Consider the following 227,838-nt stretch of genomic DNA (forward strand, 5'->3'; position numbering starts at 1 on the left):
GCTCGAAAAATGTTTTATTACTAGTGTTACTAATCTGTAAGAGTCAAAACATGGTTACTAGTACATTATCAGTCTAGGAATTTATTCAGTGAACTTCCAGAGAGTCACGCTGTGGAGTTCTTTAAAGGGTTGCGTGATGAGAATTGGCAGAATATTCAGGAGAGTGCGTCATTCATGGGACAAATCAGCTCAACAGTAAAAACAAAGTGCTTATCTTATATCTTGTTTAAAAATAAGTCATGCCAGAGGAGGCAACGTTCTACATCATGCTGAGTGAAAGAACTCAAATGCTCACACTCTGTTTCTGATATCAGTGTTTTATCATGCAAGCGTGTGTTTCCCGTTTTATTTTTAAAGTACTTAGTTTTTGTGAAATTCCACTTCCTGGTCTTGTCTCCAGCTTTGCTGCCCGTCTCCCACCTCCTGCCAGCCCTGTGCCTCCTCCTGCCCCTGGCATCTGCCCCTGTCAGCCCCGTGCGCTCCTCAGTTCTCCTCGGGCCTTTGTCATGTTGTCTTTGGCTTCCTTGTGTGTTCAAAGCTTTCTTGTGCAGGGCAATAAAAACCTTGAATTCTTGAGCATCATTATATATCCAGTGTCTGCATAGAAATCCTTTTGAGAAACATTGCAACATGTTTCAATGGTACTTCAAAACTAACCAGTGCTAGGGTTCCAAAGGATTCTGCAAAACTTACTGCGTTTACAGTACTTTTAGTTTTCTAAAGGTTCTTGGATGTTGATGCAAGAAACTAAAAAGACTGGTCCCATAAAAGTCCCGTGACATCATTAATGGTTCTCTAAATGTGGTAAAAACATATTGAAGAAACTAGTGTAGTGTAGAGGGAACATCCTGTACTGATGGTCACCAAAGCCGTAAAAGTCCTCTGAATGTCACCAAATAACGACCTACCACAACCTGGATGCCTGAGAACCTACACAGACACATCTGAAATATCACCTACATTCACCAGCCACTTTGTTAGGTACACATGTTTAACTGACAATGCAGTTACTTGGCAACAACTCAGTGCATTCAGGCATCTAGACATGATCAAGATGATCTGATGAAGTTTAAACCGAGCATCGGAATGACAAAGAAAGGTGATTAAAGTGACTTTGAATGTGGCATGGTTGTTGGGTTCTGAGTATTTCAGAAACTGCTCAACTTCTCGGCTCTTTGTGTACAATTACATTTAGAGATTACAGAGAATCGTCAAAGAAAGAGAAAATATCCAGTGAGGGTCAGTTCTCTGGGTAAAAAATTTCTTGTTGATGCCAGAGATCAAAGGTGAATTCTCTTCTGCTTATTCTTATTGGGGCCATGGGGGGGTGGAGCATATCCCAGCTACAATAGGGGGAGAGATGGGGTCTGATGCAGGGCTAACACAGAGACACGGATGACCATTCGCACTCACATTCACACCTATAGGAAAATTTTGAATCACCAATCAACCTGATCCCACTAACTGGATGTCTTTGGACTGTGGGAGGAAGCCCGAGTACTCGGAGAGAACTTACACGAGCACGGGGAGAACATGCAAACTCTACACAGAAAGGACCCGGCCAGATGGCGGCTTTGCTCGCAGCCTTGCTGTGAAGCAACAGTGCTAACCACCATGCCACTGTGCTGCCCTTTAGCATTCAGTTTTATTTATATAGCGCCACTTCACAGCGACAGTCACATCAATGTGCTTTATATTGTAAGTTAGAGACCCTACAATCTTACAAAGAAACCCTAACTATCAGTCGTACCTGTGAGAAAGCTGATAGGAAGGCCACTTTAACTCAAATAATCACTCGTTATAACCAAAGTATACAGAAAAATGGTTGAAACCTTGAAGCATATGGGCTACAGCAGCAGAAAAATACACCACCTGTCACCTAAAAACAGGAAACTGAGGTCACAGTTCACACAGGAACTCACCAAAAGGAACTCACCAAAATCGCGCAATAAAAGATCAGAAAAACTTTGCCTGGTCTGATGAGTCTTAGTTTCTCTGCTGTGACATCTTCTGATGGCTGCTTCCAGCATCATAACAGACTATGTCACAAAACCTAAATCATCCTGAACATGACCGTGATGTCACTGCCAACAGATCTCAATCCGACCTGGTACTAACAAGGTGAATCTAATGAAATTGGTACTGAGGGTAGATCTCATTAAACACTGACAGTGCTGCACACATGACCAGGTTATGAAACCATCGCCTTTGAGTCAGCCAAATGAGTGTCTTCAAAACTACCGTGGGCTCTTTAACCAAAAGCCAAGTGACATTAAAAAATGTTAAAAAGTAACATTGTTACTGCCAGAAGGACTGCTGGCAAACTAAAGAGTTTAAAAAGAAAAGCTGGACTTTTATCCAAATGCACCAGTGTGTTCATATGCTTCACCAGTAAATTTCAAAATAAAGCAAACACTACACATGTAGCGTAAGCATAAAACATGTCAAGTCACTACGAGTTACCACTGCATCAGAATTAGCAGGCAGTAAATATAGTACTATGGTCCATATATTTACAGTGTGTGTGTGTTGTTCCATTCCTTCTCCAAAGCGGTAGAGTCTGAGTCGTGATCTGGCCCCAGGGAGATGTGAAGCTGATTTGTGGTTGTTTCACTTTTCAGGGAAAATAAAAGACGGGCTTGTGTGTTGCTGTCTTTTTTTCCAGCCTCCATCTATTCTGAACTTAACCACTCTCCGCCTCCAGAACCCAGTCTGTCAGCCACTGTGATTAAGTGTGAGAGACTCGAGATTATGCCTCAGGCATTCGAGTGGCAAAAGTGGACGCAGGTCACATGAGGCGAGCGTATAGTTTGTATACTGTGTATGCAGGTCTGACTCACTCTCAAATATAGTCGGTTTCCAGGGAGGGACAACAATAAGCTTTTATGCCGTCCTAGATGTGCTGATTGTTTGCCTGCTTAACGTTGAGCACACTCTCAGTGAAAATGACAAGGTTTGGAATTTTTTTAAGAATGGAAAATACAAAAGTATAATTAAGGAAGAGATAAAGCACAAAGGAAGCCATTTAACTGTCAGGATTCCTCAGCAGCTTTTTCCACCCCTCACTCTCTCGCTCCCATTGTGTGTCTGTGTGTTTTTTGGTGAGCTAATTGTTGCTGCATAACTGGCTGGTGAATCTCCGCTGCTAAGCATCCAGGGTACTAACAAGTTATAAGCTGTTTATAGGAATATTACTGCCGCCCTCAAACCTCAACCATGTTATGATTTATGGAAAGCTGTGGTCTCACCAGAGATTTAGGCAATTACCAAAGTCTAGTTTCATACAGATTTATGTCTTGGAGAGAGTCTCTGGAGCCTTTTAAGTTGTATAAACTGGAACGCTGCGACTCTGATAATAATACTTAGCCATTTGGCGCTCTTAGAAGGAGCAGGAGAAAGCAAGTCAGTTTCTCATTTGTTCGGCGAGCCTCTTCCAATTTCACCCAAAACTTTTCAAACAAAGAACGACCCTTTCATGGCTCGAAGTGAAAAACAGTGCTACCTAAACTCTCAGACGTTTAAGGGTGCTACTAATTGTCTCCAGATGATGTCTTCATAACATCCTTGACGAGCATACTCCCCAATGTCCTATTAAAGGGCAAAACATATGGCATATACTCATCGACGAGTGCCACTAGTCTGCTTGTTTTTATCAAGTCGCTCTACATGTTCAGGATTCGTCCTTGGATGCAGTTATTTTGTATCATAGTCAACAAGAACCCTCTCTTTCTATTTCCTTAAAAGGACAGCTTCTTCTTCTATGAGCAGCTTTCTTTAAGGATCATCTACCTGCATCTTGCACTATACCCAGCATCCTCCTCTGTCGCACCAGCCCTCTGCTTGTCCTCCTTTCTGTGGTCTTCCTTCTTTTCCTCCTGCCTGGCAGCTCCATCTTCAACATGCACGGTCCAATATGTTTGCACTATGCCTCTCAATATAGTCACTAATCAGTCTAATGCACTCATTTCTAATCCTGTCACTCCTGGTTACTCCCTTTGAACATCGTAGCATCTTCAGCTCTGCAACCTCTACGTCCTGCCTTTTTATTAGTGCCACTGTCTAGAGGTGGGTGGATCGATAGCATCAATACAAACTCTGGCATTGGTATCGGATCAGTGACTGGATCAATACTTTGTTTCTATCATTTAGATCAGTATGTATCCCACATACATACCTCAAACATGCACTGTAAAAAATGTTTGAGCCTTTTCGCATCTATTTTATTTACAGCCTATAGCACATAAAGAACAGAAGTTGGCCCAAAGTGCTTTAGAGACAGCTACATTTAGATTCCAGATTTCCACAAAACCCAGTTTCAAAATACACGAAAAGCTGAAAGGCGTGTTTTGTCATGTTAACTAATTATTGTGGAAAATAAAAAGTGATTCATTGGTCATTAAAATGTGTTCAGAATTCGCAAATTGAATGTGATTCATCTCATAAGTCATGCCACACTCCTCTCTTCTGCATAAACTACCTTAATGAGTTACAAATATTGGCACGGATATCGGCAATTCAGGCGCTGTATTTACTGGGTATTGGATCGATACCAAAATTTGCAGCACCACCACTGCCTCCAAACCACACATCATCATCATCATCGTCGGCGGGTTTCACTGCTGTTATAAACCTTCCAAGATGGTAGTGAGACCTGCCATAGCCTGTGGGGGACAAGAAGTCAGTGTACTCCGAGTGCCGATCCCAAGCCTGAAAGAGATGGGGGAGGGTTGCCTTTGGCATAAAGTCTTTGCCAAATTAAATATGTGAATCATCAAGAATGGCATTTTCTTCAAGACAGATCATGTAAGAACGTTTTTCACATAAAGCTCGACTTAAATAGCCTCAATAATTGCTTGACTCAGCTGCGACTTGGTTGTTAGGTGTTCGTGGTTACTTCTTATTTAAGCTGCAGGCAATTTGTACAACACAAAGGAGTTTCAAAGAAAACTCTCAGAATACGAGCGGCTGGATTATCCCGCTTATCCCGACACGTTTTAAGAAAAACATTATCTGTTATTCTTCAGTTATTTGATCATCATGGAAGTGTTACCTTAAATCCCAAAGAGCTGATCTGCAAATGCTAAAGTCCGATGTTTTCAGAGTTTAGATGTGTACCACAGTGCAACTCATACATTTCCAGCTGATTAAGTGAACGTATGTGAACTAATTCATTATGATGTTTTAACCAACAAGCACAGATATGCACAATGTAAGTACAGTGGTAGTTGAAGTTACTTATTCCACATAAAAGATCATATTATTAAACACAAAAACAGGAAAATGAAGTTCAGTTATGTAATTTTTAAAAATGATTTTCAGCATTTGGGAGTCAATGTTAAGTATATTGCAAAACTTCAGCAGATAAAATCACAACTATCTGCATGGCTGTGCACCATAGAGGTATTTATAAAACACAACTCAACATCTCGCTATTAAATCAATAGCTTATTATTAAATACGCTCAAAAGAAAACTGGTTACTCAGAGTGAGCAGGTTATGCGGGTAATCGGAAATTGTCTCAGTTACGGATGAACTTGCTTTGAGACCGGTGAGAAAATAGTTTGTAGGACTGAGAAAATCTTCCCAGGAACATGTTTGGGCTGGTAATACAAAAGACAAAACTATGCAGCTCAAAAATGCAGCCATTACAAAGCTTATTTTCTCTTTTATTCCCCATCTCACGCCCATCGCGCTTTCTATGTGGCCTCCTCGGCCTCACAGGTCCATGGAAAGATTTCCTGTGGTATTTGGTGTTTGTTGAAAGAGATCAACAAGCAAGGACAAGCTCTCTGCGAAGCAGTCCTGACAGCCCGACATCATTCCAGGAACAGCTGTCACACTCGTTGTCTCCAGCACCACCTTCACCCTGTTCGGCCAGCGCCAACGGCACCCCATCAGCGCTGATGCACACTCGCTGTCAAATATGGCAAAGAAGTAAAAAGGCACAGATTGCACCTGCATGTGTACAAGCACACACTGTGCATTCCCACACTTGAATCTGTAGATGTGACAGCTGCAGGGAGTGCTGTCCAAACACAGCCACTTCTGACAGCACTTCATGTGAAAGTGAGCATGTGGAGGTTTGTAGTAATTTGCCATCTGGAGGGTCACTTTTGGTGTGTTTAAGGTGGAGAAAGGTTAAAAGACTGGAAGTTTCAGTCATCTGCGACGAAGGTAACAGTCGGCTAAGAGACACGAGCTCCTCTCTATACAAGAAAGCAAAGTGATACCATCTCCAGTGATTTGGCATTTTTGATCTGCCCACACACATACATGCCTCGCCTTGCATTATTATGTCATTGCAGCCCACCTCCTTCTGTAATTCCTATTGGCACACCTGGGTGTGGCAGCTTATGAGGATTCATGTTTGGGTACTTTCAAAAATTACTTCCAGACATTTTGTCCCGGCATTGTTAGGTTTCGTAAGACTTTCATCTCTGAAATGGAAATTAAACAAAATCACTAATGTTAAGTATTTACCTCGGGAATTTGCAAAGTGGAAAATTAAAGAGTAGAAAGAAAGACCTTTTCATTTAAACCAAAGATACTGTTGCAGCCACTATCGTGATTACTGTTGCTGCTGCGATTAACTCCACAAGTGCTGGAGTGGCAGCGAAACACACATGTGAAAGCTGATCATATAGTTTAATGCCAAGATGGAAGAAGAAGAAATGTGAGTGCTAAGGGTTTAAAAGCAGCAACACTGCTCGGTGTGTACGGTGGGCCTGTAAGGTTCCATAATTTATCAAAAATAAGTCTGTAATGATCTGTCAATGCAAGGAAATTTGGTTGGGTGACGACTTAACTAAGGGGTTAGTTAACTACATTTGTTAATATGTAATTTGTACTGTCTGACAGTTTGCTCACATAACACAGTGCTGACAGTCAGTGATTTACACTGCTGCCAGGACACTGACAGCCTTTCACAGATACAAATGCATGTGTAAACGGGTTCATAGAGACATTCTTCTAAATCAAATAATGACTCATCCTTTAAATGCAGCTGATGTAGCCTCCTCTGTCAAAAGAGAATTACTTCCACCAAGGCGGTTGTGTTTGCACGCATGTGTGTCATTCTGTCTTCAAACATGGTAGCTCAAAAGGTTTTGAATGAAATGTGATAAAACTTTGTAGGGGTGTAGAGTGGGCTCATTTTAACAATCTAGCTCACAGGTGTCGAACTCCAGGCCTCGAGGGCCGGAGCCCTGCAGGTTTTAGATGTGTCCTCGATCCAACACAGCTGATTTAAATGGCTAAATACATACAGGGCAAACAGGTCGACAGAGGACGCCATAATAACAGCTCTTCACACAGCCCTCACACACCTGGACTGTAGTAACACCTATGTGAGAATGCTGTTTGTGGACTTCAGCTCTGCCTTCAATACAGTTCAACCCCACAAACTGGTTAATAAACTAAGCAACTTAGGACTCAGCAGCTCACTGTGCAGCTGGATACTGGACTTCCTGAGCAACAGACCCCAGAACGTAAGAATGGGAGAGCACACCTCCTCCACCCTCATTCTGAATGTGGGTGTCCCACAGGGGTGTGTCCTCAGTCCCCTCCTATACTCACTTTTCACCCATGACTGTTCACCTATCCACACCAGTAACACCATTATAAAATTTGCTGATGACACCACTGTCATAGGACTGATCGACAACAACAATGATTCAGCGTACAGAGAGGAGGTTCAGCATCTGAAGCAATGGTGTGACGACAACAACCTGCATCTGAACACAGCCAAGACCAAGGAGATGGTAATCGACTTCAGAAGAACAAAGCGATCTGAGCACTCTACCCTCTACATTGATGGGGAGGAGGTAGAAAGGGTAGAAAGCTTCAAGTTTCTCGGAGTCCACATCTCGGCCGACCTTACCTGGTCCACAAACATCTCCCACCAGGTAGGGAAAGCACAACAAAGGCTGTACTTCCTCAGGAAACTACGTCAGGCTCAATTACCCCAAAGACTGCTAGTAAACTTCTACCGCTCCACCATTGAGAGCCTTCTGACTTACTGCTGCACACTCTGGTTCAACTGCTGCACTGCGGAGGACAAGAGGAAACTGCAGCGGGTGGTGAGGGCAGCAGAGCGGGCAATCGGCACCTCACTAACTCCCCTCAGAGACATCTATACTGGCAGACTTCAGCAGAAAGCCAGCATCATCATTAAAGACCCCTCACACCCTGGACACTCACTTTTTTCCCCCCTTCCCTCTGGTAAACGCTACAGGTCCATCAGGTCGAAGACAAACAGACTCAACAGAAGTTTTTACCCACAGGCTGTCAAACATGCCCTACCTCCACCCTGATTGGAGGATAACTGCACTGCCAACACTCATGGACATTACACCTTATTTATAAATCGTATTTCTGTTTATACTTCAATGCAAACAACACCCCTACCTCTTTAAACTGTATTTATTATAACATTATTTAGTATAGTTCCAACAGCACCCCCCACCCCACTCAATGTGCAATATCACTGATCACACTGCACCTCTCAATGCACCTGCTAGTTAGATGGCATGTATGTGTATGTATATAGATGTAAGTGTGTATGTGGAAATATGTGTGTGTATGCATGTACGGATGCAAATATGTATATATACATATATGTATGTATGTGCGTGTATGTTTGCAGGTGTATGTATAACTTGTACATATCTTTCTTGTGTAAATGTAAATTTGTCATTGTGTAAATACTTACGCTATTGTGTACTTCACACACATGGAGAGATGCCAAACTGCCTTTCACTGTTCTTGTAACAGTGACAATAAAAAGCTATTCTATTCTATTCTATTCTAAATTATCTCCTCAACATGTCATGAAGTTCTCCAGAGGCCTGATAATGAACTAATCATGTGATTCAGGTGTGCTGACCCAGGGTGAGATCTAAAACCTGCAGGACACCGGCCCTCGAGGCCTGGAGTTGCCCAACCCCTGATCTAGCTTAACTGGTTAAAAATTGACCAAAAGTCTCACAACTTAGAAACTATGATTCTTACAAGTGTGGTTTATAGAGCCAACATAAAGAAAGTAACGTATAAAGATTTTAAAAAAGTCACATGTGACCTTTGACCTCTCCTTCAAAGTCAGTCTGAAGGTCAAAGTGATAATAATGCTACATAGAGCTGCTTAAAACTGTGTTTCTTACTACTATTATTTATATTGACAACAAAAAGGCATGTAGGGGAATGATATAAATATCATGTGATTTTGATATCAAATACAAACATTACAGTAACAGGTTCTAATCATTTAAGTATGAATACATGTACAGTGTTTCTGAAGAAGTATAATGTTTTGATAAAATTTAAACCAATAACCTATTTATAAATGTTCTTTTTATATCCAATACCTGTCCAATAACATCACTAAAGTAAAGCACATTTATTTTAACCGACTGGCTTTATTGGCAGCTTTCTCAAACAGCTTGTTTATTATTTTTATTTTTTAAGTGCAATCTAATTATTGTGGAAGTTTTAATAAAACACTGGATATTTTAAAAATGAACACCTTAAGTAAATGTGTACGTGCCGGTATCTGATGCTCAGTTTTTGTAGAAGCATTATGAACAATTAAGAGGCACAAGTCATGTTTTAGCTAACCCTACTTTTATTTTTTTATTTTTTCTAATGTTACAACACAATAATTTGCTGAGGTTCTCTTATTTCATGTCCAATTTCAGAACAAGTGTGCCAAACTCCTGTTTCATTGCTGTGTATTTTAAGAATGTCTTAAACCTCCCAAATACACGTCCAGTCTGTGCTTCATATTCTGGGTATGAGGAAGCTCACACCCAGCTGTCCCAACACTTTCACTGCCATAACAGCCCTTTATTACTTGGAGTCAGAGTTGGACATGCCTGACGTGCCTACCTCAGCAAACCAAAAACCACATGGGGAGGTGGGATCCAACCGCAAGGACAGGTGCTACTGAGGTGACATCACTGCCAATTGTGGGTCCTGCTGAAAAAGCTCTCACACATCCAGGACCAAGAAGTGATGACGGATACTAATGTGAAAAAATAGAGCTACAAGAATCTAGAATGGCCAACATAAGGTCCTAGCAATGCTGTAGTCATTTGTTTTTAGAGATCAGATTTAATGTTTTCAGCAGCAGTGGAGATAAACAGAGATTTATGAGTAAGGCTGGCTCATTGGATCAGAAAAAAAGAGAAGAAGACGTCAACCGAAACCTTCTTTGGTTTCATCTCCGAAATTATTCATGACTGCTGAGCTGTACAAATAATCAAGCCTGAGACTTATACCTAGAATTAAAGTTTTTGTGGGTAGATTTCACAAGTTGATGTTTTATGAGTTCGGCACAAGTAATTTCCATGTTGTGTGAACATAAATAAATTGTTTGATATGTCAGAATCTTGGCAGAATTGAGAGTCCTCTGTTTGCTTTGAAAGTAAATTGTGAAGCTTGGGCATGTGACCAACTGAGATCAACAGTGAAGCATGAAAGTAGCGTTCTGTGCAGTTGTCAATCACCTGTTGCTAATTGCTACTGGCAGGGCGGGTGGTGGGAGGAAGGGAACGGAAACTGCAAAACTGTTTATCTTAGTGTTGATCTTTAAACTTACCTACCACAGCTTCGACATCTGGGGCACCTTTTTAGGCAAGTTTATGCTTAACAGGACTGAGTGAGCAATTTTAGTTTGACATACATCCAACTGAGAGTGCTCTCACGTAAACTGTTAACATATCTGGGTTTGCTGGGCTTTTAGTGTCTGTAACTGTTCGACTGGCAGAGCCTCTGTTGCACCATGCTGCTGTGCTGAATTAGGAGCCAAGACAAAAGAAAAAGCTTTCAGAGAACCAGTCGAATCACCGGCTAATTCCTGGGTGAAAGAATGAGATTATGTTACAAATTAGTCTCCTTCATAGCGGTGGCATGCACTGACATATGACTGTAGCTCAAACTACTCAAAAATATATAATCAAGTAAAACAATCATACATAAAACAGGGGCTGGGAGAGAGTTTGGAGAATGGCTGTGGCAATGTATTTCACAAAGGGGACGTTGTAAGATAGAAATATGAGATGAGTAGCGCCCCGAGCTACCATGCACTGTATGTGCATGTTTCCTAATATGAGGACTGTTTTTAAAATGAAGTTAAATGCTTTGTTCTTTGAAAGCACAATATCTTAGAAAACCATCCACTAACTTTACACAGTGACAAACTGATCAAGACTAATTTGCTGCACAAACACTGTTACTTCCTGGTAAAACCACTGATGATCAGATAACAAGCTTCTCATGAATTACACAAACACCTATCAAGTGGTTCTGCGTTGGCTGTTAAGAAAACCACATTCACAAAATATCTTTAAGATCAGAACATATTCACAAGCAAAGCAAAGCAAAGGCTTTACGTCATCAACTAAAAACACTCACACATGCTGACTGTGTGATGGCAGAGCATTCAAAAACTTTTTTTCAGTGCTGAAAAAAAAGTATGTTTGTTGTTTTCAGGATTTACTCTGAGATGTTTCATTGTGTCAATAATAACAGTTGCTAGTTTAAAACACATTAGCCTTCTGCTGCCTCATCAGCAAAGAAATGGTAACATACTCAGGCCGTCATTATTACTAGTCTAATGTATGAACAACTTATTGATTCTGCCAAGTTTGGCCACTTTCAAGGATCCATTACAAAAATCCAAAGTTCACATTTACGTAGCCATTTTTATTCAAATTTTCATGTTGCTCACCTGTTTACAACTTTGTGACCACCCTTTAGAAATGGACACCTCAGTTAGCTAAGATCTACTACAGCCACTATTAAAATCCTTCTGTCAGTTTCAGTCATAACAAGAAACCTCTGCATGACTGTATTTTTTCTCTCATTCGTACGGTGGCCCTGAGAGATCAGATGCACTGCAACTCAAAACACTACAAAAGTTCACAAGAAATTAAAATAAATGAATAAAATCCCCAAAACACAATGGAAGAGACAATGAAGTAAGCTAACAGTAAACGGCTAACAATAAACATGTATCTGCACCATTACATGAAGCTAACAGACGTTAGCTTACATCTTTTGCTTCCCAGCAACACCAACGAATCCTCTGCTTCTCTTAAGCGTGTTTCAGTGCAAATCCTTTGCATGTTTTGGTTTCTGACACTTCTGCAACTCTTCTGTCACTTTATCGTCTCCCCAAAAACACTTCTGTTGTGTTTTGTGAGATTTTTTTAATAGTTCCATTATGTTTTCTGTGCTTTTGCAGCATTTTTCTATTTGCTGATGTTTTCTTAAGTTGCAGTGCATTTGACCTCTGAGAGCCACCATACATTTGCACCCATTTTGCCTTTTATTTCGACCAATGGTAAAGGGTGCGTGACCCGGACCAAACATGCATGGATAAACACATTTCCACACACTTCCAATCACTTCCTGCCTCTCTCCATTCCATCTGATATCACTTAGCCCAGTAAGTTCATCTGGAACCAGATCAACAGATGGATTTCAATGGAGGCTCTCAGCAGCCCAGGGGCCTCTTGTCAGAGCCCACGGGACATCCCTCCTTCTCTGACCCTCCAGGAATCCCCCTCAACTATTCTAAGCACTGTCTCCTTTTGCTCTTTCCTCTGCGCCTCCTTAAACGTCCACAAAGGCCTTCAGGTTAGCAGTCACTCGATATGGCAGCAGGAGAGGAAGGAGGCGCCTGAAGGAGCAGGTCATTCTACTTGGGTGAGCAAATGGGAACATCTGCCACTTCATTTTGGTCCGTGTCTCTAATAAAAAAACACAGGAGGCGTCGTCTGAGAAAATGAGCGCGTTCCAGCTCAGGGCATCGGAATGCTGAGTTAATGTTGTGATAAGGACTTCAATGAATTATATGCTATAACTATTCTGCCGTTCCACCCGCAGGCTAGGCCAGTATTTTCCAAGGACAGTTAGCTGGAATGGGTAGAATGGGAGGGAGAGGAAGTTTGGCAGGATAGCTGTTTGATTGATTCATGACTTGATTCACAGGTTAGGTAAGCTGCTAAACCAGGATGATACTGTAAATTAAATAAGTTTTGAATTTGAATGAAAAGAACATGGAAAGGTTTTATGGAAATAATGCTCTAATAAAGTCTTTAGTTAATGCTTAATCTGACAAATTCCTTCAAAGATAATGACTAACAGAAACATTTGTATGTAAATACATTAGCGTTTCAGTGTGAACAAAAACCACTTCCAGACTTTAATGAGCTTTTATAAGGCCAGAGTTCTCTTTACTTAAAGTCAATGAATGAAGATTTGGTAAAATCGTTTAATCATTATTTTTTTGTTATTATGTCGGTTTATTTTCTCACATGTTACAGTTCAAGTCTTACATTTAAACTCGGGTACTGTGGTCAAGAAAAACATTTAATAAATAAATGGATCAACTTCAGTCATAAACCACATTCAAAATCCCACTGTGGACAAAAACTGTGGGGGACTTTGTTGGAGATGGAGTATATTTTGTCTTGGGATACAAGAATTTCAAGTCTTTCAAGTCACAAAAGCCTGCTGCAATTGCATATTTTGTCATTTCCCTTGGATGACTCAGTGGTCTGATGCTGGGTTCATGCCATGTATTTGGAGAACTTTGTGGTTTGATTCCATGTTGGCTTGGGAACATTCCTGCATTATTTCAAGACGGATACCCCGGTTTCTGGCCGTGTATCACACCATACAAAGATAAATTACGCTCAAATAATTGTGTTTCACATCTGAGGTATAGTCATCTAAAAAAAATATAAAGTTTTCACACGGCTCTATGAAGTCTGTTAAAAACTAAGTACGTCCTTGGTGCTTCCACAGGAATTTAGAGCACCAGGTGTTGCTAATCAAATGCACTTGATTAACTGACTATAAACGAGTGTGACCACCTCTAGAAAAGCAGAGAATTCAGGTGTGTGTTTACACAATGCAACAATCTTCACAGGAGTGGACGTCCCAGCAAATTCGCCCCTTGGTCAGACTGTGCAACGCTCAGAGAAACTGCAAAAAAAAAAAAAAATCCAAGATATTTAAGATCATGACAGTGGAATCAAAAAAAGACTGACAAAGCATGGCTTGTGTGGAAGGGCAGCATAGTTTCCAAACATTCATCCTTTGAAACAACTTTTTCCTTATGACAGACAAGTACAGATATTTGGTTATAAGGCACAGTGACTTGTTTGACAAAGAAAATCTAACACCCTGTGTCAACTTTCAGGCACGGTGGTGGAGGGGTAATGATTTAGATCTTGTTTGGACTCCTTGCAGGCATTTAATCAACCATGAACTCCCGAGGCCTGACCAACAACTAAAGCTTGTACCAAACTGCGTCATGCAACAGGACAACTATCAAAGCACAGGAACAAATCTACAACAAAAAAATGTCTTTTACAAATCAAGGAGTTACAGTGACCCAGTCAAAATGCAGGTTTAAACTCAACAAAAAGGTGTCCAAAAGCTGTCGAATCATCCGATATACTTGATTTTTCAGAGGATTGTAGATGCCAGCCTAGATGTAAGCCAGCTATAAAACTGTGTGCTGCTCCTTTAATATCAGAGTTGACGTTGATGCAGTGACTTTGCAGCTATTTTTGTACAGAACTTTATTTTTTGCAAAGCAAGCAATTAGAGTCTTGTCATTATGGTCTCTATGATGTGAATTCAGTACAAGAGGAAGATGCTACTGGATGCACTGTGGCACTGTAATAATGTGTGTGTGTGTGTGTGGGTGTGTGTGTGTTTAAAATTAACCCATACTAAAGAGCAGTATCAGGGTGCCTGGCTTTGACTCCTTTATTTTGAAGTAATCCCTTGTAAGTTCCCCCACCTTTAAGAAACTCAGCAGAGGGCCCCTTTAATCAGCAACATTCAATCTGAGCAGTTTTAGTGCATGACTAGCAAACATACACAAACCCAAAAAAGAAAAACAAAATGGGAAAAGTAGACGATAAAAGCAATCACAGACTAAACTCTGAAAGAACGGGAGATTAATCTGAGCATCAGCTGTCCCTGAACGTTTCCCCGCAGCAGTGGCCTCTTTAGCTGTTTGAAATACAAATGACCACAGTGAAGCCAGCCACACATGGGTGGTTTACATTACACATCAACACATATCGGTCACACATGCCCCCGGGCCTCCCAGCTTCTCACCTCAATACACGCATCAAGTGGACATTACCACCAACATTTACCCATTACTGCATACTCACATTTGTATGTGTAATGTATACAGCTCTTACAGATGTCTGCCTTGTATGTTGATGTGTAAAAATCCAGCTGCCATGTGTTTGGCATTTACAGTGACTGATGACAGCTATTAGTGCTGAGTGCTTTCAGGCTGTTGCGCATTGTTTGGGGTTGTATAGCTAAAAATTCGTAGTGATCATTGTCTTTCCTTAACATCCAAACTATCCATGCAAAGCCCAGGTACAAACGAATTGACGTTTCTTCTTCACACATTTTTTCTCTGTCTCTCTGCGACCCTGGTGCTGACAGAGGTTTATTCCTGTTAAAAATGAGTTTTTCTTTCCCACTGTCGCCAAGTGCTTGCTCATAACGAGTCGTCTAATAGTTGGGGTTTGCTGTGTTATTGTACGGTCTTTGCACCTTGAGGTGATTCGGTTCCATTTGGTGCTTTATAAATACAACTGAATTCAAATGAAAGTAGCCACAAATGTGACAAGTTACATGGAACTATTTCTCAAGCCAGCTCCTGAATATAGAGAAAACCAAAGGGATCAGGTGCTGTGGCTGAGGTGGGTGGGGGAGGGAGCTATTTGGAGGAGATGGAAGTTCTGGGCTGTGCAGCTTATAAGACAAACAGACGAGCCAATGTCCTGTTTTCACATATGCTGGCCTGAGCCACACTTGTTTCCCTGTATGTGTGTATGTGGAAACAATGCCCCTGCTGTTTGCCCCCCACCACCTCTGCCACTGCTGCTGTAGTTGCTCCACCTGTGCTTGGCAGAGCTCCCAGCATTTCCACCCCCTCCAAGAACACACGTTACCTCAATCTAATCTACCCGCCACCCCCGCCTCCACAGACCTCAACCGCACACCCCAAATCCACTTTAGTTCTCAGTTTACACCCTGCACTAACTTTCAGCGCTGCAGTACAAAGAACAATACATATTCAAGAGCTGCGCCAGGTCAGATAGTGCACATGTGGCCCCTCTGGGATGTCTTATCATTTCAAGATGGAAAAGGGGACAAAATCAAAGGTTTCTTCTAGCTACTTGCATCCCATCATGAGCCTCAAACCATAACCTCCCCTGTGCTTGCAGCTTGAGGATGAGGCGTGAGTAAGGGGTGCGAGAAGGCAGCTGTGGAGGAGAGGCGGGCAAGTGGTACGTTTTTTAGGGGGTTCATAAGCTCACCAGAGCCATGATGTTCTTGTGGTTTTGGAGTGGGGGAGCTTTGTGAAACCGGAGTCCCCTGAAGGCATAAAGAGGAGGGTGAGGGGAGGGTGACTGGGACACAGCCTTGACCAGCAGAAGCCCACCTCTTTTCCCGCAGTGTCAGCGTCACAGGTGTGTGAACAACAATGCATGTGTGTGTTTGAAGGAGGCCCATGTCTAATCAATGACACACTGTATTGTAATCGTCTATTGTGGGGACACAACTGGTGCTCAAATGTAAACACAATTGGGAATAAACTCTTGGGAATCAGGTACAGCCCTCTGGCTGGACCGGGATATGCAAGATGGAGTGGGAAGCAAGATGTAAAGCGCGGCAGCGACTTATCGTTTCTATAGCCGGTTCTCAACATTTTGCCATAGAAACAGTGCGCAACAAACAATGAAAGCAGGTCAGATAAAGCTCGACAGTGAATTCCACTCTGCAGTAGTTGCTAGGTAAAGGACTTTTCCTAATTCCCCATATTCATACTGGACTCCCTCACTCCCACTCCCACATACCCTCCTGAGACTGAAAACAAAGATTAAACCTTTTTTTTCCTTCATAACTTGACCACTGTCTATCTCCAGGGTTGGCAGGGTGCTGCATTTTTGGAATATTTCCCATAAATTATGATGGGTATCAGTAGGCCAGCTGTACTTTTGAATTCTGGTATTCTGAGTTGCTATTATGCTGATATGAATACATCTCTCTCCGCCTGTCACAATGATTCTGCTGCTGTATGTGGCAATGCACAGAACAAAGGTGGCCAAGTTAAGCGGTTCCCACTCCTCCTCGCGCCCATTCAGTGTGGCAAATAATTCTAAATCAATATTTCCATGCAAATGGTGCCATGCAGGCTGCTTAGGTAAAACTATAACTAACCCTATGATGCCTTCAAGTGGCCCCGGTAAAATGAACTTCTTTCACATGAAAACTGGTTGGCTGGTTAACTGATGGTTCATAATTTACTACAATGCAAATGAAGAATTCTTTGGTCTACAAATGAGGAGATTTAAAGTTTAAAGTGCTTTTGTGTGTGTGTGTGTGTTTTTTTTAACACAGCAAAAGATTTTCAACACAGCATTTCTTAACACTACCTAAAGAATTGTTGATGCTCACAAACCAGGAGATGAATATACAAAGTAGTCAAAGCTTTCCAGAGTGTCAAGAACTGGAGAGCAAAGTATCATTAAGAAATTTAAAGAGAGCCACACAGCACAGAACAAGCCTGGCTGAGGTAGGAAGGGAAAGATTTCAAAGACTCTGGAAAGAAAACTAGTGAGATGTTTCTAAAGACCAGGAACTAAAGAACAGCTGCAGAGACACGAGTGAATGACTTTGCCAAGTCAGGCAAAGTAATACTCTCAAAGATGATCACTAGAACCCTGCACAGGAATGGACTTCGAGGTTGTAGACCAAGAAAACTGAAGTATGACTGAAGTATGCTAAGGACTATTAGGATTATGTATACTGGGTATACTGGAAGTACATCGTTTGGTAAGATGAAACTAAACTAGAGCTCTTTGGCCACAGAGATGCTGTTAATGCTTGGAGAAAGAAGGAAGAGGTGTACAACACCACCCTCACAGTGAAACACGATGGCGGGGGTATTACGTTGTGGGGACACGTCAGTGCATATGGAACTGGGAATCTTGGTCATGACTGGTAAGGACTGGTCAGGAATCTTAGTGAAGACTCATGGAGATTTTGAATTTGAAAGAAAACCTCGAGCAGGCAGCAACAACCCTCATCACTTTGTTTTCACACACAGTGACCCAAAACATACATTGCTCCTTGTGAAAAACTACCTCCAGAAGACCAAAGTGAACATTGCTGACTGGCCTGCAGAAAGCCCTGACTCGAATCCCTTTGGAAATCTGTGAGATGAACTGAAGATCAAGATCCGTGCCTGAAGACCATCAAATCTGGAGAAGCTTGAGAGATTTATCAAAGGAGCTGGAATTGCTCTGCAGACATGTGTTTAAAAAAAGCTGACCATTAGCATCAATTTTGACCCTGGTAGGTTTGGGGAGTTTGTGATTTATTTATTTATTTTTGTGCAAAGTAAAATAATGTAACTTTTCAAAATGCAAACTTGGATGTTTATATAAAAATCTGCATTTAAAAAAAAACATATCCTTGCTCTGTTTTTTAACACCATTGGGAAATACTTCTAAAATACTAAATACTAAAATTATTAGTAATGTAATTTTCATTGGAGGATAATAGTTCTGTCCTCTAACCCTCCTCTCTCCCACAGGCTAACGGTGCTTTGCCTGTTAGCGCAGTTTGGGGTTGATTGCACACAGAAATATTTCAGGTTTTCTCTGCAAACTTGCACCAGGCTGTACTAACTATGATAAGCTCTTTGAGACGTTCGTGATGGTTCGTTTGTAATTATGAAATGTCCAACAGTCCCTAAGTGCCTCACCACCCCACTGCCTTTCACTCCCACCTCTGGAAACGCTAAACACACCATGCACACGCACTCACCCACTCACACACATTCCAGCAGGCGGAGTCCGTGACGTGCCGTGCTGTGCTGTTTGTGAATGAGCTGCAGCGAGCTGTGCTCACCTCTCAGAGTCCCAGCCAAGCCCAGGAGCGGAGAGAGGAAGGAAAAGTTTTCTAAATGGATTTCTTTGGTGGAATCAGACGTTATTTGTTTTCATACGTACTTCTCAATGGCATATTTATTACAATACAAACTAAAGAAGGTGAGTGACTTTTAAAAAAAAGCTAATTATTTAAAAACCTGGTTGCATTAAATTTTTCTGGGAGATTTTTGCTTAAGGGAAGCACGCGTGCCATGCGGGACACCAACTTAAAAGTTTATTTTTTTTAACAAACAGGAAATATTCTTCATGCTTTATGACAGTCCTGCACTGCTCTGTCTCTTTCTTTATTTCAATGTTTTATTTGGATAAAAAAAGAACTTCCCGGAGTTTGGTTTGATTATTAACCATCAGCAATGCTGAGCCTTCGTGTGCGCTGCAGTAAACCACGGCGCACCAGCAGGTGAAATCTGCCACAATTTGAGTGATCGTCTGTGATTTTTTTTCCTTCCACTCCTTCTCTGTATTAAAGAAGGGAAAAAAATATAAATATATTTTTATTCCCATTATTTCAACACGCTGACTCGAGTATATCAAAGTTTGCTGGCATGTGGCAAATGAAACGTGTAATATTCATGCAGCAAGCTGCCGCTCTTATTTAACTAAAATCTGATCGCTTCTTTAGTCAAAGACCAAAACTCCAACTTATTCGTGGCTTCTTATTTGCAGATATCTCTTCTGAAGAATCACAAGTCAAATATTTGAACTTAAACCAAACCAAATGTTTCTGGATAAATATATATTTTAAAATAGGTGTATTCTCACTTACTGAAATTGTTCTCGTGTCTCCACAGAAGTGCTTTTGGACATGAGGGCGTCAGGAGATGAACTGGGCTGGCTGACTTGGCCCTTAGATCAGGGAGAGAAGACCGGGGTGAGTAAAGCTCTGCTTTCTGGTTTCTCCTCCAGCTCCCACGTTTCCTGTTGGAATTTGCCTTAAGGACAAATCAGCATGGAGAAAATGCACGGAAAGGCTCCAGCTGAATGTAGACCCTCCAATTTGATGACATCTGACTATTTGACTCCTGTGGTTAGATGTGGAGTGGCTGCTGTGTGTGTGTGTGTGTGTTTAGGTTTGTTTTTTTTTTTAATGAAAATCAGTTAACCTTATATTCGATAGAGTAGCAGGATCCTATCAGGAACTGCATCCAAAGCATGTCTGGGCTACACCAAAAGCTTAGGCAGACAGAATAGCTGCTAGCGCTCAACTGGGAATACTTGTGGCTTCTTGTGGTTTGAAGGCTTCAGCTCCAGAATTGTATGTCAGAGAGCAATTAACTTTTAAAGTTTGCAGCATGTGGTGCCTCTCTATTTTTTTGGAGAGGATGGGTTTAGGATGGAGGGGAAAACGTAAACGTCTACATTTAGTGCAGTGCCCAGTGTACTAGAAACATATGCCTTCCGACTGGGCTGCAGTTTCACAGTAATTGACCAGTCAGGCTCATGCAAATTCACAGCAAATGGCTTCATCTCGTGTGCTGATGAGTCAAAGGCATGTGCAGGCGTGTTCGTGATGGCTCACTCAACTTTCTTGAAGAGAAAAAAAAAAAAGAAAAGAAAGAAAACCTTTAAATAAGTTTCACTTTTTCATTAATAAGCCTCAGGTGTTTTAAAGGCCCCTCGTAAAAATTGTGAAAAATGTTCACCAGCTGTTTTATAGATGTGTCGGTTCTGCTGCTGCACATCAAGTTTATATGCACAGCCACACAATCGGCCAGCTAAGCACATTTTTTTTATTTTTTTAATTAATAGGACAGGGGCTACATGCAGAGAGCAAACCACAGCCTCCGTGGGGCCAGTTGTTTCTCAGGAGCCAAGGTTTTGTTAAAACTTGCTGTCACTTTTTTTTTCACCAGAAATATTTGTGGCACCATTGAGTATGCAAGAAGCAAAGCTATTTGGGGAACATGCCAACAAGTAGCCAGAGGGAAAAAAAAAGACCTGGAATTGGAAATAATTTGGTGTCTTTGCAATGTCAGAAATGCTCATGTTCATCAGCCAGGTTTGCAATATTGTAATGCTGCTCGTAAAGTGCACTTTTCCATGTCCCAGAAATGTGTTATTGATGTGAAGCTGTAAAAATATTCACAGGGAGTAATTAGCAATTTGTGGAGCATGGCTTCCCTGACACACACTCATACTGTTCATACAGTAGTACGATAGCTGAACCCTTATGAGGAGTGCAATGGAGCCTTTTTCCTTTGCCGTCCTGGTAGTTTTGGTTTGCACGTGCTCAGTGTTCGTACCTCTTAACCTTTTTCGCTTGTGTGTGTGTTTGTTCTTATTCTTCAGTGGGAGGTTGTCCAGAGGACTCTAAATGGCTCTCAGTTCTACACGTACTCCATCTGCAACGTGGAGGAGCGCGAGCAGGACAACTGGCTGCGCACCACCTTCATCCAGCGGCATCCATTGGCCTCGCGGGTTTTTGTGGAACTTAAGTTTATTGTACGCGACTGCAACTCTTTCGATGGAGCCTCGTTAATCTGCAAGGAAACCTTCAACCTCTACACGTCCGAGTCGGATGCAGATGTGGGCACCACCTTCCGCAAGAGCCAGTTTAAGAAGGTGGCCACCATAGCTCCGGATGAGATCACCGGCAAAAATGAAATGCACATCAACACAGAGACGCGAGTGGTGGACGGGCTGTCTCGAAAAGGTTTCTACTTGGCCTTTCAAGACATCGGAGCCTGCATCGCTCTTCTCTCCGTCAGGGTCTTCTACAAAACCTGCCCGGGCACCGTACAGAATCTCGCCACGTTCCCCGAGACGGTGGCCGGAGCTGAGAACCAGCCACTTACGGAAGTGAGCGGGGTATGCGTGGATAACGCAGCCAGTGAGGAGTTACCTCGCATCTACTGCACCGAGGAAGGGAAGTGGGCGGTGCAGGTCGGACAGTGCCAGTGCAAACCGGGCTACGAAGAGGTCAAAGACACATGTCAAGGTGAGCACATGCGATTGAGTCTCTGGAATTTTCAAAGTCTTTATGTCTACAGGCGCTTCATCTGGGTGTAAACCAGGATTCGCTTCCCAGGAGAGTGTGCTTTTTTTAAGCACACTCCAGCATTAGTCACTATTTACCTTTATTTTAATTGCCACGGGGTGTAAAACAGGCCTGGATGGCAGAGTGTGGAGCTTCATGATGGGTATTATTATTGTAATTCAGTGGAATTCTGCCTTTGGCTAACATGGTTCTTTTGCAATGGAAGGAATGTTGAGGCCTACTTGTACATGCCCTGGCATTATCCCTGACCTTGAACTGATACCTGTAAAATTAGGAAAAGCGCTTTTGGGTTTCACTATGACTAAGATGTACGGTTCTGAGGAAGGAATTATGTGAAGCACTTTAAAGCCTTTGTGATATGGAGGCTTAAGTTGGGAGAAGAGGATTCGAGTCAGGTTGTGTTTGACGTATTCATTTTTCATCGCCAGTGAATCTCATTTGGTAACAAAGAATATTTGAAAACGTATCTTTTAAATAAAGAAACCTTTTGGTTGGAGTCACGCTCAGCTTTCAAATCACATATTTTACAGTCTTGCTCAAGCACATGGCCTTTCATGGCTCAGGGCTTACAGCATGTTGCGTCAGGCTGATTTCCTGCCACCTCATTATCACCTGTTCTCGTTATCTTTTGAGTGTGATATGTCGTCCAGTGATACATCTGTCCCTTTGCCTTTGTAGTTGTGGTGCAGTTGTGCCTAAAGTCCTGCAAAAGAAGGGTTTTATTATTGCGGTGAGGGCTGTCAGAGTGACTGAAAGTGATCAAAGAAGCCGGGAGGCTACTGTACTGTGATGGATTAGCATCTTTAAAGATGGTTTGGGGAGGGGGGGGAGTGGGAGGCGGCAGGAGGAAGCTTTTTGAGCCCCACTCACTTTGTTCATATCAAGCGTCACAGAGTGCAGAAGCCCTCCTCTTGTGTGTGAACGGGCAAGTTGGCTGCATGTCCCCCCCGTCTGCATCCATGTCTTGATCCTCCTCCCTCTGTTGTCACAGATTTACTGAGCTTCCACTGTGGGGTGTGTGTGTCTGACTTTAGCAGTGTATATGAACATATTGCACACCCTGGCATGCAAGGACCTGTTAAGATCCGTTTCCATAACTGAACACCTGAAGACTGAGGAGCCTCATTCTCTGCTGCTCGTAACACTTGCTCGTACCCACCCACATGCCTGACCCGAATCACTCGTATACGGGTATGAATACCTCTAATCGTCACCTGAAAGACATTTGGGGCCAGCAGTTGTAAATCCACCCGTGGCTCTGTAACAGATCTACTTTCCCATTTAGTTTCCCCACCAGTGGCAAAGTGCTGTTTTAAAAGCGATGACGTTTTCTGTCAGTAGATCATTTTTAGCTGCAGGAAAGTGGCAGGTAAGATGATTAGGGAGGAGAAGCAGGAAGGAATGACAGAGAGAGAGAGAGAGAGAGAGAGGGGTCATGCAAAAGCGAGAAGCTGTGTTTAGAGGAGGGGGCGTGATTTTTTTTTTTTTTTTTTTTTTTTTTTTTAAATGGCGAGAGGTGAGGAGAGGAATGTAAAGGTAGGAGAACAATGGAGTGCTGTGTTTCCCACTGCATGGCCGGTGGAGCACACCTCCACCTCCTCTCCCTAGTGGTTGATACATTCCTGATCGGTTTGCTGAGGAGGAGCCTTCCAGCATTACTCCAGACCTGTGGAATTCCCAGGAGGGGGAAGAGCAGCTCCGGGTCGAGCCCTCACATAAAGATGACTAAACAAAGACCCCCCCACCCCACCCCCCAAGGGGAAAAAAAACTACCAGGATGAAGTTAAATGAGAGGCCTAAGATGCATGAGGGCAGTTGCAGATGAAGGTGGAAATGAATCACAGAGCTGCAGTGTGGGCCAAGATGAATGGTTCAGAGAGCTTAAAGTGGAATATCCTACCGACGCACAGTTAATCATTCTCCCCGCTTCTTTCCTGTGTGGAGCGCTGTTACGGGAGAAACCGCAAAACTTCAATTGTGGCGCTTTTTCGTAGTTGGGTTGAAAGTTTCCATGTTCGGCGATGTGTTCACTCACTTTTATGACTCCTCGCTCCTCCCGTGGGACCTGTTAAAGTAGAAACCTGTGACTTCATCTGGTTTTTGTCTCCCGTCTCTTCATCACAGCTCCTCACTGTGGTACTTTTTTGGCTTGGAGATCACTCTCTGTCAAACTGTACCGCAGGGATCTTTTTTCCCCCTTTTCTTTTCTTTCCCCCCCTTTTTAAACCTCTGAGGTTTTTTGTTGTTTTTTTTTTTTCTTTTTTCTATTTGGCGTGTGGCGCTGTTCTCTTGGTGGCCGTCGATGCTCATCGTAACGACAGAACTGAGCAAACAGACCCTGAAGATAAAACGCATCGCTTCCTGCACTGCACTGAGCGTTTAGAGCAGTTATTGTAAACGTTTTTATGAACTAGTTGTAAATCATATGAGTCAGCAAGCCTGACAAGATGTGTTTTTTTTTGGGGGGGGGGGATTTGTTTTTAAAATTGGGACACTTTTAGATACTTTACAAGTGTGTATTTTGTAAAAAAAAAAATTAAAAAAAATAAAAAATCTCTTTTTACATGTTTTTAATTAAGCTTTTTATTTAATGCTTAAAAAAATTGCAAAACATTGTATTTAAAACCCCCACTAAATCTAAACTGTAAATCGAGCACTGAGGAAGCTTTCTTTGATTGTTTCCCTTCACCATCTGCTATGGATCAGGATGCTGTGGAAATAAACTTTCCTTTTTTTATTCTGTGGGGGGGGGACACAACTTTCTTTCAATTACCTGGTCAGTCTTTTAAACCTCAACACTTTCCCCTTGTGACTCACTTTTGACACTGACACAGTTTTCCTCTGCAGCCGATCACGCCCTTCCTTACCCACAGTCCTCCCTGGCACAATGCGACGGCATACCCGTTGCACCCCCTCAAAGGATCACAGCTGGTGCTCTGGTTTTTGTGTCTAAGTGCCCTGGTCCACACCTCATCGGTCGCTCTAAAGCCTCAACAAATAAGGCCTAATCCCATATTATGGTTTACAGAAGACGCTAGAAAAAGAAAAAGACACAGTGTGGAATATTTGGACTGCTTAGGGCACTTTCGGAGGAACAATTGTTCCCCTGAGTTCCAGTAAAGTTCCGACTCCTCTCTCCAAAAAGGTTCCAGTAAACCATTTTCTTCCCCCCCCCCCCACCTCCTGCTCTCCGAGTCCGTGTTTCCGAGCTCGTCCTCAGCTGATGTAACAAACAGTTGGTGACTGTTGTAATTGTGACTGCATGCTGTGGTGAGTGATTTGTATGGGTAGTAATTGACTTGGGTGTGTTTAGTCTTTTTAAGCAGAGTAACTACTGGTTCTGCTGCTTTTTTGCCTTTGTGCAATCTCTTTTTACCGTCCTCTGCCCCCTCTCTCCCAACATCCTCCCTGTCCCTGAAGAGTCTTTCTATTTTAACCTCAATTTTCCGCCCTCTCATCTTGTATTTATTTAATAGTTTCTCATCTCAGCGGATTATTTGCATCGTCATTTTGTCACAATTTACTCCCGAAACGCGCACTGTTGCAGAAGCTGCCCCAAGTACAATAAACTTACAGACAAACAAAAAGTCTTTCCTCCACGTCTTGTGTTCATGTCTCCTGTGAAATCACTGAGTGGCTGTTATTTCTGGCCGGGGTTCAGGTCATGAATATGACACCAATAGAGTTTAAACATCCCGTTTCACACGGCTATGATGGGACTATTTAGACTGTGTACAATTCTCATCTCGGCCCCTGATAAATACATTTCTCCGCAAGTGCCTCATAAAGATAAATAGAGGCTAAATTAGAACAATTCTGCCAATGGGAGAGTTTTTAGTGGACGGGGAGAGGAAAAACCAACTGGCTTCATGTAGTGGTTAAGCCATAAACATTTGATGGAGGTAAAATATTTAAAAACAAAATGCATTTGCAATCTAAAATGTCAGAGATAGACACTTCAGTAGATTTAAATCTTTTAATCTGGTTGCGCTGAGAGCCAGCTGGTTCCTCATGGTGACTGCAAACTTATTACCGTAAAACAAAGGTGTTGTGCAATTTCACTCAATCTGATGGTGACTGTGCAAAGACGTGAACACGGCACCACTCCTCAAGATGACAGGGATTTCATTTAGCTGGCTTAAAGTGGATTTTACACAATGGAATCATCTCACTCCTGCAGGATAATCCCCACACTGAAATTTTCTGCTCTACCAAACTCCTTTAACCTTTGATCCCTGTGGCTGATCTCCAAAATAGGGAAAAAAGGGGGGAAAAAAATTGTTTAAGTCACAAACTCGTTGGACAATGCTGTTCATTTAGATGCACAGTCTAGATATAACCTTGGCTATAAACCCACTGCGATTACACTGATTTACTTTGGATTTCTCAGATCTTACGCCAAGTTAACGTCTGCCTAGCGGGCTGAACTTGAGTGAGCTGGTTAGGTAATGGGGGTGGGGGTGGACTTTCAAGTGGTGTCATGCACAGTCTTGTTGGGCCACGCTTGTAGTGAGCAGAACATTGGCAGTTAATTCAAACAAGATGACAGAAAATGTAGCACGAGTTTCTAATGTGGACTGCAGCTAATCATACTACTGTGGTTTAAAAAGTGTGACTCGTGTTGCGGTCGAGCCGTGGGGCGCTTCATGATTTTATTTTAAAAATATGTGTATATACTTTTTAAAACAATCTGAGATGAATACCTTACCCTACCTACAGTGGCCCTGAGAGGTCAAACCAATTGCAACTCAAGAAAACATCAGCAAATAGAAAAATGCTGCCGAAACACACACAACACAATGGAAGTTAAATAAAACTCAACAGTGTTTTTGTGGAGACATTAACGTGACAGAACAGTTGGGGTGTTGTCAGGGCGAAAAAGTTGCAGGTAATGCATGTTTTAATTCATATAATACTGTAGATGCATGTTTGCTATTAGCCATTTCCTGTTAGCTTACTTCCACAGCTGTTCCATCACATTATTTTCTCCCCCCCAAAATTTGGAAGTTTTTCTGCACAGCTTTTTTTTCTATTTCCGTTGTATTTTGTGTACTTTTGCAGCTTTTTTCTATTTGCTGGTCTTTTCTTAAGTTGCAGTGCGTTTGAACTCTCAAGGCCAGGATACGGTACTAACCACTTAAAACACTTGCTGAAAATTCAGTGAGTTCTAATGATTTTAATTGTAGGCAGACCTCCTGCCTCCGAAACATTTAGGAGATGTGCACTGTAACAGTATGGTAGCCACATTAAGGTTTAGCCGAAAAATGCAGTTGTAGCAACTCGAGTGGCAGAATTAAAGACCAAAGTCTCACACGTCCTCCAAGTTAAAGGAAGGAGTTAGCAGCCAGTGGACCAAACAACTGTGAGGCACATGAGAGGGAAGCCCAGTTTTTGAAACCTAAAAAATGTATAGCTTTGCATCTACTGTAATTACTGTGTAATTAGCATAAGTGGTTTTCATGTGTATTTTATTATTTATCATTAAATAAGTATATGAACATTGAGGCACTGAGAACAATGCTAGTTTTTGGATGTTCAGCAATCCTCATGTCATGGAAAACCAAAACGGGGGGGAAAAAAGGTTTTTTAGAACTAACGAGAAGTTTTTACTTTTCGTGTTCGTCATGACAAACAAGTGTTTTTGCATTACACGTAGTGCTGTGAATGTATTTTTAAAAAAATTGATTAGTGCAGCTTTAATCGTTTTCCTCAACATTCTGACCAACACAACCAATTTGTTGTTGCAGTCGCCTTACTTAGTTTCCAAATGTCCATTGGCCCAAACAACTGACCCTTTGCAATTTTTAGCTTTTTAGTGTGTGTGTTGGTTGTGGTGGGGAAGTTGGGACATATTTCCTCTTGGTGACATTCCTGAGCCTGCAGGCTGTGTGTGTGTGCCGATGTGAAGCGCATTGTATTGTACTGCTGGTGTGTGAGGTCAGCACTTTCCTTCCCCCATGTCAGTCAGTTACCCCCACCTCCCCCAAGCACAACACACCACCCACCCGCCCTTCACTGCTAACAGGACGAGCCCACAGCGGAAACCGGAGGTCACCTAATCCCTTGGTGACTCCCCAACCCGTTGGCTCAGGGCTTTCCATTGTCGGTCGATGCCGAGCGGCCTTGCTCAGCCGCTTTCCATTTCGTTGTCCTCCCTGATAACCTTTATTGTTTATTGGTGCATTTCAGTCTCATTTTGGCCACTTCCCCTAGCCAGGAAGCAGACAGTGATCAGCATCCAGCGTGTTACCTGTTGGCTTGTTGTGGTGTAGTAAAACGGGTGTCGCGTTTGCCACCTGGTCGTCTGGCTCTACCAAGCAGCTTTGCAGAAAACCACTGGAACTTGTCTGTGTTGGATCACCTCAACCAGTACTGGTTTCTTCGATGCATCTGCAAAACTTTAGAATTCGCTGAGCACATTTCGTGTCTGCTTGACTCGACCTTTCTCTCCCAGTTTCCCTCCTCCTGTCAGTGAATCTGGGTGGACAAAGGGAGTGAGAGGAGAAAGCAGATCAGGGAATTTATTGTGTTTGTTAGCAACCCCAGATGAAAGCCTGAGAGCAATTGTAAAACAGATGTAATGCCCTTACAGCTGCTCCATTGGTCAGCTAATCCCTTTGACTAATGCTTCTCTACCCACCCCCCCCCAACATGCACACTCTGCTCTCAGCCCTTACACCTTTACTGCCTTCTGCTGCTCTCCCCTCCTTTACCTCAGTGACCCCCCCCCCCCCCCCCCCCCCCCAACCTCCCCAGCTCATATTACCAGTTCACCTCCTCCAACACAGGCCCCCATTGTTCCACTACCTCCGAGTACCCCAAAATGCTAATGGTGTGTTGTCACCCTACATACAAACAAAATGACATGACATATTGCAATTACAGGTTTGTCCCAAGATGGAGAAAAACAGGGGGATGGGGAGTGTAATAAGAAGACAAGGATAGAGGCAAATGCCTTCAGTTATACTCAGGGAGCCATTCTGATTAAGATCTAGACATTGCATTTATTTCTTGGTTGGTATTATTTTTGCAAGATGTTTTTTCTTTTCTGTTCACTGGCTGTAGTTCTGAATTTATCCTTTCTCTCTCCCTCCTCCTCCTCACTGCGAGCATGTGTTTGTTTTACTTGGCCACTGACTCCCTGTAAGCCATGCACAGTTTAACTCACAACTGCCCTGAGGCAGACATGACCTTACTGCCTTTAAAAAGCCCTGCACTGGCTTCAATTGTTGGGGGACCAGGGGAGTTTCCCCTTACCATGTGCTGCCCGAGTCCTGAGGGCCGATTCCTGTTGTTGAGCCACCATGTTACCCATTCATCCATCTTTCCGACCATGCATTCATCATTTCGGCGTCTCCATCCATCTTAACTTCAGCTGACAAGCCTTATGGGGTGGCCATTGGAGGCTCCCACTCCAGAGCCACTCAGGCTCCCAGCAATGTAGCGGGCCCCTGCACTCACTCTCAATAAACAAACACAGAGCCACTCGAGGCACACGGGGCCTCTCAAATGACAAACAGTTCCTTTCTTTATAGCTACAGGGAGGGGAAAAATGGCCAGTCTAACTTTGTGAAATGTTTCAACTCTGAAGAAGCTGGCTGAGAGACATTTGTATACATGATCATCCATCTAAGGAGCCCCCCCCTTTGTGGGTTTAGTGCCTCTGTTCGTGTTGGGTCAACACATTCTGGCTTCCTTTTGGGTTATTATTCTGTCTCAGGACTTTGGTAGCCACAGCGGCGGTTCTTCTCCTGGTCACGCTCCCCTTATGCTTCCATGCTTTGATTGGCCGCTTTAGGAAGGAAGTCTGCGTCAGTCTCACACTTCCTGTTTCCTGTTGTGTCCAGCAACAATCCAAAGGCCCTCTCTCCACCTTCTCCGTGGAACAAGGAAGTTGTCTTTCACCGGTCTTTTCTCCTTTGTCGAGGAATCCTCTCATCAAATACCTCAGCAGAGAATCATCTACTTTCATTTACCGTCACAGTGACTCAAATGTTCATGATACACAAACTCCTTGACCTGTTTTTGTTACAGCGGAGACCTGGGCTGAAAATGAATCTGCTCTCAAGGCGCTCTGGTACAGGCCTCCTGTTGGGTGGTGTGCGCTGGAATGCATCTTGATTATAGAGGGGACTCGCAGAGTAAGGCCATCATCTCCGCAGGCCTGACCACGATGCATTGCAGCCGGCACTGTAGCGCCAAAAAGAGGCTAGTCCTCCTCTTTTCAGTTGCCATGTGGCATTCCGGCTATTCCCATCTGCAGCGCTTGGTTGTTTGTATGTTTTTTTTTCGTTTTTTTTCTTCTTTCAGCACTTGAATGGCATGGCATTCTCTTTGCCTGTTGGTCAGCGGTGAATAGCAATGTTAATGGGTTAGCTGGGAGGCTTTTTAGAGGCGACCGGGAGGAGAGAAAGGAGAGGAGGAAGGAATTTGGGGATTACGAGGAGGAGAGGTAGGGGTATGAATCGGGGTTTGAGGCAGCAGCTGTTCCCCCTTCTCAATGAGAGAGTTCACCCTGCCCCGTCTCCTTTCTTTCTCCCCTCTTTTCTTCAGTCCTCAGCAGGATACAGTATTTCTTCTGTCCCCTTCACACCACCTCTCTCCTGCCTCTCCTGTCCTCTTGCCTCGTCTGCGTTAATGAGTAGCAGTAGCTGTTGGTGAAACAGCTGGCTGAGACAGAAGCGAGGCGCTGTCTTGAGGGAGGATTGAGTAACGCGTAAGCCTGTTGGCCAAACTTTTAAAAAAACAAAACAAATGCCTCTAGCTGAGTGTCTTTTTCTGTCTTATAATCCGTATATAACACACACACCCGTTCACAGCAGCGCAGCTCCCAACCCGCAAAGATCGAGAAAAAAAACAAGTGAAGCTGGAGTGAAATGTACGGTTTATTGAGGAAATCCCCTTGATAAATGGAGCCACAGCCATGTGCTTTCTGTCTTCTGTGTGTGTGTGTGGGGGCACTTGTAGGTTTCAGATAAACTTTGACTCATTTCGACCTCAGTGAAAGAATTCTGCGTGAATCTGATTTTATCTTCATCCTCGGCTCTCCTTTATAAGTCGCCTCTGTTGGAACACGTACATTTTGCCTTTGATTTGAATGTTTTGTTGCTTTTCCTCTGTCAGCGGCGTTAACCACAATCTTTGAATACCATGTAGGGTTCTTACATTGTCTGATCTCTTTATTTCTAGCACCTCTTTTGAATTTTTTTTTATCGCTTGAACCTTTACAAATGAGAAAATGTAAAGGTCTGTCAGCTATTTACTCCAGGAATACAACTTGGAACAAAGGCAGAGATGTCTTTTTTTTGTGTTTGTGTATGTATATATTATATATATGTGAGTGTGTGGGGGTGTGTGTGTGAATAGTTGAACTGACTTAGCAGAGGGATGTGAACAGGTGACAGGCAGTGGTCATAATCCCTGTTCTGATGTCAGATTGTCCCATGTGTCCAAGGCTGTGCTTCGCATACATGTATGTGTATTTTGTGCATGTGTTCGGTGCACACATGAACGCGTGTGTGTATGAATGTGCAACGGCGTGAGGACACGAGCGGCAGCAGGCGTTGGAATGCTCTCGCGGAGTTAATGGGGAGCCATCTCGTTTTCACTCCCCTTTATGGCACGCTCTCTCTGAGATTTCACACCACATTAAGTTCGTATTTCACCGCGGCTACGCACAGCTGGACCCCTACCTGCGTCTCTTTATTCCGAGTTGGACGTGTGAAATCGGGTGTCATCTTATCTAAGCGATACAGTTTCAAAGATCTGCATGTGGTTCTGTAAAAGGGAAAAAAAATATAGATGATGGATTGTTAGGCGCACGCGGATGCAGTTTTGGGCTGATTCTTGGTGTTTTTAATGAAAGCTGTTGCTTCCATTCCTCTCTCCTGGTGCAGCACTGAAAACCTAAGTATGGTGAAATGTGGCATAACTGGTTGTGCATGGAGAGACAGTGAGAAGTCAGCAGTGGAGTGAGGGAGGAGGCATTAGTGGTTGAAGAAGTAAAGGGCAGGAGTGCAGGCTGGGTTGGGCTCATCTGAGTATTTTAATAAGTAGAGCCAGCACCATGCAAACTCTTGCGCATGTTTTCCCTACAAAATATCTTTCACTTGGAGGTGGCTGAGGCTCGGGAGGTAGAGCAGGTCATCTGCTAATTGGAAGGTTGGATCAATCCCTGTCTGCAACCAGCAAATTACTGAGCCCTGTATAAATGTGACTTTTAGTCTTGACATGTCAGCTTAGCCTGATTGTGTTGCACATGAGGTCAAAAGTTCATAGCATTGCTGGTCTATTGAAGGGTGTAGAAAGGTCTGGAGAAACTAGCTTTGCATTGTCATTTGGGATGCTCCCTGAAGTCATTTGTTGTTCTGCTGCTTATGCAAATGTCGTCTTTGTCTCTGCAGAGTGTCGGCCTGGCTCTTTCAAAGCGGAGGCATCGAGTGACGCATGTGAGCCATGTCCTGCCAACACCGATACGCTGGAACATGGGGCTGTGCTTTGTGCCTGCAAGGATGGCTTCTTCCGGGCCCCAACCGACCCCTCTACTGGACCCTGCTCAGGTGAGGCCCGTGGGGAAAAAAAACAAACAAAAAAAAAAACATTTGAAATGAGGATCGGTGTGTTTGCTGCTCGGTCAGTGCAACCAGTGCCATTTCCACACGTGACCTTTCCAGTGTGTAATCAAAACAGACATTTTAAAAGTGACTGTGAATCCTTCAGGATGTGCAGGGGTGTGTTTATGGTTTTGAACTGGCAGCATGACTTTCAGCCGACACCGGACATGTTTAAAACTTATTTTTATCAATCTTCTTTTCTAAAAAAAGTATATTTCCAGTCATAGCTGGAAAAAAAAAAAATCCCACACATCTGGCATCCTGTGCTTCTCTTCTTTGTTGCTCTTAATACTGCATGCATTTCCATCCTGTGCTCACCAGGCCCCCCCTCTGCACCACGAGATCTTTCGGCTGTCCCTCAGCCCTCTGTGGGAAGACTCATCCTCTCCTGGACCCCCCCTGAAGACACCGGAGGTCGTAATGACATCACCTACAGCGTGGAATGCCAGCGCTGCGATGGGGTTGTGTGTCACCCCTGTGGGGAGAGAGTTCGCTATGAGCCGGCGAGCATGAAGCTGACTGAAGCCAGGGTGTCAGTGAGCGAGCTGGAAGCTCACCTCAACTACACCTTCATCGTGGAGGCGCACAGCGGTGTGTCGCAGTTGGCTGGTGAGGCGCAGCGGCCACCATCCAGGAGCAATGTCACTATATTTCTGCACTACACAGGTGAGCGCGGCTTGTATGAAGCAGCACTGTGGGGCTATCTGTGAGGTAGCGACAGCTCCACAGGTTGAAAGATGAACTTTCGGATTTTATCTCTAAAGTCTACCTATTATTTTATCTATTTTTTCTTATATCCTCTCAGCTTTTCACATCACAAAAACCCCCTAATATTCTCTACCCTCTCCTTAGATCCCCCACAAATTACCACAATGCGACTGGTGGGAAGGACCTCCACTAGCCTGGCTCTTTCCTGGGATGTATCCCCTCGACCACGTCCCCAGCTTAACATCCGGTATAAACTAACTTACCACAAGAAGGTGAGCATCTTTTGTTTTTCTCACCAGGAATGCCCTGAAATCAAACTGTTTGTCTTATGTATCATTTTGGTTTTGTGTCAGTGCATGTGTGTTACGCATGTTGTTTAAATAACAGATCCACTGGATCTATTTTGAGTATTCATAATTATCATCACGAGGCATAAATTTTCAAAATCAGACATCACCATTTTGGCCATAACCTTAAGCCACTAATTTAAATGCTATAAATGGCTGCAGGATCATGTCTTCTGCAGTAACACTGGCTGCTTAGATCACATGTCTTGCTCTGCCTCCCAGGATGATAACCTCGATAAGACTACCTACACCGTGCTCACGCTCGACAAGAACTCGGCACAAATCAAAGATCTGGCCCCGGGCACGGCCTACCTGTTCAGGGTGCAGGCCCTCGGCAGCGATGACAACTCCGAAGGCTCCAGAATGGAGGAGCATTTCGAGACCTTGACTGAAGGTACAGAGCAGAATCCCTGTACAAGTTTCACTAGTTTCATGCAGATGTGTGCGTCTAACCTTGTTTTCTCTTCCAGGAAACCCGTCTCAGAACTACACAGTCTTATTAGTGGCGGCAGTTTTGGTGGCGATGATGCTGATCGTAGTGTCCGCGGTCCTTTTCTTCCGCAGACGGTCAGTAAACGTCCCACTCTGCTTCCCTTCCCTCCACTTTCTGTCTGCTAATCGGTCAGAATAAGTCCTCCTCCACCGGCTTCCTCCCTCATTCTTCTGCTTTTCCTTTTTGAGGGGCCTCCAAATGGCCCCCACATTCATCTCTCCTCACCTCTCACTTTCTCTCTTCCTTTAGCCAGCTTTCTCTTTCTATTTATCTGGATTTGTGTCCCAGCATTCACTGGCGAGGAATTTGCGTTGAATGCGCCTTGTCATTGCTCAATGGTGATATTCTAGTGAGTGTTGGGTGGGTGGTGGGGGGACCCTTGAAAGGAAATTTGCCCAGAGTGGTACATTGTTGGTGATAAGAGGGGCTTGGTTCTTTCTGCACCAGGCCACGGGCACTTTGTCAAAGGTGACCCGGGTCTCTGCTGTAGCAGATTGTACTGTAGCCCGTCTGTCTACTTCCCTCCCTCCCCGCCTGCTCGTCTGTCTTTCAGTCTTTAAATCAGCTTTGCAAACACAGTCTATCGACAGCCGCTATCAAAGGGCCACTTCTTTCTGAATGGATGCATTGCAGCAGTGTTGGTATCCTTCTGAAAGCCTTAGAGCACCTAGAAAAATTGCTACAAAGGTTGCCATGTGTTCTTGATGTTAAAGGAGGGAAATAATAAAGAGATAAAGTAGGACATTAATTTGCAGATGGATGTTTTTATTTATTTATTCCTTTTTTTTTTGTTTTTAGGAAAAGAAACTCTCACACCAGGCAAGGACCAGAGGACACGTACTTCTCCACCCCAGGTAAAAAAAAAAGATAATTTCTCCCACCTTTCTGTCTCATTTCAATGAATTGACTTGATTTATTTGTCGACCTACAATAACAGTGTTTGTTGTTGTTGTTTCTTCCTTTGGTTGGCAGAACAATTGAAGCCTCTGAAGACCTATGTGGATCCACACACATACGAGGACCCCAACGTGGCCGTCCTCAAGTTTGCCACCGAAATCCACCCCAGCCACATAACCAAACAGAAAGTCATTGGAGCTGGTGAGTGACAGCCCTGCTGAGACAGTCTGTTGTGGGTCTTAGCTCTGAGATGTTGAAAGATTTTTCCAATCCCCCAAATTCGCTGTTTACATTGTGCATTTTCTACAGCTTAGCGGGGTGACTGACAGTGGTTACTTCAGTGAGATTAACATCCGTCAGGCTCGCGCAACAAGTCGAGACATTTTGTTGTATGGCAACTTCTTGGCTGTGGCACCTTTTTTTGTTTTGGCTCAAGTTGACAGCACACTTACACAAAAAAGGAACTGTTGCAGGAACGGTGTTTTGGAACGATATCACAGCACCTTCCTGAGCATTGTCGGCTTTTTTTTTTTTTTCCATTTTCTGCCCCACACGATGATACGTTTACTCAACTGCGACCACCTTTTACCCTGTAAGCAAACGGCCTTTTTCTACACGCGCTTCCCACGGCCGCGTGCCCCCCACCCGTTCTCCTCTCGTGACAGCTGATTCCCATGCCCACCCCCCACCACCACCCTGAACTACAGGCTAATAAAACAACAACAGAGAATCAGGCTCTGAGAACACACCTCTATGAGAGAGCCCCGGGCAAAACAGCCGTACAGACTTCCTCATTTTCAATCTGTAGCACAGCCAAACCCCTGTGGGTAAAACCTTGAGATGTTTCAGATGCATGTTTCAATATTGGGCATCTAGTTTTAAACTCAAGTCTCTGAATTATGGTGCTTTTTCTTTTTTTGTTGCAGGGGAGTTTGGCGAGGTGTACCGCGGTATTCTGAAAGCGCCAGGGAGGAAAGAGGTGGCAGTGGCTATCAAGACACTGAAGCCTGGCTACACCGAGAAACAGAGGCAGGACTTTCTGAGCGAGGCCTCCATCATGGGCCAATTCTCCCACCAGAACATCATTCGCCTAGAGGGAGTGGTTACCAAATGTAAGGGTTTCTGTGAGTTTGGCCGCTTTTTTTCTAAGTTTTATATGTTTCAGTTGTTTTGGTGCAATGGAAAGATGTGTAATTTATTATTCTTGGTGGCTTCTTTGTGCAGTTAAACACGCCATGATTGTGACTGAATACATGGAGAATGGAGCTCTGGATAGGTACCTCAGGGTAAGTCCACAACATGCAGTTTGTACTAATGCAACTATCTCTGTGAGTATAGCCACAAAGAAGCTGTTAACAACACAAGAACGAGCTCTGAAGCTCAGAGTTTGATCCTTTTTCTGTTTTGTTTTTTTAATTATTATAATTTTGTTTCTTACACCAGGACCACGATGGTGAGATTTCTTCCTTCCAGCTGGTGGGCATGCTGCGTGGCATCGCTGCAGGCATGAAGTACCTCTCTGACATGAGCTACGTCCACCGAGACCTCGCTGCCCGCAACATCCTCGTCAACAACAACATGGAGTGCAAAGTGTCTGACTTCGGCCTGTCCCGGGTGCTGGAGGACGATCCTGAGGGGACGTACACCACAAGTGTGAGTAGATGTGGGCCTTCCTGACAGCTTTTCTCCAGCCAGAATCATCTTACCACGTCCCGTTTTAAAGATCTCTCTCTTACCCATTTTTTTTTTTTTTTTTTTTTTTGCACAGGGAGGTAAAATTCCGATTCGCTGGACAGCTCCAGAGGCAATAGCGTACAGGAAGTTCACCTCGGCTAGTGACGTGTGGAGTTTTGGCATCGTCATGTGGGAAGTTATGGCTTTTGGAGAAAGACCTTACTGGGACATGAGCAACCACGAGGTATGTGCCAGACAAGCAAACTACATAGAATAAAAAAAAAAATGACCACAAAGTTTGAAGAACTCTGCCATTTTAAAGAGAAAAAACAAACCAAAAAAAGGCTAATGAGATCAACTGTTTCCAGGTGATGAAGGCCATCAATGAAGCTTTCAGGCTCCCGGCACCTATGGACTGTCCCTCAGCCGTTTACCAGTTGATGCTGCAGTGCTGGCTCCAGGATCGCGCCAAGCGGCCACGTTTCGGAGACATAGTCAGCCTGCTGGACAAGCTGCTGCGCAGCCCAGAGTCCCTGAAGACCATTGCAGACTTTGACCCACGGTAAGATTTATTTAAACACTAGGCAGAGGGCTTATAGTGCATATTTTTCTAGTGCTGACTCTACAGTGGCTGCCACTATCAGCAACCAGTTCTTGGAAAGAGCCCTTTAACCAAAACATTTGGCAATACAATAATAATATAAATTACTTTTTTTCCCCTCCTTCTGTCTCATTTATGTAAACATCCTTTGAGCTCTTTCAGCTTCCCTTCAGTTAGATGTTAAGATGGAGCCATGCAATGTGCATTGAAGACTATGCAAATCATTATTAACAAGTCTGTCAGGGAAATGAGTCAGTTTATTTAATAAATGAAATCTTTTTTTTTTTAACAGTTTGACTGACGTGTGACTGGACTTTTGTCACATGCTTTTTAAAACGTGACTAATCTGACTCGACGCTCAGCTCAGAGTTGGCCGTCTGACTTCAGACTCAACCTTTCCTGGCTTCAAAAGAGAGCTTTAGGCAGCAGCTCAACCATTAAGTTTAATTTAAAAAAAATTGCAGGATGTTTAGGGTCAACCGGGGCAGGGGCAGTGTTAAGATGTTATACTTAAAAACACCAGGACACACTGACACCTTTGCTGCTGGGCTAATGGAAGAATTATGCGTGCACTCCTTTTAGAGGAAGACTAAAGTTGTTTTTGTTTTTTGTTCTTTTGTTTTTGATGTTTTTTGTGTGTGAGAATACATTCACCTTTGTGAAAAAGCATTAGAGCCAGAAACGGTGAGAAAGGACAAAGGATGCCACGCTATCTTTCGCCCCAAACTCCTCCGACTGGTTTTTATCACCAACGGGTTTCCTGCACAGTAATTGCAGTTCAGTCATCATCCTTTGTTGTGGGGAAAGCCTGCTGATTATTATCATTTGGATCCATTTTACTTTACCAGCGTATCCATCCGCCTGCCAAGCACCAGCGGCTCAGATGGCTCTCCCTTCAGGTCGGTGTCTGAATGGCTGGAGTCCATCAAGATGAGCCAGTACAGCGAGAACTTCACCTGCGCCGGGATTGTCACCATGGAACAAGTCCTGCAGATGAAAACTGAGTAAGTGTGACATGATATTAAAGTAGCAGTTATCTTATTTGCTCACAGGTTTCTAGATTGATCCAAAAATTGCACACTTGTGTTTTTCCTCCCAGCCCCTGACGGACTTCTCTCGGGCAGTTCATGTATCTGTTTTCCCAAAGATGTTAAGTTTTAACAGCCAGCAAAATAGTTTGCACTCAATATAATCGCTAGCCTCGGTTACAACTTAAGAAATGTTTGAGATGGAAAATTTAATCGAGGGAAGGAGAAGAAGTGGGGCTCATTTGTGGTCGGCTGATGGTGGTGGCTTGTGGTTACTGCAGTTCTTATTCTTCTTGCCCTCCTCCATTCTTTCTCTCCTCCCTCCCTGCACCCGCTCACACCCGCTGCCCTGGACGGCACTTTTACTCGAGCCCCTAAAAAACCGCCAGTTTTGCTTGTTTAGATCGGAGGCCTTTTGTGGCTTCTTCAACATTAAAGGAGGGGAAAAAGGGGAGAGGGAGGAGGGAATAGGCTGTAGAGCAGCAGCAACTACAGGAGATTACTGAATTGAAATGGATGGATGTGATTTCTGGAGAGATTGAAGAGGTGCGCTCAGAAAGTACTCCCTGAACTCATCACAAGATAGTTGAGGCAATTAGATTTTCCCCGATTCCTCCGATTACAAAAGGGGTAATTTAATGAGATGAACTCAACGTTTCGGGGAGAAAGGCTTAGTGAAGCACATAATATAAGGTTGCTTTAGGTCTATAACGAGGGCCAGAGCATTTTCTAACCACATGACCAACCAAAAATGAACCCCCCCACACCCCATTCTGCCACGACGTATATATGTAGGTCTTGATCTTGGGAAGATGGGCAGACTGTGAAGCAGAGACAAACCCTTTTGAAGTATTTGTCATACAGTATGGTGTGATTTCATGGCCCCATGTTTCCATCTCGGGGCATCTGGTAGCACTCTTGGAAAACCAGCAGTTATTTACAACGCGCCCTCTGCTTGCCAGTGATTCATCGTCAGCGGGGAGAATCCTTGTTAAGTAATTAAGGCTGTAATTAAGGCTTTGACTTTAGGCTGCTGCGTTGCAGAGCTTTTGCAGGTTCGCGTCGTGCGCTCGTGGAGCCCCCTGTGATATCCTTTTTAGTTTTTTTTATGAAAGATCAATCAAAGCTTTGGCAGATTGCACACTTGGAAAGCATCCCACGTAGGCATGAATCGGTTCAGCTCCGGGCTGGCATTTCATCACGTCGAATGAGTCAGTGATTACTTCAAGGCTCGAGAGGCAGGAAGGATGTGCGTGAAAAGTGTTGGAATGTGGCCAGACTGTAAATCCATGTGGCACTTCTCTTATATATCCTCCTCGGTGTGTGTGTGTGTGTCTCTTTTGCAGGGATATTAAGAACATCGGAGTGAGGCTGCCTGGACATTTGAAAAGAATTGCCTACAGCATCTTGGGCTTAAAGGACCAGACCAGCACACTGAGCGTGTTTGCAGTGTGATCCTTATAATGAAGGGAATTCAAATCAGGCACTGCAGCCGGCAGCCCTTTGAACTCTAAACGGAGCTGGAGCACTACTGCGGGGATGGCTTGGGATCATCAGAATCAAGAGGACTGTGCCATCCTTTCAGGCTGACTGAATAAGACTAGCTTACTGTACATTTTTTCTGATTTCTTCTTATCTACAGGGAATGGAGCAAATACACACCGAGAAATATATCAAGTAGACTCTGTATATTTGAATATCTATTTTTTTATTATCCATAATTTCTGTACAGATGCAATTTTATCTTTTTTCTTTATCTTTTTTCCCATTTACGGTTCATAAAACAGTCGTACCCTGAGCTTGTTGTATCCAGTACCAAACAAACAAGCGAAGGCAGTTAAGGTGTGATCAGCCTTTTTGTTGTGACTGTGGTCGGCAGTGATGTCACAAAATCTTCCTTTAATTGGCACCTTGCTCCATTTCCTGTTAGGCCGGCCGGTGAGGACGGAGCGCCGCGGTGGCTGAAATGAGCTTGAGCTGGCCCAGAGTTAAAGAGATGGTGTTGCCTGGGTGCATAAACACAGATGGACCTTGTGTTTTTACTGGCCGCCTCCTAGCTGTGTGCAGAAATTAAGCTATAATCTTATAAGTGATGTTTATATGAGGAAAAAAAAGAGAGGACATATGTGAGGTACTCTGTGTACAGGATCCCCCCCCCTCTCTCTCTCTCTCTCTTAGTTTATAGGAACGAAAACCTACAATGTAGCACTTGGATCAAAGAATCAGGAATTGCAATAAAAAAGGCCGCTACACTCAAAAGTTTCTATTGGAATGCAGCACGTTTGTTTGTAGTGTGCCGGCAAATGAAGAGGGAAGTAAAAAAAAAAGAAAGAAAAGAAAAAACATACCCTGGGAAAAAAAATGGGGAGGATTAAATAATGAGTGGTTGTGGTTGAGACAATTTCACACTAAATAATAGTTTGGTTTGCAATTTCAATGTCTCCTTTAGTTTTGTAAAAGCTTTACAGACATTCGTTCATATTCTTGTTGGTTTGGGTAACACGTCAACTGGATGAAGCTCTATGAAAAGACAGTTGCTTGATTTCCGACATTTAAAGACTTTATTTTTTGTTAAAGTGCCTCTTTCTAGGAGATTAGCGAGAGTTTGCTTCCGTCTATATAAAAGAAGCGGCTCTATAATGTAGTGGATAGTGGACAGTGTGCCCCAGTGCTTTTAATTGATGACTGCAATTCGTTGTGTTACTGATGTACACCTTCCTTTACTTGAATTTTTAATGTATTTTCAAAGTGTATCTATGATTCTGTTGTAGCAGTTAGACACCCATCTTTGGAAAAGGGATTTTTTATTACTCTGTTTTATCGGTTGCAGTTACATTTTGTATAGTTTTTATGATTTCGCTATTTACCAACTGCCAAACGGATTATTTTTCTAAGTTCATCACTTTCCAAAGCAGCATCTCCTACTTTTATTTTGCTTTCTTCCTTCATCAAAGAGCAATCTCCTCCCTTTGTGCCTGTTGTTTTATACTGTATTTAATAGTGTATTTATTTTGAACTTGTATTTATTTATCCTGATAAACATTGAGCTGGGTTTATAATTGGAGCTTGCTCTCTCATTGTCAGTAATTAAAAAAAAAAAGGAGAAAAAAGCTGTAATGTCAATTTTTTCATTCCTGGTTTCTTTTTACTGCCTTTGTTGCATTTGTGGAGCAATAAAGTCTTAAACTGAGTTTGGCAAAGCCTGTTGTATGATGGACATTAAAATGAGCAGACCCACCTGGGTGTGCTTATGCTATTGGGTGTTTTTAATTCTAGAGTTGGAAACTGTAATAAAAATCAGTGCTCGACTAACTCTGTGGAAACCGATTACAAGGCTGATCCTGAAAATGTCTTACAGGAGTTATATGATCTAATCAACCTTAAAAAAAATCTCACATTTAACTCTGATGCCTGCATTTATTAAAAACTTATCTGAGTGTAACGTGGCATTTAATTACTTCTTGGGAAATGATCCGATGTGTAGTGCTGTGAACTTTTACAGTCATGTGAAAAGGAGAGTTTTCACTGGACTCTATGCAGTCCTGTGAAAAACTAAGAACACCCTTACTGCTTCCATAGGAATTAAGAGGGTAGCAAGTCGATGAACTGATCACCAGCAAACACGGCATGGAGGAGTCATGATCTGGGATTGTTTTGAAGCCACAGGACATGACCAACTTGCAGTCACGGAGTCAACCATGAACTCCGCTGTGTACCAAAGTATTCTAGAGTTCGATGTGAGGCCATCTGTGATGGCTAAAGCTCGGATTGAACTGGGTCAGGAAAATTATCAGAACAGACTGACAGGAAAAAAACAAAACAATCCAGGTGTTGCAACTGTCCAAGCGACTAAAGTGCTGCAGTGGGAAGGGAGGTTATGAGAGCTGTGCTTAAAGAAATGCCCACAAAGAGGATAAAGTCGTATATAAAATGATCACATCAAGTTATCGCTGCTCAGTGTGGTTCTACAAGCTACTGAATCCTGGTGTGTGGTATATGAGAACAAGAAAGGCAAATCTTATGTACTTTTAATATAGTCATGCATAAAAAATTGGTGCATAAACTGAGTTTTAGCACCACAGAAAATCTATCAATCATTTTTTGAGCATGAGAAACGGGACAAAAGTGCAGAATTTCACATCGTTGGTTGTAGTGGAAGGTCGTTTCAGTTGATTACATGTTGGCCTTTTCCCATAATGTGGCCATTAAATTATCATTTTGACGTCACTACACTGAGTTAGTCACTGATAAAGGGGAAAAAAGCAAGACGTTCCAAGTTTAGCAAAACTAATCTTAAAAAAGAACAAAAAAACCCCATAAAAACACCTGTTGAAAGGTCAGATTGTAGTTTCCACATTCTTGCAAGTTCTTCCTATGTGATGACAGATTACTATCATCTTCCAAATAAACTGATTCAGACAGTCTGATTTAGCTGCTGGGAGGTTTGCAATCTCTGCGTCTGTCCAACTCCTCCTGGTTCTTGTCCCGTCCCGACAGCGTAACAAAGACTATCGGACTGGCGAAAAACAGGCTTAAAACAAAATGTGCTTACCAGAGAAGCTGAAAGGGCGACTACTTAAGAGTGTCGTGTAATACAACAGAACACAGAGCAGGAAAAAACGGCACCTACCTGTCACTGAAAGCAGCCACGCTTTTAATTGTCTTAATTTTAAGCCTTAATAGAATATAAATGGGGGAGTTATAAGAAGATTAACCCATGACAAAGGACATTTGCTGTTCTTTTGTTTTTTTCCAACCAGCCTGTAAACTGGTAAATTGGCCTTAAGTGTCCAATTTAGGTGCTGCAGTTCTGCATTGTTTTCATTTTCCAATGCACCACAGGTTGCTGCTTGGTTCTTCCACACCTGTGATAGTGCCTCTCTTGCTCTAGTGTCTGCACCATTATCTAAACTAACCAAAAAAACTACACAAAAAAAAGTCCCAGCATGATTTCTAATACTGTAATTGTCAGCCCTGCCCTGAAAACAAGAACGCACTAACCGCAGATCAGCTATTTCTAATGCTGTGTGACAGGATTTTATAAAATAAAGTCATGTATGTTAACATGGGAGCTTTTGCTTTAATCATCAGAATGAATAAGGCGTTTACTTCCAGCAGGAATGTGGGTTTGCATAAATGTAACTGATCAGCGCAGTGCACTGAGCCAGGTTCAATTTTTTTTCTTTTGCTGGTCCATTCATGTAAACGATAGGGTTATAATTTCTCCTTTTTTCTTTTTCCTTATTTATTTTTTACACGGGACCGTCTCGGGCCTCAGAGTCTGCTGTGTGTCAGTCCACATTTGAACCGTGAATGATGACCAGCCCAGCAAACTTATAAATAAAATCACTGGATCACTGAAAAAGACATCAAGGCCGTTTTATATTTGGAGCTCCTTTCTATGTGACCTTCATGGGAAATGGAAATATTGGTGTTGCAACCGGAGAATGTTGTATCAGTTTCTTTTACATTCACACACCTGCTGAGGACAGAAATTACCAATAAAATGTAACCGTGCACAAGCCCAAGAATCCAGCAAGTCTAGACGTGCCCCATACTTCTCACTTCACCTTGACTGATCCACTGCGCCTTATCTGACTCACTCTAACCTTGCGGCCCACATTTTGAAAATTTATCAGCTTTGATTTACTGATGTAAGGAGGGGGGGACTTAAATGCACTCTTCAGATAAGAGCCACACACTACAAGGAGGAATGTCAATATTTAGATATTGAATTAATCTGCAGGTCAGTGAAGTAGCAAGAAAAAGACCCGACAGGGCCGGAGCATGGGAACTTGGATCTGCCGCTAAGTCCCTCACGAGTCTTTGTCCTTGACTTCCAGCTGGCTGCGTGTTCTTGCCTCTGTTAAACCAATAGGACGCCTAGAAATAGTCTTGGCTTTATGTGGCCACTGTAAACTGAGAAAGTATTCCACTATTTTCCATCTGCGTCCATCCATGCCTTTAGTGTTTCACAGCGAGGTGGATTTTTTTCCCCTCTCTCTCTCTGTCTCTCTCCCTTCCAGCCGCTATGGAAAAAGAAGAGCAGAGCCACACAGTTTAACTGCTGATTGTACTGTTTGGATTTATGCAAATCCACGTCTGAGTGCGTCCAAGTTGAGTTCGGTTTACGTCCCTGTCGTCGGCTGTAATGCGATTATCCTCGCTCGCCGAGGGTTGAATGTGTGGAAGTTTGCGTCTTGTCATTAGGACTGTAAATGACAGGGATGCATGGAGAGACAGACAAAGAGCAGGAGGTGGGACAGAGAGGCCTGGTGGTGAGAGTGGGGGTGGAAAGGGTTAGCTGCAGATTTGAGCCATACCAGAGCTTTACTGCAGGCCACAATAGCATGTGTGGTGATTATGTTGAAGGCTTGGCGTCCAGGGCCCGAGCCTCCCCCTGAGGACTGTTGTGCGTGGGGGCCGTGGCTTTCGCTTTCAGAGTTTTTCCCTCCTTCTTGTGGCTTGTTAGATGTCTTTGTTCTCGGGGCGAAGGTCAATTTAAAAAGAAATAAAAAGAAGTAAGGAAGGCGGAAAACATTACCCAGGCACTTTTTCATGTATGACCTCTTCCTATACCGCCGCCCTTCCTTTACTTTTTTTGTTGTTGTTGTTTGTTTGTGTTGCTTTTCTGGCAACTCTCAGTGTCATGCGTGGATCTGAAAACCGGCAACGCTCAGGAATTTACATCCCTGCTAATTTTAGCATCGGGTTCCTGACCAGAAAACACATGCTCCGATTTCTGTCTATATTGGTCTTCCTGCGTCTTTCCGCTGCTGTTCCTCTCAGCAGCACTCCAGGCTTTTGCAGATTATTCTGCTAAGCTAACTCTCCTACGAGCCCCTCAATTTTCCCATTTTCACCGCATTCTCAACTAGAACATCTTACATGTCCTGATCCAACATTGCTCTTTGAACACTGCCAAAGCTCCTCTCCAGGTTTAATCCATGTGAAAACAAACTAAGCTGCTGGAACTAAACGATTTAATGAACTTGTTTAATAGGATAGTAGCTGAGGAGCAAATAATTATTACCGGCATCAAGCGTTTCCCAAACCGCACTGCTGGGATCTGTTTGATGTTAGCGCAGGCGACATGAGGGGGCGAGTGGAGAACAGTAACACATGCTGCTGCCGCTGGCCTCGTCTTTCCACAGACTCCTTGTATATTTTGAAACGGCGACCCTAAAGTCACTGCACATTTGCGTTAATCACTGTGCTGATGTCATTCACTCAGCACACACACACACACACACACACACACACACACACACACAAACAAAGAAGGGCCACAAACACATTAGTGCTTTGCAATACTGCAAATTTGTAAATACAGGGCCAATATTGGCAGCGCCAATACCTTTAGCCTATGAAGAGAGCTTATGTAGAGGAACGCAGTGTGTTATGACTTATGACAGAAATTATCATCAGTTTGCAAACGTGGAACACATTTTAATGACCATTAAATCTATAAACTAAATGTTTTACTTTCCATAGTTAGTACAACAAAACCCACTTTTCAGCTTTTTATATATATTCTAAAGCACTTTGGGTCAACTTCTGCTGAAGGCTATAGTTAAAATGAAACGCTGTTCATTGTGCATGTTTGAGATATAATTTTTCACTTTAAAAAATAAGAAAAACGTATTTAACACAATTCAGTTTGCTATATACTGAACTTAGATGATATAATTAAAGTATTGATCTACTGAACGAGTATCGATCTGATACCAATACCAACGTTGGTATCAATACTCTCTTAAAGAGAGCTCTTTGGCCCACCTCTGGTACACATCATGGTGCTGCTTTTCCGGCTGCTGCGGTATACACGAAGGTTTTGTAATTAACACAGTAAATAAAACCAAAAGCTGAAAGCTGGATAGTAAAATAGGCAACAACGTCCCATTAATACAGGAAAGCTTTCTTTGTATAGGTGCAGACATAGTTTTGAATTTTAAAATGAGCTTTTGTCACTCTCTAACTACACATGTGACAGATTTAAACATTTGCTTCCATTTAAAACAGATGTCAACTGTGAGAATGGATTAAGGCAGTCCAGTTTATGGTTAGAGGATCTCGGCGTGCATTAAAGGAGAAAAGTCATTTGTGATTTGACTGAATCACTGCACAGTACAATGCCAGCAAAATCAACAGAGACCAAATATACTTCAAAAGTAAGAACAGTAACGTGGAGTTGTGCGTGTGGACTATATTGTCTTATGGCTGAGTCTAATTTTGACTTACGAGGTAATACATGTTACAAAAACATGTCTGAAATGTGATCTACAGGATCCTGAATGGTTCTTTTCATAGACTAGATTAGAGTTTACGCTCCGCTGGTAGTGTTTTATGATTCTGGAGCCAGAAAAATCCAGATTTGATTAAAGAGAAGTAAACATGGGCAGACCAGTCGAATGGGTTGAGTGGCAACCGCTCTGATAGGCTGAGACACCTGTCGCGTAAGGAGACATGCGCCTAAAACAGCCAAGTGAACTGCCGGCCAAGTATGTTGACACAAGGAATTTGACTCGGGCGGTCAGTGTTTCTTAGCGCACACAGAGCTAAAACTTTAAAACTCTTGGCTAAACAAATGTGCAAGTAATTTTGACGGGAATCTTATTTTTAGTTTAATTCAATATAATTTTATTTACATAGCATCAAATCACAACAACAGCTGCCCCGAGGCGCTTTATAAAACCCCATCAATCAGACGACCCCCTGTGAGCAAGCACTTGGCGATGGTCGGAGGGAAAAACTCCCCTTTAACAGGAAGAAAACTCCAGCAGAACCAGGCTCAGGGAGGGTCTGATTATTCGAGACCTTATGTGTAAGGAGAAGGGTTTTAAATTAAATTCTGAATTTCACAGGGAGTGAAGAGAAGCCAGGATGCTCTCTCTTTCTAGTCTCTCACTGCAGCGTTTTGGATCAACTGAAGGCTTTTCAGGGAGTTTTTGGAACAACCTGATTATAATTTTGAAGATATTGCACAAATTTTTCACATCAAACAGTTTGTTGATTAACTGAAAAATGCCTCATGCCTCCAACACTGATCTGTTGGTTGCTTTTCTCTTGTTCTGCGTGCCTTTGGTTGTGTGGACTTCTGGCGGTGTGACTATACTCACCAGCAGTGTTGGGACTAACGCGTTATTAAGTAACGCGTTACAGTAACTACGTTATTATTGTGGTAACGAGCACGGTAACTAGTTATTATGCCAAAACCAGGAACGCGTTACTCGTTACTGGGATTTAGATAGGCTCGTTACTCGTTACTTCGTGTGGTGGATATCGCGGAGCTTCCACAGATTCAATAACATTAGCAAGTGGTGGAAGCCAGCAGGTGGATGAAGGAAAAGGGAGGCAAGAGGAGAGACCCGAAGCGGCCGCCGGTCCGCGTGTCAGGTGAACTGAACTTCAGGTAAGAAGTTATGACCTGCAGTCTATCAGTCAGATATAAACCAAGTTTAGGTGGAGTTTATTTTCGGTATGCTGACATTTTCGTACTGTGTGCTAGCTAGCATGACGGAGTTTCTATACAGCTGTGTGGGTGCTATGTTACTGATGTTGAACTTTATTTTGTTCATATGGTTAATTATTAGAGTTGCCAACCGTCCCCTAAAAAACAGAATCGTCTGGTATTCAGAGAAAATATTACGCGTTTCGTACTGAGGTGAAAAGGAACACAGTTTGTCCCGGACTTCAGCTACAATGAAAAAGACACAAAGCTGAAGCTGCACAGCTGCCTCTTCTTCTCTCATTCTCTCCCGTTTCTACTTCAATCACGAAACTGATCAATGATCAGCTGATCGGCTTTTCTCTCTTGTTTATTTATCGCCCACTTTGCGCCAGAAAGAGGAAACCAGCGGATGTCGCGTTAAACAACAGCAGCACGTTTAAGCTTGATCAGCTGTTGTTAGAATTTATTTAATATTAATTTCTAGTATCAGCTGATGTTTGCTGGAGCCACAGCTGTAAAGCTGCTGGTCATGATATCGGTTTGGTTATCTGGTGAGAGGGAAACATGCAGATGAAACCAGGAGATGTCCTTACTGAATCATCAGAGCTGAACAGGTGATGGAGAAACAGGTTTACCTTTTAGGTGACATGAATGAGTTGAAGGGAAGTTATGAACTGTTTCTGAGAGACAAATAACACCAGGATCCTTTTCTACGTAGCTGACAGCTGGTAACTGTGCAGGGGCGGGTCTAGCAAATTTTTGCCAGGGGTCCATGTAGGGCATTAACAGGGAAAGGGGGGGGACAAGGAAATACTTTTCTTTATTATTCTCATTTAAAATGTCTCGCTTTTAAAAAAATAATTATCTGAGTCTTACAACAAACAATTGATAGATTGATACATATATACCATCAGAACAGTTTATTTTCATTCAAAGGCTTTATGATTTTTCCTATAATGGTGGGCCGGTCTCTAGTCAAAATGCCCGGGACGATTTTTTTGTCCCAGTCCAGCTCTGTATGCAGCTCATCTGCAGTCTGGTGTTACCTACATCTTCCTATTCAGAAGGCAGAATTTCCAAGTTCTGAGTACAATCAAAAGCACCACGACTGCAGTTTTTGTGTTGGATGTAAAAAGCAGGCTAGAATCATGGCGGCGGTCAACGACGGTCCAGGCGTGGGATTTCTCTCGTGGAAATGTGCACATTATTTTTTCCTTTCTATTGGTAGGTGGCACAGTGCACTTGTGGCAAGTAAGCAAGCTAGAAGACTGGCAATCTGGCTGGGTATCCAGTTACAGAAGCAACACATTAACAAGAGAATTCTGAGTAAAACCAAAGTTACTTTCCCTAGTAACTAGTTACTTTGAAAGTAACGAGTAACTTGAAGTAACTGAGTTACTTTTTTAGAGAAGTAACTAGTAATGTAACTAAGTTACTAATTTAAAGTAACTTACCCAACACTGCTCACCAGTACCTGCCAGGTCCTTTACCGGCACACATGGCTGGCATCAACTAATTACCAGCCTGCTGTATATCAAAACTGGCTCTTCCACCCACATGGTCTCACATTATCTGCTGTAGTGTAGTGGAACTCATTTCCTCCCAGGCTCCTCTCTTTGGGTTTTAAGTTTCTTTTGATATTCACTTCTTGTGTGTCTGCTCACTGTCCCGCACCTACACAACTTCAGCTACAGGCCTCTTCCAGCGCCTCAGGAAATCCACCTGCATCCTCTATGTCATAATGAAGCTTTTTAAATCTACCTGTAGGCATTGCGTCCACCATTAGATTCAGCCAGTTCCTGTTTCAACCATTAGAGAAAATAGATCCTTTTCAGTTTTATCATGTGTTCCTATTTGTAACTCCAGAAATGTGCATTTACTCAGTCAGTCTCCTCTGTGATAGTAAACAAGAGAAATGTTGTTTAACTATCTTATGAGAAAAATCTCTTAAAGAGAGCACCTACAGGCTATTAGTGGTACTGCAACTTAACTCTTTTTTTTAAATATAGGTGGTTGTTCATATACAGATGTTTTCTAGCACATCATTAAGGTTAACTTTTACCTTTTAACTGTATGGGTGGCATATGTTTTATATGTCCATATGTGCCTCAGATTACATCTCATTAAGATTTTTTAACTTAGTAGAAGATTTCAACCAATAAAGTCCCACAAAGAAAAGGAAAAAAGCTCAAAGTGCTGTGTCATTGTTCTGTTTCTCTTAACCAGCAGGACGTGTCTCCCTCTGCAGCTTTACGGCTCTTTTCTTCTGCACAGCTATTCTTTGTCTCAGTGCCCCCCTCTCTTAATTTCCGCCTGTCTGCATATGTTTTGGAGGCCATTAATCGTCCCCGGCACAACATGCACCCCAGCAGATAATTACAGTCATTAAACCAATTAGGGAGCACATGGAGGGGAAGGTTTAGTCAGCCCTGAGGCCTCCCACTCCTGTTCTTCTCTAACAGGACAGCCGAGGTGGTCCGCTGAAAGTCTGGCAAAGCCTTAAATACAGAAGGGGGTGAACTACTTCATCCCAGCTCCGGATTAATGAAATTTCCTGTTGGTGTAGCCTTGAGAGACCTCGCCAACTTCGCTGCAGGCCAAGTAACCAGAGCCATTAGCCAGCAAAAGCCGTCTGAATTTTCCCATCTTTTTTTGGAGGGCGTAGCAGCCATTTAGGTCGGTGTCATCAAAATACGTTTTCACAGAGCCAAGAGGGCTATTTTGGTGATTCTGTGGCAAAACACAAAAAGAGATCAGAAGTGGCAGGAAAGGGAGGGAAGAGTGGTCAATCTGCAGACAGTGGTTTTCAGCATGCTCAGTCTATCATGTGATTGTAGAGCTAATATTATGGTTTCAATGCCCTGCACAGTGGGAGTTCTGGCAGAACAAGGCCGTAACACACAATAAATTAAACTGGGATTTCTTAGTTATTGAGAAAGATGGGAGTGAGACTTTTAGTTACTGGATACATGTGCAGGCAAGCCACAGAAAGTCCCTCACGCTCGCTCTAAGTCACCATGTTGGATGACAAACTGTCCTCCGCTGTATCAGAGAGGTATTTCCCAGCATTCATGTTATGCTTGGCACATGTTTTTTTTCCAACCTCTGAAAAGAAAAGAAAAAACAAAAAAGCTAGGAGCGCTTTATAAGTTTTGTTTGTCCTTATGAATGACATAGAAAAGTAAAAGGCAGATCTTGTAATGAATCCAAAATAAGCAAAGAAAAAAAAATCCTGCAGGTTAAAAATATGAACATGACCAGCACATATGGTCCGAATAAGGCTGGGCTAAGCTATACTGATGGTGTGAACTTTATTCACAGGCCTGAAAAATGAAACTTAAAGAAAGAGAGACATTACTGGCTCAGTTATAGAGACAAGCGGTTATTATTTGTGCAGAAAGCACGGGGAAAGTAGCTACCTTGACATTTTCCACTATTAAAAAAATACACAAGACGCCTCTAAATTTCAAGAAGAGGGTAATTTGTCCATCCGTGCATTGTCTTAACCACTTGACCAATTCAGGGTTGAGGTGGGGGCTTGCTGTTATAGGAAAAGAGGTAAGATACACTTTGAGTAGTTTAGCAGTCCACTGAGGTTTTATAGATACTTTTCCACCATTTGGGGCATGTAACAATCCTGGTAACAATGTAGGTTTAAGTGAATAAGGCTCAGGTCATGCAAGCCTAGACCCGGTCCACAACCATCTGGCAAACATGACAAACATGAAAAACTAGCAACTGTGGCAATCTGCCAGGGTTTTGGCACATCATCTTCTTTGTAACCTGTTGTACGCAGCGAGATCCGGAAACTTCCAGGAACCATTGCCAACCACTTGAGTAATACATATGTTTCCCTAGCAACCAGTGCATCACATCCAATACGGAGAACTCTGGAGCAACATGGCAGGATGTAACATGAGATACTTCAGTTGAAAAAAGGATGTGTGAAATCAGTGCAGCAGTGTGAAAAGACTAACTGACTTTTACCCAAGTCCAGTCTTAGACTCTGCATTTTAAAGCTTCACTGTTCGTGCTTTGAAGTCAGATGCTACATTACTTGAATGAAAGGGTAGAAAGCTTACTTCTCAGCTAATACTAGCTAGCTTGGTTAGCAAGCTGCATCCATAGATCATATTGGTGCAATGCTAAATAGCTTGGTACCAGACTAACAAAGCAAAAGAATTTCACTCACCAAAACTGAAGCCAAAGTTCTTGGATGGTCTGTGACACACAGCAAGCCAAAATCTTAGTCAAATAATACACAGTGAAAAATATCCAGTTAAATGACTCAAAGTATTGGAGGTGAGGGCTGTCATGCTCCAGAGTTGGTGTGAGGACAGGAGAGGTAGAGGATATAAAAAACAAAGGATGCTGAATACATGGTGCAGCCAGGCAGGAGGAAATGAGAAAGACCACACAGAAGATTCATGTTTGTAGTGAAGGAGGATATTGGTTTGACAGAAGAAGATGCTGGGGATAGGGTGAGATGGAGGCAGATGATCTGCTGTGGTCACACCTTAAGGGAGCAGTAAAAGAAGAAGTGTTGAGTTGCATGTGTTGTGAAGAGGGTGTATAATCAACTAAGACTGAATGAAGCCAGCTGGCTCTCTGTCCTGTCAGGTTATGGTCTGCAGGTCTCATGATCCTTGATATTCAAATGTTTGTCTTCAGTTTGACGTGTGAGCTTATCCTATATTAAATGATATGATTTATGTTTTTAAAAAACTTTTTTTTAAATACCAGACTGAATTTTAACATCATAATTTGCACAAAGTAAGACATAACTATAACAATAATGGGTATATTTTGCTTTAAGCTAACATTAACTTTAGTACAGATTTTCATCTTTCACTTGCTTTATTGTTTTTCCATTTTATTTATGTTTATTCTGTTTGCCAAATAAGTCTTTGTCAAAGATTGTCAGGCCTGATGTTATTGTTGGCTGCACATTTAAACCTCATTGAGGTCAAATGTTTGATTCTCGCTCTTCTTGGAATGCTGAATTTTCTCTGGGCTCCCACTGACTCTCACTGAAGGACTGCTGTAACCTTCAGAAGTGGATCTAAAAAACAGAAAAAGCATGGCGGGTGGACAGCTGGACTTTTTTAAAGGAATAAAAAGTTATCGTCCAAGAAAGGCTTTTTAATTCATTCCCTTTTTTAATCCTTGGAAATTCCCACATTGACACAGACTGCAGCAAACAGAGGTTGAATTTCCCCAGAAGCCGAATGATTACTTGCTTTGCAATAAGAGAATCAAAGTAATCAAACTTGTATTGAATCAAAACTTGGCCGCATGAAGTAAAAAACAACTTTCATGTTGAGTACACTGTGCATATCAATGACAATATTTCAGAATCCTCCAGCACTGAAAGGCATCCAACTTTCTCTCTGCCCCAAGGGATGACAGAAATGACTGTTGCTGAATGGTTGTGGCTTCCCACTGAGGAGAATCGCATACGCGTATGTGGATGTTAGACATTCCTCCTTCTCTTTCTGCTCTCTCCTCGACTACTAAGCAAAAACCCACATTCCCCTCAAAGCCTACTCGAGATTGGTTTCGTTTGATGGACAGAGATTCGGTCACACCAAAGGACCATAAAGAGGCTGGTTTTATTGGCGCTGTCTAACAACTGCACACGGTGACAAAAAAAGGTTTGCACAGCAGCCGGCACTGAGACGTGTTGAGGCGTGGTAAAGAGCCGATGTGAATATGTAACAGCAAAGGAATTGACTTTTCTTCAACATGCAAGGTGAGAAGTGGGATCTGACCCCTGGGGCTTTAGTGAACACGTCCACCTGCTGGTCTGAATTATTCATGAAACACTTCTCAAAGCTCTTCCTGTCTAATATCCTAGCTCCGGCTGCTTTAACCGCGCACCTTGTTTGGTTTAACGATACATTTACAAGCAACTGAAGCACAAATGTCATGAAAGGCTGCTACACAGCCTTCCAAGTTTCTCATGCACTTTTGCCTTTTTGCCACAAGGTGTCAGGCTGCTCCTAACCTTGCCCTCATTCCTTTCACCAAGCCGCATGCGTTTCATGACGGGATGGAAGGACATGGGGGAGTCTGGGACTACAGCAGAGATTATTAAGAATGTTCCAGAGCAGGTTCAGAATTATTTAAAGGAATAATAAGATTCCTTGAGCTTCTCTATGGGTTTCTGGAGGGATTTCAGAGTCCCCAAAGTGTATTAAAAGGGTCAGTGAACATATTAAAGCCCTCCTTGAGACTGAAAGAGGTTTGAGGGGCTCTGGAAGGGTTCCTGCGGCTGGTGTATGCTAAATTTGAAGTAGTGAGTTCTTCATTTTCATCTTAAGGTTTCTTTTAGGGGAGCTGAATGGATCAGTGAGGGGTCTCTTTTTCTTGAAGGTGTATGGTTTCTTCACTATGTTTAAGGAGGAATTTTCTTCACTGTGTTCACTGATTGTTAGCAGAAGGTCTCAGAGGTCCTTAGATTTTTGGAGGAACATGTGTAATTTCTAGATGAGATGTTAGGGTTCATTCAGTTCTCCTGAAGCACAATTTTCTGGAAAAACGTCAGTGAAGGTCAACAGTTTTAAGCAGGGTTTCATTTAATTAAAACAACTCATTGATTATATTATTCTGTAAAGCTACTCATCAGCTCTTACTTATCTCTGTGTCAAATTAGCCAGAAAGAACTTCTCTTTTCCAAACATCCCATCTTCTTTCTCCAATGTGCAATTTCAAGGCTCACTTGTATTTTCAGTTAGTTATTGTATGGTTGAGCGGTAGCGTCTCTGGGAATGTATATGAAGGAATACCCTGTGGAGTTTCGGCTTAGTGGAAATGATCTGCCCTTGGAGAAAATACAAAGAGCACTGTTTCTTTTAAAGGGAACGTAAACGCAGCACGATTTGTTTGAATGTTTGAGGTCAGCGTCTGCTGTTTCTCTAACTTTATCAGCGCAGTCCTCCCATGTTCATCAGATAATGTTTCTTTGCAGCCTTTCTCCGTCCAATTACAGCAAAAAGCTTCAAAAGCACGGTGCAACGTGGTTGCCACAGCAACAGGATTTTCCCCACGTTGCCGCGGCTGATGTCAGCAAAGCCCCGGTTACTACTGTGCCAGCAGGCACCGGGCTCTGAGACCAACCTACGAAACGCACAGGGACAAGAAGAGTCGAGAAAGAAAAAAATCGATTCAGGTGAAATGAGCCACTGTTTAAATGCTGTGTTTAAGCAAGGGCAAGAAAGTCTGAACATTCAGCTCAGGCTGCCAAGTTCAGAGAGAAGATCGTCTTAGAGGCATCTCACTAAACGCCACAAAAATGCTTTTAAAGGAAGATTCGGCTTCAATATCATCCATAAAAGTTTCATATCCCCGGAGAAATTAATCAGGTGAGACAGAATTTGCAAAGGAAAACAGCAAATTATATATTTTTATATATATAGATATATAATTTCTGTGCAGTGTGCGCTGTTGGTCTGCTGTCCTTCTGTGAACTGATGCGCTTTCCCCCTCGTATAAGGTCCAACTATTTCTTTGTCGTCTGTCGGGGTTCTCTCCTCTAAACTTGTGTGAGTGCTTCTGATTTGTGTGTGGTGACTTCTTGTTTTTGTCTTGATTTGTTTTTTTTCTTCAGTCGTTTTCCTTCTTTTCGTTTTTAAGACCACCCTGTACGTGTTTTCCTCCCTATTTTGTATTCGGAAAAGTCGGGCTGGTTGCTTCTTTAGTGCTGTTGTCTTAAATACGATGTCATACGCACATAATGAAATAAAAGATTGTCTGCCCTTCATGGTCAAAAGATGGGAATGGAAATGATTGCGTAAAAATGACTGAGATCCGCCAGAAAATCTGCACTTAAGCATTTTGCACTTTCTGCCTGAAACATAGTTTCAGTTGCGAATCAAATTCCTATCTATCTATCTATCTATCTATCTATCTATCTATCTATCTATCTATCTATCTATCTATCTATCTATCTATCTATCTAATGATAATTTGTCCCACAACATACTTACATACCTCCATCAATAAGCCTTCTTGTCACAGTGTGAAGTCAAATATATACAGTAGCATGAAGAGTGGGAGGAGAATAGAAGAAAGAGTGGGGAGGAGATTCAAATCGTCACCAAACAGACATTAATGCTCTCTGTCTCTTTTTCTTTGTGTCCCCCCTCCCCACACTTTGTCTCTCTTGCTCTTTCTCTCTCACCTCCCCTCTCCTGTATGGAGCAGTGCCTCAGCCTACAGCTCATCAGGCATTCGCGCTTACTTACCCCCCAACGCACACACACACCGCCACCACCACCACCACCACAGTTTCTCACTTCCCTCTGCTCCTCTGCTTACTGATACTTCTGCGTCCACTGCTGCCTCTTTTTTCTTGCCTTCCTCGCTCCCTTCCCTCCTCTCTGTAGCTCGCTCCTCATCCTCAATCCACCATGGTGAACAGATAACCGCCCCTGCCGTCCCGAGACCATGGGTGCCTGCCTCTGCAAAGGTCACAAAGGTCAGTGCCTGACTCCACCTGCTTGCTCTTCCTCATCTGTCTGTATGTCTGAGGGTTTAATCAGCCTTGAAGATAATGTGACAGCATTCACAGGCTGTTTCAGAAAGTTGCATTATGCCTTTCAGGAATAATTATGCATGTGTGGACGTGGAAAATCATGGAAAAATGTTTGATTTTTGATTTTGGCAGATATTCCTGAAGTTCTAACAGCAGAAAGACCACCTGAATCACATTTTGTGGCATGTTTGCGATGCGCTCCATCATGCGAATCCAGAAACTTATTTTAAGCTGATGTCTTATCTATCCTCGAGCGAATCTGTTGAGGCTGCTTTAGAATAAAGACTCTGGGAGAAGAGGTTGATGATGAGGATTGTGTGGATCAGTGAAGGACAATTGTAGCTTTAGGATGTCAGAGCTTCGTCAGAAGCCGATTCCAACTTGTCGTGACTTGAAGATGTGACTTGGGTTGCAATTTCTTTTCTCTCCTACTGTGTTTGCTCACTGTCTCTGCTTCTGGGGGAAATAAGTTAGTGTTCCAGCGCTGCCTAGATGAAATAACAATACCTCAGCTGAGTGCAGGGCCTCTTCCAGGGAGGACATAGGTAGTATTTTATGCTGTCAAAACAAAAGGTTCACTAGCATAGAAGACAGATGTGAGGTGTCTGTGATACCTCAGAACAGCAGTCTACTTAACATTTTCCCAATACATGACAAAATATTAACGTCATACTGCAGTCGTATACATTATTTTCAGCTGGAGTGCTGTTTGAAAATATTTCGTGAGACAAAGGTGACAGAGCGAGCAGTGCTTTCAAGCTGGGAGGAAAGAGAGAAGGCAGCTGTGAGGATCCAGACAAACAGATAAGAGAGCAGTGGAGGTGTGTGTTGTGCGTACGTGCACAGGTGTGTGTGTGTGGGAGTGAGTCAGTGTGGGATTTAACCCCACAAGGACAGTGTATTGGCTCAGGAATCATGATGGGGTTTCTTGACCTGCTGATAGGATCTGATGAGGCCAGAGAGCAGATACAGCCCTGTGCACCAGTGTGTGTGTGCATGTGTAAAAGTGCGTGCTGGCAAGTAAATGGAAGGGCATCACTAGTCACCTTTTGCTGTAGTGTTTCCATAGCAATACTCAATTGTATTGAAGGCACCTCCCGTGGGAAAACCCCTAATGTGTGAGCGTGTGTATGCGTCTGACATTTCTAATAATGTTAATTCGCCATCGCACGGGCCTGCACTTCATTTCCTCCTGTCATTCATACGAACCTCATCACCATCAATTAGAAAGCAAACAGAGTGTGAGCTGGGGCCGAGCTAAATATGCAGAGAGGCTTTGGTTAAATGACTCTAACAGGATTCAGCCGTCTCCATCTCATCATTTATATATGAGGCTCACTTGACCCCTGGAAGCACATCGACACACACAAAGGAGGCACATACGCTGCAAGTGTAACACCAGGGTTTGTCTGTCACTCCCTACAGAGATCAGCATTCCTGTATCAACACTGCACCACCCCGAGGAGGGTCAGTCATCCCCTGCCAGGGTAAGTGGGAGCCCCCCACCATCACCTTGTAAATACGGGCCCTTTTAGATTTTTAATGGTGGCTTTAATGGCTGTCATTACCAGCTAATACCTTTTTAAAACCAACAACACAGATCATAGTTTAGCTAATTATCTCCCTATGATATCATCATTAGCTGGACCAGCTCAGTTTATGATGACATCTAATGTGCTGGCAGCTCTTTCTATACCTGTGCATATAAACAATAACAATAACACGAATGTTACAACATTTACAAATTCTCAATTATTATAAAACATTTTTGTCCTTCTGTCTCTCCGTTTTTGTAACTTTTTGACATTTTTATGTATGTTTTAAGGAGTAGCATTTTATCAAAAATGTATAAAACAACACGTTTTAAAACCTTCAAGTGAAATTGAGTTTACAGGAATGTTATTGTAAGTTTTAATCTGAAATAAATCAATTTACAAGCAAATGTGTTGTCTTTGTGAGGTTTTGATTTGCCTCTACAACGGGAACAACAGTGGCGTATTTCTCAAAAACATTCTTAAAGTTCTCACCACGAGTTACAGCTCATACATTGAAACACTGCAACTACAGTGACTTACCCTAAACCTTTAACTCACGTGTTAAAAAAAAGTGTTGTTGAAAGCCTACCCAGTCAAACTGGTCAAATATTCAGTCATGGTGAATTCCTTGATTTCTAATTTCTTCTACAATGGTAAAACAAAAATGCGTGCTGCTCCAGGCAGGTTATTTTCTGAGGATAAATGACTGCTATTGTGTATCAAGGTGAAAACTGGGGACCCTGATTTGAAGAGAGGAAGATTTCACTTGCTTTTGTAAAGCAAAAGAGCATCCACGTTTGGATGTAATGGGATGGAAAAAAAAGATCGAACCTCCAGCAGTAACATTAAGCTATCAACTCGCGTAGATTGTACAAAGCTGGAATTGAACACATCCCAAAAACATGCAGACTGTCTGTACCAAAGGAAAAAAAATCATATTGTAGAAAACTAAAATATTTTTCGAATGCTGACAAACGAGGGGAAATCGCCTTTCTATGATGCACAAAATGTGAATGTCATTTATTGTTATATATGAAAAATTGTAATATGTGTACAAGTGGATTTGAACTGGTTTCCAGCAGTCTGGAGTGGAACCTTTATCTATGCTCTAATGTGAACTGTTTACACCGTCAGCTTACTCTCAGTTCAAAAATACTAAAGCCGAGAGAACACTGTTTGAAAAGTACCTCCCAAGTCTGTATCGATTGCAGCTTCTTGGGTGTAAACAGCAGACAGGCTTATAATACCTTTTGCTTGCAACTTATTCAGGCTGAGTGTGATTACTGAGGGATTTATGGATGTTATTGTCATTATCACCATTTTGCCAGGAAGAAAAAAGTGGGAATAGTGTGGGCTGAGGCTCAACGTGACTGGATGCGGTTGCAAGAAGAGGGTGTATGCAAATGTTCTGTTGCATGCATATGTTTGCATCTACTGTTTTTTTGCAGTTGCCTGCCCCCGAATTAGGTCAGATGTCATAAATGCATTGATGGCAACCTAAAAGGAAGCTTAGTCCTGAGAAGTAATGAATATAAATCCCTTTTTTATACTATTATACTATGCAGGACGGCCAGAATCCCTCCAATGGCAGCGTATCAGATAAAACCAGTCGCTATGACATTGCAGAGCTGGCCACGTCCTCTTTGATGGGTGAGACACACACACATACACACACACACACACACACACACACACACACACACACACACACGTGTTTAGTTCATGCTGTGTTTAATTCCTGTGTGCTTCATCATGAGTCACTGTGCTGGTAACTACGGGAGATTATAATGTAATTTCCGTCTTTCCTTACTCCCTCACACACAGCAATGCCAAGCAGCACACATATTTCCTTCATCCATGTGTATTTTTTCCTTCTCCACCTTTAACTCTGGCTTCCTGCTCCTCGTCTTCTTTCCCCATCCTGTGTCTGTCTGCCTCATCTCGACTGCTTCCCCCGCTCTGTGGGGGGTTCATTATCTCGGTTAATGTGTTATGCCTTGCTGAACTTTTCCGAGTGAACGCTTCTTTATTACAGTGACAGAATAATTATGGAGACCATGAAAACCTCATGAATGCGATAGACAAATACAGACATTCAGGAAGACGGCTGAGATGCTGGCACCTGCTTTGAGAGGCTGCGTGATATAAAAAAAGAATCAAAAAGCTTTTTAACATTTACTCAATCTTAATCAGTCTTCAGTCATCACTTAAATTGGCGCTGTAAGTTCTGTGGACGTGGAGCTGACACCATAACTGCTTAAATGTGATCACACTGTGCTAACGCAAATATTATTGTACCACTGTAATTGCATTTTGAATAATATTGAGCAGCCGTTGCTGCTTTTATTCTCCTTGTGTGATGCTGTTTGATGAATGCGTCAGGCTGACGTGATTGTATTAAGAGCCAATGGTGCTCAAGCGCTGTTAGCGACTCTGGGAAGCTAAAGTCTTCATTAGATTGCAAAGCTGCAATAATATTGGACTGAAAAAGAAATGACAGTTTTGTTATTCTTAGAAACCCTGTGTTACTAAACATGCAGTGTTTTTCTACACGTATGTTTACGCTGGTCGTTAAAATGAAATAGGCTTCGCACTATCAGAGTATGAAGGTGCTCAGTGAATTCAGTGTCATTTGAAAAGTAGTCCTAATCATGACTAAAATTCAGTTTATATAATGCTGCTGATTCTTTCATCGTGGTATGCGGCAGTTCTGCAGGCTATAACAGTAAATGTTGTTGCCAGCGCCTAGCAGATGCACAATCAATTGTAAACACCAATCTGCGTGTCCCTGTCATTACTTTAAGTTTAATTAAAACCATAAAACTAGAAGCATATTCTTGCTAGCTGTGTGCAGTCACAGTTCATTAATGATACTGTAAAGGCCTGATCACCTTTATCTGGACGTCTGTACAGCTAAGAGGATCTGCTCAGCAGATCTAGTGGGAGTGTGCAAAGTTAAAATAAAAAAAGATCAGAGAAGTAAGGAGGCACAATCCATGCAATGACTTAAAATCAGCGGGAAAAATGGGACCAATAAAAGGAAATCAGTATGGTTGATCTGTTAAGACCCAAACATTTTAGCCCAGCTGCAGACCGAGCAACAACTCACTGACAGGTGAATAAAGACTGTTACAGTCAAGTCACGAAATGAAGGCATGAATAGCCTTTTTCAAAGTCTGTCAAGCAGAGAAATAGCCTCACCTTTTAAGTACCCAAAGCTAAAAGAGCCTAGCTTTAACAACAGCATTTATCTGTTTATCAAAAGGAAAAGAGCTGCCAAGGGTCACGCTAAGTTTCTTCACAGAGGCTTTGTTTTTTTAAAATAGATTTTTAAACGTCTGAGTCAGGTGGGCTTCAGGTGCTCCAAACAAAATCACTTCTGTTCATTTAAAGTAAGAAAATTTAATGCAATCCATCTTTTGACATAGACCAGACAGTCCAGTAGGGCCTTCAGAAGAGCCATGGTTTTGCATTTTAAGCAGATAATTCGCAGAATTATCTGCATAACAGTAAAATGAAATACCATGGGGGTTTTTAAAGATTAAACTCAAGCAGAGCATATACAATGAAAACAGAAAGTGGACCAAAAATGGATCCCTGAGGGACCCCACCTTAAAAGTTAAGCTGGTGAGCATGGTGCGTCCCCCCATCCTAACTGAAACAATTCTGTCAGCTGAATAAGATTTTTAATAATTGCAGAGCGATGCCTTTATTTCTGACAGTGCTCAGACTGAGCAGTTAGAATATTATGCACATTGTAGATAAGGGTACTAATCTCTAAAAGGTCATTTAAAACCTTAAAAAATGCACAAACTAAAATACTTCTGTAACTCAGCTTCAATCTAAAAGGAAGCTTTTAGCTTTTCAGTCTGAAGCTGATAACAGCTTTCTCCAGCGCTTTAGTCAAAGTGAACTCATTAAATCACATCTCTAAAGAAGCAGCCCATTAGCAGACCTTTTAGTCTTTCTGTGTGTAATTTGAAGAACATACAAAACATTTTGACTTGCCAAATTTTTTAATAGATATTAAATTTAGCAATTGGTGTTTCTGCTTACAGCTATGAAAACAAGGCAAACTGCTCTGAAGGCTATTTTAGACCAGTGCAAATGAAAATAAATGGGACAAATCTGCATGTCGTCAAACCAACTCCTCTAAAGGAGAAAAAGTAAACAAAGGGCACATTTGCCTATGGTTGTAGAGCAAAATTAATGTCCTAGCTTTTCTCGAGTTCAGTTAACAAGTTTTAAAAATTAAAAACTTATGAAGACTCCAGTTTAAGTTCAGTTAATGCAGATTTTTAACACAGCACTGGAACTTAGTGTTTTAAAATCTCTATTCCAATGGCTACATAAAATGTAACTGTTCATCTCGAAGTGAGCTGAATGTTCCCAGCAGTTTATTTAATACAAAGTTACAGCTTAATATACAGAATTTATGGTGGCTTTGAAGGAACATTCAGGAGCTCCCCTAAATATTTCACTTTGGAGCAGGAACACAAAGTTCAGAACAGACACAGGAAGATGTTTTGTTAGCATTCATTCACAGCAGTTATGTATGAAATCTTTCTTACTGCAAAGCTTCAACATTGGCAATATTAGCAAACTCATCAGTCCAGTCTACTTTAGTGCAATATGTCAGTAACTTTTGCATGAACTGCCTTGAAATAGGTGGCTATATGGACCGCATATAATTTGCTGCTCCTTCCCCAGTGGCCCACCCTGGCAAGACTGTGCTATATTGGTAAAAAAAAGGTCTGGAGGCGCCCCTACTTGTTACTATAGATAGGTGTGAACATGGACGTCTGTCCATTCACAGTAGCCAAATTTACATCACTTAGACCTACACACACTCTGACACGGAGAGTGTGGCACCTACAAAATATGTATAAGTAAGACTATAAACATGGTAAATACACAGAGCACCCCTTTGCCTGTATTTAGAGCCTAGCAGGGCTGTTAGCAGGTTAATTTAATGGTAACAATGAATACTTAAATACCCCCCAACAATGCAAAACCCACGCTACATCTCCAGATTTTAAAACCTCCACAGTTTATTCATCTGTCTGTGTTTGCTCATAAACAAAGCACAGCAGGAAGTCGTGCTCCACACGACGCAGTATATGTTTTTGGTTTTTATTTGATAAAATCACTTACTCCAGACTTACTGGTTGTTTAAGTAGTACCACTATCTTGATTATAATAAATGAGACACTGAATCATTTATTACAGTCCCCAAGGAATTTCAGATTGTTATTGATATGCTTGTTGCCTCTGACATGCTGAACATGGCTAAATGTATCATTTATCATTTCATTTCCTGTCTCTATTTTAGCGGTGACTCATTTTTAACAGCAAAGTGACTCTTACATATTTTCTGTTAGTTTCATTTTTATGACTGCTTGCTTTGTTTGCACAATCACCTCTACTGAAGCTGCCCATGTTGTGTAATAATATATGTGTTTAAGGGCAACTTTATAGAGTAAAACAAAAAAAACTCAAGCAAAAAACCATTGGTTGAAAATGTTGGTTTGCGTGAACCATTCAATATTTTAAAAGGAGTGCCAGCTCTATGCCCATCTTCTTCCCAACCTAAATTTCATGTCTGTATGTATCAAATGACTTTGAATGTGGGATCAAAACAGAGCAAAAAGAATAGTTAGCAAACGGATTTGAGCAGCCAGTCGGCTACAGTAAATGATAAAGAGGGGACATTAGTGGAGAAAATAGCTGGCGACAAGCAAACCAGTCGTGGAAATGGCTGAAAGCAGACTCTTTAAAACCTTTTTTTTTGGTAAATCATAAAAGCGTCCCGGTCCTATCCTTTGTCAGGTAGGTACTTTCAGCTGCCCCCTTATTTCCCATGGGGTCACCACAGCAGATGGATTGATATATTTGATTTGACACATATTACACCAGATGCCCTTCCTCACACAACTCTGCCATTTATCCTGACTTGGAACTTAGGACACTAGGAACACATTAACTTGTGACCCCCTAAGGGTCAGCATGCGTGTTCTCAAACAAGGGATGTTTTGCATATTATACCTATATGTTAACTACTGCAACATGGAGCCACTGGGCCATAGCCTTTAGTTCGTGTACCACAGACCTCTTAACAAGCTCAATCTGGGTTTGTTTTGACTTTGAAATTACTCACACAGTCACTATTCAACCCATTAATGGCATACTTCCTCTGAAGTTGTGAAGATAAATCTAATACATCAAATGTGTCTCTAAGGGTCTCCTTTGAATTCAGTCCTCGAACTCTTATTTGATTGATCTGATTGGCTGATCTTACTGAGAAGCAACCAAGCAAATGTAAAACCTGACATGCTAATCCTCTCTATCATGTGCTTAGCAATCAAACTGTTTCAACTACCCAACTTATATATCAGCTTGTTTGTTTCATTTACTATGAGCCGTTCCCTTTTAGCTGTTCCCTTTTTTCCACAGCAGTTCATCTCATCCTATCCCTAGGATCCACCTCTCTCACATTAATATACTACTTCTCTACATCCATGAATCTTCTCTGTGGTATTCCTCTTTTCCTCCTGTCTGGAAGCTCCATATCCAATATCCTCTGTCCAGTATATCCACCATCCATCCTCTGTACCTCTGAGCCTGCTAGCCCTTCACCTCAGCTATGTTTTTGGTCTCTTACAAGTCTTGAGGGAAATTTTTGTCTCTTTAATTGCCGACTGCCTAGCTAAAGGCTAATTGCCATTTAACCAAGCCCCTGCATGCTCTCCTTCAGTACATTCACGAATGGTCTCTGTCTGTATTTAAAAACTATAAATCAACTGATTCAGTTCTTATTTATCCCAGTTCACTCTGTTAGCATAAAAGTCAATCATACAGTATAACCTTATTGTGCTTACAGCTTTACAGAATTACATAAAATTTCCCGTTTAAGGAAATATAAATGAATTAATTGTGTCTGCTGTTATTATCAGGATGCATATGGCTCCAGTAATCTTAACAGGCAAGCTGGGTATAGGGTAAGATGCTAAACTAAAGGCAAAGAAGGACAATATTACTGTCTTTTGTGCTCCACTCACGACTGCTTAATAGGCTCATTGCTTTCAACGCCCAGCAATAATTGAGGCTGACTCAGACGAGCATATGTTTCAAAAGTTTTCAAAAAGGCTTCTGTGATAAGGAAAATTATCTGAAACAATAAAAGCGAGGATGACAAAAATAACATCTTGAAAAAGCCCTTTCAGTTAACTGTGCAAACTCATGAAAATGTTTTACTTCTCTTCACACACAGACAATGCAAATGTGACATTTTGTAGGTTTTTTTTCTTTTTTTTCCAGAAACATAATAACAGGCCTGTGTAGAGGCATGCAGCAGCAGCAGCACAGTCAGTAGCTCCAACCAGCACAGTGTGCATCAGCCTCCCATGGACCTGGCGGTCCCTTAAACACTGTTTCTTGTCTGCACTGTACCTACAGATTAACAGCGAAAATCATGCCTGGCTTACGTTTGCCCACTGCCTTCCGGGAACAAATAGGCTGAGCTATGTCAGCCTATTATGATTTAGTCTGTTTCATAACGCAGTGTTGACAGTTTGGAAAACAGATGGGATTTTATTGCTGTGTGCACATAACCTAAATAGATGCAAATATAGCTTCCTCACATCAACAGTCAGCCAGAAAAGAGCCGCAAAAAAGAGTCGTCACTGTGTGAACGCAGCATGAGACGGAAGTGGGTGTCACAGTGTACAACAAAACGCTGAGAAGTAGGTGTTGAGCTCAGAAGGGAAAGAAGAAAAAGTGATACCAATGTTTTTTTTCTCAGCTTGAACCCAGGTGTCCAGCACATTTGGATCCCTTATCTTATTTACACCATTTCTCAATCCTCAAAGTCGCCTTCTGATTTCTAATCCTTGGTTTTCCTCTAAGCTTCTGCAGTCTTAACATTTTTTTTCTGCTTTTTCCATAAATTCATCTCTTTTTTTGACCTTTACCTTTTCAACCTTTCCTTTGTTTGTCCTTTGTCAATTTGACTTTAACTCGTCCTTTCCAAAGACCTTTCAACTTTTGTCTCCTTGATTAAATTAAATGATGGATCCTTTGAGGTTTTGCCCGGTGATTCCGTGGGAGATACGGGAACACAGAGACTTGATATTGCTTGACAAGAGTCCATTTAGGGCAACATTCAAAGACCAGAGGGAAACGCACCTGATTTGTTGGATCCTTTTGGTTAAACTAACAATTATGATGTCTATCACAACTACAAAGGAGTCCAAACAGACTGAAATGATCTAATAAAATGATAAATGTCAAACTGTTTTTGTTTCAATGGTTTTCTAGCTAAGTGAGACTTGTACAATACTGTTAAAGTGCTGAGAGTTATAAACAAGAACTGCCCGAGGCGCTGCTATGCTCTCATTTCTGTTCTGTCCAGTTTCGTTTCAGTGGCTCGCTACATAAGAAGGCAGCAGTAGAAGTTCTTCTTTTCATGGTTCATGTTATGCAAATCAAGAATAAATGCTCACCCTCAAGCCTGAATTATGCAAAGCTGTAGAATTTCATGTCAAACAACAACCATCTCATTACAGTTCACCTTTCTCTTGCCCTCTATTAGACTTCACATGCCCCGTTTCTCGCCGTTTTCATCTCTTTCCTACTCTACACCATTTTCATGGAGCTATTTCATCTTTACATTGCCTTCCCCTCAATTACTTTCTCTTATTCCTTCGTTGCCACACTTACTGCATGCTCCACCTTTTCAGCCCGGACAACCAAAATCTAATCTTGAGCTTCATCCCTTCTTGTCCTCCTTCCATTATTTAGGTCTGGTGGCCACAATAAAGGAGCACATCACCAAGCCGACAGCAATGGCCCAGGGGCGAGTTGCGCACCTGATTGAGTGGAAGGGTTGGGGTGGAAGCGGTGAAGCCAGGGGAGGTGGAGGTGGATGGAGCGGGGCCTGGGGTAGAGGAGGCGGCGCCTGGGGGGGCATGGAGGCCGAGCTGCAGGAAGACGAACAGCTTTATTCCCAAATGACGGACGAGTTCAAAGAAGCTCGCTTCGCTGCAGGTGAGGCAGACGGATGAGTTTCATAGGAGGGAAAACAAGATGTTGTCTGTGGAAATGAAGCGATGCTGTGATCCCCCCCCAACATTGTTTTTGTGTGATTGGTTTGTGCCGAGGGAGCATCTACAAAAATCAATAACCTTTAGAACGTCTGATGACAGTGACTCAAACCTCGTGCACTTATTGAATTTCCCTCTTTCTTTCTTTTTTTTGTCTTGTGGTGTACGCTTTGTGAAAAACAACTGATCAACTTCTGAGAAACGCAACACGAAATGTGTTTGTTTGGCTTGCGTCTCGCAGGTGTCGCGGAGCAGTTTGCCCTGGCTGAGGCGGCCATGAACGTGTGGTCCATGAACGACAACACAGAGCAGCCGTCCACCAGCTTACAAGGTTGGTGTCTCCTTTATCGGCATGTCATTTTTGTTTTTCACGCTGCGAACGTGGCTGATCCATTGTGTCTGAATACGAATGAACCAAATACATTCATTTCTTTTATAACGGTCTCCGTCTGGGTTTGATTAATTATTATCCCAAAGTCATAATTTTACCTCCAAGTCATTGCTTTAATGTTGACAATGAATTTTATTTGCAGACAGACATAAAAGATAAAAGAATGAATTTGTCTTTCACAACATACCTGATTGATAGCTTTATTGTGTTTGCTGCATAGTGATGTAAGCTGCTCTGTTGTCTTCTTTATTTTGTTACTGCTGCTTTGGCAAGGAGATTAATCTGTCCTCTATTAAATAAGAGCCATGAAAGAATCCAACTGACTGGCAGTTACTTTACTTGAAATCAAAAGTCATCAGTGTGTCAGGATTTACTTTGTGTAGTAGTGGTGGATGTCTCAGAGGAACTGTTTATGTCGTGTGCACCTATTGCTCGAAGATGACTGGTGCTAAAACTTTACCGACGTAAACAGCTGAAAAATTCTGTAACCCCAAGGATGAATACTACTACCTCAGATATGATGGTATGTACATCTAAAATCTTAAACTACCCACGGTGAAGACCTTTTCATCTTCACACTGAAATTATGATGCCTAATATGTTCCTAGATTTATATATTTAGTACTTTGATATATGTTTGTCTGTAATATGTAATTCTGGGCTTGTTACCCTCTCCAGTCATAAAATCAAAGTACATCCTCTTTCAAATATAAGGTTTTATGTGTACGGACATCATCAAAATTATCTGGTACTTGCAGGTTTTAAAATTGCATAAAAAAAACATGGCAACATTGCTTAAGTTTGCTATGCCTTAAGCAATGGTGTCTGGCTATAACGTGCAGCACCACAACACCAAACAGAGCAGATCAGCACAGCACGGTGATGGAGGGGTGATGATTTGGGCTTGTTTTGCAGCACCTGGGCACCTTGCAGTCGTTGAACCATGAAATCATCTCTACGCTAAAGTTGGTGTGGTGGGATCATAAGAAAGCTGTGTGTGGACACATGTCAACAAGTGTCAGTGAACTGAAGCAACACTGTAATGAAAAGTGGGCCACAGTTCCTCCACAGTGATGTGAGAGGCTGATAGTCAGCTGGAAAACTGTTACTTAAACTCACTACAGCTGAAGTTTCTGGAGCTACTGAGTCATGGGATGAACTTAGGTTGTCACACACTACTTCAGAATTTTGGCTTGGTATTTGTTGAATAAGATACGGTGTAATATCTCACATATTGTTGTTCAGCGGAGGTTGTATTTATCTAGTTTGGATTATTTTTTATGATGTTCTGACACATAAAACCTTAGAACAAAAAGAGGATGTGCTTTCTGTTTAGCATGACTCTTTGTTTTATTTATGTTAGCTGTTTTGTAAGGAAATAAAAAATTAAACTTACTGCCTAAAATTCTCACTTAAAGGAAACTTCACCAACTGATACATCTCCTGTCGTGGTCCGGAGTCTGGAGACTCAGTGTTTGTGTTTTTTTGCTTTGTTTCAGTTAGTTTCTGGTTACATTTTGGTGATTTCTAGGTCTTAGGTTTGTTCCTGTGCCTCCCATGTTTAGTGTGTAATGTTTCAGTGTAGGTTTAGTTCTGTCTTCATGTTCATTCATTTGTTTACCAGTCACATCTCTTGCTCCCTCTCTTCCTTATGTTCTGTCAATCCGCGTCTCAGTGTGAGTCTCTGGTTTCCTGTGTTATGGTAATAGTTCCGTGTCCTGTGTGAGTGTATTTTGTTTTGCTTCCTCCCTGACTCGTCATGTCTGATTAGGTTCAGCTGTGTCTTCCTTCTGTTGTGTATTCCCTCGTTACCCTCTGTGTAAATAGTGTGTGTCTTCTGCTTTGTTCCCCGTCGGTTTGTCTGTTAACTTTCCCATATCTCCCCGTGTTCCAAGTTCGTCGTGTCTCAGGTATTCATGTGTTCCTGTTTTCGTGTATTTGGTTTTCCCAGTTTAGGTTTTCGTGATTAGTTTCTCATTCATCTGGTTTTTCACGTTTGGTTCATGTTCTGTTTTTCGGCCTCAATAAAAGGCAGGCCTTTTGTTATAATCCAGTTCAATTTCCACATTTCGGTCATCTGCATTTGGGTCCACTACTTTCCACTCCACACAGTGACACTAATAAACGCCTACTGTTTAGGTAACCAGATCATTTACCCTTAATCCAAGCATTCATATCAAAAATATATACTTACACACATGTCTTCACAAACTTATATATATTTTCAGACAGAAATAGGTCACAGTGTTGTGTTATCCAAGCCAACAGTCGAGTGCTGTGCAGCAGGTGGTTTAGAAAAACATTTTTTTTTCATCTGATTTGAGCAGCGTGTGTGTAAAGACCTTCTAAAAATCACAGCAACCCGTGATGACTCACTTGTTTGTGAAATCCAGATACTTTTTTTTCCTTTTGTTTTTACAAAGCTACCTTCTGACTGATACTGATTCCCCTCCACAGCAGCACAGAGCCACTACCTGTCTCAATTCCTGCTTGATGGAGGAAGCGTTGGTGTCCCTCAGCATCTGTACAGCATTCACACCCAGGCGTATGGCAACAACACTGCAGCCAACCTGGTCCCCCCTCCACCACCACCAATCAGCTCCACTTCCCTGATGTCCAACGCGCAGGACAGAGATCATCCTATTCAGGACAGAAGCACTGTGATTGCAGAAGCCGCTGTCCGACACGTAGACAGCAGCTCCTTATCCGAGGACGATGTTTTTTACAACTAGGCTGTAAAAAAAGAAGCCTTGATGGCAATCTCTAAAATGAGCCTCGGTGTAAGGAGTCTCAACCACCAGCAACGAGCGAGAGGAGAAGTAAAGGCAGACATTTAAGAGGCGACTCTGTAAATGGCTTTTCTGAAAAGGTTCAGAAGACTCCGGATAGTATTTTCCTGAGAGCTGAGGCATATAGTTTTGTGAATGTACATAGTTCAACTGTCACATTAAAAAAAACATTTTTTATTCCATGTACATGAAGTAGTTATATAGAGCTGAACTGTCAAATGAAATATGCTGTAAATACCTTGTTATAAAGTATGTTTTAATATATGTGATGAACAAGGCTGTCTTGTTTGTGTCGCAGTCTCTTTTCTTCTCACAGGTGAACTGAAGGAAAAGGTTTCGCTTATAAATCAGAAAATGTCTCTCTTTAAGGATTTCTCATGTGAATAGAGAGGTGACGTAAGCACACATCCAATTATCCGAGTTTCAGCCGTGATTAGCCATAATTCACACTTTCCTGTCTGCGAGCTGAGAGCAGATGCAGGGAGCGGTGAGAGACGAGGAGAGCGTAGAAAAAACAGAATGAGAAGAACACAGAATATACTGTGCAGCCGGTGTGTGTTTGAGAGGGAGAGGAGGGAGAGGAGAAAGGTGGTGTTGCTGTTTCCTGTCATGATGCTCTTTTAGCAGAAGCTTACACAAAGTGAAGCTTTCCACGCGGCGTGCTGTGGCTATTCTGTTGCCTCAGTGGCTGTGCACGGCTAGTGTGATCGCATCCATCAACAAAGTCTTTAAGGAGTTTATTTATTACTGCAGTGCAGCAGCATCTAAAGTTAAATGTGACGCAGGAAAGCTGAATGAAAGGTCAGAAGTGTATGTTCGCAAGGGAAAAGTAAACAGAGGCTGTTTTTCAGAAGAGGGCCTCGGTCTAACAGTAGGACAAGGAAAAAAAAAATAAGCCAGAGATGGCAGCGCCCTGCAAAAGAAGAAGAGCGACTCCTCTGGGAGCTTAAGTTTGACCACCAAACGTCTGCGACTGTGGCTGCTTTCGTTCACCGCAATCAGATTAGCCATGTGCTAACTTGAAATGAATGGACAGCAAGATTGTTGGCTTGGGTTGATGATTTGGAATTGAATGCATGAGCAACTGAAAGCTTTCCAAGGGGTTTTTGGAAGTGGAGCCACTCAGACTCAGATCACAACAGAATTTAATGCACCAGTGGCCTGCAATTACCACTTGCGGCCACAGAGGCTCCTGAAAGCCAAAAAGTAATTTATTGCTTCAAAGAATTTCTTAAAGGATGACTCCAGTTTATTCATGTTTGCCGCTGGAGCTTGTTATTTTCTGCCCTTGTTCTCAACAATTACTTACATAGTTATTACACTGTCAGCATAACTGAAGAATGCCAGTGTCTTTTCCTTGTGGTATCTCCGGGAAGGATGTCCAAGTCACAAACTGTTACATTCAACACATAGCAGCTATAATTTTAAATTCAGTGGGTCCTGTAACAAGTTTATAAGATTCAGTCAAAATGTTGTGGGAATAGGTTCGTGAAATTTAGGCACCTTACCTTGTTTGAATTTGGTGGATTTCCAGTTTTCCAGTTTGCTGTTTGTTGATCACTCCCTTGAAGTCTGGTTATAACCACCTCCACTGTGCACTCAACAATTTCTCCTCAGACCTCAAATTTTTGCAGAGGAAAAGTGAAGTTATGTTTCAAATTGACCTGAATTTCACACGGAGGTGGTGATGAGAGAGCAGGGCAATTTTCTGCAGTTTTTAGTGGAAGAGTCACTGTTCCCAAGCCGGAGGGCTTCGTGTTAGACTGTCAGTGCAGAGTTGTAATATAACAGCCCAAAGAGGCTGAGGAGGAAAATTCAGCAGGAACGATCTGAACCGTGAGGCGTGCCAGTGTAATATATGGCACAGAGTGCAATGAAAAGGTCTTTTGGTCACATGAGCATAGAGGTCTGGCTCACATAAGTACAAAGTACAAATGTTCAGAACAGGACTTCGACTGAAAGGTTTAAAAATAGGAGCCATTCTGAAAACAGCCCAGGGGCATACAGGAAGACCTTGAACCAAATTTAAATCAGGACAAGCTTTTTGATTTTACAACCCCAAGTTTGAAACTTCTGAACTTTCAAAATTACCTCTCATAGATACAAGTCACAGGAGAAATCATAGGCCAGTGCTGTGTGATACTGAAATGTTGGTATCGATTACCAATACCAGCACCAATATCGCTACTTTTAACTTATAAATGCAGCTTATGTACGGGGAGAACAGCGTGTCACGACTTATGAGTTGAAGCATCAATTTGCAAATTCTGAACACATTTTAACAAGTAACAAGTTAACATAATAAAACACAGCTTTCAGCTTTTCATGTATTTTGAAACTTTTTTTGGAGACCTGAAATGTAAATGTGCCCATCTCGAAAGCACTTTGGATCAGCTTCTGTTGTTTAAATGTGCTGTGGGCTGGAAATAAAACAGACGTGACAGTCAAAGGTTCAGGCATTTTTCATAGTGCATGTTTTGTTTAACACAATTCATTGGGCTGCACACTGAACTTGGAGGATAGAAACAAAGTAACTTATCATGCTGGTATCAACCTGATATTATTACCAATAGCAGTATTGGTATTGTTGATATTTGGATTGATCCGCCCACTTCTCTACCAAAGATACACTACACTGATCCCTTAAAAAAATGCTATGAGCAAAAAATAAAAGCAAAAACATTTGGGTGTCTTTTCAAGGAAGCTTGAAAACAAAAACATGGCTGCCCCTGGGTTGCTATTTAAGATAGACTGTGACAACAGTCCATCATGGTCACATAACTTTCAGCTGCGCCCACAGGACCTAATGTATACTGAACAGATGCTGGGCGAGAGGTTTAGCTAGAAAACAGCAGGGACTGACTGTTATTACTGGTATACATTTTTAAACTGTTTTTCTTATTATTAGCACTGGTTAATATTCTTTGTGCTTACAATTTTGCTGTGAGACAAAGTGCAAAGCAGTAAATGAGACTGTGTGCTATCTGCTTAATGGATGAGATCCTTCTAATTACAAAACTAAAAATGAAAGATAATAGGCTCTGATAAATGTTTTTCACAGGAGCTTCCAGCTGATAACAGTATAGTTTGGTGTGCAAATATTGTTAGAGAAATTATATCATCATTAAACACGTTGGGCTTTACGAGCTAATCAGGCAGAGACAGGTACATGCTTATTTAAAATACATTTTGATAGGATGTGCTGTCGTGATGATGTCGCTGTGATGTTGCTCAGATTTCTTTGGCCAAGTCCTCTAATATCCTCTTCATCTGGAGGAGAAAAGGGAGAAGGAGGGAGAGATGGAGGTTAGGAACAAATGAGACTGCTTTGAATCCATAAGTAGCTATTTTCTCCCTGCATAATTTTAACAAATCCATACAAGGATGTGGTCTTGTTTGCACAAAGTAAAGCTCATTTGAGGAACATGGGAATGTGACAAAAACCTGCATGCTGAAGGTAACATCTGTGCATGGGTGAAAGTACACAAAAACACTCCCTACCTCTGGCCACGTGATGAGCCCGACCAGCTTTCCTTCATCTGCAACAAACAAGGTTTGGGATCCGAGTAAACTCAGTATACTGTGGGCCTGAGAACACACAGAGAATAAAAGCGTTAATGAAAGCAATTTCTCCGATGAGATGATAAATATTCATCTGACGTCCTGGAAGCTGCAGGGTTTTTGTTGTTGTCGCCGTTTTGTTTTTTCCCCCTTTTTTGTCAGATACGTTGCAAATAAGCCTTTTTTTTAATTATATGCCCTGTGGATCAGACTGTCTTTATCTTCACATATTTAAGTAACTGAGTGTTTAGAGTGTTTTTCAGCCATCTATTGAATCTAATTTTAATTTGTTCTCATTTGGCCTCATTTTTTGTCTCTTCCAACTTACGAGAGAAATATCCTGCTCTTTATGTGCTAGGGTAATGTAACCCAACAGTATCTGTCCACTGTCATTTGTTAAGCAGTGTAGTGGGGATTATTATTTCTGAGAACAGCTGCCTGCTTATTTAAAAAAAAAAAAGTCTAGCAAGTCCTCCAAAATAATTGCATATTGTTGATCAGAAACACAAGGATTTGGGTTCGCTGTGTGCAATTCAAACATCTACTTCACTCTAATTGGCTACAAAGCTTTTTGTTGGCTTGGAAGAGAGAGAGAGAGAGAGAGAGAGAGAGCACCAGTTAACAGGGCTTTTAACTGTTGGCACTTGGTTGCTGGTTGTTTGATTAATTTGCTGTGGGTATAAAAATATTTTGCAGGAAAAAAGATGGTGACAGCAACAAGGAGCAGGCAATGCCAGAAGGTGGAGGAAGTGTAGTCTCCTGTTGCTGTAGCAGCTGATGAGTCAGTGAAGCACACGTGCCACAGCTTCTGCTGCAACTTAAGGTTTGGTGAGGAAGGGAGGAGGATGCTTTTGCAACCCAGCAAGATAAACCCTCTGCCTGAGCTTCAGGGTCACCTGCCACAGACAAACCTGAGCTCACAAAAGAGATTCATGATCTCATGAGTTTTATTCAAGCAAGGAGCAAAAGTGTTGTGCATTAAAAAAGGATTTATATTTGTGATCTAATCATCAAAAAAAGTGAGATTTTCTTGGCATCCTGACTGCACTCTTTTTAGGAGAACAACAGCAGAGAGAACAGGTGGAGAGAGCCTAAGAGAGATGAAGAGTTTGGCAGATGGTTGAGGCTCTCTAAGAGCAAGTGGAGAGGATCAGATAGACACAAATAAAGAGTTAACACAGTTCAGTTTATCCATTCAGAAAATTAGTTCATTACTTAAGAGAAGCAGGAGATGTGAGACCAGGGTAGGTCCATTTTCAGAGACAGAGACTGCATCATCAGTGTTTTACTCATATCTAAAGATTTCAAAACTAAGCTAGCTCCAGTTGCTTTTTTTTCCAATTTCAGTCTGTGCATAAGTGGAATTAAACAGTGAATAAAACAGCTCATTAGTTATTAGCTGTTTCCGACTGATTATGGTCTGCTAACTGCCTCCGGGTTTGTGCTTTGGAAAGTGTGCATTATCCTCCAGTTCTCAGAAAGTGATAAACAGGATTTCTTGCAATTGTTGGGATACTGTTACTTTAAATCAATGACTGGTAACGCTGCCAGTTCCATTTAACAAAGGGCTCCTACCTCCTGAACAGTGTTGTGAGGTGATATCACGATGGAGGTTTGGTGAATGCAGCATCCTTCATCCAGATGTTTCTCCGGACTCTGCGCGCACACACACACACACACACACACACACACACACACACACACACACACACACACACACACACACACACACACACACACACACACACACACACACACACACACACGGTTTTCTGTGGCTCATAAACATGAATCAGTAATTGGGAGTAAAATGCAACTGAAATATACAAAATAAAATGTTTATTTATTCAAATTATAATTGGTTAAGAAAAATATTCATGGTATAAACTCAAGTAAGTCAAGTAAATGCCTTGGTTGGTTTTATATTGTTCATGCATAACAAAACTAGAAACTTGAAAATTTAAATGTAATTTTGTAATTACAATACAGTCAACATTTCGGGCAGACATTGTTTTGGAGTTTCACAGCTAAGCATGACCTGGAATAATACCAGTAGTTTCCATTTTCTTGAAAAACTGATTTCCTACTTTTAACAGTTTATCGTAGTCCTTTAAAAAAAAGTGTTTTTCTGTGAATGCAAAATCCTTTAAAGTGGATGTGAGTTGTCATGAAATGAGCTCTTCCATCAGTTTGCAGTCCTGCCAGCACATCTTACTTCAATCATCTTTTTTTTCCAGCTGTTTCACATTCAGTCAATGTCAAATGGATCGTACGGACACGCTCTGCTTTTTAAACGGCTGCTTTTAAAACTGCCTCTCTCAGTGAACTCTCTGTCTCCATTCAGCCTTTTCACCTCAGTCTTCCAGCGACGCAGAAACGTCAGCAGCTCTGATCGCAGGACAAACCCCAGCAAAGTCTGCGACTCTTCAACAGAACAGAGGAGAGAAAAATCAATTTTCTTTGCCACAGTCGGTGCTTCAGTTTAAAGTGCGTGCAGCTCTGTAGTGGCTTTGAGTCATCTGTTCCAAACACAAAAATTCATCCGTGGAACTGCTGCCGAAAGGCTCAGCTGCCCAATTGACTATTTTCTCATAATTGTCACCTTCTCAGGGAAGCACTTTTATGGAGCTGAACTGCTGGAGCCTTTAAGATGGCTACAATTTTTCATCATTTTATTTTACTTTCAGTGGATCTTTGTGATGTCATACCCGTGCGTGCGCTTCGGACCAGCATGTACGTGAAATTTAAAAGCAATAAAATGAAGAAGAGATAATATAAGCAGACTATTGGAGTGAATTATGATCAAATACATTTGTCCACTCACCGTAGGAGTCTACCACAGGGATTTGCATTTCAGTGCTTGTTCTGACAGCTTGCTCAGCCTCCACTGGCCCAGCTGCTTTCTGAAGCAGCACCGATTTCACCGCAACCTGTCCGACTGGTGTGGATGGAAGCCTGCAAGAGAGATGAATCGTGTCACACCTGGAGGAAAAGCAGCAGTGCTTAAATTAAATGATCAATTCTGAAATTACATAATAGCGGCTGCTGAGTGATAAACAGGAACGCATAAAGGAGAACTGCAATGCTCTATTTTTACTGATGAATTTGGATCACTTCCACCCCTCATACTCAGGATGCATGTTGTATAAAAGCTGGTTGGAAGTCAGACAGTACAGCTGCTGCTGTCAGGGCAGTGATGTAGAAGACATGTTGTTATTCCAACAACATTTCATCTGGCAGACATAGGCTGATCCGTGCGTTGTCTGAACTTACCAAAGTGTTGTCAACAATGTGTGATATCTGTTAGTCCTGTGTGATACTGTCGATTTCAGTATCGATCTGATACCAAATAAATACAGGGTCAGTATTGCTGTTACCGAATAAATAGTTAACACGACGAAACACACTTTTCAGCCTTTATTTATTTTGAAACTGGGTTTCTGGCACTTTGGGTCAACTTCTGCTGTTTAAATGTGCTATAGGTTATAAATAAAATACATCTGAAAGTGTGACAGCATGTTTGGGATATATTTTTCATTTCCAAAACAAATAATGTATTAAACACAATTCAGTGGGCTATATAATGAACTGAGGGAATAGAAACAAAATATAAATCCGATACAAATACTAGCATTGGCATCCGTACTGTTGATCTTTGGATCGATCCACCTCTAATTTCTGTCATGATAAAGCATTAAGGGCTGAAATCCTGTGTGGGTGGCAAACGGATGATGATCCAAGTATAGACACATAAATCTCTGTTAAATCTGAGTTCATTTGGATTTACATCCTAATTAGAGTTCTTAGCAGATATATGATTACTGACATTCATAGCCTCTGTGCCCAGTTTCCAGATATTGTCAGTGTGGGTTGTCATGATGAGTTTCTGTTATGTTTTTCTGTGGCTGACTTGGTTAAAAGCTTGACTTCATTGTTGTGATTGTTTTGATTCTGATGGTCGCCTGTGCTCCTGGGAATCGCCTGGTAATCAGTTGTAGGGGAGACAGGTTTGTATGGTTGGTGAGACAGAGCGGTGATTAACTGGGGCACAGGAGAAGCAGGAGAGTGGGTGTCTGTAGTTGGCATTCTTTCAACAATGGAAGTAGAGTGCATGTGAATATATGCATATGTGTGTTTGTATACTGCTGTGAAAAATTAAAGGAACACTTTCAAAACACATCAAAAGGTCATGCTGGCTACACTGATATGGACTGGGTAATGTGTTTGGAATGAAAGTAAGGAAATTAAAATACAACCTACAGAGGACTGAATTCAAAGTCACACCTAAAATCAAAGTGCAAAAATGTTGCAGCAGGCTGGCCCATTTTGCACAAATTTCATTGCAGAAACTAAAAATGGTACTCAGTAGTTTATATGACCCCCACGTGCTTGTATGCAAGCCTGACAATGTTGGCGTATGCTCCTAATAAGACAATGTCTGGTGTCGTGGGGGATCTTCTCCCAGATCTGGTGCTAGTCTGGATTGCCTGTACTGTAGAGGTTTGAGCATCCCTGCATGAACATGATTCCCCAGACCATCACTGATTTACCACCAAACCGGTCATGCCGAATGAGGTTAACGGCAGCACAATGTTCTCCACGGCTTCCCTTTCACGTGTGCTCTGGGTGAACCTGCTGTCATCCGTGAAAAGCACAGGACGCCAGTGGTGGACCTGCCAATTCTGGTATTGTATCCTGTTCTGTCAAAGGAGCAGACATTAGTCCTGCTAATGGTTTAAGGGCCTTCTAAGGTCCTGTCAGCTCTCCTAGAGTAACTGCCTGTCTCATGGAACTCAATAACACCAAAGCAGCTGAAACTGATGAACAACCTGACCCGATCAATATCCCAGACGTTCAACTAACTTGATGCTATACTCTGATTAAAAAGTCTTCCTTTAAGTTTTTTAAGCAGTGTATATACAGCCATACATAAAAGTGTTAGTTGTATGTTTATTTACACTTTGGTTGGCTTCCTTATAGTTTTATAGTTTCAGTCATGGACTGAAGTTTTGTTGAAACTTTTGATACTCGGCATAACTTCAGAGTCTGAGGATCCAAACATCAACTGATGAAATATTTCACTGTGAAACACCGTTTGAAAAACAAGCTTTGAACAGCAATGAGCAAACCTAAAAGTAACTAAAAAAAACTTTATATTTTATAAATATAAACTTAATATTCAGCTTTTTTCACATTTTCACACATTTCCCCATTTCTGGCTAGAATTCAGTAATAGAGTAAATTTTCATACTTTATACATTGATATGACTTTCTTACCAATATAATGTTATTACACACACTTCTCAGCTAGATGCAAAAAACCCACAATCAACACCAAAGTCAGAGGTTTACTACAGATTGTCAGAAGGCCTTTTGTGTTTACTTACTGAGGACTTGCCTTCTTCAGAGAGGGAAGGTGTGGGAGCCTCTTGCTGATGGACAAGGCATCATAGAAAGATGGGCGGTGGCCAGAGCGTGACAGGGCGTTGGCCATTAGAGTCGCCAGGAGGATGGGTACAGCATGGGTGAACTGACCAGTCAACTCTATAGCCACGAGAACTGGGGACAAAGTGTGTGTGACGGCGCCAGAGAAGGCCGCTGCACCTAAAGTAGATAAACCATATGATGCACTTTGAATTGTAGCTTTGTTAAATTTAATGCCACATTTCAGCAAATTTACTGAAAAACTCATGATTTCCTGAAGTTAAAAAGCATAATGATGATAGAAATGAACTTATTAGCTAATACTGGATTCAAATTGAAGTAAACTAATTAATGCAGGCAAGATTGTCTTTCAGACATTCAGGCAAAAGTCAATAAAAGTGGTAAAATATTAGCACCAAAGTACAGCTGGTCAGGTTTTTCTACCAGCAAGTGCGTAGCCTCCTGGGTTTACAGAAGCCCACTGCTGGCCTGGAGTCACTCCAGTGGAAGACAAATAAGCGGCTCCTTCCCCAATCAAACGGCCAATAGCTGCCCCTGCAAAAGAGAAACCAAAACGACCAATAAGAAAGGTTTTCTTACCTAGTAACTTTGCCATGTTAGGAAAAAGACAGCTTCCACTCCTGCAGAGGGGGGATGCAGTGAGACGGACTTGTTATATCTAAATTTAAAGTTGAAACACTGACCATAGATGAACACTGGCATGAAGTATCCAGCTGGCAGAGGCAGGGTGCAGGCGAGGACCAACATCCACATCTCAGACACAACAAACAAAGAAACAGAGCGTCCAGAGGAGTCACATCAGGCTGTGTTTGCACTGCTCTCATTTATGCACAAATGATTTCATTATATGCATTTGCGTTTCACATTTAAATGCAGAAATTAGAGAACTGCTCATTGGTTCCTGCTAAAGTGACTATCAGAAACTGTTCTCAGTGCAGAAATTTTCTTTTAAACTCATTTTCTTTTTTGTGTGTTTCCAAGGTGTTCTGTCTGCTTCAAACACAAATGAGAAGAAGAGATGTGCAGACACATAATGGGACTGATTAAAACCAGTAACTGGGCTATTACCTTAATAGCTGTTAAAGGTCAAAAACCCATTCTTTCCACCCGCAGCGTTGCTATGACTGAGCATCAAGCATCACAAGACATTTCATCCTCAAAGGTTAAACAGCCTTTAGTTTGCCTATTCTATTGTGAAAATGTCAATTACTGTATTCCAATTATGGGTCGCTGTGACCCAGCCCAGAGGAACAAGAGGAGTCGCAGCCGAGTTTGGTGCCTTCTTAGGATTCCTAGACAGATAAAAAGATGATTTCATTGACCTTTGCATTGGCTGTACCTTCATGAGCAGAAAGAAAACCAAAGAGAAGTAGACAGAAGTCCCTGATGAGCTCCACTCCAACAAAGGCTCCAGCTGCTCAGAGGTGTTGTGGGATTGGGAGGTCCACTGCCTGCTATCCAGGAAAGAAGTGAGGAGCTCCTTCATGGTGTACTGATGAACAGATTAGTGATATTGGTATTACTACCTCACACACGCCATTATGAAACAAAAACAGACTTTTGTTAACATTGGTCCTCATTTACAAAGAGTGCGTTTGCACTAGAGCTGGGCGGACCGATCCAGATGTCAACAGTAAGCCGGTGTTGGTATCAGATTGATACTTTGTTTCTATCCTTTCCTTTCATCTATCAAATTCATGATGATTCATCTCATAACTCATTACACACTGCTTTTCCCTACATAAGCTGCCTTTATAAGTTAAAAGTATCAATATCAGTGTTGGTATCGGCAATACTGGCCCTGTATTTGGTATTGGATGGATACCAAAATTTGCAGTATCACAAACCACTAGTTTATACAAATCTGCATGTGAACTGTGTGTACCAATATTTTTTAACATTAATTTTTTGGCCTTTATTAGATAGCACAGTGGAGAGCAGGCAGCAAAGGTGGCAGAGAGGGCGGAAAAACAAAGGGCCTCATGTTCGAGCTGAACCCTCGCTGCTGCCTAAACTGGTAGTTTTTCATGGAATAATTAAGCAGTGGTTCATCAATGTTTTCTGCTTCAGATGCACACAAACATATGATGAAGGCCTTCTTATAAAATTTATTTCAAATGTATTTGTTAATTTATAAATTTAGTTTTTACTCTATTGGAAACACTTTGGAAAGATTTTCCTGCATTTTCCCGTTGGGCACTTCACATGGAGGTAAACATGCTTCCTGTTGCAGAGACATGGATGAGTTGTAGCTGATGGCATGCAGATTGCACAAACCTGTTGGTTGATTCAAAACAGGCCAGTGCCCACGTGCACATGACCGTCATTTTCAGGTGCACTACCTCTGCTAAGAGTATTTCTCTGCTGATATTCATTCTGATGTGATGGTGATATTCAACAACGATATCAATTAGCATCTTTGCTAGCTTAATGGGATTATTATGATTATTATTTTATTGATTTGAAAAAAAAAAACAGCAATCAGAGTCAATTAGAGCTTTGTAAATGGAATTAGGAAACAAGAAAAGTTTCTTCTTTATGTTAGAACTGGGAAATTATTCAAGAAGCTGTGTGCCAAAAATCTCGGTTATGGGTTACTGAGATAGAATTAGATATTGTGAGCTGACACCTTGACAGAAATAAAAGTGAAATAAGCCTCTGTGATGAGTGTAATGATGTCTAAGGAAGAGCAAAGTAATGACGAACACAAACAAAGTGTTTGAGCTTGTAATGAAGTTAAACAATCATGTTAGAGTGACTGATCAGGCTCAGATCAAGTGTAGGAGTGAGCGGTGAAATTGTTGACTATAATTGTGGATTAATAGTTACAATTTAAAGGAGGATGAGAGCAAGGCAGCATACACGGGAGTGCCTCAGAATAAAGTGCATTATAATGAAGGAACATTCAGAGGAAAGCAACAGCGTGACTCACTGCAGTGTTTATGTCTTTAAATGCTGCTGATGCCCACCTTAGAAGCCATGTATTGACCAGCAAAATGGGGAAACGTCAGTGATGCCAGGAAGAAGACAACCATGCCTGAGTACAGACCCTTCCTGCAAAATACAGGCATTTGGCTCATTCCATTAGCTTTTTAGGTTTTAATCAGTAAAATTATCTGACTTCTAAATAAACTGACATCGTTTCCTATCTACTCTAGTCCATGCTTTCAGTGGTTTAAAGTGTGTTACTCTACAAATATTTGCTTCTATCTGGAGAAAAAGGCAAATAAGTTGTTGCCCGGATTTTACAGCACAATTCCAGGTTGCAAAGAGCTCTCACTCTGTCGTCAGCATCTTGGCGAAAACTGGGTTCGTTTTAGTGAAACGCAGGATCCACCGGTGGCAGAAGAGGTAGCAGCAGCTCACAGCCCCACACAGCAGCCTGTTTTCAGACAGTGACACAAACCAAAGTGAGAGACGAGAGGCTAATTTTAATCCAGGCAGCAACAGACTATCGGAAGTCATTAGACTTGGAGAAGTCATGGGAAGGAGAAGGAGGAGGAGGAAATGGTTGAGATGAGACTAAAAAAATTGGAATGCTAATTGGTACAGCAGGAAAAAACAGCTGGTTTTCATTGTGACTGATATGAATATGAATGCCAGAAGTCAGGGATTATCTGTCAGACAGAGAATAAAAGAGGACCTGTTTGATTATGCAGATACTGTCAAAATAAACCTACCCCAGGAAAGCAAACAGTAGAATTTCCAGCGGGTAGAAAGGTAAAGCATCGGGGAAATTGGTTCTGAACAAGGCCTGGAGAGTCTCTGTGGACATAAAACAAATTGCATCACTTCAATCTCCCCCACAGCCTTTCAGGATTTAATATTCCCTCACATTACTGAACTGAAAATTTATTGGATTTTACAGTCTGCCAGCTTAAATGCTTCCACTAACTTTGCCAAAGTTGATGTTTGACATGGCGAGTTATTATATAGTTGTCAACATTACTGACAACAGGAAGAAATAACATCAGCAGAAGACAATATTTCATTTAATTAAGGATTTACTTCAACATCAGACATCTTCATGATAAACACCACGAGAGAGATGGAGAGTCTGTTTATGTCAGACAGTCTGACGCATGAGTTTCTGAGAGATCCATGTCATCAACATGATCAATAGGCCTCTGAAAAAGCTGCAGTGACATACATCTTCTGCCCACTGGTGGATTATTAGTGCACTGCAGGCAGTAAAGGAGCTGCTGTCATGTAGACAAAAGCAACAGGCCACACAGTCTCTTCTTTGAATTCAGGTGTTTTCAGCCTATCCACGCAGTCTACTTTTACAAACACTGGTAAGAGAACAGGTCGTTCTGAAGAGCTCACTGAATTCCAATGCTCCTCTTAAGTGGAGCTACAATTTCCACGCTTCCATGATCGGTCAGAAGCTGCTGTGTGGAATGAGGTTAGTTTATTGCTGCCCCAAGTGAAGAATGCAGGAGATGGAAGTAAACATTAGGTGACCATTTAATACTGATCAGTGTAAAAGGAAAACATGCTACAAAAGCAGAAAGTAAAGCTAAGGAATGCAAATAACCAGGAGCCACTAGGAATGATTATACAGGAAACTGGAAGTGGAAAGACTGTGTGGCAAAGGTCAAGGGGTGACTGAGACAATAACTATAAAAGGACATGAGCCTAGAGGGAAACAGGTGGGAAAAGCATTGGGGACAAATCAGGGATGACAAGGGAAGTAGAACCTAAAGCAAGGCACAGGGGAAAAACATCCACCAAAATAAAACAGGACGTGGCAAGACAAGCAACACCAAACACAGAGACTGAGACGGGCAGGATGAACTGAAACAATAACTTAAATATAAACAGAACCAGGAAAACCGAGGGAAAACATAAAGCAACTGTAAGCACTAGTAAGTGTTAAAACAACCAAAACTAAGAGGTTCTTAACTTAGAAATACTGGGACAGCAACCCAGGACCATGACATGATCAATGGTACTATTGTACAGTTGAGACCAGGGTCACCGAGTACTAAAGACACACAGTTGAAAAGTCTCCAACGCTCTGCTGACTCAGTAACTGCAGACTTCCAGATCTTCTCTGACATTAACATCAGCATAAAAACTGTGCGGTTGGAGCTTCATGGCCTGTGTTTCTACAGCTGAGCAGCTCCTGTAGGTGCAGCGTGTAGGTGGCCCAGTATAATCTAGGAAACTTATGTTTAAAATGTCATTATTTTCCCACGCAGTTGTTGGTGTTAAGTGGTCCAGCTTTTAAAAAGGAAATAGCACAGTGTCCTTGTAAGTCTGACTTCAGTAAAATCTCAGCTCTTCAGTCATTATCATCCTATTATCTTGGACCTGTTGCTGTGAGGAGCTGTTACTGTGGCCTGATTATTGAGCTGTCAGCTGCTGGAAAGCAACTTTATTACTCTCTGCAGGAATTTGGTGTTTGAATCCAGTTTGAATCAACACGCTGTCTGGCTGTCTGGTGGAAGGCTGTGGATAATTAATAGATCTGGACCCTCTGCACCACTTACTCGATGTACTGCTGAACATTTTTCTCTGACATCTGTTTCAGCTCCAATGCCCCAAGCACTGATACAGAAAAACAAGGCGTGCATTCATATTAAGCTCCTCATTTCAGAATATTTAGATTTTGATTGAGTGAACCATGTTCTTCTTTCTTTTTTTGGCCACTGTAACACAACAATTTCCCATATTTGGGGGAATTTCTTCTTCTTCTAGGCCTGATTTGGCTTTTTTTTTTCTGTGACTCTAAAGTAAACCCTCTACTTGTTGACTATTAAAGGAGCGAGTGGTATTTAGTGCATCCATCACCTCCATCTCCACCCCACACTGCTAAAAGTCGGAAGGTCAACGCCCCACAGGCTGCTGAGAAGAAGCATGGGCAGTAATGCCTCAGGGCGAAGTGAGAGCTCATCACCTCCACAGAGAACAACACACCTGCAGGGGAAGAGGAGCAAAGAGACAAAGGAATAAGAGTAAGGTGCAGATGGCATTTTGCATGCGATGGCAGTAGCCCTTTCTACTGTAAACAGTAGAATCTTTGTGGAGGCTGTAATAAATAGTGTTGTCTGCATCTGTGCCAACAGAAATAGGCGTATATTTCAGGTGTTAATAGACCCCCTGCTGTTGTATGTAAATTGTGACATTTTGAGCTTGTGACATTTTGAGCACAAACCTTTGGCAATGAACCTCCAGCAAGGATGCAAAAGAGAAATAAACGGAGGTAAGAAGATCAAAATATTAGGCGGAGAGGTGATCAAAGGAGGAAGAGGTGAGGGAGGAACATATACAAACACGATGGGGGACCAAAAAGGGCTGAGGGAGGATAAAAGGGAACAGCAACTTTGTGAAGCTTGCAAAAGGGAAATCAAAGGTAGAAAAGAGCATTACCTGAATAACTGTGCGAAAAACAGATTTGCTGTGAGCAGATACATAAAAAGTTATTGATTTGTAAAGCTCAGCCTGGCTTTCTCACCGCCAATGGGAGCTCCGAAGCAGCTGGCTACCCCGACCCCGGCAGATACAACCAACATTTCTCCAGCTGCTTTTTCCTACAAGAAACACATGCTGTAGTGTGCTGTCTCTTTTTCCAGACTTTTATGCTCTAAAGAACGTAGCAGGATTTCATTTACTGTTTTCCAGAGAAGCATTTTACACCCCGTTTGAGCCCATCTGAGGTCCCTTGCTATGATTCAAATAACACGGCCTCCAAACAGTGGAAGAATCAAACGCAAAGCCCTTAACACTCAGATATCACTCAGGCCTTAACATTTATGTCAGCCCTTCGATGTGATTCATTTTTTCTGATGTGTCAAAAGCTGCAGTTCCTCAAACGGCCACTCGTGGCTGGCTCCAAAAATGAGTCGTCCTCCATAGACCATCATGTTAAAACGCCCAAATTTAAAGCATAAACAAAAATGTTTGCAGCCTGAAACAAGAAGCAATTTTGGTTTTTATTGCTAATTTTCTCATTTAGGACAACTGCATGAGGGTTGAAGTTCGCATGATTTGCTTATGGCAGCTTTGGCTGAGAGGTGGAAGATGACACCGGCCACCTGCAGCTAGCGCCTTTTGGCAAGGCTTCACCTCAGCACTGATCTGGACCTCTAAAAATGTTTGTGTCCTTTTGAGCATTTTTAATGGAATTATCTGACAAATAATCGGCTGCTGTGCGATAAATATTTCTAGCAGACTGTCCAAGAAGACTGTAGACAAGTTCTAGTATTTTATTTATGCATCACTTACTCTTATTTTACTTAGCACAAATTATCAGGTATCTGTTACAGCAGTTAGGCCTTGATCTTAACCCAAGGATTAAATGTGTTGCAATGAGGTAAGCAGACAAAGATGAAGACAGCAAATAGATTCTGAGTCAGAATTATTTGTCCAAACAGATTAGGGGTCCTATTTATAGCAAAATGATGACATCCAGTGTTCACACTCCTTCCAAATCTCTGTCATTTTAGCCACTAAATGGACTTATATAGCACCTTTCCACTCATGCTGAGCACTCAGCTTTCTACTAAAGATCTCATTCACCCGATCAAACATTTATTTTATTATTAAATATCAAAAAAGTTGAATTAAAATGTGCTTTATTTCTAACATACCCAGACTGTTTTAATGTACAGCATCCTTTTTCTCTGTGCTTTACCTTCTTATCACGTTGTATGAGAGTGCAGAGATTGCTCAGGTAACCTCCCACCATGGTGGAAAGATGCACAAATGGACCCTGATGTTTCGAGGTAAATGTACAGAACCGTCACAACAAATCAGAAAACACACCATTAGCAAAATGATTACATTACTGCTGCGCAATCTGAATAACAAAAAGACACGCTGAGTCATCTTACCACTTTGCCCAGGAAAACAGTGCTGCCAGCAGCCAGTGTACAGATAAGGCCCAAGAACTTGGAAAACAAATTAGTGAGAGACAAATAATGAGGCATTTCAAATCCCGCCAACATGGTTCTCACCTCTGGTATCCCTGAGCCTGAGAAGAAAAAAAATTGGGATTACAAGATTCTTTTGACTGAGTTTGAGGTACAAAAGCAATCACAAAGGCAAAAAAGACTATTATAGGTGAATACGCAAGAATGATTTTTGAATAATTAAATAGAGGGGAACGGCAAGGCAAGGATTTCTTTGGGACTTAAAAAGACAATCAACATAAAACAGGCAGCTGAAGATGAACTGTGTTTCAGTATTTGATTGCAAAAGCTATATCTGCCCAGACCTGCAGGCTCTGGGATACTTTATGAGGGATTTTGGTTGCATAAATCAAACCAATTTCTCCTTTTTTATGGTTCAGCTGAGATGTCTTCTTGTTTGCTTTGTTTGTAAGTAAGAGACCAGAGGGGCCAGTGGGCTACAGCACAGAGCTGCACTGCAAACGGGGGACAGATACGACATATAGTCCCTTAGATATGCTTTATTCTTCATACTTCAAAAGATTTCTGAGACTGATAATATCATAGTTGACTTCTTCATATCTCATTTGACTGTTTTTCAATACCGTTTATTTTAGATAGACAGAAAGACGTTAAAAAGAGAAAAAGTGGGTGATGAAAAATGAATGTGAACATTCATTTCTGCTCATTTCTCTTTTTTCCAAGACTATAATGAAGATAAAAAGGTTTAATGTCCTTTCATGTCACAGTGTGGCCACACAAAATCATCTTGGATAATTAGCCTTTCTAACCTTATGCCATATTGTATCCAAACACTACATAACTTCCACGGTGATGATCACATGTAAGTGAATGAATGGCAGAAGCTTGTTACTGCAATACTCATTAGCTCACACACATCCACATTTGGTAGAGACTCAGTGTTTGCTTAGCTGTCACATCTAAACAAAACTGGTGCTTTAATGCATGGGCTCACAATTTTTCAAAGTCTGTCTTACAACAATAATCAGGTTTGCATGTAAATATATGGAGAGTTTTTTGTGCTGTAGTAGTTCCTCTTGTCCACAATAATCACGTCTTTCTATTGACTTTTAACCCTGAAACAAGTTTTTGAGACCTCTGTATCATTAGTGTTATTGCTTTGTATGTTTTTGTTAAAGTTGAATTAAAAGTATGAATAAATAATATAAATAATATAAATACATTCCAGTCTGAATCTAGAGGTATTATGAGGCTTTGATTATGTGAGTTGTAAAAAAGAAAATCAAGTCTTTTTAGATATAAACATCATCTTTTTGCTATTTCCTTCTAATCTGAGCTGAGCTGGTGGAAACACTCTATCGTGGACACAAATAGTTTTGCTTTTTTCTGTTTGTTTTCTGCCAGAGCTTCTTTGCTTGTAGTGTGTGGTTAATTTTGGAAAAGGGTCATTATCCCCCAAGCCGCAACCTAATGAAGATAGATTTGAGACCTAAAATAAACACTAATTCCCTCCTTCTTCACCTGTGGACTTGGATGGTTGCAATGTCATGCTTTCAGAATACAGAGAAAAGCAGCACAGCCTGTGATAAATAACACCTGAACTAATCATGTTTCCTGCTCATTGCTGAACAGACCTGTGGAAAAAGGACAGATGTTGTGGGAGAATGATGATGCAATGGCACAAATGCATGCTGGGTAAAGAGTCCAGCAGAAAAACTGCAGCAAAACGTTTCCTTCCAGCATCGTATAAAGCCACTGGTGAGCTGCAAGAGACAAGAGAGAGAAGCAAAGCTTTGCTTTACTTAGCTTGTACCATGTAACTGTGTGTGTGTGTGTGTGTGTGTGTGTGTGTGTGTGTGTGTGTGTATCCACCTCGCAGCAGCTTCGCTACACTGAGGTCCATGAGGAAACTGAGGATGGCAGTCAAAATACCCAGAGCAGCATAGCCATACCATTCAATCCCACACACTGTTCCCAGACAACACCTCAGCTTCAACAGCAGCTCTAAGGAAACAATTAGGTTTAGCATGTCAGAGCAACAGCGTTGTGCTGAGATGTTACAGAGGTGATAAAGTTAAAAGGTTCACAATTACTTGAAAAGCTGTGGAGCATTAAAGTTTTATATTTTTCATCAGATTGGATTCAGTTCAGTTTCGATTCAGCAGTTTCCAGAGTAGGTTTGAATCTTTTAGGTTAGTTTGTATTGTTTGATTCCAGCCTTCTAGTTGTTGCCTTTGTATTACAGATTGTACAAAACAATGTGAAAATACAAACACTTGGCTCACAGTCGTATAAGCATCCCAACATATTGCACATAAATGATTAAAAATTAAAAGAGCCTGGATGCATTCTTTTTGGCTGCCCCAGCCACACCCAGCCAGCTGAGGACTTTGCAGAGTGATGATCCTGCAAAGCCCCTGGATCCCAGGGACGCCAACGATACCGACCATCGGCCAGGGCCTTCGGGCAGCTGCTGAGGTGTTCTAGGGTGACTCTTCCAGAGCAAAGGGGACAGACAGGTGTCTCGCTCTTCCCCCACACTTGTGTATTCAACTACGGAGCAGTGCACAATCCTTGTTTTTTAGATTTGTGCAAGGCTTGGGTCAAATGACTTAACTTGAAACAACAACTACAGAACCGCATATGCTAATACTGAAGTAAGCACCCATCCGAGCAAACACTAACATGTTCAAACATGCTGTACTTAAGTAGAACTACAGACACTAGTGCTAAAAAACACTCCAGGAAACGTTGAAGTACTGATTCGAACTCTTTACTCAAATAAAAGTGAAAAAGTACAGGCTCTGAAATGTACTCTAATGTACTTGATTAAGATTGCAAAGTAAAAAGTAGCTCTTTGGAGGATGTTTCTACCACATATTTCTGTGTAAAGGTAACAGGAGTATTTTTAGCACTAGTGATTGTACGTCTACTTCAGTATAGAATGTTTGTACTTACTTCAGTATTAAAACGAGTGGTTCTGTAGTTGTTGAACTTTCAAGTTAAGTGACCTGACAACAAGGATTGTGCACAGCTCTGTGGTTGGATACACAAGTAACAATGAAATCAAATGACAGTTTAGTATAACTGAAATAACAGAAGTATAATAACATAATATGAAAGTTAAATCACCACATGTATAGTATGAATTATAACAGCGACTGATTATATTGAGTATGAGAAGCGAATATTAATGAGATATCAAATCAGTAATTAGCATTCAGTGTTGCACCCTGTCCTTAGAGCAGAAAATACATATTTAAAAACGTGATAATATCTTATCAATAAACTGATCAGACCTTTGAACTCAATAACAATGTATGACTTTCCAGATTGAGGTCAAACCAAACTGGAGCTCTAGCGTAAAACTACATACTTGATTAAGATTGCACATGGCTGCTCTCAGATAGATTGATTGCATCAGTATTGATCAGATTATAACGATTTTCCAACGTCACTCTGACCTTTGACAACAGCACGGTGCCGTCTGCATGGTTTCCATGGATCCGAAAGGAGCGGGCTCTTATTATGGGATGTGTCCGATCGATTTTCTTGCTCCCGGTTGTTGTTCTCGCCATCTGCTTCACTCCTTCGAGAGTCATCCGGGGTCTTCATTTTGTCTTGAAGTGTTTGCATTGCAGTGTGACTAATGCAGTCACAAATAAGCTGCTTGAATGAAGATAAAATACTTACATGTAAGACAAACAGACTTACCTTCAAGCCCCACTTGAAGTAATATGATGTGTTACAGACAAACGTCTGTGTGTAGTACATACAAACTGGTACCTGGTTGTCAACTGACCTCTGTTAATGTGTTAGTATTAATGTGATGGGGCAGTCACGGTTGAAAGGGTAGCTGATATTAACTCTTTGGGGGAACATGGGTATGTGCCCTTCATTTGTCTGGACGTGCATTGATATTCAGCTTTTAGGTAAAACAAAATATGCTTAAAATACATGTTCCACTGTGTAATTTATGCATTATCTGATAAATTTAGCAACTGGTTAAACTAAAAATTGACATTTGTTAGATATATTAGATATTAAGTGTTTATTTTCAAAGGTCAGAGAGGACTTAAAATTGTAAAATGAATGATTTTCTTTTTTTTTTTCTTTTTCAAAGGACATTATGGTCTGACTTTTATGAACAAAATTAAGAATTTTATATGATATTATATTATATTATATTATATTATATTATATTATATTATATTATATTATATTATATTATATTATATTATATGGAAATGCATTCATTTAAATATAAACTTGAAGGTAGGTCAGTTGAAAATCAGTTTAAATCTGAGCTATTGTTACTGTAATAACTTTACACCTGCAATAATTGCAATTAAAAAAACTATGACCTTGCTTAGAAGAGTGATTGGCTTTAAGGGCCCTGAGAACCAGAAAAAAACATTTTGCACTAAACGGTCATTGTGAATTCTCTTAATGTCCCAAACTTTGCAGGAAATGCAGGTTTAGCTTCAGCAGGTTGATGAAGGTCAAGGTAATCATTGTTCAGTCCTGGAATACACATACACACGTGTGCGCACCCACAGACACACATACAGACACATATACATACACACACTTTAAATCAGCCATAAGTTAATGGCTATCAGTTATACATCGAATTTATTATTTCATCTGATTTGTTTTAAAAAACTTAAGTATGCATTGTCTCTCTCTCTCTCTCTCTCTCTCACACACACACACACACACACACAATATCTCAGTATAAAACTTGTTTCCATGGGAACAGCACACTGAGGTTCCTAGAGAGCCAGACCGAGAGACTACGCTACTTTACTCTTGTCAACAATGACTGCTGCCGAATTGAGAACTTTTCCTCTCTGCCAAATAAGTAAATAAACCAATCAATTTATTCCTTACAGTTTCTGAATCCTGAGGCTGAAAATGAATGCACTTGCAAATATAGATAAAGCTTTATTTGAGAGTGAAGTCACAAATTAAATGACCTCAGTTTATTTTCTTTGTGAGGCTGAGGAGAACTGCTTATCTGTGATAAACTGAGGTTGAAAATGTTTTACTTACGGCAATCTCTAAAAGTTCCCTGAGGTTAAAAGCAGCATTATGCTTAATATTTGATGGTATTAATGATGATATTGCAACAGCCTTAGTGATAAACCAAAAGAACCCAACATAGTTTAGTTGGTGGTAAAACAACATGTAGATGTATGTAATATGTTGCTGTGTTTTCCACTGTATGTTTGAATTGCAGGCTATATTTGTTGTTTTAATGTGTATATTACAAGTAGCGAGAGTAACTGCGATATTATTAACTATGAGTTTAAAACTTAATTACTTTCCATAGAGGCTCCACATAAAACAGAAAAGTTAGAGGATCAAAAATGGAAAGTGACTATTTGTTTTACAGTTTAGTAATCAGAAAGTCACATTTATAATTCAAAATGAAGGCTAATAAACCTGCCCTTGCATGCAAGTTTTAAATATAAACAATTTATTTAACTACCTGAACAGTCAACACCTTTGACAAAAAGGACTTCTGCCTACATAGCGATGTTTTCATGGAAATACGATAGGTTAATGAATGAAAACATGTTATCAGCTGAGATGACCTTCAAGCACAGCCGCAGTCTGTTACAGTGGGATCTGTCTGCAACATTAACAACCAGCGGCTGAAACCAGCAAAATCATACGTGCTGTGTGTGTGTGTGTGTGTGTGTGTGTGTGTGTGTGTGTGTGTGTGTGTCTCGCAGGTGACATGGTGTCACTAGTTAGTGAGAATGTCATGCCTGATCATTTTGTTTTGTCTGTCCACACTCCCTCTGACCCACATACTGAATACATAAAAGTGGTGAACATCCTGCATGACTCGACTGTACTAATTTGCTGTTAATTCAGCTGTAAGCCTCAGACTAAACAACTGGTCCAAAACTAAGAAACACTCAAGTTAAATTTGAAAACAGTTTTAAAAAAAACATCCAGCCTTACATAAAAATTATTAATGAGGGCTGGGAAGCAAAGTTCGGTCAAGCACGAGAGAAGATTTTGTTCCTGATGAAGGAAAACAAGAAAAAAAGTGCTGAATTAAAAGAAACGTCTGCCCAGCTTCAACACAAGAACGCTACTATTGAGGAGATGGAAAGGGATCTCCAAAACATGGAGCAAAAGAATAAGGTGCTCCGAGGAACGCTCGATGAAGCTATAGAAGAAAATTTTTTTTCAACTTATGTAATAAAATAATAAACCAATTGAATTTATCCTTTGAGTATTTTACATCTAATCTTTGCAGCATATTTCCAAAACATTTTCAAACATTAAGATCTGTCTTTTATTTGCTTGTTAAAACCCCATAAATGGTGAAGTACAAACCCTGGGATATGGTTTAAAACATCGAAATAGACTAAACAACTGGTCTAAAACTAAGAAACACTTAAATATTAAGTTGAATTTGAAAACAGTTTTTTTTTTTTAAATATCCCCATTCAAAAATGTCATGTGACAATCTCATTGGCTTATGGAGGGATGATGTCATAAGGACATCATCACTCCAGCCCTTTAATAAGGCTGATATAAAGGTAGAAAGAGTCAAGGCAAACATGAATACATGAGATCTGAACGGAACCCTAAAGTTGGTTGTAATTGCTCAGCGTGGGGAAAAGAATCACAGCTCACAATAATTTCTATTGAGAGCTCAGTAGATTTTCTTTTTGTACAGGCTGTGATCAGCTGACCTGCGACCTTTTGTGGATGTACACAACTGAGTTCAACAAGATGTCGACAGATGGTCATGCCTTGTCCTTTGTGTCCAGCCTCTACACTGACAGTATTCTGTTTATGCTCTCTTTTTTCCACACAGGATAAAGTTGGTGTGAAGGTTTCAATCTGTGAATGAATCTAAGCACCATCACCTTAACTTTAAATTCATCTCTGTTACCCTTTATGTAACTGAGCTCTGACCGTGAGCACCACAGCCACTGTGTACCAGTCACACGCACTTTAAATCCATCACAGTAAACCACAGTTAGTTTACCTCAGTTTGTTTTGCAGCACATTTCACAACATGAAAAAACATAATGTCACATGTACAGACTCAAAATCTGATTTAAAAACATGAGGACTGACCTGTAAGCTTTACATTTACAGTTTATCACATACCACTGAGCAGTTCTTACCTGTAATTCTAACCCCTCTTCTTCCTTTTCTGCCCTGTCTTTCTTATCTTTTTCCATCTCTGAGTGTAGTTAGCTCTCTTTCTCTCCCTGTGAAATACAGCAGCTGGACCTTTAGCTAGCAACATACTGTGCGACAAAATGCATGAAAGCCATTTGTGTGTTTGTGGACGTTTGTTGAGCTAATAGAAATGTTGCATTTGAAATTACTTACAACTTAAAAAATAATACTCGCTTAATGCTCGCTCATCTTGTGTAGGGCTAAATAGACTCTGACGGAGTGCAACCACGACCTGCAACTATTCCGATGTTGTGCAAAATAAAATGAATAAATAAAAATACCCGTGGCTATGGCACACCATTTGCCTCTTTCATCTATTTTTATGCGACATCCCCTGGTGTTTATTAGGGGAACATGACTGCCTCGAATGCATTAAACCAAAAATAAACATGTTTAGAAAATGTAAGGAGGAAAAAGTACTGATATTTGTTTAAAAATCTAGGAAGTAAAAGTCAAAAGTTGACAGATACATAAATTGTTAAGTAAAGTGGAGATACCTGAAAATTCTATTTAAGTACTGTAAAGAAAAGTATCTGACTTCCTTACTTCTCACCTCTGCTACCTATCGAGCCTGCTTGTCGTTTTTTGCGCTTGCGCTACAATCACCTACACGTGGGACCAAGTCATTGTTTTGCAAGCCTAAAGTAAGTCTCAAATTTTTATCCTCAAGTCAGAGTCAAGTCTCAAGTCAAGTCCCAAGTCCAAAACTTTGAATTTCAAGTCCTTTCAAGTCTTCTTTTTAAACAATGTTGCAGTCATATGTTAAATGTAAATAACAGACCAGGTGTTCTTTTTCAAATCTGTATTTATCTCAACACCTGATGAAACAAGTGAACTTACAAGATATGCACAAACTAATTCTGAAATTGCACCTCTATAATGTACAGCTCAATTAAACTTTGCTGCAAGAATAGTCTTCCTCTAAACTACAAATTCACAGAATAAACATTCAGTGAAAAATGCAAAAGTAGAACTTCCTGTTCAAACAAAAAGTGCTGAGATTTCCTTCTGTACAAAACAATGAACCATCGCAGTAAATTTAGTGCAGTGTGATTAGCTTGTCCTCTCTCTCTCTCATCATAAAGTTAGCTGTAGCGCTGCTGTTCCCCACATCCTTCTTCTGCCTCTTACAATAAGCAGCAAAGAGTCCTCCATCTTCACAGTCTTCTTGATGTTCCTCACCAGGAGTCACAGGTTGCTCTGGCTTTGCAGGACTGCAGCATCTTGCAGGATCAGATCTGGCAAAACAAATTAACAACAGCAAAAGAGCCTTTATTACAATTTTAGACAAAAAATAATCAGAAAGAATATACACTATATTCACTCTTTACCTTTAACTTTTAGTGTCACCTCTGTCTTTATGTCACAACTGCCCAACACATGGTGTTCCACCCACAACAGAGAGAATGCTGGATCCACAGCAGCTGCTTTAAGGTATACTGGATCTGAAAAGGGAGCAGTGAGCCCATCTTCTGCTCTAGCCTTTTGCACACTGATAGAGATCCCAAAAAATCTTTTGTTCAACGATGCTTGGAGACTCCTGACCAGACCAATCTCTGTTTTTGATACAATTGTTCTGCGACATACTGTATTTTCTGTCAACTACTGCCAGAAAGTGCTGAAAATTCTTGTTTTCCACAATAGACAGGGGCAGGTTGCGACCAATAATCAAGTCACTTAATCACGCATTTGTGATAGCTTTCTGCTGTGGATGAGTCATGCTGTACTGTCCGGCACAAGTGTCCATAAACTGTGATATGGAAGGCTGCAGAAGGCTCTGCAATCACCTGATTTCAGTTCGCGTGTCAGAGGAGGAAAATAGCGCTTCAGTCTAGAGCATGGACAGTTATTTTTACTGCACAACAGGACAAGATAAATGGTAAAGTGACAGACTGCATCGAGGACAGGAAGAATTGCATCATGCTGCTAACACAACTTCGGTTTCAAGCATCTGCCCAGACAGCATGCTAACGCTAAGCTAGCCAAGAACCCACTGTGGTCAGATTTGTCCACTAAGAGACTGATCTTCGAGACATGTCTTCTCATTAGGGATTTGACTTGGTGTGTGTATGTTGCCTGGGGTTGATAGTGTTAAATTATAAGATTATGTGTGTTGCAGTTATTTCACAGAGTAACATGAATGTAATGTAATGTTACTCTCGGGAGTAAATAAGTCATATACTGCATTGCGGCCAGGGTAATATGTGAAATAATCACTTTTTTGAGTAAAGACTCTGATCACAACAAAGAGGGAAAATACCACAACAAACATGCACAACCATTTGACCCACAGCATTAATGTCATTTCTGCTGCTTAAAGATGGTGGTGACTCTGAAAACGTACCCAATGAGAACTTAATCTATAAGTGATGTTGATAATGGAATAGGAATCACTGAATTCTTATCAATTCCTACAACCAGCAGCTTTAATCTCCGTTCGAAGTTTGAAACACTGATTCATATCTGACTCTGAAATAAAGTAACAATATTACTGCTGTTACTAGGTAGGGAGGAGGCTCTGTTAGGGAGGTGCTGAGTTGCTGGGCTGGATTTAGACCTTCAGCAGGGGTCTGTCATGATCTGAGCAGCCAGGAACACACAGGCACAAATATAATCTTCAAAAAAATGGGTTTTATTATACCCCAAAAAGGACAAGATGATTACAAAAATTCAAAATAACAAAAATAAACTTTTTTAAGAACCAAGTGGGCCCATAAAAGAGGTTAACTTAACAGAACGCTACTCAAAAGTCACTTAACAAAAACATAACTCAACAAACTGACCTGCCCAAATGAGAAACAGCTCTAGTTATATAGCAAATGAACAAACCATTATATACACCAAAGGTGAAAACTAAAGAGATAACAGCTAACCATCATTCAAGAAGAACCCCATTCCCCCTACATGATCACAATAGATGGTCCCATCCACTTTATTGGCTTCTGCATTTAAACCAGCTCCACCCTCAGCCTCCTCTTTCAGCCAAACTAGGAAGGACTGGAGCAGAGGTCAAGTAACTCAGAAAGAGCAGAAATATAATTAATATAACATACCTATATAAAATAACAAACAATGCAAAGTCTATGCCACCATTTGGGCTATAGCTTAGTGCTGTCATGCATTACAGGTAAACTCAAAATATCAAATTAGTTAACTTATGATCACAGAAGCTTTAGAGCATAATGTAAACATAGGACAAAAAGATCAAATGAATATTACCTAAGTATCTCAATTGTGTGGTTGCATGCAGCCATCACAGGTCTGTACTGATAAGACTGGAAGCAAATAACAGTGTGGCGTCATTTTCAATACTGGGTAACGTTTCAAAAAAATAAGATCACCTTGCATGGTGGATTGCCTGAGAATTTACTGTAAAGATTGACTGTGATGGTCATTATTAGATGTTAAGGACTGAGGTTGTGATCTCTGATTTGCCTATAATGTGTCTTACATATAAACCCCTGCGAATCACAGGCAACCTCCTTTTCACTGGAATAATGAATCACAAGTCAACAAGGCAACCTCAGAGAGCACATAAATGGATTTTAATGGATTAGCTGTCAGCAGCACTAACTAGAAAAAAGGAGCAGAGAGTGTTTGCTAATCATGATGGGCTGTGCTCTCCATGCAGATATTAATAGCCACAAAGCAATGTCACTACCGAGGCCCCTGCCCCCATCCGTGGCTTTGTTTTCAGCCACATTCTTTCCAGCTTTGCTTTTCTCCTAACCTACACTCTGAAAATAGAGGTGAGGCGCTTTTTTCACTTTTAGCTTGACTTTGCTCGCTTCTCTCAGCGCAACACAAGACAGCAGCTGCGTTTTCTGGCACATGATTAGGAGATTGAATTAAATAAACTTATGACACTGAGAAGGATTTCAGTTGAAAACGGGCCCTTGTGAGAGCACAAACATCTCTATAATGAGATGAAACCGCGCTACACCGTACGCTGTCATTAAATGGCAGAAACACGTGCGGCTCTAATTTCAGGTCAAAAGACGTGGCCCTGAATATTAAGAAAGCAGAAGAAACAGACAGATGGGAGTGATGGGGAGCAGGGGGAATTAAAGCGAGGGTCGGAAAGCTATTTCAGGGATGACGTGTGATGGAGTGACAACTGTTGCCCCCCTCCCCTTTATCCCCTGTCAGCCCCTGCTCTTTCTCTGCCTCTCTCTATCAAATCCCACTCTGCCTCCCTCTCTTAACTTTAGGCCCTTCAGTGCCCAGAACTTTTCCAACCACAGACCCATCTCTCCATCAGCTCTGAGTCTCATGATAAATTTAGAACAGTGTTCCCAATGAGCTGTGGCTTGTGTGACACGTGCCACCTCCCAACCACTGCATGGGACCGTATAGTATATAAGGGCCGTGGGTAAAGGGCTGCAAGAGATTGGGGGTAAAGGTTGATACTGCCTTACGCAAACCAGAAAAAAAGAATAAATAGACAGACAGAAAAAGACAGTACAGGTAAATAGAAGAGCTGTGTGTGCAACTATAGCCGCAAGAAGAATCAACTCTCTCCGCCTCCCTCTTCTCTCCTTTTCACTCCTCCTCTGCCTTACCCAGCACTTACAGCCATCCATGAGTGTAACCAACTCCTCTGCCTATCGATCGGAGCGTAGTTTCCACCAGACTTCATCCTCAACTACGTCCTCTGGTAACCCATACATGGAGAAGAGCCGGGGACTATTTGCTGAGGACTTTGGCTCGTTCATGCGGCCTGGGAGCGACTCCTTGGGTTTTTCCAGTAAGTTGGAAGCAAATTTAAGGTCTCTGGCATTCGTTTTGTAAACAAAAGGGGTAAAAAATTAATAGTAAAAGAGAGTGGAAGGAACAGCTTTGACGGCAAAGAAGATTTATGCCCGCTTGAAGGCGATTTGTGTACAGTGGTGTGTTTTTGTTCGAGGAGTGATAACATATCTTCAGAGGAAGACGATGGTGTGGCTGATCTGTGTGTGGACAGATGTTTCTTTAAGGAAAACTGTAGCCAAGGTGCTAAAAGAAGAAACAGAACACACTCCATTTTTGGATGTGTATTTTCTCCTTTTTTAAAAGATGTATTAGGAATTTACATATGTGTTTAAAACGGAGGGTTGAGGAGATTTTTTTCTTCACACAGCCTGGTTCATCTACTGCCTCAGTAACTCAGTGTCCACTTGGTGTGAAGTGCTCCGTATCACTTTGCTGCCGGTCCACGCAGACGCGTGAATGTGTGAAATCGGATCTTTAAATGGTCCATGTGCTCCTATGTGTCAGAGGCAGAGCAGCATTGTTTTGGAGCCACAGTTGGTGCTGTAATAGGTGCAGCAGATAAGATGTGAGGTGGTCGCTGCTGAGAAGAAGGCAAAGCAATCACACACACACACACACACGCAAGCACACACAGAGTACGTGCAAACCTGGGAATGCTGGACTGACTGCCAGCAGTGTGACATCACACACTGAGTATCTGGGATGACGCCTGCATGAGAAATGACCAGATGGTTGCCCAGTGACCAGTGTACACACACACACACACACACACCTACACACACATACACGCACAGTGAGGTGAGGTCACATAATTAAGCTAACCTACATGTGAAGTCAGAGCTAATATCACTCACACACACTCATTTCCAGGCTGCTGCCGTGTGTGTGAGGTCATGCACCACGCAGGCTTTCAGTGAGCTCAGACTCCACAGGGACAGAAAATAAATCACACTTTTTTCCTGGACTCACTCACCTATCAATCAAGGATATTTAACCGGGACTACAGCTGTGCCTCTTGACAATTCTTAAATTCACACCGGGCACGGATTGAATGATTATGTCATGTGGAAGATTCACAGGAGCGACACAGCCACAAACCATCTTTCGGCTGTCGGTTTTCTTGCCTCCAAACTGCTCTCAGAAAACTTAAGTCAGCTGGAAACAAAAAAACAAAAGTCAACTTCTGGTTATTGAACATCCGAGGAGAGAAAGTCATTAACTCAGCAGCTAAAAAGTCAGATATATTCTCCAAAGAGGTGGTGCAGACCCAAACAGAGCAAAAATGAAAGTGAATATAGATTATGGATGAATGTGGACAGATTAATGATCTGTTTTTTCATGTCTGCCCATAATGTGAGCCAAATTTCAAAACAGTTAATTTTTACCCCAATTTTTACACCTCATCAACTAATTGCCATTATTACTCATCATATTTTTTGATCTTGTATATGAATATGAACAACAAGAGCTAAAAAAAGATTTTGGAATTACGAAAGAAACATACAACAAGGGAATGTAACTGATTTCTATCTGACTCCTCAAAGCACTTTACACAACACCCCTCAATCACAGAGGCACTTTTGTCTAAGTGCTTTCTATCTAACAGACAACTTGAGGTTAAAGTATGTTGCACAAGGGTACTTCAGCATGCAGAGGCCAAGAGTTGGACCACAAACCTACAGCCAACCCAAGCTTACAACACTTGGTATTTGTAGGCAGTCTCCCATTGATGTACTAACCTAGCCCAGCGCTGCTTAGCTTTCAAGATCAGCCAATGGCATGCTCAGGTTGGTAAGCATGCGGCATAGATTCTAGCAGTTTTATTTAACCATGGAAAACAGATGATCCTCAGCACTGTAATAATTAAGGTGCTTGTTCATCTTTTGTCTCTGCTCAATCCATTAAATCGACAATAAAATCCATGTTTGCCTTGAATGTGTGGAATAGGTGTGTCACGCTATTGCAGCAAAAGCAGAGATTCTGATCATGTCTAAAAATGGATTTTGGTGAATACACACAACTGCAGATCCCGCACTCAAATGAGCGTGTGTAGCCCATCCTTAATGAACCACCACCTGCAGGTACTCGAGTGATGAAGAGCACGCGGTTCTCAGACTGGTGGGTTTATTCACACAGGAAGTATTGAAGATGAAAATCTGTGAATGTTAACTGTGCGAGATATACGTACTTCGCACAGTTAATTGTAGCTCCCTGATTCATAACTTGTGCTCTAACATCCTTTCATCATCTTGGCCGTGGTTTTAGGTGGAGCTGGAAATATCAAGACTCTTGACGATTCGTACCAGTTCACAGTTGACGTGCGAGATTTCTCCCCTGAAGATATCATCGTCACCACATCCAACAACCAGATAGAAGTCCGTGCGGAAAAGGTGGGTAGGGGCGTGGGAGGTGTTGAAACAATGTGAATCTTCATATCAAAAGGGGTTAATGTGAGCTAAATAAACCCTAACCAAGCGTCTGTCTCCACAATACATCGCGTGAATCTCTAACGTTTTCTGTTTTGGCAGTTGGCCCAGGACGGTTCAGTGATGAACACTTTCACCCACAAGTGCCAGCTACCCGAGGACGTGGATCCCACCTCAGTGACATCATCATTGGGCACCGAGGGGACCCTCACGGTCCGGGCACGGCGAAATCCAGCCAAGCATGAGCTCGTACAGACCTTCCGCACCGAGATCAAAATCTAGAGAGGGTCCGATCTGTCACTTCTGTGCTTTCATACCATTTCCTGTGCTTCTTATCCTCACTGTCATCATTCAGTTTTACTTCAAACGCTCAGAGAGCTGACACTGTGCTCTGCGTGACACAATGCCACTTTGTTGCTGCTCATTTATGTGTTGTGAGTTAGCTCATCCCGCACATCCACAACGGGACATACACATTAATTTAAGAAGACACAAGGGCTTGGAGCACCATTTTGCACAAAGATGTAGACACACAACCAATAAACCATCAGTTAACTTCTCCTCTACCCCTCCCAGTGTTATTCTAAAACTTACCAGTCACTTCTAAAGATGATAAGTTATTGTATTATATTATTTGTGTGAATAAAATGATACTGCTTTGACAATAGGCCATCCTGCTCTGTAGAATGCTTTTTATGAACTTCTAATTTTACAAATTATTGACAGGAAATATGGGTTTGCAGTTTAAGAGATTTATTTGTATTGTTTCAGTTTTGACAGAATTGGAGAAATTTTCTGTGGAGACTTATCACCATCCTTGGTATGACTTGCCTTAAACCACTGTTTTGTTAACCATCCTTGGAAAAAAAAAAAAAATCTGCGTAAACCTTGAGCACCACAAGGCAAACTACCCTTGAAATCGATATGAGACGGACTTGGCATTCAGTGGGTGCACAGAGGTGTATATACAAAGGTGCTTCTATTCAGTCTTTTGTGCGTGGGAGCATTATGAACCATGGTGTCCTCCTTTCAGGAGAACAGGGTTTCAAAGGAGCTATTCTCCAATATAATTTGGAAGTCATTGTTGTTTATAATTTCCTCCACTGTACGTGAGCTATGCAGTGGCTTTTTCGTTAGAAACACAGGAGGATTACTTTTATCCTTGTATTAATATACTTTTCGTATAGCAGAAAAGCAATTCCTCTTTGTTCCTTCAGTTTTCCGATGATTTAAGACATGGACATCTTCTGATTGTATAAAATAAAGCCTAAAGATATAACTCACTTTAGCACGCAGGGATTCAGTTTGAAATTTGAAGATTTATTATTATTAAGTTAGACTTGGAACGTTTATTTACACACTACACGTGCCTTTAACGACAAACCATTCTATTACAAATCCATTTCAGCTCCACTGTGTTATGAAGGTATCAGTTTCGCACATTATGTAACTTTGGTGTATCGCGACACCGCGTGTCCGCTGTCGGCAAAACATTGGTTCCCACTGCGCGTGCTCCAGCGATACATCCGGCCGGTCCCTATCAATCGATCAGAGAGAGGAAGATGGCGTTGGATGGAGTGAGCGGGGTATGATCGATCACCGAAAAACTCGATTGGGTTCGTTTTTCCCAACTGAGCCAAACACTCCGTAAGACCGCTTGGACCAGCAGTTTCAAGCCCGAGTGAAGACGAGATAACAAGGAGGTAAATCGGAAGTTGGTTTCTGTTAAAATGGCGCTTCTTTAACAACCGAAAAGAGCAGGCTGGCTGTGAAAACAAGAGGGGAGGCCGGACTCGCCGCTCCGCCATCTTGTTCCCTCACCACACGCATGTAGGCATGCTAAATTAATCCCTGATAACAAAGCTGCAAGGATTGAGGAATTGCAATCGATATATTGCACCGTCAAACCATGCTGTCAAAACTTGTAGAGAAACTGACGTTCAAGTTAAAAAAAAAAAAAAAGACGAATAAAAATAGCAGCACACCCAGCGGGACACGACATTACGCTTCATCCTTGCGTTAATGTCGTATCTCGCGGTTTAGTTGGCCATTAGCATCTTTAGCATTGCATTTCGGATTTAAGCTAGCAGTCATTTTGAGTGGTTGTTTTTAAAACGCCGTTTTTCTCTTTAAAAACACACACACGCAACATGTTTGTGAAGTTTGGTTCATAGGTTGCGTCCCATGGGACAATTGTGAGTCTGGAGGAGATGTCATTATCTAACATAACAAGTGAAACAACGTACTTTGACTTTACCAGTGGCAGAGTTACTATAGTTATTATAGTTTTATTATTGTTATTATTAATAACAATAATAATTAGTTTAGATTTGATTATTTTATTTTTAGTTTAGTTTTTATTGGTTTCAGTTTTCATTTTGGTATTGGTTATTACTGTATTTATGCCAAATGCCAGAGCCAAAATTTGGCCTCATCAGCCAGTTTGTGCCAAAATTCTAACAGATTAACACATACCATATTTATTTATGTTTCCTCTGTTATTTTCCAAATTCCCAAAATAGTTTTAGTTAGTTTACCATTTTTTCATGGCCTAGGTTTTATTTTTATTTATTTAACTACAATATTTTTTCAAAGCTAGTTTAAGCTTTTGTTTAGTTTTAGTTAACTATGATAGCCGTGGTTATAGTCCAGAGCAAGACACAAATTAGTGTGAGGATAACAATTGCTGTTATTAAAAACAGCTTGTGAAACCACAAATACAGAGAGTTTAAAAACTGATTTAGCGTTGTTGGACGCTAACTTTACTACATCTCTGTGCTGATACATTGTAAAAGGGGTAATTGTGAAATTAAAATGAACACAATTTCCTCAGTGTTTAAAACAGCAATCAGACACAGTATGCCAACTTTCCAGTTTTAAATAAGGATAATAAATAATGTAATGGTTTATTGTGACATAAAGTCTAGACACAGAATTTATACTTCATTATAACTCATTATATCTTATTTCTGTCGACTTATTATTGACTGACTGCAGTCAGTCAATAATAAAACTACTATGCTGTTGGAGTATGCATAATTATATCAGAGGTGAACAATGCAGACACAGATTTAACCTGACCATCACAGCCTTTTCAGGCTTCCTCATGCTCCACATTTCATCCGTTTTATCCACAGAGCTTGTCCTTCAGGACGATGGAGTTCCCGTGGCACAGTGGGAAAGTTCTGGAGCAGCTTAACCGGCAGCGCAAGCAGGGCCTGCTGTGTGACTGCACCTTTGTCGTGGACGGTGTGGACTTCAAGGCCCACAAGGCTGTGCTGGCTGCATGCAGCGTGTACTTCCGCACCCTCTTCCTGGACCAGAAGGATGTGGTACATCTGGACATTAGCAATGCAGCAGGTCGGTCCCCGTCAGGTTATGTGATCTACCCTATCTCTGCCTCGTCTCTGCTGTCTAACTGGATGTGTTGTTTTGTTGAATGTCGTTTCAGGCTTGGGTCAAGTCCTGGATTTTATGTACACTGCAAAGCTGAGTTTAAGTCTGCAGAATGTAGAAGACGTGCTGTCGGTAGCTCACTTTTTACAGATGCAAGAAATCGTGAATGCTTGTTCTGCGTACCAGTCGATGTCAAATCCAGCCCCGTCCGTCATAACACTGGATTTTGCTGTTGGTGAGTCGTGTCCTCGGTGAATACTCATGCCTGTACCTGAATAGTCATTGTCCTCAGCTAATCCGTGCATGCCTTGATTCTTCAAATGAATCATCAGTTTGCTTTGTATTAAATTTGTCAACCAATTTTACCATCACTTCTCATAGCATAGTGACAAACGTGTATTTCTGCTGTGTCCATGTTTGGCAGTAGTCCTAACAGATGCTGTTCTACTTTAAAAAAGATAAATGACAAGTAACTCTAAATTAATATATATTTACCCGATTGTTGTTTTATTGAGCTCATAACATGGTTCTTTATCTGTTCTTATTGGTATTCAGTTTGTTGAAAATGGAACACAATCGTCACTGATTCTGCATTCTAGTGTATGAAATATTGCTCCTGATATCCAGCATCCAGTACTACAATATTCTTCTGAAAGAATGACCTACTTTTTATTCTGTCTTTAACACACCAGATGAAAAAACAGGTGAAGGAGAGCAGAAAGAGGAAACTGACAGTCAGCTGTCAGATTTGGCATCACAAGCCGAGGAGTGCCCTCCTAGCATTCCCACAGAGGATAAAGAGGCCATTCAAAGTCAGGACATTTTAGAGGAAGAGCTTTCTGCCAAAACACAGAAGCCTGTTTCTCAGCCGAAACCCACTAGAACCCACACAGGCCGCGGACGACCACCAAAAACATCCCCCCTTCTGACTCAAAAGAAGACGTCTGTCAAGAACGAGGAAGAAAATGGTGCATTAGACGCACCCGCCTTCCAGGACGACCCCGCTGATGCCGACTACACACCGAGTAAATACATATTCATAGAAGTCTTCTCAGTTATTTAATTATGATGTATGCTAGCATGTTTAAAGTTTGAAAGGATCCACATGATGCTAGTAGCTTTTTATTTGATGGCATTTGATATCTTGATATATTATTTCAGCCATTATTAATGTTTTTAAGAAACTATAGGTTATATAAATAAATACATACATAAATGTTTAAAATCAAGAGTTAAAATCAATGGAAAGAACACAAATGATTGTGATGGCTTAACAAAGAAGTGTTTTCATTTCTTATTTTATTGTTTTTATTAGAATCACCATTAAAATCTGGCAGTTCGCCGTATATGAGCTCCCGCGGGAGGAGAATCAGAAAACCACCTCGACGAAACTTCCCACCTGGTGAGCGGTCTGTCCTGAAGGACGCCCCTTTCCTTTAAGCTTCCCACTGGACAAACTCTGTGCAGAGGCAGGAAAAGCGAAGTCATTTAAAAACACCTTTAGATTCAGGTTGATTAGCGTTCGGATGATTATCCGAGCGTTGTTTTCCACATTTTCACATTCAGTTTAAAATGTCAGAAATGTGATAAAAACATAAATATTTCTTCAGCACCTTTCAAACATGCAGTAATTTCACATTAATCTAATAGAATTTAGAGCATTTGCTTCGTATTAGAATAAACACATTTCTTTAAAGGTTGCAGCAAACCTGCTGTGTGTATTTGTTTCATTGCTGATGGTGCTAGTTGCCCCAGTTGTAGCTCTTATGTCTGGAAGACGCAATGGGGAACATTAACGTAAGAGTGACCTCTGTCTGATGTAGAGAATGTCATCACTTTAACAGACCGATGAAGCCAGCAATCCCATATCTCAAAAAGTCATTGCTATTTCCCGTCAAAGCTGTAGACAGTCTGTCATTTTCAGAGCTTTTCTGCTCTTGTTCTCCTAGACAATGACTCAGAGGATGAAGGCCCATCACAGGCAAAAACTGACAATAAGGTGGCAGAGCCAGCAGGGGTGGCTGAAGGGCAGGAAGAACACTCTTTGGAGACCGGCGATGTGGAGGCTGATGATAATGATGATAACGGGGATGGAGAGGAGGATGACGAGATAAGTCAGCAAATGGAAGGAGACAGCCCAAGCAGCGAGAGAGACGGAAGACAAGCTCAGTCAGCGTGCATGAGCAGCCGATCTGAATCAAAGCCTTACAGCTCCGTGACACACAAATGTGAGGTGAGAGATTTGTGGGACGGCCTAAGTCGCGCTGTGCCTGCTTTTCCTGCTCTGGTCTGCAGGCTCTGAAGATATAAATGTCAATGCTGGGAGCTTTCATGCAAAGCTTGGCATCATAGATGCTTTTATGCAAATGTTGGTCACATTTGCAGGCATATCTTTGCATTAAAAGGCTTCACGATATATTTTCCTCTTTCTAGGACTGCGGGAAGAAATTCACCCACACGGGCAATTTCAAGAGGCACATGCGTATTCACACTGGAGAGAAGCCCTTCAGCTGCCGGGACTGCAACAAGGCTTTCTCTGACCCTGCAGCTTGTAAAGCTCATGAGAAAACACACAGGTGGATGACTTTTCCTTTTCATATTCATTTAGTTTATCTTTGCATACTTCTGCAGATGGATTAATTAAAGTGAGCTGTCGTTGACTCCTAGCCCCCTGAAGCCGTACTGCTGCTCTACTTGCGGAAAGAGCTACCGTCAGATCAGTCTGCTCAACCTGCATCGCAAACGTCACACAGGAGAAGCGCGGTACAGCTGTGAAGTTTGTGGCAAGCTTTTCACCACTTCGGGCAATCTGAAGCGCCACCAGCTGGTGCACAGCGGCGAGAAGCCATACCACTGCGACTACTGCGAGAAGGCTTTCTCAGACCCCACGGCCAAGATGCGACATCTGGAGACGCACGACACAGAGAAGGGCAACAAGTGTCCGCACTGCGACAAACGCTTCAACCAGGTACGCTTGGAAAGGTTTGGCTTTTCTGTGGACACACACATACATATATATATATGTGTGTGTATATACACACACACCTCTGCCTCAAACCCCTTGGGAATGATATGTGTGTGTTCCTCAAACTGTGGTCCTCTACCTGAGGTCCGTGAGTCTTATATGAGTCTTCTCAGGACTGTGCTCTTCTGGACAGAGGCCTCTGATGATGTGCCTGAAATCTGCTGGTGCCACTCTTACAGTTTGGGGGTTACCACTTAGACCACTTTGGACTTTACCTTCCACACCCGTTTTTGCGGCTGGATGGGGGTGAGGGAAGGGAGATAGGAGAAAAACAACATGACTGTCTTTAGTAGAACAGGTCAGGGTACAAATCCTCTGCAGGGCATGGATACAGTAAGGGTCCCCAGGCTAGATCCCTAGTGCTATCCAAACCTGCCTCAGAACACGAGCCAGAGAGACTTAACTAAAGTGATATTTGGCTTGGCTGTCACCGCGATTAAGTGTGCATATACTTAAGTGTCATTTATGGAACGTTTTTGTTGTTTTGTGTTTCCTCGTTAGGTTGGGAATCTAAAAGCTCATTTAAAAATCCACATCACAGACGGGCCTCTCAAGTGCAAAGAATGTGGCAAGCAGTTTACCACTTCAGGTAAAAAAGAAATAACAATGTTGCTTTTTTCTCCCTGCATTTTTATTGTCACAGTGAATAAAACGCTCTCTGTTTCTTCATGAATACAAATTCTACCTGTCATGTTGATCTTGAGAGAAATTAAGGACTAAAAAAATATCAAAACATACACCAGTGATTTGTTATTTTATTTATTTATTCATTTTTGTACTTACTAACAGAAAAATACTTTGCTCCTTTCCGTTAGTAGGTAGTGTTAGTCAATGTTATTCAGTTTAAAAATGGTTTGAGATATACAAAAACCCATTAAACTGCATGCAAGTACAACAAATGTTATATTTAGAGATTCAGTGATAGTTATAATATCACTAATAATAATAAAATAATGATAAATACTATTAAAATAAACTGTGATATCCAGTAGTTAGACCATACATGAACAAAATTATTTAATTGCTTTTAGTTGGTGTGTTACTATGTAGAGTTGTTTTTCTTCTTTGAGCCATTTGGTCTAATCTGTGTGTGCTGATACCTGCTTTTTAGGGAATCTGAAGAGGCACCTGCGGGTTCACAGCGGGGAGAAGCCGTACGTCTGCGGGCACTGCCAGAGAGCTTTCAGTGATCCCGGAGCTCTGCAGCGGCATGAGCGCATCCATACAGGTACTCTCAAGACAGTCGGATTCTGGGGAACTTATTTTCATTTTTCCATCTGAATCCCTGTGTGAATATAATCTACTTCCCATGATAGTGAAACGGTTATTTATATGTTGCAGGAGAGAAGCCCTGTGTCTGTATTATCTGTGGTAAAGCTTTCACTCAGGCCAGCTCCCTCATCGCTCATGTCCGCCAGCACACGGGAGAGAAGCCCTACGTCTGCGATCGCTGTGGTAAAAGGTCAGCACGGCACAGCGCTGCAATGATAGGCTCAGGTTTCAAACTCACTTATAGCTGAGGTACAGAAACTGGCATTATTTGACAGGGATGTTTGAGAGGGGAATATTAAGTGTAGTTTAGGGTTTTGACCTGTGTAGGCGTTAATGAGAATTGAAGATAATATAGATTTGTGGTAATTCTCAAAGGTCAAGTAACAGTGACCTCTTATAGTTCATTCAAATGATAGTGAGAGTACTGAGATTGCCCAAATTAGAGATTAAAATACAGTTTAAAAGATTCTTTTTTTATGAACAAAATGAATAAATGTGTCAGTAAAGCAGATGAGAGGAAATATCGTATATTTGTTTTTGTGCAGGTTTGTGCAGTCTAGTCAACTGGCCAATCACATTCGCCATCACGACAACGTCCGCCCGCACAAGTGTCAGATGTGCAACAAGGCATTTGTTAATGTGGGAGACCTGTCGAAGCACATCATCATTCACACAGGTGAAGACCACATTTGTTACAAGGCTTTTTATTTTAAGGAAAAATGGGAGAGTGAGGGTTCACCTGTTGAGCAGTGAAGTCTCTTTTTCCCACCACATCTGTATCCATCCAGCAGAACTCTGATCTTTCACCGTCAATCCACTACTCATCTTTGTCTTGTTGTCTCAGGAGAGAAGCCTTTCCTGTGCGATAAATGTGGTCGGGGGTTCAATCGCGTGGACAATCTGCGCTCTCATGTCAAGACTGTGCACCAAGGCAAGGCCGGCATGAAGCGGCTGGTGGTGTCAGAGGGAAGCGCAGACGAGGGGGCTGATGGAGGAGCGGGGGCATGCACCTCTGACGGCGAGATCAACATCGTCACCGTCACCACGGAGGACATCGTCACACTGGCGACAGAGGCCCTGGCGGCCAGTGCTGTAGCTCAGCTGACAGGTCAGACTACATCTTCAAGGCTATAATGTAATCAACAACACAGATGTTTGTAGATGGCAGTGAGGCACAGACAGTGACAAATGTTTGTGTCTGTTAACAGTAGTTCCAGTGGCTGCTTCGGTTTCTGCAGATGAGACTGAAGCTCTGAAAGCTGAAATAACCAAGGCCGTGGAGAAAGTGCAAGAAGCAGGTAAGACCTGACATTATAAAAACATGTTACGTAAGGAATGAAACAGAATATCAGACATGGTTTGGGAGAGAAGCAGTATGCAGTGCTAAGCTTATAAGCTGAAGTCCATTTATTGACCCTGAAAACAATAATCAGTAAAAGAAGCTGAATGTGTACGTATGAGTATGTGTGACAGATTTTGAAGTACACAGCTACTTGCATAACCATCTAAATGGTCTCAATGAGAAGTATTATTACAGCACTGTAAACAGTACCGTAGACTTCATCAGAAGCCAGTTCCTTTTTCTTACACAGAACAGGACACAGATTGAAAAATGCTTCATTTGTTCATGAAACCTTCTTCTCTTCTCAGATCCCAACACGCAGATTTTGTATGCTTGCGATTCATGCGGTGATAAATTCTTGGATGCCAGCTCCTTAGCTCAGCACGTACGCATCCACACAGCTCAAGCCCTGGTCATGTTTCAGGCAGATTCCGACTTCTACCAGTACACCGCAGCCACCACTGCCGAGGGGGATTCCACTGCAACATGGCAACCCACACCCGAACAGGTCATCCACGAAGGAGAGCTAATCTTCCGTGCTCAGGATGAAGAGGGAGAAACAGAGGACGGGATGATTGGAGAGGCGCAAGAACAAGAAGAATCAGAACAGGCAGTTCAGGAGAAGGTGGAGGATGGACAGGTGGAGACCACCACTGAGATCAAAACATATGAAAAAGATGTAGAGGAGGACAAAGAGCAGGAGATGGAGTGTGAGAGTCAGTCGTAGTGGGGCAGATTTGTTAAAGTGTGTGTCATTTTGCTTGTAAATGAAATGAGATTTATACGGTATAAGGAGAAATGAAGTGTGTTTATGAGTTTTGTTAAATATGAACTGGATTCATAACAGACACTGTTCCTGAAAAAAATTCTTTCCAGATTTGTGATCAATAGTCACGTCCTGTTTTCAGCAAACAAGGTGAGATCTAGTAGTTTTTGTAAACGTTGAGAGGTGGTTATGCTACTTTGTGTAGTTTATTTTTAGACTTCAGTGTAGGACTGTGCTTTGTCCATCATGTAAAACATTTAAAGTCTGTCTTATCCAGTATAACTTAAAGAAAAGAATTCTATGTGATATTTTTCCCATTTTTATGATGAAATAATAATATAATCATTTTCTTTAAACATCCAAAATATTTTTCTTGTACTTAAAGTATTTTCATGCAGAGAATGTTATTGAAAAGCTATCTACATGAACATATATGAGTACTAAACTGAAGTAAAGGACAGTTGATGCCTTTTTTACAGAAGCAAGGTGTTGTAAATCTTGTGTTTGGATAATATTTGTATATTTGTCCTGTGACCTCTGAAAAATTTAGAATTGTGTACAGTGATGACAAACTGACAAATGTCACAAGAGATTTTTCTGTCACTATTGATTTTTGTGTCATTAATTTATCTAATGCTCGGATAAAACCCCTAATACTGCTTATACTGGAAGATGCCATCAACTCAATAAAGAATTGCCACTGTTTGTGTTGTGCTCTTGTTTTTACTAAAAATAAATAAAAAGAATAACAAAGGCTTATGAGCCTTGCTGATACAGTATTTACGAATCGGAAAAAACAGAAATAACTTAAATGACAGCTGAAAGGCATAATCGTTTAAGTCGTTTAAACGCCGTTTTGGTTGTAAATATTCAGTAAAAATGTGCACATTTATGTTTCAATGCCTGGACTTACCTGTTTGCCAGGCTTACAATGAAGCTCTCACGCTATTGGTTGACTGGCAGTCAGGGCGACGCGTTCCTCTCTGTGATTGGCTGCCTCTTAGGGTCAGAGTTTAGACAACTGCTAACGCTGACGTCGACTTCTGCAGCAAAATGGCGTCGCTGACAGCAGTCATGCAGACGAACCGGTCCGGTTCTTTAACATCGTCCAAAAAACGAACCGGAATGGTGTCAACGAGGCGGTTCAAGCTTTTGGACAATAGCGTCCTTTTATTGCTGTCGTTAGCCTCCGTGCTGCATTGTGCTTTGGCTGACGGTAAGACGTTGGTGCTGCTGGACAACCTCAACATCAAAGACACCCATTCAATCTTCTTCCGCAGTCTGGCAGGTCAGTATGATAATACTATTTTTTTTTTTTGCAGCTTTACTTACTCTGCTGTACAGTCGTATATATGCCTCGTTTACCGGGTGTCAGCAAGTTTTTGGCAGCTAACAAAAAGCCACTGCTAGACCAGAAGTTGATGCACGATAGCAAGAATGCTAACATTAGCTTAGCTGTACTGTAATATGTTCGCTATCCTAACGTCATTTGAGCCTCTTACAACTCAGTGTGATATATTTATATGGATGAAGATGTGCTCGATGCTGTTGTTGTGAAAATTATTTAAAGAATACTATATATCCATTTCCGTGCATATTTGCATTTCCGCTCCTCTGCTCTTCTGGTTTGCTGGTAGGTACAGTAGTGGGGGAAATCCACTTTCCTGTTTAGGGAGCAGTCTTCAAAAGAGGAGTTCATACAGTTTGGGATATTACTGTTTTAAGAAGATATGTAAAACAAAACGCATATATGAGTCTGAAAATACAACTTTTTGTAATACTCGGGGATATTTCATGCTTGCACACCCTGCTGTATACTGTTGTAGTAAACATGTCCTAATTTTCAAAAACCACTGTGTTAAAACTTTAGCCTTAGTACGCCACTGTTACTGTTAATTATAATGCATCTCTCTTCTTCAGATCGTGGATTTGACCTCACCTTCAAGACCGCTGATGATCCCTCCCTGTCACTGATCAAATATGGCCAGTTCCTGTACGACCACTTAATTATCTTCTCACCATCAGTTGAAGGTGAGTTTCACAACATTGATACAAAAAATAAATAAATTGTGGCAGGTGATTTCTTCCTGAAGGTAAACACTTTTTTGTCATCTGCAGACTTTGGTGGAAATATAAATGTGGAGACTATTACATCCTTCATTGATGGCGGGGGCAATGTCCTGGTTGCTGCAAGTTCAGACATCGGTCAGTTGATTTATAACAGGGTTTGTTCCAGTATTATATTATTTGAAATGTTTAAGTATGGTCATTCAAGTATATTTGTTTTGTTCTTGTTTCACAGGCGACCCTCTGAGGGAGCTGGGCAGTGAGTGTGGCATTGAGTTTGACGAGGAAAAGACTGCCGTCATTGATCATCACAACTATGATGTGTCTGATCCTGGAGAGGTAAATGGCTTGGCCTTTACACAGCTGCCATTTTAAGTTTTGTTATGTTGTTGTAATTTGTGATCGTTCGTATCTCCAGCATACCCTGATTGTCGCTGACCCAGAGAACCTGCTGAAAGCTCCCACTATTGTCGGCAAACCCACCAAGAAACCTGTTTTATTCAAGGGTGTCGGGTAAGCACAGTGATTTTCACACTGTTTAAGATGTGTAATAAATGAAAAATTCATCCTTTTAGCTGGAGCAGAGACTTGTGTCAGAAGGTGTAACAGATAGTGTTGTTAGATTTTTATTCTTTTACAAAGATTAACTCCCATGCTCAGTGGAAAATATATTGAATGTGGCTCACTTCTTCCAGCATGGTGGCAGACCCAGACAACCCTCTTGTCCTGGACATCCTTACTGGCTCCTCTACCTCCTACTCCTTTTTCCCTGACAGACCCATCTCACAGGTAATAATGTTGACATGTCACGATAATGTCGGGTAATTAATTATGATTTATTCAGGAGAAACTGTCCCGGGTATGATAAGTAGCTCTTTAAAATTAAAATTGTTTAGTAATGCTTTTGGAAGAAAAAGGCACAAGCTTATTGTGCACTACCTCATTTTCTCCGCGATGTATAACATGGTCAAAGTTTCAGAAGAAAGAAACAGCTTTGTTCAGGCAGAATGAACCACAGGGAAGCACCAAGCCCAGTATGAGATGATTAAGGATGATTTTCAACTATTTTTAATGCAAAATTACGCTGGTGGTCCAATAATAAACAAGTTGAGTTGAGATCCTTGTATAACTATTATTAGCCTGAATGGATATTTAGTTCAATTTGATTTTATTTATAGAGAGAATTAAATCACAACAACAGTCACCTCAAGGCATTTTATATTGTATTGTGAAGAGGAAAGCTCCAAAAATCAGATGACCTGCTATGAGCAAACACTGGATAGTGAGAAGGAAAAACTTCTCAGTATCACCCTTTTTAACAGGACCAAACCTCATGCAGAACCAGGCTCAGGGAGGGGCAGCTATTGGCCATAACCGTTTGGGAGTTACGAATGAACAGAAGTAGTAAACACATTAATCTCATTTTTTTTAATGTTGTTGTTGTTGTTTTGTGTTTTTTAATGTTGTAGTACCCCCACGCTGTCGGCAAGAACACCCTGCTGATCGCTGGCCTCCAGGCTCGAAACAATGCCAGAGTGGTGTTTAGTGGCTCGTTGGACTTCTTCAGCGATGCCTTCTTCAACTCTGCTGTGCAGAAAGCCACACCAGGTTCACAGAGGTACTCCTGTCAGTGATGGCCTGGCTTGTTTTTCTGCCATGTGAATGTTACAAGTTCAAACACATTTACTGCAGATTTCTGCAAGTTTAGATGCTTAGAATGTGTTTCACTGAGTTTGCAGTTTAGTGCGTTTGACCTCCTAAAGCTAATCTGTAGGTGGAAAATAGTCTTAAAATGTAAGATTGTAATAACTATTCACTGATATTAGATTTGGTTACAATGTAGCTGGTTACAGATGTCAGTGTTTGTCTCCTTTTCAGGCACGAGCAGACAGGGAACATGGAGCTGGCCGAGGCTCTGTCTCGCTGGGTGTTCAAGGAGGCTGGAGTCCTCAGAGTGGGAGCTGTTACCCATCATCGCGTGGGGGAGACCGCCGCCCCCACAGCATACACCATCACCGACCTCGTGGTGGGTCTTGTTGTCTGTTTGTTATCATCACCGTGAATATATTTGTTTTTAGTGCAGTGTAGCTCAATCACTGTAAACCCTTTTCATGCAGGAATACAGCATTGTCATTGAGATGTTATCCGAGGGCCGTTGGGTCCCATTTGACGGAGATGATATCCAGCTTGAGTTTGTGAGGATCGATCCCTTCGTCAGGACTTATCTCAAGAAAAATGGTATGGTATTGTATTATAGAATACATTTGCATTCATTTACGTCTTGTTTACAACCTACATGTATTGTTTTGATAATGTTTGGCAGGGTTGGCTTCATATTCACTTCATATTTACAAACTGCATTTATGATAAATGTTCCATTGTTGTTCAACTAGGAGGTAAATACAGTGTCCAGTTCAAGCTGCCTGATGTGTATGGAGTCTTCCAGTTCAAAGTGGACTATAACCGACTAGGATATACACATCTCTACTCCTCCACCCAGGCAAGTTCATCTGAAGTTCCCTCCTAGAGACTGAATCATGTTGGCTTTATATACTATAAGATAAATGTATAGAAATGGTAAATATGGAAAGTATTGCTCAATTAATCATCCTGGTTACTACCTCTGTTCTTTCATCAATCATTTGTTGTAATATCTCCAAAAGTTGAATCTGTTCATCTGGACGTAGCGTTTTGTGGGTTTCGTTTTGAGTGACGAAACGTTTCTCCCACAAAACGCTACGTCCAGATGAACAGATTCAACTTTTGGAGATTTACTTTCCTGGATGATTGAGAATGCATCGAGACATTTGTTGTAATAGTAACCTATTAGTTGATGTGCTGTATGGCTTGCTAACTAATACAGTTGTGTTTCTCCACCAAAGGTATCGGTGCGTCCCCTGCAGCACACCCAGTATGAGCGCTTCATCCCCTCAGCCTACCCATACTATGCCAGTGTCTTCTCCATGATGGCTGGACTCTTTGTCTTCAGCGTAGTCTTCCTCCATATGAAAGAGAAGGAGAAGTCTGACTAATACAGAATGCCAATGGGGAAGAGAAAATAAGACTGTGGAAGTGAACTTGTGGTGTGAAGAGTGGAAATGAATGTCGTGATGGCTTGAGTCTTCATGCAGGGACTTGGACTGTTTCTGTTCTGTTATTGGGGAACTCACTTTGTCGGGGTGTGAGGGCCAAAAGAGGCGCTGACTGTAATGCGGTGGTTGTGGGAGGTTTTTTTTACACTTTGGAATCACTCAGTGGCCCTTGTCTGTTCTGAAGTCAGTCAGTGTTTGTTTAAAGTTGCTTTACAATTGATTAAATATTTCAAGTCAAACATTTGCTTAGAAATGGGGAAGAAATTTACAATAAAATCTGACCTGGATTGTTTTATTTTTCAGCCAGAAAAGTTTGTGGTAACTACATGCACTGATTATGGCAACAACTCATTTGTTTTTTTGATGAGATTAATGTGTTTCCAAATAAGTTGGAGTCATCTTAATAAAATATTGACATTCCACTCAATAGAAATGCCTGTTGTCTCTGTAACTTAACACACAATAGGTGTGTGCATTGAAATGTTACGACTGGTTTGGTCCACTGAATGTGGAGCTGCTATGATTTGTGTTCAAGGCAAAATAAATGTTTAATGACACTCATTTTAATGCACAGATACTTAACAAGAAGCGAAATGTGGGGAAAAGTAAAAATGAACAACTATCAAAACTCTAGATATTGTTTTAGAAGGGGGGGTTAAACAAGCCTTAATCTTGATATGTCTAATTTTTTTAAAAAGAGCCAGGGTGCTTTAGCATTCACCAAGGTGAATAAGCTCTGAAGAAGAGCTGGAAAAAAAAAAAAGTTTGACTAAGTTAAAACAATGGAGTCTTGTGCCGAATTCATCACTTCATTCAGATTAATTCAATCACACACTAATTTACATTGATATTGGGTTTTTGCACTATTCTGAGCATAAAAATTTGTGAAAGTTTAAGGTCCTTCAATCTGCGGTTAACAAACCGGATGACGTAATTGACGTAACCCACTGACGGCGTGAGTTCAGTTGTCACTCAGCAGATGATAGCATGAAAGTAACCTTAGCATGCGTTACATAGATTAATTAACTACGGAAATAAGCAAAAAGAGGTGACTTAAAGTAGGCGTAGTTCACAAGTGGCAGTCAAAGTAATAAAACGCAGAGTGTGAGAAAAATCGGTTCTGCTAAGAGTAAAATGTGGGTTAACTTTAAAACTTGTTAGCTATCGCAAGCCCCTGAAAAAAAAACTCGAGTGGCTAAAGCTAATGCACAGCCACAGGGGAACAGCACTAGGTTAACCGGGCTGTTCAGTGACTGAGGTTACACTGCCTCCCTGTTTGCTTGGCGTTAGCACTATGGTCCCGAGCTAGTGTCGGTCGCTAACACTGACAAAAGTCCTATATTATTAGTTTGGAAACCAGTTGTATTGGTGGGCAGGATAATGTTAGCAAGCTACTGCGGGCGGCGTTAGCTTTAGCAAAACAAGTGCTTTGAGTCAGCTGACAGCCTGCTGTGAGCTGCCAACAGACCAGTGATGGATCAACTGAAAGTAAAGGATCGTATATTGGAAAATATCTCCCTTTCTGTTAAGAAGGTAAGCGCTGCTGGGTTGGTTACCGCTAAAATACTGCCAGACATTTTCGCGTTAAGATTTTTATCACGTTTGAATCACTATAGCTAACATTAGGTCATCTTTTGTCTGCTAAAGAGGGCAACTTTCAAGTCAGGAGGACACAGGAGGGCCTTGCCCCTACTGATAAAGAGAAAATAGCGCAGTAAATGTTTCATATAATGTTTTATGGCTCCAGCTCTCAGTTAAGTAGAAGTTTGTGTCTTTTTTTGGCTATGGTAACAAAAGTGACACCAAGCCCCTGTGTTTGTTCACTGCGGCATGTGTTATAAACATACCTGCAACCATAAATCCTACACCTTTGTAGCAAAAGAGGTCAGTAGAGCTTTGCTTTTGATTTTAAATGTAAGTAATGGGCCATTTTGGAAGTCATGTGCAGTTCTGCTTGGTGTTGTGGAACAACATTTTCTATAACCTGACAGACAGCATTGCACCGTCTTCCTTCTTCTCTCCCAGTTAGATTTTGCATTCGTTTTCAAAAACCACGTTTATTTATTTAATTATTTAAATCTGATCTTTTTATTTATTGTTTTATTTCGTTTTATATTATTACTGTTATATATATTTAATTTTCTTCCCCTTGAGATTTTCATTTATCTCTGTGTTATATTTTCCAGTCCAAATCACCAGTCCCATAATCAGGTGAATGAATTAGAAAAATTCCATATTTGCGTGTTTATTCCATCAAGCAAATAACTGTGTTTCACCAGGTTTTACCCTGTAATTAACCATGTTCTTATGTTTTATGGGACTGACACCTGAAGGACTGTTACAGTGCTTGTAAGCAGATATTCCTCAAGCTTCTGGGCAAATGTACAGTGTTTACCTCAGACAAACATTAGTCATGTGAATAAAGTCACAGGAAATAAATGATCGTTCTTTCTTGAGTTACAATCCTCAAACCTTTCCCAAAAGTGCACACAGTTTGTTCGTGCTTTGGCATTTTAATACATTATATTAGGTTCAGGATTAAGTTCAAGGGGCTTTGCAGGACAGTCCAGGACAATGAAACAGTGTTGTCTGTCACTATTTGGTCCTCGGTGCCAGCACATGGGATTTGAAATGAAATAGTCACTACAAGGATAGAAGTGGCACCGTTCATCACTAATCACACTGAAGACCAATCACATGAACAATGTATGAACTAAAGCTTGTTTAGTACCTCCTGTCCCTGTTATAGGTAACAAGAAATACATGCATATCCTATGGATAGCTGAAGTCTCCAGCCCAGAGTCAAAGATATTATATTAGGTCTGTGCTGCAGCCAACTTACCTTGACTGTCAATGTAAATCATGTCAAGGCCTTTCATGTAAATCATGTCAAGGCCTTTCATGTAAATCATGAAAGGCATACTTTCTTGGCAAGTCCTTGACTTGGCTTAAATTCCTTGGTTAACTGTGTGTTGTACTGTAGGATTAATTTTCCTCACACCTTGTCCTACATGTTATTCATGCAGTGTTGATGACATCCATAAAGATACTTCAACTTCATCATCAATTATATTGCTTTAGTTTCATACAACAGCATCTTAGATTTCAAACAGATAGTTTGAAATCCAAGATGATGTTGTATGAAACTAAAGCAATACAAATAACAGTGGATGACTAGTTTAAAAATTCAGTCATGGGAAGAGGTCCTTTACATGGTTTATGTTGGTGGCTGTTTTATTTGTCTAGAGTGAATGAACAACAAAACAAACCAACGATAAGCGTTGTCTCTTCACAGCTGCAGAGTTACTTTGCTGCCTGCGAGGATGAAACACCAGCTATTCGGAATCACGACAGGGTACTGCAACGGCTCTGTGAACACCTTGACCACGCTCTGCTATATGGGTAAGATGGTCACTAGAAGCAGATTGTACACAGTGTAAATAAAAGCTACTGTGACACCATGATTTGCAAAATTCCCATCAAGCTGAGCATTTTACTTGTTGCTATTTTAGTGCTTTCAAGCCACATGTCAGTAAGTGTGGAGACACCCAAAAGGTTGATTTTGTTTATCTGGACGTAGCGTTTTCAGTAAGAGAAACGTTTCGTCATTCATCCAACTGACTTCAGTCTTAGCTCACTGCAGGTTTCCCCAACCTTATAAACAGAACATTTGCACAATAACTGAAACAGCCCTCTGAATGAACAATGGGCTGTGAGGTCAGTTTCTTGATCATTAATATGCAAATTGTCACGACTGTTGATAAACAACCACCGATCCAAGCCCATTGATCATTGATCAATGGCCATGAGTGTGGAGACAGCTTGTTCGATTTGTCAACCACAAGATGGTCCTGCCCTAAAGCATAGCCTTGTACAAAGTAAACATCATGTTGTTTTTTCATAAGACCTGAAACTAGAAACTGAGACCATAAACTCTTCCAGAAAATGTTTACTGAGGCCATGAATCAAGGGAGGAACAGTCCATTTTTGCTATGAACTCTGACTTTTTGCAGCTGTGTGAGAATGCGGTTTGAAATCTCTTCTGCACTGGCTTCAGTTTTCAGATCCAGATGTTGAATAGATCTTTTGTATAAAGTCTATCAATTGAAAGAGCAAACATTTGTACCAATTGTATTTTTTTCTGTGTTTTTCTGCAAGTTTTATGTCCATCCATGATATCTGTTGCAACTTGTGGATGCTTTTGGTTTCAGCTTACATATACACTTTTCACTGCAGGCTGCAAGACATTTCTTCAGGCTACTGGGTGCTGGTCCTTCACTTCACTAGAAGAGAGGCTGTGCGGCAGATAGATGAGCTTCAGCACATAGCTACCAACCTTGGTCGAAGTGAGGCATCTCTCTTAGACCAGCACGCACACATGTGGAGTACTTGGAGAGTAAATTATTACTGAACCATTATGTTTGTTGTTTGTAGGCCGTGCGTGGCTATACCTGGCACTGAGTGAGAGCTCTTTAGAGAGCTATCTTCGGCTCTTTCAGGAGAACCAAGCACTGCTTCATAAGTATTATTTCAAGTAAGTCATCAAGTCGTTTGATCCCGATGGCTTAAAGGAAATGAAATGTTACTAATCAGTTATACTGAAACTGAAACATTGTCTTTTGTGAACACGTCTCACGAATTTTTGTTGTTTTAAAAAAATTCTTCTTTCACGGATAGGAACGCACTGGTCTGCAGTCACGACCACCTCACACTCTTTCTCACACTGGTGTCTGGCCTGGAGTTCATTCGCTTCGATCTGGAGCTGGTTAGCATGTACTTCACTACCATATCAATAGAAACTAAATTTCTTAAATGACTTCAGCATAACTATATGTTTTTGTTGGGTCTTGGTGGTTCAGGATGTGCCCTATCTAGATGTGGCCCCCTACATGCCAGAATACTACAAACCACAGAACCTGCTGGACTTTGAGGAAAGACTGCCCAGCTCAGACAGCCTGTCTCTGCACTCCTTCACCTCCCTCACCTCCACCAACCTGGAGTGGGATGATAGTGCCATAGCTCCCTCTAGTGAAGGTAATGTGCTAATCCGTAGCTAATTTTTATTCCCTGCTTTTCTTACTTTTCTTCAGATTTGATTATGTGTGTTTTAGAGTAGAGACATACACTAACTGGTTTGGCAATCTTTGCGACTTTATGGGCTCTTGATTTTTTTAATAGCTCCTAAAGTCAAGATTGAGTAGTCAGTTTTCCTAATTTCTGATTTTATTGATTGATTTATTTATTTTTAATAGCCATTAGAAATATGTAGTGTTAGTTTTAAGTGTTGCTGTGTCTGCAGTGTGTGGAATTAGCTCTTATATTCTGCTCTTCGGCTGAGAGGACATGCAGGCATGGCAGGCTGTATTTTGGGGTTTATGATGTAATCAGGGTTCGCATCAGTGCAATCACACACTCATGTGCTTTTGCTCATACTGTGATGTCAGGCTAATGGCATGTCAAAGCAGAAGTTAGTTTGACCTTAGCCTTTTATTACTCACAGATATCAAAGTGCATTTTATCAGCTGACTTGGCGTGCAGATGCCATTGGTCATTGAATATTGTCATCAGGGTGATTGCAGCACTAAGCATTTCCCCATTCACACCCCACAAAGTACCAAGCCAGTTCTCCTTTTTTTAGTTCCCGCTATTTTTCCGCATTGATTCTGTTATTTTGTGTTCCACATATCATGTTGTTTTACTGTTTCTGTGACATTGACACAGTCTCCTCTCACCTGTCTCCACTCCACCTCTCTCTAATGTTGAATGTTATTCCTCCTTTTTTTAGATTATGATTTTGGTGACATCTTCCCCGTGTTGCAGTCATTGCCAAGTGCAGACTGGGAAGGTGGGACATTGGTCAACCCTCCCTCTCCTGTCCTACCATGCCTCCTTCCTTCCTTTCCCTCCTACTGTCTGGCATGTTTGTGCTTAAAGCATGCTGGATACTCTGCCAGTAAAAACTGCTAGCTGGTGTAAAATATTGTATCTCAAGACACAGAAATACACTTGATTAATGGGAAATGGGTAAGAGTGGTTGAGTTTTATGGGGGTAATTTCAGTTGAATTGTAGGTGAATTTCAATCTGAAGTTTTGTGACACATGACTGACTTCTTATGAATGAATGTGATGTACATTTACTCCCATAACTGGGAATTTTAAATTACATTGTGTACGTTTAATACTAATTTAAAAGCCCAGTGCTTGCTTCCATAATTACAAAAGTGAATCTCATAGAAAAGGTACTATTTAATAAACACACCCATAGGACATGGGTACTTCCAGCTGAAAGACTTTATTAAGTAATCATGTTAATTAAGTTAGAAAAGAGGCTTATCATGAAGGTCATCATAAACATTGACTAGTAAGTTTGTTTCACCTGGGAACTCTGTGTTGGGTGGGTTATAAATGAGGACAAAATTTTAAGCCCCACTATGAACATTTTTGTTTTTACAAGTATTTTCCAAGTGCTGTTAAACAGGCCAAAGATTTGTTTTAACGCAGCTTTTCCAAACATCCTTGTTTTATTTTAGATGCTTACATTATTTTACACAGAGAACAAAATTATTTCACAAAAACTACCAGGGTCACAGTTATCAGCTCTCCTGATGCTAAAAGTCAGTTGTGTATCTTTTTTGCTGGATAACAGCCTGCAGGGAGTTTGTTGTAGTTTTCAAAAAGTCTCTCACACGTCTGCTGAGCAATCACAGTTCACTTTTCTTTGGCGATTCTCTCAAGCTCCTCCAGATTCGATGGTCTTCTGACATGGATCTTGTTCTTCAGTTCACGCCACAGTTTTTGAGGATTCAAGTCAGGCTTTGTGCCAGTCAGTAACATTCACTTTGGTTAACTGGAGGTAGTTCATCTCCAGGAGCGACTTATGTTTGGATTAATGCTGTCAGACCCAGTTTTGCTGCGGCCTGCTTGAGGTTTTCTTTGAAAATCTTCACATATCCTTCGTTCTTTATGATTCCTTTCAGCTTGATGAGATTCACAGTACCGGAAACACTGAAGCATACCTACTGCCTAATTCTCCCACCACTGTGTTTCACTGTGCAGAAGTTTTTCTTGGTCTACAACCTCACAGTCCATTCCTGTGCAGGGTTCTAGTGATCGTCTTCTTTGTACAATTCCCGACTCGGTCTTTGAAATCGTTCCCTTCCTGCCTCAGCCAGGTTTGTTCTGTGCTGTGTCGCTCTCTTTGAATTTCTTGATGATGGTTCTCACTCCGTTTCATGACACTTTGGAAACGCTTTGATAGCTTTGTATATCATCTCCTGCTTTGTGAGCGCCAACAATTGTTTTTCTCGAGTCTAAACTGATTTTTTTAGTTTTTGGCGTGATGATTTCTCAAGTGACGGCTCAAACCCTCGCTGAAGTTTTTATACTTTGTAAATTGGAAGATAACCGTCAGCTTTAACCTGATTTTACTTTGAGCATCACAAAGTAGTTTGTTATGGCTCAGTAAAAAGGTCAGCTTTTCAGGAGGCTAATAATATTGATCCTGGATTTTTTTTTTCTGAAATAATAATGTTATTGTGTGCAAATTGAACTTATTTGTGCTTTCTAAAGAAAACTAGTATGTTTAGAAATGATGTGTTGAAAAATTCCTTGCTCTGGTTATTTTTTAAAAAAGGGACATTTTTGACAAAAGCTTTAAATTTCATAGTTGGACTAATAATTTTGCCCTCATTTGTATGTGTTTTCTGTCATGTTGTGCATGTGTTACTTGTTGGGAGAACGGTCCTTGTGCTCACTATGCCTTATTATTTACCACAGCAAGAGATGCTCCTGAAGTAGCTGTAACTCACCTCATTGAGTCTGTCTCTGGTACACTGTGTATCTGTCTGTCTGGCATACCATTTTGTGTAATGTCGTCCTGTGTCATGTGTTGCACTGGCCTAGGTTGAGCTAAGCTGTAGTGTAAGGTCAAGAGTGATGATTGCTCTTGGTCACAGAGTTCAAATGAGCTTTTAACTTTACTTTACCACATGTGTATACAGTAAGCTGCTGTATGTGCATGCAATCTGCATATGTGAAATTTGTCACCATTCACAATTCATTCCACAGACTAAATTTATTGGTCAGAAGATCGTTTGTTTAGAGAAATCCTCAAAGTCGTCTAACTCTTTAAGCTATAGTTCTATTTGCTGACATCAGGGCTGAGATACTCCAGGTTTCTGTCATTCACAGATGTTCTTGTTCTTAGTACCTCAATCCCAGATATCCACCTTTTAGAAAAAGCAGGATGCTGTTGGATAACAAATGCTATTCTCCTTTTGCAGAGCCATCCTAGCTGCCACTGGCTCTTTATTCTTGACAGAGCATGCTTGTCCATTTTTTGAAGCTTTGATGAGAATATAATTGTCAAATGCAGCTTGAAAAAAAAACCCATTTGTCAGTCATTATAAATAACCCTAGTTTCAAATACTGATTCCTCTAAAATTATTCAGACGTATCCATGTATCATCTAACTCTACCAGCTACAGTGATAAAGCTTGACCTAGGTCTCTGCCTGTGCAAAGAAAACCTGTGCCTGTGTGCCTAACTGAGGTCTTACTTGTTGCATTTTGTGCTTTCTTGACCCTGCCAAAGGCCTACCAAGAACTCTGCAGTCCCTAACATTTGTTGTGCTACACTGGTGAAGGAATACACAGACTTTTTTGTGGTGCTGTTTTGTTGGTCACTTCTCACGTTCTGATAAAAATGCATGAATAGAAAGAATTCTCCTTCACATTACTTCTTTGTAGTATATTTGCTACCAAACCAACAGGACGGTGCAAATGAAAAAATTCTGTGTATTTCTACAATGGCGTCAATGTAAATGCAGTAACTGCTGCTGCTTTTGCATGAAATAATTGAATCTCTGTGCCTTTTCATGGTAGAGGGTGACCTGACTGACCAGGCGAGCTGCCCACGATCCAGTGGCTCTGATCCACAGACGGTCATAAGCGACACTGTGGTGCTTTGTACCACTGTGAAGGTGAAGCCACCACCTGTGTCTCCTCACAGCCCCACATTCAGACACAACCCATTCAACGAGGACTCAGACACCAATACCTCAGCTGACGTCACACCAGTTCATGTGCCTAGCCGCCACAGTAGCACCACCACAGGGGATGACACGGAGATCAACAGCAATGAGCTTGAGGTTATTAGGTAGGGTGGATACAGCTTCTGTTACTGGCATGCACAAATTTCTGGTGTTTTAAACAAGCGCTAATGCCTCTGTTGTTCCAGGATGGCAAAACGAAGGAAACCAACAAAGAAGAGACGTGGAAAGAGCTTTACAGATTCCATCAGCAGCACCCATAACTCCATCTCCTCTGAACAAGTGGAAATGGAAAGTAGCATCACTTCAGTAGATGCTGATTTAGTCAACTGCTCTATAGTGAAGCTGTATGATGAAGGAGAGTTGAGGAGAAGCCGGTTTGGATCAGAGGTTCTGGATGAAGGACGCGATGATGGAACAGGCCTGCGACTCCCAGAGATGACAGATACCTCCATGGACAGCTTGGGCCAACCGCTGTGTGACGTCATTGACCAGCTCAATGGGGCTCTGGATCGAGAGGACACCTGGGAACATCCAGAGGAGGACAAAAATAGCAAATGCTCTTATCGGAGCTCCGAGCCTCCTGCACAGCAGCCCTTTCGTAAGGATTCAGGGGGTAAACCACCTGATCCGGCCCCAGGAGAGACCCCTTGCTCCCCTCTGGCCAAAAGCCCCAACTTCCTGCCGACCTCTCCTGTTCCTGCAGACGTTTGCTGCTTTACCCCCAACAGTCCAGACTCTGCTCCCACGGGTGGTAGCCACCATGACTCTACAGAGCTTAGCCAGTCACAAACTTTTTCAGGTGGCCTTGAAGATGAAAGAGAAGCAGAAGCGCTTGCAGGACAAGAACCCGTCATGAAGGAGGAGGAAGACGCACAAACAGACAAAGAGACTTTTAAAGCCGCAGAAGCACAACAAGTATTACAAGAGGAGAAGCTTAGTCCCTCTGAAAGTTCTCATCCTGCAGAGTTTAAGTAAGCAGCTGAACAAAATGAGCTGTTTGTTGTTATATCGTTGTTTAATATTTGTTTAATAGTGTTCGTCGTTCAAATTTCAGGGTGGACAACAATCACTTGCTGCTGCTTATGATTCATGTGTTCAGAGAGAATGAGGAGCAGCTCTTCAAGGTGAAGACGGAGAGAGAGTTTTTTTATTGTCTTGAGAATTCAGCTTCATTAAGACTCTATGGAAACTTTAAGGGATGGTGGTTTTAGTGTTGTTGCACCTGCTGGGTTTGACATCAGAGAAGTGGATACGGGTTATGTTTCACACTTTACACCAACCCTGTAAACAAAAACCTACGTTTATTCCAATTTCTTCAAAAATCATTATGTAACAGAGTTAAGTAACATTGATAATCAGCAAATATAATGAAGCTGCTGATGAACTGCATTCCTCTAAAAGTCCTGTGTGGATTGTGTCATTTATCTAACATCGACATAGGCTGCTTTACAGCTGACAGTTTCCAACACTTGTCTCAGCTTTTTCTTTGCGTTTTCAGATGCTGAGGATGAGCACAGGTCACATGGAGGGGGACCTGCAGCCTCTTTATCTGCTGCTGACTGACTGTTACATCTACCTGCTTAGAAAGGGTGAATGTCTTGTCTGTAATAAGGGGTGAACAAGTCCAAAACTTAAACTGGGAATTAATAATAATGGCATTTGTTTCCACAATATTTATTTATAGTATATATTTAACAGTTTTGGGAACAGTAGTGACCAAGTTTCACGTTTTATTGTCGTTACACAGTAAAGACACATGTTTCCCTGTACATTAAAAGGTTAAAAAATGAACACATAAATAAGATAAATAGGATGAACGATCATTTAAAAACAATAGAAAAAATTAGAAATAACAGCAAATGAGAAACACAGAAGAAATAGAAGATATACATGCAAAACTATATAAATAAAATAAAAGAATCTGAGCTGCAGTAAGATCTTTACATATTTATATAATTTAGAATAATACATCAGCTGAATGTGCTGTAGTAGGAGAGCAGTACTTGTATTTGGGCTGCACATAATGTTTACTCATGAGATTGACATTTCTGCATGTCTCGTATTCCTCCGCAGGTGCAGCAGAGAAGCCCTACACAGTAGAAGATGCTGTTTCTTATAACGAGCTGGACTACATATCAGTAAGCTCTTAATTACAGAAGTTGCGTGTTTCATACAGACTACATGCTCTGAGTTGTGAAGCCAAACATGACAGTTTTGTTTCTGATGAAGTCATGATGTTGTTTTCATTTAGGTGGGCCTCGACCAGCAGACAGTAACTCTGGTTTGCACCAACAGACGAAGAAAATTCCTGTTGGACACAGCTGACACCTCGCTGACAAGGTGAGTACATATCTGTGCCTCATATTTCTTTTTACTAGTTTAGCTCCATGCAGTATCTGACATGTCCAGTATTTATGTCCATCTGACATGATTGTGTCTTTGCAGCATGCCTGCGCAGTCTCTTCTCTCATATTTGCATGCATGTATGGGCTGACATGTCAGAAATCAAATGATCTGCACTGAAATGAAGGCTCCTCTGTGACTTAAGTTAATTTTATGTCCAAAGCAGGAGGCTAAATCAGTATTTCCATCCAACTGTAAGCATGTGAGCCAGAGAGATACTGACTTTATAGAAGCATGAAGGTTACACCACCAAATGGTTGTTAGTCCCCCCTCCTTCTGACCTCCAATCAATTTCTTCTTGACTCTTAGTTGGTTCCTGACTATTCTCAAGTCGGCTATGGTAAAAGGATGTCGAGAGCCTCCGTACCCCTCAGTTCTGACAGACGCAACCATGGAAAAACTGGCTCTCACCAAATTTGTCTCCCAGGAGTCTCACTCCGAGGTAAAGTAACTTTAAACACGATGATCACATTCAATTCAATCATTACTGATATATAAAAAAGAACTTCCTGGTGCACCTGTTCGGGTAGGGGTACATATATGTACATATTTCGTCCTCTAGAGTACATATTTATACTAAAATAACAACTTTCCTTCAAAACAGCTTAGCATCCGTAACATCAAATATTATAACCCCAGTTCCAGTTGGGGCACTGTGTAAAATGTAAATAAAAACAAAATGCAGTGACTTGCACATCTCATAAACCCATTAATCACAATAGAAGATCAAAAACGTCTTTATGATTGTTTTTCTTTGTATTTTACACGTAGGGTTGTAGAATAATTGAGAATCCCTGCTTTATTGCTTTCATATTTCTTGGCAGACGTTAAAAGAGGTGGCTAACTGATCCTTACCTGTGTTCCCAGGTATCTGAAGTGTCTATTAAACTGTATTCACTGGTTCACTGGGAGGATCCTATGGACATGACTTTATCTCCCCAAGGTGGTCCACCAAATCTTGGAGGATTTTCCAGCACAAAAGAAGGGTCTCTGCAGTATCGGTCTGGAACTACATACCTGGGTAAAGAGCAGTGGAAGAACTGCTACCTCGTTCTCAGGTACGAGCAGGTTGTTGTCTCCTTTTTTTAATATCAAACATTAACCCTCAAGCATTGTGTGTTATCAGTTTTGTGAGGTCTCTTTCCTTGAAAAAACAAACAAACCACTGATAAGCATTAACACCACTGACATACTTTTATGAGTACTATGTGCAAAAAGTGTAGATTACATTTACCATACACCTCACTTCCCTCTACACACTTTAGCAGTCACGGTGAACTGAATGTGTTTGATGATTTTTGTTAAGTTGAATGTAACTATGCTCTCTTGTCATGCAGTAATGGGATTCTGTACCTGTATGCAGAAAGAACAGATGTGACCCCCCTGCTCTCAGTCACCATGGGGTAGGCTTCAGATGCAGACTCTTCAAAATCCATCAAGCAATTGTGCGAAGACACTGAAGTTCACTGGTATATATTTTTTCTCATGTTTTTTGTATTCTCTCACTTTTCAAAAGAGGAGAGCACTGTGGAGGCTGCCGTCGCTCAAACAACACAGAACGTCCACACGCTTTCCAAGTCATCCTGACAGAGCGCCCCCCGCTGGTGCTCAGTGCAAACAACGAGCAGGACATGGCTGAGTGGATGCAGTTACTCTGCCAGTCTGTGTCTAAAGGGGTAAGGAGAGAAAGATGGTAAAGACAGCCTGTTCATTAGTGCTCATGAGGTTTACCCAACCATAAAAAACTCTTTAAAGAGCAATGGTTATGGTCAACTTTAGATATTAAAAGAGGAAGTGCATTATTTTCCTTCTATGTACCAGCCGCATGAAAATGATCATTACACATTTGTTACAACAGTTTCTGCTGTTCCCATATTTATATAGGCATGGTGTAAATATAACATACAACCACCTTGCTTCCAGGTCATTCCTCAGGGTGTCTCCCCAACCCCGTGTATCCCATGTTGTCTCGTGGTGACAGACAAGAAGCTGCTGACTTGCCATCAGGACTGCCAGACGAGTTTCTTTCGTTCACTGGGCAGCGCTGACATCTGTGATGTCATCGCTGTCAGCCTGGAGGCGGACATGGAGTACTGTGTTATTGTGAGTGACCATTTCTAAAGCTGGTGTTAGTTTTGCTAACATGGCTTATCAGTGTAATCTCTGTGCTATACTGGAAATTGTATAGCACCGCTGGAACCACTGGAAGTTGTATCATAATTTATTAAATGCTGATAAAACTCATGCTTAAGCCGTTTACAGCCGTTGCCTTCAAGCTAGTCAAGAACTGTTGCACTGCTGATCTGGTGGAAATAAAATTTACAGAATGTGCCATCAGATTTCAGTTTGAGGGGTTATCTCATTTTCTCTCAAATGGTAAATAGACTCATTCTTCTGCAGCTGTTTTCTACTCAAGCTCTCAAAACCCTTGTAGAACACACGTAAGTTCATACAAGCACTTTTTTTGCCTGAGTGCTTTCTATGAACACACTTCAGGGTTCAGTATCTTGTCCAAGGACACTTTTGCATGCAGACTGGAGGAGCCAGGGATCGAACCACCAACCTTGCACTTAGTAGATGACTTACTCTGTCACAGCTGCCCCATGTACATTCCATAAATTACGTTTCACTGCTTTAACACTTTTTTAACACTATAATAAGCTTCACTGTTATTCTCTGATTTGTTGGTAGGAGTTTGCGGCTGATCGGGCACAGTTCCTCCCGCCCTGGGTTTTGTACTTCAGCGGGTGTGGAGAAAGAGATCGATTGCTGCAGGCTTTGGACGACGCATGGAAAGCCATTTTTCAGGTAACAACATAGCTTAGCCTGTCACTTGTTGTGTGTTTAAGAAAAAATAGAGCAACTTTGCAGCCAGTGAAAATAACTACTGTCAGGATGTAACCCTCATGCACCCTCTCCGCACACAGGTTGAGCTTCCTCACAGAGACGTTTCTGATCCATTGGTGCAGAAACGCTGCGGCGAGGCACTCGAGCTGATGAAGAGCGCCTGGCAGAGAGCCGACAGTCTGGCTCGAGGCAGAGCCCAGCGTGAACCGTGGTGCTGACATGCATATCTACACATTTGCGTGTGTTTGTGCCCGCTGAGTCTGATAGTTTGACAGGATGGGGTGTAACAGTTTGTGTCACTGCGTAGTCATAAACTAAAAGACTTATAAACCAACGAGATGTGATGTGGCTTGTGATGAACCTCTGATTCTTAAATGTAATCAGAGAAACTTCCTGTTGTAGAAGCACTGCGTGTGCACATCACATTGCAATGATGCAAGACCGCAGAGTCTTTTAGTAAGATAAAACAGCATTATAACTCGCTATTTTGGTGTTCCTCATACATGGAAACAGTGTAGACTGAGTCATGCCAAATCAAAGACATTTGCTGTCACATGATTTGACAATTGAGATATAGATAGAAAATGATAATTAAATTATTTAGCAGATTGAAGAAGCTTGATGGAGACACAGATCAATTACCAGAAGCTTCTCTGTAACATGAGAGTTTTATGCACGCACATATACGAAGAAGCCATTAATGAAGCAGGAAATGGTTGGTTGTCGGTTTAGTAAAAAGTTGACACTCCATAGCCGGAACTTTCTGCACAGCTCACACACCCGTGTTAAGAAAAAGTCACTTGTTGCTTATTAACACTTAGAAAACGTGCTTCTGAACCATAATGGTGGCGTATCATCAGTCTAAACGTACAGCACTGCACAGTATCATTGCATATTCACTGACGGTTACATATGTGTTGTGTACGTTTGGGATTCAGTTTCGGTTTGTCAGCAAGTAGTTACTCTGAAGTATTGTCGCATACACACTGCACATCACCGGGAGAGAATGAGGATATCCGAATACTTAACGCTTGCACTGTTACATAACATGCTCATGGCTGCAGCGTCTGTCCGAGTTCTCGCTTTATCAGTTTTAACGTTTTCACTCAGATGAAAATAACTTCTTTCAGGAAATACAACAAACTTGCCTTTTCTCCACTTTGCAGAGATGAGTGGAGGTTTCCATGCCGACTTGCACTTTTTTTTTCTGTTTTTTAAGCGGTACTGGTTGTGGCATTGCATTAACATGTGATGTTTTATTTTATTTCCTTTTTAGAGAAAATGGGAACAGTTGTTACCAAATTATCCAGTTTGGAGGTTTGTTTTTGTTTTTTAATGGAGGATTTAAGGTTTGCGTGAGGAGTCGTTTAATAACTGAGAGCTAAAAATGTTTTGACTTCTCATTATTATTTTGCATCCGTAGTTTATGCTGTACTGTAAGTTCTGGCCGCACATCTAGATTATAACATGCCTGCGTCCTCTGCACTAGTCCCAAAGTAGGACCACGTTTGAGGTTTAAAATCCTTCAAAATTTTACACTCTAGAGCCTTTTAAATAATAGCCTGTTACATTAGCTAATAGTAAAGCCTTAATCAGGAAAGAATACGTAATTACAAGACAAATTTACAAAAAAATAAAAAGCCTCTTTACTTGGCATAGAAATTATTGTCCGTAGACATTAATAATGCATGTTCAACAATCTGTCTTTAGTATTGAGCCTGATTAGAGGATTAAAGTGCTGCTGCATGTGCCGTGTGACTGCTCTTCCTGGAAGGCTGAGATAAATATGAGGTTTTCTTTGCGATGACAATGTTGCCTTTTTTAGCTGAACTGAATTAAATTGCCAAATTATTTAATTTAAGCACCATTTTTTTTCTTTCAGCAATGCCTTACACTTTATAATTTCACAGGGTCTAAAACAATCAATGTTCTGGGTCCTTTGAGAGAAATGTCAATGCTTGTGCTCGGTGTAGGTCTGTGGGTCAGATACGTCTTACCACTACTTACTGTTGAATATGTATGGAAATGTTACCCAAGCCCTATACACATGTCACTGTGTTGCTCTCATGTCTGCATTGATCTGTATTTTAAGCTCTTCTAAGTGCCCCATGTTCTCTTTCACCTTCTCCGTTTATTTATTCGTATATATAATTTTTATTTTATTTTATTTTATAAAGAAATCTAATCTCAGGTGAAAAGGTTACTTCACATCAGAACACTCACCAGTTGTTTCTTCTTTTTTGAGCATTTTATTATTATTATTTTATTTTTTCTGCTTTGCAGCAGTCCTTTTTAAATTCTCAGCTTTCCTTTTGGTTCCTCCCGTGTGCGCGGTGCATTAAGAAGTGATTTTGCACACATGGACGGCTGCAGAGTGATGTCAACTGTTGGAAAAGGTTTTCTGGAGAAATCCTTTTATATTTTAATGGGTTCCAAAATAGGATTGGTTGGCAGTGCAGTTAAATTCGTCTCCCACAGTGGGAAAGCAGCATTGCAATATTTGGACTTACTTGAAATGTTTGTCGGATGATTAATAATGAATGTGTTTAAGAGTTGGAGAATATGAATTGTATATAACGAGAAAGTCAAAGTTAGTCCTTTTAAGCAGTGTTTTTGAAGGTGAGACATTGCTGGCCAATGATGGAAGACATCTTTTAAGTAATGCATTATGAAAAAGCACCTCTTGATTTCAGTTTACTGCATGTAATATTTTTATTGTGTTTAGCTTTTTTATTAAAATGTACATGAAGCACTAATCAAACATAACAGTCCCAGAACTCCCACTTGGAGAAGTGCATGTCCTGAAGGTTTTATACTGTTCATTTAATGTAACGAATGTACAAATAAATCTTTGTGAACTGTAACCAAACCTCGTCTCCTGTGGTGTCATTTCCTCTGCTTTTAGTATGCCTGTTTGTGGTTTTTAACAGCTGCCTTTTTGTCATAGGTCACGCCAGTGAAATGTGGTGCAATACAGTGGAGTCATGAGGGCAGTTATGTTAGCGCAGGGACAGAAGATTCACGGGTAAGGGAGCACCTTAGGTCACTATGCTTTTAGGAAGTGTAACACAAAATGTGTTCTCATTGTCTGTGATTGTTTTAGATAAATTTCTAGTGTATGTTTGCTCAATTAATAGTTTGTCTTGGGAAATTTGCTGTTTTTGTAGTGCCTGTGACATGCTAATTACCTGCTTGGTGATTTGTATTACCTCTACCAAGGAGATTATGTTTTGAATGAAGTCTTGAATGAGATCTGTTGAAAGTACCATGTAAAGATTTAAAACATGTCACATTTGACATCTGACCTTTTTTTCAAGGCCAGTAGGTTGATCTGAAGGTCAAAGTGATAATAATGCTATGTAGAGCTTAAATACATATTCATTTTTAATTTTCCGTACTTTACACGCATTTAAAAAGAACAAATTAAAACAAAATGAATAAGTGAATAAGATACAATACTAATCCCTTAAAAAGTAAATATTTTTTCGATCACTGCTTCGGTGTTTTAAATCAAAGTGATCAAACGTTTTCTGACCAAATGTCACACTGAGACAGTGACAGATGAGCTTTGTTACATATTCATAGTTTGCTATTTCAGATACTGTTTTTGTGTCATTGTTGTAATTTCGCTGACACACCTGCAGAGGTCATAGAAACAGTTTGCATCCAAGCCTGATGTAAACCAAAGTGTATAGGGACGGCTGTTATATAGCATGTATGTTACAGGTAGTGAGTAACTTGTGACTGAAACACCCAAAGTGCTTTTATGTGAATCCAAGTTATTTACTTTTGGGGGAGTAAGTATGGCTCTTGAGCTGTGTACTCTGAGAATAACAACCTAGCTTTTAAGTTTGGAGCACCTTGCAAATGCTCAAGGTGTCGATAAAAGTGTGACTTAAAGGATGTTTGGTATCAGCTGACTCAGTTTGTAGTGAAAGGAAGACGTTCAAGATGGCATCAGATACAATCCAGAGTACATGTTAACAACTTCCTTTATTGCTGATAATAATTTTATAGTTGCTAGGGCAACGGTTACCACTGGTCTTGTTCAGAGGTATCTTTATTATTTAGTAGCACAGTAATAGTGTGCTTGGGAGGTTACCATGAAAACAAAAAGCTGTGAACTCTTTGTAGTAACACAGTTTCAGGTCAAAGAGCATTAAATGAAAGTGTTTCTGTTCTGTGTATTCAAAGAGTGCAACAAAAATGTGTGATAGAGAATTTCAAGATCTTAACAAAGGAAGGAAGCAAAATTTGGAGGCTGAGGAAGACGACAGCACAGCTGGAGCAAAATCATAAATAGGGTTAGAAGACTGAAAGACTTGAAACCAAAAGTAAACCTTTACAAAACAGCAGCACTGATAGAAAAGGAGGCTGTGATGGTTTAAGGCAAGAAAAAGAGGAAATTAAACAAACATAGAGATGTTGGATGGATGTTGGGTAAAACATCAAGGCTTTTGTCCTGTAGGGAAATTCACAGGAAAAAGTTTAATATGAAAATGAAGATTATGTGCTGTGCCCTAAAGCAGACTGAAATCTGGCTTTGGATAAATAGTGTTGTTTTCACAAAGCTCGATCATCATTTGCTGGAGATGACGACATGCACAAAAGGTTCAGTATTGGAACTTTCCACAGCTCATTTGCAAGAGTTACTTTAAATAATCACATAGTTATCTTAAATAGGAAAAAAAGACCATATGAGTGTAAGTTATACTGATAACATCCAGTAAATACTATGACATAAATAAACATGAACTAAACTGTGAGGAGTCATAAACTTTTAAAGGCTTAAATCAAGTCAGCAGAATCCAGATAATTCAGGTTTGTTGTGGATAGCTAAGGTGAAGCTCTAAAGCAGGGGTGTCGAACTCCAGGCCTCGAGGCCCGGTGTCCTGCAGGTTTTAGATGTGTGCTTGATCCAACACAGCTGATTTAAATGGCTAAATTACCTCCTCAACATGTCTTGAAGTTCTCCAGAGGCCTGGTAATGAACTAATCATTTGATTCAGGTGTGTTAACCCAGGGTGAGATCTAAAACCTGCAGGACACCGGCCTCCGAGGCCTGGAGTTCGACACATCTGCTCTAAAGCATCTTTCAAACTCTGTACCCGCCAGTGTTGGCTCCAGCATTGCATTAAAATCCACTCAAAGATACTTGTGATGTCATCGTTGTTTTTAAAATAGAGTTTCCCTTTGACAGCACGACTCTGGTTACTGTATGTGTTGTGTTATTCGTTCATGCATGTCTCACAAGTTCCACTCTGCTCTGACTGCAGCACTGCAAACAGCATGAAAAGCAGGAAGGCTGCTGGAGGTGGTGTGCCAAAAAGTGACTTAGTTTTATATATCCTTTATTTATCCAGCTAAAAAGTCTCATTGATAATAATTAATTAATTAATTTACTTATTTTTAACAACTCTAACAACACAGTTCTATAAGATAAATTAAGTGTGCAAAAAGGACTGGTTTGATCGTAATGTAGGTACTGTTTCTTCATTTTATATATAACCTCTTCATTCTGTTGATTACAGTATTTTTACCATTATAGGCAAAGTTATTACACATAACAAACCTACACAGAAACATCACTTTTAGCACAAATACTCCTGATACATGTGGAGTTTCTGGACTCTGCGTATAAGCCAACAGCATTTTTAAGTGCGCACGATTTGTTCTGCACTTTGAGAAGATCACGTGAGGGTGGTGCTTTGCTACATCCTCCTGTAATTTATGTTAATTATCTGCAGAATTTCAAACCAGTTCAGTGAAGTATATGAAACAGCTTGCGTGGATGAAGGAATACCCATTAACTTCAAAGAGAAGAATCCTCTCACAGTGCGTTATGTCCACATAATTATATTATTATAGCACATAAGAGCTTGGACTGCCACTCACTAACTGTTACATTATTTATGAGGTGAAAATGTGCGATGTACATTTCCTTGCTGAGATGCAGCACAGCACTGTGCGCGGTGTTGCCTGCGTGCTAGATCCATTACGGTATTCACGGCTCTTGCAGTGGAGCAGAGGAGCCTGATGGATGCAGAGATAAAAAGCAGAACGAGGACAAGGGAAGCGCAGATTGCTACAAATGCAGACTACAGCAGCAGCAGCAGCTTCTTTTTCACTATAGCAAAGAGCAGTATCCAGATTTTTTTTTTTAAGTCTTATTCTTTTTTTTGTATCTCTTACCTTCAGCCTGGCTGAAGTTATCTTTGAATTCCTTCAGTACAGATTTCATGTGCAGGCATAGTGTTTGTTTCAAGTCACAGGAGCTTTTTTCATCATGTTGAGGAAGAGCTCAGAGCGGCTGAAGGGAGACAGAGAGGTCCTCCTGGATCTGGATACTAGGGCTGAAGCACAAAGCACAGAGAGCTATGGGAGCCTGCAGAATGGGAGCTTTATCCCTCCACGATATGTAAGCTCTGCTTTACTTATTTCCTACAATACTGCAGTGTGATATCTCTTCAGCTCGCATAAATCTATAAAATAGCATCACTGTCACACAGCAGGTATTCATTATTCTGTTCCCTTTTAGCCTCACTGATTTCTCAGAGATGTGGCAGTGAGTCTTGAGGGGTTTTACCCTTCATGTAATATAAACATGAACACAAGGTACTGTAAGGACACTGATAATGGCTTGTGGTGAGGCCTGACTTTACTGCACTGAAAGATTGTTTTCCGCTCATCTTTCTGGTGTCATTACTGCAAAGTGGAAACATGTACTAGCACAAGAATTAAACCTCTCCTCAAAGCCAATTAAACATTCATACACCGAGCGAAAAGGTTCAAATGCAGAAAAGTGAGCAGAGTTTTCGTCAGCAGCTGTCACGTGCTTTACAGAGTTTCATGATATATTAATGGTGGCTCCACTGGCAGTTTTCAGCTGCAGCTGCTGATGGAGATATGGATGGCGATGATCCCATTTATATGCAGTCTACTACAAGAAGTAAGCAACCAGTGCCACAGCTGGGGAATTACTTCAGAGACGGGAGAACTAAGATTGGTAGGTTTCATCAGCTCAGCGGTAGGTAGACAAAGTCATTCGTTCATTTAACCTTTCACTCCTCTGGTCTGGGGTGCAGACTTCGTGCTGGTGTGGGAGATTCGTTCGCGGAGGAAGCGGCGAGAGAAAGGGACAAATATGGCTACCAGTGAGGAGGGGAAGCCGTTCCCACTGAAGAGAGCAGCAGGTCTGAACGAAGGAAAGCACAACTGGCTCAGTGGAGAGAGAAGTTTGTTCAGAACCTGGAGAGTGTTGGCTTGGTCATGGAAAAGGTGATGGGGACAAGATTAAAGATTATTTATCTTATTATTAAATTATAAATTATTAATTCTTTTCCTGACTTGTTGATTAAACATCTTCTTTGCCGCCTCTCTTTACTTGTAGGAGGAAACTGCAAATGAAAAGAAGACCATACACTTTCTCAAAATTAGCGCCCCCTGGGATGTGTTAGTGTGTTATGCTGAGGAGCTTTGCCTTAGAGCTCCACTGCAAGTAAGTACAGCTATTTATGGCTAGATAGGTTTAATTTAAAGTTATATGTTACATTATGTTAAACCCAGTTGATAATAATACTAATTTTGGGAATAAACAAGGACAGCTTAATATGACAAAACACACTGATGTTTACCAGGTAAAGTCTTTACTATCTCACTTTTCTGTTTAATAATGCAAACATTTTCTGATGATCTCTTAATACAATGAAAACCTGTCGTAACTTTTCACTCAGAACCAAAAATGTGCATCTTATGCTGTTCTACAGTGATAGGAGGTCACCTGTGTCTGTGTTTGTGTCCCAGGCACAGCAGCATCTAGACCTCAACACATCTGCTCGGGTACTGAGTAAACTATGCATACCTAACGTAATGACGGAGTCGGTGCCAAACAGGCCTCTGGACTATTACACATGTGCCTTTCGCAAGTCAAAGATGAGCAGGTGAGTTAACTTCTGCAAACAGTTGGATCAGATCACTGCTGCGTGTTTTGCTGAATGTACGCCTTTCTTCAGATTCCTTGGCTGGGAAGATCAGGATACATATTTCACAAACACGCAGAGGCACCGTGTTGTAAGTAACACAAATGGGACAATAGCAGTATACTGAATGTGTCGGATGTATATTTGAACTAACAGACTGAGAGTTTTATTTCAGGTCTATGAGATTCTTGCCAGGACAGCATATGGCAAAAGGAAGAAGGCTGAAGTCGGAGTGGACAGACTGTTAAATGAAGGGGCGTACACAGCAGCTTTCCCGCTGCATGAGGTGAGTTATTTTTATCTGTTCTGTACACTGAACTGTGTCGTTTTCTCTTTCTCATTAGCAGCATGTTTGTTTCTCTTTAGGGTCCCTTTCAGCTTCCAAAGCACGAGGTCAAACCTGACGAGCTGAACCAGAGGCAGGTTCTCTACTACTACTGGGCCCGCTGGTGCAAATGGTACAAGTATCAACCACTGGACCATATCAGGGAGTACTTTGGAGAGAAGATTGCACTCTACTTTGCCTGGCTGGGTAAATTTATATTCTTATTTCTGTTGTTCAAAAAATTGGCTCAGATAAAAAGCCCACTCCTTCCTCTATTACTGAATCCAGACCAGACGGTATCACAATAACTGATAATATTAATTAAATATTTAGATTTTGTCAATAATGCTCAAATGAAAATATTGTAAATATCTGTGCAACTGTTCAGGTTTTCTCCCTGTCGACAGGTAATTTGAGTTTAATTAACTGGTCAACGTAAGCTTTCGATTGATTTCCCAGTAATTCTATTACCATGAAGCACAAACTAAAGCAGTTTTTGCAGATTATTTGGTTGAAATCAATTTTAGTAGCTAACTATAATTTTATTACAATTCTGGTGATTTGATTTGAGTCTGATGGGGGCCAAAGCTTTCACTATTTAGAAAAAAAACCTGATGTTGATTTTAATAAATGAGAAATACTTGGAGTCTGTATTACACGCCAGAGTCATTTAACATGATTAGAAATGGATCAAAACTAATACAGGACAATAGGCAGAATGCTCACATAAATAACATACTGTATAAAACAGCAATCTAAGCTACAGCCTCCTGGCATTGACTCCACAGTGAGTTGCATCTATTACTTTTTTCTTTCTTTCTTTTTTCACAAAAAGAGACAAGTGGAAACTATTTTTTAGCAGTGAAATTCTTTTATGAATCTCTGTTAAGAGGAGGGTGTAGCATATGCAAAGAGGCTATACCTGAGCTTGAAACCATCATTGTCAGGATGAAAGTCATCACTGCAGCTGAAACTGAACATCAGTCTTGCATCAGCTGAGAGCTGCAGTCTAATGGAGCTTTTTGTCTCTGCAGGTTTCTACACAGCCTGGCTGCTGCCCGCAGCAGTGGTCGGGACTCTGGTCTTTGTGTCTGGAGTGATGTCCATGGGTACCAACACACCAGCGTGAGTTTGCATCATGTATACATAGCATGTGTTTAATTGTGTAACACAAAATAATTTAAATGAAGAAATGCTGCATTACAGAAACGACGCAGCTAGTCATGTGTGACTGCACTCACTTAGATGAAGTATTGTGGTATAGTTGTTAAAGTTTTACACACAGGGGTCAGTTTAAGCAGGCAGTTTAAACACAAGTGCAGCAACCACCGTTTTAATAGACACAAAAACGTGGATCTTGTCTTTTATAATGTATAACATAAAAATCAAACAAACAGGAAACCCTCATACAAAGTTATGCCAACCTCAAACCGGCTTTGATGTGTCAGAATGTCAGTAATAAGGTGGAGTCAGTCTGCTTTGAGTTTGCAAATGAATGAGGTCAAGTTGACAGTTACATGCACTCTGTGAGTCCAGTCAGATTGTTATAGATTTGAATCAGAAATTTCCCTGCAAATAGTGACATAGTTGTTGCAGGATGGTGATTTCACTGCAAAATATTATAGGCGTTCAACAACCTTGCTTTTATTTAGGAATATAACCCAGTCGAGTTGCGCTAATCAGTGCAGGCTCACTCAAACTGATTGCAGCATGTTGGCAATCTGTCTGCATTTATAACTTTATTTGTAAACCTTTGCCAGTCTGTCTGAGACTCAGATCAGACCGAATCAGACCGCGATTGTTTGGAGACAAGTTGTCTCCCACCAGGTGCAATCGCCTTGTGATTGAAAAGGACTAGTTGCAACTAGTTGCTAACGGTTGCCAAATGTGAAAAAATCCAATGCAGTCATCGGGCAACTATTGATCACCCAGCCCCCCACCTGCCTTCAGCCATGAACAATCTCCCATAGTGAGATCCCTCAATGGAGTTTCAGATGGTAACCAGACATTATGTTTAATAAACATTAAACATACTTATGCACTGACCTGCTGGGTATTGTATCGCTATTGATAGTGATTCAGCTGAATTTAATGCGCATCCACACAGCTAATAATAAAAATAAATGGGACTAATCATTGTCAGTCAGCTGCTGCCTGCAGTGGCTTCTTAGAGTCTTATTGATTCAGTGAAGCTGCTGGAATTGGTGCCATTGTGCCTGTTCAGAAACGCATAGTAAAAACCTTACTGATGTCCAACATAAGAGCCAAAGTTCAGCGCTGTACTTAATGTGCACATATGAGATTAGCATTGATTTCTTCTTAGAAAGAAGGCAAATAAATGTGTTATAACTTTTGTTTTAAGGGCTGCCACAGTTTCCCGGAAATTAAACTCCACTTACAGACTCTCTCAAACAAGCACAACTTTAGATTCAAATATTTCAAAGCACAGCGTACTCTGCATAAAGACTCGCTTCATAACTATACAATCTACATGTGGGATGTCTGTGCCCGGTTTGTCATACATTATGTATTAAGAGTTGGCTCTCCTTTATGGTTTTTCTTCTCAGTGTAAGTGTAGCCTAGATTGTGTAGAGTAATATTGCCTCTGTAACTGTTTACCAATCTTTTTCTGGCTTCATTTCTTAGAGACAAGTCGATATCCTAGGAAAGAGAGTCTGTGGCAACAAGAAAAAGCAGCCATCTCTAATGGACAATTAGTGCAGAATAATCCTCCTATTTAAAAAAAAAAGGAGGAAATAGATCTCGCTGTCAGTCCAGACTTTATTTGTAGCAGATCCCATGTGTAGTCAGGGTTTCAGTGACTCATTCTATAACTGTAATAAAGGAAAGAGCAGTAGCTTTGTTTCCCGGCAGGAGGTTAGGAGAATGCTTTCCACACCGCTTATCTGTTCCCTGGAAGCAGTACGTAATAGGTATATGTGCAGCCTTTACATCCATTAGAGTTAATTCTCCCAATCCTTTAGCTCCCACACTGATCATTATTTGGCCTCACATATCTGTGAGGCCAAATACATGTTGCTTTAAAACCTGTAATTTGTGTTATCTCAGGTGTAACTAATCTGTGTCAGTATGTCTGTCAACAGGGAGGAAATCTGTAACAGTGGAGCTAGCTATACCATGTGTCCACTCTGCAAAACATGTAAGGCCTGGAACATGTCTGAGATCTGCACCTTGACGAAGGTACCAAGCTTTTTCGTGGTGAACAAATCGCTGACTCTGCAAAAAAAAGACTTGAACCTAATGGTTGTACCTTTCTCTGTTGCAGCTGGGATACTTATTTGACCATCCAGGTACAGTGTTTTTCAGTGTGTTCATGTCATTCTGGGCTGTAACCTTTCTGGAGTACTGGAAGAGAAAAATGGCCACTCTGGCACATCACTGGGACTGTATGGACTTCCATGAAGAGGAGGTATTGGTTGCTTTCAGTATGAGTGTGATCATACTGGTCTTATTCAGTTTAGAGCTCTTAGGTCTGTCATGATTATAGATCCAGTAATACAATTATGGGCATCATGACTGGTTACACTTGTTTGCCACAGGGATTCTATTTTTTTAATATTTTATTTTAACCTTTGCACAAGGAAGTTTCAGTTTTGTACAGAGTAAACAAGGTAAACAACAGAGCAAAGACTAAAGTTACAGACCAATCTGTGAACCGGACAAAGCCGGTGAAGAGTGTGTCCAGTGATGATGGTCACTGTGTCGTCACTGTTTTCTTTAAGGAGCGTCCCCGGCCGGAGTTTGCAGCCATGGCCCCTACTATGGAGCAAAATCCAGTGACTGGGGTCAAAGAGCCATACTTTCCTGAAAAAACCAGGCTGTCTCGCATGTTCACTGGCTCCATGGTTATCATAATGATGGTGAGGCTATTTAAAATATTTTACATACTGTACTGCTGTTTTGTTTTTGCATTTCAGTAAATGAAATACTCGAGGTCCATTTTAACACTATGCATTATGTTTAGTTTGGCACAATGCAGGTTCTTAAACGGTTTAATTACCACTATTATTGTCACACTGTAAAATGTCTTTCTAATACAACAGATCCAGATCTGCTCCCGAACAACAGACTCTCTTTTCTCATCATTAATCTCATTACACGTGGTTTCAGTAAGGAGTCTCGGTTTCTCTTGAGCTTTTGCTTTTGTGATTGTGTTGAGAAATAGAGGTGGGGTTAACACCTTTGTGCCATTCCAGTAAATCCTGCATTGTTAACTGAACCCTTTTTTAATAATGAATCCAGGTCACATGCCCACAGGGCCAGATATGATCCCATCATTTCATCCACGCACTTTATGCTGTGTCCAAGATTCACTTCTTTGTAGATGCAGATCTGAGGATCATTTTTCCTGCACCCTTCTTTTGATGATAGTATTAGAGATGGAAATTTTTTTAAATTCTAATTCTCTTCCTTGTTCAGTGGAAGGAGTGCTGGAAACATACTGATGTTGTGATAGTTATGAATTTTGATATAAGGAATGAAAATGTCTGCAAGTTAATTTCCCGAAACTGAAAGGAATAGAATTCACTATCAGACAAAGCAAAGAAATGAAGATCATGGAAAAAATGATTCAGCTGTTACTAAATTTTATGGGAATAATACCTGATCCAAGCTCTTGTTGGAAGCTCTTGTTGGCTTGCCAGTTTCTAGAAAAATCCTACTACTGAATGCTACTGACTTAGGAAAGCATATGCATATCTAGCACTTTCGATTAAAGCCGTCTTTTAAAAACTTTGTTTGTGCTCTGAAAGATGTCAGTCAGGATGCAACAGACATGGATCAGTTTTATGATGAGCCTCATGAGAGCCGCATCCAAAATATGTCATCTGACAATGAGAATGCTGGACTCTTGACTTCTTGATCTTAGACTATGCTGCGTGGTGTCGATGATGAGAGCAGACCTTCGTGTGCCTCTGGCTGTGTGGAGCATATTATGTTGCAGATAAAGGTGTGCTTTTCCCCTCTTCTCTCAGCTGTGTGTGGTGATGATCTTCCTGGTGACGGTGGTCGTGTGCCGTGGTATCATCAGTGTGGTGATATTTCATTCTGGGAGCCCTGTGCTGCGGACAGAGGTACGTTACAGCTGTTTTGTGCTTTGCACAAAGAAATACTACAAACACATAGGAGCTTTTTTCCAAAACTGTTAATAAGAAGAGAATGCAATTGTTAAATTATTCACAATTATCGCAATCACATTTTAATATAACATTTTTAGTTTTTTGGGCAACACAGTGGTGCAGTGGTGGTGGAATCCACTGGCCAGTTGGGGACTTTCTGTGTGGAGGCCCCAACCCCATACATCCCCATACTGGTGTGGGTTCTTTCTGGGTACACTGGCTTCATCCCACAGTCCAAAGACATGCATGTTAGGTTAACTGGTGAATATAAAATTGGCCATAGGTGTGAAAGTGAGTGTGAATGGTTGTCTGTTTCTCTGTTTTAGCCCTGTGTTGGACTGGCTACCTGTCCAGGGTGTAGCTCCACCCTTTGTCCTGTGACAGATGGGATAGGCTCCAGTAATAAGTTATATTTGTGGAATCACCAACAAACTGTGATCACTGAAAGTGCTGCTTGAAGGCCCAACGATCATGACCATTCAGTCTTGGTTTTCTTCTTTGTCCACTGGGTACAGAAATTTATCCTGACACTTTTTATCATATTATGTAACACATATGATCTGCAGTCAAATTCTCATATTTACATTATACCAAGAAACAGCTCAGTGTTACTGGCTTGTTGATAATCAACCCTAATTTGTTTTCGGGGTCTTCAGCATAGGGCTCAGTCACACTACAGTTAAAATAGGATGGCAGCCTTAGTGGGACCAGTAAAAACTTGTGGTTGCGAGTGAGTGTGTTAAATGTTTTTCACTGTCTGCACCGATGAGTATGAGTATTTTAGTATCAATACTTCTACATAAATGGAGAATCTTTGTACTTTTAACACCTCTGGTTTCTAATAAAGCAACTCTTTGGATAAATCTGGCACTCCACATGAGTGTCAGTCCTCAGAATACACACACACACACACATACACACACACACACACACACACACACACACACACACACACACACACACACACACACACACACACGGTGCCCCTGCAGTTTCCAACAGTTCATTTATAACATAATCATATTGATTTTGGTTGCACAGCAGGCTCCAGGCACTGTTTTCTCTAGTGTGACAGTAGCTTTACACAATTTTTTTTCTCCCACCCTCCTAATGTTTACTGCCATCAAATTAAATTCACATGATCAAAAAAGATCAAAGTATTTCTCTGTTTCAACATTTGAGTTGTGTCTGTACTGTTTTTAATTCAATATATTTGTACATGTTTAAATTATTTTGCAAATCACTGCATTTTATTTATCATACAAACATCCATGCATTTAATTTCCTCACACAGGCAGGGACCATAGCCAACATCTCCAGCAGTATTGTAAATCTGGGGCTCATACTGCTGATGGGCCAGGTCTACACTGCATTAGCTGAGCAGCTCACTAAATGGGGTAAGAATCAATGCTACTCTCACACACCTCAAACCTCATGGGTGTTTATTGTTATCAGCTTTTCACTTGATTGCCACTAACTAAAAGCTCGGACTTCTCAAGAGCAGGTGAAGCTCTTCAGTTGGATCCTTATGGTTATTGTTTCTATCGAAGTAGGCTGCATCATGTGGCAGAATTATGGGACTCTTCTAAAGTACAGATACAGAGGGCATAAAAAGTCTACACACAAAAAAACTATTTAAAAAAACCTAAAACAATGTGGTTGCATACGTCTGCACGCCTTCTTGTAATTAGGGATTAATCACATGCAAATTAAGATTAATCACATGCAAATTCATATTAAACATTAGTCTTCAGTTAAAGTGACTCATTAAAATCAAATGAAGTTCAGCTGTTTTTGTAGGATTTTCCTGATGTGTACCTTGTGGCATCTTACAACAAAATTTGTGATCTGCAAATAACTTACAAACGCATCAAACAGATCTCACTGTTGATAATAGATGGAAAAAAAATACCATTACTGCCAGAACTGAGGGAAAGATGAGAAGATAACTGGCCAGGGAGGGTTACAGCGACATTAAATGAGCTGCATTAATTTCTGGCAAGAGCTGGTTGTGTACTACATGTGACAACAATCTTAAGTTAAACATACACATTATATACATACATCAGAGCGTCCAAAAGCATGTAGGATGTGTGTCATGATTGAAGGCAAAGTTGAAGGTTTTAGCAGGTTTTAGCAGTGATTCCTTGAGACATGTTTGACACAAAAACAGAACTTCACATCACCAGAGAAAAACTGTACCTGCAATGAAGCATGGTAGTGATAACATCGTGCTTTGGGGCTGTTTTTCTTCATCTGGAACTGCAGTAGGGCTTTAGTCAAGCTGGGAGGATTTATGAACAGTTCTAAAATAGCAATCATTTTTCACAAAAAAAAACCTTCAGGCATCTGCTAGAAAACTGAAGATCAAGAGGAATTGGACCTGGCAGCACAACAGCAGCAACCAGCTGCATATATCCAAATCAATAAATAATAATTTTCTGACAATTATTTCATGGGCCAGGCTTTAAATTGCTAAGGATGCATATATTTTTGCAACCAGATTGTAGTAAAAATTTTAGTGTACATGTTTAACCCCTCCCCCAAAAATTGTAACTGTTAATCTTGATGTTTAAATAATTCAGCCACTGTTTAAAATGGATATCTGTAGGATTCTTGTTGATGTATCCATCTCATTTCAGTCATTAAAGTATGATAGACAATCATATTTGCTGCTGATTCTTGATTGTTGTAAAAACACACACACAGACACACACACACACAAAACCCCACCCAAAATTAATCTAAATAAAATAGTTTACACTGTGGTTTCCCTTTTTTCTTAGTTTTGACTACTCTTAAACCAGTTATCATAATATTTTGTTATCTATATAAAAATCACTTTGAAGTGATTTAAACCAAGTAAAAACAAAGGCAACATTGTCTCGGTGTCTTTAACACTGTTTTGTGCTTTGTGTTGCAGAGATGCACAGAACACAAACCCAGTATGACAACGCTTTCATCTTCAAGGTCTTCATCTTCCAGTTTGTCAACTTCTACTCGTCTCCCTTTTATGTGGCTTTCTTTAAAGGAAGGTGAGACACACGAGTCACAACAAACACACAGGATAATCATGAAAAGATGAAGACACTGAGACAAAGAAAGTATTTAAGGTGCCACTGATCTCTCTGTGATTAGGTTTGTGGGTTACCCTACCAACTATGGGACCTTGTTCGGGATGAGAAATGAAGACGTGAGTGATTTAGATAGCCTGTAACATACCAGCATGATGTGAAAATGATGCCCCCGTAGCGTCATGTCTGTGTGTCTTTGCGTTACAGTGTGGTGCCGGGGGTTGCCTCATTGAATTGGCTCAACAACTTTTCATCATAATGGTGGGAAAACAGCTCATCAACAACGTTCAGGAGTTCATCCTACCGTACGTTGCTACACTTTTACCTCATACACCTGTATGTTTTTAAAAGATTGAGAACTGATATTTATGTTTTTATAGAAAATGTTCTGTTGTCAATCTCCGGCATATTTAAATATCCTTTATTTAAAAGCTTTCGTGGTTTATCAGGGCATCTTACTCATTTGGAGAAAAAAATTCTTTCAGACAGACAGGAGTACATTTTTCCTGTAATAAAATAATAATTAAACAAATTAGATTCAAATGCATGAGCAATAAGTACGGTGACTGTCAAATACAACTGAAAAGAATAAAGCAGAATTAGGATAAAAGCTAAAACTGTGGTACAGATGTGGGAGATGCATAAAAGTAGCTGTGCTGTGTCATATTGTTCTGCAGTTCCAGCTGTTTAGTGCAGTAAATCTCATCCATGTGCCTCTGCACCATCAGCTGTGTGTGACTGTTTTAAGACTTACTGCAGACAGTAAGTGTAAAATAAGGGCAGCAGAGGAGCAGTTCAGTAAATACGCTTGAAACCTCTGGCAAAACAAATTATGTAATCACCACTCTTGAGGATTCAGCTCTTTTACTTTGTAGCACATAAACAAATCAAAGATATGATGACAGAAATTATTGCTATACATGAAAAATAAATGGGCAGAAACAGGAGCCAACATTTGTTACAGAACTGTCAGAAACAGGCTGAATAAAATGGGATTTACACGCAGAGAAGCCAAACAAAAGCCAGCGCTAACACCTAAACAAAAGAGAAGCAGCTTACAGTGGGCCAATGAGGGGCAGTCATGGACTGTGGATGAAACTGATGTTAGTGATGAATCATAAATGTGGAGTGGCCAAGAGGATGATGCTGGAAATTTGGTCTTGTGCTGCTGCAGTGAAACAGATAAAGATGACTGCATGAAGAAAACAAGCGCATTTCCCCACTCAGTGGTGGGGCGGCATGTGTTGTAAAAGATGAGAGGGGACTGCAGTCATTACATCAGCAACAAATGCTTCCAGTGATAGAAAATAGGTTTGGTTAACTAATTCCAATTGAAACTCTATGGTGGTTATTGGGGAACAATGATTGCTGTTCAGCTACAAAAAAATAGTCTTGTGTCATATCTGTGATGTAATGAACATCCTCTAAATGTGCTGTTTCCGTCATTTTTGCCATTGCATACTAACATAAATCCTTATTCTACTGTGTACAGTGACCTTGAGTGTTTTGAAAGGTGCTTTAAAATAAAATGTATTATTATTATTATCCTGATTCCATCAAATGATCAGGTGACCCTGGAGTTATGCTGCAATAGGTCCAGGCTGCTGGGGCGTTCCCTCTTCACTCACTTCTTTTCACTCTCTGCATGGTTTTGCATCACGTGTCTATTTAGTCATTAGCCGTTATTAAACTCTGGCACTTTCTCCCATAGTTATTTCTTTTTTCCTGTTTCTGCTATCTTCTCCCTGCCATCACCCCCAAGTGGTTGTGGCAGATGGCTGCTCCTCCCTGAGCCTGGTTCTGCTGGAAGTGTCTTCCTGTTAAAAGGCAGTTTTTCCTTCCCTCTGTTGCCAAATGCTTGCTCACAGGGGTTGTCTGTTGTTGGGGTTTCTTTCAAATAGTTTTTTGGTTTTAACCTTAGAGTATAAAGCACCTTGAGGCGAATGTGTGCCTTTATAAATAAAACTGAATTAAACTGAAAATGTCTTTTTCTTCCCTAACAGTAAAGTGAAGGCCTGGCGCCAAAAGAGAACTCTGGCCAAAGTGCTGGGTGGCAAGGCATCCCATGAGCCTCGGCGCTGGGAAGAAGATTACAAGCTGGTTGAGTGTGAGGGCCTGTTCGAAGAGTACCTGGAGATGGGTGAGTATCCATATCTGGATTTACAGACTTTAATATCACTGCATTCAATCGGATCTCCAGTTCAATCCAACTAAAAATTCACACATAGATAATATCCAGTTTGATGAACAAAAGCAAAGATTAATTATCTAATTTTAATTTCATGTGCTGCAGTGCTCCAGTTTGGGTTCATTACTATCTTTGTGGCGGCGTTCCCCCTCGCTCCGCTCTTCGCCCTCCTCAACAACTGGGTGGAGATTCGTCTGGATGCCCACAAGTTCGTGTGCGAGTACCGCCGGCCGGTGGCTGAACGCGCACAAAACATCGGAGTGTGGTTTAACATACTGGAAGCTTTGTCACACCTGTCTGTCATTGCCAATGTGAGTTCATCTCTAATACATTATTGCCAGACTGCATAGCAATATGAGAAAAAAAGAACATTTATTATCATTTATTCTTTTTCAGGCTTTCCTAATAGCGTTCACTTCAGATTTTTTACCTCGCCTGCTGTATCAGTACAAATTTGACAATGATCTCAACGGATACGTCAACTTCACCCTGGCTTACGCCCCCCTCAACTACACAGAGTATCCTATGTGCAGGTATGCTGCTTTGATCTTTCTTTTTATGATCCTTTTTATTCCTTCATCTTACGTGTCAAATTCAACTTCTCGTATATGGTTATTTTGGTGTTGCTAAGCAACATTTAAGTTTCTAAGTGTGTTCAGGTCATAGCCTTGGCCAACAGTGGGTGATATTACTAAGTGTTATGACTGTTCTTTTCATGTGCTGCTGCTGTATATTATACACACCAAGTATTACAAATATTTCTTGTTGTAACTTTGTTGTAATTATGTTTGTTGGGGTTTTTCAGATACAAAGCATTCAGAGACAACAATGGAAACTACACACTGTTTTACTGGGAGCTCCTTGCAGTCAGACTTGGCTTTATCATTGCATTTGAGGTATGAAGGAAGCTTCCTAGCATCTCTGTTTATTTGGCTGTTTTAGTGGTTTTATCTTTGTTTAGTATTGTCCTTTCATCAGCACCTCTATGCCAGTTCTGCTTGTTTGGACAGATTCTAATGATTTAGTCCTCTTTTATTGTTTTGTGAAATGTTTAAGCTTTGTTTTCTTCCATCTGCATCACTTTTTATTCCTTTCTCTATCTACCTCCTCTCTGCTTTTCCTCACTGTTATTTGTTAATGCTCACCTGAGAGAGAAGAAATAATTCACCAGTTGTACAAATTATGTGGAAAATAAAACTACAAGTACTGTTCTCTTTTTCCATTTTCATGCTTGAAGATCGGCTGTCTGTTTGCTTAAAATTAATGACAATTTCTGATGTGGAGATTGTTCGTACTGTTCTTACTGTTGTTCTTACTGTCTCCAGCACGTGGTGTTCTTCGTGCTGCGAGCCATTGACTGGATTGTACCCGATGTTCCCGAGTCACTGGAGCTGAAGATGAAGAGGGAGCGCTACCTGGCTAAGCAAGCTCTGGCTGAAAACCAGGAGGCCCTGTTGGTGAGTCGAGCCCGAGCGGCCGCCGCTGCCACTCCAGGCACCTCCAGCCCAGGTCAGTAAGAACATGGGACGCACACACACAAGGTCATGCAGCACACACTTCTCCATATAAAGTAAATCTAGTTAGTAATGATCAGGTAAATACGTTCATATTAAACTCAGTTAAATCATCTTCAAATTTGTGCATCTGAGAGCAGAAAACAAATAAAAACAAGTCTTTTCTATTAGAAGTTTCTAATAAAATGTTACCGTGCTTCCTTGTCAGCTGCATGATAAACAAATCCTCTGCAGTTTGTTTCCACGTAGGTGATCCATGCCGTGTTAAACCTGTCACTGTCTCTGACACGGCTGATTCACACTAATAAATTCCACAATTGAAAGGCTTTTAAGAGCTCACCCACCCACCCGCCTGCATAGCACCTGCGGCTATACTGGCTGTCATAAACTCGCTGCGTACAGCATGATCATCAGAGGTAATCTATGTGGGATCAGTGCCAAATATGTCGCTTGATTGCATCGTCAGACTTTGTGACCTGATGTGTGTTGGCACGGGTTATTTCATCCGTCAGCACTTCTGTTCAGGTTCGACTTTAAATAAAATGAAAAATCATTATGCTCAGCAAAACTAAGTAGCTTAACACGTCACATGTCAAATTTCATATTCTGCCCACGGGGATCGAGCCATGATCGTGGGGTATAAACTGTCATAGTGTGTATATTCATCCTCACCTGTATGTGTGTGTGTGTCCCCTTTGTTCTGGCCCACGCTGTTGTCATGTGTCTCATGTAGTGAATGTTGCTGGATGAGGACAGGTGAGTACAGCACAGGTAAGTGAATGGCATTCCTAAAAAGGATGTCATGATTTAAGTTCAGAAATATTGATATTAATTCATATTTTTAAGCCAATCCTGTGATGATTTAAAGTCTGATTTTGTTTTTTTGTTTAATCAAACATGAAGTTATAATGTAGTACATGTCAGCAAAACATCAGTAAGAAGTCAGTGGGCCCAGAGTTGCTCGCAGTTATGGGGATTATTTATCTCCGTATCACATTAGTTACCCAGAGTCTCTGTTTTGAAGCTCCTTATTTTATTTGCTGATGATGGTAGATGCTGAGTGACTGACTTTCAAACAGTTATATCAGTATCATTTTATTATTTTTGATGAAACCATCCAAGTTAATAGCAGCTTTTCCCTCGACGTTACTAACTACTACTAACTACTAACACTACTACTCCCTGTGGTTTCATTGCATTTGGGATACACAGGTTTTGGATTGGACTTTGAAAACTTGATTACAGCAGAACCCTGGCATGGTGGGATTTTTATATCCTGTAAATCCCCTAAAGTCACATTTTGTTTAGTTTAATTTAGAACTTAGATCAACACTGTGTGAATTTAATGTGCATATTTGCTCTTCGAAGATAAAAAGCAACCATTTTATTAGATGTGAGGCCTACAGATACAGACTAAGGACTTTGGCATCTGAAATTATTTATTGCATTTCATTGTGTAACCAGTTTATTTAGTGTTGTAGTTGCCTGATGTGATTGCTGCAGCAAAGGTATCTGTGTCAGCTTTTCCCCCCTCAGTACCTCTTATTGTAGTCAGTCTAACACAACTAACTCTTTTTCTTGTCTTTCTGCTTCTTTCCCGTTACTTCTGCCATCGCCTCCTCTGAAGGAAGTGACACGTCCCTTGGAAACATGAGTTAGGATTCCTCTGTGGAAAAGAAGCAGTGGGACTGAACACTGGTGGAATATGAGACTTTCCTTTGTATCTCGGATAAGTGAAATTTTCCCAAGAAAGTGGAATACTGTCTTGGGATTGGTTTTCATATCACTAATACATATTCATCTGCACAGATACGTGATAAGCAGGTGTACTTCAGCCTGCCCACCTTCTTCATATGGACATTTCTCCAACATATTTGGGATTTTTTTCAATCTCATGGTTATTGCAACACTATCAGAGTCTGATGTTTCTTTACTGGAGCAAAGGGCATGAATTTATAAAGCATAAATCTATGTATTGATAAATAATTAAGCAACTTATGTGGGGAAAATGAGTATTTTGATTGGCTTCCACTAGCTGCAGCATGCAATGTTAATGCTACCTGATTCCATGCAGGTGTGGGACTTACTTGCAGTAGTGTGTGTGTGTCCCATGCAGCCTCAGATTGACTTCAAAGTCTGACAACATGAACTATTTAAATGATGCCAAATGTTGTATTGACAGTGCATAGTTTGAAATTGCATAAATTCCGATTTGCAGTGTTTTTCTTGGAGTTATTGTTGGGATACCCAGAGGACCTGAAATGTAATGAAGTCGGATTACACCTTGACTCTGCAAAAGCTCATCCTGAATATTTTTGGGAGCTTTATAAAACTCCTCTAATGGGACAGAAGGCTTCAAACAAAGGAGTGCACAGGATCAGTAGTGCCGCTCATGGAAAGAAAGCAGACTTTTATGTGTGCGCTCAGCAGACTGCCTCTTTAATGTGTATGGTTATTATCTGTATGACGAATGCTGACTTGAGGTCAAAGTTCACCTTTCTTGGACAAACTGCTACAACAAGAGCAACAGAGTCAACAGTGCTTTGGGGTTTTTTTGCCCCTCATTTTCACAAAGCTGGCATTGTTCACCGACTGTATTATCATCACATAGTTTGTGCTGCGTTTTCACTCAGCACTAAGCATGACAGTTTTTTCTACATGAATGTCCTGCACAGTATGACTGTACAGTACTGTAAACAGGAGTGAAACAGCACCTGAGCAGAGGCCATATTTTATGTATGAGCTGTTTTGTCATTTTAGATCAAATAAATCTAGTTTGGCGAACGCAAACGCCTCCTCGACGTGGGATTCAGAGCCTCAGAGATGCTGTACTTGCTGGAACTTAACATTAATCTTTCCACACTATCTACCTTCTACACTTTCTTCTTCTCTTCATTTCGCCCTCCTTCTAAAAACATCACCTTCCTCCCAAAAAGCAGCAGCAGATTAAAAAAGTCTCTGATTTATTGGGAGTCAGAAACAGAAACAGACAGGTGTTTCGTTAATGATTTCCCTCTTCCTCTCCCTCCTCCCCTCACAAGAACTCCACCAATGGCAGTGGCCTTGGGCAACTCCTGACTTTTACTTCATCTCATCTCCTCTTCCACCTCAGTCTTTTTTTTCACGTTATTTCATTCCTGAAGTCACTTTTTTTGTAATGCATACTCTCTTCTTCCTCCTCTTCTCTCTCTTGGCCACATTCATCCTTTAGATTGTTGTGATTGCTGTGCGTTCCTCTGCCATGGCCTGCAGGAAGAGTGAGTTAGTACATGTCAGCGAGCACAGGTATGCGCTGCGGACACCGGCTGGCTCATTTACCGGCTGCTGGAGTGAAGTGGGGGAATGCTTGCATGCGAGCAAGACATGGCAACGAGGCATATGATGAGGACTCAGCTGAATAATTTTTTTAAAAGCCCTCTAAACTTGCCTGATAGTCAACGCATTAGCATTTCAGTTGCAAATGCACATACTGAGAAATACAGCTGCATTTCAGGGTTCAGTCAGTGTATATATATATATACACATATATGTATATATATACATATATATATGTATACACTATTAGTCGTACTTGTACTCCCACTGTGAGTACACCGATGTCCCGAGTTAACCTAACTCCCAACAATTCTTCGCTGATCCCTCTTATAAACGGTTCAAGCGTTCCTTTGCAGCTTCTCTCCGTTACCATCCGCAGTCTGACATTTGGTGAAAGCTGCATGCAGGCGCGCGCTCACTCCCGCAGCCAGGGGCATTTCTGGCAATGGAGCTGCACGCACAAAATCCAACATGCAAACCTCTGCCTTCCAATCCCCATGTGCAAATGTCACACATTTGGACAGCTCCCAAAACATGCACACACAAAAGTAATCACTTTTCTGATAAAATAGAGACCCCAGTGCCCTCACATTCAGATTTTTTAGTGGTTCAACACTTCCATAGAAGTGCAACCTTATACTTCCAATTTATGTCCCTTTTCAATCTAAGGGCAGGTGCTGAAATGGCAAACTAAATAACTATTAGTGTTATAGAACGGGCAAGAGAAGGGGAGGAGAATAAGAGAAAATAAGACAGCACTTCCCTAACAGTAGCTGTGTGTGTGTGTGTGTGTGAGTGAGAGAGAGAGAGAGAGAGAGAGAGAGAGGGAGGGAGGGGGAAAAGCAGAGGGAAGGGAGAGCAGAAGAGCTTAGAGAGGGGATCTGCATTGCAAGTAGCTCTGAGTGCAGCAAGCGGTGGCTGTTTTTTCTCAACCTGTTTTTGTTTTTCTGGAGAGGGGAACAAGAACACGGAGAAGAATCGAGCGGAGGAGTGCAGTTTAGAAAAGTCCAGGCTGTGTCCAAAGCTTCAGGGAGGACAAGGGAGGAGAGAAGCCGGGAGGAACACAAGGCAGCAATGGATAACAGAGTCCAGTCTGACCCTGGGATGGCCTGGATTCACACACTGCTGCTGGACCCCATTCAGCACACACATTAGGCTGCTAACGCCACTGAGGTACAGTACTAAACAAACACCAGCAATAACTCTGAAATAACAAATTAAGTCATGAAATCAACACACACATTCCATCTTCTCTCTGATATCAGACGGCTGCTGTGAGTGGAAGTTTGCCTGAGAGTGCAGGCTGTGCTTTGTGTGATACACTTGAGGAAAGTAGTGCTGTGCATCTCGTCAGGTGCATTGCATAAATATGACAGCTTATAAACTCTCAGCTGGATACAGGAAGCATAGTTTTGAGACGGGTTATCAGGGATCTGTTTGCCACGATGGTGTATTGTCTACCAACAAAAGGCGTCCATTTGAACACATTCTTTAAAGCCATGTGTGTGGTAGAATCAAGTTAATAGCTTAACCATTGTGCTGGTTTCCCCGCTTAGACAAAGTCTGCAGATAGTCAAGTTACCCAGCTCAAATTGCTTCTGATTTAATGTATTCTCTTGGAAGAAGCTGCTTCTTGCATCTGTAATGTTTCCAGCTGCTCCCTAGGCAGTGTAGACTAAGGTGAGCCTTGAATGTGATGGTTACAGTGGAGCAGTGAGTTGTTGCAGAGTGGGGCAGGTAAGTGCATGTCTGCAGTATGCTGGATGAAGGGTTGTTAAAAACTACACAGGGCTGAAACTTGGCACTTCAGCTCAAACACGCTGCTCAGTTCTCCTCCTCGTTAGGTTTTAGCATAATACTCAAAACCACCTCTGTGTTTGTGGCTCCTGGCTAAGAGCTTGTTACTAACCCTTCCCTTTTCTGGCTCGGTGTGCTTCGAAACGTGTGAGTGCTTGTATTAATTAATGCCTTCATCTGCATATGTGACACGAAGGGCTTATTCAAAAGCCCCAAACTGGCCAAATTGCTGACGCCGCTCCATCAGTGAATAAAACAGTAATGCACTGATGACATTTAATAGCTGGAAGCTGCTGTGTTTCTCTCGCTCACCCACTGAGAGAGAACACTCTGACTTGTTCTGAATGTCTTTCTACTATCATCAGCAAAAGCACGAGCCCAGGTGATGGCTGGCGTTCTGTCTGCTATCCTGATGACTAAGTGCGTTGTCATGTGAGTTGACTGCTGCCAATGATGATGACGATGACGACGACGATGATGATGTGTATGGATAGTCTGGAGATTCATATTTTGACTGGAGCACAATTAGATAGCTGTGAGCGTTTTTGTGGATTATCTGATTTACTGCGGTGTGTTTGTCTCGAATGAGCCATCTGCACATCATACGGGCAGAAAGTGTAAATCAGGACCTTGGACTGTTTTACTACACTTTATTACAGGCTGGAGATCGCCTCTTGATAATCTATCTATCTTTTTTCTCATTGGAGGGGAAGAAAGATGTCTGATGACTGATTTGTTTTTCTTTCTGACTACATTTTTTGGCCTCCCAGCAAACGACTGAAGTTCTGATTTCACTCTACACGCCTGCTGATATTACAGATTTATAACTCTGCTTGCCGCAGGAGCGCTGCCTTTCCCCAACACTTCCTCCCCCACACAACTGCATGTCTGCAGAGCACCTGCCCCATCACCTGCCACTCAGACACTGGCTGTCTGAGTGTGTGTGTGTGTGTGTGTGTGTGTGTGTGTGTGTGTGTGTGTGTGTGTGTGTGCACATGTGTGTGTGTGTGTGTGAAAAGTTTAGGAAAGCAATCCTGGATGCCACACCTCACGATCCTCCCACCTCACCTATCCCTGCTAACCTTGCGTGCAACTGCTCCCCTGTTTACCTCATGGGATTTATAGATGCTCACAAACATTGTCATAAGTGCTTCTGCTCTGGTTTCCTCACTCACCTCTTTTCCTTAAAAACTAGGCTAAGATCACTAAGCAGCACTGACTGAGAGCAACCTGTCATTTAACCATGAGTGACACTGATATTTTAAACTTACTTGGTCATGTTCCTTTTTTTTTTTGGCTTGTGGCCTAAATAGCAGCAGTGTTAACAGCCCATAATAGCAGCCTTTTGCTCCTGCTTGTGTGCAGTCGAGTTTCTTTGTTTGTCTCCTGCCTCAGCTTAGCGGTCAATTTCAGAGGAATGAGTGCGCCGAGTCATCCGGGGAATGTGGAAAAGTGTCTCCTGCGTATCATCTGGGGGTAGGGCGCCTCTCGAGTTGGACGTGAACTTGTCTTCAAAACCTGTACTCTGAAACAGGCCACCTACTGAGTTAAAAGCCTCTGCACTCAGTTAATAATGATAAGCAATGCAATGGCTTTGATTTGTGTTTGGAAACGTTTTTTTCTGAGGCAAGCAGGAGGCTCCAGCCTCGCTTTGAAAACATAAACTTTTTACTTTTTAGGCAGCAGTCCACGGGCTTTGTCAGAGGGCTTTTTGGCACATATACAAAGGTTAAAACCACCAGAATTTTGAAATCTAAACCCAGGGGCGATGTGTGCAGAGCACTGCCCTGACTGTGTTGCTGCACACCTGTCTAAGACTGTAGCCCCAGGTTATTGACTTGGCCAGTGAGACGCGGTGTGTGTTCACATTTGGGCTCATGCACGATAATGCATTCTTGGGTTTGGAAGCAGTGCCCTTCATTAAAACGTTTTCTGCACATCTGTGCTCTTCAGGAAAAAAAACATAAACCAGGTGTTACTTTCACATTCATCTGCAGCATGTCTTCTTTCCCACCTTCAAAGCCATTCACTTCTCTTTCACACCCACTAATCCGCTCGATGCTGCTCGTATTCAGAGTTTGGTTTTGAATAGTTTATAGCTTTAGGTCTCAGTTAAACACAAATCATTTCTGAATGGTCATCTCATCAGGCGTGCTCCACTTTTGCCTGATCACATTTCAGAACAACTTATTGCTTGTCCGTGCCTGTCCGCATGATAAAAGCGAGGAGCATGGGTAGGGCTCGGTGCTGAGAGATACTGTAGTTAAAAGTGCAACACAGAGCTTGTGTGCGAACACAGGAGCAGATGAATAGGAGAGATTCATCAGCAGTTCGGTGTAAAGTAGGTCAAACTCTCGAGAGCTCGTGGCAAAGGATCAGATTAGGAATCAAAGTGCTCTGATTGACGGTTGAAGAACTAACAAACTCTCCATCCTCCTGTTCAGCAGACTTACATGTAAACCATAAACTGAAAATAAACCAGTGCAGTTGCATGAATGGCAGTCAGTTATTAGAACGCTTCTGGGTGTAGTAGTAACAGGTAACAAGTTGAAAGGATGTGGTTTGTGATAGGCTGGAGCCTCCCCCAGCTACCACTGGGTGAGAGCGAGGGTACACCTACAAGGTCGCCAGTCTGACCACACAGACACAGGGAGAACATGCACACAAAGACCCGGCCAAATGGTTGTCAAACTCAGGAGCTTCTTGCTGTGAGGCAACCGCTGTACCACTGTGCCACTTGAAAACAAAATGTAAACTTTTATCAACAAACCAAATCATTTGTCAGGAACTATTTTCAGCTGCGGAGTAATCCATATTAGATATTTGAGTATTTAGAGCAGCATATGTAGGACTGAGTTTAAATTATAGTGCTTTGCTTATGTTTGTAGTAATGAATAAAGACACCCAGGAATATAAGAGTAGTGTGTTTAAAGTACTTTATAGCATGGAGGAATACGCTTTATCAGCCTCTGGATATATATCATTGGGTTTCTTGCTAATATTTTAAGGTACAGTGTAAAGTGTCCTGAACTTCTTCTGTGAATTGGTGCTCAAATAGCTAAAGAGAAAAAAATGTAGGATACTAGCAATAGCTGGTCAGGTAAGAGAGTCAGTTAAATCTAATATATATGAATATCTAAAGGCATTTATCTACTGGTTGGAGAAAAAGAGGATATTTGAAGACTTGATGATATGTATAATGGAATGTATTACTATAAAAACTACATGCTTGCTGTATTTTAACTAATCTGATTGGGTTTAACTTTTCATATCTCTGCATAACCTGCTAAAACAGCTCTCCTTTTTTTCAAATCTCATTGCATTCTGATAACCATCCTCCGTAAGAAGGTGCTCATTATGAGATTTTCTGGATTTACTACCTGTTGGATCTTTGGCTCTCCATCTACATGGTAGCTTTTGCGACTCCTGACAAAGCACCATAATTAGATCAGGTTATTTCCATAAGTTTTGTCAATAGCTCCTTTGTGTCGTTGCTATCCTGGCTGCGTGTCTCTTGTGCATCAGCTTATCTGACTGCAGTTGTCATGGTGGATGAGTGAAGCTGGGAGTGGGAGCGGGGGGCAGGAGAAAGGTTAAAGGTCCAAAAGTCTTGGCGTTTACTCGTGAGATGGTCGCCATTTTTCCAGGCTGTTAAATGAGGGTTCGCTGTTTGTTCATCCCTGCTAGCAGGAAGCCCACTGGCCGAGACAAGGTTAGAGAGGGCCTTTATACATGTCGGTTTCAATGAAAGGCCGGGAGCCCCTCTCTCTCCCGCACACACACACACACACACACACACACACACACACACACACACACAGACATTCAGGTGTACCTTTTGAGTTGTAGCTTTGTGCGATTATAAGCCGGGTTGTCAGCATGCATCTTCATAGTGTCCCAGAAGGTCATGGGTAAGTTGCCTGAGGCTTTAGGGGAGGATTAGGAGAACCCACACCATGTGTAAACATTTAGGTAACCCTCCCACTAATACCATCACTACCAACCTTCTCGGTAGCCTCCGGGGTGCTCACCTGTCTCCACTGGTGGAGGCTAGAAGAAGAAGTACGAATACCAAGAAACTAAACTGCCTGACCTAAAATTCACCCATCTGCTTTACAACTGCTGACACGTCTGATCTGACAAAAGAAATGCAGATTAGCCCGTCAACCCGGACTACTTTTTTAGCTAGAATTCAGCATAGCTTAATTTTGAAAGATTAAAATGAAACACCATGAATACCACCTGGTTTTCCACACACGTGTCTGTGTTGCACATTTGAAGCGGTGCACAAAATAAACCTGAACTAAGGTGAATTTCCATCAGTGCGGCTGAATTAATTTGACCTTAATTAATTGCATATTTTAAGAATCAGCAGGGAGTGCAACTGCACTATAGCTGCGTTATCAACTGTAAGCAATCAGAAAATACTGACAGATAAATAGCAAAACACTTTCTAATGATTTAAGCCGTCATAATCATCCATTAAACTATGGTGGCTGCACTGAAGCACAAGGTTCAATTCCAACATTAATAACAACTCCAAAGGTTGTGGTCATCATTTCAGAAGTTTCAAAGATATTTACTCATTTGCTAAACATGCCTACCTCTGTAATATTCTGTTAGATCTAAATTTTCTCGACAAGTTCCCAGCTGCCTTTAATTGTTTGTATGCCAACGCATCATAATTTGCATCAAATTAGACCTAGTTAGACATCGTTTTTGCTCTACAGCAGCTTGCAGGAGCTCATCAGAACTGCTCACGCTGTGAAATATGCTGTTGCAACAACAGAATACTGCATCAAACGGTTTATGCTTTCCATTTTGAAAGCTGTTTCACATCTGTCCCAGCGCTCAATGGAAATATTTCACAAAACAGAGAGTTGGGGAAGGTGCTTTTCCCTGACGCTGAATGATGTCACGTCTTGTCTCGGCAGACAGTGCTGTGCTCTTTAGCCTGCTGCTTGGCAATTAGTGGTCCGATGTGACCGAGCTAAACTGCGATCTCACACATACACGTGAGATGGTCGCACCACACTGCAAGGACACTCCATGTCTGTCTGACCAAACACACTGAGTACGGCCACTCGTGGAAAAAAGTGTGTCTGTGTGTGTGTTATCTTTTCATTGTGCCTGGTTATTCATATTTCTGCCATAAGGCATCTTAACGCTGCAAGGAAGGAACCTTAAAACCTTAAATTATTGTATTTTATCACTGGCGCCTGTTATAGAGCGTTGTGTGGGTTGCAGCATCATAGCAATGCAAAGTGTGCATTGGCCTGAAAGTTAGGAAAGTAAAGTGTTTATACTGGATCCTGATGATCAGGATTAGTTTATCTTAGTTTATCCATTCAGCCCGGCAGTGTTTTTGTTTTAAGTTCAGTTTAGTTTAAGCTGGATTCCACAGTGGCTTTAATCATTTATTGTTTAACATTTACTCTATAAGCAAATGCACACTATTGTAATCTTTGCATTCTTGTAAATAACCATATAAACGTGTTTTTTATTGCTACTATTTCTGTGTAGTTTTTTTAAAAGCTGCTTTTATCCCTTGACGTTGGTTGATGGACAGTCACTAAATGACAAAGTATCTTTATCTCTATTTATTGTTTTCATTGTTAGTTTTGGTCTTTTTAGTTATTATAACGTGGGGCTCATTTATGGGGGGAAGATTCAAAGCTGTTCAGAACATTTGATAGAATACAAACATGAGAGTCTGTGAAAGCAGCTGACCCGAAGTCGTGTAGACACCAGTCCCACAAACACAAATGCACCAGATCCTCATCACGCTGGTGATGAAACGCTCGATATTTTTACTTTGTTTCTGTTTGTTTGGTGACTGCAGATCATCATTTCAGCTAGTTTCCATTTTTTGTTATTTTTAAAATGACTAGATTTTTTTAAATTTCAGCAACTGAAAGTTTTTTACTAAACCTAGTTTTAGTGTTACATAACTCAGAGATTTTTGTTGGGGGGTGGTCCTCTATCTGACATATGGAAGTAACACATTTCCAAAGAGCTAAAAAATGTAAATTTTTAAGTGTTATCTATTTTGTCTTGACTAATCTTTGCCACACTTTATTTTTCCTGGTTTTTGATGTAAGACAACATTGACTTTTCTGTTTTCCGGCCAGGTAAATGGCATCAGTGAAAACTTTTTTTTTTTTTTTTTTTTTGAAGAGGCTAGATCTACTCTTATACTGTTTCTTAGTTTTATGATCCCTGAAAATAAAAATCCTTTAGTTTTTGTACTTTTGGAGACCACGAGCTCTGTCTTCCTGGGCTCAGATCAACGTTACTTCTTTCAGGCTCCGATTAATGTGCGTTCAGTTCTCTAGTGAGTATTTACAGACGCAAATGTGGAAAAGACTTAAAATAAATTACAGTGCCTGTGTTGATAGCTGGATTACTTTGGCTGTTTATTGTTGTCAGCGAGCCAGTTGGAAAAATCCCGTGGAGCCGCACCATGGCACAAGGTAACTTTTGAATCCGAGTGGGAGCTGGGAATGTGCAGAGGTTGCCGTGTTTTAATAGATCGAAGGTCAATCGCAGCGAGATAACGGCGGTAGTAAGTGCTGTGTGGGACGGGTTCGTGTTGATGTTTGAATAATATATTGATTCGTCACCAACAAGTTTGTGATAGATTTGCTTACGTGCCCATTTAAAGCAGTGCTACCTTTATACACCCTAGCATTAGTAAAATAAACAGTGTAGACATGTACATCTTCACTGTCATAAACCACAAACATCTCCAGCAATGAATCCATTTGTTTTAAACTCCCAGCAGCAAACATCAGACAAACTTTAATTATGCGATTACACAGCGTTTTGGCTCTGTCGACGTGCTGAATCAGCAACAGATTTATGCTCATATTCCTGCGCTGATCCCCATTAAAGGATTATTTTGAGACGTATCACAATTAAAAGTGCTCCTCGTTCGGCTGCTGGCATTAAATGCACGCCACAGCGCCACTCATTACCTTCTGTATGCAGACACGCTGTCTTAGAGCAGCCTAGTGAAATTACAGGGGGGGAAACACTGGCAGCAAAGTCCATAACAGTCACAAAATAACACCCTGCTGTGACAAGGGAAATTACACGTCTTTGGAATTGAAATTTTAATAGTGCATAGATATAATTGTATCAGGGCGAGGAATGCGGGGCACATGTAATCGGATGCTTTCGTGTTTTGATAAAACACAGCGGTGGGATTTATTTTCAGTTCTTTAAATCTTTCTCTTGGTCAAATGAGAAGATGAAACTAATGCGCTGCGCTGATTTATGTTACATTAACGTGCTGTTAAAGGCTTATGTGAACATTCATTCATTAGGATAGATTATTTTCCTTATTTGCTAGACAATGCACTATAAACGACAGCGGTAGAGAGGGTTTAGCTAATACTTGACATACACTACAGCAGGATTAGAGCATAACCAGCCAGTAATCACATGCAGATACCAGTAAGCTGGTGTCATTATGCAGCAGTGGTCGAGATGTGTTTATATGGCTCAGTGGCTGCACTATGTGAGTGGATCAGTATAAGCAGTTCCCACACCCTCTCAGGTGTCCTGTGCTCAGGGCGGCCTGGCCCAGGTACACAGATAAAGGCTGCCTTTGTCTGCAGCGGGGAACAGGTAACCATTTGAGCCTGCCTACCGTGTGTGTTTGTGTGTGTGTCTTTGTATGTGTGTGTGTGTGTGTAAGAAAGAAACAGAGAGATAGGATTGACTGGTCTGCCTACCTTTGCCACAAGAACAGGTGTGGCTTTTCAACGGCCTCATATTCACAGCGTACAGCACATGTGCGCTCAACAAAAAGCAAGGTAAACTGTGATTTCCAGTCCGTGATTCTCCAGGCAAACACGCAACATTGCAAACATACTCTCAGTGAAAGCATGAGTGTATGCTTTTATCCACTTAAGGGACACTAGGCGCATGCCAATTACAGGTACTCGGGTTAATGGGATACATTAATGTAAAATGTAAGCGTCTCGTAAACATTTGCAGTGTGAGAATGATGATTAAGCTCTAAATTACAAATAAAAATCCACAAATTAAAGGGTATAATTTCTGGCTACAGAGAGCCTGCACTGTGTGTGTGTGTGTGTGTGTGTGTGTGTGTGTGCTGTTGTGGAAAAATACTGATGGAAAAGTTAAAAATTAACATACAGCCCTGTATTGTCATACAGTGCTCTATTTCTGCGCTCTGTGAGTTTGCAGGAGTTTAAAGTAATAAAATGAAGCTGGATAGATTTAAAATTAAGCATGCAGGCTTACATATTTTATTCTGCAGTGCTAACAAGTTATACTGCAAGACAGCTTTTTTCATGAGCATTCAGTAGTTAGCTTTATTAAAAAAGAACAAAAAAAAAGAAGTGACTGAAAACAGTCGACAAATGTGGCACAAATGCGAGCGTGCATGTGTGGAAAACGGCGTTAGTGCTTGCAAATCTGTTTGCTACGTACAGTGTAGCCAAGTGCTTCAGCCACAAGAACATATATTAAAAAAAAACAAAAAAAAAACTTGACCTGACAAAGAAATTTATTTTTTGTTATTATTGCCAAGAAAACAGAAGAACCTGGTGTGCTGCCATCGACAGCAGTGTGATTATGCCAGAACCACATGCCTAGGATCCTGCGAGGATGTGACCTGAATATAAAAACTATTTTTTAATAATCCCTACCTCTATATCCCTCTGTGGGTTTGTGTGTGTGTCTGCCTTACTCTTTTCACTAGGTGTTTAGGCCAAAAGTTGAGGATTACCTGCCCAGGAAGCAGTGTAAGGAGAGACAGAGCTCCACTGGTGTGTGTGTATAAAGAGCCTGTCAGGAGAGCTAACTTTATGACCCGCTGCTGTGTTTCAGCAGACACTCACTGTAAATAGTCAATCACTAAAGGTGCCTGCTGGAGACAGCGGGCTGACAGGAAGTCAGAACAACAACCACACTGACAGATGAGTGTAGAGCTCAGGTGAAAGGTGAGAGTGCTGACGATCTCTTCCTCCGTCTGTCCTTCTGTTGTGGTATTCTGTCTGGAGCTGCTGTGTGTGCACGTGTGTGTGGAGATGTTAAGTACAGGGGGTGAATGCTGTGTGGAGAAAAGTCCTTTAATTAGAGCAGGAAGACACACTGCATCAGACTTAAATGTGCGTGCGTGCGTGTGTGTGTGCGCGCATGTCTGCACATGTCAGTTTCAGTGTCCTTTTTCATGCAACTGTATATGTGCCTTCATCCTGCTGCACGAGTTGTAAAATGTGAAGAAAGCGTTTTAGAAGGTCGTTCTTGTGCCACCTCCACACAGTCGCCATCCATAAATGATCTAAATGGTTTCACAAACTTCCAGAATTTGGACTGCTGCTTATTAGAACTGAAAACACTGTAACACTCGATCGATTGTTAGGAATCCTCTGGCGACACTAAGCCAGGCCGCTAACACTGAGCCGCGTCCAGCCGACCATGTTCGATTGTAAGATAAGTGGTTTGTTGCTGTAGTCGTTCTGTCCAGCAAGGTGGTTGGAGGAATTATGTTTGCTCCATGTTTTTCAGATGTTAGTGCAGAATTAAATGCTATTTTTAGGCAGTTCTAAATCCTGAATGTAGATTTTCCAAAGAAGATGAGCTTTGCCTCCAGATCTAAAAAGTGAAGCTAATGCAAAGTGTCTTCCTAATGGCCAACAGGGAGCCCCCCTCACGTCGCAAAGAGAAATCAGATTGTGTAGATGTCTATACAAAAATGACCCTACTGCTCACTTGATGTGTGACCATTTTATAATTAGGTGTATGTGTCAAACCCTAGATTCGAGTCTTATTCAGATATGGCATGGTCTTCAATTTTGATCTTTCCATTTAAATAACACAGACGATATACCAGGGTATGATTTGAGGCATGTATGTTACTGACACTGCTGTATGAGATCCACCCTGGACTCATAACAACTAGTCTTCAAAACCCAAGATGGCCACTGCAAAAAACAACAAATCTTCAAAACAGGTGTCCACATCCCATAAGTGACATCACAGTAGCAGCATCCATCCTTTCTGTACAGGCTCATTTCATCCACAGGGTAGTTTAAATCATTGTTTACTTACAAATAGTCCTGTTCTTAAACCAGCAGTGGCACCTTTACACAGCCTTCATACAGATTCATGCTTTCTTTAAGTGCAGCCAGTAACAGTAAAGGGTGTTTCTAGGTGTGATGAATGTACAGAAATGCATGCTTCACTGGTATATCCATCACACTTCTACATGTCGTCTTTCCTGCATAAAGACGACATGCGATGACCTCCTCTGTACGTTTAATGATGAGTTGTGACACCTCAGTAAAGATGTGGTGTGAGGACTGTTAGAATAGTTTCTGGGTTTTTCCGAGGGGAGCTGCATAGTCAGAGACCACCCTCATTAGCTTTGGATTTTATTCAGTAAGCTGAGTTCAGAAAAGAGCTTCAAGGGTTACAAATAAAAGGCTTTCAAGGGGTAAAAAGTTAAGTGGGATTATTTTACACATGTCATGTTCTTTTATCTGGATGTGATAATTTCCCTGTTTTTTTTATAAAGCCTTCGCATAACTTTACTTTTGCCGTTGTCTGAAAGGTTAAAGGTTGTTCTTCTTGTTTTATGTTCAGAAGTACCAGCTGACTTAAGTCATGGCGTGGAGGCTGTAACACTCTTGTAAATCCTTTTTTATCCAGTCCCTTATGAGTCAGCGTTTACCAAAGCTATTAACAAAGTTCCAATCTGCAGCTGATTTGCATTTGAATTAGAAAATAAGGATGTGTGATTTTCCCTCTCTTCTTTTCTAGCCCTCATGTGCCCGTTCAGCTATGCTCCCTGGGTATGGGTTCTCACCTTTGCCTGACTTCCAGCCTCACCTTCATGCCATTCGCTGCCCAGGAGAAACCCCCAGCATGTGGATCCCGGGCGGCTCGGCAGAGTCCCAGAGTCTGAGCGAATCCACCGAGGACAGACGCCTCATCCACATGTGTCACCACAAGCACGTTGCTGTGTGCCAGCAGGAAACGCTGGCTTTTTTTGAGCTACAGCCAACAGCGACTCACAAATTAAATGGTTTTGGCTCCTCGAGGCCGGCCATTATACCGCACGCACAGTGCACAACACACTCGCAGCCTCTGAACGGTTGCAGACAGACGCTAAACGAACAGAACGACACACGCAGCAGAGGCCGCAGGACAGACAGCGAGCTTGGAACAAATCTGAATTTGAACTCTCCCACACTCGCCGCAGGTGACGGCGAGCTTGAATGCCAAAATGGCAGCAGGACTCGTTCGCAAGAGGAAACTGAAAAGCCCCGAACGGTCACGACAGTATGTCGTCCTCTCCACGCTGCTCTCAGCCTCCCTCTGTCGTTCCCTCTGTCCTCTCTGTACACAAACAGAGACTCCTTGGAATCTCAGCTACCGTCGTCACCAGAATGTCCCGGCATTCAGGGCCCAGACTCCTGCCAGCCTCAGAGGAGAACATCACAGTGTTCCCTGAAAGAGAAATCCATCCGTGAGTGTAAACCTTTTGTTTGATTTGGCAAATTAGGTTCTAAAGCTCCTTAACATGCTTTCTCCTCATCTAATAAAGTAATTTTCTCATGCGCAGGGAGAAAGATGCAGGTTTATTCCCCAGACAGTCCGAGTGATGAATCGCTCAGCAGCCCAGTCCTGGAAGCAGACTACATCTTTCCTGGACCTTTTGCATCTTTCTTAGAGGAAGACCTCAGCGGAATATCTTCACTAGAGACCATTTCAAGTCCCTCATCCACAGACGGTGCTACGGATCTCTCAAACACCAGTCACGATGATATTTTTAATCTACCCGAAGAACCGTTGCAGATAATAGAGGACTCGATGCCATGTGTAGGGGAGGAGAGCGGCAGCATGGACACATCGATCGCCACGGGTGGAGGGAGCTCTTTGTCACGCACCCGCCAAGGCGACCAGGAACGGCGGCGCTTCTCAGCTTCAGAGATAATATCGAGGCTTCAGCTGTCGCAAAGGAAGAACTCCTTCACCTTGAAGCTGGGGAAGTCGCTCTCTGCTCGGGTAGCCTCCAGGGACAGACAGAGCTCCAGCAACCTCAACCCCAACACCGACTGTGAGTAGACAACAGTGATGGATCAATCAAAAGTTTTCCAAAACAGCTCAACGGATTATAACAGATCAGTGAGACAAATTAAAGATGACTTAATAAGATGACTACCACAGGATGCTGTTTGGGGCAGTTTATTCATTTACTTCTTCCAAAAGTTTCAATCTTTAACGCCAGTTAGAAATTTAGCATTTACTGAGCAGAGGCAAGAGTAATGACTGCAGGATTCAGCCACATTAAAAGTTCTGCTGTGCTTTAACCTCGAGGGGTGAATGTTAGTGGAACAAAGCCTAACAACTCAGGCAACAATCATAAAATCATCATCTCTAATGACTTTGCTATTGCTGCCAAACACCAAGCACAGGCTGACTGGAGAGTGTACAAGCTGACAGCGATAAATAGCTTTTCCTATGTTCTCAGGAAAGAAGCATCAGGTTAATCCTTAGTGTGAAAAGTCATGAAAAAGAAAATACAACAGTTCTTTGTCTCCTTTACTGCACGCAGTCTCTCAGAGTAGTTCTCAGTAGGTCATGTCATAAATCACAAGATTACTTTATTCTCCATAAATCTCACGTCCACCATCTGCGTTTCATTCTCCTAAGATAAGTCAAACTCAAAGCAGCGCAGCTCAGGAGGCTCCAGTGACAGCGCTCCCCAGAGTCCCGTGGGACCGGCACCTTCCTTTCCCAGTGGTGACAATGGGATGCCTTTGCAACGCTGGAGCGCCAAGCTTGGGTAAATAGCAGCAAATATAGATCCTTAAAATCTGTAACGAATAAATCAAAGATAGAGTTTCATTTCCCATCGCTTCACAGAATGCGTAAGAAATCCATAGAGGAGGACCTGAACACACATCCATCTGTTCCTAGTTCAAATCGACTGTCACGGTTTTTACCCAGCTGTAAGTTCGCTTCACTTACTGTTTTTGTTTTTTCCAAAACTGTACGATATTCCAATCTTTACAAAGTCTTACCTGTGCTTTCCTGGAACAAACTTGTTCTTTTTGCAGCAATTCTGTACCAGGAATACAGCGATGTCGCCATCAATAGAGAGATCCAGAGGCAGCAAGGGAAGGAGCCAGGCACAGAGGAGGAGGGGCTCAGGGAGGAGGGCTCCGATGGGATCCCGTCTCCATCTAATCTGTCCCCATCCAGCTCCTTTCGCTCATCGCGAGGCTCTGCTTTTGCACTGTGGCAGGATATACCTGACGTTCGAAGCAGCGGGCAGCTCGACAACTTCAGCAATGAAGAAAGAAAATTACAGGAGGTGAGTAAAATATTATGTTTCCGTCTCATTTCATGGGGGACTCTGTTTCACTCTTCCTAAAGCTGAATCGCTGCTTTTATCTAAACTCAGGCAAAGTTTGAGCTGGTGACGTCCGAGGCGTCGTACATTCGCAGCCTGACAATCGCAGTGGACCACTTCATGCTATCACCGGAGCTCGCAGAGTGCCTCGGGGCTCAGGAAAAGCAGTGGCTCTTCTCCAAGCTGCCCGAAGTCAAAGATGTCAGTGAGAGGTGAAGTAACACGCAGCTGACGTCCTTCTGTTACCCTGAGCTCGGCGTGTGCTAACATCTCCAGTATCACATCTCCTCTGAGTGTCTCCTCGCTTGTTGCCCGTAGATTTCTTCAGGATCTGGAGCACAGGCTGGAAGAAGACATTCTCCGTTTCGATGTGTGCGACATCGTCCTGGACCACTGCCCGTCTCTGCGAAGGGTTTATTTACCCTATGTCACCAACCAGGCTTACCAGGAGCAGACATACCAGCGTTTGCTGTGAGTGTAGAAACACATCAGCCGCGGGAGATGTGAGCACACATCTGCACATGTGCTTGACCGCAGTGCATAAAGTCTGATTGTTGTGTGGATGTCTGAGAGTGCTCTGGTGTATTTTCACGCCTGCATGACTTAACTTGCAGATGATTCATCTCGACTAAGAGCATGTTTTCTCAAGCTGAATTGGATGCTGGAATTTTGATGCACTTTCTCTGAAAGTCATTAAAACATTTCTCGCCTTGTCCTCTCAGGCACGAAAACCCGCGTTTCCCCGGCATCCTGGCTCGCTTGGAGGAGGACCCGATCTGCCAAAGACTTCCTCTGACCTCTTTCCTAATCCTCCCGTTTCAGAGGATCACGCGGCTTAAAATGCTGGTGGAGGTACACGCTTAAACATTCACTGCAGAATTCCAGTTGAAACCCAATCATACGGAACTGTATACGGGATAATATTTTTTTCCCCGCCAACATCACCGCACAAAAGTATTGTTTACTCCTTGGAACATCTTCAAAGCCATCTTTACTTTTCAGAATATCTTAAAGAGGACAACACCGGGTTCCCGAGATGAGGACACCGCCACGAAAGCTTTCAATGAGCTAAAAAAGGTGGTGATTATCATCTGTAATAGCCAGTTGGATGAGTACCAGTATTATCACTGGTGAGACACGACAGTAATCACCATGTTGGTATTTGTCTTCTTAGATCATCAAAGAATGTAACTCCAGTGTGCAGTCGATGAAAAGGATGGAGGAACTCATCCATCTCAACAAGAAAATCCACTTTGAGGGCAAGGTGAGGGAAGCGTTTGAAGGTTCCTCTTATTATCACATTTTTGTATTTTTTTTTTTTTCATTAAAGCGGAGCCTGCTTCCTTTCTTTGTAGATCTTTCCTCTTATCTCCCAGTCACGTTGGCTGGTAAAGCACGGCGAACTCCTGGAAGTAGACACTCAGACAATGAGCATCTCCGGATCAAAGCTCAAGTTACCCACCAAGCCAGTGTACCTCCACCTGTTCAATGACTGCCTGCTGCTGTCCAGGAGGAAGGAGTGAGTTATATTCATTGTGCACAAAAAGACAAGCTGAAATATTGCTCTAATGATGCATAACATGAAAAGTGCCAAAGATGTGGCCAGAAAAATTCATCCATTTTCAGTAAACTGCGAGCGGCACACTAGCGAGGACCCCAGTTTGGGTCATTTCCACCGGTCTGTGTCTGTGTTTACAGTCTTACCCTGGGCCATGAATTCAAGTTGCAGAGCCCCACAAATGGAGGGGGGGGGGGGTCCTGGTTGTGCTCCCGCCGCTTTCATTATTGAGAACTGGGGACTCTTTGACCGAAAACTGCTGTTTGGTCTCTTGATCTCATCAAGACTGATGACCCTTAGCATGAAAGTCGTCCCAGTTTCACATAGAAGTTTAAGGTTCCGTCAAAATGGAACAAATGCACGTGGTCATAACAGGACTTCCACAGAGCATCAAAAAGTGGTAAAAGTGCCGAGATTTGCATGAGAGGATGGTCTTAAAGGTGGTTTCCACCTAGTTTAAAGGTGTTGTTTCAGTTTGACAGTGTGGTGTTTTTCCCAGACCTTTAACCCCACGGTGAGGTGATCCGGTTACTCTGTTATGCTGTAGGCAGCATTTTGCTGCCATAATATTGGTTCAATTGTCCCTTTACAAGGAAGGATCCCTGCAAATCATTTCAAAGTTGTACTGAATGCTCCTTATGGAGGAGTGGTGGAGTTTTTCCAATATTACAGGCTACACCTGCAACAAATAGGGAAAGACTGGTGCTTCATTCCTTCTGTAGAATCCCCAAACCATTTAGAATCAAGGCCAGGTGGTGGTAGTGGTTCAACAACTTACTGAGATATACTTTTATCCATTAGTTTGTATGTACTGCTTGCTATTGATCATTATACTAAAATGATCCCTTTTCCTTTGCAGTACGTGGAAGTTTATGGTGTTTGTACACGCTAAAATCGGAGAGTTGAAAGTGAAGGATCTCAGTCAGAAGCTGCAGGGCATCTCAGGCTTCATCTTCCACCTACAGCTGTGTGAAGGCCAGCAGCTCAAACATCAGATTCTGCTCAAATCACACACCGAGTGAGTGCCATCTCTTTGTCAAAAGCTTCAGTGAGAGCTGGACAAGTTAAGTTGTTTAACCGCTCCTGTCGGCTTTGTGTTTGCCAAGGAGCGGGAAGCAGCGATGGATCACTGCCATGTTTCCGTCTGACCCGCTCGTAGACATCGAGCAAGCCAATGAAAATGATGGTCAGTGGAGATCTATCAGTGCAGAAAGAATCAAGGCAACCCTATTCACCTCCTCATTCATCTCCTCACTTCTTGCCTTTTCCTCTTAGATATATCGCAGGTTCAGTGCATCAAAAGCTACCAGGCTCAAGAGCACGATGAGTTAACACTGGAAAAAGCTGACATTCTTCACGCCAAGACAATTACAAGTGATGGTAAGAATCAGGCAGAGTCTGTTTTTTTTTACCACTCCAACCTGAACCTAAACGAACAGAACTTGGATGCATTAAACAATCAGCTGTTTATTTGGTGTCTAAGGGCTGCTGTGTTTCAACAGGCTGGGTGGAAGGCATCAGGCTGTCAGACGGGGAGCGGGGCTGGTTCCCCAAATGCTACGTGGAGGAAATCACAAGTCGCAGCGCGCGCCTCCGCAACCTCAGAGAAAATATCCGCATCAAATGTGTCACACAGAAACTGAAGGGAGAGCACTAACTCTTTTTGACTTGCAACTTGTGTTAAAGTTGCATTTTGAAGCTTGTGGATGATTGTTTTCTTTTTTAGATGGACGTGGGACCTCTGTAAAGTATGCAGCTGCTAAAACAAGCCAACATGTTTTGATTGTTATCCCCATGGTTGACATTAGCAGTTTCCTTTGGCATACTAGCTCCAGAAAGAGAGTGCAGAGCTTCTAATGCTCATTTTCCATTTGTAGTTTAGCTTTTCCACTCGTAAAACTATAAACTTCACAGAGGGGATTGATTTCTGCATGATTCGGTACCTTTTTTACAGGCTGGAAAGAATGAAGAATGTGGTTTAAATATGTGCACGTTTATCACCAGAGGTAGTAAATGTAAGCATCACTAAGCAAGTCTGTCACTGTTTTTCTGTCATGGCTCATGTGGGGCACAGTCTTACTTTGGGCTGTCTCCTGGCCTCTGTGGGGTGCTGCAGGTTCACTCTTCTAATAATCAGAAATTTGCTTGATGTGGGTGCTGCTTCTGAGATGCCTCAGGACACACCGCAGGCAGTTTTATCTTTTTCTTACATTCATATCGTCACATGATATAGGATTTTTAACCAGTGCAACAGTGCATTATTTCCATCCACACACTAAACTGACAAGAATTTGGTAAAACATGTTTTGCCACCTCTTTACTAGAGGATGATGCCTTTTTATATGGACATGATCTGCAGTACCAGTGCTGTGATGAAGTGCCTTCAGGGCGGTGTTTTAGAAATGAAACAGGTCTTAGGGTTTAATACCGGTTACACTGTATCCACGTATGTAGCCAAACCCTGATATATTGTGTGTATTCCTCTGTGCCACAGACTTCCACTTTTGTTCAGAATCCACTGGTGAAATCTCTGATTTGTCAGTTGCACCATGACTGGTTTACAACAACATAACATTGAAACGTCTACTCCTGTTTTAGTAACATCTGCATGAAGTCAAAACTGCAGCGAGCAGCTGTTGACCTATAAAACCAGGAACTGAAAAACCTACCAGTTTCACCATGTCGAGCATTTACATTAACCATCCATGTGGTAAATGTGGACGTTTAGCTTTACATGTAATCATTTAAACTTTTTTGACCCAAATTAGCAATATAATTTATTATACCATTACTCTAGAAATACTGAAAAAATACTGCTTGCATACAGTAAGCGCTAACTTGCATATAGGTCTCCATCCTTCAAAATATTTTGTGTAAAAATTCACAAATGACCAATAGCGCAGTGTGACTGAGCTGAAAGCTGTTGTTAATGAACCACTATAATTAAGATTCCAGTGTAAATTCATCCAGCGGCACATGAAATGTTTGTAACCCAGCTGATTTCCTTATCTGACTTCTTAGTTTTAATTTAAGCTGTTGCAGTTGCAGCATGTGTATTTATAGTTACTCCTCTAGCTGGTTCCTCTCTAAGGAGATTCTGATGTAAATGTGTTTTCCGATAAAATGGCTTTGTGTATAAAGAGCAAAACGTAATTTATATGAACTAAGATTTGACAAATACTATTGTGTAAATATGCTATTTGGAGTAGGTTTCATTCCCAACACCACGGTAATTACAAGCGCTGTCAGACACTGGACGTTTTCTGGATTTCTGCACATTACTGTAAATGTTTAGTCTGTGAAATAAACAGATTCTTACATTATGTTGTTTGGAATTCAATTATTTTTAAATAGTTTAATTTGAAAAGGTAAAACAACGTTACATACAGGTATTTACAGTTTATTCACCCCTATTTTTAAGTTATTTTTGAAACTCTGCAGTTTCTAAATCTAAGATTTCCTCAGCTCTGATCTGCTCTTAAACTGGGTCAAAGACTAGTTTACGCTCCAACATGAAAAACGGCTTTAAGTGCTGTGTTCTGTCCGTTCACAGTGACAAAATCAACCAAACATATCAAAAATTAGAACAAGAAGTATTCGCTGCTCTGCCTCCATGTTGTGGCACATATCAGACATATGTACAAATTATCTACATGTTTCAAATTTACGATTACAGTGACGTTTGAGGCTCTTCCTCCCGTCTGAGGAGTCAGCCGCGTCCATTGATGTGATATGGGTCGGCTGCTAGCATTGGTTCCTGGGACTCCTTCCTGTTCCTCTGCAGCTTTGGCATTAGTGGAGGTGGTGGTTGACTCACAGTAACGTGGTTGCTTCTGTCTGGCTGCAAATTAAAAAGAAAATCTTGTTTACGCAAATATGCCGCACGGTTAAAGCACCAGACGTCATGTTCTGCATGACAAGCAGTTTTTCTTGAATCTAGAAAAACAACGGACTTTAAAAAGCCTATGCTTAAGGAGTGTCCAAATAAACATTTTTTATATCTTCTGCTTTCAGAGTTGCTGAATATAGCTGCATGAATGTGCTTTTAATCTCAAACAAGTTTATACAAGTTGATTTTCATACCAAACTAAAACAAGTGGCTACCACACATAAGCCTAAACTATGCAGAAATGTGATCGGTCAGTGGTATTCATAGAAAGTTTTCTTCTAGAAAATATTTTATTATGCAGCTACTTTACAACTGCTAAGGAAACGTAGTGTTTAATGCCACAATTTTCTTGAATGGTTATGTGCTCGTGCTCTTGGCAAACCATTTAGGCCAAAAAAAACCTCTTGGTTGGTCGCTTCATTAGATATACATGTTCAACTGCTTGTTAACACAAATATCTAATCAGCAAATCTCATTTAGGCATGTGGACATGTTCAAGATGACTTGACTAAACATCAGAATGGGGAATAAAGGTGATTTAAACTGGATTCCCCATCATAACCATCTCTAGGGATTATAGAGACTGTCTTTGATGCCAAAGGCCAGGGCAGACTGGCCAGACTGCTTCAAGCATGGAAATAACCACTAATGTATGCAATGTATGCAACCAATGTATGCAGAAGACGACGGGGGTGGGGGCGACCGTGGTTCGGGGGGTTGGGAAGCTCATCTTGTAACCGGAAGGTTGCCGGTTCGATCCCTAGCTCTTTCTGTCCTGGTCATTGTGTCCTTGGGCAAGACACTTCACCCTACCGCCTACTGGTGTTGGCCAGAGGGGCCAATGGTGCGATATGGCAGCCTCACTTCAGCCTCGTGCAATATGGCAGCCTGGTTTGCCTCCACCAGTGAGTGAATGAATAGTGGAATTGTAAAGCGCTTTGAGTGTCTAGAAAAGCGCTATATAAATGCAATCCATTATTATTATTATTATTATTATTATTATTAAGACCATCTCTGAAAGCAGCAGCAGAAAACCGCAACAGGTGCCACTCGTGTCGACTAAGAAAAGAAAAACGAGGCTACATTTCACAAAGTTTTTGCCTTCTATTGTCCACAGTTGTGCAAATGTGTGATGCTATAATGTTAACATGGAACAAAATCTCTGAGGAATGTTTCCATCACCCTGTTGAATTTATGCCATGAAGAACTAGCAAAGTGTCCAGTGAATGAGTATAGAAACATTTCCTCTTGCTGGCTGATAAAGTGCTACATGGCTGTTTTTTAAATTAATTTATTTTTCACTCATTTAAATAAAAAGCACATGTTAATGTTTAAAATTAAACCTACACAAACTGGCTGCAAATGATCACCTTCCCTGTGACTCCCTCAGCTCTCCTGACCTGTTTCGCCTCTTTCACTGTTACAGCCCATACATTATTCTTTTATGGTTCATTAAACATGTATAATCATATAATCATGTCTAACCTGTTGTAACTGAAAAATCCAGTTCTGATAATCCTCCATGCAGGTACAAGAGACCTGCAGCGGCTCCACCAGTTCACCTAAATCCAAACAAAAACAGTGATTATGTGAAATGAATCACATATTTATTTTTGCCCTTCTAAACGCTGCATTTAGCTAAAAATACAAAGATACCACGTGTGTAGAGTGTACCTATCAGTTCAAACTCCAGCCGTCCAGGCAAGGCTGACCTCTCAACTGCTTTGACGCTTTGTCGGGGTAACCTGCCCTGTTAGAGATGACAGAAAAGACAAGCTGTTTTCTAGATGCTGCTTTAAAGGTTTTAACAACAGGTGAGCTGAGCTTCTGTGCTTAAACACAGATAACCTTATTAACAACATCTCCTCTCACATCATACACAGTCGAAAGTCTAAAAGCCCAGCCAGAAACTAAACATGCAGAGCAGTCTGAAGCCTGAGCATCCACTTCTCTAACAGTGTATATATAAATATGAGCGAAAATGACAAAAAGAATAGTTAGTTAGTTTTACATTCATCATTTTGGAAATAATTTTCACTAGAAAGATCCTGAATGATGAAGGCAGAAAGTTTGAACTACCATGTTGCGTACCAAAATAACAAGCAACGTGCCATAATTACTGGGACACTGGGAAGTTTTGCTGTCACAGCAGCAGAAAAGGTGTTATTATGGATTTTTCCCATAGAGTAATTTTGCAGTACCTCATATCTTATAGTCAGGCGGTTGTTGTCAACAGATAGAAGCACGATGTCTTGAGGGAAGAGAACCATCAGTCTTTCTTGGATACCCTAAAAGAACAAAGCCAGCATATCTTGGTTACTGTAGCATACATTTCCCATTGTACCGTGTTATATTTGCATTTTAAAAAATGATCACATTAATTATTTCTAGGATTTTTATCCTCTATTGTAGTTAAAAGGGCAACGTCACCTAACCTGGAGATGACTGAAAAGACTTTTTGCGCACTGAGCAGCTTTAGGGAAATTTTTGCCCATGTTCACTTTAGATAATCTGAACAAAGAACGTGCAACACTAATCTGAATCTCACTTCTGACCCATGGCAGGGACAGAGAGGTGACTTGTTGAAGATATCCTGAACTTCTCTGTCAGTAAATGCAGCTGTTTTTGCTGCTGTAAGCCTCTGTTATCTGGGGTCAGTCTCTGTTACCCGCTGTTTATGCTGCTGATAGCCACTGTTATTGGCTGTTAGTCTCTGTTATCTGGGATTAATCTATGTTAGTTGCTGTTAGCTGGTGTTAGCCTCTGCTACCTACTGTTTATGCTGCTGTTAGCCACTGTTAGTAGCTGTTAGCCTCTGTTATTTGGTGTTAGTCTCTGTTACCCGCTGTTTATGCTGCTGTTGGCCACTGTTAGTGGCTGTTAGTCTGTGTTCTCTGGGATTAATCTATGTTTGTTGCTGTTAGCTGGTGTTAGTCTCTGCTACCTACTGTTTATGCTGCTGTTAGCAGCTGTTAGCCTCTGTTATCTGCTGTTAGCTGGCTTTCGAGATACTTTCTTTGAAGTAGATCTAACATTAGGCTTGGACACTTGTGAATAAACTCTCATATGATGTGAATGAGACTGTATATCAAACTGTTTATCTGAAGAAAATGTATTTTTTTCATTTTGTTTGTTTTTAGAACACTCCACCCTAACATTAGCTGACATAATGTTAGCTTATAACCAGCTGTTGTTGTTATTGTTTAGCCGGCCCGTTGTCAGCTGTCTGGCGGGAAGGGGTCGCATGTCTAATCTGCTGAAAATAAATAATTGAGAAAATATCATTAATAATTAAGCATATTTAAGTTTTTGTGTGTTAAAATGCCCATATTTTAGTTCAAGAGATGATGCTTGATTTGATGATGTAGAGAATGACGTTTTATCCAGACGCCGGTTGCATTCTTTATGATAAAACACAGCTATGATCTGTCATATGTGGAGTCTGCATGCGCATGCCTACGAGTTTTAACATGTACTACGCAGGTGGCTGGTCTCCAGTCATACATAAAACGCAGTTATGCGGAATAGCGATGTCTATCCCAACAACTGTATTCAAGATGGTGGGGGGACTGTATTTTTAATTGGATTCATTCTAAATTTATGAGATTGCATTAAGTTGTTGGAAGATTTAATTACACACTTATCAATGTATATTTATGAGAACTCATAGCTGAAAAGAGTGAAAACTGCTACATGGTGATAGAGAACAAGGTTGCATATCCTTTTTTTAGGAGCTGAGGGGAAATATGTGCTCTTGTCAACTGCGGTTCAACTTGCATCATGTGGTAAATGTAGAAGGAAAAAGTACTGAAAATAGGGCTCTTTACACTTTTCTGAGGCCTTTAAGTCAGAAGCAAATGTCTTTCCATGCTGAAAGACAGCATGTATACATCATGTTCACTGAATTCATACAGTATATGAATGCAATTAACATGATTTCAACAAGACTTTGCAGTTGTGGTTTGTCATAAGTTAGTTGCACAATGTTAATGTCATAGTTACCCAATCCTTTTTTACTTTGAATGGGAACTCAGAACAGTCTTATTATTAATTTGCAAGCAAATCTTTTAGGTTCCCTATGATGGCGTCATCATTTCCCCAACGACTGTTTTATAATTCTAATGAAACAAGCTCATTTTTATTAGGAATAAAAAAGAAGTCAAGTTTCTATTTAATGATCTAAATGGAAATTGCCCTCATGTCTAATTTTGGTGATTTTTGTGCCTGCCAAACAGTTGATCATCTTTAGTTTAATATGTCAACACACAAAAAATGTTTTAAAAATATGTTAAAGAAAACTTTCAGAGGACGTTGGAGAGTATTTACTACCTGTCTCTGTGTGTTGATGATGTGGACAATAGATACGTAGCTCGGCTGACCCATGTGCTGTATGGGCGAGCCCTCCCATTGCCATATTGGAGCTTGTAGTAAGTATTTTTTCAGTTCTTCTCTTTTCCAGTTCTCATCACACGGTAACTAGAAGAGAAAGATGTGCACAGTGTATTTTACTGACATGTAACTACAATACTTTGGTACAGTTGTAACCAGATGCAGTGCAACAGTTAGTCAGTACTAGATAGGAGAGAGCGCAGTGGGAGGGACTCATGGGCTGCATCATGGCCTTGTATCTCCTGTCTTCTGCGTGCTGCATCCATTTCTGTAGGTCTGCCGCACTGGCACATGTGAACACCTTGGAGTCCATCACTGGACCTGGATAGAAGAGGGAACAGCATAAATCATGCTTAGTTTTTCACACTGCATTGCACGTCTTAGTGGAACTTGGTAATTTCCACTGACTCACTGCTGATTTCAAACATGTGTGGCGAATGTGACGCGTCCAAGTCCAGAGAGACGACTTGGAAGGAAAGTCCAGAAAGGGGAAGAATGCCCTGCAAGATAAAAGAAGACAAACTCAAAGAAATGAATAACATTGGCGATTAGATTCCTGTATTAAGATTACAGTGCAGAAATTGTCCGACAACAAAACCCAACGTTTACATATTAAGGACATTGATCCCTAAAATTTCCTGCAGATTTAGTGTGTTTCTACACTTTTGAAACATAATTCTCATGTTCACCCTAGAAAGTTTGGATATTTTCATCAAAAAGAAGTGAAAGGTGTGTGGGCAGGTGGCGGGCACAGTAGATCTGAATAGCTGCATTATAGAAGTTTGACAGTATATTTGGAGCTTGACCCATAGCTGGAAATAAAAACTCAAATCATTCTGTTTTCACCTTTTGCAACTTGGAAGTAAAATTCTAACTCGTCTGAATGCAGCTTGATGCAGGGTATTCTGACTAGGGTCTAAAGTTACGGTATTCTGACTAGGGTCTAAAGTTACAGTATTCAGTTTTCTGATCACAAGAGACAGTTTAATTAAGTTAATGAATTAATTTATCATTATTAATAAAGCCAATGTGTGAAAAAAGGCACATGCATGTACAACACAAGGATCTAAAGAGCCTTCCATTAGGTGACCTCAATAGTCTGGGCAGGGGTAAGGTTTCACAGTGGCTTCAGCTGTGGTAATGTCCCATACCTTTTTTCACATTTGGTTCTTCTGATGATGTAAAAGGCTAGTACTGGGTCAACGACCCCCTCATAATGAACAACCCCCACTAGAATTTAAATACACATACATGTGATGTATGATCACACTTTAAAGCCGATATCATGTTTAAAACATTTGTTGTTTATGTCGACCAGTTTGGTTTGGGGTCCTCATAGAATCAGTTAGAATCAATCACTGTGTTGTAGCTGTTTTCTGCTGGGCACAAATGACAGCCCATGATTTAATTTCCAACAACCCGCAGCTTTATTATTACTACCCACTTTTAGTTTTACACTAATCCAATAAAGGTTTTCACTTCTGTGAAAGAATATGTTTACTTCAGTTTTCCAGCGATTGTCTGTTAACATAGCATTTCTAACCACATGTCTTAAAAAGTATAAAGAATACCTCATAAACAAAGTCTTGTCGAGAGTGGTCCAGAGAAAGGATGAGTAGGTGGAAAGAGAACAAAACCAGGAAGTGTTCTCGGGTTTCCTGCAGAGGCACAATTCACAGGATTTAATCATTTTCATACTTTTTTAAAATGGCCACATAAACACATGTGTGGGTCTGCTCTAAAAGTTAAAATGACTTTACAGGATAGGGCCAAACGATGGGTATGGATCCCTGCTAAGTGACTTGTTTATGATATTAATAAATAACTAATTTAACTCATTTAAATGTGATTTTTCTTATTGCAGCAATTAAAAAACCTTTTCTTTTTGAGCCTCGTCTAAATCCAAGGACTGTCTCACACATGAACTTTCTCACTCCTTTTGTGTGTTACCACATTACCTGTGTGTAGCTGATGTAGAGAGACACCAGTGAGGAGTGGATGATCTCTCCATACATGTGGGCAGCTTGGCCCTCCCAGCCCCTGATTGGCTGTTGGGAGTATATCCTTTGGTGGAGCTCATCTCTGCTCTTTCCCCACAGCACCACCTAGAGACACAAAAATATATCAGCTCTGTGGCTCAGTTCATGTGTCTTATTTTTGTCTGTCTTTGACAGCAATGTTGAAAGCTGCAGGATTTTCTCTTGAATAGAGAGAATTTTTTAAAAAAAAAGTTTTTCTAGTGGGTGGCCATTTCCCCCTTCCCACTGTCTCGTATCACTGTATTTATTTATAGTCAGTATTAACACATGGCCACATGTTCCACAGAGTCATGCATTACACAGCAAACCTGAATGTATTTCACGGTTGCAAGGCTTGAATCACTGTCAACTTTGTGTCTGTCTTTAGGGAACAAATACAGAGGTAAAGTGTAAGAGTTGAAGTCTGAGAACAAAGCTGCGTCTAGCGATGTTTCCTCCCTTGTATATTTCCTGTAAAGTTTGAATCACACCAAAGGGGAATGCAGAATTTGACACTGTTGCATTGGAAATTCCTACAGCGCACGAGGTCTCGTCTCACCCCAGCTGAGCACTACAAGTGTTAATTCAGACTCAACCACACAGCATGCTCTGACCTTGAAAAGTGCACGATCAAAGTGTCAAGATGTTTATTTGTCAAGTACACAGCACACACACACATAGCAACCTCTTGTTCCAGGTGTGGTATTGAAGGTCTGCGTGGTGGCGGGGGCTGCTCGTCTCTGCTGTTCCTCACAGACAGCTGAAGTCTGGTTTCTCCCAGGCTCCACACACTGAAAACACACACGCACTCTTGCTCACTGAAGGTACAAACACTTTAATGCATTAGTTATAACTGTACTGACAATTAGCATGCATGCAAAAATGGGCGATTTTTGAGTATAGTCATGCAGAGCTGAAAGGAAGTAGATATGATTTTATATTATTGTTTGAGAAGTAAGTTACATTTTGGATCTCCAGAGTCATTCACATTTTAAAATAATTCTAATTTATCTAATACTGGGCCATGAAACAATTGAACTTTTGTGCCTGTGATGACCATAAGAGGGTTATCCTTTCTCTTAGAGCAGGCTGACTACTTGTACTTGTAGGAAAATAATAATAGGTCCTTGTAATTGAACTATACAAGAATTTTTAAGAACTTAAAAAAGAAATACAATGTGACAAATACAAGGGAAAGTCTTTGTGTGTGGTGTTACATTGTAAAATGGCTAAGCACAAGCATTGTCCACATTGTCAGAAATTTAAATCAGTGTATAAATATATGTTTTATACATTGATTGAGGGGGAGCATTAAGCTACAAGAGGTGTTTTCAATATAGATATTTTTATATGTTTTATATAATGTTGTTATATAAGGTATTAAACCTACCCAGGAACTAGCTGCACAACTATATGACTGAGCTATAAATATGTGTTAGGGTGGGAGTTCATAAGTGTTGGTTCCTCCCACTTCTTTTTGAGCACTTGAGGACTTTATTTTTCTTCATGTATATTTGCTCTATTTCATTCTATTTTGTTTATATGACCAAATATGCTTCAAAACCGTCAATCAATCAAAACTCATTTTCTGAGAAAGATATCAAATGACTGAGGCAGGTGGTATAACCACATATAACATGTAACCACATATTGCTGACCTGGTATGGCCACAGTATAGACACCTTCTAAAGGCTGTTTCCGGCAGGATGACGTGCCATAACACAAAGTTTAAATAATCTCCAACTGGGTTCTTGAACATGACAATGACTTCACACATAGTTCAACTTCACATTTGATATTATGATTGTGTAATATAATTACTGAGTGTTTGTGTGGAACTCTGAAACAACACAAAAAACGATCATGGCTGGGGACATGAAGTCAGTTTATATATTAAACTGTTATTACTGTTAGATATTTACTGATCTAACTCATCTGGTGATTAAATGTTATAGAATTTTTTGTTATTATCATACTCTTATCATACTAGTGGTGGCACTAGTTAAGCAGGTTCTCCTGAAATTGCATTATTTTCTTGTATACAAACAAGGTCAGCATCAGTAGACTAAGCCAGTCAGTAGCTAGCAAGCGCACATTCTAAGACATCTTTGAAACACACACTTTTGTGTGTGTTATGAAATACAAACATAAGTGGCTTGCCTGATAAGCAGTTATAATTAAAGAGCCACACATAAGGAGCAGAAGCTCCTGCGGTGATTAGCGTCTGCTAATCCCCCAGCCTTTGAATGAGAGGGGATTTGTCCCGCCCTTACTCTGTATTAAACCCCTCCATGCTTCAACCATTGTCTTACAGTAATCTGCTAATCACATCAGTGCAGCATCACTGAGCGCCCAAGTTCATGTTGAGTAAATAGGAGCCAATTAGCTCTCCTGTCTTGTGTCTCCATGAGGTGCTGATGGGCAGAAATCGAACGCGTGTCATTGGTTGTTCTGCAGTTTTTGTTTTCTTTTTCTTGTTGGGTTTAAAACCAGTTTTAAAGTTTAAAGTGTTCTGTGTGACAACACATCCTGTTACTGCCAAGTTAAAGCCAAGCATGTAGTGTGTGTGGTATATCCTCTACATGATAACACTGAATATGCTGCAGTGCTGCAAAGGATTATACTTGTGTTTTACATTATCACCTTAAAAATGTCAAGAATGAAATGCCACAGAAAACCGCAGGGGTTGAAAGAGAAGCAGCTCTCTTTTCACTTTACAGCCTGCCACCGCTTCCTCCAAAACACAGAAAAACCACATTTAAAGTGACTTTAAAGATATACTCAAAAAAATACTGAGTGAAATTCACACGTTGCTGTTCTGTTAACTGTTAATTTATATTGTAAACTTTTGTTGCAGGATCAAACTACAGTGAAATAAAATTGTGTGTTTTATTTTTGAACAGCTCCTAGCTTCAAACACTAATCTTGCATTTGTGTCTTACCCTAAATTGTCTCCAGAGAGTTCCAGGAGCTCAATCTCATCAGGGCCCACCTCGTCCACTCCAGTATGCCTCTGGGTCACACTGCAGCATCCCATGACGGAGAAGGAGTCTGTCCCTCTTTACCTCGTCTCAGCTTCTGTTCCACACACTGAGCACCATCTGTCTAGACAATCATCCAAACAGTTTGTGCGTGCCTCATTAAAACCAAAGAGATAGCAAAAAAAATGTGTGTGTGGGGGGGGGTGTTTAGAAGAGGATATTGTGCACAGGAGCAGGGGATGAGGAGGCGGGGTGCTGCTAAGCTCTAGTTCCCCCTTTTTGCCAGCATGCAGTGTGTATTTCCACAGAGCCCCGAAAACAAAAAGCTTTTGAAGAGGAATTGAAGACAAAAGTGGCAGGTTTTTGTTGAATCGAAGCGTAGTAGTTGTTCCTTCCTTCCTGTCAGTTGGCCGTCGGCAGATGACTGAGCAGCTTCCTATTTTACACTCTGAACTTACGCTGGGAACCTGCTGATGTATCAGCATGATAAATAAAAACTGTTTTGTCACAAAAAGACAAGCCGACCAGATGAAGGTCAAAAACTATCATACCTCCTGAAGTTGATAAGACAAGCTCCCTCCTTGTTGTGAAACGTGTGGATGAAGCAGTTATCTTATTGGGAAAGATGGGGCCATGCCTGTCTAGTTTACATGCGCTGAACTTGACTCTGAGTAGCCAAGAGAGATAATTATGAGTTATGACACAGAGAGGTAAAGGGCTGCAGTCAAAACAAGCTACAACAACTGTAGAGTGGAGCCTTGCGTTGATCTTCCTGGTTAGAGTTGCAGTAAGGTGGTGGGAGGGTTTGCACACAATCACGTCTGAGTGACTTTCCACAGATCAGAAGCTGCTCTGCTGATGCAACTTCATGTCAGATGACTCACTGATGCATTTTCTACCTGACCCTTTGATTTGAGAATGAATGTTGTATGCATGCACTAACAAAGAAATGGGTTCTCTTTGCCACACCTTCCTTACCAATAAGGACAAAAGAAGAAGCCAGAAGATATTGTTGATGATGAATACATTCTTTATTGACGCATTTTCCAGAGTATTTCTCTTAAAATCTTTAAAAAGCACCAAAGGCTTTTTTTACCGCAGCTGTCTGCATACTGTCACAGTTCCTCTTTTCTTTTCTACACTAAATTCTTCGCATCCTAAATTGTTCCACATGTTCAATACTACATGTAAGGTACGGTGTCCCAGGAGACCCATAGACAGGTAGAGCTTCACTCACTCAGAGCTAGTGATGAAGGGGATGTGATGGTCATTTCCAGCCTTTAAATGATGATTCAAAGTACTTTTGGTTAGCTTGAGTTTAGCTGTATAATGTGAATGCCCCTGACTCATGATGATTTTGTGAAGTGCTGGTGGGACGGTGGCCACTCTGACCTACTCCTTCGTTTTGGAAGTGCTGAATCATTTGCAGAATTATCAGGGGATGCCGAGGGAACACTTTTGCCCTCTGTTCCACACATAAACCTTCTGGGTTCAGTTTTCTGTACATCTTTGGTGTTTTTCTGGAATTCAATGCTAGACTTCTCTGTAGTGGAAAAACCACTATAGAGAAGCACAAACTCCCTCTGACTGACCAAAGGAAAGATTTTCTGCCTGCCACGAATCTTCTTGAAGATCTCCAGAGTCAAATCTAGAGAGGAGCATAAAACACCAGACAGACTTATAGATAGAAAAACACTTTTGGGTGTTACAACACATCAGCCTGTTTAGCAAACATGTGCAATAAAGGGAACTGTGACTATGCCAGTTAAACACTAAACAAAATGTGAGAACATCTTTGGTGGAGTGGTATTAATACAAACATATGCTGAATTTGAGTTTGGGGCCTGCGAAACGTGCTGTTTGTTTTTCCAGAACTCACCTAGTGTCTCCACAACCACGCTGGGTATCACCTCCTTTAGCACCTCACAGTTCGTATGGAGAGCTGGATTGCAGTTCATCTCCAGCAGCCACACCTATCAGGAATGCACACACTCAATGCACATGCTAAACACTGTTTGCATTCACATTACCAGAAATGTTCTACCCACTTTGAAGTCTTCATCTACCAAGAAGTCACAGCCGATCAAGTCAAAGAACCCCAGGCGGCAGTCTAACTTGGACTTTACTGCTAAGAAGCACTGGCTCATGATCTGCTGCATGCGCTTCTGAATATCAGGGAGAAAGAAAGTTGTTCATTAGGCATCAGAATGATTTTACGAATTCTGTATTAACGGCCGGTTTGTTTCACTTCAACTAATTAAAAAGGTTCCTCACTACTGCATATAGCTCAAATCTCATTAAAGTTAAAGAAATGTGTGTGTGTGTGTGTGTGTGTGTGTGTGTGTGTGTGTGTGTGTGTGAGACACAACGCCAAAAATGAACCCTGTAATCTGCAGGGCACTGTGAAACAAAAACATCATGTGTGATATCTCATTTTAGTGATGAGATGATGCATCCAAACTTTACCACGATCTCAATTAGCTGCATGTGCCAGTAACCATCATTATAATTGTAATTGGTCCCTGAGAGCTACAACACTGCACTCACTGCAAAGGCGCCCAGCACCCAGTCCCTGGGCAGATCCTTTGCAACCTGAAACCTGTCGTTGACGTAGGCGTTGAAGCTCTCCATGGACCACACAGTGTCTTCCTTCAGTTGGCTGTAAAGAGGGTTCTTCTTCTGCATGTACTGGAAACGAACAGCAGGGGGACCAGAGACACACGAAGACGTGAGCAGAGGCAGGTAGGAAGTTTGTGCCAAAACAAACACTTGATCTTTTTACGTTTTCTGGAAATAATGAAGACGTGTAGCGTAAAAAAGACAGACGTGAGTGTCCCTCTAACAATAGTTTTGACATCAGACTGCTGTTTCCAGCTGAAACATGTTTAGCATCTTTAATATCTGATGTGCACATAAAATTCACCACTGAAAGTAAAACCTAAACTAATGTGTGATTCAAGCTGAAATACAAAATAAACCAAGGTTAAAATCCTTTGCTAGTTTAATTGTTCAATTACAGTGACTTGTGTGTTTTGCTAAATGTAGACAATAAAGTGAATCTGAATTTGATCTGGTCTGTCTGTGGAAATGCTTGTAAATAACATTTCAAAGACAGACCGCTCTAGTTAAAATAGTGATGATGTAAAGTGTCATTTTGGTTTCTATTCCTATATACACATTTATGCTATATCCAGGACTCATCTCTTAGCGTATACGGAGGATGGCACATTGTCTCAGGACACGTTTAGCCTTGTTACAAGCTCCACTGGAAGGACCTGCTTTCTAACTGCTTCCCCACTTCACAACATTTTTTTAACAGCTGTCTGATTTCCAAGCAGATGATTGTAAAACCGTTTAGACTTTGATCTTCCAGTTAACCCTTCATATTCTCACAGAGTCTATCTAGATTAGGGGTCTACCTGGTTGGTCAGGTGGGCAGAAAGGTTCTTGGAGGTGGGGTCATAGAGGTCACAAGTCAGTCGCACGTAACCATGACGGAAAAAGACCACGTAAGGTGCAGTGCATGCGATGAGAAGGTAGGAGCGCACGTCAAACTTTTTCCCTTTCAGCAGCAGCGGGTTCTTGATGTAACTGAGGACAAATCGTAGGTCTGCATTCAATCGCACAAACATGTTCAAAGGCTGTGTTTGACAGTAAGAAGCTGAAGCTGACAGTAAGAAATGAATGACAGATGGTTGACTAAACAACCTGTAGTACAACAGAATTGTTTTTATGGTTCTTTATCACTGACTACTGTTACTTCTGTTCATGTTATTTTAGAAAAGCACTGTAAAATGACAGCTGAATCAGAGACCCAAAACTAAAGGCTTTTTGAAGCCTGTTGATGCTTTTAAAATCATGTGCCAATCCTAAAAACCAGGAATAGCAGCCACTCAAGCTACAAAAATAGAATAATATGCCTGCTCCTCTGGGAACTGCAAGTGTGGGTGATATTAATCTTAATAGCCTGTGTTCACCAACTGTTGAACAATGTAAGCCTGAGGCTGGCGGTAACGCATTTTCCTGTTGAACTGGCGGTCCTCCATGTGCTTCAGCTTCAGTCTGAAGGCAGCTATGTCCTCCTTGCTCTTCAAAAGGAAGATCCCTCTTCCCTGGTTCAAACCCGTAGGCTTACAGATCCACATGCGGCTCTCATTGGTGCTCACACCTGGCGACAATAACAAAATTTAATTAATGGGGTGTCACAGGAACTGAGCTTTCCACCTGACAGTTTCCCTTTCTGTATTGTTTTTAACCTTTCAAGGCTTAATCCTGTATTGAGACATTTGTCATTTTCACCAGTAAATTCCGATTCGGTGAAATCGTGCTTTAGTCGCACTCAAGCACAGTTGTGGGAAAACTGGATTGCACCCAAGTGTGTTGTATTTACTTTTCACCTCTTTAGCAAATGTTTAAATCTGAAATGTGAGTCTGGTACTTGTATTTCCTTTTTTTCTATATGTTGTAGTGGAATATGATCTCTAGTCCACTACACGTCATATCATTATAAAAATAAAGACATAAAAAAGCTCAGAACATATTGTGAACTGTCAATAAAAATTATGATGCAAAATTTCAATTTCTAATTTTAAAAAACAGTTAATACACTGTTTAAAAAGAGATGCCAGCATGGACTGTCTTTAACTCTTATTTGCACTTCTATTAGAGTTGGTTCTGTTGTTTTTTCTTCTTTTCCACAAATTCATCCATCACCAACAGATCCAAAGCAGCTGTCTGTATTCTTCTGCTGTTTACTTAGTGATAATCGTGTTTGTCAAAACCCGTGCACAGCTACTCTCATTATGCTTTGTGCCTGTAATTACTACAGTGGGTGTTAAAAATCGATTTCATCCACAATGCTTACCATAAAAAATGTCATCTTTAATATTAAATGTATTTTCTTTGGCATTCAGATCCTGCAGCACCTCTCTCCTTGTGTTTGTGTCTCAGCCCTGCCCTCTGCTGACTCATCTCTATGGCAACAGCATGTTCCCCTGGTGATTTTATCAGGGCCTTATGGGAGGTGAAGTGCATTATTTTCCAGCGTCCACAGCCTCTTGATTAAACACTCACCAAGGCGACTGTTGTCTTAACGCTACCCAGGACAAACGATTCTCTTTCTTTTCATTGTTGGATGCGTGACCCAACATGCATTTCAAGTTTGATTGATCTCATTTTAAACCTGCAAACTAAAGGATGTTCCAGTTCGACCAGTACTGTTATTGTTGCATCAAAATGCTAATGTGTAAAAGGTTGTTGTAGTTAGGTAAGATGTCAGTTACCCTCCTGTCGGGCAAAGAAAGCCTCCCTTTCTTCCCTCACATCCATGCGCAAAGTAGTGGGTATGAACTCTTCCATTTTCAGCCTCCTGTAAATTACAACAGAACATAACGAACAAGGAAGCCCACATGGATGTCGGTGCCATGGATTGCGGGAAAACTGGCTTTGAGGCAAAAAAGAAAGTCAGGCCACAAACGTACAAAATCATTGGTGTACCACAGCAACATGTTCTGTTCATCCATCGTTTGTGGCATATGTTCAGATTTATTCCAAACCCCAGTTATACCATAATTTCAACTGGTTAAGTCAATCTTTACATATATGCAAACTGATTTTTCTGAAGTACTGAAGGAAGTTCGTAATAAAAACAACCAAAAACACACACATAGTCTAAAATATGGCATATTTCCTGCTATATACTGGTATAATAGTCCATTATTGCATATCTTCACTAGCACTGAAACATTTTCCAGCATTAGTATAAAATTCCATTTATATACTTTTAATTCTGTTTGTAGAACCTGAAGTACTCTAATCTTAATATTTTTAACTATAATTTCACATATTCACATTAAAAACTGAACAACTGGTTAAAATAACTCAGTGTTCATAGTTTTTCATTTGTGTGATATCTCTAAAATGAAGAACATCATATCTCAGAGTGATGCTGAAAACTAATTCATGCATTTATTACTTTTAGGATAGACTATTATTAATAAAGCTGTTCAAAAACTTCCTGACAAGCCTCCAGTTGATCCAAAATGCTGTAGTAAGAGCGCACACAGTGACTAGAAAGAGAGGGCATATTTCTCCCATATTGGCTTTTCTTCATTGGCTCCCTGTTAAATCCAGAATCAAATTAAAAATCTTCTTCTCACATACAAGGTATTCATTAATCAGGCCCCCTCTTAAAGACCTCATAGTACCGTATCAGTCCAGTAGAGAACTGCGTGCTAAGACTGCAGGCTTACTTGTGGTCCCTCGGATATTTAAATGTAGAATGGGAGCTTTCAGACCCCTCTTCTGTGGAACCAGCTCCCAGTTTGGATTTGGGAGGCAGACCCTTTCTCTAATTTTAAGATTATGCTTAAAACTTTACTTTTTACAGTCAGAACTGGATCAGGTGAGCCTGAACCCTCCCTTGGTTACGCTCCAACAGGCCTATGCTGCTGAGGCTTCCCATGATGCACTGAGTGTTTCTTCTTCACTCACTATGTGTTTATACACCTCTGTATTTAATCTTTAGTTATTATTAACTCTTCCACAGCATGTCTTTTGTCCTGTCTTCCTCCCCTCACACCCAACCAGTCGCGGCAGATAGCCGCCCCTCCCTGAGCCTGGTTCAGCCGGAGGTTTCTTCACGTCAAAGAGAGTTTTCCCTACTATCATTGAAGCGTTTGCTCATATGGGGTCATATGATTGTTGTGGGGTTTTCTCTGTATTATTATAGGCTCTTTACCTTACAATATAAAGTGGTTTGAAGTGACTGTTGCTGTAATTTGTTGCAATATAAATAAAATTGACTTGAATTGAACTTACAGAACTAAGCTTGATGCAGAGGCCTCTACGATGCACACTGATACATACAGATGCAGTCAAATAAAAAACAAAAAAATGAAAAATGTATTGCATGTTTAAGAAACTGTTAGCTTTGTCCTACTTTAGCTCCAGTTTTGAGGGGCAAAGGTTGGGAGACTTTTTTCCTTTTCATACATGTTTTCCTTTTTCTTTTTCTGTAACCAAAGATAAAGTATCCATCTGTACATGACCTCATTTACCATAAAAATGAGGTTAGTATCAGAGTTTACATCTAACATCTAATACTTCCTGCTCTGACACAGATGTTTGCACAATAAATTTGCACAAACACATTTCTGGAGTCCCGTTCAGCATATGCCAATTATGAAAGTGAAGTACATTTTTAATGTTTGTGACTATAAGTGCAGCTTTTCTTTAACTGTATGTCTCTATGAGCGTACAGGCGCTCTCTTTGGTTCTGTTTTTAAAACTATTGTATTTCCTTGCCAACCATGACTTAAAAAAATCAGGTTGTAAAATCAAACTAATTTACTATTAATAATTAACCACAGATCCAACATATACCTGCGACACAAAGCTTCTGTGATTCAATGGAGAGGCTGGATATCTGATGAGGTTATTTGGCATGTTTATTAAATAGTTTCACAGGCTGATATGGTTTTAAACCATTATTTACAGAGTAGGGCTTCTATTGAGCCACAGTAATCGCACCGGATAGAAGCTGGGAGATTTGACACAGCTGTAAAATTTGGTAACAGAGATATACCTGTCTGCTTTTAAGAGAAACAACCATTTTGGATACGAGAGAGAGACAAAGACAAAGAAAGGAAAATAAATGTCGAGCTCACCTAAGTGCTTGACCATGGCTGACTCTGCTGCTCACTCGCTCGTACTGTTGAAGACTGCTGAGGAGACCGATCTTCGTGGTGAGCACCTTGTTATTGGGAATCTGGTACATCAACTGCTTGCCTGGGAACAAAAAATGAGGATTTTTTTTTAATTATTAGTTTCCTTCTGTAAACAGAATACAATAAAACTTGTTTTCACTAAGAACAAACCATGAAATATTAGTTAGTCAGCATGTCTACTTTTACTTCTGTCTCTTAGGCTAAGCAACAAAGATTGCGTATTTTCTTGCAGAGGCTCGTCGTAAACCAGCTCCAGATGATATCCTCTGTATTCCCACTACCTTCTCTGAAGTTGGAGTACTGGGCTAGTGATTTGGTCTCGCACCACTTGAGATTGAAATCCTCCCTGTCCTTGTTGTAAATCCTCTTCCATCCACTGCTCTCACAGTAATTGCTCACTCTGAAGGAAAAGTCCCAGAGGAAATCACTTAGACTCTAATCACACCACAAACAAGAAGTAAGGGGTCACATTAGAAAAGCTTTAGACTGACAAAAGGCCCAAAACAAAAGATAGACCATGCTATTTTTTATTCAAACATCACACCATACATTTCTGCACAACAGTTACTTTGAAATTCAATAATTCATACTAACATTTTAGCTCCGTTGGTTCCTCCAAAAAAGTAAAAAGGCCCAGGCCCCCTCGGCTCCTCTATCTGCCTGCCTGACAAGTCCTTTAATTTGGACCTCTGGAGGGGTTGTGCCACTACACATGGACCTGATACACAAACACAACACATTACCGATTGATTTCTTTACAACAGAAAGGTAGAAGAAATTAATTCTATTGTATTCTGGGGAATATTTAAGCTGTTTGACTGATAGTCTTTTTACTTTATTGGATTAAAATATGCAGACTTGCATTTTTGTGTGCTAAAATAAAAAACACCCTATGGACAGAATTTAAAATAAGGCGCCCTCTTTACTCCACACACACCTCCACTTTGGCTCTCCTGGTCGACAGGCGAGTGGGAAAATGTCTGTCCCTCTTTCCAAGTCTGTGTCTCTGGCGGCAGTGTCTGTTCTCTTCCTGGTCCCTGCTTCCTCAGACTTCCTGCAGGCCGGCTGTTTCCACAGGGAACTTCTGTTTCCTCCTTTTCTTGCCCTCGCTTCTTCTCCAGTCTGGTCTCTGCTGCATCCTGGCCATAGCTGCAGGGATCCACTGAGCACTTTGATGACATGTCTTTGCTCTGGCGAAGGTCGCTGGGGTCATTTATTATTGATCCATAATTAGAAAGTGGGAGGAGCTATTTTGATTCACAGTGATCCTGTTGACATAAAGAGTGGAACAAGAGGAAAAGAAGTACTGTAGAGTACGCTTCATTCATAGTATTTTGGTATGTGCATATTTTTTACTATTATATTATTTGAGCGTCACACTGTTCATACTTCAAACAGGTTCATAATGGCAGAGAATGACTCTTAATAAATCCTCTTCCTAAAATGCATGTTAAATTACACATCAGTCCAAACTGCCAATTTAACTTCATTTGTCAGTGTGGCTCTTCTAAAGTGATCTCCTTCCAAAGGCTTACAATGTGATGACATGTGAAGTTGAATGTGCCTAATTATGTTATGCTGAAATTGCAGCACCATGTCACTGGTCTTCTAGAAAATGGTGAAGGAAGAAAAAACATTAAGTACACGTACTTAGGTGGCCTGCTTCCTGTACCAACAGCATGTGATCAGGCTGGTATGCTGATCTAGTATGCAAATAGTAGCAGTGGAAATGTGATACATGGTTGTATGGCTTTACCTTTTGCTGTGGTTTAATAAGAAATTAGCTCTGTTAGTCCTTTTACTGTTGTTTTGTGTGAGTAACATAAATGTATGTAGGTATTTATGTTGGAAAGCAGGAGCAGAACTACTACAGCTATTCAAGAGTAAAACGGTTTACCTGCAACTAGGGCTGTGCAATATGACCAAAATCTCATATCCCGATATTAAGACATCTATCGTCCGATAACGATATAAATCACAAAAATGTAACATTTTCTGTAAATTCTGTGAATCTCGGGCAGCTCGACTTGCGTGAAGTGTTTCCAGCTGGGCGTCGCGTACCTGGAGTCCAGTGTTTTAACTGATGCATGAAACTATACATTTTTAGACATAGGTTGTAACGGCAGCTGTTTTCTTTGTGAGTATTTATTACACAGCGTGCTGCGGGGAAAAGCCTGTTCTAACGTTTGAGTCTAAGGTTTATTTTTTAGCACCTGACGGCTCTTTTTTGCTTCTCATCCGTAAATACTCTGCATCTTTCACGTGATTCAGTTTATTTTGAAAAGTCTCAACAGGATCTTGAGCTTTATTGTGAAAGGTTTATGTGGAAAATAAACAAGCAGACATGCGGTGGTTTTACCGTCGTTGTTGCTAATGACAACGCATACAAACAAGCGCTTGTCCGTCTGTAGTGTGGTTATATTAAATATAAGAGAAAGAGAGAACTTTAGGAAATTAATATAGCCACTACAGTGACCATCAAAATAATGAAAAAATATTGCCGTAAACAGTTTATTTTGCGACACCACGAAACAAACGATAGCGTAAAATGAAACGATAGACGTTTTCATATCGTCATCCGATATATATCGTTATATCGAACAGCCCTACCTGCAACTACAGCTTCACACACACAGACATCAGGGCTCCCTGAAAGACTTGTCAGCTTACTCTTCTTCTGCCAAGTGCACTCAACCTTATAGTCCAACTGCAGGGCCAAGACAAACAGTTAAACCCACAGACTGAAGGACAGACTCGACAGGGGCGCAATCACATGGTCTGTGTGCAGTTTAGTCTAAAGTTAGCCACAGTATCGCACAATGAAAGCAAGAAAACCAACTAGTAATGTAAACAATCACCAGTTACTCGGGTAATGGGACCCTTGGCAACAGTTGCTACTTGTAGATTGAATCTTACAACACAATCTAACAAGTCAAGATTGTGTATCCCACACCAACCGGACCTCTAAGTTTAGCTTCATTCATTATTTATTGCCCGTAAGCCTCTATTGTGTGGACCCTATGGTAACATGAGAGCAATGTGTCAATCAAAATGGATTTGCCAGTTTTCCAGGGTGACCTCGTAGGTAAAATAGTGTTCTCTACTGGCTCAGTGTCATTAACATCTTAACAAGTTTCAGGGGACTTGTTCGCTTTAGATACACCGGTCTCCATCTTTTAAGATAACTCTTTATTGTCATTGCACAGTCGTACATAGTACAATAGTACAATGAAATTGGAAAACTGTCCTACGTCGACACTACATATAACACAACACGACACGATACGACACATCACAACGCAACACAAACAACACAACACAGTATATTAACTTAGTAATAAAGAAAGAAGAATAAGTGTAATTGTATTGCACACTGTTATTATTGCACATTAATTATTATTGCACCTTGTAATAAATATAAAAATTATTATTGTTATTGTTTTTACTGTTGATACCTCCCCCCCAAAAAGTGCAGGGAGGTAGCCAATCAGGTCAGCTATTTGCATTGATTAGGGCTGTTGCCCTGTTGTAAAAGCTGGTTTGAGTCTATTTGTTTGGGACCTCAGCAGCCTGAACCTCCTGCCAGACGGCAGCAGCTTAAACACCCAGTGTCCTGGGTGTGTACAGTCCCGTAGGATGCTGCGTGCCCAGCGAGTGCTGTACAGGTCCTTCAGGGAGGCAAGAGGATGTCCAATGATTTTTTGGGCCATATTAATGACCCTCTGGAGTGCCTTTCTGTGTGCTGTGGTGCAGCTGGAGAACCACACACCGATGCAATATGTCAGCACACTTTCAATGGAGCAGCGGTAGAAGACGGTCAGCAGCTCCTTCTTCAGGTCCATTTTTCTGAGGATTCTCAGAAAGTGGAGATGCTGTTGGGCCTTCTTTAAAACCGCAGAGGTGTTAGAGCTCCATTGGAGGTCTGTGTCTATGTGCACACCCAGAAACTTGAAACTGGAGACCCTTTCCACACACTCCCCGTTGATGCTGACAGGCTGCAGCTCAGACTTCCTCCTTCTGAAGTCAACAACCAGTTCTTTTGTCTTGGTGGTATTGAGGTCCAGGTTGTTATCTACACACCAATCTGACAGCCTCTGAACTTTAGCTCTGTACACCGTCTCATCTCCCCCAGAGATGAGCCCCACCACGGTGGTATCATCTGCAAACTTGATGACTGCGTTGTCTGGGTGGGTACTAACACAGTCATGTGTGTACAGAGTGTACAGTAGGGGACTCAGTACACAGCCTTGTGGAGAGCCGGTGTTGAGGCTGAGGGCTGAGGAAAAATGAGGCCCCACTCTAACTCTCTGTACACGATCTAAGAGGAAGTCTCTGATCCAGCAGCAGGTGGTAGAAGGAAGTCCGATTTCCAGCAGTTTAACTATTAGTCTGTCCGGGAGTATCGTATTGAAAGCAGAGCTAAAGTCAACAAAGAGCAGCCTGGCGTAACGGCCCTCCACTTCCAGGTGAGAGATAGTGGTGTGGAGCGTTGTAGCAATGGTATCTTCAGTTGATCTGTTAGCTCTGTATGCGAACTGGAGCGGGTCGAGTGTGGGTGGCAGGCAGGACATGATGTGACGTCGGACCAGTTCCTCGAAGCACTTCATTATAACAGGTGTTAGAGCAACTGGTCGGTAGTCGTTGAGGCTGCTAATGTTAGTACACTTTGGCAGCGGGACAATTGTGGCTGATTTCAGGCACGGCGGGATGCAGGACTGGGACAGTGAAGTGTTGAAGATCTTAGTGAAGACCCCAGCCAGCTGGTCTGCACACTCTCTTAGGACCCTTGCAGTTACCCCATCTGGTCCGGCGGCCTTCCTGGGGTTCACTGCCCTTAGTGTGCGCCTCACCTCATATTCCTGCACTATGAGGCTTGGGCTGCTGCTGCTGTCCGATGTTTTTGCTGCTGCTGCCTCTGGTCCCTTCACCTCAATTCGTGCAAAGAAGTGGTTTAGCTCCTCCGCAAGCGCCGCGTTACCCTCAGTCAATGTGGTATTGCAAGGTTTGTAGTTGGTTAAGCGCTGAACTCCCTGCCATACCTGTCGTGAGTTGTTGTTGCTGAAGTGGTCTTCAATCCTTCTCTTGTACGCTGCCTTGGCTTCTCTGATGCCTGTTTTCAACTTAGATCTGGCTGCACTGTACTGCATACCATCACCGGATCTAAAAGCGGCGTCACGTTGCTTCAGCAGGACCTGGACCTCTTTAGTCATCCAGGGTTTCTGGTTGGAATACACCCAGAGACGTTTGTCCACAGTGACACTGTTGATACAGAAGTTAATATATGAGAGCACTGATGTTGTGTGCTCTTCAAGCTCCTGATGTTCAAACACGCTCCAGTCCGTGTTTTCAAAACAGTCCTGCAGCTGATGTGATGCACCTTCTGGCCAGGTTTTCACAGTTTTTGTGACTGGGGGGGCTCTTCTCCTAACGGGAGTGTATGCAGGGATCAGCAGCATGGACATGTGGTCTGACAAACCTAAATGTGGTAAAGGGGTTGCTCTGTAGCCTTTTTGGATGTTGCTGTAGGTTTTATCCAGTGTGTTTTTCCCCCTCGTTACACATTTAATATGGGTTTAACATTGGGTTGTCTGTAGGACAGGAGGTAGAGCAGGTCATCTGCTAATCTGAAGGCTGGTGACTTGAGCTCTGGCTACTCCAGTCTGGCCAAAGTGTAACTTGGGTCAGATTTGCGTGTGTGAATAGTTGATAGCAACCATTAAGATGTAGAAGAATAAAGTGCTTATATCAATGGGTGAATAAGTAGTAAGTAAGCGCTAAACAAGACATCATCCTACCTGTGGGCTACCCTATATCTTTAGGTCCAGTTTACACAATTTAAGTTAGAAATCTGAGTAATAAAAGTAAACCCAAGTATCCCATTAAACTAAGACATAATTTAATGTGAACATTAGTTTATCATAAAACTACTTCATCCAAGGCGAATCGTTCTTGATACTTCCAGACATCATCATTAATCATAAAGTCTAGTGCCAAATCCAGCAGCAGGTATGCAGTTGAGCAACATAGCATTAGTCTGCTCGCATGGCAAATCCACTAATCACCTTCTGTCTCAGTGATTTGACTCTGGGGGAAACACCCAGGCCCAGCTATGGCTGGCAATTATGCATAATCTTCTCTCTTCCTCCAAACAGCCTGATAATTGACAGGGGTGGGTACCTTTTAGACCCAGCACACATGCAACCATATAATTACACATACAGAGGGGCAACCACGAGCAACATAAGCACACTGTGAGCAGACATATGGACCAAAGTACTGTGCTTTTTAGAGCCTACATCAAGTTTGGTTCGACTGATAAGATGACAGGACAACCAAACTGTGAGTCAGCGTGATTTTGGCTCTATTGATCTGGTTTGTTTTTTTGCACCACAACCCAATTAGACAATTATCCTCTGTGATGAATCAAATGTAAAAGAAGGAAGTTGCCAGTCTGATCAGTTGAATTATTTATACACATATGGCTGTAAAAGTGTAAATGCCCAAGTGCAAAATACCAGCTACAAGAGGGAGCTGCTTGGCAATAAAACTAGTCCAGCCACAACACCCCAGTTGTTACAAGGAGGCCTCCTATATTCTTGTTTAACAGAGCTTTGTGTGGAGCCAGTGTGAGCCACACCTTGATAAAGAGCCGCCATCTGATAGACACACTGTGCAAAGTGCTGCGTAGGTGGACAAAGAGAACAGGCTTGTTTTACAACCTCATGGTTCACCATCTGCTAAGAGACTGTGTACATTTGTGTGTGTGTGTGTCTGTGTGTCTGCTCATATATGAGTTTTAGTGAATATACTTGTGTAATTAATGTCACCATCCCTTTTTTTATCCTATCTTCCTTTATACCTGAATTCATATCTTTCCTTTGACCTCCATTTGTTAGTAAAGGGCGTGGGAAATATGACACTTTTTACTTTTACTTTCTTTTTCTTTCCATTAAGGTTTAACTTTCTGTGGGTGGTGCTCCACTGATACTCATACTCCTGGGCCTTATTGTAAGGAAAAAACACATGAGATAGAATATGCCAGAAAGACAGTGGGTTAGTATGTGAATTTAAAATACAGGAATATATCGTTAGGTGTGTGTTGTGTTACTGACTGTCCTATCTTGGGGGAGTGACACCTTAAGTTTTGTGTGTCTTTGAAGGCTCACCTATTCCCATGTCATCTCAACTGACTCAAACCAGGAAGTGCGCTGCAATTACAGGGATGCACCCTGCAGCAATGGTGTCCCCACACAACCCATTATTTAGAGGGATTCTCCTTGTCAAGGTGTTATAGTGGAAGAAATGGAGTTAAGTTACGATGCAAAGAAAAGCTTGTCTGAATAGGGTCTCTCGCGCTCGCTGCTGCTATTCATGATTTCCTTACAGGATTACAGCAGCAGAGCACAGGGGGCTGTAGTATTGAGGGGCGACACTACGTTCCCAGGGTCGATATCTGCTTATTCCCTCTGGTGACAAGTGCAACATGGAAACAGAAAGACATCGAATTTCACAGAGAATAACAATGATATGGGAAAATGTGCAAGTGGAAATGTACATATTGTCCTTTGTTTTGAAACAGCCGTGTAACAAGCATGAACACATGTATCGCCTATATTACTTTTACTTGTTAGTAAGTAAATGTGCTATAAGTGTAAGAGTCACAGTGCAATTTTGTACAAACTTGATGATTCATTCCTACCTCTTGCATAAGAAGATCATAATGTAGGATGATATATATGTGTATATAAATATGTGTATTTGACTGGTTGTTGTTGTTGTTCCCTTTACTATGGTGATTGATGTCATGTACAACGGAGTGGGGCGGAGAGCTGCATTAGGCATGAGAGCATACAGGGTTTTTTTTTACTGTGTAACAATGTAATTTTGATGATTTCAAAGTAAACGCTATAAAACTTAATTAGGTCTTTTGTCATATGCATCAAACCTAAGTTGCTGTGCATGGAGCTCCAGAGTGCCTTGTTTAGAGATTTAGAAGGAATCTCCAAAGAATTCCACGTTTGGGAACATAAGGTATAAAAAATCGTTGTGTTGGTTACACCCTTTAAAGCTATGAGAAGACACAGGAGGAATACCGCTTGATTTTTAAGTGGAAAATGACTCATAGATAAAAACAAAAATCTTTTACAAGAACATGACAGTACTTGTTATGTTATCCTTTTATATTTCACTTTGTTGCTACTAGCTAAAGCTAAAGAACAGCATCTTCTAGTTAAAGCAGCTAGATTCATTTATTTGGTATATTTGAATCTAAATTCTGTCACGTTGTGAAAACGAAAATCTAGCTGAGAGGCTACCCACTAATGTTACTTGGTTTATGCCATTTAAAAGATTTGATTATTAAAACCCAACATTAACACATTAAATCTTCTAGCTATAACTGAACAAGCCAAGATTAGCGTCATGAACTATTTATTATTAAGTAAACCTTAACAATTATTTTTGCAATGTTTTGGGGGTTAAAGCATATCTGTGCGAGTCAGAGTTTATCAACAGTCTGAGAAAAAAGCGAGAAACCATTAAACAGCTGCTGCTAAGGTAGGCTAACATACAGTTTCACTGTGAGTGTTTTTTTTATGTGCAAATTATGGAAGCTTGGGTACGATTTTTGGTTACTTTTTTAAAGTTTTGTTAGGTATCTCAAAATTTCAACTTGGAAGTAAGTTCAAAAATATCTACCTCGAAATCTTAAAAAATATACAGTGGTCCTTCGCTGTAATGCGGTTCACCTTTCGCGGGCTCGCTGTTTCACAGATTTTTTTAAAATGCAATTTTACTTTTTTTAAAAACATTACAGCACATTGTGTTCTGCGTCCCGATCGGCAGTAGACCATCGTCAAACAATCTCCTGTACAGTACAGAATGTGTTCAGCTTGTCAAATTTACATAAATCTTCGATCGCTACAGTGTGACTCTGAAGTGCTGTACTGTATGCTTGTAAGTTTTCTCCCCAACAAACACAACAATGTTTTTCACCGTCAAAGGCACCTGCGGTAGCACCCAAAAGGCAGAGGAAGATGCTAACCATCACACAAAAGTTGGACTTCTGGACATGCTAAAGGAAGGTAGAAGTTACCGTATTTTTCGGATTATAATATAATACTGGACTTATTTTTCTACGAATGTTTGAACTTTGAGAGTAAATAAAAGAGAAAAGTGTGAAAATGTTCATGACTGTCTGAGAAAAGTGTATAAAGTGTGTAGTGAGGGGTTTTACAGCCTTAAAACATCTATAATAATTGTAAAAAATAAAGTTAGCTACTTTGCGGATTTCACCTATCACAGGTTATTTTTAGAACGTAACTTCCACAATAAATGAGGGACCGCTGTAGCTTGAAATTTTGACTTAACTCTACCAGTCGCATTTTTTTATTTTATTTTATTTTCATTTTTTTATTTTAATTTTCCTTTAGCAAAAATAAGCTTCCACACCTTAGGTGAAACTACCAAAATTTCCACCTACAAACTTACCGGTTCTCGTTAAGGGCCGACTTTCCTTTCTTCTGAGCTGCTGCTGCAGTTACTTTTCTTGCCCACAGGAGGCCCAAGTTTAGTGTTTACTACAGCACCAACAGTTGTACATATTAGCTGTTAGGCTTGCAGATGACTTCAGAAGGTTAACGTTAACTGACACCAGATGCTTTTCTTTGCCCAGCAGACAGCCTGTAACTACCAGAGCTTCTGATAGCTTCTGTACAACTTGACTATGCTATGGCGTGTTCCTGTAGTATTTATTATGTTCTTCCATGTTAAACTAAGTTAGCTAAAAGTTGCTAGCTAGCTAGCTAACTTAAATATGTGTGTTCACAGCAGTGTATTTTGTGAATTTGCCCTGCAGCAGTATCCAAATTATGTAAGTTCGATTTATTCTTAATAACAAAGAATATTTTATGGTCGAACAGGCCAATACTAATGTTTGCATGCTAAATAGCTACTTAACTTTTGAATAAGAGGAGGTAAAAAATGATTTTTCATCAAGGTAGCAGCTTTGGAAGTAATATCACAATGTGCTTAAAAAATAATAATTTTAAAAAATTAAGGTATATCATACATCATTTAATCACACACTTAACATATTGTGTTTCTCAATGATAGGAAAAACAAAAAAAGCACTGAAGAAAACCTAAAGTGGGACACATTTATGACAAATCAAACAGCAGAGGCAGACCGCCATCTGTAGTGTCAGAGATATTCTGAGTAAGTAACAAAGTTAAAGCTATTCTGTGTTAGTTATTTACCTACTATGGGCCTGCAAACTCCATGCAGGTAAGTACAGTGTGTAATAAGTCTGTCACATCTTATATGTCTTTATCTGCATTCTTCAAACACTGACCTGACAATAAATGACTGATTATATTATGAATCGAATCTTTGTAAAAGCTACGATTATCCTGTCTTTAATGCGTTTTAGAAATAACCAAACAAAGATGAGTATAGTTTATGAAATGGATAGATGAAAAGATACTCCTCAGTGTTTCTAATGAAGGCATTTGCTCACAAATTGCAGCTTGTTCCTGATAAAAACAAAAACAGTGAAAGCGAATATTTCTCACATGGATTAAATAAGATATTTCCTATAATCTGGCAATGCTTCTACCAAAACCTGTAATCAGCTCCACACCTTGAAACACTCGAGTGTGCCAGCTTTTTACTCTTACTGTGCGTCAGCACATGTGCAGGTATGTCACAGCCGTTTAGCTCCCGTTGTGCTCCTGTTCCACTCCAGTGGAAAACCCAGCTAAGTGAGTCTAGACTTCTCATCTACAGCCAACACTAATACAGGAATCTGGTTTGACTGCAGTAAGCATGCACAGACCAGCGCAGGAATTCTTTACAGGCCCTCTGCCAGTTATGTGATTCAGCGGTGTGACATCACAAAGGGAGGAGCTAACTACAGCAGTAATTGTACTTAAAGCCTTAAATTAATTATTTCTGACACACTTTAACTCTGTGTCTTTAAGTTCAGTCTAAACCACCAGTAAGCTAAGAGCTAAAACACTTGCAGCTTGTGGAGGAACAAAATAATATGTAGGTGGAGCATGCGTACGCTCTCATAATGGTTTAAAAAGATAATGTTGATCTTCATTTATACCACAGAAGTACAGTCATTTCAAAATTGTGCTTCCTTTCATATTAGTTCACCAGCTCACATAGAAATGTCACAGTCTTGATTTGTTTGTTTGCTTTAAAAAAAAGCATGTTGGTAATGTTTAGGAGCATTAATGCAACAATATTTTACAGCATTTTTTACCTTACCATTCATAGGATTTACACAGTCTAATTTTTCATATACCTTCACTGCAATACCACAAGTAATACCATATTACTTTGATGGCCTGTAAGTATGCACCGCCACAAAAGGGCTTTTTCACAACAAACATTTTGAAAAGAAATGAACTAATAAATAAAACCTTTGCATATGACATTTGAAAATTGCAGTGTCAAAAATACTGAATTGATTGATAACTGTATTTACTTCTGTGATCTTTCCAGTCCTAAAATAAATAGAGTATTATTTATTTAATGAACTGAAGGCCATGTATAAAAAGCCCTCACTGTAATGTGTCATTTACAGTAGGAAACACAGGGTACTATTTTAAAGGTGCGTACACACAATGACTCAGCATAATTCTGCTTTGTTGTTCCCCCATTGTGTGTTTGATCACAGTGAAAGGAGAACCTGCTGCTCATGTTGGCTGAGCTTTAGGATTTGATGCTGTATTTAACCTGTTAAATACTAAACTTTTCAAAAACCTTTCCTCACAAACAACCCTTCATAATGAAAAACAAGCAGTGTAGCGATTTAAAATAAAGCTTTAACTAATGAATGATTAAACAGGCGCTGAAAAAAAACATTGCTTCTAAAATTAACTAAATGCTAAAATTAACAGGTTATTGGTTACTGAATAAACACATTCCACTTACATTTAGCTTTTCTTCATTTTACCTTTCAGTGTTTGTCAAATACAAAAACACACAAACACACACTGACGCATAAAAAGGAACTGACCAACTCGTTCCACAGGCTGGGAGCTCATTGAGGCCCGAGGTACGTCATATTAAATGTTTTTTTGTGTTTGCGTTCTCACTGATAAAAATCATAGCTGCTTACCCACTGAGCCCCTGAGTGAACACGCTTAATGAAATACCACCTCCATACTATTCTGTGTGTGTGCATGTTGTCTGTTTTTCTGAGAGGGAGGTAACAGCATATATGAAAAAATAAAGTTATCATTTTAATCACTGCCTATACTGACTGAATGTGTAAACTTAGGTCGGCCGGTACCCTGGCAGTTTTACTAAGCTAGTCTCTGTGCTGCTATAGAGCGGGACACAATGAAGGCTTAGCTGATAGTGGGGGGGAGACCTCATGGGTAAATTGAGGCATTTAAAAAGAAGCTCTGTTCAGCGGTAACCTGATCCACACCTGACTGGGGCTCGGCATTCCGGTGTGGCCGGGGGAAGAGTTCACAATTACCAGAGAAACTGCAGCAAAGAGCCAGGGCCCTGGAAATCTGCGGTAAATGGTTAAAAATTATTCTGAAAGTCACTTTTCACGAGAGAAAAAAAACAAGCAAACAAAAGGAACATTTTAATTAATATCCATCTTTATTTAAATGTTTTTTTCTTTACAACATACCACATTAGATACAGTTTCTATGTACAGAGTGTGTGTGAGAGTTTTAAAAACTGTGTGCATTGTTCTTCTGTACCTGGAGAAAATCCAAGTTCCCAAAAGGAATTTAGTTATTGCGGTAAGAGTAAGAACGCCGATCTTTCAACAGAAACGTTACACAATTTCTAATCCTTTTTTTTACATCATATTCACATTAACATTCCTGTCAGAAGCCAGATTACGGCACAAAGACCCCCAAAAGTCCAGTCTTATCCTGAACTGCTGCTCAATTGAGAAACTTTGACTCAAGGCACATGGAAGAAACCACCAAAAAATCAAACCATCTTCCAGCGCAAGGATCATAGTTCCATAGTCATCACTCAGCCCCATCTGCCAGTACTGTTAATATGCTGATGTGCTTCCCTGGATTGCCCTTTGTCAATACGCTGAGTGTCAGATGCACGAGAGTGTGAGAAGAGGAAGTAAGAGAGCAGAAGGTAATGCCATTTAATGGACGGCATTACCAGACAGTATTAGACACCAATAATTACATCTAACCATGTCTGGTAAGACGCCTATCAACAGGCTGGAAGGATGACTTCTGAGCTTTCACCTGTGCAAAGAGGAAGATGAAAGCTGGAGGGAAGAGAACAGTGTTGCAGAAACAGGCTGAAATGAGCAGTTCCTCTTTTGCTGCGATCATAGATTCTGTAAACACTACATTGTACCTTCAGTCATTTTTTCCATTTCACTTTGCCAAGCATGCAGAAAGAGTCAAAGCCACAGGTAAACAGACCAAAGGGAGAAAAAAAAGCAAAGTATGCTTGGCTAGCTTGACCTTTTGTGTTCCGGTTTGGCTACATTTTTACATTAACGCAAATTAAATTATGAAATCCAAAGAAAAGGGGGATAACTGGAGGGACAAAATACAATTCCATGTTTCTGTGGCTTAGATAATGGAGCTAGATGAGCAAATAAAGGTGTGGCTCAATATTTGTGGGGTAATTCTCCCTCCTTCTGCAAACACTAGGTTTCTGCTTGCTTCATGTCTATTATTTGCTTTTGTTTCTGACGTCTGTTTGAAGACTTTACCCATGACATTCACATCTGTCCCGATGATGAAAAGTGTTCATTGTGTAAAACGGTGTATTTAATCTCCTCTGTTCTAAGTCAACAGCACAGAAATTAATTGTAAGTTAAACTTCTAACACATTGCTTCATGTCAGTAATGCATTATAGGAAGTCAGTTTTATATCTGCTTAAAATTCCTGGTAGACAAGCCTTGGAAAGCTGGGAAAAGGCTGTAGTCTATAAATGACTCTATAGCTGGGTTTTTGTTTTTTTTTTAAGCAGTAAGGCACTCTCAGGTGAGCTCATGTGTCAGTTCCAGGATGTGCCACGCAGGTAGGGCTAGGTGGACCAATCGCTGCCATACAGCACAAAGACCAACACTGTTCAGGGGAGGGAACAAGGAAATGAGGCCCTGCAGGACCGGTGGAACCATCAACTGACTACTATTCTTTAACTTGGGGTGGGGTTGCCATTAACGTTTTTTTTAAAAAGGGAGGTTGGCAGATAAGTTAAAGAGCTGACTTTCAGGACTTACTGTATTAGAGATTTACTTGCTCTCACAAGAATATATTAGAGAAAAGCCCTACACCTAAGAACTATAGTAGTTCACTGGAGTCAGACAGAATTCGGTACAGCCTGAGGCAACGCAAGTCTACTGTAAACAAAAGACTGCAAACTTTACCTGGAATCGACATGCGAGTAAAATGTGAACACACCGAGCAGCTGGCTTTGTGAAATGTGCCCTTCAGCGACCACATCAAAATGCCTCGAAGAGTTCAGCTGCCCTTCACAATATTTGTCATTTACATACCGGAGACCACGCAGTCACCCAGAAAACATCGTTACCAGACAGTGTTAGAACAACAGTAGTACAGTCCAGCACTGTCGGGTAAGATGGATCCTGAGAGCCATTTCTGTTGCTGCTCAAGCATTTGAGCTGATCCACGGGGCCCAGAACGGGAGCAAGTTGCCGCCAAACAATGATAGAGCGGTTGATATGATTGTAGTCGGCAGATGGCTATCATCATCATTACCAGGCAGTATTAGAGAAAGTGATGATATCCAATGCTGCCTCGTAAGATGGAGATAATCACCCAAAAAACGTGTGACACCGCCTAAAGTTCGTGAGGTCATTTCACATCATTCATTCATTAACCTTCAATAAGTGGAAAAAATTGAGTTTTCTCTAAAGAAAAAAAAAGAAGAAAAGAACAAAAATAACAGGGAAATTCAACTTTATCACATTAAATGTTAAGAATTTAGCTCAAAGACATGCAAAATTATGCAACTTTTTGGCTCCACTAAACTCCTGAACTTAACCACCACGGAGCCCACCAAACAGCCATACATTGCTCGGAAAATAGCGCTGGAAATGGGAGCAGGGGGAAGTCCATATCTAGAGACGACCTCTCTGCTGTGTAACTGCTGAGCCCTTGTTGTGGTTGGGGTATTTAGCTTAAACTTGCTGTCACAGAAGACTGGGCCACAGTGGTTGTTAATGATTGCCAAAACCTGTTCTGACTAGTCTAAATCTATGGCACGGCAAGGTTGGGAGGGCTGCTTTTCACACAATACATGGCAGTTACTAATTTCAAACACTACAAGTTGCGCACATCCCTCCGTCTCAAAGGCATGTTAGCCCTCGGGGAACTCTCTCTCCCCCACGTCACACTGTATCCTTGCTGTTTGTTTTAGGTTGTAACATACTATTCTGGTTCGATTAAAGCAGCGTGGTAAGAGAGCTGTTTCAACAGATGTTTAATGAATTTAAAGAAAGGAAAAGCTCTTTTTTTTCTGTTTTCCACTGGCGGTCCTTTCAGGCCGTTGTCTTTGTGTTTGCCGAGTGATGAAAGGTTGATGGAATGCTGCTCAGCCCGACCTGACCAATGCTGTGTACGCAGAAGGTCACTGAAACGGTCCTCCTTTACTGAATAACGTGGATCATTCACAGGTATAAAGCGTGAAATCCTCACACCCTATACTGAAATTTGAGTATACATCATTATTCTCTAATAATACATGCGGCGAGTACACTTTTACCTACAAAAAAGAATTAATTAAAGACTAAACCCTCGATTTTGAATCTTTGTCCTTTTAAAAGCAACTAATTTTGAGGCATTTTTTGATAAGAGCAGGTTTCCAGTCATCCTTAAAGCAATGCTAAAGTAGAGTACAGAGGGGGGAGGGAGAAGAAAACAGTATAAAGGAGTGAAAAGTTCGGGGGAAGGAAGCTGAGAATGCACCTGTAACCTTACCGTCATGAAAAGTACCCCAAGGAAAGAATGCAACAAAACCAAAGTAAAGTGAGCACGTTTAGAGGGATGGAGCTGAAGAAGAAAGAAAAAAGATCTTGAGTTTCCAGCCCGCTGCCTGAGAACGCTCCGTCTTCCTCCCGGTCAGGCAGGCCCCATGAAATGAGAAAGCCAAGCAGACCTGCTCTCCCAGACTATTTAGTTAATCATCAGCATTATAAACCAGTGCTGCAGGCCCTCTGAGAAAGACAAGAGCAAGAGAGAAAGAGAAAGAGGGGAAACAAAGATTAGCCTAGAAATTTGAAGCTGGTAGAAACAAGCTGTGAAAATAACAGTACCTTATCAAAGCAGAGCATGTCGTGTGTCAGTATTCAAATATCTAACCAGCTCCTCTCTGTTTGCCCCGCGTTTGTCCATATACTTCCTCTTCTGCTCCAACTTATGTCAACGTACCGCAAAGCTTTTCTCCTATTGTGCTCCGCGCCGTGGGAGTTAGCTGTGCTCGCGGCTAACCACGCTTTTTGCCTGTTGGAAGTGAGGCGTGCTCAGGTAACTCTGCCCTCTCTGCTGGAATGCGACTCTGCTGTGAAGTGAACAACCTGATAGGTAAACTGGCCTGGCCCTTAATCAATAGTTGCTGTCTTTGTGAGAAAACAATGGCAGAGAAACCCAAAACCTTATTTAACTGCAGACCTTATCTCAGTGCCACCTAATTGGCCCTTCAGACTACTGAGGAGCTGCGTGGTGACATTTAGGCTATGATACTGCTTATCATCCGTGTGCCACTCAAGTTGCTTGCTAATGATTTTAAATGTGCGCACTGTGATGGACTAGCTGTATTTTTGTCTTTTTTTAAAACTGTCACTCTTTTGGCCAGCCCACCTCAGTCTCGCCCTCGTCATTTTACCTCCCCCATTTTGACTAAAATATTCAAAAAAAAATTTGACTACCAAAAAACGAGATTTAAGCTTTTCCTACCAGACTCAATGCTTTTTAAGCTCCTCCCCCTGGCATACAGCTTTATTAGCTAAGTTATGATTATGAAAAAAGTTAAATAATTACTTTTTAACATGGTGCCACGTCCCTGGTGGCAGATAGCGTTACTCCTGATTACGTGTTTAATCCCAAAACAAACAAAAATCCAAGTAGAAAATTTTTGTTTAATCCCAAAAGTGGAATTTTTTGTTTTTAATTTTAATTCAGAAAGTATTTACTGATGATGTCATTGTTCCTTGGTTTAAAAAAAGAAAAAAGTACTAGCCTAGCCTAGCACCGAGTTTCCTTAAATAGTCCTGACCCTTAATGCAGTGTCATTCACCCTGCAATCATATTGCAGCTTGAATTTAACCTCTCACCCCCATGAGGCGATAAGACTTACACTTCCCTTTCAGGTCAGACCTGTGCCTCAAACATGAACAAACAATGTAAAAGAAGTATCTGCCACTTTTTTCTGGCTTGCTGGTGATTAAATGTCACCCCACTGAAATTCTATTCAGTACTTCCCGCCCTGTTGCAATAGACCAGCAGGGCAACTGGCACTCATGTGACTCGCAGCTATTCTGCTGTATGAAAGAAATGAACAAATGTTTCACTTTCCACCAATCACAACCTTCCACCTCGCTCTGCAGTTGTCGCTGTACAGTAAGCAGTCGACATTTTCCCTCCATTTTCCCTTCTCCGTTTCGGACTTCCACAGTCCGCCGCTGCTTGAAAGTATGTTAATAGCGGCCTAGGAAACTAAATGTATACCTTCTATCTTGTGAAAATGCTCTGCTCTGATAATTCCAACTCCTGTCTCAACTTGTAGCTAAACCTCAAAGGTACGGAAAACGGATGAGCAGACATTTTACGTCCGTCTGAGTCACATCCACATCTGAAACGGGCAGCGTTGAGTCAAAGTTTAAAAGCCAAAAGAGAAAACCCGTAGGTTAAACGCGAGGGGAAAAGGCTGGATAATGTCGTCGACGGATTTACAGTTCAACAGGTTGAAGGAAAAAAAGTTACTAATTAAGTTGATATGAATTTTCTCTTAAATTAACAGAAATGTTTGTTAAATAATCAGCTACTACTGTCATGCTATGGATTTGTAAAGATGTTTCATACCGTAGTGTCGTGGTTGTCTCCTCGTAAAGCATGTTTAAGTCTGTAAAAGAAGGAGTCAGCGTCTAGCTTCATATCCTTTGACAAGTCTGGCAGTTTGCCTTTACCTGCCCCAACTGGTCTATCCAGTTTAGGAATGAGCGTTAGCCTCTATTGTTTCCTCTTCTTTCTCTCTGCTTAAATGGAGCTGGAATTTGATACACATTATTTTCGCTCCCCATTGAAACTACCCGGACCCTCCTATATCAGCACGCAACTGCCGAGGGCTTCACGCGATGACCTAATTTGTTTGTCGTACATTTCCTGCTCTTAGCCATCTACCAATTGTCCTTAAAGTTCTAACTCTGCCGCCGCTGAGCAACAGATAATGACAACAGCATAAACTTTAAAGATGGAGAATGAAGACAAAGAGGGGATCGCATTTGTGAATTTACCCAGTCGTTCCCAGGTGTGGTCATCGATCCAGAAACCCCAGACAAGAGGCATCATTGTATGCGGGCTCCTGACGCCCTGTTGGCTAGTCTTTCGCGGTCCTGCTCTCGCTGAAGGACAGTCGACCTCTGGACGGTGATTAGAAAGTTAAAGAAAAAAAAAAAGCTGTCCTCGTCACGCAGATGCAGGCGTAGAGTCATAAGACAAGCCAAACCCCGGAACACAGCCAACCATTTCGAAGCGCGTCAGTCATCATCCTGCTGCCAGAGCAAAACTTGTTTTTTTCCGCGAGCCCTCATCGGCGGTGTGAAGCGTTTAAGCTCCTCAAGAAGACAGAGGCTGAATTTGTAAAGGGCTTGGTTTACATGTAGCATGACCTCCCCTCCTCCTCTTTCCCCCCACAGGTGTAATTTTCAGGTTGCAGCCAATCTCCTCAGGCTCTGCCGCTTGCAGGTGCGTCCCCCGTGCTGCCTTTAGCCAATGGTCTTTAAGACGAATACCCCACCCCACCCATCCCACCTCACCGGTTTGCTCACCTCCACCCTCCCCATCGGCCCCCAGGTACCTTGTTGTGTGTGTGTGTGTATGTTTTTATGATGTCAGCTCAAGCCTCTGTGGGAACGACCTCCTATGTTCTTATTACAACTAAAGCGCTAGCCTCCTCAACTGCCAAACACACCCATCCTGCTCAGAGAAAATAAATCATCAAGCCAGACAAACTATTGGGGTCAAGTATTCGAAAACATGTATCTTCAAGTTATTATGTCAAGCGCAAACTTTTACCTCCTTCCTAGAGGCATAAGCCCACCATAACCTGAAATACCTGCCCTTTGCTCTCATAACTTCCCCCGGGCTCTCTTTGTGTCCACACACCTTTTTTGCCCCAACAATAACCCGGCTGAGTTTCACCAGGAAAGGACAGGTGTACAAAGTACAGGTGAGTAAGACATACTGAGAAAGAAACACCAGCACTCTGTGGTCAGTTTGAGTTGTGTGAAATGGGGGAGCAACGACAAGGGGCCTGATGGGGCCCTTGGCCCCTAAGGGCAAAAAGGGGTATTATCCAAACCTGGTCAGGGCTTGGCTGGATGCTGGGTAAGGTCACTTTCGGTCTTGAGGTGTAATTATCGGGATTAGACTCAACAATGAGCACAATGCCAGAACCATATCCTGTTTCAGTAGGGGCGTGGCAGAGGTTGCAGCAGAACTACATTGAAAAAGATGGAATAAAGGCGATTGTTTGAATCTGTAAACCATATAGCAAATAGACATTAGGGAAGGAAACTAGAATAAAATAATTTATTATCCACGAGTCTTTCAGTTTAACCATTAGAGTTTATGATGGTTATGGCAAAGCTCAATGTTCAGCCTGTTAACAGTTTGCTGTCATTTACTGGTTTAGCTGACCACCACACTTGGTAATAGTCCCATAGGGTGGGGTTAAGCAGTTTATTCACTTTTTTCCTTTTGACACCATCAACCTTGAGTGGACCTCAGTCTCTTCAAAGGAAGCAGTTAGTAAATTGCTCTGCTCTGAAAGGTTTGCTTTGTTTTGGCTTTTCATTTGCATACCAAATGAGGCTGGGACAGGACAGGGGCCTGACCTGAGCTTATTTGGCTACTGATGGCTATCTGGGCAGCCGGTCACGCAAGACGGGATGTAAAGACATCCATCATCAGCAGTGACCCAACAGCTTCAGATGTACGACAAACACAAAGAGGCAAATGCATACTTATACACGCATGCTTACATTCAAAACTGCAAAAGCAATATAAGTTTTGACGTTACAACCCTCTACAATTTGGAGGCACTCTGTAGGTATGTACTAAGTCCATACACAGACCTTTGCTATTGAAGCAGATTATTGGAATATACTAAAGTCACAGGAATAAAATGTAGTTGGAATATTCCCTGGAAAAGGAAGCAGGACACAGACATACTCTAGTTCTGCCAGAGCTTTCTTTCTGTTAAAAGGGACCTTTTCTTACCACTGTTGCCAAGTGCTTGCTAATAGAGGTCAATCTGATTCTTGTGGTTTTCTCTGCATTATTGAAATTATTGTAAAGCTCCCTGAGGTGACTGTTGTTGTTGTTATAAATAAAACTGAATTACTATGACTTAAGGACTTCACAAAGGGATTAAGCTAATCAGTAAAAGTGACTTAATGTTTCTTTACAGTATAGAAATGTGTGTGTGTTTAAACAAAAGGCCCACAAACTAACACCTAAAGGCAGGTGTAAACTACGTCCAAACTCCTGTCAAGAATCCTTTCCGGGCAGTGATCGACACGTTAGGATACTTTTTCTATTCGAATGGGAAGTTTGTTCTGTGACTCATGATTTTTCCATGACTTTGCTTTAAATGCTTTAGGTCTTATGTCTTTACTGATACCTGATACACTGCTGTCCCGTGTACTTGGTTGTATCCTTGTTTGCGTTTATAGGAACCTGACAGCCAAACATGTGGATCACATTCTGGATCCACACTAGAACTTGTCAACTAAGAAAAGGAAAATAATGACTCATGCTTGTTTCATCTTTATGCTGTGCTGTTACTGACAGTTTCCATGTTGCCCTTCATTAACCTGCTTTTTGTATCCAAGGTGACTCGCAAAGCTGCACACGTATCTCCCCCCCAGGCCTCAAAAGTAAACTATATTTCTGTTTTTATGATGTTTAGCCAACCGAAAAATCATAGTGCACTGAACAGGTGACCTATGTGGCACACTCAGCCCTTTAAAACCCAGTTCAAAAAACTGTGTTTGCCCCCCAAATAATCCCACATAGTTACATCTGTAGCTTCGGGCCTTACAAACACAAACACACAGCTCACCAAAAAACAAAAATAAAAATTAAGGTATTTATTTAAGGGAGCATTTTCTTTTCAGAATCTAGCCCTCAAAGGGTTAATAATTTTTGGTTTTCACTGATCATTGTTAGCTTCAACAAATTACACAAATAACAATTAGCAAAGATTTTGTACTTGGATTTCTGTTTGTGAAGACTCGGTAAGTGAGTTGCTTACAATCGAATGAGAATGAACAAAAAAAATATGCCAGAAACAGTCAAAGAGTTTATGATAAATCTCCTGACAAGTCTATATACGCTCTAAAAGCATTTCATTAGGTATACCTGTTCTATTGCTGGTTAATGCAAATGTCTATTAAGCCAATTACATGGCTGTAGCTCAGTGCTTTTAGGCACGTAGACATCATCAAGACGGTGCTGAAGTTCAAACCAAGACTCTGAGCGTAGCTCGGTTGTTGGTGCCAGAACAGCTGTTTTGAGTATTTCTTAACCTGCAGATCTGCTGGGATTTGCACACATAATCATCTCTAGGTTTTACAGTGAATTGGCCAAAAGAGAGAAAATATCCATTGAGCAGCAGTTCTCTGGGAAAAATGCCTTTTTGATGCCAAAGATCAGAGGAGAACAACCTGATTACTTCATGCTGATAGAAGTAAGGCTACAACTCAAATAACCACTCATTACAACCAAGGCACGAGAGCTGCTTCTCTGAATGTACAACACACAAAACCATGAGCTATAGCAGCAGAAGGCCTCAACAGGTGCCACTCCTGTCAGCTAAGAACAAGAAGGCTGATAAACACACACTTAAAGGATCCATCATGCCTTCTATCAACAGTTTAGGCTGCTGTTGGTGGTGTAATGGTGTAGGATATTTTCTTGGCACACCTTGGGCTCCTTAGTACTGTTTAAACACCACAGGCTACACAAGTGCTGTGGCTGATTATGTCCATCCCTTTATGATCATAGTACCCATCCTCTGATGGCTGCCATGTCAAAAAAGTAAAATCCTCTCAAATTAGTTTCTTCAGCATCGTGGTGAGCTCAATGTACTCAAACGGCCTCCATGGTTACCAGATCTCAATCCATTAGAGCACCTTTGGGATGTGGTGGAGCAGGTGATTTGCATCATGGATGGACCAAAATGTTTCCAGTACCTTGTTGAACTGGTGCCACTTAGAATCAAAGCAAAAGGGAGGTCAAACTCAGGACTGGGTGTAACTAATAAGGTGTCTGGCGAGTCTAGGTACTAAAATCTGATATGGAAAAAACAACTTCAATAGTAAATGTTTCACACATGAATGTGTTCCTAAAAGTTTGAGACATCCATACAGTATATCAAGCTTCCACACGTAAATGTATAATTGTTTTCTACTTTCCTTCAAACAAGTTGTCAAACCTTATTTTCATATTGTCCTAACATTATTCTTTGCAGCATGCACATTTTAGGAAATAGCATGAATGTCTAAAGTTTCAGCAACGTTTGTAATGTGTTCATTGAAGCAAATAAAAGAAGGCCTGACAGGGCATGTATCAGCCATGTATCGTTTTAAATTATGCCTGTTTGGGATATTTTGGGTATTCAGATACGTGCAGATGGACCTAAATGGAGTAGTTTTAATAAAGGTGTATGTGTGCATGTCTTGAAGTAAATAGACACCTTGTACTGTATAGAGTCACCTGTGAAACTGATCTGAACAATGCAGTATGCTGTGTCTTATAACATATTCATCAGTTATGAATAATGAATACCAATCTTTCCATGTTAAAGTGAAAAGTCAGGGGTAAAGTAGTTGCTGTGAAAGCTGCTGTTCTCACAGGTCTCTTAAATTGGAGGCCTTTAATCGCTCAGTACGCACTAAATGATTGTTCGGTCTTTTCTATTGTTTTATCCACCTGTCCGCTTCTCCTGCCCTTCTGCTCAGGTGACTACGGGATAATTATAGAGATTTACATTGTCTTAGAAGAAATTGGAGGACTTAGCCCAGGTGTGATGTTTAAAGGTCCCTCATTACACTGTTCAGCACTCAGTCACTGAGTTCTACCGAGTCTCTCGCCAATTAGCTCCCTGTCTGCCAGGGCAGCAAAACCCCCTCACTCGCTCAGAGCAGATAACAGAAACATGGCATACAGCTTTCGTTGTTGTCGTTGTTATTTTTTCTGTTCTTTTTGTACATTACAGTGTTTTTATCTCTGTATTGAACTTTTGCATTTGCCCTGTTGTTGGAAGAAACAACAAGTCTCGCTTCTTTTCACAAAGCCTGAGAATCACCAAGGGAGCAGCATGCACACAAGCAGTCTAGCAGCCGCAGCCGTGCTCTGACTTGCTGCCTGCCACCAGCAGCAGGTAATTGGACCCAAAGGATTTGGGGCGGGAAGGTGTGTGTGGATGGCGCGGTTGTATCCCATAATCTCCAATGGGCCATATTGCTATAGGGAAGCGGAGCGAGGCATACTAATTATTACTATTTCACAACACACCTGTTTGGCTCCAAACTGCTGCTGTGATCAACCTGACATCCACGACACGCACAGAGATAAATGGCGTAATATTCAGAATTCATACATAACCGTAATCCACATAAATATACCCACTGTTCAATGTTAATGCGCTCTAAATATGGTCGACACAAAGGTTGGAAAACTAAAATTGTCATATAAAAAAAAGTAAATAAACACACACACATACACACACTGGCTACTGAGGGGTGTACTTACTACCAAGCAAGATGAATGGGTTAGTGAGCTATGTCGAGCTTAAAGTCAGATTGCTCTGTGTCACGAAAGTGGCTCTCTTTTTACTTGGCTAAATCACCATGGCAACTTGTGCTGAACACATAACCTGGTTGGGAGCAGGTTTAGATGAATCGTCTGGAAGTGCCGCGTTTTAACTGATTCTTCTGTTTACAGCATGTTTTGAGCACAATATCGATTTTCTGCTGAGGGAATACGTTTTATATGTGGAGTTGGTTAAGTCGTGCCTTACTAACGTCATGAATGAAGAAGCCCAGGTGTAAAGATGTAAATGTAAAATTGTTGAAGTAGAAACTGTATCAGTGTTTTTGTACTTTATTCTAATCTGCTGCTAAACCTGTTTTACACTGCTGGAATTGTAGCTGCTAGAAACACGATAGAGAAACTAGAGTATGTTTCATTTATTAGTCTGTGGGACAGTAACATTTAATGTTTAGAAGTATCCAGTTTAAGCATAAGCACCAACCCTAAGGACGTGCTTGTTAAAATAAATATATTAACTCAAATTAAAAATAGAAATTTCTCTTTCACAACACTGCTGAATCTTACTGTTGTGGGTTTTTTATGTTCTTATCGCCATTTCATTATTGTCATCTGATAACATCTCTGATTGGACTAGGCGGCTCTCACAGGGTTCATTTTCTGTGAAGTGGGGGTCAGCCTGAAGCAGAAAGCACAGCTCAACAGAGAATATAGAAAACCACTATCATGATACCCGTTATCTCCAGTTGGGGTTTTAGGTTTTTTTAAGCCAGCTAACACAAAGACAGCATGAACTTCCTTCATGGTATACCCCTCTGGCCTATAACCGTCACCTATCTCACACTCTGACCACAGTACATAACATACGTCTCTCATTTTCCTCTCTACATGGTAACATTTTAACTCAGTGTCGCTAATTTTTAGTGAATAAATAGTGAACTAGTTTTTACAGAAATTGTAGAAATGATGATGTTGTAATGATAGATGTTAATAGTAAATATCATGGGGCAGCCAACAACATTATGCTAATAACAAAAGGGATGTAAAACTGTAAGTGTGATGCGTCATCTCATTTTAATTAATTGCATTTTAATTTGTGGGAAAATGTATGAACGCTGTTTAAAAAAAAGCATCCATTACAAATCATTAACCGCAAAGTTAATGATAATAAATTAAGTCAGACCTCAGTGGTACATGAGAAGCACATCTTCTTAAAGTCAAGTTCAATGTCGTCTGAATGGATTCTTACCCATCCTGAAGCTGCATGTATAGACACTCACGCTAAAGTTTGACTCTTGTTGCCAGTCAAACACACCTGCAGAGCAGCCGGCTGGCTCAAATTTCAGTCATTCACGGTCCAGACGCTGGAGTTTGTTTAGGAAATGAGCGTAAATGGTGACCTGAAGGTCATCATTCATTGTGTCGTGCTTTAAAAAGCTTGTCAGCCTTGCCTTCTTCACATCCAAAACTGGCATTGTCAGTCTTTAAAGGGTTTCTGTGTGTTCAGTTGGACGGCATTATGAGGTGCTAGGAGAGCGTACCATCTCCAAACACACCTGTCCGTTTCTTCCAAAAGACTTTCCATTTGATCTCGTGTAATTAGCTCACTGTATAATGTGTTTACTAAAGCATTTGAATGAAGGCAATAAAGATTTTCCAAGGATGAGATATCTGCTTTAGCTTATGTGCATGACAATTTCATTCAGGCATGACGACATGAACAGGAGCTGAGTGCCCATTAGAGGCCTTTGAGTCTTTGGGGCAGAGATTATTCAGAAAGGAAAATCATGCTTGGACAGCATATGCAGCTGATTATCAAAGGTTTGTCAGACTCAGAAATCCATTTAGTGCTAACAGGTTCAGTTATATTTATGATAAACACAAGTTCAAAACTGCTTTTAATTAACCATAGAAAATGTCTGGTGTCATTTTTAACTCTGAGACCAGGCAAACCAAAGGGAGGCTGACAGATAAATGTAAACTGGAAGTAGGTCTACTCGGTGCTTTGTAAATAAATCACAAGTCTGTTTTAACCAGAAGTCACCAGGAAGTGAATATTAACTGAAACTAAATCAGGAACTTAAAGTCTTTCTTGTGTAGACCTGTTTGCATTTCTACCACACCGGAACGACCGAGACCAAACGGACAAATTCCAAAGATTAAATTTTAAGAGAAAACTTTGTGATCTTTGTATTGTTTGTCTGATTCTTACACACCATACAGGAAGTAGTCACAGTTTTGAATGTCTGTAAACATGAAAGGTCACCTCCAATCCCAGTATTGATGCAATTGGCAGACATTGCTTGCTGCTCAATGGAAGCCATTGTTGCTGCTAGAGTGTCAGAGTTTGTCTTCAAAGGATGGTGTTTGCTGACACGCACTGCAGCACTCTCAGAGAATTTCATTATTATGTCCTGTAGCATGAAACATCTGGGACAGGAGGGTTTTGGGCTGATTGGAAGAATGCTAAAAGAGCTTTGCAAAGATAAAAAGCAGTTCCCAGTGGTGTCTTTTATACTGAAAACTTATAGATATTCAGGGACTAGCCTGAAAAAAAACCCCTGCAACGATTGGTCCATTCTCACAGTCTGCCCTTTTTTAAAATTTTAAAATTACAACTCTTATTTCTAGATTTTACCAGTGATTTTTAGACCCAAAACATGTTCAATGAAATATGGGAAGGGAGTGGGAGGGCAGGAGCTGTGACAGTTTTACAATGTCGGCTGTGAATTATGTATGGATCTTCAAACCTTCAGTGACAGAGTTCAGCAGAAACAAAGTCTGTATTCACAATGAAGGAAAACATCTGTGTGCAATTTTGATACAATTTTAAAAATGTTGAATTTAAAACAATTAAAGGTTTGATATAATACCCAAAGAGCCTGCCTCCATAACAAAAAGATAAAAATAAAAAGTAAGATAAACACACTCCAAACATCCTGTGGACAATAAATGTATCATGTGTTAGTCTGCCGTTTTTTTGTTTTAAGCCTTTTTAATTCAAGTGTACCATTCTTAACTCTTATCACCAAATTAAATAAAAAGCTCAGAGAATCACTGATGCTCTAAAAGCTGAGCCTAGTCACTGTAACATGGTATGAACTGTCACAACAGGCCAAAAAATATGGGAAATTCATTTCTAAAGGTTCATTTCAGCCTTTGTACCCTGAGGACGGCCACACATCACACACTGAAAGAAAACACAGTGCCTACAACGTTTTTCGGTAAACTGGGTTAAAGCAGCGGTCCCCAACCTTTATTGCACCACGGACTGGTTTATGTCTGACAATATTTTCATGGACCGGCCTTTAAGGTGTCGCGGATAAATACAACAAAATAAAACCAGTATTGGTACCAAAGAAAAAAAAGATTTATTCATAACACACAGGAAAAGACCCAGGGAAACCGAGTTAAAGTTAAAAATGCTAAAAATAAATAAATAAATAACGATAAAAACCCTGAAAACTATTCATTTCACACCCGAGCCTCAACTCTTGCAGCCCGGTACCAAACAACTCATGGACCGGTACCGGTCCGTGGCCTGGGGGTTGGGGACTGCTGGGTTAAAGGATTGAGTCCAGTACAGTTTTTCATTTTATGTTAACACTATAACTTTTACAAACTTGTGTCTTAATGTTGCTAAAAATCCTTGACATGTACAGTGCAATTTCTGTTTATTCTTTTTTGCATGTTGGGTAATGACTGATCTCTCCCATACTGTCTGCTTTGAGGGGGGGGGGCAGTAATCGCAGGTTGTGCAAATGATGCAAGATGTGTTTGTGATTTGGAAGCTCTCCGGGGAAGCAGGGTTCAGGTGAAGACACCATCAGGAAGCGTCCCACTGGGACCAGTTACCAAGAAACACAGCCCTCAACCCCATATGCACCCTCCACTTCCTCCATGTCAGGGCCGAGGGCGAAAACAAAAACCACACACACTACAGCAGATACCGCGAAGTGACTAAAAGCAGCCGGAAGCAACTGAGATGAAACCTGCTTAAAAGTATAAAAAAAGCTTTAAAGTCCACATCGAGCCTGAAACGGCTCAGTGCCAAGGCAGCACAGTCACACTTCTCAGAAACAGCCCAGGCTTCCTGCATCACCTGTTTACTACTTCTAAAACTAGTCTGCCTTTTTAGGTCATCACTTTCACTTTCTCAGATGCAAACAGGTGACACTACCTCCATCCCAGATAGGAAATAACGGTCAGCCCTCATGTGGCCCATATCTGCAGTTTGTATGGGCCATACTTGGTCTTGACACTAACAGGGTAGGTCTGGCTGCTTCGACACATCGAAAGGATCCAGATGTTAGGGGTTTTGTGGCATTTGGACCACATCTGGCAGGCGCAGCCTTTTTAGAGCGTGGTAGATACCAAATAAAGCCCAGATCAACCCAAATGCGTCTCAGTATGATTTGCTGCTTCCAGAATCACATGAAGAGTCGTCTAAACATTAAACTCTGGTAATAAAAGAGAAAACTAACTGTACACACTATACTGTAATTTACCTCTGAACTACTTTTACAGTGTTTTGCTGTTACAGGTACTACGAATCTGTTTGACTTGACTAGGAACTCGTCATAAAGGCTTTGTCTCTCATCACTGTCTATTGCCAGTAAATTACCGCAGAACCATATAAAAAGGATGCAATTAAGGGAAATTTATAGCTTAAATCTCTTTGCTGCTCTTTGAAATCCTGAACGTCACTGCCAAAATATACATCTGACCTAAGCGGTAAGGGAGGGGAATAGGGAGATACCGAGAAATTCAACCTTCCCACTCAAACTTTAAAACAAGGGGCGGGGGGCTAAGGGAGTTTTTTAAAAAAAAGCAAGTTCAATAGTGAGCCATCTTCAGCTGCAGCTATTCTAAACACAAACTCACTCTTCATTAAGAAACTCGTGCTGTGGCTCGCTGTGAGCACACTGCATATCGGATCAATGCAGGGAAAAAGCTTTTGTTCCTCATGCAAACACAGTTCAGGTTCCGCAACTGTAAGTGGTGTAAGAGCTGTTGAATGTTTATGTGAAAGGAAACAGATTTCCCCCTGAACTGAATAGATCCCTTTGTGCATTTACAGTATCTCTTATTAAAAACATGCCAACTCTCATTGCTGATCCAAATGCTGCAGCGAGAGAACTGACAGAGACTGGACACGTAGTGGCTCCTCACCATTAAATCCAGAAGCAAATTTAATATCCTCAAATACAAGGTCTTGAAAGATCAGGCCACATCTTATCTTAAAGAGCTCATAGTGCCGCATAACCCCAGCAGAGAACTTCAGTCTCAGACTCCTATTTGTGGTTCTCGGATATTTAAAAGTAGATTGGGAAGCAGAGGCTTCAGCTTTCAGGCCCCTCTTCTGTAGAGCCAGCTTCCAGTTTGGATTCAGGAGACAGACACTATCTCTACTTTTAAGATTAGTCCTAAAACTTTACTTTTTTAATAAACCTTACAGTTAGAACTGGATCAGGTGACCCTGAACCCTCCCATAGTTACATAGTAGGCCTACGATGCTGGGGATTTCCCATGATGCACTGACTTCACTCACCTTTTTCACTTACAATGTGTTTAAACACCACTCGGTATTTAATCATTAGTTATTATTAAACTGCCCTGTGTCCAGCTGGTGACCTGTCCAGACGGATGGATATTAATCTCTGGCTCTCTTCCAGTGCACGTCTTTTGTCCTGTCTCCCTCCCTCACACCCAACCGATCGCGGCAGGCAGCTGCCCCTCCCCTGTTGGAGGTTTCTGCTGTTAAAAGGGAGTTTTTGCTTTCCACTGTTGCCAAGTGTTCGCTCGCAGGGGGTCATGTGATGGTTGGGTTTTTATTTCTCTATTATTGTTGGGTCTTTACAATAAAAAGGCGACTGTTGTGATTATAAAACAAAATTGAACACCAAATAGTAAGCTACACCTTCCTTTCTACATAAAGCATGAATCAGTTTAAGTGTTCCACCGAATGATGAATGTTTTTTGCTGCTAAAAGCTGCACTTTAATTAGATAATTATATAGCTAATCATACAGAGTATATATGTAAAGCACAGGATTTGATAAAAAGGAGGTAGGATTCTGGAAAACCACTTCAGCTTCGACCTCAGTTGACTCCCAAGTCTGTTCTCAGATTTAATTCATAGAGCTGGCTATGCGAGTAAATCATCAGCACACGAAAACATGCGTGTCAAAGTCCACAGGCCTAAACATTACCTCAGCCTCTCTGCTGCACCAGCCTGTCATAGTAAGAGGCTACACATTAACATATTCAGCACAAAGGCTTTCTCAGCCACAGCTTTTACAACGCCAAACACACCCTGTGGATTCGGGCGCCGCTCTGTAAACACTACAGTTTCCAGACGGTAGGCAACTGGGTTCATATAATCCTTACGGCCAATCAGAAAAGAGGCAGCTAGGTGCAATACAATGCATGAGAACCTGTGGAAGAGCAGGTGCCATGGAGACCAGCTGTTCATCGGCTGAGGAAGTGAAGGTAAGGGCTGTATTTTGGCGAGCAGAGTGTATACACTCATCCCGTATGATGCTGCTGTTTTATGGCCGGCGCTCTGTTCATGGCAGTGTGTTTATGCTATCTAATCTGCGATCATTCAGGAAGACACTGGCATTAAGGAGCCTCTGAATCAACATACTGAAATTTAGCCAAGTGTAGGCACCATAAAACAGCTGAAATTTAGCGAATGCACCCCACGAGCTAACTCCACCATGACATTTTAGGATTAAATACGACTAAACACTGCCATCAAAGCTCCTGTCTGTGCATATCCAATAAGAAAAACCCTCCCTTCTCCTTTTCCACAATGTGTTTCTCATAAGGTTGGAGGGTAAAGACACTCAATAGATGTGGGAAGTCCTGCAGCTTTGACCCCACCTGACCTACCTGTTGATGAGCATAACCTCTGGCCTGGATGACCACCCAGTCTCTCCCTTCCTTCAAAGCAGGCCGAGAGGTGAATCTGCAAATGTGTCCCTGTAACTCCCATCTCCTCTTGAACCTCGCACTCTCCCGTTCACCCGGTGCTCTGAGACCGATTGCATTTAAAACGTGAACTGGGAAAAACTGAGGAAAAGATGCTGGCAGCTGGTGATGTGTGTTGAGAGGAATGCACCGGTGTTATCACTCACTGAGTTATGCAAGAGTGATCCGGTGGAAACCTTTGCCTGGTACAGTATTGGGCCTCAGCCTGCTTGTGCACAAGCTAAACACACTCAGTGGCGCTCTGGCACATACACACACAGCCGAGCAGTTCCTGCCCTGAGGATTTTCTAATTACCCTCAGTGAATGGGAGGCAGTCGGACACGCAGAGGGCCAACCGCCTGGGTTATCACACACACTCACCCAAGACTCCCCTTTTTTCTTCCAAATATACAGTAGTATTTTTAGCTTTCATCTATGGCTTTTTTTCCCTTAAGAAGCCATGAAGTATATGGGCGGTATCCTGGGGAGAAGACTTGCTCTGGGCAATGCTGTAGGCCAAGCTATAATGAAAACTTTTATTTAAATGTGCTTTCAGTTCCCTCACAGAGGGAACTCGTTACACAACATTTTCAATGCAAAGTTTAAAATATTCTTGTTTAAGGCTGCCTTTCAACTTACAGCCTGTTTGTTAATCAGAGGCAGAAGAATAGAATATACGTTGATTTATCTGTCAACATATTTCAGTGCAGAAAAAGATCCTGATTTGCACTTTGCTATTTTTCCCCAAAACTCATTCACACACAGAGTTCAGGTACTACAGAAACTGGCTGCTTTATCAAGCTGCTAATCCAATTTAAAGTTCCTCTAGAGTGGCGATGTCACTCTCTGTTTAGATCACAGGCCATGTACAGTCAGTCCACTTTGACCTGTAGTGGGCCAGACCAGTGATACCTCGCTTTCTCTCCATGTAAAGAAGTTTAACTACACACATTTGATCCTGAGATATCATAATGTAAGACAAAGAAGTGAAATTGAGTGTACACATGTCAAAGAAAGTCTGCTCTAGTAAAGAAGAAGAAAAGACAAGAACTTTTCTCTCGTTTTATTGCTTATGTGTTACTTAATTACTTTGGTGAGGTATGAATGGCCACGGCTCCCCCATGGCCTTTATCGGTAGAACAAGCTTTAAAATGTATGAAAATACAGTTTAAAGTCCAAAATTTACACCCCTGCTCTAGAACAAGCAGCCATCTTAAACACACCTTCAGGCAGGTATTTAAAACCATTATCTTAAATAAACTTTAATCTCATTGGTCACCAGGACATTAAAACTACTACTCACCAGTCAAATCTGATAAACGCTGCTTAAAAAGATTTTAAAAAGCCAGGTTCTCCTGAGAATCATACTTGTACCACCATCTTTGCTGTTACTGATTTCTCCCATAGAATATTTGGGTGTCATATCTTTCATAATGTCTCAATCCAGTCTTGCTTGAACTCGCATGCTAAATGAATGGGAATACTGTGAAAATACCAGCTGTAACTCATGACATTAAAGGTGTGCGCTTGAAAACACGGAACAATTGTCGGGGGGTTTCTTTTCAAATGTTATCAACCCTCAACTGTGAAAACAAGTTTTAAAGGATCTCACATTCTGGCGCCATACAAAAGTCAAACTCAGGGGCACACTGTCTTTCCAAAAGCTTTTTTTCTCTCCTCCATCTCATTCAGAGGGACCAAGTGAGGGACTCTAGGCGATGAATGCAGCGTGGTAGCAAGCTGCAGCCCCGGGCTGCAGGGCTGAATGGAGCGACAGTAAGGTGAGGAAGAGTGGTATCAAATGAACACATGAAAGAGGGAGGTTACTGGATTTAAGGCTTTTTGTCTTTGGACTGTTCAAAGGAGACAGATGTCGACTGCACAAGGCTCAGCTCTATTCATGTGGAGGGGGGGTGGTGACCGCAGACAGACCACGCCAACATACACACACACACTTCAAAAGAAGTTGTGTGCAAATGTACGTCAACTCAGTGTTTTCAGGAAAGATTCACGTTATTATCATTTAACATGACTTCATTCAAAGTTAAACTACGTATCTTAGTGGTTCTTAGACTGCAGTGCACAGAGCCGCTGCAGGTGGAGCACGGATAAGTGAAACTAAGGTAAATGAATGATTTTTGAACAAGTAAACAACCGTTTGATGACACTTTTAAAACGCAACAAATCAAACCAAATCAAGCTGCCAAGGTACCGGAAACAATAACCTCACACTGAAGGTGAAAAACTAGGGGAAAAAAAGGTTGAGTTGTCTTTTTCAGTGGGTTTGCTGCGGGAAAGAAGGGCGTGGCACCTGGAGCAACGCTGACAGCGAACAGCGACAGTGACACTAGAGGCCAAAACTGCCTGTGGACACAATTTGCCTTAGTGAGCCACACTACCAGCTTTGGGGAATAGGCCCCTGCATGAGATTGGGCTGTACTGTCCCAATACACAGCACATAAAAGACCAACAAACAGGCCAACAGCCAACTGAATAACAGGCTTCTGTGTTTATTAAACAGAGGACAGGAAGGTGAAAAAATGTGAAGTTAAGGTGAAAGACTGGTTCTTTTTTTAGCATCTGATATCAGACACAGCAGAAAAAATATCTGTCATATCTATTCACATCTTCCATGTTTCTTTCATGTCAGAGACCCACAGGGCCTGACGGTGTTCCCCCAGGAGTGATGCTATGTTGTAACTTACTTCTGGGACTAAAAAGGGCCTGAACTTTAAAGATCTATCCAGCACAGTGGCTGTCTGTCTCCCTGACCTGTATAACACATTGTGTTCAGCAGAGACAACATCTAAGCCTATTTTAGATGCTGTGAATTATGCGATATCAGATGTAAAATCTACATACACCTAGAAAATTCAGTTTAGCTTTTGAATGCTACACAGTCTGCAGTGCTTCAGAACTGTTGGTGTCGCTCATAAAATGTTGCCAGACAGAAGAGTTTATTATTTTTCTGTGAAAATCGACCACCGGCTTCTAAAATCTGACATTTGGGATTATGGAAGTCGCCATCTTTATTTTTTCTTAGAAGTGTGAAACACACACATTTGAACTGGATGGTTGAGTCCTCATGTATCCGGCCCCGCTAGCAGGTTGGAAAGTTGAACCTATGGATTGCATCACACAGACACACCAACAAACACCTGCTGATTACACATTAAACAGTACAAAAGTTTTCATCAACCAAAAAAACTGAAACATAGGCTTGTGGAAAGGGCTGCTAATGAACCTAAAATCACTGAAGGCCAGATTATTTGTTGGACAGTTACAATTAAATTACTACAAAAATCAACAACACCACACATGACAGAAAAGCCTAGCCCTGTGACTGCTAACACTTTTAGCCACTTTCTACCACCCCATCAGAGCGCTACAGAGAGACACACTGTCTCACATACACACACGCAGTGCTGCGAAAATGTATTTGCCCCTTACTGATTATTATTAATACGATCATCACACTTGAATGTTTCACATCATCAAACACATTCGAATATTAGACAAAAAGTGACAAGGTCATTTTGATTTTAACCTGCCATAGAAGTAAATCCTTTTTTAAATCATGAGTTAATTGTGATTTACCAAATTCTTTTGGAAAGCATTCAGTTTCACTAGCCACACCCAAGCCTGATTATTACCAGACCATTGATTTGAGAAATGACTAATCAAGATTTTATTTCTATAGCACATTTAAAAAGGACAGTGTCCATCAAAGTGCTTCACACAAGGTAGCAAAGCAGATTACAACAAAGGCAACAAAAACAGTTAAAAACAATTAAAAACAGTTATAGTTACAGTTACATAGCACAACTGCAGACCAGATGGAAGTCCAAACTAATTTGCTTCAAAAGCTAGATGGAACAGGTGAGTTTTTAAGCGTGATTTAAACGATTGAATGGAATATGACTTTCAGACATCGATAGGAAGATTATTCCAGAGTTTGGGTGGGGCAATTGCAAAAGCTCGGTCCCCTCTAGTCTTCGTCGGGGCCTTTGTTGCACTAAGAGCAGTTGGTTAGAGGATCTGAGCGCTCTCTTGGGGCCTGTTAAGTAACTGGGTGCCAGGTTATTTAAAATTTTGAAAGTATACAAAAGGATTTTAAAAACGATACGGTATTTAACAGGGAGCCAGTGTAGATTGGCTAGAACTGGGGTGATGTGATCATGCCTTCTGGTGCCAGTTAAGAGGTGTGCTGCGGCGTTTTGAACTAATTGCAAACGCTGGAGGAGAGAGAATTGGAGGCCCATGTACACAGAATTGCAATAGTCTAGTCTCGAAGTAATGAAGGCATGGATAAGCTTTTTAAAATAGAACCTGTGTGACAAAGTGAAATAGGCTAAAAGATCTCTCAAAGCAACACATCATGCTACGATCTAAAGAAACTGAAGAACAGATGAAAAGCTATTTCTATGGCTTTGTGACTCCAGTGAACCACAGTGAGAGTGTTTATCCACAAATACAAGTCCCCAAAAAGGGGCAAATACATTTTCACTGCACTGTAGAGTCGACAGCTAACCAGCATAGGAGGAAATCTGAGCACCTAGAGGACTTCCACATGTGCTCTAGGTGCTCCAAAGACACAAGGAGAACCCATAAATTCCCCAAGCTGCCCCACTTTTAGTCTTGATACCATTTTTAGACTTTTTTTTAAATTATTTTATTTTTTTATATATATATATAACCTGTATCCATATTTATTTCAACAACAAAGTTGGGCATTTTCACACTGGAGCCTGTAGAGAAGTACTGGCAACGTTTATGAAAGTGCACTTTTGAGATTTCCGCTTCCTTTTTCAACTTCGGCGGTTGTTGCTTTGTTC

The 227,838-nt window shown here is 41.3% G+C and overlaps 11 protein-coding genes across 31 annotated transcripts; 8 read left to right on the forward strand and 3 right to left on the reverse strand.

Annotated features, from left to right (window-relative positions):
* Nucleotides 1–18,850: 18,850 nt before the first annotated feature.
* On the forward strand, nucleotides 18,851–41,619 carry epha2b (eph receptor A2 b). Of its 2 annotated transcripts, none has more exons than XM_013277642.3 (17): nucleotides 18,851–19,103; nucleotides 19,796–19,875; nucleotides 21,294–21,942; nucleotides 32,406–32,561; nucleotides 32,937–33,281; nucleotides 33,468–33,595; nucleotides 33,893–34,064; nucleotides 34,141–34,237; nucleotides 34,962–35,017; nucleotides 35,136–35,261; nucleotides 35,987–36,184; nucleotides 36,285–36,346; nucleotides 36,504–36,713; nucleotides 36,829–36,978; nucleotides 37,103–37,296; nucleotides 38,184–38,339; nucleotides 39,710–41,619. In XM_013277642.3, exons 1-17 carry the CDS (start codon nucleotides 19,019–19,021, stop codon nucleotides 39,816–39,818), a joined length of 2,973 nt encoding a protein of 990 aa, XP_013133096.1. In that variant the 5' UTR covers nucleotides 18,851–19,018; the 3' UTR covers nucleotides 39,819–41,619. The 2 variants fall into 2 exon arrangements, with proteins under 2 accessions (XP_013133096.1, XP_005459908.1); XM_005459851.3 differs by having other exon boundaries at nucleotides 18,852–19,103; nucleotides 35,987–36,172.
* A 12,902-nt stretch (nucleotides 41,620–54,521) lies between these two features.
* On the forward strand, nucleotides 54,522–70,444 carry fam131c (family with sequence similarity 131 member C). 3 transcript variants are annotated; one of them, XM_019349964.2, is made up of 7 exons: nucleotides 54,522–55,178; nucleotides 56,020–56,293; nucleotides 57,776–57,837; nucleotides 59,451–59,535; nucleotides 66,685–66,930; nucleotides 67,228–67,317; nucleotides 69,838–70,444. In XM_019349964.2, the coding sequence occupies exons 2-7, from the start codon at nucleotides 56,263–56,265 to the stop codon at nucleotides 70,107–70,109; spliced, it is 786 nt and encodes a 261-aa protein (XP_019205509.1). In that variant the 5' UTR covers nucleotides 54,522–55,178; nucleotides 56,020–56,262; the 3' UTR covers nucleotides 70,110–70,444. The 3 variants fall into 3 exon arrangements, with proteins under 3 accessions (XP_019205509.1, XP_019205508.1, XP_025757560.1); XM_019349963.2 differs by having other exon boundaries at nucleotides 54,545–55,178; nucleotides 69,835–70,444; XM_025901775.1 differs by having other exon boundaries at nucleotides 54,545–54,985; nucleotides 69,835–70,444.
* Nucleotides 70,445–72,610: 2,166 nt separating this feature from the next.
* On the reverse strand, nucleotides 72,611–90,857 carry clcnk (chloride channel K). 4 transcript variants are annotated; one of them, XM_019349911.2, is made up of 21 exons: nucleotides 90,764–90,857; nucleotides 90,514–90,669; nucleotides 88,922–89,053; nucleotides 88,684–88,812; nucleotides 87,134–87,150; nucleotides 87,011–87,067; nucleotides 86,812–86,889; nucleotides 85,633–85,708; nucleotides 84,969–85,094; nucleotides 82,853–82,937; nucleotides 82,453–82,554; nucleotides 82,142–82,226; nucleotides 80,512–80,664; nucleotides 79,856–79,925; nucleotides 79,596–79,706; nucleotides 79,115–79,331; nucleotides 76,552–76,682; nucleotides 76,081–76,151; nucleotides 75,303–75,383; nucleotides 73,668–73,754; nucleotides 72,611–73,436 (listed from the first exon to the last, which is right to left on the reverse strand). In XM_019349911.2, the coding sequence occupies exons 2-21, from the start codon at nucleotides 90,662–90,664 to the stop codon at nucleotides 73,398–73,400; spliced, it is 1,998 nt and encodes a 665-aa protein (XP_019205456.1). In that variant the 5' UTR covers nucleotides 90,665–90,669; nucleotides 90,764–90,857; the 3' UTR covers nucleotides 72,611–73,397. The 4 variants fall into 4 exon arrangements, with proteins under 4 accessions (XP_019205456.1, XP_005459905.2, XP_013133094.1 ...); XM_005459848.4 differs by having other exon boundaries at nucleotides 87,011–87,150; XM_013277640.3 differs by lacking the exons at nucleotides 86,812–86,889; nucleotides 87,011–87,067.
* Nucleotides 90,858–97,998: 7,141 nt separating this feature from the next.
* hspb7 (heat shock protein family, member 7 (cardiovascular)) lies at nucleotides 97,999–102,115 on the forward strand. 2 transcript variants are annotated; one of them, XM_025901653.1, is made up of 4 exons: nucleotides 97,999–98,016; nucleotides 98,834–99,014; nucleotides 101,285–101,409; nucleotides 101,548–102,115. In XM_025901653.1, exons 2-4 carry the CDS (start codon nucleotides 98,849–98,851, stop codon nucleotides 101,725–101,727), a joined length of 471 nt encoding a protein of 156 aa, XP_025757438.1. In that variant the 5' UTR covers nucleotides 97,999–98,016; nucleotides 98,834–98,848; the 3' UTR covers nucleotides 101,728–102,115. The 2 variants fall into 2 exon arrangements, with proteins under 2 accessions (XP_025757438.1, XP_013133093.1); XM_013277639.3 differs by lacking the exon at nucleotides 97,999–98,016 and adding an exon at nucleotides 98,620–98,734.
* Nucleotides 102,116–102,945: 830 nt separating this feature from the next.
* Nucleotides 102,946–111,949, forward strand: zbtb17 (zinc finger and BTB domain containing 17). Its single transcript, XM_003455331.5, has 15 exons — nucleotides 102,946–103,148; nucleotides 104,583–104,805; nucleotides 104,897–105,076; nucleotides 105,534–105,866; nucleotides 106,157–106,243; nucleotides 106,791–107,074; nucleotides 107,275–107,417; nucleotides 107,509–107,809; nucleotides 108,368–108,455; nucleotides 108,978–109,094; nucleotides 109,208–109,328; nucleotides 109,684–109,814; nucleotides 109,983–110,246; nucleotides 110,347–110,436; nucleotides 110,789–111,949. The coding sequence occupies exons 2-15, from the start codon at nucleotides 104,601–104,603 to the stop codon at nucleotides 111,205–111,207; spliced, it is 2,763 nt and encodes a 920-aa protein (XP_003455379.2). The 5' UTR covers nucleotides 102,946–103,148; nucleotides 104,583–104,600; the 3' UTR covers nucleotides 111,208–111,949.
* Nucleotides 111,950–112,261: 312 nt separating this feature from the next.
* Nucleotides 112,262–116,832, forward strand: ddost (dolichyl-diphosphooligosaccharide--protein glycosyltransferase subunit (non-catalytic)). The gene is made up of 11 exons (XM_003455312.5): nucleotides 112,262–112,534; nucleotides 113,167–113,277; nucleotides 113,365–113,451; nucleotides 113,549–113,652; nucleotides 113,732–113,826; nucleotides 114,009–114,102; nucleotides 114,783–114,931; nucleotides 115,192–115,339; nucleotides 115,431–115,551; nucleotides 115,707–115,813; nucleotides 116,196–116,832. The coding sequence occupies exons 1-11, from the start codon at nucleotides 112,300–112,302 to the stop codon at nucleotides 116,343–116,345; spliced, it is 1,401 nt and encodes a 466-aa protein (XP_003455360.1). The 5' UTR covers nucleotides 112,262–112,299; the 3' UTR covers nucleotides 116,346–116,832.
* Nucleotides 116,833–117,346: 514 nt separating this feature from the next.
* On the forward strand, nucleotides 117,347–133,576 carry plekhm2 (pleckstrin homology domain containing, family M (with RUN domain) member 2). 2 transcript variants are annotated; one of them, XM_005459846.4, is made up of 20 exons: nucleotides 117,347–117,938; nucleotides 119,701–119,807; nucleotides 120,642–120,751; nucleotides 120,840–120,939; nucleotides 121,083–121,170; nucleotides 121,265–121,439; nucleotides 122,191–122,250; nucleotides 125,288–125,561; nucleotides 125,643–126,428; nucleotides 126,512–126,581; nucleotides 126,956–127,046; nucleotides 127,531–127,595; nucleotides 127,709–127,797; nucleotides 128,170–128,302; nucleotides 128,728–128,918; nucleotides 129,198–129,263; nucleotides 129,377–129,536; nucleotides 129,784–129,963; nucleotides 130,552–130,668; nucleotides 130,788–133,576. In XM_005459846.4, exons 1-20 carry the CDS (start codon nucleotides 117,879–117,881, stop codon nucleotides 130,923–130,925), a joined length of 3,060 nt encoding a protein of 1,019 aa, XP_005459903.1. In that variant the 5' UTR covers nucleotides 117,347–117,878; the 3' UTR covers nucleotides 130,926–133,576. The 2 variants fall into 2 exon arrangements, with proteins under 2 accessions (XP_005459903.1, XP_005459904.1); XM_005459847.4 differs by lacking the exon at nucleotides 122,191–122,250.
* A 2,545-nt stretch (nucleotides 133,577–136,121) lies between these two features.
* Nucleotides 136,122–153,715, forward strand: ano11 (anoctamin 11). 2 transcript variants are annotated; one of them, XM_005459845.4, is made up of 23 exons: nucleotides 136,122–137,125; nucleotides 137,587–137,713; nucleotides 137,793–137,985; nucleotides 138,098–138,205; nucleotides 138,511–138,647; nucleotides 138,720–138,777; nucleotides 138,862–138,972; nucleotides 139,053–139,218; nucleotides 140,046–140,136; nucleotides 142,116–142,212; nucleotides 142,298–142,441; nucleotides 142,755–142,892; nucleotides 144,006–144,104; nucleotides 145,444–145,546; nucleotides 147,073–147,184; nucleotides 147,288–147,342; nucleotides 147,431–147,528; nucleotides 149,227–149,363; nucleotides 149,517–149,722; nucleotides 149,808–149,944; nucleotides 150,217–150,307; nucleotides 150,737–150,920; nucleotides 152,553–153,715. In XM_005459845.4, exons 3-23 carry the CDS (start codon nucleotides 137,977–137,979, stop codon nucleotides 152,582–152,584), a joined length of 2,313 nt encoding a protein of 770 aa, XP_005459902.2. In that variant the 5' UTR covers nucleotides 136,122–137,125; nucleotides 137,587–137,713; nucleotides 137,793–137,976; the 3' UTR covers nucleotides 152,585–153,715. The 2 variants fall into 2 exon arrangements, with proteins under 2 accessions (XP_005459902.2, XP_003455377.3); XM_003455329.5 differs by having other exon boundaries at nucleotides 150,737–150,868.
* A 1,357-nt stretch (nucleotides 153,716–155,072) lies between these two features.
* On the forward strand, nucleotides 155,073–173,938 carry arhgef19 (Rho guanine nucleotide exchange factor (GEF) 19). The gene is made up of 16 exons (XM_005459844.4): nucleotides 155,073–155,413; nucleotides 166,835–167,543; nucleotides 167,640–168,134; nucleotides 168,731–168,863; nucleotides 168,944–169,029; nucleotides 169,138–169,394; nucleotides 169,485–169,645; nucleotides 169,752–169,904; nucleotides 170,156–170,285; nucleotides 170,436–170,510; nucleotides 170,608–170,697; nucleotides 170,789–170,952; nucleotides 171,851–172,009; nucleotides 172,098–172,177; nucleotides 172,267–172,371; nucleotides 172,494–173,938. The coding sequence occupies exons 2-16, from the start codon at nucleotides 166,856–166,858 to the stop codon at nucleotides 172,646–172,648; spliced, it is 2,931 nt and encodes a 976-aa protein (XP_005459901.1). The 5' UTR covers nucleotides 155,073–155,413; nucleotides 166,835–166,855; the 3' UTR covers nucleotides 172,649–173,938.
* Nucleotides 173,595–185,916, reverse strand: LOC100702039 (uncharacterized). 4 transcript variants are annotated; one of them, XM_019349972.2, is made up of 12 exons: nucleotides 185,861–185,916; nucleotides 184,230–184,392; nucleotides 181,973–182,078; nucleotides 181,228–181,374; nucleotides 180,841–180,927; nucleotides 179,682–179,769; nucleotides 179,454–179,590; nucleotides 179,210–179,356; nucleotides 177,082–177,168; nucleotides 176,555–176,630; nucleotides 176,366–176,442; nucleotides 173,595–174,832 (listed from the first exon to the last, which is right to left on the reverse strand). In XM_019349972.2, the coding sequence occupies exons 2-12, from the start codon at nucleotides 184,322–184,324 to the stop codon at nucleotides 174,701–174,703; spliced, it is 1,179 nt and encodes a 392-aa protein (XP_019205517.1). In that variant the 5' UTR covers nucleotides 184,325–184,392; nucleotides 185,861–185,916; the 3' UTR covers nucleotides 173,595–174,700. The 4 variants fall into 4 exon arrangements, with proteins under 4 accessions (XP_019205517.1, XP_005459893.1, XP_025757483.1 ...); XM_005459836.3 differs by having other exon boundaries at nucleotides 184,230–184,388; nucleotides 185,861–185,901; XM_025901698.1 differs by lacking the exon at nucleotides 185,861–185,916 and adding an exon at nucleotides 184,820–185,138 and having other exon boundaries at nucleotides 184,230–184,388.
* Nucleotides 185,276–224,538, reverse strand: ttll10 (tubulin tyrosine ligase-like family, member 10). 9 transcript variants are annotated; one of them, XM_005459838.3, is made up of 12 exons: nucleotides 222,925–223,043; nucleotides 192,933–193,263; nucleotides 192,590–192,713; nucleotides 192,277–192,395; nucleotides 191,936–192,056; nucleotides 189,551–189,636; nucleotides 188,250–188,436; nucleotides 187,688–187,859; nucleotides 186,816–186,956; nucleotides 186,317–186,433; nucleotides 186,148–186,241; nucleotides 185,276–185,916 (listed from the first exon to the last, which is right to left on the reverse strand). In XM_005459838.3, the coding sequence occupies exons 2-12, from the start codon at nucleotides 193,174–193,176 to the stop codon at nucleotides 185,615–185,617; spliced, it is 1,707 nt and encodes a 568-aa protein (XP_005459895.1). In that variant the 5' UTR covers nucleotides 193,177–193,263; nucleotides 222,925–223,043; the 3' UTR covers nucleotides 185,276–185,614. The 9 variants fall into 9 exon arrangements, with proteins under 9 accessions (XP_005459895.1, XP_005459898.1, XP_019205514.1 ...); XM_005459841.4 differs by lacking the exon at nucleotides 222,925–223,043 and adding an exon at nucleotides 210,487–210,804; XM_019349969.2 differs by lacking the exon at nucleotides 222,925–223,043 and adding an exon at nucleotides 210,056–210,435.
* Between the last annotated feature and the right edge of the window lie 3,300 nt (nucleotides 224,539–227,838).

The sequence above is a fragment of the Oreochromis niloticus genome, linkage group LG20, assembly GCF_001858045.2.
Source record: "Oreochromis niloticus isolate F11D_XX linkage group LG20, O_niloticus_UMD_NMBU, whole genome shotgun sequence".
In the NCBI taxonomy this organism is placed as follows: domain Eukaryota; kingdom Metazoa; phylum Chordata; class Actinopteri; order Cichliformes; family Cichlidae; genus Oreochromis; species Oreochromis niloticus.

Bases quoted from the DNA above. Each gene is read 5' to 3' on its own strand.
- epha2b (XM_013277642.3), top strand. From the start codon at position 19,019: ATGGATTTCTTTGGTGGAATCAGACGTTATTTGTTTTCATACGTACTT. The intron at 36,347-36,503 runs GTAAGTCCACAA...TTCTTACACCAG, and splicing joins CTCTGGATAGGTACCTCAGG to GACCACGATGGTGAGATTTC. The intron at 38,340-39,709 runs GTAAGTGTGACA...TCTCTTTTGCAG, and splicing joins GTCCTGCAGATGAAAACTGA to GGATATTAAGAACATCGGAG.
- fam131c (XM_019349963.2), top strand. From the start codon at position 56,263: ATGGGTGCCTGCCTCTGCAAAGGTCACAAAG. The intron at 56,294-57,775 runs GTCAGTGCCTGA...CACTCCCTACAG, and splicing joins CCTCTGCAAAGGTCACAAAG to AGATCAGCATTCCTGTATCA. The intron at 57,838-59,450 runs GTAAGTGGGAGC...TATACTATGCAG, and splicing joins GTCAGTCATCCCCTGCCAGG to GACGGCCAGAATCCCTCCAA.
- clcnk (XM_005459848.4), bottom strand. From the start codon at position 90,664: ATGAAGACCCCGGATGACTCTCGAAGGAGTGAAGCAGATGGCGAGAAC. The intron at 88,813-88,921 runs GTGGATACACAC...TGTCTCTTGCAG, and splicing joins TGTAGCGAAGCTGCTGCGAG to CTCACCAGTGGCTTTATACG. The intron at 79,926-80,511 runs GTACAGCCAATG...GTTGTGTCTGAG, and splicing joins TTTTCTTTCTGCTCATGAAG to ATGTGGATGTTGGTCCTCGC.
- hspb7 (XM_025901653.1), top strand. From the start codon at position 98,849: ATGAGTGTAACCAACTCCTCTGCCTATCGATCGGAGCGTAGTTTCCAC. The intron at 99,015-101,284 runs GTAAGTTGGAAG...CCGTGGTTTTAG, and splicing joins CGACTCCTTGGGTTTTTCCA to GTGGAGCTGGAAATATCAAG. The intron at 101,410-101,547 runs GTGGGTAGGGGC...CTGTTTTGGCAG, and splicing joins TAGAAGTCCGTGCGGAAAAG to TTGGCCCAGGACGGTTCAGT.
- zbtb17 (XM_003455331.5), top strand. From the start codon at position 104,601: ATGGAGTTCCCGTGGCACAGTGGGAAAGTTCTGGAGCAGCTTAACCGG. The intron at 109,095-109,207 runs GTACTCTCAAGA...TATATGTTGCAG, and splicing joins GCATGAGCGCATCCATACAG to GAGAGAAGCCCTGTGTCTGT. The intron at 110,437-110,788 runs GTAAGACCTGAC...TTCTCTTCTCAG, and splicing joins GGAGAAAGTGCAAGAAGCAG to ATCCCAACACGCAGATTTTG.
- ddost (XM_003455312.5), top strand. From the start codon at position 112,300: ATGGCGTCGCTGACAGCAGTCATGCAGACGAACCGGTCCGGTTCTTTA. The intron at 112,535-113,166 runs GTCAGTATGATA...TCTCTTCTTCAG, and splicing joins CTTCTTCCGCAGTCTGGCAG to ATCGTGGATTTGACCTCACC. The intron at 115,814-116,195 runs GCAAGTTCATCT...TCTCCACCAAAG, and splicing joins ATCTCTACTCCTCCACCCAG to GTATCGGTGCGTCCCCTGCA.
- plekhm2 (XM_005459846.4), top strand. From the start codon at position 117,879: ATGGATCAACTGAAAGTAAAGGATCGTATATTGGAAAATATCTCCCTT. The intron at 126,429-126,511 runs GTAAGCAGCTGA...TTCAAATTTCAG, and splicing joins TCTCATCCTGCAGAGTTTAA to GGTGGACAACAATCACTTGC. The intron at 127,047-127,530 runs GTGAATGTCTTG...ATTCCTCCGCAG, and splicing joins CATCTACCTGCTTAGAAAGG to GTGCAGCAGAGAAGCCCTAC.
- ano11 (XM_005459845.4), top strand. The intron at 147,185-147,287 runs GTGAGACACACG...CTCTGTGATTAG, and splicing joins GTGGCTTTCTTTAAAGGAAG to GTTTGTGGGTTACCCTACCA. The intron at 150,921-152,552 runs GTCAGTAAGAAC...CCTCCTCTGAAG, and splicing joins TCCAGGCACCTCCAGCCCAG to GAAGTGACACGTCCCTTGGA.
- arhgef19 (XM_005459844.4), top strand. From the start codon at position 166,856: ATGCTCCCTGGGTATGGGTTCTCACCTTTGCCTGACTTCCAGCCTCAC. The intron at 170,511-170,607 runs GTGGTGATTATC...TTGTCTTCTTAG, and splicing joins CTTTCAATGAGCTAAAAAAG to ATCATCAAAGAATGTAACTC. The intron at 170,953-171,850 runs GTGAGTTATATT...TTTCCTTTGCAG, and splicing joins CTGCTGTCCAGGAGGAAGGA to TACGTGGAAGTTTATGGTGT.
- LOC100702039 (XM_019349972.2), bottom strand. From the start codon at position 184,324: ATGGGATGCTGCAGTGTGACCCAGAGGCATACTGGAGTGGACGAGGTG. The intron at 179,357-179,453 runs GTACTGACTAAC...TTTCTCTTCTAG, and splicing joins ACTGCGCTCTCTCCTATCTA to TTACCGTGTGATGAGAACTG. The intron at 177,169-179,209 runs GTAGTAAATACT...TTGTTCTTTTAG, and splicing joins TCATCAACACACAGAGACAG to GGTATCCAAGAAAGACTGAT.
- ttll10 (XM_005459838.3), bottom strand. From the start codon at position 193,176: ATGTCATCAAAGTGCTCAGTGGATCCCTGCAGCTATGGCCAGGATGCA. The intron at 192,057-192,276 runs GTAGTGGGAATA...TTTTGTTCCCAG, and splicing joins GTACTCCAACTTCAGAGAAG to GCAAGCAGTTGATGTACCAG. The intron at 186,242-186,316 runs GTGGGTAGAACA...CATTCCTGATAG, and splicing joins TGGTAGATGAAGACTTCAAA to GTGTGGCTGCTGGAGATGAA.